The sequence below is a fragment of the Callospermophilus lateralis genome, chromosome 3, assembly GCF_048772815.1.
Source record: "Callospermophilus lateralis isolate mCalLat2 chromosome 3, mCalLat2.hap1, whole genome shotgun sequence".
Classification (NCBI taxonomy): domain Eukaryota; kingdom Metazoa; phylum Chordata; class Mammalia; order Rodentia; family Sciuridae; genus Callospermophilus; species Callospermophilus lateralis.
This window is the reverse complement of record NC_135307.1, coordinates 75,340,666-75,617,952: the sequence shown is the minus strand read 5'-3', so window position 1 is coordinate 75,617,952 and position 277,287 is coordinate 75,340,666. Positions and strand designations below refer to the sequence as shown.

At 40.8% G+C, this 277,287-nt stretch overlaps 2 protein-coding genes and 1 non-coding gene across 4 annotated transcripts; all 3 read left to right on the top strand.

The window, feature by feature from the left end:
* Positions 1 to 2,909: 2,909 nt before the first annotated feature.
* Cgrrf1 (cell growth regulator with ring finger domain 1) lies at positions 2,910 to 33,433 on the top strand. Its single transcript, XM_076850475.1, has 6 exons — positions 2,910 to 3,251; positions 11,970 to 12,109; positions 22,278 to 22,455; positions 22,600 to 22,747; positions 32,125 to 32,232; positions 32,460 to 33,433. The coding sequence occupies exons 1-6, from the start codon at positions 3,148 to 3,150 to the stop codon at positions 32,778 to 32,780; spliced, it is 999 nt and encodes a 332-aa protein (XP_076706590.1). The 5' UTR covers positions 2,910 to 3,147; the 3' UTR covers positions 32,781 to 33,433.
* On the top strand, positions 28,507 to 28,670 carry LOC143396061 (U1 spliceosomal RNA). The gene has a single exon (XR_013090951.1). It is a non-coding gene; the product is annotated as a U1 spliceosomal RNA (small nuclear RNA).
* Positions 33,434 to 56,898: 23,465 nt separating the features above from the next.
* Samd4a (sterile alpha motif domain containing 4A) lies at positions 56,899 to 266,470 on the top strand. 2 transcript variants are annotated; one of them, XM_076850473.2, is made up of 13 exons: positions 56,899 to 57,102; positions 58,323 to 58,960; positions 178,190 to 178,708; positions 213,438 to 213,701; positions 224,683 to 224,792; positions 227,318 to 227,404; positions 234,692 to 235,025; positions 238,309 to 238,394; positions 243,533 to 243,651; positions 247,765 to 247,966; positions 249,266 to 249,392; positions 257,294 to 257,377; positions 262,100 to 266,470. In XM_076850473.2, exons 2-13 carry the CDS (start codon positions 58,765 to 58,767, stop codon positions 262,126 to 262,128), a joined length of 2,157 nt encoding a protein of 718 aa, XP_076706588.1. In that variant the 5' UTR covers positions 56,899 to 57,102; positions 58,323 to 58,764; the 3' UTR covers positions 262,129 to 266,470. The 2 variants fall into 2 exon arrangements, with proteins under 2 accessions (XP_076706588.1, XP_076706589.1); XM_076850474.2 differs by lacking the exon at positions 213,438 to 213,701.
* Positions 266,471 to 277,287: the final 10,817 nt, after the last annotated feature.

The following is a 277,287-nucleotide window of genomic DNA, read 5'->3' as shown; positions in this document are numbered from 1 at the left end:
TCGATTTGTAATGCAAGTAGGCTGTCACCCCTGACCTCTTCAAGCATACCAGTGGTTTCTTATTGCTGTTTGGGTAAATTTAAGTAGTTAAAATGGCAAGACTCCTGAATGGTCTTTACCCTACCTATCTTTTCATCTTCAGCTCTCAGTGATTCTCCCTACTCAGCATGCTTCAGTTACACTGGTTTTTCAGTCTTTCAAGTATGTTGTGATCTCTCCCACCTCAAGGCCTTGGTATGATCTATAGTTTGGATCCAAAATGCTCTTCTGACCTCTTGTCCTACTGACTGGCAAACCTTTCTTCATTGCATCTCATCTAAATCTGTGGTTCTTCAGGGAACCTTTCCTTGATCTATCTTACATTCCTCCATCATGAGTTCTCATCTCCATGTTTCTCTTTTATTTATTTTTTGGGAGTTCTGGGGATTGAACTCTGGGGGCACTCGACCACTGAGCCACATCCCCAGCCCTGTTTTGTATTTCATTTAGAATAAGGGTCTCACTGAGTTGTTTAGCACCTCACTTTTGCTGAGGCTAGTTTTGAACTCACAGTCCTCCTGCCTCAGCCTCCCGAGACACTGGGATTACAGGTGTACACCACCATGGCTGGCCATGTACCTCTTTTAAATAGCACTTATCATAAATTAGCTTTTATACTTGTTTTAGGTTCTTTGGTTAACATTTATTTTTTCCATTAGTTGAAAAACTCCCTAAGGACAGGAATATCTCATTTTTATTATTATTTCTCTAATGCCGTTTACAATGGCACTTACCTAACACTCAGTAACACTTTTTAAACAAATAAATGAGAGAATTAGTGGAAGTCAAGTCCTGTAGAAATGGGTATGACAAACAAAAACCTTGTTCTACTTTATCCTCAAAGAAAGACAATGTGAGAATTCAAGTTTTGGGCTGTGGAGTAAAATATGTGCTATGGAAAAATTCACCTTCCATCACTGTGCAGAATGAATGCATTGGGAAGAATCTATGTTAGAAGTAGAGACAAGTTTCAGTGGCTGTAGCAGATAAACAAGTGGGAAGTGGTAAGGCTTGAGTTAAATTTCTGTTAGTTTCTGTTCTTTTAGAGAATTCTTCAGTATAAATGAGTTTTTCAGTCTTTCAAGTATGTTGTGATCTCTCCAACCTCAAAGCCTCAGTTTTCTTTATTATTGGTCTGGGATTTGGTTTTCCTGGTCTGATTAGTGAATTATCCTTATTAGCCTGATTTTTATCTTCCAGTATATTACTTTTCGTGTTTTATTTTTTTCATCTTTTCCTTACATTTCAAATCTCTTTACTATAGTTTTAGTAGGGTTTAGGAGGGAACAAAATTAGATATATATGTTTAATGCCACTTTAATTTGCGACTTCCTACATTTTTATTTCATAATGAAAATTATTTATTGTTTCCTGGCAATAAAATTGCCTATCAGATTGACCAAGACGTGCCAATATCATATGATGGTAAAAAACAATAATAAAAACCCTGTTGTTGAAAGGGTGAGAATACAAATTCATACATTTTTGGAGAGCAGTGTGTTTTGTTTTAAAGTCTTACAATTGTACATGTTTAAAAACTAAAACCCTGCCTTCTGTAATTTATCTTAAGGAATAATTTAATTCTAAGGACAAGCATTGCAGTGTAGTTTATAGTAAAAAATTTCCAACAATTGAGGACCGATGAAGTAAACTGCTCTTTCACAAATCAAATGCTTAGTAATTAAAAATTATGTTATAAAAGCAAGTTTCTCATATAGCACTACTACATGATCTTTTGCCAAGGGACATTCGAGGTCATAGGACAAACTTGATTCATCTTTACCAAGCATGAATTTTAAGAATGACCTTGGAGTGTTGCAGAGATGTCCCAAAGTCCATTCTCCCTTTCTTCTTCAGTAACAAATCCTGATTTGTAGCAGGGGATATTGCTGCCCAAAACAAGACTATGTTTCTAGGGTCTCAGCTGTAACTAGGTATGGCTTTAGGATTAAGTACAACCAAAGTGACACAAGGGAAGTATTTTGAGTTGAGAAGCTGATTAGAGTCAGAGCTGAGAGGGGATGGGAGGTGAGGAGAGGGAGTGGACTTTTAGCTACTTCCTCTACTTTATAGTTTGTACTTAATTTAAAAAAACGTTTTAAAGTTATGAAAGTGAAAATCAATTCTAATTCGAGGAGTGTAGGGGGAAGAGGGGAAAGGGGAGCAGGGAGAAGGACGATTATCCTCCTTCCTTTCTCTTTTGCTTTCTTCCCGCACCACCCGGCCCTCAATACTCAGGATTGAACCCTGAGAAGTGCTACCAATTCCTACACCCATAGTTCTTCTATTTTTAGATAGCGTCTAGCTAAATTGCCTGGGTTGGCCTCTTCAGCCAATTGGATTCTCCTCCTCAGCCTCTGGAGTAGCTGATATTACTCTTGTGCGCCACCGCTCCGCTCCCCGGTTATTTCATTTTGCAGAGAATTTTGGACACGCAACGTAGATTTTCCTCTATTTTCAGTCCAACTTGCAAAGGATGGCAAGGCGTGCATAAATTGCTTGGTGAAGACTCCTTTTTGTGTTTTTTATTGTGCCTATGCGTAAATCTTCTAGATTAAAAAAGAAGAGGTGTGAGGTTATTTCACTTTATAGAACCCAAGGTGCCTGACCTTCTCTTCCCAAATTTGCCTATGTAGAGTTTCAGGATTTGGAAACGATGCACGTGGATTTCGGATTGCTTCTCTTGGGCACCAAAACACCTGCCTTTGCCTACATTTTGGAGTCGGTTCCAATTTTTATTTAGAATTTGCCGGCAGAACAGTGATCACCATTGGACCAGATTAGCGAAGGAGGTGCTTGCAGGCTACCAATCCCCGGAGTTGGGGGCGGTGCGATTTGGGGCTCCGCCCCCCCCACGAAGCCAATAGCTTGAGGCGGGAGCGGGAGGGGCGTGGCACGCTCTGTTGGCGACGCCGTGATTGGTACGCAGGCTCCCACCTCCTGCGAGCTTGCCTCTACTTCCAGCTCACGGGAAGCCTTGGTGAGGGAGGAACTAGAAAGTTTGTCCGCTTTGGGGCACCGTAGTGGCTTTTACCCCTGGCCGAGCTGGCTCGGTTTGGCCTGGGCTGGGCTGGGCGGCTGGAGCCGGGCTCAGCCCAGGGGACCCTAATGGCTGCTGTGTTTCTGGTAACGCTCTATGAATACTCGCCGCTCTTCTACATCGCGGTGGTCTTCACTTGCTTCATCGTGACCACCGGCCTGGTACTAGGATGGTAAGTGTTCCAGGGCTAGGAGCAAGGGACGAAGGGACAGACAACCCTGGAGAGGGGTCGCGGCGAGCACCTGTGGGCGCAGGAGCAGGAGCCCACGGGACTGGGGCGCCTGAGAGGCCGTTGGGTAATCGGTGAGGAGCACTGCGACTGACTGCTGGGGGAGAACCAGGTGAACACCGCACCTGCGTCACTGCCAGGCTTCGCCGTCCGGCCCCGGAGCTGCGGATTTCTGGAGTGGTACCGGATTAGGATATTTTACCCAGCTTTGTTTCTAGGGCATGAAGCCGCCAGGAAGCGTCTGGTCTTGATGTTGGGATAAAGTACTTGTCCGGCAGTCTTTGTCCCCGATTGAGGCCTACTGTGTGCCCAGAGTGAACCAGTCACCTGCTGTTCAGTGCACAGTCATGGACAGTAACAAGAAGTGATTGTTAATGTTTCTGACGGACCTAAACACTTGACCTCAGATCTTTAAGTGGAACTTTTCTCAGAATCAGTTACCGTTTGAGAATTTAATGATTTCTGTGCCCATTCCACAATTTCACAGCTTTTGAATAGTCGATAGAATTATAAAAATAAAAATTTTAGAGCTGGAAGAGACCTTAGAAATAAGTCACACTATGGTGTTGAATCAGTTTACCTATTGGAGACAAAGAGGATAGATTGTTAAATAACTCCTAAGCAATTCTTCTGGCCCATAGATTATCTTTCTCTCTTGAGGAGATGCCATTGTATTGTGTTGAGTCAAGACTTATAAATAAAGTTGGAATCATTTTACTAGCCCACAAGGCTGCAGCCTTCATAAGACCCTTTGAAAAGATGGTGGTTCCAAATATGTCTAATAGTGGGTCTAAGTGATAACAGCCATGACCTGCCCCTTCTGAGAGAACGCCACTGAAGAGAAAGACATGAGCTGAATTTTGGAGAATGAGTTTTTTTGAAGAGCAGTTTGAGTGTGTATAGTTGAGAAGAGAAAGCATTTCAGAGAACACAATTTGAGTACAGAAATACATTCTAGTGACTAAAGCAGACTTTGTGAAACAAGTTCAAAAACACCCTTTGATTATTTATGTCATTACTTTAAAGAAAGAACACAGGCCTTTGTCAGTTTCTGAAAATACATGGCATCTTTAGGAACTAATGGAAATTTTAGCATTTCCATACTGCTCCCCAACCTGCCCGTGAAAGAATGGAAAATTCTTTGTATGTGGATGGGGAAAGATGAAAACCAGTCTTCCATAATTTGTTATTCTTGACCCATCAAGTTTTATTGCTATTATTCATTTCAAGAAAATCTGTAACTAGAAATTAGGAAGGTGTTGCCCAAGTGTGAAAAGCAGTCTTAACACAAGTTTTTAAAATGACTATAATGTTGCTGTAATCCTCTTAAACATAATTTTTCTCCATTAGGAAAATCAATACTTAGTTGATAATTATATTATGTACTTAAATTGAGAGATTGAGATATTGAGAGATTTTGGCATAAGACAGACCGAGGTTCAAATCCTGACTGTCAGGTTTTTCACTTTTTGTATTTTTGGTACCATAGATTGAACCCAGCGGTGCTTAACCACTGAGCTACATCTCCAGACTTTTTTATTTTGAGACAGAGTCTTGCTAAGTTGCTTAGAGCTGCACTAAATTGCTGAGGCTTGTCTCGAACTTATGATCCTCCTGCTACAGCCTCCCAAGTCAATGAGATTACACATGAGTGCCACCATGCCCAACTGTTATTGACTCTGCCAGGTTTAAGGCTTAGTTTCAATATTTAGCAATTACTCAGTCATCCATGTAGGTATAAGGGTGGAAGTTCTGCTTTCCAAAGCACTGCTGAAGCCACAAGACCATCCATGTATGTGGCGGTCATTTCCATCCTGATTAGGCCTCATTGAGTCTAACTCAACCATTCTTTTCATGTGGCTTAGTTTTGCCCATGTAATTAAACTTTTGACTATTATTTGCAAACCTAAGCCAAGGTCACAGATTTATTGATTATAAATGAAGAAAATTTGGATTCTATTTTGATCTCATGAAAACAGTGCCAGAGAGTAAACTAAGTAGCCCACCATACTTTTCATTTTTTTAAAGACCTCCCTTAATAAGAGACCTGCCTCCCTTTTGGTAATCTGTTTTCTCTGTCATGGTTTTTACCTCAGTGTAGTTTCTTTCCCATTGCTCATTCTACTGCTTTGTGTTCACCTATACTGGTGAAAGTAGAGAAAGAATAGGATCATCTGATTACTAGATATCAATAGCAATAGGAAAGAATTATGCCATTGGATGTGATATTTCTTTTTATCTACATGGTAGTTTCTGTTAGCTCCTGTCAGTCACTGTGCAGAAAGGAGTCCAAAATGCCATATACATCTTTTAACAGTCTCAAATACTCAAGGATCCTGACTCAGCAGCTACCCCCTGCTTTCCTCTTAACTGTGGGTTATTAAACTGTTGTCTCTCAACTTCATACCACCTTTTCTGACCTAGTTGGAAGCAGCTTATCTATAAAAACAATTGCAAGATTTTGCAACTTGTATCTGTAGGAACCTGGGGAATATGTATAAGAATGGATAGCTAGTTTATTAGGCCAGGACATATTCAAACTACCCCTCTTCATGCCATACCTCTGTAAATCTGGGGCAGAACTCTAAATCATATTTCTCTTTTGCAAGCTTTCTGTTTGTCAGGATTTGCCAAGAAAGAAGGGAGACTGGAAGGCTTTCAAGAGGATAAAGGGGCTTTCTGATTTCTGTTTGATTCCTTTTCTTATCTGTCTTTATTCTGGCAGTGGTCTCAAGTTATTCCAGTTTAGTTTTCTACTGTTCTAGAACTAATCTCATTACAACCCCTTAAAAATACCAATATCCTTTCCTCAGCTGAATCCTAGCTCCATGGAGTTGCTACTCTAAATTTCTGCACTGTTGTAATTCTCTTCCCTCTATTCCTTTGTCTTAGGAATAATAACTGCTTCCTGCTATTACTACTTCTTTGATATTCAGTTTCCCCCTTTTTGCCTTTTTTTTTCCTTCAACTTTTGGTTTAACCTTCTCTCCTTACTGGAATCTAACCCAGGGCCTCACACATGCCAAGTCAGCACTCTATACTGAGCTATATCCTCAGCCCTGGTTAACATTTTTTAATGTTTAAGTTCTCTGTTAAAATAACTGGTGTGGTTTTGTTCTCTTCGCTGGACCCTGACTGATAAAGTGTTACTAAGAATGGAATCCTAGAAAGAAAAAATCATTAGAGATAGGGTTTGGGGGCTGAATTGGTTATTTCTTCAGCTCCTTGCTAATGAGAAATACGGTTCTAATAATCTATGGCATGTAGTATAATTTAATTTATTAAATTACTACCTTTGGTTTATGGTGATAAAATTATTTCTGAAGCAGCTGCCTTGGGGTACCAAGTAGTTAAAGCGTTTGAGTGTTACAGCAGGAACAGTGCCTATAGGGGCTGAGGGAGAGCTGATTTGGTTGCTGCTGAGTTCACTGGAGCGCTTACAGAAAGAAAATGACCAACTCAAATTTTGAAACTCTCAAATCAAGTCTCGGAGAGTCAGAGTTTCTGTGGTTCTAAAGCACTTTATTTTGTATAGCCACGAGGTCAATCTTGCTAAAAATTTAACCCAGTTTTAATCGTGCTGGTTATAGACTTTACAGCCTTTTAGTGTCTTATTTAGCACATTGATTAGAAAGAAGTGGGTCTCTGGGGGGTTCTAGATAGACATGGACACACTGAGAATCTTGAAACCCCAGTTACTCTGTGCCTGCCCTCTTGATGAAGGTAGTCTTTCATGTATTAGAAATCTAGTCTTCCCTCATTTGAAGATCCTGTGATAACTACAGTTAGAGCAGTCTCCTTGCAAAGGGATATCCATACTTAGTCCTACCTTTTGCCTTGAGATGGAGATCTCTGCATGTTCCACAGTACAGGAGCAAAAATCAGGTCTGGCTGGAAATAGCTTTTCCTATAAAAGAATTGCAAGATTTTGCTAAATTGTACCCGTGGGAACCTGGGAATATGTGTGAGAATAGATTATTAGTTTGTTAGGCCCAGGATATATTCTCAAGAAATTCTGGATCTACAATGTTAACTCATCATCAGGTGCCTGTAATCCCAGCAACTCAGGAGGCAGAGGCAGGCAGACTATTGCAAGTTCAAGACCAGGCTGAGCAATTTAGGGAGGCCTTGTCTTAAAAAAGAAAAAGAAAAAAAAAAAAAAAAAAAAAGCATTGGGGATGTAGCTCCATGATGGCATACCCCTGGGTTCAATCCCCAGTACCACCAAAAAAAAAAAAAAAAGAAACAATTTGTTATCTTGTACTTGTTTATCTGACTGAAATTTGATTAATTGGAGGTCTATATTTAATAAGATTGAGCAGCCGGTGTTTGGCGCTTTTTTCTTTTTTTGGTGGGTAGGGTATGGTGCTCAGGATCAAACCATTTAGGACTTGTAATTTCTCTAAGAGGATTGCTTTACCAACATCACATGAATTTTGTTTTATATATTTTCATTTTCATTTAGTTCATAATTTTTAAAATTCCTGGCTTAGTTAGTAGTTTGCTATTTAATCTAAATATTTGGGAGCTTTCAAGATATCTGTTAGTGACTTATTATTTGATTCCACTGTGGCCAGATATAGTTTTTATGATTTGACCTTGTAAATGAATTGAGATTTGTTTTATATCCAGAATATGGCCTCCCTCTCTGGTAAATTTCCTAATGCACTTAAAAAGAATATATTTTTTGCTATTATTGGGTGAGATGTTCTATACCTGTCAGGTAAAATTGATTGATAATATTAGTCAAGTCTTTGCTATTTTTACTGATATTTCTATCTATTGGTGCTACCAATTATTGAGTGAGTCTAAATTGCATGAGGAGTCTAAATTGCTGACTATGTGGATTTTTCTGTTTCTTTTTGCAATTGTGTTAGGGTTTACTTTATGTTTTGAAGTTCTATTAATACATGCATAAACATTTAGAATTCTTGTGTCTGCTTAATTAATTAATCCTTTTGTCATTATGAAATGGCCATCTGTGCTCTTGGTAATAGTCTTTGCCCTCGTATCTACTGTGTCTGACATTAATATAGCCACTCCAGCTTTCTTTTTTCCTTTTTTTTTTCCCCACAGTTCTGAGAGTTGAACCTAGGGACATTTGCGTGCTGGGCAAGTACTTTCTGTTGAGGTATACCCCCAGCCTCTACAGCTTTCTTTTGATTAGTATTAGCAGGTATATTTTTTCCATATTTTACTTATAATCTATTTTTTTGTCTTTATATTTCAAGTGGGTTTTGTATATGCAGCATGTAGTTAGGTCTTATGTTTTTATCCAATCTGATAATATTTGTCTTTTAATCATTTTATATTTATGCTGTTATCAATAAGGTTGGATTTAAGTTTACCATCTTGCTACTTATTTTCTATTTGTCCTGTCTGTACTTTCTTTCTTTTCCCCTCTGTTCATTCTTCATTTGCATTAGTTAAGTGATTTATGTTGGTTTGTTAGCAATAACTTTTTTTAGTGATTGCTTTAGGGTTTGTGGTATACTGTCAACTTTCAAGTAATATTTTAAAGAGGTTTAAGAAAGAAGAAGGAAAAAAAAGAAATAAGAAGAACATTATTTCCCCACATCATTACCATTTCTGTGCTGTACATTTTTTTTGTATCAGTCTAAATTGCTACTTGGTATCATTCACCTTTTCCCCAAAAGATTTCCTTTACTATTTCTTGTTGTGCAAGAAATGATGTTGATTATGAATTCTTTTTTGCTTTTGTTATGTGTGAAAAAATATTTATTTTTCTTTTGATTTTGAAAAAATACAGGTATAGAATTCTAGACTGACAGCTTTTTATTTTATGCTTTAAAGATATTTTGGCTTTCATTAATTCTGCTAAGAATAACTACTGTCTTATGCAATGCTTCTTTTAAGATATTCTCTTTGTCACTGGTTTAAGGCAGTTTGATTACAATGTGCTTGAGTGTATTCTTCCTTGTTTCACGTGTTTAGAGTTCATTAAATTTTTGGATCTGTGGGTTTATACTTTTCAATGAATTTGACCATTATATGTTTAAATGCTTTATCTGTCCTCTGACTTTGCTCTGTAGACTTCAATTGCATGTATATTAGGCTGCTTGAAATTGACCTTTGTTCTACTGACTTTTTTAAAATTATTATTATTCAGTTTTCTTTTCCTGTTTCATTGGGGTACTTTTTATTATGTTGCCTTCAGATTTATTCACTCATCTTTTGTTCTGCAGTCAATCTCATCCAGTGTATTTTTCATCTCAGTATATTGTATTTATCATCTCTAGAAGTTGATTTGGGTCTTTTTTTTTAAAGATATTTTTAGTTGTAGATGGACATAACACATTTATTTTATTTTAATGTGAAGCTGAGGAGCAAACCCAGTGCCTCACACGGACTAGGTGAACACTCTACCACTGAGCTATGACTCCAGCCCTGATTTCGGTCTTTTTTATATTGTCCATGTCTCTATATAATATGTTCAAACTTTAATTACCTTTTATTTAGTTTTTCCTCCTCATTATGGGTAATATTTTCCTAATTCTTTGCATGCCTATTGATTTTTTTTATTAGATGCAAAAATATTGTGAACTTTACCTTATGAGATGCTGGGTATTTTTGTATTCTTGAGCTTTTCTCTGGGTCACAGTTAAGATGCTTGCAAACAGTTTGATCTGGTAATCGCTTACTTCCCAGCTTTATTAGGCAGGGCCAGAGCAGCTTTTTCTAACTGTCCAATAAAATTAAATTCATCATCTTGAATGGATTTCTGTTCTATTTGTTAATTTTATTGATGTCCTCTCAGCATTAGGTTTATTGTCATGTTTTAACATATTAATTTTCAACCTAAATTTTCGGGGTATGATTTTATAATTATTTTTTTTAAAGATATTTTTAGTTGTAGATGGATTCTTAGATGAGTCTTAAGACTGAGACTTATAATGATAGTTGTGCTCAAGATTGACATTTGCCTAACCCAGCTCCTGGTATTATGAACCTCGATCTGACCCATGTCTTGGATAGATAACCTCTACTGGCTTCCTAATACATGAAGGCTTAGTTGCTACTCCCTGCTATAAGACTCGGGGCCCATCACACCATGGCATCAGCTTTACTCATTATGTTTCTTTCCCTTTTCAGATCCATTAAGATACTTATTTTTAAACCCAACTATGTCTCTTTTCCAACATTTTATTATAAAAATTTTCAAACAGAATAATAGAAAGAATTATATAGGGAACATTTACCCATCACTTAGAGTCTACACCAAAGTTATTATAATTTTCTTATTACATATTTGTCCATTCATCCATCTTCTATCCAATCAATAGTCCATCTTATTTTGGGATACATTTCAAAGGAAGTTGTGCTCTTCGTTCATAAGTACCAGAGCATGACTATTATTAGCTAGAGTTCAGTGTTTGTTTTGTTCCTAGTTCTTTTTCTTTTAAAGTAATATTTACATACAATGAAATGAACAGTTCTCAAGCATATCATTGGCCAAGTGTTAGCAAACTTTCTATTCAATTCAACTTTCATAAAGATATAGATTTCATCACCAGTAAAGGTTCTTTATGCTCCTTCCCGCTCATTTCCTACTCCTGTACTCCCAGAAGCAACTTTTGTTCTCTTTTTTATTTCTCCCAGAAGTTAGTTTTGCCTACTTTAGAATTTCCTTTCTTTACTTACCTTTTTCTTTCTTTCTATTTTTTTTTTTTTTTCAGAATTGTAAGAACTGTGAATGGAACCCAGGGGTGCTCTACTACTGAACCACAACCCCAGGCCTTTTTACTTTTTATTTTGATACAGGGTCTCACTAAGTTGCCAAGACTAGTCTTGAACTTGTGTCCTCCTGCCTCAACCTCCCGAGTTGCTGGGATTACAGGCATGTGCCACTGTTCTTGGCAGGAATTTTATAATAGGGAATCATACAGTGTTTGCTCCTTTGTATGAGGTTTCTTTTGCACAGCATCGTGTTTTTGAAATTCATTCACATGGTTATAGCAAAAAGTTGGTTTTTTTCAGTGCTAAATATTACTATTTCTTTGTTTAAATATACTGTTTTGCTTACTCATTTCAGCAAGGTCTCTTTAATTTTATTTCTTATCTATTACTGGTATGTATATAGAGAGAAAGGAGTATATCGAAGTCTGAAATTTTACTAAAACTTGAGTTTAGTCTCATTTTCCTTTCAAATCTTTTCACTGTGTATGTCAGAGTTTACATTTTTGCATGAAATTTAAAAATAGAAAATCGCTTATGTCAATGAAGGACTATCTTTGGTATTTTAAAAGTTCTCTTGCCTGATAAATTATAGCAAGTAGTCTGCATATTGAATGTATATTTGTTTTTCATATCTTTTTTAAAATGTGATAATTCTATACCATTTTTGCTAGCAAGTATAATTTACCTAAAATCACTATGTTCCTTTTTGCTATTAAGAATATTAACAATATAACTGTTATTCTCAAGAGTATTTTGATTCAGCCACTGAACTGTGTGTTGCAGTGCTATGGGACCTCTAATCTCTCTTAATACTAGATTAATTCTGCAAAATAGTATAAGTTAAGTAACAACCTCTTTTAAACAATCTGTGTTAAAAGGACTAGCTTCATGAAGCACAATATACATATGACAATAAAATTTCAACATTTATTAAAATTATGTTTTATTTTTACTTTTCTTTAGGTTTGGTTGGGATGTTCCAGTAATTCTGAGAAATTCAGAAGAGACCCAGTTCAACACAAGAGTTTTCAAAAAGCAAATGAGACAAGTCAAGAATCCTTTTGGCTTAGAGATCACTAATCCATCTACAGCTTCAATTACAAGTTGGTGGCTATTTTTCAAAGATATTCTTTCATCTCCTTTTTAGCCCTTATATAGTTTTTCTCTATTGCTTCTCTTCATTATACTTTTACCAAACATTTATTGCATATCTATTTTGTTTCAGGGACTAGATTAAATATTGCAGATACAAAGATTAAGTATTTATAAACTGTGTTCCTAAGGGGTTTACCAACTAGTAAACAGAGGGAGGTATGTTTACAAAGGAGAAGAATGAAGTGTTAAGGGTATTAGTGAGGAGAATCTGTTAGGGCACTCTGCTATTTTCATTGGTCTTTAGTGAAGTGAGAAATGACGTAGTATGTCTAAGTACAGTTAATATAAGGCTGCTAACCTTCTAAAGAACAAGCATCTTTTAATGTGACATTAAGGTAGTTTGATAAAAATTATTTTCATATAAAATGTTATTTTTGTGATGGTAATAATAGATGGCAACCATTTGTTTCTGTACTTACTTGGAAAAATAAATTGTCATCAGGACCATTAGAAATAATGGGAATGAATACTAAACAAAGAAATGGTTAAATTTCCTAGGGTGCAAAGACATATTTCGGAAAGGCTTCAGAGAAGAGAATGTGCTGAGTCTCTTTTATTTTCCTTCCTTTTCCCCTCTTGGTTTTTGTTTTGAGTAATCTTGACTGATAGATAAGTAGTTATATAGCTTGGGTTTGAGGAAACTTCTAGGTAAAGGAAGAAGCATGAGCAAAGCACTGTGATATACCTATCATAGGTAAGAAACAAAATAATACATTAGAGGAACAAGAAGTCATTTGTTATGATTAAAACAGGGTGGAACAGGTAAGAGAAGACTTAGATTTTTTGCCTGGGTCCCACATAAACAGATCCTATTACAAAGATAAGCAGTACTAGAGGAAAGACAGGCTTTGGAAGAAAGATATTGAATTCACTGTTGAACTTTTGGACTTTGAAATGCTTTTGTGACAGTTCAATAGAGATAGAGAATGGGCAGTTCTAGATTGAATTCTGTAGCTTTTCAAAGATTTTGGGGCTGAAATTTTATTTATTATTTATTTATAAATAATAAAATATTTATTTATTTATTATTTATTTATAAATAAATATGTTTATTTACCTTTCAGGCATCTTAAAAATAAATAAATTTCAGCTTTTTGCCTTATTTTAGCTCCTGCCCATTTTTCTTCTTTCTTTCATTGCTCACTTCTGAAAAGCTTCTTGCTTCTCTAGTCCCTTTTCCTCCTTGATGCAGCACAGTCTATGTTTTCCCTGTGCCCTCTACTGAAATGACTTTCTTCAACTTCACTACTTATCACTTCTGCCCTCCACCCACAACCTCCAAATCCCGAGTCACTGCTTTTTCTGAAGTACTTAACAGTTGACCAGTCCTTTCCTTTTTGACGTCATGCCTCATGACTTCTGTGGACCATTCTTATCTAGTCATCCTTCCTGCTTCTAACTTTCAGAATCTAATCACCTGTCAAAATCAGTTTACTTATTAAGGAAAAAGTATAGAATTTCTTATTCTTCCTCCTTAACTGTAAATAATGCTACCCTATGAGTGGAAGAAAATTAGGGCCCTCCCCTCACAGCAGATAAATTTTAAGGTATAACGCAGATAAAAACTAATTTGTTTAGAAAACAGTAGGTTGTGCATACCTGATTAAAATATACACAATAGTGGTAGCTCTGTGACTTCTAATCTCTTTGACTTTGGACTTGAACTTGCTACAATATCTCATCTGGCTCTTAAGCAGGACTGCCAACAAAAAAATTTACCAGCATAAGGCCATCCTTCCTGCAGTACATTTCTGCAAGCCCAGAAATATACTGAAATAGTGAGAAGAGTTAATACATTGTGAGCAAAATACAGGACATTCATGAGCTACCAAGTGTGAGGAAATCCATCAATTTGCCTTTCAGGCAGAAATAGTTACAAATAAAACCAGCCCTGCAGGGCTGGGGTTTTGACTCAGTGGTAGAGCATTTGCCTAGCATATGTGAGGCACTGGGTTCAATTCTCAGCACTGCGTATGAATAAATGAATAAAATAAAGGTATATCAACAACCAAAAAAAAAAAAATTAAAAATCACAAACAAACAAAAACATCCTTGCAAATGTTTGAAGTAATTGAAATGATTACCAGTAATAAACCTCAGTTATGCCCACATATTAGGCATTAACCAACAGTAGCATTCATCAAGTACATAAAATAATTTTCAAAGTGTAGATTTATAGCATGATTGAATTTTTAATTTTTAAATTACTATGACATATCATTCATTCTCAGTTTTCTATAGGGAAGGTTTTTGGCAGGAGTTGTATTTAGCAACTCCTGTTAGTAAACAGTAAAATTCATTTGTTTAATTTGTGGAAAGGTAGGTATTATTAAAGATGGCTACATAGGAGGATAAAATAATCTTCTGACAATTTAAAAGTTTATTTCATTTGATATGTAGATAGTTTAATTTTCCAGGATTTTTTTTTTTCCACCACTGTACCCAAAATGATTGACATATTGCAAGGTGGTCAGGGGAACATCTGGAGATCTGACTTAAATTGAAAACATATGAAAGAATCCATTTTGTTTTGTTTTGATGCCTGAGATTGAACCCAGGGATGCTTAGTCACTGAACCACATCCCCAGTCCTTTTTATTTTTTATTTTGAGACAGGGTCTCACTAAATTATTTAGGATCTTTCTTAGTTGCTGAGGTTGACCTTGAACTTATGATCCTCCTACCTCAACATCCTTAGCTGCTGGGATTAGAGTCATGTGTCACTGTGCCCACCAGTTTTGTTTTTAAATTTTTAAAAATTTTTTCTAATTAGTTATACATAACAGCAGAATGCATTTCAACTCATTGTGCATAAATGGAGCACAACTTTTCATTTCTTTGGCTGTACACAATGCAATCATACCGTTTATGCAATCATACATAGGATAATAATGTCTGTCTCATTCCACCATCCTTCCCACTCCCTCTTCCTTTCCCTCATTCCCTTCTGCCAAATGCAAAGTTTCTCCATTCTTCCCTAGCCCTCCTCCCCCATTAGGGATCAGCATATGCATATTAGAGAAAGAATTTGCCCTTTGGGTTTTGGGATTGACTTACTTCACTTAGCATGATATTCTCCAACTCTGTTCATTTACCTTAAGATGCCATAATTTCATTCTTCTTTAAGGCTTATATTCCATTGTGTACATATACCACATTTTCTTAATTCATTCATCTGTTGAAGGGCATCTAGACTGGTTCCATAGTTTAGCTATTGTGAATTAAACATGGATGTGGCTGCGTCACTGTAGTATGCTGATTTTAAGTCCTTTGAGTATAAACTGATGAGTGGAATAACTGGGTCAAATGGTGGTTCCATTCCATGTTTTCTAAGGAATTTCCATACTGCTTTCCAGAGGGGTTGCACCAATTTGCAATCCCACATTTGAGTGTACTTCCCCGACCCACATCCTTGCCAACACTTATTGTTACTTGTATTCTTGATAATTGCCATTCTGATTGAAGTGAGATGAAATCTTAGAGTAGTTTTGATTTGCATTTCTCTAATTGCTAGAGATGTTGAACATTTTTTCATATATTTGTTGATTGATTGTATATCTTCTGTGAAGTGTCTGTTAAGTTCCTTAGCCCATTTATTGATTGGGTTATTTGCTTTTGTCGTTAAATTTTTTGAGTTCTTTATATATCCTGAAGATTAGTGCTCTATCTTATGTGAGTGTGGTAAAAATTTTCTCCCATACTGTAGGCTCTCTCTTTACATTATTGATTATTTCTTTTGCTGAAAAGAAGCTTTTTAGTTTGAATCCATCCCATTTATTGATTCTTGATTTTATTTCTTGTGCTTTAGAAGTAATGTTAAAGAAGTCAGATCCTAAGCTAACATGATGAAGATTTAAGCCTACTTTTTCTTCTGTTAAGCGCAGGATCTCTCATCTAATTCCTAGATCCTTGATCCACTTTGAGTTTTGTGCAGGGTGAGAGCTAGGGGTCTAATTTTATTTTGTTACATGTGGATTTCCAATTTTCCTAGCACCATTTGTTGAAGAGGCTGTCTTTTCTCCAATGTATGTTTTTAGTGTCTTTGTCTAGTATGAGATAACTGTATTTATGTGGGTTTGTCTCTGTGTCTTCTAGTCTATACCATTGGTCTTCATATGTATTTTGGTACCAATACCATGCCATTTTTGTTATTTTTGCTCTGTAGTATAGTTTAAGGTCTGGTATTATGATACCTCCTGCTTATCTCTTCTTGCTAAGGATTGCTTTGGCTATTCTGGGTCTCTTATTTTTCCAAATGAATTTCATGATTGCTTTTTCTTTTTCTATGAAGAATGACATTGGGATTTTAATAGGAATTGCATTAAATCTGCATAACACTTTTGGTAGTATGGCCATTTTGACAATATTAATTCTGCCTGGGCAAAAACATGGGAGATATTTTCATCTTCTAAGGTCTTCAGTTTCTTTCATTAGGTTCTGTAGTTTTCATTGTAGAGGTCTTTCCCTTCTCTTGTTAGATTGATTCCAAAGTATAGTATGTATGTATGTATGTATGTATGTATGTATGTATGTATGTATTTTTGAGGCTGTTGCAAAGGGGGTAGTTTTTCTAATTTCTCTTTCAGAGGATTCATCATTGGTATGTAGAAACGCATTTGATTTATGGATGTTGATTTTATATACTGCTACTTTGCTGAATTCATTTAATAGCTCAAGAAGTTTTCTGGTGGAATTTTTTGGATCTTCTAAATATAGACTCATGTCATTGGCAAATAATGATAGTTTCAGTTCTTCTTTTCCTATTTACATCCCATTAATTTCTTTCATCTATCTATTTGCTCTGGCTAGAGTTTCCAGGACTATATTGAATAGAAGTGGTAAAACAGTATTTTTTTGATTCCAGTTTTTAGAGGGAATGCCTTCAATTTTTCTCTACTTAGAATGATGTTGGACTTGGGCGTATTGTAGATAGTTTTTACAATGTTGAGGTATGTTCCTACTACCCCTAGTTTGTCTAGTGTTTTGAACATGAAGGGTGCTGTATTTTGTCAAATGCTTTTTCTACATCTGTTGAGATGCTCATATGATTCTTAAAGCTTTAAGTCTATTGATGTGATGAATTATGTTTATTGATTTCTGTATATTGAACCAATCTTGCATCCCCGGGATAAACCCCACTTGACCATGATGCACTGTCTTTTTAATGTTTTTATAAGCTATTTGCCAGAATTTTATTGAGAAGTTTTGCATCTATGTTCATCAGGGATATTGGTCTGAAGTTTTCTTTTCTTGATGTGTCTTTGTCTGGTTTTGGTATCAAGGTGATACTAGCCTCATAGAATGAGTTTGGGAAGACCTCTCCTTTTCTATTTCATGGGATAATTTGAGGAGTATTGGTGTTAGTTCTTCTTTGAAGGTCTTGTAGAACTCAGCTGAGAATCTGTCGGGTTCTGCACTTTTCTTTGTTGGTAGTCTTTTGATGGCATCTTCTATTCCATTGCTTGAAATTGATTTGTTTAAATTGTGTATGTCCTCCTGATTCAGTTTGGGTAGATCCTGTGTCTCTAGAAATTTGTCAATGTCTTCAAGATTTTCTATTTTATGGGAGCATAAATTTTCAAAATAGTTTCTAATTATCTTCTGTATTTCAATGGTGTCCTTCATGATATTTCCTTTTTCATCACGAATTTTAGTAATTTGAGTTTTCTCTCTCTTTCTCTTTGTTGGTGTGGCTAAGGGTTTATCAGTTTTATTTATTTTTTCAAAGAACCAATTTTTCGTTTTTGTCAATGTTTTGAATTATCTTTTGTTTCAATTTCATTGATTTTAGCTCTGTTTTAATCATTTCCTGTCGTCTACTATTTTTGGTGTTGATTTGTTCTTCTTTTTCTAGAGCTTTGAGATGTAATGTTAAGTCATTTGTTGACTTTTTATTCTTTTAATGGATGAGTTCAATGCAATAAACTCAGAGCTTGATATATATTGTTTTAGGACCTTCTAACTTTGAGGGCCAAGAATCAGATATATATATATACACACACACACACACACACACATATACAATACACATATATATACAGATATACACACATATACATATATATATTTTTTAGTTGTAGTTGGATACAATACCTTTATTTTATTTATTTTTATGGGTGCTAAGGATCAAACCCAGTGCCTCACACATGCTAGGCAAGTGCTCTCCTACTGAGCCACAATCCCAGCCCCAAGAATCCGTTTTAATCATGGTTATTCAGTTCTGTTTATTAGGGTAAAGTTGTTGGGATTTTTTTTTTTGTTGTTATTTACTGAAAGTGTGTTTGGCTTGTATTTCCATTTCCCCAATGTAGAGACTTTAATGAAATTTTAAGTAGGTACTCAATATGTATTAGTTGGATTTAATTAATTTGGTGCAACACTTCTGCTGTCACTTTGTAAGCAGTTTCCTTGTGTTTGAGCTTATTTAACTTGGTAAGAGCTAAAAAACAAGAGAGTTAGGCAGAATAACACATGCAGTATTTTGGGAGGAGTTTGTGACTCTGTTCTCTGTGACCTGTACTTTCATCGTCTCATACCCTGGCTTTAATATCCTCATGCATGGTCTTCTTGTATATTACTTCTCTCTCAAGATTTTTCTTTTAAGATTTGTGACTTTCTTGTCCCATTGTCTCCCCACCCCCACCCAGTGCATTTTAATTATATAGAATAGTGGTTTCATTGTGGCATATTTGTACATACAAATGTTATACTTTGATCATACCTGTCTCCCCATTACCTTCCCTTCCTTCTCTCTTGTCCCCTCCTTCCCTTGATCCCCTTCCTCTTTTTGTAATACATTGTTTGTTGCTCTGTCACTCACTCTCTGTTTGGGGGTGGGAGTGAGAGGACTAGGAATTGAACACAGGGGCACTTCACCACTGAGCTACATTCCCAGCCAGTTTTTAAAATTTTGAGACAGTGTCTCACTAAGTTGCTTTGGGCCTTGCTTAATTTCTGAGCCTGGCCTCAAACTTGTGATCCTTCTGCCTCAGCCTCCTGAATCACTGAGATTACAGGTGTGTGCCATGTTTCTCTTTTTTAAATGACTGAATACATTGGACTGATAGTCCTTATTTTTTTCAATTGTTTACCAGGTTTTCTCTTAACACTTGCTTCATTTGCCTAAAATAACTATGTTGGATAAGGGCAGTTGAGAGAACATCCATGTTGTTTCATTTTTTATTCTGAAATTTCTGGTTTACAATTGTTACTAATGTTGTTAATGCTATTGACCTAAAGTGGTTTTGTGTGTACACTGGAATTTAGAAGACTAAGGAAATGTAAAAGTAGGAACTCTTCTGCAGGAAAAAAATGGGTAAAACTAAAGGGAAAATAGTTTTGCATAGGAGTATTTGAACTATCATCAAATAATAAAATCAGTACATTCTCTTCTCAATTTGTATAATGGTCAAGTTTATAAAAGATTGTGGAGGAGAAAATTTTATATTCTATAGTTCTTTTCCATTAATTTTGAATATTAGTTTCAGAGACACATTATTAAAGTCTGATTAATATTCAATTGGTATCAGATACCTCCCCCGCCTTTTAGTTAAGTATACAGAGTGTGTAAATGGGTTATTTATGCAGCTTGGAGTCTCTGGACTTTTTTTCTAGAGCTCTGATTATTTTTATGTAGCAAATAAGTTTTAGAAGTTAGAAGTACTTACATAAGTTCTATTAGTCGAGGTTTTTTTGTTTTTAATTATTTGTTTTTTAGTTGTAGTTGGACACAATATCTTTATTTTATTTATTTATTTTTATGTGGTGCTGAGGACCGAACCCAGGGCCTTCCATGTGCTCTACAACTGCCTCCACAACCCCAGCCCTCAAGTTTTTTTTTTTTTTAAAAGACTTACTTCCATTGTTCTTTTTTAATGTAAATAAACACATATATATGGATATCCTTTCATGTGAGATAAATAATATATGTATATACTTATCTCTACTTTGCATTTTATATTTCTAACATACTCTGAAGATCATTGCATAATAGTACATATGGATATTCTAATATGCCTCAATTCTTTTTTAATAACTACATAATATTTTCTAGTATAGTATTTTATTCATTTAATTCCCTATTGATGGACATTTGGGTTGATTCCAGGATTTTGCTATGATATCTAATCTACAATACATAACATCTTTGCACGTTTTTTGTCACAATATTAAATAATCACTTTGTAGGGTTTTTTTCTTTATCTACTTTTTCTATATGCTTTTTGTATTTTCTTTTTCTTATCTATATTGAACTTTTTTTTTCCTGTCTCATGTTGTGTGATTCCACAATGACATAGAGAAAATATGTGTGATTTTATGTGCATATGTATTAATTTGTATATCAGGGATGTTTTTCTTCCACTTCTTAATAGCTAATGAAATTTTCTATTCTTAAGTTAATACCTGATGAGTAGAATCATGTAGTTGAAATCAAATTCTGCTCCAATTCCCTATTCATAGTTCCTGCCAATTAAAATTTTACTTAAGTGATTAGAAATAGCTGTGTCACTGTTACTATACATACTCAGAACCCCAGTCTTTCTGTGTAAATACTGAATATTTGGAATCCCGTGGAGCATTTGCTTTTATTTATTTTTTGTTTTTCTTCTTGTGATACTCAGGATTGAATCCTGAATTGCTCTGAGCTTCATCCCCATCCCTTTAAAAAAAATTTTTTTTTGGGGGGGACAAGTTCTCACTTTTTTTGGTGGGGGGGCAAGTTCTCACTAAATTGTCAAGGCTAGCCTCAAACTTGCAACCCTTCTGCTTTAGCCTCCTGAGTTGCTGAGATTAGTCTGGCATATGATTGTATTTGTGTATTCCATATTCTGAATCACTTTTTTTTTAAAAAAAATGAATATTATATCAGAAAGGCTATTAACAAGCAACAGAAAAACTCCAATAAGAGAATATTGAGTAGTTTACAGAATTGCTTGTAAGTTCAGAGAGTCAAAATCAGAAAGCAAGCTGTTTGGCCAGGAACAATGACCAAAACTATGCCCTTTTGGTCTAGTCAAGTACACCACTGCCCATGAGCACTAAATGTTATAGCTTGTACTGCCCACAATATTGGCTGTCGATACCTTCACACTTGATAATGCTACAACTGCACCATACTGAGAAGAAGAGTGAAAAACTCAATATTTGGAAATATTAGAGAAAATAATCATATTGGTGGTACATAATAAGTCCTGGGGAGTGCAGAATAGTAAGTAAAACTAGCCAGGCACAGGATGCATGCCTAGAATCCCAACTACTCAGAAGGCTAAAGTAGGAGAATCACAAGTTTAGGCCCGCCTTGTCAAGTTAGCAAGACACCATTTTAAAGAAAAGGTGCAGGGGAGAGGGAAGACTGCAGGTCTTCTCAGTGACTGCTCAGTGGTAAAGTGCCCCTAGGTCTGATCCCCAAAACAGAAAACAAAACAAAACAAAAAATAAAACCTCTAAAATGTAATTCATATATCTATTTAGTTTCTATATATCTACTTATCAGGTCTTCTCAATTTATAATATCATTTCTTTCACTGAAAGAAAACAAATAAACAAGGATATTGCTATTAAATCCTCCCTATTTTTGAATCCCTATTCTTTCCTCAGGCTATTTTGCATATTACATGGGACATTAACTGTGTGACAAGACTGTATATTAATGTTGTGAATGTATATATTAATATTAGTAAAGCTCAATTTCTTTTTAATATTTTTCTTACTCCAGTGATCATCTTCTGGACCCCATGGGTTGTGTGTATCCACTTTTGGAGACATCTCCTCTCTCCTGTATGTTTCTTGTCATTAGGATTATATGCACTATTAGAGTGCTTTGAAAAATCTTGGAATTGTCAAAAAAGAAAATTAATCTGATAATTTATAAGCTTAAATGTATAAATAGTAAGGAAGAATTTTCATTAATGTTAAAAAACTATATAGATGTTGAGATTTTTATATTTTGTTTTGGAGGCCGGACCTTCATTTCTAGGTACATACCCAAAACAAGTTCCTTTAACCAACATCAGGCCTGTCTAGCATCCCAAAAGAAGCCTGAGTTTCTCACCCTGTATAATTGTGTCAGATGTCACATTAGGTAATTTCTCTTCTGTTTCTGCTTTATTTTCTGCAGCTGGTATAACCTTAAAAACAGACTGCCTTGAAGATAGCCGCCTTACATGCTACTGGGGGTGCAGTGTCCAAAAATTATATGAAGCTCTGCAGAAGCACGTTTATTGCTTCAGAATAAGCACTCCCCAAGCATTAGAAGATGCTCTGTATAGTGAATATCTCTACCAAGAACAGTATTTGTATCCTTTTATCTGATAACCCATTAGCGCATGAAAATTAGACTTTTTATGGATACAATAAAATGTGGCTACATTGTTGATCGTTTTTGATATATTTTTAATCTTTTGGCTATAGTGGCAATTTGCCTTTACATTTTCAAAAAGTATTAAAAAGGACAGCAAAGAAGAAATATATTGCCAGTTACCAAGAGATAATAAAATTGAAGACTTTGGTTCAGTGCCCAGATCTCGTTATCCATTGGTAGCGCTGTTGACCTTAGCTCATGAGGATGACCGAGAAATTTATGATATTGTAAGTAATTTCAAAATTCTGAAAGCATTACCTCTAAGTGATTTGGATGATGGTTCTTAATTATTTGGTAAAATAAAAAAATGTTTATTTTAATTTCTGCGGATATGTATTTGGCCTGGACTCATTTTCTTAAAAAATGAAAACATGGATGTATACCTGTACAATTTTTATACATATAATAGCACCCTCAGAGTATGATATTTTTCCCTTTTAGTCACAAGAATATGATTGTATTTAGGAAATAAATTATTATTAAGTTAATCTCATCACTCTATATTCTGTTATGTTTACCATATCAAAAAGTCTGTTGGGATGCATGTCCATTCTTAACATTTTTAATACTGAACAAATAAGCATTGTAATGATCTAAAACGCTCATTTTTTTTTTTTTTTCTCTTTTGGGTACTCAGGAGTCTTTAACCACTGAACCATATCTCCAGCTCTTTTTATTTTTTATTTTGAGACAGGGTCTGACTAAGTTGCTTAGAGAGTCACTAAATTGCTGAGGCTGACCTTGAATTTGTGATCCTTCTCCCTCAGCCTCCTGAGCCACTGGGATTACAGGAGTGCACCACCATGCCCAGCTTGAAGTGCTTAATTTTTAGAGAGTCTCCACTCTTTCTTTGATAGTTGCAGTCACCTCACCTTATTTTCATTAGAGTCCCTGTACCTTATACATCTGATTCCTATATTTTTAGTAACTACAGTAACTTGTTTTCTCATTAGTGTTAAATTATTTCTTCAGTCTGGTAGTTTATCTCTATTTAGGAATATAAAACATCTTAAAGATCAAAAGGAGCTGAGCCTTGGCAATCCTTTAAGTATGATAGAAAACTACACAGTTTGAACATCCCTAATCTCAAAATCCAAAATGAATCAAATCTGAAAATTTTTGAGCAGGGACATGTTGCCACAAGTGTAAAATTTTATACCTGACTTCATATAACTGGTCAAAAGCATGTGTATTAAAAATAGTGTATAAAATTATCTTCAGGCTAAATGTATAAGGTATATTTAAGACATAAATGAATTCCTTAGTTAGACTTTGGTCACATCCCTGGGATATCTCATTGTGTATTTACAAACATTCCCAAATCTGAAAAAACCCCAAAATTCAAAATTCTTCTTGTCACAACATTTGGGATAAGGGATCCTCAACCTATACATGAAATAAATTTTGGTGAAATTGGATCATGGTGATATTGCCCTTACAGTTTACTACTTTTCTGAATTGTTTGATGTTTATTAATAAAGATGTAGTAACATTTAAAAGAATTTTTTTAAGTTGTTGATGGACCTTTATTTTATTCATTTATTTATATGTGGTGCTAAGAATTGAACCCAGTGCCTCACACATGTTAGGCAAGCACTGTACCACTGAGCCATATCCCAGCCCCTATAGTAATATTTTTGATGACACTTTTGTAGTATAAAAATACTTTCACAAAAATTACTTTTCTTTCTAATAACTTGTGTATTAGGCAGGGCAGATATCCTTATACAGACTTAACAGAGTCACGAAAAATTCCAGTCGATACCCTTTATACTCCCTATCCCACAGCCACCCCCACTTGCTGGAAACTGAACCTAGGGACCTATATATATGCTAGGCAAGCACTCTATCACTGAGCTACATCCCTATTCCCTATCTTAAAAAAAAAAAAAAAAAAAAAAAAGGAATAGCTTCCTGAAATAAAAATGCATTGAACTTTGGAAACTACAGACTGTTATTGGAACATTTGGCTCTGATCATTTGCTGTTAAGTCTCTATTTTTTTTTTTTTTTTAATATTGTCAAACTGAAGCTCTATTGAGGCGAAGTCAGCCTCCCTCATTTAAGTCATGGAGTAGGGAGGGAGGAAATGAGATTTAGGTCAAACAGTCAAAGTTGCAGGTATGTAGGATGAACTAATCTAGAGATCTGATGTATACTATGGTAATAATATATTTAGGGATTTTTGCTAAAATATTAAGTATTTTGACACAGGAAAAGGAGGGGTACCTGAAATGATGAATATGTTAATTTGCCTGACTATAGTCGCCATTTTATTATGTATATACATATCAAAACATGTTATATACCTTAAATATGTAAATTTAAAAAAATCATATCCACAGTAGTGTATTTCCAGAACCTAGTACAGTGCCTAGATTCTCAATGAAGGTTCAGTAAGTGGGGTAGTGGGGGTACTTCATACCAGGTAGAGTTAGTGAACCTTCCAGACCCTGATGGCAAAACACCTTAGTTGCCTATGTATAAGTAGTATATGTGAGAGATCTGGTTTTCTTTCTATGTCCTTGCTTTTTTCAATTGCAGATAAATTAAGACCTGTTAAATTTGTGCTACATATTTCCAGTCTCTTCCTTCTTTACTACCTACCCGGCAAGGTAACCCTTATCTCACCATTGTGTTACTCACCTTTTCTGAGTTCCTTGGGTTTGGGTTCCATAATTTTTCCATTTATTCAAAACAAAAGGACCTGATCTTAGTCATTTTGCTTCCCAACTTCCCCTGGGTTTCCTTTCCCCTGACTGACTGCTCTTTTTTTATTTCAGGTGCTCAGGTTTTCTTTCTTTGTTTTGTAACTTACTTTCTCCATCTGAGCAGGGAAAGATTTTGTGTGTGTGGCAAAATGTATATAACAGAAAATTTACTATTTTAATCATTTTAAGTATACAATTTAATGGCATATAAACAGAGAAGAGTTTATTATCAGGTTCCCTGATCCAAATGGAATGAAGAATTTGGCCTCCCTGTAGTTGTGGAGGCTTCTCTCCACAAGGTAGCCAGGATGCCTGGCTCCTGGGGGTGAACAGACATTTTATCTGTTGTGCATGTCTCCCTGTCTGGGTCATTTGTGTGTCTTTTAATGTCTGTGAGCTCTGTCCCCTTTTTCCACCTATTTTTTCCTTCTCCTTATCTCAGTTTGAGGCTAGTATTAGCATTAAACCATACTTGTTTGTATAGTTCATGTTAATATTCTTTGTTCTTAATTTTAAAAGCAAGGGAATTATTTCATATTTGTTTTTCATGTGGGATTTTTTTAGGGCCATGGAGTCTAAATAAAAGCCAAAAAAAAAACCCCAAAAAACAAAAAACCACACACACAATTCTCCCTTTCCCATTATAATAGGAAAGAATTGCTTTTATATGGTATAGTTAGGAACCAGCTTTTTGTTTTAAGCAATTAAACGAAAACAAGAATTATTCCTGTAAGATTTTGAAAATGTTAAATTTTACTGAATTACATTAGGGTTTATTTCTGTAATATTCAAATAACATGATGTGGCAGAAAAAAATTAGAAAACCTAGATAAGCTAGGAGGAAAGTGTAACCAACTGTGTTCTGTCACCCAAAGATAACAACTGTGAATATATGCTCTATCTCCCCAGATTTTCATATATCTACTTTTCTAAAGAAAAGGATCAAGTCGAACATTCTATTTTGTAACTTGTTTTATTTCAAAAAGTTACAAAAATAAAAAGTAAAAGAATACCCATATACTTTTCTCCAGATCATCTATAGTTAACTTTTCTTTCATCCAGATCATTAAGTTGATCTTATATGTGTAAATTTCATGTAATCATATGATATATTATCATATATTTTTTAAATGATTTGAGTGCAAGTTGCATGCATGATGACTTTTTATCCTTAAATATTTCTGTATGTATTTCTTGACATTAGGATGTTCTGGTCTTTGTTTGTTTGTTTGGTTGGTTTTTGTTTGTTTGTTTCGGTAATGAGGATCGAACCCAGAGAGTTACACTGAGCCACATCCCCAGCCCTTTTTTATTTTTTTTTTAAATTTTGAGACAGGGTCTCACTAAGTTGCTTAGGTAGGGCCTTGTTAAATTGTTGAGACTTCTTTTTTAATTTAATTAAAAAAAATTTCTAATTATTTGTACATGACAGAATATATTTATGCACTTTGATATATCATACATAAATGGAGCATAATTTTTCATTCTGATTGTCCATGTTTTAGAATCATACTGGTCAAGCAGTCTTATATGTACATAAGGTAATAAAGTTTACTTCATTCTACTATTGTCACAAGACTGGCTTTTGAACTCACAATCTTTCTGCTTCAGCTCCCCCAGTTGCTGGGATTACAGGTGTGTGCCACCACATATGGCTTAAGAATGTTCTCTTATATAACCATAGTACAGTTACCAACTTTATAAATTTGACGTTTACATAATATTTTATCCAACCTATTACTTGTATTCCAATTTCTCAGTTGATCTAATAGTCCAACTTCTAGTCTAAATCCAGAGTTTTTTCTTTATTTATATTTTTAGCCTCCTTTCACCTGGAACATTTCTACAGCCTTGCTTTTTTTTTTTTTTTTTTTTTAGCATTTTTGAAGAATTCAGTGCATTTTGAGGAATAGTTGCATGCACACACCCTTTTTATAAGCAGAGCATTCTCATGTTTTTCTAACATTTCCTCATGGTCAGATCAGAGCACTGGCAGCTAATGAACTGCCTAAGTGATGAATCTTCTTTTTCCGGCCATAGCCTCTAGAAGAATGCAGTGTGTTTTCTCTCATTGGTGATGTTAGTTTTGATCTCTCAAAAGGTATTATCTAATTTCTCCATTGTTCTGGGTTTGTTCTCCCTTGATCTATGAAGAGGCAGTTTAGCTCTCATGAGGGTATTTTTGTGTGCAGAAAGTTTCAAATTGATATTTATGTGGTGATAATCACTGGAGAGTCCTAGTCTTCTGCTGGAGACACTTTAAGGCCATGTAAATATTCTGCTTTTTATCAAAATTTTCCACTGGAATTGCATATCCATTGATGATTCTTGCCAGATTTTATCTTTACTATGATGAATGCAAAATGATTATTCTCTAGCCCCATCCCTCCTTCCAGTCAATTCTTAGTAAGCTAATGAAGTCATAGTCTTCCCTTTTCTTCCATTTGTTTATCTGTTTGTTATCTTTTTGACCTTCATACCCTCCCCATGGTTTATAATTCATTACTAGATTTAATTATTTTGGTGTTCAAACTTCCTGGTATCCCACCTCCTGTCAAGACTGAGCATTTCAAGTCAGAAAAATCTGAGAGATATAATCAGGTATTCTCTTCTAAATCCCTTTAATTTCATCCCCACATACCACAGTCCTTGTAGATAACCAAATTCATTGTTTTTTTTAACCTTCACTATGTTTCTTTTCCCTTCTTTCTTTCACAAAAGGTAACACACTATACCATACATGCTCTTTTGTATTTGACTTTTTTCACTTCATTGTATCTCAGTAGTCATTCCACATCAGTTTCCAGAGATATTTCTCACTTTTTTTTTTTAAACAGGTGCATAGCATTCCACTGGGTACAGACCCATAATTCCAAAAGACACAATGTTGACAGCCATAATCCTGAGTATTAAAATTCCAAAAGATAAAAATACCAAAATTTTTGTTTTGGAAAAAATAATCTTTAAAATCCTTTAAAAGACATTTATTTACATTTTAAAAGGGAATTTATTTGAGAAACATAAAAAAAAACACAACATAATACTTCATTGGCCACTTTATAAAATAAAATAAAATAGCAATACGGTCAAGCATATTTTTGCAAGCTTAAACACTAATGCTAATGCTCAGGATAACAGGTATGAGCAGACAAAGCATATTCATGAAGAAATAGGTCAAAAAGCAAAATGCCTGACACATCACTGTGAATGGTAATTGTGTGCACCCAGCTCTATGACTGAAGTCATCTGAAATACCATAATCAAAAGCCATAATGGATACTTACCTTGCAGGGGAGTTACCGTGATCACGAAGGTGGTTTTCCCAGGGTGAGGCATATCCATTACACTGCGATGTGCTGACCCCTGTGATTTTCCCAAATGTGGGAAACTAGACTGCATAATTTGTGGTAGCAGGGGACTGCATTCTTACTCTTCCCCTCTTAAAAGAAAAAAGGGGGGAAAAAGCCATAATGGGTTACCATTACATTTGCAGCTCTCCAAAGTTCTGAGATCTCAAGAATTTTATCTTTCACAAATGTAGATATTCAAAAAGGACATCGCTTCATTCATTGAAGTTTCGGTGTTTTTAATGTACTTGCACTTATAATATTTATAAAGTCAACATTGTGATAATATACTTTTATAGAGTCATATTTTCAAAAAATATATAAATTAGAACTCTCTAAAAGTCTCACATAATTTATGCCTATAATATTGGAAATGATGCTAACCTGAAATACACAGCATAGCTAATTGTAAAAAGTAAAAAAAAAATTAACGTGAGGAAATACTACAGGGATAGATTATGGGTAATTATATAAAGGTAGTCCATAAGAGCAGTCTGACTTTCATGATCTTTATATTTTAAATTATACATTGTGATGAATAGCTGTATTTTTTCCTTTTGGGCAAAGCTGTCCTTAGAGAATATGTTCACATTTTCTATATGATGCTTCTCTTTTTGAAATTCTTCTACAATTTCATATATGCCAGGAGTACTCCCTATTTAATTTTCCAATCATTGGTTTGTTTGATGTGCTTTTACATCATATGGGTAATGCCCAGATCATTCCACATGCACTTGTTCAGATCACATATTTGGTAATCAAATAGCAACACTTGCTTAAATGTCTTCTTATCCTTCTGTGCACATACTTATTTTCAAACCAGTCAGTCAAACACCTCTAGGCACATGTGACTTTAATTCATTAAGAGCCCCTGGAATCTCATTATCTGGAAGGAATGCCAATGTAGATAAATGATGGCACTTTTAATCTGAAGTTTCAATTGTTTATATATGGTGTGGCAAATATCTCATCTGAATTTTCTCCCAAGTGCATTGGTCTTAGAAAAAACAAGCCTTATTGATAACACTTTGAAATTCCCTCTTTGATCAAACTTAATTCCAAAACTGTCTTGACCATTTAGAGATTTCATTGAACTCCGTTTTCTTCTCCAAAGTCTATGAAATCTTCAAATAAGAGTTTAAAAGTACTTCATTTTTTCTAGTCATTAATACATACATGGATAAGTTCTAGAACCTCCAGACCCTACAGGGGCATGAATGGCATATGTTTGATTAAACAAACAAAAACCTAATGGGAATAGCTTTGAAATTGTCATCTATTAACCAAAGTGAAGCACAAACTAGTTTTTCTGTGATAGATTTAGTGGTAAATGTAAGTGGTTAGGGATTTGACTATTTTCCATGAAGTCAAAGACCTAACCAGGAATAGTTCAACAACAGAGGAACCTCTGTGTCAGCAAACATCTTTGGTTCAGAAGGTCACTAAGCCTTTCCAATTCTTTTTTCTTTCCTGAAGGGATGCATGGGGCTATGTATGAAGGGGCAGAAATAGTACACAATTAAATAACTTGGCAACTGTTCTATGGATAAATCAAAAACACACCGAAGCCCTTCCCTGGAGTTTGATTTTCCTACTCTTTTATATAGTCTTTTAGTTCTATAGCTGCTTTATTTAGTTTTTGTTTGGGGGATTTATCCAGTAGTGAGAGAAGTATGTTAAAATTACCCAGTATTATTGTGTTGTGGTCTATTTGTTTCTTGTAATTGAGAAGGGTTTGTTTGATGTACATAGATGCTCCATTGTTTGGGGCATAAATATTTACAATTTTTTTTCTTTTCTTTATTTTTTATTTTTGTTTTATCTTGACATATCATACATTTGAATCAGATGGGATATAATTTCTCATTTTTCTGAGTGTACAGGTTGCAGAATTATATTGGTCATGCAGTCATGAATATTTACAATTATTATGTCTTGTTGATGTACAATTCCCTTAAGCAATATGAAATGTCCTTCTTTGTCCTTTTCTGATTAACTTTGGCTTAAAGTCCACTTTATCTGATATGAGGATAGAAACCCCTGCTTGTTTACAAGATCCATGTGAATGATATTTATATAGCTTTTTTTAAAAAATGGGAATTGTGATTTTTAGGATTTTAACATTTCGGGTTTTAATCTTTTGGGCTTCTGATTTGGAGGACTTTGATGTTTGGGAATTTCAGCATTTGAAATTATGGCATTCATGATCTTATCCTTTGGGAACCACACTTCATTGTGTGTATGGTGTGTATGTTATCTTAGTTATTGAGCCAGTCTCCTATGCTTGGATACTTAGGTAGTTTCTAGTATTCTGCCATAACAATCTTGTACTGGATAACCTGTGCATTTGTAATTTAATATCACTGGGGTTGTGTAGGTGGAGTATGAATGAAGGTTGATACATATTGCCAGGTTCCCTTAATTGGGATTATACCTTTGGATATTATACCTTTAGAATTTTTTTAACATTTTTACATCTTCACCAGTGATATATGGGAGTGACTATTTCTCAAAAGTCACTTCTGAATTTTTGTCAATTTGATGAGTGAGAAACAGAAAAGTTTTGATTCTAATTAAATGTCTTTTGATGTGGTTAAGGGCCATGTTTATATCTTTTTATGAATTATTTGTATTTTTTGTTCACTTTTCTATAGAATTTTGATCATTTTTTTCTTCAGTTTTTAAAGATTCTTCATAAATTAGGGATATTAACCAATTGTGATTTACATTCTGAATATTTTATTCTAGTTTGTCATATCTTTGACTTTGTAGTGCCTTTTTATCATGTATTTTAAAATTTTTACCTAGTCAAATATATCAAACTTACCTGTCTCTGGGTTTTTTTTTGTTTGTTTTTTCGTTTGGTACCGGGATTAACTCAGGGGCATCCCCAGCCCTTTTTTATATTTTATTCAGAGACAGGATCTCACTGAGTTGCTTAGTGCCTCGCTTTTGATGAGACTGGCTTTGAACTCTCGATCCTGTTGCCTCAGTCTCACTGGGATTACAGGCATGTGCCAATGTGCCAGGCTTGGAGTTTATTCTTATATTTTGCATAAGGAATGCATCTAATTTTATATTTTTCAAAATAGGTATCCATTTGACCCAATACTGTTTATTAAAAAGGTTTTTTGCCTGGTGATTTGAGATGACACTTTCATCATATTCTTGCACATAATTAGGTCTGTCTCTGCACTGCTTATTCTGTTTCACCTATCTGACTCTTCATGTGCCAGTATCACACTGTTTTAATTTTAGAGGACCTTGTGCCATACCAGGCAAGAACTCCATATGAGAATTTTAGAGTCAATACCTTAGGTCTATAAAAAAAGCTCACTGGAATTTTTATGGGGATCACATTCATAAATTTGAGTATAATTAAGATACTTGTAGCAAAAATGTATAACTAGCAATGGTTCTTCAGTGACTATAATTTATAGAGATTAGATTTTTTAAAGTATATAGACTCTAAGAAACATTTTTTTCACATAATTCTAAAATAATATTATAAGATTAAATATTGACTAGTGTTTAATTTTTATTTTAGATTTCCATGGTATCAGTAATTCATATTCCTGATAAGACTTATAAACTTTCCTGCAGAATATTGTATCAATATTTACTTCTGGCCCAAGGTCAATTTCATGATCTGAAGGTAAGTTGTACCCTGTTGTCTTATCTCTCCCATTTTTGTTTATAGAGCTTCAAAGAATAGCTGTTTACAAAGAGATAATTATATTTTTCAGTTAGTTATTATAGAAGGTAACTGTTCTTTACTAATGGATTTGCTAACTTATAAGTTTTGAGTAGCTGTATGACCCCTAGATTTAAAGAGTAATTGTCATTTATAGTTATTTTTACACTTGTTCCTTTGATTTTCAGCAACTTTTCATGTCTGCAAATAATAATTCAACTCCTTCCAGCAATCCCTCTGCTGAAGAAAAAAATGCAGATCGAAGTTTGTTGGAAAAGGCTGGACTGTCTGAAAGTGAAGTGGAGCTGTCTGAAGAGAACAGCAAGGACTGTGTGGTTTGCCAGAATGGAAGTGTGAACTGGGTGCTCTTGCCCTGCAGGCACACGTGCCTGTGTGATGGCTGTGTCAAGTATTTTCAGCAGTGCCCAATGTGCAGGCAGTTTGTGCAGGAATCTTTTGCACTTTGCAGTCAGAAAGATCAAGATAAAGACAAACTGAAAACTCTTTGAAGATGTTGTTACAACTGTAAAAGTACACTTTCTACCTAAGATGCAGAAATTTGTGTTCTTAGAATTAATCATAACATGGAATCTACAGTATTGACCATAAAAGAAAATTCTATTTTAACTTCTTATTTATACAGTACATGGATGATGAAAATTAATTATTCCTTCCTATTCAGTATGATGAACGTTGGAATATGATGTCTATGATAACACATAAAAATTCATTTAACTCTTGAGAAGAATATAAACATTTGGCCTTTTATCTACTAGAATATTTCATATATTGTTGATTAGAAAAATCATCCTGGAAAGCAGCCTGTCCAAAATTTTAGATGGTAAAAGTATCAGGATTGCTAACTGTTTTCCCTTTGACGTAATCTGAAGTGATATTAGGAAAAATTAGGAGTTAGAAAGGGCTTCTCATTTTAAATCCTTCCTTGAAATATGCTTTTATAAATGTCCATCTATTTGGTTTCTAATTTCTCTTATCATCATAGTTACCAAATATAAGTCTTAATTTTTTAATATAGGTTCTTAAACCATAAATGAAAAATATAGTCATTGAGTGTTCTCAGTGTATCATAGATTTAAATGATACTCATCTAAAGGAGAAAGATATATAAAACCTGGGTAATAAAGCTTCTGGGATAATTAAATTTATTAGCTCATTTGTCAAATGTGATTAGAATAGTAGAATATGCTATACCAGGAAAGCTTTGTGAGACTCTCAATGCCTTACCTTAGATTCCCTCCTGCATGGCAAATCTATCCCAAACTGGAGAGGTTTTAGAGCTAGAAAAATAAGTAAAAGAACAAATAACTGTTTTTTTTCCCCCAGAATATTTTTATTCCAATAAACCCAGTATCCCTTTGAATAATAAATTATTTTGTTTATCCCTGTTTTATCCTTAAGAGAGTCAAGGAACTGATAAGCCAAAAAGCCCCTTCCCCAGTTCTCCTCAAAATGGCTAAGAAAAACAAGGGAAATCAGAGATTCCTAAGTCCTTAATGAAAATTACTTTCAACTCACCAAGGCAAGTAGACCATGGCAAGTGAACTATAACATTCAGGGAAATTTTCAAGTCTTTTTTGTCCTATTTATATTAAAAATAATGCCTTACCTTTTATATCAGTGTTTTTAAATATAATTTCATTCCAATCAGATATTGATAACACTCTCAAGAAGATCTTGTTCTCTGTTTTATAAGCCAAATCAAACTTTCATCTGCATTCAATAGCTATGTAATAAATACTTTTTAGGGTCTGGGGTACAAAGGATCAGGCAAGGCTCTTGACCTTAAAATATTTGTGCCTAAAAAAGAGTATTGATGGATAGAAACACATCCATCCCCACCCTTGGAAATTCCTAAGGCTCTTTGCAACTCTGCCAGTGGAAGCAGCCAGCCCAAACTGTAGTCTCTATTGCACTTGGCCCACAAGTTAACAATGAATCCTGAAAACTCACTTTGGAAATTGGGGGTTACTCAGATCATTTTCTGTCCTGGCTTGTACCTAAACTGTCCTAGATACATAGTTGCTTTCTCAAGGGTTACCCTGAATCTTACTCCATTTTTTTATATTAAAATATACATGATATAAAATTTACCATTTTAACCATTTTTAAGGGTAAAACTCAGTGACATTAAGTACAGTCACACTATTGTGCAACCATCACCACAATGTATTTATAAAACTTTATCATACCAACTGAAACTTGGAACTTGTTAAACCGTAACCCCCCTTCTGCCTCCCCCCTAGCATGTGCTAAACACCATACTCCTTTCCATGAATTTTTTTCTAGAGCCTCATGTAAGTAGAATTATATAATATTTGTCCTTTCCTGACTGGCTTATTTTACTTAGCATAACATTTCCAGGGTTTATCCATGTTGTACCTTGCATCAGAATTTCACTCCTTTTAAGGAGCCTTTTAATATAACTCTCATATTTTATTCTACATTTTGATATCCATTTATCCATTAGTTTTCTTAACTCTTAAAGGTGATTTTCCTTCTGCTCCTCTTGCAGCTCAAGTTATTGTTTTTCCTGCCCTTTGTTGCACTTAATATGAAGAATTGGATAGGCATCAAGTAAAAACAAGGATAGATGGCCCCCCAACTTGCAATGGTTCCACTTAATGATTTTGAATTTGACAGTGCTGCAAAAGTGATGAACATTTAGTAGATTGTACTTGAAGATTTAGAATTTTTCTTCTCCTAGGCCAATGATTTACAAAATGATACTCTCCTATAATACTGGGCATCTGCAAGAAGCCACAGCTTCCAGTCAGCCACACCATCTGAAGGTAAACAACTGACAGTCTGCTGTGTGCTGTGTTGCTAAATTAAGATGCTCAGTAAGGTAGATGTATGCAATGCATTTTTTTATTTACAATATTTTCAACTCACTTATGTTTATCAGGATATAACCCTTTCATAAGGAGTATCTGTACACTGACTTCTAGAGGTTTACGTCTGAATTTGCCAGTAGCAGTGAATAGTGACATTGTGTGAGACAATCTGGAAAAGCATTTTATTTGAATGGATTATTAGAAATATAAAATGTTTAGTTTACATAGGCTGGTTGCTACAGAAATCTTAACCAGGGCTATATTTCAGCAGACTTGACAAGTGACTGGCCACTTCCTCCCTCAGCGACTCTTTCTTTCTTCCCAACTTGGTGCCTGCTGAGAATTCTTAATGTCTAAACCAGATCCAAGGAAGGAACTTAAAAACTGTTACCTGAGGACTTGACACAAGTCATTGAATTATCTCCAATGGGGTTCTCCTACTTTTTAAGCCTTACCATTAGTTATGGAATGAAGGGTTTTTCTTGGCTCATGGGAATTTGAGGAATCAACATAAGATTTGGGAAAAGTAGGTGGAAGTGACGTCAGCCTCCTGTACTCATAGTAACTCAGTCCTGCCTCAGCTGATCCCTATCCCTCTGGATAATTCCCCAGCTCCATTTCCTAGATCTTGAACACTGACCACCCTTTGCCACAACTGTATCTCTATCTTTCCATGTATGTATCCACACCTGCTATAGTATATTCTTCTAAATCTTTTCTTCCTTGTCACCATGACTTCTATTTCCCAGGTCCTAAGTATTCTAAAGATGCATTAACTTGCTCCTGGGTTCCCTGTTCAGTTATTTCAAATGGTTTTCAGCTTTTCTTGACTTCTCCACCCCACCTGCCTTACTAACCCACAAACTTGGTTTAACTGTGTTATATTAAAACAAAACTCAAGTGACTGTACCAATTAGTAGAATTCACTACAAAGCCAAGCTATTTAGTTGCATACAGATCTCCAACCCTGCTCAACAAGTCCTTTTATTTATGTATTATTATTTGTCCCAGTGGACCTCCTACCAAACTCTCAGTTTTTCCAAACCTCTTCTACTCTTCTCAACTTATATATTCCACCACTGCTGTATCAGTCTCTGTGAAAAACTTCAAGAGGTAGTATGGTGTGAGGTGATGATGGGCCCAAATTGCTTGTCACCTTGGACAAATTAGTTAACCTCACTCTACTTCAGTTTCCTCATCTGTAAGATGGTGATAATAGAACCTACTTACAGGCTGTTGAGAGGCTTGTGTCAGTTAATACATGTAAAATGCACAGAGTAAGCCCTATGTGGGATAGGTTTTACTGTCCTTACTTCAAAGCCAGTAGACATTCTTTTCTTTCTTCCCCAAGAGAAGAGCATACTCTGACTCCTTTTGAGGCTCTACTTGTGTTCTTGCTTCCTGAACTCTTTGTGTATTCAATAATTACATGATTATTGAATGTCAAAGATATCCCTTGTTTGGGCATTTCTGATATAGCTGTGAATAAAACAAGTGAAAACACTTCCCTGTGGGGTCCACATTCTAGTAGACAGATCACTTAGTAAAAGATACTGTGTATCAAGTGAAGATAACTGCTATGGAGAAAACCACAGCTGGGATGGATGTGTTGGGCCTGTAGAAGATGGAGGTGAGATAGTGTTTCAAATAATGGGGAAAGCCTCCTTAGGAATAAAGACCTGAAGGAGGCCAGGAAGTAAGCCATGGGTTTATCTTCATAAGAGATTTTCATCTTAATCTTGACCCTTACTAGGCCAAGGGTTGCAATATACTGAAATGGAGACAAGTAGAAAAACAGAGGTTTAGAGGAAAAGAGGAATTTTGTTTTTAATAAGTTTTAAATGACAATTGGAAATCCAAGTAGAGATGCCATGTAAGCAGATGAATATACAATGGAGTTCAGAGGAGAGGTCCAGCTGATATAAAATTGGGAGTCATCAGCATGGTATTTAAAGCCAGAAGACTGTATAGGAGTTAGCATAGGAAGAGAAGCATGGACTGATATTTTGAATATTCTAATACTCAGGGGGATTAAAGAGGAACCAATAGACTGAGAAGGAATCAACAAAGTGGAAAACCATAAGAATGGTCTTTACGATGATCCATTAGTACTTAGATGAACACCATTTTATTATGTTCACAGTTTCTGTAGTCAGGTATAAGAACAGGGTATGATGTAGGTAGCCTTGCCTGGGACTTAGTTGGGGAGACCTGAATGGCTAAGAGTGACTTAAAGGCTGGAGGGCTAGAATCATCTGAAGGCTTCTTCACTCAGGTATTTGGACCTTGGGCTATGATGACTCAGACAGTGTCTGAGTAAACACAGTTGCTCAAAAGGAGGTAAAACACCCCTGGGTTAAATTTTCTGTATGAAAACAAAAACCCTGTGACCATTAAATTATCTCCAATTCCCCCATCCCTTCCTGGCCACACATTTTCCATTTGATTTGTTCTTTGACACATCCTGGTGGCCTCAGAGAAGTCAAACTTCCTAAATGAGGGATCTAGAGCTCCAAGAGCAAGTGTTTGCAATGACCTTGGCAAAGCTGCATGGCCTTTTTTTTTTTTTTTTTAAGCAACAGAATTTATATACCATACAATCCCCCCACATTCAAAGTGTATCATTAAATAGTTTTAATATATTCCCAAAGCTGTACTACCATCTCTGAAGTCAATTTTAGAATATTACTGAAATTGGAATTTTAGTAATTAAGTTTGGGATATTACTACTCCAAAAAAGAAACCCAGTAGCCAGGTGTGGTAGTGCACACCTGTAATCCCAGTGACTCGTTCCTGAGCAACTTAGTAAGACTCTGTCTCAAAATTAAAAATAAAAGGAGCTCGAGATGTAGCTCAGTGGTAAAACACCCCTGGGTTAAATCTTCTGTACGAAAACAAAAAACCTGTGACCATTAAATTACCTCCAATTCCCCCATCCCTTCCTGGCAACAGGTAAGCACTAGTCTATTTTCTGCCTTTATAGATTACCCTGTTCATTTCATGGAAAGGAATCACATGGGATCATAAGTAAAATCACACAATTTGTGGTCTTTTACAATTGGTTTCTTATAATGTTTTCAAAGTTCATTCATATTATCACATAAATCAATACTTCATTCCTTTTTATTGCCAAATTCTATTTCATTGTATATTTATGCCACATTGAATTTATTCACCAAATTTCTCATTGCTGAGTATAGAAATACAACTGATTTTATATGGATATTGTGCGCTTCAAATTTGCTAAACTTGTTTGCTAGTTCTAATAGTTTTTTAGTGGATTGCTTATACCAAGATCATGTCATATGCAAAAAGAGCTTTTAATAGTTTTTTATAGTTTCTAATAGTTTTTTAGTGGATTGCTTATACCAAGATCATGTCATATGCAAAAAGAGCTTTTTTTACTTCTTCCTTTCTAATGTGGATGCATTTCATTTTCCTGTTTAACTTTCCTGGATAGAATTTCCCTGGAAATTAAATAGAAGAGGGCAGAATGGACATCCTTGTGTTGCACCTAGTCAGTCTTAGGATGCTTTCTCTTTCATAACTTAGTCTTAGAAGTCACATAGCACCATTTCCAATGTGTCCTATTGGTCAAAGCAGTCACAAGACTATCCAGATTCAAGGGAAGCAGACAGATTCCATCTCTTGATGGAAGGAATAGTAAAGAATTTTCAATTATAGTTTAAGCCACCACCACTAAGTTTCCTAGACACCAAGTGAAAATTTAATGAGGAGAGAGTGATCTATGTTGAATGATATTGTTTTTGTGAGGCCTGAGAATTGACCATTGGATTTGGCAATGCAGACATGATTTGTGGTCTGGTTAGAAACAATTTTGGTGGTATGTGTAGCAAAAACTTGTTTGGGATTAAGTCAGGAGAGTTTTGGAGGAGGGGAATTGGAAGCAGCAAATAGAAACAATTCTTTCGAGGATTTTGTTATAAAGGAGAGTAGGAAAATTGTGTGGTAACCTTAGGGGAATACTGAGTTCACCAGAATTTAATTTTAAGGTGGGAGCAAATGGCAGTATGTTTAAATGCCTGTGAGAATGCTTCATGCTGAGGATGCTGGGGATAATAGGAACAATTGCTGGAATGGTGTCTGTGAGAAACAAAAGAATAACATGTACTTCTGTTCTCTTCCATCTTCAACCGAACTTGTTTCCTTTAGCCTCAAATTATGCTAGATAACACTACTACTAAGGAAAACTCCTTCCTCAACCCTGTTTCTCATTCAATCCTGAAATTCCTATACAGTGCCCATCTTTTTTATATTTCCCTTAGCTCAGGATATTTTGAGAAAGAAGTCTACACCAATAATTTCTCAGTGCTGATGCTTACCTGAATCACCAATCAGACATATTGACATATTGAGACAGAAGTTCCCTAGGTAATTCTAATACAATGCTAAGTCTGGGAGCCTCTGAAGCCTATACTGTAGTCATTTTTGTTTTCTTGTCTCTCATTCATTATTAATTCTGCCTCTTCTTTTAGATTCCCATTGTTCTACTTGAGCTGAATTCCCATGGATGCCCACTGAGCTCTGATTTACTCCAGCCAATGATATTTTCTTGCCTCATTTATCATGGTCCCCTGAAGGATTCCATACCTAACTTTTCCCTTGGCTCCTGAGTCACCATGTTCCATTACATTTTAATGGTTTTTAACAATTGTTTTTGGAAAAAAAATTGTTTTTTTGGAGGACAGGGAAAAATGCAAGCCCCCAGTCTCATTCCTCTTAAATTCTGATTCAATAGATCTGGAATCTGGCCCATGAATCTTTATTCTAATAAGCCCTTAGATATTTCTAATGCAGGCAGCCCACAGATTTCACAGTCATGGATTTCTTCTCTTTCTTTCTAAGCGTTTCACACATCACTCATTGGTCCCACGTCTTGTTGTTAAGCACTATTCAGGTGGTGCACCTGGCAGTCAAGTAGTACCTATTTGAGAGCTTACTGCCCGTGTTCTCACTGTTGTGTTCAACTTTACTTGTAGGCCGATTCTTCTTCCATCCAGTTATCTACTTCTGATCTTTCTGCTGAATTTCAAACTTTCTCAGTGGCTAATAGATAGTTCTACTCATATCTCCCTTATGCTCTTCCAACATATCCAAAGTAGAACATATTTTTCTATAAAAATCTCTCTCCCATTTTCCCCTCCTTAGCTAGTGACATTGCTGTCTTCCCAACTATCTAAAAACCACAGAATTATATTCCACTCCTTCTGGTCCTTCACCCCTCATCCTACACTTGCTCAGTTAATAAATCTTAATTTCACTTTATGTCATTAATGTCTGTGCCTGTCTCCTTTCTTTCCTTCTACACCTACCTCACTTTTGGCTCCTAGTTCTGCCTAGCCAACACCTAATTGTGTCTCTCAGGTATAGATTTTTTTGTTTGTTTCTTGTCTCTTACAGGTATTGACTTACAAATATGAAGTAGTGCATTTTTCATATGTTTTCATAACAGACCATGCTTAAGCCCTCTTAACATTTAGCACATTATGTGTTAAATGCTTATTTACTTCCTTGTGTCTCTCAGTAGACTAAGAAACTGCTCAGGAGAGGTACTGACTTATTTGTGCATTCCCATTGATTTGCACAGAGGTTACCATTTAACAAATATTTGTTGAATGAATAAATAAAGAATTGAGGAATCTACAGTCATTTTAAACAGAACAAAACCATATTTGTAGTTTAGAAATATCAGGATTGGAGGTGGCTTGCAGGGTAGCAGTCTGCAATGTGGAGTGTGGGGAAGGTATTAGAACTCATGTTTATTTTTATCTACTTAAGAAATTAAATTTTATTAATATTGGATTAGCTATCAAACATGTCAATCACATATATAAGCATACAAGTTGGGAGGATGGTTTAGCATTGAATTGGGAGAACTATAGAAGTAGGAAAATTGAGATCAAGATGCGATTGCAGGGAGCTGGGGTTGTGGCTCAGTGGTGGAGCACTTGCCTGGCACATGTAAGACACTGGGTTTGATCCTTAGCACCACATAAATAATTAAAATAAAGATATTGTGTCCATCTACAACTAAGAAAAATATTTTTTTAAAAAGATGCAATTACAGTGATTCAGATGAGGAACAGAAAGGGTCTGAAGGCTTGAATTTTGATCCTGGGGATGAGTGCAATTACTGCAGATATGATGGTGTCAGGGAAGACCTCCTTGGAGAGCCTATAGTTTTGCTGAGACCTGAGGGTTCAGAGAGAACCAGCCTTGTCAAGAGTCTGGATACAGCATTTTGGGTGGAAGGACCAGAAAGTTCAATGACCAAATAGGAGATAGAGCTGGGGTTGTAAGAGGAACTGAGAAGAGGCCTGTGACTGGAACTGAATGAACAAGGAGTAGCAGCATGGGCGGAGTTTGACAGAGGGCAAGCAGGCCTTACTGGCCATGGGCAGAAGTGAGCATTGTTGTCTGTGCAGTGAGAAGACATCAGAGTTAAAGCAAGGAGGTAACCTTGTCTGAGTTGCACTTTTAAAAATCTGAGGGAAGAAGGTGTTTGGGGACAGGAGTTGATGAATCAAGAGTTCCATCTTAAACATTGTAAGAGTGAGGTGCACTGTTAAGCCTACCTTGTTTGTTTTATTTAAGTCATTGAAACTTCAGGCAGTTAATATCTTCTATGTTTATCATAGAAGGATCCTACAGAAATTCTGCAGATATGTACCAAGCACAGGACTGAGTCAGCAGGTTAGGAGGAGAAGGAACAGCTAGTATGTATCTTTCTCTGCTGTAAATGCTTTGTATTATTGCCAGCAATTAAGTTTTTGTCTCTCAACACCAAACTTACCCTTCTATCCCTGCTTTGTGGTGCTGAGGTTAGGACTCCCTTAGGCTTCGTCAATCAGAGCAATAGAAGGAATTAAGATAGGAGGAAGAAGGGATTTCTTCTTCCCGTTTGTTTTCTGTGGATTTCCTGATAGCTTCCTGTTCCTGTGACCATCATCCCAGGTCTCACTTATTCCAAGAGCAACTTTTGTTCAAGATTATAGTTCTTCCAACATTTGCCAAACCTGCTTCCTCACCCTGATTCAGGACCCCAGCTGACCTCAGTAGAGGTCTGAGTTTCAGTGTTGTGGGGGCCCTTCCTCCAAGTGTCTAAATTTTTCTAAGTTCAGCTTCACTTTGTTTCCTCAGCCCTGTAGATGGTAGTTGCTTCCTGCAATTGTTCTCTCTATTATACCTCTGTGATTTCCATTCCACTTTTCAGTTAACAACTCTTTTTATTAATAATTTATGATAAATAATTACTATCTCCCAGCTGGATTTCAATCAATACAATTAGTTATTATCTCATATCATCCTGGCACAATTTACTAAGATAGACAGAAAACTGAGACAAAATGACATTAAACAATTAGCCCATAACACACAGCCACTTGGTGATGGAATTGGAATTTGAACCAAGTTTTGTTTTGTTTTTGCCCAAAGCCCTGAACACCAATGTCTAGTCACCTTCTACATTGCCTGAAAAACACATGACTACTCAACATGGAGTTATAAATACAATTTCCAAATCCTTTTATCATTTTTATTATTTTTCTCTAAGCTATTTTTGGACCCAGCATTTCCCAAAATATATCCCAGGCAACACTAGCAGTACAAGAAGACCTGTGAAATATAGGTTCTGTATTTAAGAAATCTTAGGAAACTGTCATGTATTGGCCTCTTCAAAAGACTCACACCGAACATTAGCATAACAAAGACTCTGAGAAATCTTGCCATAAGATTTAAATATAGAATGAGGCAGTTTCTCATAAATTTTTCTGAACATCTCAAACATGTGGAAAATATGAGATTGCTCTAGTTTGGATCTTAAGTACTCCACAAAGGCCCATGTGGTAAAGCCTTGGTCCCCAGCATGTGCTGTTAGAAAGTTACAGAAGCTTTTTTTTTTTTTTTTTTTTTTGATACTAGGGATTAAGCCCAGGGTTGTTTTACAACTGAGCTACATCCCCTGACCTTCTTATTTTATTTATTTGTTATTTTGAGACAGGGTCTTGCTAAGTTGGTAGGCCAGCCTCCAACTTGTGATCTTCCTGCCTCAGCCTCCTGAGTCTTTGGGATTATAGGCAAGGGTCACCATGCCTGCCTCCAGAATGGTATAGAAGCTTTAAGATATGGGGCTAAGTGGGAGATCTTCACATCATTAGGGGTGTGCCCTTGAAGGGGATGGGGGGACTCCAGCATCTTCCTCTTCCGTTCTTTCACTTCCTGGGTGAGAAGTGAATGGTTGCTCTCACATGTTTCTGCCAGGCTACTTCACCATAGGCCCAAAGCAACAGAGGTCAGTCAATCATGGACTGTTACCTTCAAAACTGTGAGCCAAATAAACTTTATTTGTTAATGAGTTATTGTCTTAGGTATTTGTTACAATAACAGACTAATACAGGGGTTAATCATTATCCAATGTATCCTGTACAACAGTAGTGCCTGGTTAGGAGAAAGTTGCTCATACTAGGAATTATGGGATATTTTCATAACATCCCATAACAATTTAAACAGAAGTTGCTGTTTAAAAAATATTGGGAAAAGTAATGCTGATCTTTGGTTAAGTTATAAAAATATGATTTTAGATTGTACTTTTTGCATCTTAACTATTTAACCCTGTGGATTTGTTTCCATTGTACTTTCAGTTGAAAATATGACATAGGCAATTCTTGAATCAATAGCCAAGATCAGAATTAGGATTTGATGACTTCCAGGATAAGCAGTTTTTACTTTCTTTTTCTTATACCAATCTGGAGCAAGTTATCCCTCCATAAGTTCCACAAATACAAAAGTTTCACTTCTGCAATCGTAACCTACATAAATCCTGTAAATAGGAGTGGTTTTGCAGTGCTTACATTTAACCTTCTGATTGTATTTATTAGAAAGTTTATATAACACATTATGACATGTTCTACTGTTAAAAAAACTATAATTAATGCTTCACACATTTGTTTATTTTTAAGAAGTGAGAAGCCATCTGCATTTGTGTTTGAAATTGTGGTTCATTCATTTATATTTTTATTTTATTTGAATAACTGTTCCAGTTAATTGACTTGGATTATATTGTTTAGAAATCAATCAAAAAGAAATGCATATAAGTTTTTGAAATATTATAATTAACCCTTTTTAACTAACTCCTTTACAGAGAAAGCTGACTCAAAAATTTTTTTCATGGTGTATTATTCAGTATTACTTTAAAAAAAATTTTTTTTGTAGTTATAGATGGACATAATGCCTTTATTTTATTTGTTTATTTTTATGTGCTGCTGAAGATCAAACCTAGTGCCTCGTGCATGCTAGGTTAAGTGCTCTGCCACTGAGCTCCAGCTCCAGTCCCAGTCTTACTTTTTAAGTACCTTCTACATTCCACTCCCTGAGCCAGTGTTAGAGATAAATAAATAAATAGATTTATATATTTATAAATGATATATATATTTATATAGAATATGTATTTATATAAGTATTTTTTACAACTTCAAAGACATTATGCTAAATAAAGAAGTCCAGTCAAAAAAGGACAAATATTGTGTGATTCCACTTATGTGAAGTTCCTAGAAAAGTCAACTTCATAGAATGGTGGTGGACAGGGACTGAGAGGAAGAGTAGCAGGGAAGTCACTGCTTCATGGTCTTGTTTCAGTTTGGAATGAGGGAAACGTTTTGGAAATGGACAGTGGTGGCAATTGTACAACATTGAGAATGTACTGAATGCCATTTATATTATACCTAAGAATGGTTAAAGGCATCTGTATATTTCACAACACTATTTTTTTTTTCAGGCTGGGGTGTAGCTCAGTGGTAGAGGGCTTGCCTGGCATGCACAAGGCTCTGGATTTGATTCCCAGTGTGGAAGAAAGTGGGGAGGGGGGATTTTTTTTTTCCTTCATAGAATTAACACTTATCCAATTCACATTTCAGTTTGGCTCCTGAAGATCAATCACAGCTGTTCATGGCCTTTAGACTGTGCATTCTGTTTAACTTCAAACTGGTGTGTTAGCCAACTTTTCATCATTGTGACAAAATATCTTAGAAAAACAACCTAAAGGAGGAAAGGTTTATTTCATGTCACAGTGCCAGAGGTTTCAGTTCATGGTTGCCTGTCTCCATTGCTCTGGGCCTGAGGTGAGGCTGAACAGCTTGAAAAGGGTATGGTGCTGCTCAGCTCCTGGCAACCAGAGAGCAGACAGGAGTGGGGGTGGGGGGAGGGACCAGACACAAGATATACCCTACCAGGGCATAGCCCCAGTGATTACTTCCTCCACCTACGCCTCCCTTCTACATTTCCACTCAATAATGCCATCAAATTATGAATCCATCAGTGGATTAATCCACAAATGAGGTTGGAACCCTCATGATCCAATCATTTCCTAAAAGTCCTACCTCTGAACACTGTTGCCTTGGGTACCAAACCTTTAACAGAAGCCTCTGGAGGACATTCAAGATCCAAACCATAACAATTTAGCTTAAGGAGTCCATTTGAAAATCATCCTCAGAGTGGTGAGAGCTTTAATAAAAATGTAAAGAGATCCCCAAGATTCCCAGTGCTTCCCGGAGGCTTCCCTCAGCCAGTCTTCCCTGAACCAACCAGCAGCACTGATGTGAGTTTGGATTAGTAGGCTATGATCCCATTGGTGTAAAAATGTGCTAAGGATTCAAGAAATTGATACAGGAAATTACCATTCTGCCTTGGGCTAACAAAACACTGGCTTTCTATCTGAATCTGTGCTCCTGCCAACACACTGAGCTCTTTATAATGAGATCTGAACTCAAATTTAGTCTCCCTGAGCCCTGGCCCTTGGCCCTACACAGCCTGCCTCTCACTGCTGCTATCTAAGCAGAATTGACTGCTAATTTGGTCTTCCCACATCCCAACCATCACCAATTCCATAGTTGCTTCCTCCCCTTGAGTCCCGAGTCAAACTCTAGCCATCATCATCCAGGCCTAATTACATGGCTTTAAGAGATCTTATCTGCCAGGCATGATGGCACACACCTGTATTTCCAGCGATTTGGGAGGCTAAGGCAGGAAGATCACAAGTTCAAGGCTAGCCTCAGCAACTTAGTGAGACCCTATCTCAAAATAAAAACCTAAAAAAAAAAAAAAAAGCCACTGGGTATGTAGCTCAGTGGTAGAGCACTACTGGGTTCAATCTCCAGTATCAAAAATACTTATCTTCCAAGGGTGAATAAAGCTTGCCATACGAGGTTGACCCAAGCTGTACATTAATCAAAGTAAACACCCTAATTTATGCAGAAGAGGGAAAATTGATATTTATCAGCTACTTACTATGAGCCAAGTAATATGCCAGTTAATTTTAGACCTCCTAACAAGCTTGTGAGAACAAACATTATGATTATTTTCATATATATATATATATATATATATATATATATATATTTTTTTTTTTTTTAAATTTATAAGCAGTGCTAAGAATCGAACCCAGAGCTTCACACATGGGAGGCAAGCACTCTGCCACTGAACCACAACCTCAGCCCCATTTTTTTTTCTTGTGAATGAAAGTTTTATTTACACACTGTATCTAGGAGCAGATACATAAACTCTTATACAATTAATTTCCAAAAATGTGCAAAAAGTTACTATAATTAGTTTACAAACCAAGACACATTTTAAAATCAATGGACTTTGGATAATTCTTTCTGTGGTGTTCTCAGTACAAATGGTACACACCTGATTTATAGAAAAAGTGTAAACTACAACAATCTGGATTGCAAGTATTAACTTTGTGGCACCCTAATGACTGAAATTTCTTTAACTCAACATGTATACTATTACAAAATTCTGTAAGAATTTCTCATCATCTCTGGATGTAGCATTTGGATCACTTTTCAGGAACAGCGACTATACGTTTTGCCATGTTATGACTGATCAATAACCCAGCCCCGTTTTTTGAAATATTTTTAATACAGAAACTACTTTCCTGTAGCTGTGCACACCCTTCAGGAAACACTACAGATGCTCATCAACTTATGATGAAGTACTAGACATGGTGGCACATGTCTATTATCCCAGTGACAGAGACAGGAGGATACAAAGTTCAAGGCCAGCCTCAGCAACTTAGCAAGGCCCTAAGCAACTTAGTGAAACCTTGTGTCAAAATAAGTTTTCTTCGGTCATTTAAGTCTAATCTTGTACTAGTCAATTCCTCCTATATGTCATGACCTTTCTGGCCTGCTCTTGTGTCCATGACTTTGCACCTTTATTGTGTTCAGAGTCCAGAAAAATCACTTGTGCTGGCTTCCTTCCAACCATGAAAGGTTTCCCTGCCTCCCTGGCTACATTTCCAGCTCACCTAAATTCCATTCCTCCCAGTTTTCCATCTTTGGATATTAGAATTTGTACTGACTCATTTTACCTTAGATTGTTTGACATCACACACTTATAAACCTAGGGAATTTCCGGGTACCTTAACATATGCAACTTTCAAGAAAATCTTCACTTTTGTTTTGAACATATAAGATGCATTCTGGTAGATCAAAGTAGTGTTTGAATAGTCAGTTTAGTTTTTCCACAGTGACAGTAGGTAGGGGAAAAGCCATTACCATTTAACCCATGCCAGGCACTGTGAGGCACTTTACATATTAACCCCTTCAGGTCTCACCACAACCCTATGTGGTGAGCATTATCCCTAATTTATTGACGATTAAATAGATGGAGTAACCTGTTTATGGTTGCAGAGGTGGCATTTGTAATACCTTGTTCTGTTTCCAGGGTCACTTTAAGCCAATGTCAGTTCAGAAAGATTTTTGAAGAAGATACCAAGAAATTGGATATGAAAATCATTTATTTGGGGAAATTGCTGTGAATGTTAAATGAGAAAGAAGTAAGAATGGGTAGGGAGAACCTTTAGAGTGGAGTGCAGATGTGGTATCTGTGAGAGAGGGTTGGTAGGAAGAATCTTAGAACATGGCACTGCTCTTGAGAACGTCTATCAGGTGGATGAGATGTGGGGCAGGCCCAAGATGGCTATAGTTAGGCTCCCTCACCAGGACTTCTGGCCAGCAAAGTTTTTAGTATGTAGTCATAAGCACCCTGATTCAGCATATGTACTCAAGGTCATAAACATCTGCTTGTGAGCATGTGCTTACTTATGTAATCTGTTGGCACTCCACCTTCTTTGTATATAAAAAAGGCCTATGGAAAGACTTGGGAAGTTGTCACTGCCTCCAAATAAAGCATGTCTACTATCTCAACTGCACCTTGCATTATCTTTACCTGCCGAATCCCAAATGTGTTTCCCAGGATCTGAGCCCCTGCAGTATAGGGTGGTCTTGAGCAAAGACTGCTATTAAGGAGTGCCATATTGGTACAGAATGGCCTAGCTCTAGAACCCATATAATACTCAACTGCTATGGGCAGTTCCAGGGAAGCATGGCTTTGGCACAAACATCATGGTGAACCCAATGAGGCAGCAGATAGAGAGGGTCACCATCTATAGTCAACTCTTCTAAAAGAGAGTTGAGCAGTGCACCTCCATGGTCATGAGTGGAAGTTATAGAAAGCAGATTTAAAGAAAGCACGCATTAATAATCAAACCACGGATGCAGCAGCCACTCCAGCATCATCTAGACAGTCACTTACAGGGATGGATCTCTGGCTTTGAAACTTCTGAATTTCATAAGCCAGAAAAACCAAAAGACCCATTAAAATTGCCAAGTTTTAATTTTTATTATTCCAAGTAAACACAACAAGCTTTCAAATACTATTTCCTTTCACCATAGTTTAACATAAGATACCCATTACACAGTGACCAAAAGCTTATTTTGGTGACAGATACTCAGCTTTCTTTGTCTAAATATGCTATAGAAGTCCAAAGGAAAGTAGAATGTGCAGTTACTTGGAGAGGGGTTTCAAGGTGTGTTGGGGCCAGCCAAAAAAAAAAAAAAAATGGCTGTAGTTAGCTCCCTCTCTGAGACTTCCAGTGGCTATGTTTTGGTTTTAGTGTATGGCCAGGGCTGGGTACTGGCTATGTTTTGGTTAGTCAAGGCCAGAAGCACTCTGATTCAGCATATAGATTCAAGGTCATTAAATATTAACTTGTGAGCATGAGCACCCCACCCTCCGGATGTAACCAGTTGGCACTCCACCTTTGGCCTTCATATTAAAAAGGGGATATGGAGAGCTGGGGTGTGGCTCAGTAGTAGGGTGCTCACCTAGCATGTGTGAGGCCCTGGGTTCCATCCTCAGCACCACATAAAAATGAAATGATATTGTGTGTCCACCTACAACTAAAAAATAAATATACATTTAAAAAAGGGTGGGGTCTATGGGAATGGGCTAAGGGAAGGACTAAAGTGGAACTGGCTGGGGGCTGAAGCTGAAGCTGGGGGCTGGCTAATGGCCACCACTGAATAAAGCATGTCTACTATGCTAGTCATAACTGCGTCTTGCATCTCCTTCCATCTGCCAAATCCTGAATCTGTTTCCTGGGTCAGAGCCTCCCCATGACAAGGTGTTTCCCAGAAACCTCCAAAGGGACATACTTACCTTAGCAAATTCACCAGGGCTCTTCTTTTTGCAAGAAGAACTAAGGAAGGAAGGAAGAAGAGAGCCATGGATGTCATTCTGGGGTTGACATACATTCAGCTAAACTTGTGACGTTTTTGCATTAAATCTAGCAAAACAAAGTTATCAATTTATAGTGAAAACTCCAACATGGAGGGCAGCAAAAGCTACACACTCTTACTGGCAGGTTCTCTTCCTGTAGGTACATCTTTTCATCACTCTCAAGACTAGAATATGGGGATCAGAAGTCCTAAGACGTCATGAGTGCTACTGAAAGGGAAGAAGTGTTGTATTTTCTCTCCTTCGCTCTCCTTTTTCCACATCTCAGGCTTCTTTGATTCTTTCAGATGGCTTTGCACACCTGTGCTCAGATGTGTCCCTCATTGTATGAAGTCATGAACCATATTTAATAAAATATTTATATTTAATAAAATATTTATATTTAAAATAAAATATTTATATTTAATAAAATATGGACTTCCTTGCCTATCCCCAGGAGATTCTATGTAGGTTTTTGTGAGGTCTGCAAATATGGGTGACTTCTACTAGCAGCCCACTTGATTCTTATCCAAGTATATTTTGGAAACACTGTTTTGAGGCTCTTCAGATTTTTCTAACTTGGTATTTTCTAATCTAGACTGACCACAAAATGACCTAGACATACAGATTCTCAGACCCCAGCCCAAGTAAATCAGAATTACCCAGCAAGGGCTCTGGGAATCTATATGGTTAATGTATGCTCCAGGTGCATCTTGTAAGAGGGAAGGTTGGTAAACACTATAATTGAGACTCATCTGGGACCTTTAGAGAGTTTGATTCACTACATCAGTAGAAAAACTCAGGGATCTGCATTTTTAATAAGGCCCCAGGAGATTCTGATGTTTGAGGTTTGTGGACCCCCGCTCTGAGAAACACTGTAGTGAACTTTGATGTTATTACAATTCACATCATTGTTCTTAATGCCAAATCCTGATGGCACTTACTAAGTGCTTGTGCATCTCCATGCCTTTGCAAATGCTGTCCAAAACCCCACCTCTGTCTCTTAAAACTTTTCTACTTTGTTTTTAAACTTTTTATTAAGAAAACCATCACCAGGCATGGTGGCACACAACTGCAATCCCAGGCTGAGGCTGAGGCAGGAGGATCGAATATTCAAGACCAGCCTAGGTCATTTAGTGAGAACTTATCCAAAATTAAAAAATAAAATTAAAAGGTTGGGAATGTAGCTCAGTGAGCTCAGTGGTAGAGTGCCCCTGGGATTTACTCCCAGTACTGAAAACAAAAACAAACCTCGAACATACAGAAAAGAAGAAAGAATATTTCAGTATACACCTCTTAGATTTGGCAGCTGATTCAATATTCGCTACATTTGTTTTATTTATGTACTAATGTGTTTTTGCTGAATTATTTCAAAGTTGCAAACATCTTAACCTCCTAGCCAAATGTGATGATGAACATTCTTTAAAAAAGAAAAACAGATATTCTCCTTCATAACCACAGTACTATCGTCACATTCAGCAAAACTAAGAAAATACCTATATGTGTATATACAACTTATATTTTACAATTAAAATTTTGCTGTATGTTTTATCTCCCCCTCAATCTATTATATTTTGAAGCATTATAAAACATAACTCACTTTTTAAAAAATTAGGACACTGCAATTTTATTCAATTATTTTCTCATTTTCAAATCCTCATACATTTTTTTTGCTTTATGCCATTTCTGGCACTTGTGCTTTTAATTGTATAATACTTTCATGGAGAAAGAAAATGTTACTTATTTTTCAAAAATTGACTTCTAACATAAAATAAAGGTTAAGATAAAATTAATCTCTAAGTGTGTCCATATTTTTTAGTTTGCAAAATTTTGCTTTTGTCTCCTTCCCAATAACTTGCACTAGACATAATATTCTGTTTTTTAAAAATAGGTTAAGAATTATAGAGAAAAGAACAGGGCATGTATAGTCTAACTAAAGAACAAAATGAAATTAAAATTCACATGGATAATGTACAAGGAAGGCAGGCAAGCCCTATCAACATATTCAGAAAAAACACATAACTCACTTTCAAAATTAGACGAGTCAAGGGATTGGGGTTGGGGCTCAGTGGGAGAGTGCTTGCCTAGCATGCACGAGGCACTGGGTTCAATCCTTAGCACCACATAAATGTAAAATAAAGATATTGTGTCCACCTAATGCTTAAGAATAAATATTTTCAAAAATTAGATGAATCAAATTCATAACATGGAGGTTTGATGATTTATTAGTCCATTCTTCTACAGATAGGTATTTTAATGTTCTATTATTTCAAACAATGTTGAAATTAACATTTTTGCATTTATACTTACAGTTAGTATATTTTACCTTCTAGTAAAGGTACTTTTACTTCAGTAGGGTAGATTCCTACAAATTGGATTGCCAGGTGATCCAGAAAAGCATATTCTGTAGTTACTATGGTATCACTTTCCACTAGCATATTGGCACTAGTAAAATCTCGGAAGGTCTGCATCTCTTCTCCTGGTTTAATCATTACTGCTAGAAGAAATATCGACTTCAAATACACAGATATGAAGTTTTTCAGATGCTTTGTGAATATAAACAATATTTAGACATCCTGCCCCCCTCCCTGGATGTTATCACGCACTGGATGTTATCAGTGTTTAAATTTTGCCTATTTCTATTGAAGAAACTATTCATCCAATGAATAACGGCTCAAAAGGCAACAGATCCACAGTATCCTTAATTTCCCAGCACAGTTGTTGTCTCTTTTGGTGTCTTTCAATCCTCCCCCTAGACTCATTTCATATTTTACCTTTTGGGGTGTGTGTGTGTGTGTGTGTGTGTTTAGTGTGTGTGTGCAGGCGCATCTGTGTATACATTGGGATTCCGCTAGAGGTAGATGAGAACATGCCACATCTTCTACCTTTGTATGTTCTATTTGCCTAGCACAATGACTTATACTTGATAAATACGTCTTGCTGAATGAATTGGTGAATAAAATGTTGAAGAGAAGTCCAGAAGAGCAGATAGTGGCCAAATCTTGGACTTTTTGTATGCCAACCCAGAGAAGCTGAAATGTATCAGTGTCTATTGAGAAACCACAGATGTCTAAGCTGGCCAATGGAAAGATAAGATCTGAGGAGGGGAGACTGAGTACAGATGCTAAGACAAGACACCAAAGTACTGAGGCTAGGTAGGAGCAAAACTGGTTCACACACACTTTTTAGAAATCAAAGACCTAAGTTTTACAGTATAGGGTTTGTTTTCAAATGTTTTTTAGTCAGTTTTTTTTTGCTGCTGTGACTAAAAGACCCAACCAAAACAATTATTGAGGAAGAAAAATTTATTTGATGACTCCCAGTTTCAGAAGTCTCAGTCCACAGACGGTCCGCTCCATTCCTTAGGGCTGGAGGTGAGGCCGACGGAAGAAGCTCACATTATGACCAGAAATCAGAGCAAGAGATTCCACTTGCCAGATACAAAATGTATACACCAAAGGCACACTCCAATGACCACTTCCTCCAGCCATACCCTACCCCCTTTGGTTACTACTTAATCTCATCAGTGAATTAATTCACTAATTGGGCTAAGGCTCTCACAACTCTGCGATTTCTCCTCTAAACCTTCTTGTATTGTCTCACACATGAGCTTTTTGGGGAAATATCACATCCAAACCATAACAAATGTGGTTTTTGTTTTGTTTTGTAGTGCTGGGGATTGAACTCAGGGTCTTTCCCATTCTAAGCAAGGGCTCCATCAGCTACATTCCCAGCCTAGTATAGTTTCTTTAGCACAATTTCTAAATTTAATTTGAGCCTATAGTCCTGAGCTTATACAGTATTTTAATTTTTAACTTATAGTAGACAAAAATAGAAAAACTAGAAAAACACAAAAATTATAAGTATTCTTAACATAAAGCAAGAATCACTATACTTACTACTTTGATATAATCTTATTTTAGATATATATATAAATATATATATATATATATACACACACACACACACACACACCACACATATGATTTCCTATTACATGAAATTTTACTCATATATTTTCTTTATGTAGTAAATAATTATGCATATATACATACATATATATGTTATATGAGCTTTGATGTTAGATAAAAGATACCACCTGTCTTCAACATTTCATCTTGAAAACATGGCAGAGAATAAGTGCTCATTATGTATTTATTGAATGATTGAATGACTGGATTTAATGTTATTTATCTTTATACAGAGTTTTTAGTAATTTTGCTAATTTATAAACTAAAATAATTAAAGCTAACAGTTCCAATGCTTCTATGTCCAATGTTTTTCTTCAGTTTGTTTTATCTTATTACTGATAGAAAAAATATGAATTTTAAATATATAGACATGGGTTTCTCAGGATGCCTATTACAGATAATACCTAGGTACCCTCTTCACCAGTGATTTGTAAATATGGTACTGATCCTTTTTGTGAATTAATAATCTTTGAAACATCTAAACATTTGAGTTTATTTGATCAAAAGAATTATTTACTAATACCAATTTCTTCCCTTCACATATTCCGGTGAGTTGAAAGCAAAATAATGTTGATTGATTTGATAACCTGGTCTGTCTTTTATTCCTGGAGTATCGTTTGGTTAGAAAGCATTGTATACTGAGTGCTTCTACTGGGTTTACCTAGAGTACTCAGCATAATCACTGCCACATCCAATGCCTGGAACAAAGCGGTTGCTCAATAAATAGTCTTCAAATAGGAAAATTGTGAACATAGACATAGTAATACCTCCTTTATCCTTTAGTGAAAGGATGGTTTCATTTCTTTTCCAAGTGATATGCATAGTTAGTACTTGTTAGTCAATATTAACTATCAATAACTGGTCACTTGTTCCCATAGGAAAAAAATCCACATTTAATACAAAGCTTTATATTTAGATGATGGTATTACTTTTACTCCTTCAGTCATGACTTCACCCTGGGGAATATCAAGTGGCAGTATCACTGGGTTTTATCTCCACTCTCCTTCTCATCATAGAAGTCTCAGCAGCAAGGAAGCCATAGGGATTGTGAAGCCACAAAACCAAGGGGACTGGTAACTCATGTTATCCTCATCTTTGTATTTCTCAATCAAAAGTAACCGGGCAGTAGGAATTCAACAGTTGTTAGCTCAATCAAGATCTCTTACGTCAAAAGCTGCTGTAGGACTACTCTCGTCCAGCAGATGGCACTATTTTCTAACTCCAGCGTAAGTAGACTTCTAGAGTATCTGCCTCGAGGTGATTTTTTTTTTGCTGTGTTTTGTTTCTTAGCTTTACTATTCGTTTGGTAAGCAGCTGCTGACAAGAAATGTTCCATTTTTTTCTTTTTTAAAAAATAATTCACTCTTGGGGACTTCCAAAAGTCCCACATGGGAAACATTTATTTGGCTGCAGTTTGTAGTAAGGTAACCCACACTCTAATCTTCCTGATTACATCTGAGGAAGGGCATTGAGAGAAAATTCTTCTTGTCCTGATAGAAATTATTACAAAGGATTACCTGAGAGCCACATTCGACAAGTTATTATGAAGGAGTAACTGACAGTCGTGTGGGAGAAAATGATCTACCAAGTCTTTCTGCCTCTATGGTAATAAAACAAAAACAAAAGATAGTTCCAGAATCCTTGCTTTCTAAATAGGGCAAAATATTCATTAAATTTTACTGGTAACTTTCCTGGTTGATTAAAAAAGAACTTGAAAAAAAAAACTCACACACTCTATTGTAATTTTTACAATTGTGATTTTACACCTAAATTTTTGCAGCCCCACAAGACATTTCAATACCCTAACAGATGATAGATGCTGCCACAAGTCTGACATGACAGAAACGCTGCAGAAATCAAAATGTGAGAGAAGGAAGAAGTGATTGAAATAACGGGGACATGTACAGGAGTTGGAAGACAGAAGTGTTAACTGGTGGAATAATCTCTCAGTTTATCTTTAAAATACTATATTAGTGAAAATAGGGAAAGCTGGATCTGAAGCATGCGTGCCCCTGATTTTTCATAAGTATTCCTTTATAAACATGCCTCAAGTTGCTGGGTTAAATGCTGGAGGACTCAGTGTTTCCTCTGAAAACATGGAGATAGCCTGGGCTTAGGAATCAAGTCCTCCTGGTGACTTTTTAACTCCTATGAGACGGTACAGGGATTTTTTTTTTTTTTTTTTTTAAGGTATTTTTAACCAATGCTTTACTTTCGAGACTAGACGGAGGCACTTTCCAGTCTAGTTTGTGAGTCTGGGCCGCGGAGTCCAAACCTCCACAACCTCACGAGCCTGAAATCCCTGCCTGGCCTCCGGCTGTCCTACGCCAGCTCCAGGTCCAGGTAAAGGCTGCCGGCTCAGCTACTCCGACCGGCTGACAGGTGGCCCCGCCCCGCCTCCTTGTCGCCCGGGGCGGCGCTCGTCCCTGCTCCAGGCCCGAAGCCGCAGCCCGCGCGCCAGGCATAGCTTGCGAGCGGGCCACTGAAGTCGGCCGCCTCCCCAGGGAGAACAAGTACCAGGAGTGGCGCCGGGGGCCAGGAGGCAAAGGGCATCTAGCACTCTACCTAGTCGGAGGGGCGTGGGGGCAAGGCACTTTTGGTACTCCACGGACGAGGGCCGCAGGGAGCCGGTGCCCAGGCACGTCCAGCTCTGCGCACTACCTTTCTCCCTTTTCTCCCTTTAGCGTTCGCGACCCCCGGAACCCGTCCAGATCCCTACAGGCAGTGACTCCGAGTGTCTGCTGTCCGCGGGTCACCCAGCTCAGCCACCCACGGGCCCCAGCAGGATCCAGGGGTCACCCGAGTTGGTGAACCACATTCCCAAGGACGAGCAGCGGGTGGCAGCACCGCCCCCGCTTAAGCGTCGTCCGGGTCCCCTTCTGTCCGGACTTGGGTGGCTCTTGAGCCCGGGCTCTTCCACCGCACTCAGTGAGGAATTCACCCAGACCCCTCCTCTTCCCCAAACTTCTCTGCTCCGTTCAGCGGTTCCTCTAACCCGACCCCTCCGCTCCTTCCAGCTCCTCCCATTCGCTCTCCTCCTTTTCTGGTCCCCACTTAGGAATCTGCCCCCCCCCACCGCCTGCTGGGTCCGGGGATCCTCCCCCCTACTCCCCCCGCGTGCAGCCGCCGCCGCCCGGGTTCCTCTCCCCCCTCTTGGGCGCTCCCTGCCAAGCCCATGATGTAATGGTGTATGTTAATCAGTAGCATGTGGGGAGCTCCGGCTCTGGCGGCTCAGTCCTCCGCGAGCCGACACTGGAGGCGGCAGCAGCAGCAGCGCCCCGGACCCGCAGCGCAGCACTTCCTCAGCTCCGCCTGCCCCGACGGCATGGCCCGCGGACGGCGCTCCGGGAGCCCCCAACCCCGCTGAGAGTCGCCCGGCCCCGGACCCGCGAGTAGGGCCCCGAGCCGCAGGGATGAGCCGCGCCAAGGTAAGTGTCCCTTCCCTTCGCCCCGCTGGAGGAGGACCCATTGGTCACCGGGGTTCCTTGCCCCTACACCCGAGAAGTTCTGGAAACCGGGTAGCAGGAGTCTGGGAGCGAGCCGCCCCGCGATTGCCGAGCCGTTGGGCTCTCCGCCCCGCTGGCGGCGGCAACCACAGAGATAGAACTGGGGGAGTCCCCGAAGCCGAACTTTCTTCTTCGCGGTCGTTGGGGGGCGTGTGCGGATGGCGGTGATCTGCATTCCCCGCCGTGCCGCCCTGCTGCGGGTAGAAGCGTTGCTGCAGGCTCTGGCTGACTCCGTGCGCCGCGTGCTCCCGCAACCCAGCGGCCTCGGCCTGGGACGCACAGACGAGGCGCTGGGCCCTACCGACCCGCCCGTGGGCGGCGGCGGCGGGGGCAGGATGCCTCAAGCATACACGCGCGTACACACACAGGCGCGCTCACGCACGCACACGGCTGATCGCTCCAGGCAAAGCAGGCCCTGGGAGACCTCCCGGGTGGGCTTGAGTGGCGCGGCGCGGCGCTGGGGAGCCAGGCTCTGTGCTGCGCCGCCGCCCGCTGGGCTCGGAGCTTTGGGTGGGGAGAGTTTATTTTTGTCGCGAGCTGCTGCCGCGGCTGCTCACGGCCTAAATCCAGAGGGGCGCCTGGTGGTGGAGATGCTGGCTGTTGCTGTAGATGGAGCTGCAGCCGCTCGGCTGCTTCTCGGGAAGAAGGAGGAGGAGGAGGGAGGAGAAGGAGGAGGAAGGGGTAGGAGGAGGAGGAGGAGGAGGGAGAGGTGGAGGAGGAAGGAACTCGGGCTGTCGTTGCCTCCGCCTCTGCTTTGCGTTAGCCCCCACCCCCACCCCCGCGCCCCTTTGGAGCCGCATTGCAAGTTTTCTGCGCGGGGAAGATCTGTTGCTGGTGCTGGCGTTCGCAGCACAGCTCCTGAAGCCACCCCGGGTGGGGCGTTGAGGGGAGCACTAGCCATTCGCAGCCGCAGCAACAGGAAGCTGCGGGGTCTCCCCCTGCACCTGGAAAAGGGGCTTCTAGCCATTCCCCGCTCGGGAATAGCCCATCTCCCGCACCAGGGTGCGGACCAGCGGCCGGTATTTGCGGGACTCAACCTCCGCGGGACGCCCCCACCCACAGCCACCCTCTGATGCACTCGTCCCCCTGGGCGCGCTCCTCCACTGGCGGAGGTCTCACTGCAGCTCTTTCTCTTCTTCCAGTGGTGATCGCCGCTCGGGAATGCGGGTGTGAAGGGTCCGAGCTGCCACCCAGCGGGGAGAAGACCCCGGGACGCCGGAAATCACCATCCCGAAGCTACGAGAAGGGGGGAAAAGAGAGCGTTCTTCATTCAGTTGTGTGCCTTGTGAGGGATTTTATTTTTAAATTCGTTATTTTACTTTATTTTTTTTTAAAAAGAAACATTTCTGTGCTACTGTCTGTCATCGTCTCCGGGGAAATCAGCCAGAACCACCGGAACGTAACTGAAACCAGACAAGAGAGGCAGGAGCCGAGGCAGTACCTGCAGCGTCCGGGCACCAGAGCCACCTTGGAACCAGAACGCGTCTCCGGTGGCCGCGGGGCTGCGGCTCCGCCAAACTTTGGGGCGGGCGGGGCGGGTAGGGGCGCCGAGGGGCTTTGTAGACCGAGGGCGGCCCCCTAACCATGATGTTTCGCGACCAGGTCGGGGTGCTGGCGGGCTGGTTTAAGGGCTGGAACGAGTGCGAGCAGACTGTTGCGCTGCTGTCTCTGCTCAAGCGCGTGAGCCAGACCCAGGCCCGCTTCCTCCAGCTCTGCCTGGAGCACTCGCTGGCCGACTGCGCCGAGCTGCACGTCTTGGAAGGCGAGGCCAACAGCCCGGGTAAGTGCGCGACCACCGCGGTCCTGCCCCTCACCCAGTCTCGCCGCCTGGGGTCGGAGCCCCGCCCCTTGACCGTCTTTGGTGGGGACCCGGACGGCACCCGCCCCGGGGCCGTTGACATATACCCCTCCTCCCCACACCCGGTCCTCGCCGCCTACTTACCTCCGCTGGCTGCTCTGGTGTTTTGCCCACTGTGAACTCCTCAGTCCATTCCGTGTGGTAGCTACGGTAGCATGAATGATTGATTTTTCTCTCATGCAGTTTCCTGGGAAATAAGTAAGTCAGGTCACGTAGAGTCTGGATTTTCTGGGCTTCCACCCGCCCCCCTCCCTTCTTCTTTTGGGCAACGTGGCTCTGGATTTCAGCAACACATGAAGAAGCCCGGGACTGCCCTTCAGCAGCCAAGCTCGGGTTAGGCTGTATGAAGAATACCTGAAAATGCAATTTTATTTTTCTCTCCTCCCACCCCGCTTACACGAATATTACGGTTTTAGAGGTTCGTCTTCATAATAATATATAGATGTTACAGACTATTAAGATGACATTTGCAGTACGGATATGATGTGGCTTCACTTACTGGTCATGACGTTATACATGTTGATAGGGATCTTGTTGGAAGAACAGGCCATGAACCCAACCAACTAAGGTTGGGTTCCTCAGTCCTTTTTGTTAGGAAACTTTCCTGAGAAATAGAATTGTTTCACATTACCCTGCTAGTATTTACAGACACCTCAACTAGTAAGGAAGTGACTATACTCCAAGGTCCAGCAGTTTGCCATTTGCTAGTACGTGTGGTGACAGACTGAAATTATATCCTGGTAGTAAGGGGAGACTGGGGGTGGGGGAAAAGTCTGACGGTTGTGATTTTGGATGGGGAAATTCTTTGGTTCATGCTGTTGCTGGAGGGTGAACAGAGCCCCCAGTGTTTATGCAGAGAAAAGAATGCAGGGTCCTCTTCCAGCTGTTCCATGTTAGAGCTGCTGGCCTGCAAGAATAGGAAGAGGTCTGGGCTATTTGATGACAAGGTCCTGTCCAGTCATGGAGGCTTGGGAGACAGTGAAGTGAGTGTGCCTTCAGAGTAGGGAGAGGAGAGCCAGCCTCTTCCTCATTCCTCCTCCCTGGTATGGCGCTCCTGATGCTGAAGAAGCTAGAATGGGATGTTTCCATATATAGAATCATAGGGTGGAAGTGACTGCTGGAAATTCTCACTGGCCTTTTCCTGACTGCACCCAAAGGATCCTGCACTGCCAAGTATGGAGGGTCATTCTGAGGGAGATTCCATTCATCCCAAGCCTGACAGCTCACACAGTTACTCCAGGGTGGCAATGGCAGGGCCCCCTTTGGTTGAGTTCCACATTCATAAATAGTAGAAGGGCCAGCCTTCTTCCTTAGGGTGTAGAAACATAACTAGGTAGGTGACTGATGGTCCACTCTGTCTGCTTCTGTCTTTAATGCCAATGGGTAGCTCGGTTTGCCTGCTTGGTTTTGCTTTCTCAGGTTTGACAAACAAGATTATATAAACTTTTTCATGTTGTCGAATGTGAAAAATTTAAGTACAGTCATTTATATGTTGAATGCTCGACTTTGACTCTTGTAGGGACTGTTTAATGATAATCATCTTCATGTTACTTAAATGCCGAGCAATATTTTTTTTTCCTTTTGAGTAATGGAGAGGATTTTTTCCCAGTATAGCAGTTATCGGTTTAGTGAGTAATTAGATGTATAATATTAACAACGAGTGACTTAGTTTAAAAAAATATAATTCAACAAAATTCAACCTCTGTGATTTTTAAAAGTCATTTGGAAATTTTTCATTTAACCATACCTGTTTATAATGCCTACCTATTTGTGCTGCTAAATGATGCAGAAGTACAAAATATAGAAACGTTATGTAAGGTGGGGACCATCTACCAGTTTCTGGATTAATCATTCATCCTAAACATTTTGCCTGCATGGAAACCTTTGTACTTGTTTTGTTGTGTGGCCAGGACAGAAAATCACTAGGGAGGTCATATAATGGTCTAGTTTACTTTTGGAGGGTAGGCATCATAAAGAGCATCAAGATTTGTCCCAGCATACCTGTTGTGCCTTTCTGCATTTCTGGAACTTAGCCAAGAAACAGTAAGGAGGCAAAAAATGTCCACTTTGCAACACTAACAGAGTAGATGGCATAAAAATCCAGAGAATACTTGAGACCCCCCCCCCCTTTCAAAACATTCTTACTTTTATTCTAAACACAATCCTAACATTTTTTTTAACTTGAAAAATAATCCTTAGTGTATTGGGAATAGTACATTTAGAATAGGGTGAGAGTCTTCTGTAATCAGCAGTGAAAAGTGAGCCCCTGCTAATATGACAAGAAGGAAAGAGAAAAACTATAACTTCAGACACAAGAATTGGAGCACAAGTCCTGAAGGCTTTGAACTATTGAGGTGGGAAACCTTAATTGACCCTGCAGGCATCTGTTTTTGATGATATAAGCCAATAATTTCTACTTACTAAAGGAGATTACCAAAAGAGTGCATTTTAAAAAATACACTTCTTAAGAAGCTGGGGAAGTGTTCAATATACTTGGGAAATATTTACACCCGAGATAATTAACCTCCAGAGCTGTTCTTACCAATTCAGAAAACTCGGCTGTGCAGGATGACTCATTCATTGAGTGGCTGAGATTTCTCTACCAAAGTCATCCAGTATTATTTATTTTGTAATCATCAATTAAAACATAGCATTTATTCTAGTGTTTAGAGATTTTAAAACTTGGTAAATGGGAACCAAATTCATATCTGGGGTTTGATTCAGTTTAAAAAAAAGAAAAGAAAAGAAACAAATAATTAGTAATTGTGTGAATTTGGTTGTTTTTTGCAGGACTCTATATTTAAATCAAGAGAGAGCCTGAACATTAAACATGGTTTATCTGAGATCTGTGGGATATGTTTTAATATTTACTTTTCATTTTCTTAAAGTTACTGAGAATCCAGTGATTCACTGTTTGATCTTTTGCCTCAGGTTCATGGTTATCAGAGATCCAAAGAAAATAGTTGTTTCAGGCCCTACTATACTTTGGTTCTGTAATGACCTTTGAAGGCCCATGTGTTAAAGCCTTAGTCCCAGCTTGACTTAAAGGTATGCAACCTTTAAGACATAGGGCCTAGTAGGAGATCTTGGGGTCATTGGGAGCATGCCCTTGAAGGGGACAATGAGACCCTGCCCCTTCCTCTTCTTCTCTGACTCCTTGGCCATAAGTTGAGTAGTTTTGCTCTGCCATTATATGCCACGAAAGGCCCAGAGTAATCAGGCCAACCTGTTGTGGACTAAAATCTCTTGAACTGTGAGCCACAATAAACTTCTCTCTTTATAAGTTTGTTATCTCAAGGCATATGTTATAGTGATGGAAAACTGACCTACACAGTCCCTATGGATGTGTGTGTGTGTGTGTGTGTGTGTGTGTGCGCGCGCGCGCGCGTGTGCACGCACATGTTATTTTTCTTTTTCACTCCAGATCTGGTCATTGGATATTGGTCATGGTCATCTCTCTAAGTTGAGGCTTGCTTCCAGCACCTCATAACTTTAGAAAGCCCCCCCCCTTTTTTTAGATCACAAATGGAGTAAAGTAGAAGAGGTTTTCCTGATGATATGAATAATATCTTATTTGTAATTCTTTAATTCATTTATGCACTCAACAAATATTTTCTGACTGCCTACTATTTTTCTGGCTCAGTCTTATACAATGGGAATACAGAGGTATCTTACTGTATTTCATGACCAGGTGCATGATATATAACTCTCAGTGTTAAGTCAATAATTAGTATAATATCATAGGTGCATAAATATGGGATTAAATTAAAAGTATGGAGGAAAGAGTACTGGGGGCATTGTGAATCTAGCAGCTAATTGCCAGAGGCAGGGGTCTAGAAGATGTGTTTGAGTAGAGTCTTTAAGGGTGAATAAAAGTTGGTTTAGTAGGTAAAGAGGATAGTAGAGAACAAGCAAGAAGATATTTTCCAAACAGGAAAAAAAAATTTATAAATAGCATTGATTTGAAAAAGGGACTGGTTTTGTGCAAGAAATGGTAAGTTCAGACTGGCTGAAAGAATATAGAGTGCTGAGTTCTAAAGAGCAGCAGTTAGAAGCAGAAGCACTGTGTGGACAGGACTTTTGCCAGCCAAGGAATTTAGAGTTAATCCCTCAGAGATGATAAAGAACGGAAGAAGACTTTAAGACAGGGGCCTGCTGCAAATGAAGATGAAGAGTTAAAAGATGAAAAGGGTGTGCGTGTGTGGTGTGTGGGTCATGTGGGTTATGCAGTGTTTGATGTGGGGGGGTGGATTAGGAGGTGTCTGTGTGTGGTAGGGGTAGTGTGTCATATATGGTACGTGTGAGGATTATGGTTTATGGGTGTGGGTGTGGGTGTGTATGCTGAGTGTTGTATTCACGTATTTGTATATTTTCGGGGAAGAGTTCTCCTGGTACGTGCGTGGTTCTCAGAGAGGAAAAAATGGAGCAAGAGGCAAATGAGTTCAATTTCTGTTTTGGCCTCTGGTAGCATTGTCTTGGGGCATCAGTGTACTGTGGCTGTGGGGAAGAAGGATTGAGAAGGAAAGAGAAGTAGTGTTCAAGTGTCTGTGTATACCCACAGGAGCGCATGATTTATGGAAGATTCTTGTAGTATAGATTTTGAAATTCATCAGACTAGGCTGATTAATTTTTGAGCCTCAGTTTTCTCATCAGTAAAAATATGATTTTTTTGGGAAAAAAAAACCTTGTTATGATCTGGAAGGTCCTTGTTAATGACCCAGCAAGGATCTATTTCATCCTTCAGATTTAAGTTCACCACTCATTAATGTGGAATTGATATAAATGGTATTTTCCTAAATGGTCAGAAATCTTTTCATGTGAGGAATCTTGAAGAAGAGTTTAGGGGGGACTTGGAACCCTAAAAACACTGCTGTGTTCTACCTACCATTTACCTCCATTGTTCTACTCTATCATGTTGGGTCCTTAAAAAAAAAAAAAAAAAAAGCAGGCAGCCTGACCCAGTTTTCTCAAATAACTTGTCAACACTTTTTTCTTCAGTTGGTGAATGTGAAAAGAAAGAAATCATTTGGTTGAATGAGATATTTAGGGGCCCTCTATATGAAATCCTTTTCACTGAGGGTGCTGTAATTTTCTCTGGGTTGGTCTGGGACGACTGAGCAAGTTACTGATTGTGAATTGTAGCAGGTTATACACATTCGTACTCTTTGTTGTGAATTATTTGGATTTAGTTGTTTAGCTTAGTTGCTCAAGGGCTTCAGCCACTGAGTATGTGTTATAAACAGGCCTCATCAAAGCAAGTACGAGGCAGACAAGCTTCACAACAGACAGATTGGCTTGTTGATGGTTAAGTAAACAAGTGGGGGCAAACGGAGGTTGGGGGTGCTGAGAAGGAATTGAAAACTGCTCCGTCTGTCTGCTGAGGGGTAATTCTGAAGAGACTTAACAATGGGAGATGAGGGATATACACTGCTTCACCTTGAGGAGAAATTGGGGAGTTGTCTCCATTCATCAGTGAAGTCCTGTAAATCCAGTTGCTAGGGAAAGTGTGGGGTGCATAGAAATCTTTGTCTTACTGTAATCACCACTTTTTCATCCCCCCTAATCATTCCTGCTAAGGCCTGACTGAGCTCATCCAATTCACATAGATTAAGATGCAGAATCAGACGTCTCCTCTGAGCTATTTTTTGCTTCGGTGGTAGCCGCCTGAGGCAGGATTCTCCCCAAGAAAGCAGAACTTTCAGAGTAGGAATCGAACATTCTTTGGGTTAGCTACTCAAGGCTTGGGCCTAGCTCTGAAGGCAGCACCCTGAGAACCAGTTTGGGGTTCCCAAGAACTAACCTGTTTTTATGTAGGAGCCTGTGACTCCTTGGAACTCAGAAATTGATTTCTGGCTTTTGTTCCCACTCCACATATCAACATTTTACTACAGTTTTCTGATTTTAGTTTATGAGGGGGAAAATATCAGATGGTTCTGTGGTTTCTTCTATGTGGTAGATATTACCATAATCATGGTACCTGGTGATCAGTAGCCTGAAAAAAAAAATGTGGGGCTAAGTTCTTGAGTACATATACATTCACCAGATACCCCGACAGAGAGCTGGGTGCTCTGCCAAAGGGTGAAGTCAGTGTAATAATTCACCTCAAGGAGTTTACACTCAAGTTGTGGAGGTTAAACAAACACAGATGTAATGCTTAAACTATCAACAGTTGCTAAACGGTGTTGTTTTGATGAGAGAACCAAACTGGAGTCAAGTGAAAGGTCTCACTTTCACTCACGGTGACTTGGGTTGTGCAAGAAGCTGAAGCAAGCCTGGCCCGGTGGCACATGCCTGTAATCCCAACAACCTGGGAGGCTGAGGCAGGAGGATCATGAGTTCAAACCCAGATTCAGCAAAAGTGAGGCACTTAGTGCCTCAGTGAGCCCCTGTGTCTAATAAAATAGGGCTGGGGATGTGGCTCCCCTGAGTTCAATCCCCAGTATCCAAAAGGAAAAAAAAAAAAAAAAAAGAAGAAGATGAACAGAAGATGTCAACCTGATTGTGGCATTTGAAACAAGTGCTTTAGGGCTCACAAGATTCTTGCCTTTTTAATACCAGTAATGCCAGTTTCACTTGGAAAACCATGCATAGAGGGGACTCCATGCAAGTGTCATGTCAGAGGCAGGCTTCCTGAGCCTTCGAAGGATAAATATGAATAGGTTAGAGAGAGGGAAGCATGAAGCATATTGTCCACTAGGTATGATCTCTTGATGAATGGAGGAAGGAACATCCCTGAGTCAATCCAAACACATGATTTCTAACATTTAAAGGTAGGAAAACAAAACCTCTGGGCACTTAATATTTTCACCCCTCATAAGCATCCATAAACTTCTGAGACTTGGTTGTAGTTCTCTTGGTTCCTCCCAGTAGGATACTTTTGCAGTATACTTTGATTAGACTTGTGTTAAGCAATAACATCTAAAACACTTAAAGGAAAATATAAACGTGTCAGACCAGTTCTTCTCAAAATTTAATGTGCATACAAATCACTTGGGGATCTTGTTCCTGAAAACTCTGATTAAGGAAGTCTGTGAGGAGGCCTGACCTGCAGTTGTAATAAGCTCCCAGGTGATGTTGATGCTGTGGGTCTGTGGATCTCACTTTGAGTGGAAAGAACCTAGACTGTTAGAGGTGACTTGGTGCGGTGGCTTTTAAGTCTTATGGATGTGGATCAGAAGGTTTTCATTGGTAAATGAAAACTTACATGAAAGCTTGTGGGAAGCAGATGCCTGCAGTCTTCTCCTCCCAACCCTAACTTTCCAGGGAGGAAAATCTGTGGCTGAGCATGGTCCCCAGTCTGTGAGATGAAATACTGATTGACAAAGCCGTGGCCAGCAGATCTGGGATTAGAACTGGACTCTCCTCAGTTCAATGCTCTTTCCACCATCTCAACTTCAATCTAATGTCACTAACCTATTAGAGCCTTCATTTAGGGTCAGGTTTGAAACTGACTCCGATGGTAGTGTTAGGATGGGGTTCATTTCTCTTTTGCCCACTTGAATTTTCTGCTACAAGAAAGGTCATTTTCAGAGTTTCTTTTACAGTTTTAAGGTAGCTTCATATGCAAAGCGAACCATTCTTTGCTCTACTGACAACCCGTGTCTGGAAGGTGGAGGGAAGAGAGGGACAGGACAGTGTGCTTCTGGTGACACTCTTCGGTCAGTCTTAACTGGTAATGTACACCAGACTCTCTCTGGCCTTGGAAAAACCCACAGACTGCTTTATTCAAAGAGCATTTCTGTGATGCAAGTGTGTTTCATATGATGGAACCATTGTCTTAAAAATCTTCTGAAGTGTTATATACATAAACTCTGAGCAAGGCAAGCTTTTTGTCTTTGTAGTGTGATCACTCATTACACTACTGAGCATTCTATATACTGCTTTCAGCAATAATTCACTGCCTGGTTCTTGGAACGATCTTTCACAGCTCCAACTGAGAACAGGAGAGCTGGACTCTGTCTCATTTCCCCTTGCTTTTTGAACATGTCCCTGCTGGAATTTCCAGGCATTCTAATGATTAGTGTCCCATGGCAAATGAGGCTCCTGGAAAGACATACTTATTTTTATATTTCAATTTTTTGCTGATGTTGTGGACTTTAAATTTGAGCTGTAAAGAGCAAGAATGTCAGCTCCAGAGGCTGGATGGGAGAGATCTCTTCCCACTTCCCCAGCATACTCCCATAAAGTGCAATCATTGGAATTTCTGAAGCAGCCTGTCCTGATCTGTCAGTACAATTTAAGTGTCTGTGTGCAGCATAAATACCTGCATAACATTGCCTCTGCTGCATACATTTCTGTGCATGTGCACTGAACATGTCATTTTAACAGTTAAAATGTGTGACAAAAATGTCAATGTTAAAGCACTTTTGGATTTTTGCAGAGGTAAAGGAATCAGCAGCATCCACCCCTCAAGATAAAGACTACTGTCTCAGTTCTAAAAGGGAAAAGGTGGGAGAAAGGAGGTTCTATGCATTGTTGGGTTGGTGAGGTTAACATTGGTTCTGTGCAAGATCCCATAAGAGCGTTTAGATAAGCTACCATGCTTTGTGAGCATTTGGATGAGAAAATAGGAACCAGCATCAGTTTGTTAAGAATGGAAAGGATGGACCATGGTGAGCTAATGGCACTTCTTTTTTTCTGGGGGAATGGGAAAGAAAGGGAGATAGCAGTCATGGAGAGACTGCATGCTCTGGTAGATCACAGGGATTCTGCTGGGCATCGCATATCTAGGTTTCAGCAGAGCCTTGATAAACCCCCATTTCCTGATGAATCAAATGGAGAGAAGTAGGGCAGGTGAGTCTAGCTGTGTGGATTTAGAGTGGCTTTGGTGACTGACAGGCCTGACTCTGGTGGCTGTCAGCCTGAAGGGAGGTCTCTGGTGCTGTGCCTCGGGGCTCATGCATTCAACATCATTATTTGTGCTGATGGAGTGTGACTTAGCCTGGGGTCCCCAGGAGAGTGGAGCCTGAGGCAAGGGCTGGCTGTGCAGGTGGTTTATTTGGGACACAGATCCCACGCAATGGGAAAGGAAGCTAGGTAGAGAGAAACAGGGAAAGAGGGAGAACCAATACAGCGTGTCATCAAGCTGGTCACTGATGTGAGTTAGAGTAGTGTTGTGGTTCAGCAATAACATGCATGAAAAGAACTTTTGGTTTTTAGTAGCCTTAGAACTTTGTATGAATGATGTCACCATGTGGTTGCCCCCCCCCCCCTTTTTTTTTTTTGGTACCAGAGATTGAACACAGGGGTGCTTAACCACTGAGTCGCATCCCTAGCCCTTCTTAATTTTTTATTTAGAGAAAGGGTTTTGCTAAGTTGCTTAGGGCCTCACTAAGTTGCCGAGGCTGAATTTGAACCTGTGATCCTCCTGCCTTAGCCTCCCAGGCTGCTGGGATGCCAGGCGTGTGCCACATTACCTGTCAGTTGCCCCCTGAAATCTGGAGGGCAGTTCCCAGTACACAGTTTGAAGAGATGGACAAGTCGGGATATGGTCAGAAGAGAGAGGCTGGCTGGTGGGGACACCTGGAGGCCAGGGTGAACTGAGAAGAAGACAACAGAGAACTGTCATGGGTTACTTGGGAAATTCCTTGGGCTTGAAGTTGAGGGGTTAAATTTTATATTTATGAGGCTGGCAGTGAGTAAAGCTACAGTGCATTTAGCTCAAAGTAAAGGAAAACTTTGCAATGATTAGAGCTTCCTGAACAATGGAAATATGCTAAAGAGGAGAGAGTGGCTTGGGTTTCATTTGTAGAAGATGAGCCTTTAACATTGGACCAGGCATAAAATAGTACTTCTAAATAAGACTGGCTCCTGTTTATTGAGTGCATATATTATCTTTTTTTTTTTTTTTAAAGAGAGAGTGAGAGAGGGAGAGAGAGAGAGAGAGAGAATTTTGATATTTATTTTTTAGTTATCGGTGGACACAACATCTTTGTTTGTATGTGGTGCTGAGGATCGAACCCGGGCCGCGCGCATGCCAGGCGAGCGCGCTACCACTTGAGCCACATCCCCAGCCCCGCATATATTATCTTATTTATTCATTCCAGCAACTCCTTTAAGATGGGGTAGGAGCTGCCATTATTCTACTTGAAAACAAGCAGCCTGATTTCAGAGCAGAACACTGCCTCTCCATTGCAAAGATTAGTGCCTGTTTAGAAAAACAGCTGTGACATCTTAGGTGACTTCCAAAGTCCCTCTGACCCCAAAATTCTATAACTTCTGTGAATAAGAAATGAAGATAGGAAAACAAAATTACTTGGAACAGAAGAGAAAGAGGTAATACAAGTGAATGAATGAAAAAGTGAATGAGGAAAGGCGGTGTAAGTCTTTAAATTATTTCTAGTATATTCCTCCTGTACTTCTTGGCTAGTCTGGGCCACATATTTGTGTCTTTTTGTTTATGAAATACTCCCAAAGAGTAATTTTCAGTTCTTTTTTGAAGTTGACAGAGAGGTGAGTATAGGTCAATGTGAGAGTAAGTACCACACTTAAGACCACAGGCAAGCATTTGAACTGAACCAGGTTGTTTTGTGTCACCCAGAAACAGTGATCAGCTCTGAGTGTGTCAGTTATTTAGGTAACTCACAAACACAGTCTAGATCTCCAAATCTTTTTTATTTTCTCCAGGTAGTTCTAAAAATGACCAGAGGATATTCTTTATATGGTACAAGTTGCATATCCTTTATCTGAAATGCTTGAGACAGAATGTTCCAGATTTTGAAGGTTATTTTTTTTTAAATTTTGAAATATTTGTGTAAGTTTTTCTGGTTGAGCAACTCTAGTCCAAAAGCTCCATATCCAAAATACACCAAAGTCTGAAACTTTTTGAGCACCAACAAGAGCATTTCAGAGTTTGAGTTTATGAATCAGAGATGCTCAACTTATAATAGCTTTTCTTATTTTGTCTTGTCTTTTCTCATCTCTTCTCTTCCCCCTCTCTTTCCCTTCCCTTTTTCTTTCTTTTCTTCTCATCTTTTCTTTTTCCTTAGCACTTTGTATGTGTCAAGCATTGTGCAGATAGCTACACATACATAATCCCTCTCCAATTATTGAATGAATGAATAAAAAAGCAGAATTAGTGTTTGTGAAAAATCACATGTAATATATTGCCATAATTACATAAGGGGCTTATCACCCAGAGTCTTGCACATAGTAAGTACATAATAACTGATTTCTGAATTATATAAATTCCACAAAAATATATAATATTTCCATTTTTCAGATGAGGAAACTTAGGCTTAGAGTGATTGGAAAAATGCTTAAGGTCACCCCAGTGTGTGTCTGATTACCATGTTGAATCTTTGCCATCTCATGAATGCTGAGGATCTATTCCAGTTCTTAGGTAAATAAAAGTGTTAACATTTTTAAAAAAAGTACTTAAGGATTTTTAATGGTAGGTTTAATCATTCATGCTAAAATTTTATATGTTTAATCTTGGAAGATTCTTTTCAGCTTGTCCATTTAAATATTCCTCTTACTTACTACATTTTAATGCTATTTAGCTTGTTAGGGTTTGACTTCTTTTTCCACTGGATTAAAAAAAAATCACATGAAGGGTGTTGATTCAAACATTTCCTTTAAGGAAAACTTATGGAATGGATGCTTTTGCTGCCTCTGCATGGATGAATTGGACTTGGGGAGGGAAGCAGGCTCCCTAATACCTAATGGCTCATGGCATCCTTGACTTTGACAAACTAGGAATCAATGTGCTGGATCAGGATCTCCTTAGGACCTGGAACACAGCAAAGCACCAACTTGAGGACTGTAAATTACAATGAGCTTTCCTATTATTTGTAAATGGTGGACTATTTCTGAATATTAGTTTAGGAAAACATAATTTAAGATTGATCAAAACTAATTCCGCTTATTTCATTTTCTAGCAACATAAAACTAAGGAGGTAGAATAGACCCTATGTACTGCAGCTCCTTTGTTGAAGATCAAAGAAGACTGAGGTGTACTGAGGTCAGCTGTGGACACCTGTTGGTAGGAGAAGGGCTGGTATTATATCCAGTCACTTCCTGACTGCTTGTGACCCAGATTTTGGTGTCTCATAACTTTCTCCTGGCTGACTCAACCAAGAGACTGGTTTTGAATGACTTTTTGTGCTGAGAATGAGAGATTCTCCACCTGCATTTCAAAGACTGCATTCATTAAGGTGCTGTCCTTAAAGTTCTTTCCAGGACCCCCCTCCTTTTGTTTCTTTATTCACAATAAAGCATGAATTTCTTTTTATTGGATGACAACCAGCACTCGTATTTTGAAATCGCAGGGAGTTACAGTGTAGGAAGTTTTGGCTTGATTTTAGCATGTTAAACCACAGTTCCAGTAATGTCCTCTTGGTTTATGCAGAATCTGACTCAGCCACTCTCAAGTTATCCTAGATCCCAGCCTCGGCTGGTTGTCATTCATGACTGCCTGCCACCTGTGGGAGGAGATTTCATTCATTCATTGCATAAGCAGTTTCTTACTGGATGTTTATTTGCACAGTGATGTGACCAACCAGGGGTCTTCTTGTCCCTTGTGCTCATCCTGAAAGTGTCCCTCGATCCTTCAGGGCTTGCTAGTTCATTGAATGTACCTTTGTGCAGCCCTAGAAGGTATTGATATTGCCCACTGTCTGACTACATTGTGTCCTAGTCATGTTTATCCTCCACCTCTCGATTTCATTCCTGAGACATAGGGGGTTTGTGAAAGAAGGAATGAATGAATACAAAGAGATTTATGAAAGAAGAAATGAATGAATACAAAGAGATTTTCTCACAATCTAGGTGCCTAATCTCTAGCCCATAAAGGATTAGGCACCTAGATTGTGAGAAAAATCTAAGCACATAAAGATTCAATGGTATACAGGACACCACGAGAATCCACATGCTTTTTACTGTGATGTGGGTGATAAAAGCTGATGAAATAGAAGTTGCTACTTTTCAGGCTGTTACAGAAGACCTGGGTTGAAGTCTCAGCATCATCTTTTATAGGTGTGTTACTTCTAAGAAGTATTTAAGCTCTCTATGCCTCAGCTTTCTGGTCTGTGAAATGGAGTTTCCACTATGGAAGTCACAAGGCTATTATCAGAATTATATATGTGTAAGACTTTGTAAGCTCTATCAAGTTATTAAAAAAAAAAGCAGGGTGTCATTATTCTCAAAGGACCAATTCAAACAATGGGATAAACATTTCAAGAATGTGGATGTTCAAAAGGTTCAGGAAACATAACCATGGTTTCTTTTTCAGAGCTTTTGCTTGGTTAGCAGACCTGAAACAAATACATGGTTCTCTTGATGAATACCAACCACCCCTGGGCCTGGACCTGATGATTGATGATTCAATTGGGATTGTAAACTGTATGGTCTAAGGTCCCCGTGGATGGCCTGTCTGAAATTTGTCAGAGTTAAGTTCATTTCTACTTTTGTCCTTTTTTTTTTTTTTTCTTTTAGAGAGAGAGAGAGAGAGAGAGAGAGAGAGAGAGAGAGAGAGAGAGAATTTTTTAATATTTATTATTTAGTTTTCGGCGGACACATCTTTGTATGTGGTGCTGAGGATTGAACCCAGGCCGCATGCATGCCAGGCGAGCGCGCTACCGCTTGAGCCACATCCCCAGGCCCATCTACTTTTGTCCTTTTTAATTGATGAGATCATCAGGAATGCTTTTCAAGTTTGAAGGATTCAAATATCAGTGCAAAAGAATTTGTTTTGAGGAGAGCTACATAAAACATTGTGTTATGACCACCATATCCCTGCCTGTGAATATTTCAGTATGATTGTACAAGGAGTCATTTAACACACACCATAGGAATCCTATGCATTAATTGGTGGTTTGGATTCTTTAGAAATTTGTGATAATTTTTAAAAATTTATTTTAAAAAGGTAACCCTTTATAAAAGCTGTTATCCAGCCTAAAACCCTTTAGTGTGGAATTTTAGAGTATTTTTGTAAATCTCAGCTAAGCAAGAAAACAATCATGTTTTGCTTGTTATTCTCAAATATTATTTCCCCTTCTACCTTTTATCTAACAAGTGTTGGTCAGAAAAGGAGAATGGTTTCTTGTCATTGTTCTTTGTTTTTGTTGTTTTTAGCAAAACCTCTCAAATTTTCACATTTTCTCTTTGTGACAGAATAAGCTGTGTTAGCACATTTTCCAGATTATTGTGATATTTGCAGATAATACTGAAATTCTGAGTGATAAGGTCAAACTGGAGTCTTGTATGATTCTGCTATTAAGCTGCTGCTGGGTGATGTAGAAATAATTGTGCTGTGTGTGTTTAGTTCACAACATTTTTGACAGGAATAATTTCGACAAGAATTGCTGCTCTTTTACCTTCTCGTTGAGACCAGAAAACTGCTAGAGTAAGAATAGGAGATGTTGGGGTATGTGATCGAACCCCTTAAGAGTTTACATAGTGAGTGGTGTTCATCAGCTGTTCAGCTCTTAAATAGAGCAGGTATGTCTGTGTGCGACAAAGGAGGAAGTGCATTGCTGTCCCCCAGCTCCCACACTGCCCCTGCACATCACCAGCTCAGTGCTCAGCATGCTGGATTGAAATGACCATGTGATAGAGGAACCAATTCAGAGTACAGGGAACTGCAGAAATGGGACAACCAAATATCTTGGGGTTCTGGATTGGATCCTGGGCTTAGAAACAATTGCCATAAAGGACAGTATTGAGACAACTGGTCTTTATGCTATGGCATAATATTATAGCAATGAAAAACTTCCTTATGTTACAGTTATACCTTGGTCACACCAGAAAAATGCCCTTATTAATAGGAGATGCATGTTGGAGGAGTGGAGGGATGTGGTGTTCACAACTCTGCAATGGTTGTATGTTAAGGTGATACAGACTCAGAATTGGTAATCTTGCTGAAAATTGTGCCATTAATTTAACTTTCATATAGGTTAAAAGATTGTTTATAAAAAATGAAAGATTTTAGCATTTAGTTATTTTTTTAGAGATCTTGCATGGGAATGTTGGCTCCAGGGGGGCAAGACTGGTGTTTTATCACCTTTGTGTGGGGTTGGCCAGAAAAATTATAGTGCCCCTTGCTCTTACCAGTTACTCTTGAGCTGCAGAGGAGGGGCATACTAATACCATTTAAACTAAAACCAGTGTTCATGGTGTATCTTCAAATGTAACTGGAGGTCCTGTTTTTCTTTGCCAAACCTGGTAACCCCGTTCCGAAACAGCAGTAACCCTAGTACCTACAGAATGACTGGCACTGAGGAGGTGTTTGTCATGTGGAATGAGTGACATGCTTGTTGAGGGTTCTGGTCTGTGCTTTCCTGTTAGATAACACCCATTGTTTCTGGGCATGAGCAAGGACTTGACCTGCAGTTGGATTTGATCTTCTGCTTGTCCTTCTCCTTTGATTGATCTTTTTTTTTTTCTTTGAGCTGATTTGAACTTTCTCCATTTCTCTGTAGTTGGTGGAGTCAGCTCAGTTACATTTCATACTAAGTTCCCCACATCCTGACACTCCTTGACAGTTTTAAGATCTTCTTCCAACACACTTGAGCAGAATGGATACTAGAATCTATTTTGACAGCTGTTGAAAATCTAGGCTGTTGTTACAGGAGGTTAAAGAGGTTATTTGTAACACTGTTATTATTCAAGGAACCTTTTGAAAAGGTGTGCACTGCAGTGTTCAGGAAAATAGTATTTTATAGGATTTAAATGACTTTGGTTTTCACAGTTAAATCATCATGCTCTTAAGAATTGTACACCTAGTAATATTTTCCATTAATTTCCCCTACCATTGTAGTAATAGTACATTACTATTATCTCAATTGCCCCTGTCTTCTAAAAGACAAGTGTAGAGTCTTTACAGCCAGTCTATTGCCAGTTGTCCCATTGATAACCTTCCCTTTAAAAGTGACCTTGGGAAATTTTATAAGAAATGATATTTATAGTATTTTTTTATTGTTGTTGTTGAGCTGTTAAAAGAAGTTTTGGTGCATGTAACAGGTGGCTTCAGTTGGCCTCCTTACACTGAAATTTGATTCAAATAAGTGCTGCATTATTTTACCATTGGAATTGTGATTATGTGCTAGACTGACCTCATTTTTGGCAAATTGCACTTCAGTTTGGGGTTTAGAGTGTGGTGTCTTACACGTGCAGGAGTAGGAGCCTCTTTACAGCTAAGACATAGCAGCTGAGGGCTATAACATCCAGGGTCTTCTTTCTGCAACAAGGAAATTTTATCAGAGGAGCTGTTGTCTACTGGGTTTTAAGTTAGGGGCAACTGTTCAGATTAACTCTTTAGACTTGAATTTTCTTTGATCTCAGGCCCAAAGCACTAAAGAGGGCTCTGTTAAGTTCATTATTAGTATAGTGCTTAACACATAGTAGGCACTCCAAATAAAGTGCATTAAATAGAATGAGCTAAATAATTATGTTTAGGTTATTATTTTTAAGTATTATTTAATTACTTGCAATAGAAGACTTTTCAGCTATTGCCCTTTACCCAATTGCTTAGCAACACAATTAACATGTTTTCTGATTAAAATAAATGTTCTGATCTAAGTTTACACTTGATAGGATTTTAACATAAAGAAGTAGAAGCATTAATTGGGTGAAGTGGAGTTTGGCACATAAGCTATCTCTGATAAGTTTTTTTTTAAATATACTGTTTCCTGTGACTGAAAGAATTTATCAAATTGTGCCAATCGGGTCCTAGCAAATTGGACAGAAAAATCTTTAAAAAAACAACATTCTTATAAGAATAGTTACATAAATTATATAGATCCCACAGAATTGATTTTGTTCCCACTTTACAGATGAGGAAACCTGGGTTTGGAGTGGTTGAAATGTGCCTAGGGTCATGATGTTTCTGATCCCACATTGAATCTTTTCCAGAAAGATCAAAAAAAAAAAAAGAGAGAGAGAGAGAGAGAATATCACATAAATTATAACACCTAAAGTTCAATTTTTCATTTTCTCAAATATATTTAGAACTCTTTTTTATCATACATATACAAATAATTTTTACACACATGCATAAATAGCATATGAACATATTGTACAGTGGTGTGTGTGTGTATGTGCTGTTTTGTGAAAATATATATCCAACTGTCTTTCCATCCTGAATATGTCATTAGCATTTTAAAAATCATAATCATAATCATAACTTCTTTTACACTAGTATTTTAAATGACCGTGAAACAGTACTCTTCCACAGCTGGGCCTGAACATTCAGCTTGTTTCCAGTCTTTTACGGTGCCCTCCTAAACATCCTTGCACGGATGGTCATTGCCTCAGGACATAAGCCTAGAGGTGTAATTTCTGGATCTTACATCCTGAAAATTTTGCAAATGTGGCATGTTAACCAGATCATCCTTCTGAGAGGTTGGGTCAATGAATGCTTGCTTGAACTTTGAAGGATGTTACTTCCTGTCCTCTTTTCTACAACAGGGTTTTTTTTTTTTTATGGAAATCTTGTTGATTTGATAGAGTCTTGCTTCGTTAATGGTACTTTTTTCATATATTTATGGTACAGTTATATTTTGTGTCCTTTTCTTCTGCCTCCTTTTCTATTATAACAATTGTTTTTTTTTCCATCAATTTATCAGCATTCTTTGTTGTACACATGGTTTCTTATACCATTTTGGTATAGTGTGATTTGATGTCTGGAAGTTTTAAACTTTTCTGTAGTCTTGATAGGAAAAAGATTTTTGAGTGCAAGAGATGTTTCTATCAAAACTTTATTTTCGGGGGCTCGGGGTATAGCTCAGTGGTAGAGTGCTTGCCTAGAACATGTGAGACACTGGGTTCAGTCCTCAGCACCACATAAAAATAAAGATATTGTATCCACCTAAGACAAAAAAAATATTTTAAAAAAAAGTTTATTTTCGGGCTGGGGTTGTCGCTCAGTGCTAGAGTGCTTGCCTAGCATATGTAAGGTACTGGGTTTGATTCTCAGCACCACATATAAATAAATAAAATAAAGGTACATTGACAGCTAAAACATTTTTTTAAAAAAGTTTATTTTCTCACCCTGTGTGGTGTTGTTTTCTAGAAGAAAGGAAAGGTAACTACTCAATTTTAGTTTAATCCTCTCAGAAGAGTGTTAGGTTATTATAACTTATTTACAGGCCTGGTGGTGCATATCTGTAATCCCAGTGACTCAGGAGACTGAGGCAGGAGGATCACAAGTTCAAGGCCAGCCTCTGTAATGTAATGAGACCCCATCTCAAAAACTTAGGCTGGGTCTATAGCTCTGTGGTAGACTGCTTCTGGGTTCAATCCCTAGTACCACTACCCTCTTCCCCCAAAATATTATAAACTTCTTCTTCTTCTTTTTTTTTTTTTTGGTACTGGAGAATCAAACCCAGGGGCACTTTACCACCAAGCTGTATCCCCAGCTCTTTTTTAATTTTCTATTTTGAGACACAGTCTCAATAAGTTGCTGAGAGTCTCATTATGTTGCTGAGGCTGGCCTTGAGCTTGCAGTCCTCCTGTCTTGGCCTCCCAAGTCTCTAGGATTATAGACGTGTGCTACCCAGCCTATAAATTTATATATTGAGAATGGTCATGTTTTTGTATTTACATTGTCTATTTGAACAGTATGCCCAAAAGTCCAAATTAGTATTTCTATCCTAGAAAGTTTTCATTTTGGAATTTGGTTTACTTTATATCAATTTGAGACACATCAGAGGTGGGATAAGAGTTAATTGGACCAATGATTCACTGTGTGTGAAGTTTTCAAAAACAGAGTAATTTACATACTCTTCTAACAGTACTGCCTAGGGGTGGGGATGGAAACAATGGTGCCTAGGTCGCTGAAAGCTGATGTTCTCTGGATCACACCTACTGGGTCAGAAAGCCTCCTGTGCTCACTCCACTGTGCCTGAATTTTATAGCCATATGGTATGGATGCTTTGGTTGGAATTTCCATGTTGGCATTTTTTTGGTCCATTCTGCATCAATTTGTATGACCAATGTAAGTAGCAAGACTCAAGTGGTAAGCAAAATTATTTAATGGGCCAAAGGATGCTAACATTAATTAGAGCCAGCATATATGTCCTTCCAGGACAGAATAAGGTGGCTTGTATCATTCATTCATTCATTTTTATTTTTTGCTCATTCAGAACTATATTTTTTATAAAAAAAAAACACATACAGTATTAGAAGTTGAGGATCCAGCTGTGTACAAGATATAGCTCCTTCTGCAATACAAAAGTAAAGTCGATTGCTTTGATTTATTTTGCATGATTTGTTAATCATGATGTCTTCACTCTAATTTTTACATAAGGCAGGGGTTCCCTACAATGCACTGCTCTTACTCTAGATGCATGCATGGCTCATGTCTTCACATCCTCCAGCTCATATGTCTGTTTCTCAGGAAAACCTAACTGACCATCCTTATCCAAGCCCCTTATCCTGAATTATTTCATTATTGGTTTTCTTCCCCACATGTCATATAACATTACATATCCATTTCTCATGTGAACCTTCCACTAGAATGCAAGGTCCATGAAAGGAGGATGTTGTGGGCTTGTTGACTGTTTTTTTTTTTTTTTTCTCCAGCATCAGAAATAGAATGCGGAGTATAGTACATATGCATTAAGTATTTATTGAATGAACTCAGTGAATATCATGATGTGGCCACTAGCACTGTGTGTGGTAGTAAGTCCCATAAGAAAATCAAAGCAATGTAAAGGAACAGACAGTTCTTGAAAATGCCTAAAAATGGCCTGGGTTATAGGAGGCCAGAAGATACTGATGAGGTGACTTCCGTCTTCTCTCTCCTGAGTGTCTTTGTGTCCTCCTCTCTGCTCTCACTCCTGGCTGGTCATGGCCACTCTGACAGATGTGCAGAGTCTTCCTGAGGAGTGACATTATATTCTTTACATCACTGTCCCAGGAGTGGCATGAAAACCCAAATGTGGGCAACTTGTGGGCTTTGTCTTTCTTAGATTAGCAGGTAGCTGCTTTCCAACAGCCGGCCCCTCCCTCAAGTAGCCAAAGCCTGCCCCAGGTTTTGAGAAACAAGTGAACATCTTTAAATGTTCAAGGGCGCCTTATTATTGTTTTTTTTTTTTTTCTGTTTCAACAAAAAAGATTCTGATCTTAAGTTCTCTGAGAAATGCATCATAGAAGGACATAAAAGATTGAAAAATTAGAGTTCCTTATCTTAGGCCTTGTCTTCCCCTCAAGTTGCTGTAATAGTTTGTCACTCAGGCCTTCCAAGCTCTTGGTCAGTGTCTCTCAAAGGTAGCACCCAAAGAGGATGGATGAGGGGCTGGCTTTGCTGAGCTCCATGGCTGATTTTTAGCACAGGATGACGTGGGTTCCCAGTATCCTGCAACACATGAGACAGTTTCACACACGAGACATCGTCTTGCCGGAATGCCACTAGTGCCCCCACTGAGAAATGCTGAGTCCAGCTCTATCCCAAGGCTCTCAGCAAGACTGGTCCTTGTCTCTAGGGAGGACTTCAGAAATTTGTGGGTGTATTTTTGGTTTTTACAGTGTCAAGGAGTGGCTTCTATGAGAATTTAGTGGGTGGGGCCAGGAATGCTAGATGTCCCACAGTGTTCAGGGCGACTTTCCTGACTCCCACTGGACTTTCAATTGTCCACCAGGCAAGAGGGAAGTCAAAGCCCTATTGATAATCATCAGAGCCTAGAACTTACTTTGTAAGCAAAAGATACTTTTTGCACAACTTAAATGGAGGAAACCTTTATTTTATTCTGTTTTGTTTGAGACTTTTTACCTACATTGTTTACATTGTCATCACTACTCGTGGTGTTGAAATTGACGTATTGGTCAGTGTGTACACGATGGCCTTCATAGTGACAGTAGCTTAGGGCAAGGATCTGACCACTTTATGAGGTCTTCTAAAGATCTTGTGCCTGAACACTTACATATTATAATGTGAACAATATCTTCATGAGTTGTTTCCTTTTTATTTCATCTTTATATTACAACTAGGTCATCACATTGATTTATTAAAATTATATGCTGATTGGGTTATATTAGCTGTGGTTTTCATCTCAGCATGGGGAAAGGGCATGAAGTCTGATGGGGTTGAAAACCTTTGCCTCTGATGTAACTTTGCAGCCCTATTTCTCACTGCTCTTCTCCGAGATCTCCATTCCAACTAAAGTGACTCACTACATGAATTCTCTTTGTGTCCTCCATGTATGCTTTCAACTAATGTACTCTTCTGCCTCCAAGTTCCGCCATCTCCCCATTTCACATCCCACCTATCATCAGAGCCTACCGCCTTGTGAGGTCAGCATCTGCCACAGCTCTGTGACTTTCTGTTTCTTCACAACTGTCCCAGCACTTATATGAATGCCTCATTCCACACTTAGCTACAGCCTGTAGCTTGAGGAACCTTTTCAAGATCAAGCAGTCTCTTCAATAGCTTGGAAGCTCCTTCGACATGGTAATCTTGTCTTCCGTTTCTCCCAGGCAGAATCTACAAACTCTTTATCTACATCAGACTCCTCATGCATTGGACCCATGGTCCTGCCTCTCATTTTGCTAATCCCCAAAGTGAACATTTTCATCTTAAGACATTTTTAAGTACAGAGAAGTAAAAGAAGAAAACTAATGTCACCATTGATCCTGCCCCAGAGCCACTCTCTGCCTGGCATGCCAGTATATTTCCTTCCATGATGCCTTCTCTGTATTTATACTTGTTTTTAACAAAATGAGAATCATGTACTTTATAGGCTTTGCATTTTGCTTCTTCCTACACATTTCACTTGATGCTACAGTATGAGCATTTCCCATGTCACTATTAGACTACTAGAAAGCATGTTTATGTTAAAAAGGAGAATGATATAATAAAACATTCAATACCAACATTCAACAATTATCAATATTCTGTCATTTTGAATATGGGGTTTGTGATGGATGTATACCATTCCATTGCTTGGATGATACCTAATTTATCTATACCTAATTTATCTCCGTTATTGAAAATTGAGATGATTTCTAGTTTTCTATATAAATAGATGTTGGAGTTTTTGTCCTTCTGGTCATAATTTTTGTTCTTGCTTCCTGGAGAACTTAAGTAATTTTTTCATAACTAAGTAATTAGCTTCATATTCTAGGATTGTTGTTGTTGTTGTATTTCTATTCTCATTGTAATTTTTCTTTTCTTCATCTATCAAGAATTTCCTATATCAGCCAGAATGAGTCTCACATGAATTCTGATAACAAGTGATGTTTTTCTGTCCATTTTTAAAGAGAAGATACAACTGAAAACTGGCAATGTAAGAAGATGGTATTTATCACCTTCTGGATTATATAAGGGGAATGCAAGGGGGAAATGACTTCAGGAGAAATAATTTCTTATAAATTACCATCTTTGCCCTATGGGAAATTATTAATAGAATGCTTAATTTTGATTATAATTTTTTGGGGTAGTACTGGGGATTGAATTCAGGGGCACTCGACCACTGGGCCACATCCCAGCCCTATTTTGTATTTTATTGGAGGTAGGGTCTCACTGAGTTGCTTACCATCTCGCTTTTGCTGAGGCTGGCTTTGAACTTGTGATCCTCCTGCCTCAGCCTCCTGAGCTGCTGGGATTATAGACATGTGCCACTGTTCCCAGCTAAATGATCCACTTTTAAAGGCAGGAATAGTGACCATCTAAACTAAAGTGTGCTTGGAACCAACGAGTATCACTGTTTTTCTCTAGCTGATTTAACTTTCCATTTTAACAGTATGTTTAGTATTTAAAGTACGACAGCCTTTTTAGGCTGGGAGGCCCTGCGAGCAGCAGCTCTTGAGGTGGTTTCCTAGACCTGGCTGATGTGCTGGGAGGAGGCAGGGTGGAGTCAAGAGGTGGTGGGATTGCTGGTGCTAGTGGGAAGGAAGCAAGGATGACCATTGTTCTTTGGGATTTCTCCTGCAGTATCTGCCAAAATCTCCAGACCAGATCATATGTAGGAAGATGACTCATGTGACTCCCCACTCAAAGAAAACGTCTTTATTTTTTCTATGACACAAATAAAATGTGGTTACTCTATTTAAAAGATTTTCAGAGTTTTATGATAGAGACCTATGACACAGAAAGTAAGCCTCCCCTCCCCGGCCCTCTTCACTGGGAGGAGCAAGGGTAATAGTCTGTGTAGACTCACCTTGTTTTTTGGGGCATGCCTTTATAAGCGTATATTATTTGCATAACTTATAGAACAAAAACTACTCCTTAAATTGCTAGTGTTAATTAGATAATCAGTGAGTTTTCAGACCTTTGAAGTACACAGACCACATATGGTTCTCCTGGAAGAGGTAAGATGATTAGTACAAATAACAGGACAGGGCTTGTTAGGTATGAAAAACTGTAGCAGAGGAAGAGCATAAAAAAAGGAAGGAGCCAAAATCCGATTTTTTATTATTATTCAGAGGTTAAATTTTTATCATTGAATCAGATTTAATTGGTAGTTGTACTTTTCCCCTGGGGAACACATTAAAATAGTTGCTATGACAAGATGACTAAATCATGAATGAATTTAAAATATTAAACTAGTCTCAGTCATACAAACATACCAGCAACTTGTTGGAGTTTAATTTTTGCATTGGAATTTAAGAGACAGGAATGTGCATTGCTAACATATGACTTTTTCTTTTATTTTGGGGAGAATTACAAATAATGCATTTCATAAGGCCTGTTTCCAGTTTAGGGCCAACCATGAATGATTAATTACATTGCTACTCATAACAGGAATTTGAATAATGAAGACAGTTAAATTGAAATTCTCCTTCCTTCCTTCATTCAGAAAATACCTATTCTGTGCCATGAGCTAAACTCAGCAATGGGAATGCATGTAAACTTGTGTAATTTGCTGCCATTCTTTGGTGTTTGCAAATATTTTTCCATCTGTCTAGAATACTTTCCTTTCTTCCACATGGCAACTCCCTCTCATCTTGGAGGTCCCACCACAAAGGAAACTCCTGATATCTTGCTATTTTAGCTCTATAGACGTCTCAGCAATCCCTCATTGATGTTCTTCTCACACTTGAAAACATCTCCCCTAGAGCATTGTCTCATTGTTGTCAAGTGTATGGTTGCATAGAGGGTGAATTCCTTGAAGTTGAGTCTTCTTTTCTTCACAGCCCAGTGTCAAAATGGATTCAGGATTGGTGCTAAATATATATTTGTTGAATAAATGATTAAATGAACTTAAAAAAAATCTAGTAAGGTTGGAAATCTTTACATTCTTAATTATAATACAAGGAACCAAAGGGCACTTTTGAGAGAAGAGGGTCACTCTAGTGTCCTTAATATAGATTTTTTAATATATGACACTTGAACATTTAGATACTTAGCTTAAGCAGGACACTAAAAAATATTTAGTGAAGTTAACTTGGGTTTGGGGGGAGCTTCAATATATCTTTTTTTTTTTTGAGATGGGATCTCACTATGTTGCTCTGGCTGGCATTAAACTTGTAATCCTCCTGCCTCAGGCTCCTGAGTAGCTAGAATTACAGGCATGTACAACCACACCTGGGTAATATAACATATCTTAATGGCACATTTTATTCAAAATTATAAAAAATTATTACCCTATTGAAGTGGGTATTTGAAGAAAATAGAAGAAAAGGATCTCTGTGTTTTTAATGGGAGGGTATTGATTTTTGCCTTTCGTGTTTCAAGAGTGGGACTGCCACTCTAAGGATCTTAGTGAATCAGAAGTGAGGGTTAGAAATTGGAGTTCACGAAAGGGTCAAGAAATAGTATTTTTTCAACTAGGAAAAATAGAAGCAAGATAGCCTTACTATTGGATCTCTTTCCTTTATGGAGTTGAAGACAGGTCTGAAAGAAGGGATCTTGGTCATGTCAATTTGTATGGTAACTAGATCATGGAATGTGGCTTGGAAGACATTAGTCAGGTCCTGGCAGGAAAGTGTAATGTCTCCACAGCAGTAAATGCAAAGACTTAAATAAAAGGGCCACTTTTCAGGTGTAGGCAGGGTTCAAGAGCTGGCAAAGCATCCCAGAGTTAACAATAGCAGGCAGCCATTACAGTCTTGGTCCAAAAAAAAAAAAAAAAAAAACATGGAAAGGGAGAATGTACTGAAACCTTGTAAAAGTTTAGCTGAAGGAAAGAACTATTTATTTTTCTTAGTTGCACAGCCGCAGACAGAAGATTGCAGCCACTGTTGAAGCAGCCTGTAGGGAGGGAGTATAAACACCCAACCCTTCTCTCTTCCCTGCTTCAGTTGTCTGCTGGTTATACCTTTGGATTACCAAAAAAGCCCCAGAGAGCAGGAACCAAGAGGTGTAGTCTAAGGGGGCAGATTCCTAGGGCACATGGGTAAGAAGGGTGGAGAATGGATCTGGAAAGGCAAAAGGAGAATATCCATTCAGCGGGGGAGGTCTTCAGATTCAGACAAGTAGCCTCCCTGTGCACAGCACTCCTGTGGTCATCTGCAGGGTTAACTGGGATGCCTCACTTGCTAGGATGCTATTGCTTGTAGATAGAACTCTGAATCAGATATCATGGCAGGGAAACCTGTGCAGAAGTGTTTTGCGTTATGCACACAGCATTTTCTTGAAAAAGAAAACTAACAAAATCAAAACCCAAACTAAACATCTATATTGACTTTGGGGAGATTCACATCAAATTTCATACTTCTTTTGAGAAATGGAAGATTTCACAGCACTGAGCGTGCATTCCTACCTGTCAAGTTTAGCACATCGCAGGAGCTGCCCCTTTAGACACTGCCTCAATCCCCAGTGTCTTTTAGGCTGAATAATTGTCCACAGTATACCTATATCATGTTTTGATTATCTGTTCATCTATCAATGGACTTTTGGGCTGTTTTCACCTTTTGGCTATTGTGAATTATGCTGCTGTGCACATAGGTATGCAATTATCTATTTGAGTCCCTGCTCTCAGTTACTTTAAATATTAAAAATAAGTAATCCATGTGAAAAAAAAAGTGCAGGGCTGGGAATGTAGCTGAGTCTTAGAGGCTGGGTTCAATCCCTAGCAACACACACACACACACACAGGGGAAAAAAAGCAAAGGATACTGATAATAAAAAAAAAGTACCACAGATGATGATGATGATGATGATGGTGATGGCGATGTGGACAACAGTATATATATGGTGTTTGCTGTGTGTCAGGCACTCTGCTAAATAAATGCTTTAGATATATATTCCTCATAATGACCCTCTGAAGCAGGCACCACTGTTATTCTCATTATGAATGAGAAAGCTCAAGCACAAACAAGGTTAGCATGCTTAAAATGATCCAGCTACAAAATGGCAGTCAGGATCTGAACTCAGGCAGCTGTTTTGTTACAGTGTCCACCAGGGCTAATTCTGTATTGCCATAGCTTCCTGAATCTTTTTTTCTCTTCATGTTACAAACACATACATAATGAGGTAATATCATATACGTTCTATTTTTAATCATCTTTCCTTATCTCAGTAATAAAAGCAAGCATCAACATTTTGAGTAACTATGTCATGGAGATTATACTATCATGATAACAAAAATTAGTTTTGTTCTGATTTTTTGTTACTATAAAATACTGTGATGTACCTCTTTTGTACACGTTTTTAAACACTCATCTGACTCTCTTTCTTAGAAAAAAAGTAGATTTTCTGTGTTTAGAGTAATTCTTTCTCTTCTTTATCCCTTTTTAAAAAGCCTTTATTTTTCTGATTTTTAAAGGAAACAGGTTCATGGTGAAAAACAAACAAACAAACAAAAACCCCAAACAAAACAAAGTGAAACATAAAATAAAGACACAGTAGGGAAGAAAACAGATAAACAGATAATTTATAATTTATCAGTAAAACAGAACTATTAGGAAGATCCTGTAATTTACACTTGTATGAACTAGTTTTTATTTCTTTAGCACAAATTTCTAAAAGAGAAATTACTAGTATAATACACATTTAACTTTTGATAGATATTACCAAATAATATGCCCATTTTTAATTTAATTCCTATTTCAAAATGTTCTCTATATATGGAATAATAACCACAATTGGAAGAAGTGAAGACTCAAATAAGAATATATACAATGGGCCCTAATGTTTCTGATGAGAATTTGGTATTATACGGGTTGAACTCCAATTCTGGCACAGCTGTTTATCTGGCTGTATGATCTGGAAAGTTCTCTTGCCTTATAATTGTAAGAATTATTGTGTTGCATGAGATAATACCATACATGGAAATAGAAAATATTTTATAAACTACAAAGAAATGTGTAAATATGCTGATGTCTTTAGTAGCTAGTAAACAGACCAACATTCTACGATTTTTTGCCATAGTTCTTTCTGATTATTCTTGATATTATAAGTTCATTAAATAGGTACACATCCTTTTAAAACTCTGTGCCTCTTTTCTTCTTAAGACACTGAGATTTTCTCCATCTGAAATAAAAATTTGGGGAGAATTTATAGACTTACAGTCTTGGATCCCGGAGAGAAGAGACATGTATTCCTGCAGATACCCAGATCATTAATCTTGCTTTTCAATTCTACTCCAAACCTTGTACCACATCATTTCCTACTGCCAGGCTGGAGTGAGTAATGAGAACCTTTTGGCAGATCAAATTTCAATTTTAGAATTCAGGAAGCAAAGCTGTGTCCTGGCTTTTCTTCTTTTTAAATTATAGCTAAATATCTCTTTTCGGTTTGGGAGCAAGTTAGATGCTATATTTCTGCAGAGCAAAGGAAAACCAGGCCCCTCCTTCTGAGCCTGTCATAACCCCAGTTGTCTGATGAGGCAGTTACTTATGATATAATATTTCCACACTGATTCTCCCACACCTGAAATTAAGATCTTTGCAAGGTATTTTCTAGACTTTTGTTCTTGTTACTGATTTTGTTTTTCCTTTTCTCTGTGTGTGTGTGTGCCTACAAGATCTTAGTAAAATTTATCCAATACTCTATTGACCCAACTACTTGAAATCCAGTGCATTGTCAACAGAATATAATTTCTCTTTGAATTTGTTATTCATATCTTTGTGATTGAGTTAGCCACCAGATAAACCCTGATCTTCATTTTGTAGACCAAAATTATTTTTTCTCTGTCATCCAGAACTTTGAATTTTATGTGTTTGAGATATCTCCCAAAGTACGTGTTTGAGATATCAAGAGGTTGCCATTCATACTAAAATGGGTCTTGCCTATATGAGCCATAAGTGAAGGTGAAAAAGCCCCTTTCTTGGTGAGAATTCAAGGCAGGATTCTTGGCTTTCCTGACAGAACATCAGACAACAGTACCTGTATGTTGCTCTTGACATGTGCACCAGCAACCACAATCCTTCCTTAAGGAAGAAAATTTGCAAGGCAAGTTAGTCACCAACTATTCCAGGTTCTCCAAGAGCCACCATTTCATATCAGCACCGGAAAGCACCACGAGGACACCACATTAACTCAGCTTTGCGTAGATGCACCTTCTCTGAACTGTGTTTCAGAATCTGGAATTTGGCTTCTACCAACAGTTGAAGAAAAAGTGGCCCCCTGGCTTCAGCTGAAATTGCCATTCCTTGTTTCTTAGTGCATTGGGGGGTGGGGGGGATGATGCCGTCATTTCCTCTTTGAGCTCAGCAGTAGAAAATGGATGGTCCCTGCTGACAAATCCATTTGCGTCCACCTTTATGAAATGGAGAATTCATAACCTATCATGTTTCCTTCTCAGCTTGGGTTTCCTAAAGCTCAGAGCCAAAATTAGTGCTTCATTACAATAACTTTCATCTCTACTTCCTGGTGGTTATCTCCTCTTTCTTCCATGTGGATTAGCTCTTCTTGTCTTTATTTCAGCTATCCTGTCCATGTGTTTATTTTAAGCCATTTTAAATCCATTATGGAAGTAGGTAGAGTCCAGATTATAAATAAAATAATATCACCCATATTCTCATCACAGTCATATTATTGATTTTCCTCTGGTGTTAGTCTTCTGCTTCCCTCTGAACTTCTCCCTTATCCGCTTTGATTCATTCCTGCTTAAATCAGGATGAAGAACAGGAATTTATGAGCAAAAGAGGAATTTGAGTCTTGATAGAAGACTGGCAGCATTTTAAAGTATAAAATTATAATGCTTACCATACAAATATTTTTTTTGAGAGAGAGAGAGAAAATTTTAATATTTATTTATTTTTTTTAGTTTTTGATGGACACAACATCTTTGTTTGTATGTGATGCTGAGGATCGAATCCGGGCTGCACGCATGCCAGGCAAGCACGCTACTGCTTGAGCCACATCCCCAGCCCAATATTTTTGTTTTCATGTAAATCATAGGACTATCACTTGACTTAGGTACAGTATTATAGGGTTAGAATAATTAATGAGTGGTCTTCATTGAGGTTGATGGGCTGCATGGTGAAGGGACCTTGGATACTTCGGAGTTAGAGGTTATAAAGTGCTTTTTAATTGAAGCTTGTGTATGAATGTAGAGTTACTTTCCAGTAAAAATCAAGGCTAGGGAAAGAAGACCCTGACTTGGAGAGAAGACCCTGACCCCTTAAGCACCTTTAAGTGTCCAAAGACACCTGATAATAATGGTGGAAAGAAAACAATAGAAACAAAGGGGAAGGAGAGACAGAAATAGCAGGATCTTCAAATCCAGTTTGTATCAGATTTCTTTCTTTTTTTTTTAAATATTTTTTTAGTTGTCAATGGATCTTTATTTATTAATATGCAGTGCTGAGAATCAAACCCTGTGCCTCACACATGCTGGGCAAGCACTCTGTCACTAACCCATGACCCAGTGCTGTATCAGATTTCTTTTTTCTTACCTTGTCATCAGCCAGATTCAGAGAAGGCATCTAGTTTAGAACCAGGGTGTGGGACCGGATGACCATAGCTTAGTTAGCTATGAAATCAGTGCCCACTTTCCTTGGAATATCTTTCCAGGTTGGATCATTCCCTTAGGATGAAGTGGGAAGTCACTGTACACATAATGTGCTGCTTCTTTAGCTTGAAAAACCAAAATAAAGCATTTAATTGCTAGAGGACTGCCAAAAAAAAAAAAAAAAAAAAGAAAGAAAGAAAGAAAGAAAAAAGAAACTAAAAAAACAGAATGGCAGAGACAGTGACTTTCAGGAATGAAGATAATTTCATGTCTGTTCTGGTCAAACTTCTTCTGGTCCCATGGAACAGAAACCAGTGCAAGCTAGCTTAAAGAGATGGGGTTATTATTGCAAGAATACAAAACTATTCTCATGGGAATGCCAGGAGACTCCTATGGTCAGAAACCTTCCCAGTATCAGGGGGGCTATAATTGGGAAGCTCTTGGGACTCAGGACTTTCTCACTTTCTCCATTTGTCGCGTCTGTCAGGCTAAATGTCTGAGTCCTTGTTACTTGAAGTGCAGACTGGTGAGTAGCAGCATGGACATCACCTGGGATCTTGCTGGAAATTCAGATTCTCAGGCCCCCTGACCTTCTGAATCCAAACTCGCTAATTTGTTTGAGGCAGTAGAGTTTAGGGAACGCTGCTTTAGGTCCCTGCTACCTTACTCAGGTGCCTACTCCAGTGTCATGATCCTGGATTGAGGGGCAGGACCATGAGCAGCTATGGGAGGTGCACCCTCTACAGTGCCTAAGATCACTGGGTCTTCCTTCAACTGGTAGCCTCTCTGCCAGGGCCATGGTGGTCCCCAGTAGCTAAGACAAAATTTATCAAGAAATCCAGTGATTTATTTAAAAGCGAAACTAGTTGTAGTGCTGTTGCTGTTTTAAAATGTTCTTGTTTTATTTAAATCTTACTTTTCATTAGCCCGAAGATAATTAAACCTGAAAACAGCATAGAATATGTATAATTGAGGCAGTACTATGAATATGGATTTTTAACTCCGGCATAAATGAGCTCTCCCGTGATTTAACAATAGCTACTTCTTGCTTCAAGCTAGCAGAAGAGGATCAATGTGTGCATTTACAAAGCTCAGGGTGCCTAGCTCTGTTTGGAATCCTGTGTGCATAACTGGCTCCCACTATGCCCATAGCCTGTGCAACTGATCACTTTTAGTGGTTGTACAGGCATTTGTCCTACAGCCAATGGAATGATTGAGCAAATGAGTCCTGTTTTTAGTACCACTCTGTGAGTAAGTTGTTGAACCATTCAGGACTGGTGCATGTCTATCTTTTTATTCCCAGGGACACGTGTGGTTCTTCTGCATCTGGCAAATTCAGCATTTTAGAAGGCACTTTAAAAAACCAGAAGAACTTTTTTGGTTGTGGGGTTGTGACTCAGGGGTAGAACGCTTGCCTCGAGTGTGTGAGGCACTGGGTTTGATCCTCAGCACCACATAAAAATAAATAAACAAAATAAAGGTATTGTGATATCTACAACTAGAAAAATATTTTAAAAAAATAGAAGAACTTTTAACTTCCATTATTTTATTTTGATGCTTCCTTCCCTTCAGTTCTCCTGGCTGACCATAATTAATTGTTTGTAATATAATTGGCCATTTGCTCCTTGCTTGACTAGTACAGTTTGGGGGGCTTCCAGGGAGCTGTTCTATCAAGAATGGTGGGTTTTCACAATGCCTTTCAACTACAACATTCCTCTTTAAAGCATATAGTAACTGGGTTTATTAGAAAACCACAAATTGAAGGTGTATCTTCATTGAAGCAGTTCAAGGGATTGAAAAGAAGCTCTTGAATCAAGAAAGGAAGGTAGAACCAGGGCTAGTGTTAAGAACAGAGAGATTTGGGATGACTCTTCTGGCGTACAAAATGAACTTCCAATGCTAAGAAACCCACAGCTCTAAGTAAGGAGTTGATGGCATGTCTGTACAAGACAGAATTTTATTCTTGGGATCACTGGAAGACCATTAAATTAATCTCTGATCTTTCGTAATTCTGAAATCATATAAACCCTTATAAATGTTGTTTATAAACTCGAAGAGAAAACAGCTCCCTACTATAAATATAAGTTCTAATTTTCATGTTTAAAGTCTGCATTTTCATTGCATTTCTGATCTTTATAAAATGATGAAACCTATCACACATACAAAAAGGTATGTAACATTTACATATGGTTAAATGCTAATAAAATGAATACCCTGTGCCTACCACCTAGCCTAAGAAATAGAACATTACCAGTGTCTTTAATACTGTCTCTGTAAATGCAATTTCTAGACTGCTTTGCAGTGTTTTAGTCGTGAGCACTTCTAGGGAACACCAAGTGAGAGAAGTTCAGCCACTTTTACCTGTGCCCAAACTCTTTTCAGACTTCTGATCTGTCTGATCAATAAGTACAGTTAAATTTTACCACCTAGAAGAGTAATAGTGTCACTGAATAAAATAATAGTGTTGATCATGATTTTCATTTCTCTGTGTCACATGATGATTATAGCAGCGGTTCTTCCTTGAACACATAATCTGTCAACTTGAGTTTGTGCTGTAGAGAAGGCATGCTGCCCAGAAGCTGAAAATTCACCCTGGCCCTGCAGAAAGTAAAAACCCCACAGAGCATAACTTGTGGAAAGTATCTTTAAATAATCAGCATTAAATCTGATAAGGAGGCAGGCTTTCCTGGGCGCATTATTGGGGCATTGAAGTTCTATTCCTTCCTCTGTCTATCCCTCCCTCCTCTCCTTCCTTATGCTTGGGACTGAACCCAGGACTTAGTGCATGCCACTGAGCTATACCCCTGCCTCTACTCTTTTATTTCTGATGCAGTTTATTTGTTGCCATCTGAAATTCTAATCAACCAAGATTGGATACATAATAGTTTTAAAAAATTAGTGCTTTTTGAAAAAAAATTTTCACCCAAGAGTTTTTAAAACAATATAGTCACCAACATTCAGTAGTCATTATTAAATTGCATTATTATTTAAATTTTTTTTAGTTATAGATGCATATAATACCTTTATTTTTATTTATTATTTTTATGTGGTGTGGAGGATGGAACCCAGTGCCTCACATGTCATAGGCAAATGCTGTATCACTGAGCAACAACCCCAGCCCTAAATTGTATTATTTAAAAATGGTCAGTGAAACCTCACAGTGATACAGCCACCTAATATGACAATTCTCAGGAGGTACCAGGGACTGTCCATCCTGCTGGACTTAAGGCCAGAGGCACTGGTTCTTTATAAATAGAATTTTAATGGCTATAACAATTTCTACATTGCTCTATTGTTTGGTATTTGACTGTTATAATTAATGTCATGGACATATTTGTGAATAAAATTTTATTTTCTTAAAACAATTTGGACATTAAGCCCGTGCACGTGCACACGTGCTCGTGCGGATCACTTTAAAATTTATTTTAAACATTATCTCTTTCCACTACAGACTTGTAAAGGAATCCCTATATTTACAGTATCCTTTTTAAAATATTTAAAAACAAGATTCCTCATTCCTCCTGCTGCTGCAGTCAGACAGACTCAAGCCTGACTTAGAATAAAATGATAATAAACCTGTTTCAACAGATGTTTATTAGGTGCCCCTTTTTACCTGAGGGCTGTCCTAAATACTGGGAGAGTAAGGAAGCTGTGAAAAAAAGTTTAAGGAACAGCCACACCTTTTAGGAACTACGGAGCATGTCCCATTTTTCTACTGCAAGGAAAAGAACCGACTATGCCCTAATTCTGGTATGTGCACATGCACGTGCGTGTTTGTGCACGTGTATTCATGCTTATTTTTACAATGCTGCTTCTGTACCATGGGCTTGCTTCATCTGGCTTCCAATAGTGAAAATTCTGGATTGGAGAGCTCCCTGCCATCCTGATGGGCCATCTCCGATTTGTATGGCATCCATGTTTACAAGCTGTTTGCAAAGTGTTGTTGCTTGGTGCTGCTGACTCTGCGACAAGTGCCTGCTCTCAGTGCTCTGTGTGTGGGAGGCAGAGCTGAGGTTGGGAGAGAGGTTGGGAGAGAGGTTGCCCTGCACTGTCAGGTGGGATGTAAGTCTGCAGGACACTTCTCTGAGGAAGACACAGTAGTGTCAAAGATGACAGGCACAGGCCATCTTTGGTCTCCCTGTTCTAAAAGTCATCACCAGACTTTCTGCATTCATTTAACATTTTCCTTTGGAGTTTTCTATGAAACATTTTTTTTTTTTTTGGTACTGGGAATTAAACAGGGGCACTTAACCACTAAGCCACATTCCCAGCCCTATTTTTTTTATTTCAGAGACAGGGTCTTGCCAAGTTGCTCAGTGCCTCACCATTGCAGAGGCTGGCTTTTAACTCCAGATCCTCCTGCCTCAGCCTCTGGAGCTGCTGGGATTATAGGCATGAGCCACTGTGCCTGACTACAATGAATTTTGTGTGTGTGTGTGTGTGTGTGTGTACATGTGTGTGTATGTGTGTGGTGCTGGGGATTGAACCCAGGGCCTTGTGCATGCAAGGCAAGCATTCTACCAACTGAGCTATGTCCCCAGCCCTTGAAATATATTTCTTGATGACCATTTTAAGGGTTTAATTTTTAAAGTCTAGAGAGCTTTAGTGACTTGAGAAGTTCTTCATTAGCAAGGTGTATGGTAACTGGCACTTGAAAGTGTTTACTTCCCTGCTCCTGTAGTTTGGTGATGGAAGAGTCTACGATTAGCTTTTTCCTTCACTGTGGAAATGCTCTGGAAGGTGTATTGGCAGCCAACACATCTCCACGTATTTGCCAACACTGTCTTGGCTGCTCCCCCAGAAGAGAAAGGACCCAGGTCTCCTTCATGGGGCTGTGTTGTCCCTCTTGGCTGGTGGGGAGGCAGAGGTGGGGTTGGAGAGCAGGGTGTATCCTGGCCAGAGGAAATTCCACAGGGCTCCAGGGCGTCTCTCTTACCATAGCTGGGATCAGCACGGGACTCAGGAACATGAAGCCTTGATAGAACATGACATAAAGGAGAAACAGTTCAGCGAATTCAGGATTATAGGTTGGAAAATGGAGCCAACAAGGGAAATAAGGACGAGAGCCGAGGTCAGAGCACAGAGTGAGAGCTTGGATTATGCCATCCAGGTGGACCTTCCTGAGGTGCAGTGGGAGGGATGGAAGAGGAGCTCTCTGAGGGATGAGATTCTTCAGGTGCTCATGGTGGATAGCTTTGGCTTCCATTTAAGAAGAGGGGCTGGTAGGCTGTGAAGAGATTGAGTGACAACTGTGGTCAGGTAGGAAGTATAAGGGAGAAAGTGGAGGCTGAAGTTAGAAGTAGCCAGAAAAGAAAAAAAGACTCTTAGCCAGTCACATCAAAATGACAGAAGTGGATATAGCTCATGCTTGCCTCACATGCACAAGGCTCTGGGTTCAATCCCCAGCACACACACACACACAAAAGATGACAGATGTGAAGAGAAAGTCATTTGAATCAAGATCTAAATTTGAGTCCTGGGTTTTGACACTTTCTTGTGACCTTAGTCCAATTTACTGAAGCTTTGTGGATATGAATTTCTCACCTGAAAGTTGGGGACAAATCATGATACTGTCCATACTTGACTCAGTTGTATTGTGGATCAAAGAGAGAATTTATTGGAAAGTGCTCAGTATCCTGTGGTGCTTTCTACAGAACTTTAAAAAATCTGCTTTGAGTCTCAGTCAGGTCCTCACCTGCCATGATAACCATTAATTTTTGTTCCTTCTTCCTAATTTTAAAGATTGCTTTTGCATGCATGTTTATATACTCTGCTTTCAAATATGTATTGAATGGAAGTGAAGCATAAATAATAAAAAATAGCTTCTCTCTGTAGCCTCTGCTGGAAATATTGGAAAATGGTAAGCTAAGCTCAGAAAGGGAAGGGAATATGCCATTTTTGTTCAGAAGTGGACCATGCTGTGCCAGCACATAATAGGTGTTGAGTTAATACCTGTTGGATGAATGACTGGCCACATTTCTTGAGTAATGGATTTTGCATTTACACTAGCTGGAGGCAGGGAGTTATGCTGAGAGCTATCCACCTTTGTGTTTTTAATGGGAGAAGAAGATTGTAGTTTTCTTAGGTGCGAATATGGCAAAAAGCATAGATTTAGAAGTGGAGGGAACAGCATGAAAATCAGGGACATGGTCTTAGTAAGAATCCCATTTTAAAGGTAAGGCACTGCAGTCAAGGGTGTGGAGTAACACTGGCTGGACAGTTAGCAAGAGAAGCAAAGTAGGAATCCAAACATTTTGGCATGGTGTTAAGTTCACTTAATAAGAACCAGGCACTTTTCATGAGTTAAATGCTTTATTGAAAATTTAATGCAAATAAAATGTTTTCTTGGTACTTGTAGCCTCTCAAAATATCTACATCCTGATCCCTAGAACCTATGGAAACATTATGTTATATGGTAAAAGGAATTAAGGTTGCAGATGGAATAGTTTATTTTATTTTAGTTTGGTTTAAGGTCAACTGACTAGTTGATCTTAAAATAGAAAGATCATCCTGGATTATCTGAGTAGACTTCATGTAATCACAAGTGTCCTTATAAGTGAAAGAGGGAGGCGGAGGAGTCAATGTCAGGGAGAAGTGAGCTGAGAAGGACTCAACTGGCCACTGCTGGCTCTGAAGATGGAGGAAGGAGCCATGAGTCAAGGGATGTGGGCAGACTATAAAGACTGGAAAAGACAAGAAAAAGGCTTCTCCCTTAGAACTTCCAGAGGAGCATAGCCCAGCTGACACTTTGATTTTAGTCCAACAGGACTCGTGTCATACTTCTGACCTTCAGGACTGTAAGATAATAAATGTATATTGTTGTAAGCCACTGAGTTTGTGCTCCATTGTTACAGTAGCCAGCCAGAAATTAATACAGTTTCAACATTGTCACCAATGGTAGGCTCTGTCTATGTCTGCTGGTACCTTTGGGCACTCAGATGGTTTTATGGAGGGGCTAATTTATGAAATCTGGAGAAGAGGGTGAATTTACCAGAAAATGAGCTTGAAAGAAATAGCTATGTAACTGGTACATCATTTCAGGTGCCTTTTGGCCACACTGCCCCATGTTTATTCTGAGTGGACCTTTCTTAACTGTCAAGGGAGTCCATAGTGAGTCAGATTGATAGCAAAAGTTAGCAGAATCATTTAGACAGTATTGTTTGAGAGTTTAAACTTGATGCAGGAGCAAAGATATTAGTTAGTCTTTGAAATAAAAGTAAAATCACTATTTCTGTGGTTTTCTTTTTGCAATAAGGCATTTTCTTGCTATCTGCAGGAAGGGGGCCAATGATACTTGGTCTTCCTTCTATCAGCACTGTTGATGTTAAGTCAGAGTCTCTCAGGTGGGTGGGTTATGCATGCTGTATTTTAAATTTCCAACCAGTTAGTGAGTTCTTTTTGATCTTTCTCCAACCTGGGTTTTGCTTTTAGCTATTACTACAACCCTTCCCTTCCAGAACTCAATGCCTTTCATTCTGTTTTGAATATTTTCATAAAAGTTTCCAAAATAAACAAGGGCGTTTGTAGCACTTTCTCTTCCAAACAGAGCTAGGGCTCATTTCTTCAAATTAGAACAAAACTGAAATGTGGCCAAATCATCATCTTCACTGGAAATGAGGAGAATGTATTGCTACAAAAAATATAAACTGAACTTTGCGGTGTAAAGAAGGAACAAAGTCGTCTGTTGGAAAGGGGCTCCAGGCCCCGGAGCTCACAGAGTGTCTATTATAGTCACCCGCAGAAAGGCGTTTTTCTCTACCCGAGAACGTAACAGCTAGCTCGGCCTGGTACCACCGAGGGCCAACACTAGCTCTTACTATGCTCGCTGCTCAGGCTCTGAAAAGTACTTATTTTTTGGCACATTGCTCTGATCTTTGGTTCTGTGCCTTTATAGCTGATTTTTTTTTTTTTTAATAGCTAAATGTTTTCTGTCGTAAAGTTAATTTCTGAAGCTTTCTTTTTCTTTCTTCTTTTTTTTTGGGGGGGGAGGGGAGGAGGCAAATTGCATGTAACACTAAGTCACTGTTAATAAAGTCTTGCTACTATAAAAGTCCATTCTGATTTTGTGGGGGAAAAAAAAAAGTCCGACAGTTCAATTCTCCTGTGAAATAGCAGATAGCCAATGATAAAATAGTTTGAATCTGACATATTCTTACAATAGTTCAGCTCTGGTGCATTTTTTAGGGATGAGTGTGGAAAAAAGATAAGCTAGGAAAAACACTTGTAGCTGAATGGAAAAACAATAAAGTTTCGATCCTTCTCTCTGTCTCCATCTCTCTCTCCTCTCCCCACCTCCTTCCTCCCCCTGCCACTCTCTGTAGCAGATATGCCCAAATCTGTAGCATTAAAATGAAAAGCTTAACATTAAGATGTTAAGACCTATGATGGGTTTACATTTTTTCTTTTCTTCTTATTTTTTTTTTTTGAGATGCACTCTCACTAAGTTGTCCCGGCTGGCTTTGAACTCAATTCTCCTGTCTCAGTCTCCTGGCTAGGTGGGATTATAGGTGTGTACTACCATACTCGGATGGGTTTAATTTTTTTCTAAGGTTTCACCATATAATAATGATCAAAACCCAGCATGATGATAATTAAAGTTTATAGCACATTTAACTTCTGCATTAAAAAAATCACATTAACCATGATTACTCAAAGCTATATATAACAGTGACATAGAAATAATGTACTTTATAAAAGGCAGCTCTTGAATCATGGCTGGGCATATACGTCTTAAAGGAAAAAAAAAACTAAAATATTCAAAGAGGAATTAATGAAGAATTCATGTTAACAATACCATGGCTCACTTCCCTTTTTATCCATAAAGCCCCACTTATTAATAGTAACAGCAACCACCATAAGTGAGCATATTCCTTCTCTCTCCCATGAGAGAGGGAACTTGGGGGTTTCACTGAGCTCCCCATTCAGGTAAGCGAACAGCCCTTAGAACACCAGTGGCCTTCCAGAATGGGCAGCTCAGGTTCCAAGAAACCGCTCGATCCACCTTTACCTAAGAATCATAGCCTAGAGTTGGCATTTGAGGAAACTTCCTTCTGCTATCCCTCTCCCTTTCCTGTTTTGGCCTGTGAGGTCGCAAAGAGAACCTGACATACTGGATTATGCTAATATACCTAAGCAGGATGGGAAATAAGCCAGTAACATTGCCAAGGATTAGCAGATACATCTTAATCTGTGGCTAAAAACCCTCCAATCAGGCCTTCACCCTGGTGGCCTCAGATCTGCACACCCCTGAGCTCAGGTGAGCCAGGTAGGCGGCGATGGGCACCCACTGGAATGAGGTTTCTGTTGGTTTCCACATTGCACTTAAGAATAGCACAAGATTTGAATGGCTACTCAAAAAGTTAGTTGTTTATGTTTTGGGGGGAAAAAACAACTAAAAATTATTTGGGAATATGTATATTTTTTAATTAAAGGAAAGCCTTTCCTTATTGGTTCATGTTGTACAGAGTTAGCCGGTTTCTTCTAATTTTTCAATTTCATCCAGCCTGCCCTGTATTGTCCATATTTTCATGGTAGGTTACCATTGCTTTTGTTTTCACTTGAATATGATGGACTAATCTGCATGTCTTCAAGGCCTCTTTGAGTCATTAGAAGCTCTTTATACAGTTTGGGCTGTTATTAATTTTATCTCTTATTTAAAAATCTCATCTTTCTTTGAATGTGAATGTCTTCATTTCCCCTAATGCCTATTCAGTCAATTCTAATTGCTGTTTCTTCAATCTAGGGTCATCTTCATTAGTTTAATTACTGTAGGAGCCTGTTTCCTAAATGTGCTAATGTAGGAAAATGACTTATTTCCATGTTCTCTGTTGTGCAGTACTAAGAAACAGGCAAAAAGAAAAATATATGCAAGACTGAAAAGCATCAGTTTTCTTGAATGACGCATTCAAGCGAGTTGCTTCCCCCCTCCTCCTCTTGGTTACCACAACTTGGGTGTGTGACTTGAAGGATGGGGTGAGGTGGGAGCCACAATCCTCATAGAAAGTAAACACCAAGAAAAGCAGATGCACTTGCCAATTCTGATAAGGACAGAGCTGTGTATAAGAGCAGAAGGCCTAGACCAGGAGCCGGGAGGAGATCAGCAGGAGGTGTGAGCAGGTTGGAAGGAAATGAAGCAGCTCATAGGCATTGTCAGAACCGATGTCCTGAACTGATGATTTCTCTATGTTGGTAAGAAGGTTTGTGGTATGTGACATGCCAAACTGGTTTAAAGGGCTAGGGCTGATTATGAACATTCATGAGCCAACAAAAGCATGTCTACAACGTTCCCAAAGGTTTTGGTGTGCTGTTGAAAACAGAGGTGTAGCTATTAGGACCATGAGGATGTAACTGTATTCCCAGGTTTTGGCTTGGGCTATTTCTCCAAGCTCCTGCCTTGCTGTGCCTGTTTTCCAGTTCCCAGAAGATGAAGGTGGACCAGGGGTTGAATGATTTGTTTGCACTTGATCTTTCTTGTATTCCTTCTTTGTAAGGTCATTTCACCTTTTCCCTTAAGTTTCACAAAGCACAGACATATCATAAGGCAACTGTACAGGTTCTCAAGGTATGGTCTGGAGAACCCAGGTCTCTAAGGCCTTTTTGGAGGAGCCAGGAGGCCAAACTCATTTCACAGAAATATTAAAACATGTTTGCATTTCTGCTTGTGCTATCTTATGCATGTGGAGACTGTGAGTTCTTCAATAAAGTTTTAGATCCCACGTCCACAGTACCCTTTAAGCAAACTGTTGTCAAGTTTTAATGCTTGTCAAAGAAGAATACCTGCAGTTACCTGAAAAAGCTTTAAAATATTCCTTCCTTTTCCAACACATTTTTGGGAGCATGGCTTTTCTTTATATAATTTAACCAAAAGAGCTCATAACGGATTGAATGCAGAAGGAGATATGAGAATCTAGCTGACTTCAATTAAGACATACATGAAAGGGATTTCCAAAAATATAAAAACAGTGGCTCTTCTTACTGAAACGTTTCCCCCCAAAACACAGTTTTAATAAAAAGATGTAAATATGTCAACATATGGGCTTATTGCTATTTTCAAAAAAGTTAATGAATGAATATTTTTAAAGTTTCTTGTAATATAGTTTACCTGAATGGGTATACCCATATGAATAAAATTGGGGTTATCAGTAATTCCTAAGAGTGTAAATAGATGTAGGCCTGAGGGGTGTAGCTCAGTGGTAGAGCCTTTGTTCAGCATGCACAAGGCCCTGGGTTCACTCCTTAGCACTGAAAAACAAACAAACACACACACAAACCAAAAAGTGTAAGTAGATCCAAAGACTAAAATATTTGAGAACTATGGCTTTAAAGTAAGCATTTGTTTGGATAATGCAAAACTTCGTTTTATTTAATGACATAAATGCATTCCATAAGATCAGTTATTGGTAACAGAACTGGCTTTTTAAAAGCACTTGCCAGGACTACCTCTTTCTTCTTGACAGTGGTTGGTGCATTTCTCTTCCTTCCCCTACACACTAATTAAATCCCCCTAATTTTCCTACCTAATGTAAGTCTTGTGTAAACATGTGGGAAACATTTAGTTACTATCTATTCTCTTTTTGTAAAATATTTCAAGTGGCTGATAATACATTAATAAAAAGGAAGCAGCTATGCCCTTTTTGCCCAAGGGACACAAAGCATTTTGAAAAAGTTCCATTGATTCTCAACTATTTGTCCAATAACATAAAAACCAAAGTATCAAACTCTTAAGAGGAAGATTGGAAAAACTACATCATTTCTCCCAATTTAGAGAATCTGTGACCTGGAAAGTGGCTGTAGGGTTGTCTAATAAAGTCTTAGAGTCAGAGGGGTGGCACATTGTTCTCTCCCCTCAGATCAGCCATCTCAAAATATACCATTCCTATGGTGTCCTCATTCTTTGATAGTATGACAAAGTGTTAGAGTAACCACTAAATGGGTACATTAGATACCATGTATCCAGTGCTGAGGGAGGTAGACCAGAAGTCTAGCAACCTGGTCCCCTCCTTTCCCATTCTTTCTTTGCTTCTCAAAAGCCCATTTTGAACTTCAACAAATCACCCAACCTCCATGATGGTTTTGGGTTTTCTCTCAATGAAGAAAGACTTCCCTACCTGGAGAGGTAGACAGTGTTACAATGTCACTTTTTGGTACTTTATTTTATTTAATTCTCCCAGCAAACCTCTGATGTAACTAACCCAGATGTCTTCCATTTTGCAGCTAAAAAATACCTGAAGTTGTTATTAGTAGGTGTTAAAACGTAGTTCTATTCCTTTTACTGAAAGTGCAAACTTCTGCCAATATGTGCATGAGCTACAGTTTCTCCACCCCTGAGAAATGTGTTCAGAGCAGAGAGATGCATTTAACTCCTCAAGTTGGAACTCTGAATTTCATGTAGAAATATCCCGACCTATGGTTCTTTAGAGTTGGTGGTGCTGTAGGTACCACATTTCTGGATCATTGTGGGCTAGGTAACATTTGTCCTAGGCTCCTGAGCAGCATTATAGCATTGTGGTCTTTAAAAAGGTATTCCAGGTTGCACACAGTCTATTTATAAGTGAACTTTTAGAGCACAGAGCATTCTGTAATTGGGTGTTGTTTATAGTCTTTCAATGTATAGTAATTTTGCTATTTTCTTGAAAAAGATGGTACCACTGATATTTTAGGTATTAAAATATTACTTAAAGTGAAAGTGGTAGCTTTAAAAACACACTATTTTAAAAAGCTTTATTTCATTATTTTATTACATATATGGAACCTCCTTTGCCCTCACGGAAGGTAGTTTCATTATATAATAGTAGAAGTTAAGTGGAGGGGGATTCTCTTATTTCCTGAACAAAAATAAAATTTCATTGTATTCCACTGGATTTTAAGTAAAATTTATTTGTATTTATAAGTGACTGTTCAGCTTGTGGTATCCTTTGTGACTATAAAATCACAGGCTATTTCTAGAGAAGCTAATGTTAGACAAATAGATGCCTCTACTTAAGATTCATCTGGAGCATGAAAACATAACCCTTCCCATAGGAAAGATTAAAATGGCCTCACTCCCTCTGCTCATGCTTGTTTTATATCTGTCTTTATCATTCTCTTTAAAACCATCCAGAGCATTACTCCACACTTCTTCAATTCTAGAGAGAAAAAAATTGGCCATAACTATTGAATTATGTGATAATGCCTTTTTTTTTTCCTTTTTGATCTTTTTAGAACTTCTTAAGTCTTTCATGAATAGGCACATTCACAAAAAAGATCACACACTAATATATTATTCTTAATTACTTTTCTTGTCATGTTGGAAGCCTGTTCTGCTGGTTGCAACTTCATATGATTGTATGAGGCTGTGCTGGTCTTGGGGCGTGGGTGCTCTTTTGAGCGCAGGCTGGAAATGTGGGAAGCCTCTCTCCTGGTCGAGGCTTATGCTCCTGGCGAGATGACATCCCCAGTCATCCAGAACAAATCGTTCTGTCTTTAGATAACTAGATATGTCACTGTAATCCCCCTTATTGGCTCATTCCCTTTCTTAATAATGTGGAAATTGACTTGTTGTGCATTCCTTTGGTTAAGCTATGTTTTTACAGAACCAAACTGACCGTTGTGGATTTATGAAGGTGATTATTTCGTTTTGACATGTCATAGCCTTTTAGTGCCTATCTTGTCACCAACTTTGTAGTTGTTTATTTTGGCTCCAAATTTCTGAAGTAACAATGCATGTCTCAACAATTCTGATTTTTTTAAATGTAAAATTTCGTTTTACAAGTAGCAATGGAAAAAACAATGACCTTTAACTGCAAAGAAGGATTTTGAATGTGAGTTAGTGAAAGTCAAAGAAGCCAAGACTGCAATTTATTTCCAGCCAAATTACCTTTGAGGGCAAAATTTTATCCTTGTTTTACAGATGTGTCCAGTGATTTATTCAAGACCTTGATGAATAGCAAATAGCAAATATCTATTTACACACCAAGGGATTTTTTTTAAAGAACTTGAAATTAAATATTTAATTAATGTGGTGATGTTTAAACATGGTCACATCCTTTGCGGTGCCCTGAGAATAAAGGGAGGAAGAAGGAAGAGTCATTCATTTTCTTGAGACAATACATTGCATAGGACATATGCAGTAATTCTTTCTCAACTGTACATAAAAGAATAGTGGCTCCTCAAGTACATTGGACACTTGGAACAAAAAATAAATACAACTATACATTAAAATATATAAATGATCAGCAGGTTCTATTATAAAAACATGAACAGGTGCATTATGGCGATACAAATTTCACTGAAAGTTCTTCACCATTTCTTCACTTGATGTTTAAGCTTAGTTTGTTAGAATTATGTAAGGAAGAACCTGTAAGGAAGAAATAATTCTTTCCTTCCATTTCCAGAGGAAAGTAGGAAGCTATTTTAGGTTTGAACAGTTCCCTCGTGGCTTCCCATTTTTGTGTTCTTTGAAGTTCAGAAAATGAACAAATCCCTGGTATTCCATGCACTGATACCACCTGCACTCATGTTGAAGAGTCATTGGGTTTCATCATTAATTTTAAGAGGTCATTCCATCTCTCTATTGGATCTCTGACAGCCACTACTCACACATCATTTACAGAATTAATAGTCAGGATCTACAGATGACAACTTTGAACTAGACTTGGATCACCAAGCAAAAGTTCCCACGACACTTCTTGCCCTGCCCCCACAACTCATGCCAAACTTGTCAATTTCTTGAAAGTTGGGTACCCATGATGTAAACTATGTTTTCACAAGTTTTTGGATATCTATGCTGTGTGGGAAAGATTCAAAATCTTTCTGACATCAAGATAGATGTTGCCTTTTAGTGACTCTTAGTAGTGGAAATTATATAATAGGATTTGTTCTTTAAGAAGTCATTTCACTTATTCCCATGTTTCACCCCCCAAGGGATCTGCAATTGATTGTTTCCAAACATAATCAATCTTTTGGTGACAAACATTGTAAGAATATAAAATTAAATGCTTTCAACCTGGGTAAGATGGTTTCTGTTGCAACTCAGATTTAAATTGGCACATAGCTATATGGTGTTGCTTGTGCATTTTATTTCCACTGGTGTGCTACAGTCGGCTTGCATCAGCTTCCTTGGATAAGCACGCGTATGGCTTTTTCCAACTACATTTTCATTGACACCACCTTGGTCGTCTGAAATCAGGCATGTTAGGAGTCTTTTCACCAAGGAAGTTGGCACATGTTACAAATCCCTCCTCTGTCCACTGAGAACCAATGTGTTGTTAAAACATTTACCAGTGCACTACTTGAAAACCAAAAGATAACAAATTTGCAGTTTTGAGCTCCTAAACGCTATCTTCTCAGGATTGATTGCAAAGGAAACAACAACCGTGCCTTTTGACTTTGAGAAATCACATGTTTAACTAAACTGCATCCACCCAAGCATTCGTCAAGCTTATCTTCCCTTCGAACTTGAAAATAAACAGGAGAATTTCAGCCTAGGTTAGAATAAGTATGTCTTTGAGTATATTTTTTAAAGTTTGTTTGATTTAATAGATCCTCTGGGGACAGGTCTTTCTCAGGTTGGAGAGAGACAGTCAGTTACTAAGATTTATTTACGCCAAGTTGCTTCTTGCCTGGTACACAGAGAAGCTGGCCAGTAACTGACAAGGTGCTTGTCCACCCCCCAACCCACCCCATTCTATCTCTATTGCCCTTTTCTTGTTGCTTATTTTATTTTTAAGCTAACACTTGTCTTTTGGAAAATTACTCAAAGACATTTTAGGCAGGAAAGAAAAGTGTTTTACTTCACTATTTATTGGATCTCTATAAAGCAATATAATTTCTCCTAAGGCTAACTATGTAATAGAGCTCATATCCTATTAAAAAAAGTCATGTCTTAAAAAATGTGCAGAAAAGATTTTTTCTTTTATTGATCAAATAATGTCACTTTAAATATGTTTTGAGAGTAGAGCTATAGAATCATTTCCAACGAGAAAAACAGCTGCCATCAAATCTGTTCTTAACAATGATTTAAAATAGAATGTTTTATAAATGATAAAAACTACTAAGAATGATAATCTTGTGATGTAATTACTAGGCAATTATTTTAAGTCAAAATGTGAATTAGACAAAATCAGTTTCTGGTATTTAGATAAAGCTGTTTCCAAGACTTTGAAAATGATAATGACTTTATTCCCACCCTAGGAGAATTCCCACCTCAGGGGCAGGAGAGGTAATCTTGAGCTTTTTGCCTTCTCTATATTTTTCTTTTCTGGCTGTGTCTATGAGTCGTCCCTTAGCTCTTGATGCATTTTACATAACAGGTGTTCCTTTCCTACGTAACATACTTGGAGATAGAACAAGTTTATTATAGAGCATGTTAAGGAACCAGAGAAAAACTCCTTTAGCTGGGGGTAATCTTGCTTTTCAAAATTTGTTTTGTTTTAACTCAAAGAAACAGGTGGAAAATCAATTAATTTTTAAAATACTGGTTCTCTCTGAATTTAGAAGATTTTTCTTTCTTGTTTTTTTCAATGATCTCAAGAGAACTTCTATCATCCAAATGACCTTAAATTTTGCATTGCTTTTAAAAGCCAGGCATCCACCTGATACTGACAGATACCCTTGGCTTTGCATTATATCTGTGCTCCTCCTACAGAGGAGCCTTAGATACAATGTTTCATCCTCATTTTTTTAAAAAAATGTTGAATTGGAGAGTTCCATTTAACTTGCCCTAGGTCTCATACATAGCAGCTGTTGAACCAAAACCCGTCTGTAGAGAAGCCTAATCTCAGAACCCACTTCGTAGGATTGTTCTAAGAATTAAAAGAATAAGCAAATGGAAACTGCCCACAGCAATGCCTGGAACAGAAATGCATACCGCCTAAGTGTTAGCTACTATCCCCATCCTCATCACCAACATGGAGTCAAACTGATCCCCAAGTACAGGCTGCTAGATCCTGCATGCAATGCCTGGTTCGCGGAACAATAGTGATGTTCCTTCCTTGACATGTCTACAGTCTACCCAGAGGATCCCGAATGAGCCAAATGATAATAAATGGTATAGACATATGGTGCTGGCCCTCTCTTGCCAGCTGAGAGGCAGCTTTTCTAGGTATCAGGCAGTGTGTTTTGGACTGTTTTTAGGCCTAAGCTCTTTTTCTTTAAACTGGAATTAAACCAGGCAGGAAAAAAGTCTTCAGGAATACATGCTAGAGCTATGGTGTTTTCTGAGAAAACTTATTTATAATTTTAAAATTGAAACTAGGGGAAAAATTCATCATTCTATTTATTTTTTCTTATGAGTCACTGAAGTTTGATATCAGGGCAGCTAGCAGGAGGAAAGAGGGGCCTGCACGTGAGGGCTGTTTTGCAGACCTGACCTCTAAGTGAAGAATCAGCACCTTCCAACTCCCAGATTTCCTATGTGAATTTTTTAAATAGTAACTTTTGAACTCAAACAGCACAACCTCAGAGCAGTCTCCCTCTCTGGCCACAGAGAGTGTGAGAAGGTTGTGATGCAGCTGGACCCAGGTGGGTAGAAATACTTGAAGACTGGTCCGTGAGTTTGTGTTCAGAACACCTTCAGAAGGGCATGAGCATCTCAAGATTCTGAACCACATCCTTTCTTTCTGGTCTCCAAAGCAAATAAATGTATGTCCTAACATTTAGAGCACATTGATGCTTTCTGATGCATCGTCTCAGAGGGAAAAAAAAAAAAAAGTGGGGGTGAAGCTTCTGACTTTGAAGTCTGTCCAGGTACAGCTAGACTTTGTTTCTGACAAGCCAGTGAAGCATGGAGAACAGTGGTCTCAAGGAAGTCGCTCATCTTTTAAAAATATTTTTATTCATTGTGTATATTTTGTTTTGTGTGAAATTTAGGAGTCGAATAATGAATTTTTTTGAGAACATTTCTTCTCTGGAGGAAAAGAAGTATTCTGTTTTATTTTTCAAGTGTCAGAGGTGCTGTCTGTGCACCATCTCCCGTGATTTTGTGCAAAGCACTAATTTTCTTGAATGGAAATTGATTTGTGGTAGTCATACTAGGAAAAGGCTTGTCAGTGGGGTAAAAAGCATTTTTGCTTATATTGCTATGATGTTGTTTTATTTAAGTTAGAAATTATTCCTTCAGGGTCTTTTTTTTTTTTTTAACATCACTTTTGATATTTTACTGGGAAAGCAACAGTTATAATGTCTTTCCTCCATTTTGCATTCTCACTATCTAGTTCTTCTTAGAGTAAAGTTTTCTCAAATGACCAGGCAGCTCATGGAGGGGCCTGTTCATGGCCTATCAAGGGAGGCAGGATGTAGGATCATGATGGACCTCAGCTGTAGGCTTCTGATGTTATCTTCAGATGAGCTTTCCCATAAAGCTGTACTTTGTGTTAAAGGCATGGATTTGATAAATGTAAACACGTAAAACATGCCAAAATTTAGGCAATTCTGCTTTAGCATTGAGGAAATTAAAAGGCTGGAGGGAGTCCAGACCTTTGTGGATCGTTTTGTGGATTTGTTCCTGAGGGCAAAGCACAGTGATTCTGACTGAGAGAAGACTCCTGACCCTGGAAAAGGATCAGGACCAGCTGGTCTCCACCTTGCTTGTCCCTGGGCATCATCTTGGAGCTTTAATATTACTATTTTATGGCCTCAGCCCTGGTTGAGGCTATTTAACTGGTCTGTTGTGCATCCTGTGCTTTGGGATTTTTGCTCATCAAAGTACGCTCCATGTATCTGCAGCATCCAAGTCTCTCAAAGATGTTACAAATGCAGAATTTCAACCCCCACCTCGGCACTGATGAACTGAAATCCGCATTTCAACAAGATCCTCAGGACGGCTCATGAAAGTACACACATTAAAATCTGAGAAGCACTTTTTATCGCCCTCCTACACTGATAGATACATGTCACCTGAGAAGGAAAGTGAATTAATTGTGTAGTTGAATAATTATTTGATCCAGAGACTGCTAGAACCCATTAGATAGTGTCTAGAAGAGGTCTTTTGTTTTAAAAGCACACCTCTGCCCCTGAGTTCATGTCTTTAGAGGTGGAATTTGTTGAGAAAGGTTTGGATCACCTGTGAGCCCTGTGAAACTACCGTGGATTCTAAACTCTGCAAACTTGGGTGAAGACACAGCAAGGAAGTTGCCACAGATGGGCCATGCTCCTGGTACAGTTCATCAACATACCTGGAATGGATCTGTCTCCTAGGGGCAGACTCAGCGTCCCAGCTCATGAGGCTGATGTATAAAAGTAAGCTGTGGTGTGGTGATAAATAGGATTGCCACAGGGCTTTCTCTCTGCAAGCAGGCAGAACTGAATGAAAGGTGAACCCTAAGCAGAAAGTTTGGTGAACACAGAATCAGAGCCAGGTGAAGGGGTCAATGGGAAGAGTTATGTTCAATGCCTGGTTGTTTTCTGTTTCCCTCACTGGGCTGTCAGCCTGGCTGTCAACCTGTTCTATTTGTGCCTCTCCTGACTCCCATGAGTGTGCCAGTTCAGACAGGCTTCCACGGGGTCTGCCAATGCTTCCCCAGTGACTTTCCTTGTTCCCAAGGCCAACTTTTTTTCTTGTGGGATCTTGTGGGCCTGGTTGCTCTTTAGTCCCTTTAGGCATCTCTGCTGCTCTGTACACCTGTTCCTGGAGTCCCTCCATATTTTAACTCCCAAGGGCCGTCTTATTGCTCCCCACTTCCAGCTTCCTGATAGGGCCTCAGAGTAATCCTCATAGAATTTCCAAAATTGGTTTTATTCTCTCAAACCCCATTTACATTTTTTTAAAAGATTCATTCTGAGTAGATGGGAGAGCATTTATTTTCACAGGTAGGTCTAATCCAGACCAGTGACTACTGGGGTGCAGGTAAGGGACCCAAAAAAGTTAAAACAACCAATAACTATGAACAACAACTCCATCGTGAAATAGTTTAGATATCAGTGGAAAAGGAGAAAAAAAAAAGAGAATATGATTCCCAAAGTATCAATTATTAGCCACTGGAATAAAAATGGGTTACTCTATTGGAGAAAATAAAGAAGCCAAGATAGGCATTGGTTATGGGGGAGCAACAAGAAGAAGTCTGATTTGGACTTATGAATTTGAGATAAATATGGGCACCCATACAGAAATGCTCTGAACAGAGTTGGGGGATAACAACACGTGAGAGAGGATCTGGTTATTACTGCAAAACCTCTTTTAGAATCTCTTGACCAGGAATATTCTCATTCTTCCCATGTTTCCTAAAACATTAGGAGCAAATGGACTATGGATGCCCAGGGCTCCTTCTCCTATACCTTAACTGGGAAGAAAATGTTAAGGACGTTTCTGTTTTCATAAGAACTTAATGTGAAGAGACAGTCTAATGGGTGATATCTAAGAGTAACTGGTTTGATTTCATCATTTCCTATTTGATTTCTGTTATGTCCTCTCCAATCACATGATAACTTATGTATCAATGTGCAATGCAGGAAGGAAAAAGACATCAAACATCACTGCATGGCTCTTGTTTCTCTTCTGGAACCACCTCCATGGATCCTGACTGAGCCAAGGAGCCCAAGCATTACTAATCCAAGACCTTGGGATACCACCTGCTTTGACATCTCTTTCAATGCTAGCAGGAAATTTCAGCAACAACCAATTTAACTGAGCACGAATGATGTGCTCACTGAGGTTTGGTAAAAAGCGTGCAGTTGAGACCTAGAAAGTAAATGCTGTCTTCCCTCTGACTCACTTGTGACCGCTAATAGGCTTGGAGAACTGACCAAACTGGCAAGAAAGCCAATGATTTTCCTCTTATTCTCAATTCCTCTTAGGTTCAATTAAAGAATGGACAAACCTCATGATTACTTTGTAATATAAATATACACCTTAATATAAAGAAAAACCTGTGAAAAGAGACTTTGTAGGGAAATTGACCATAAATGACTAACACTTGAAGGAAACAACAAAGATATACAGTATTTTTTTTTTTTGAAAGGAGCAGATTAAAAACATAACAGCAGTTCAGGGTGCTCTACAAATGAAAAGATCTTGTTGGCTAATAGAAGTCTTTGGAACACGACCTGGGGTTGACAGCCACAGTCTATTTGCTCTTTAGGATGAATTATGACCTGGGTTTGGCCTCCCATGCTTTCTCTAAACATACTACTATGACAAGAAGACCCCATTATAATTTTTGAACAGTTAAGTTGTGTGTGTGTGTGTGTGTGTGTGAGAGAGAGAGAGAGAGACTTCCTTTGTTCCTCCTTCTTCCTCTCATCCCTATACATACCCCCAAAAAGGTTTTCAGGAGGTTAGGCACCACCACCACCCCAAACTGCCAATAATAGTGTTTTGCTAATTCTATAAATATTTCTGTGAACTTGACTCCAGGGAGACATAATTTCGGCAATTGGAGTAATGGGCTTCCCTGCTGTTGCCCACGCTTCAGATCGAAGCTCTCTGACTTGTCGAACAATTACTCCCATGCTTCTGCCTCCCGACACTGTCATTAGTCTTCCCTACACTAGGTGTGAGGTTGTAGGGAACGCAATGTAAACATTGCCATTTTGAAATTAGCTGCCAGAGAAAGTTCAGCACTGCAAACATCAAGAATGATATGTCATGAGCTTTGTAATGTTTTGAACAACCAATAAAAAAAATAAAAAATAAATAAAAAAAAAAAGAATAAGTTTCCTTCTAGAAGCTGTAAAAGCCCCTTTGATTTGTTTGTGAATCCAGCTGGGGCTTGTTTATTGACAAACTGTGATTCTTCTGATAAGCTGGTGATGTTTACAAAATGAAATGTTAAATCCCTTTGCACTTAAAAAAAAATCCATCCCCATATTTACAAGTCTTAAAGGAAGGGCCCCCCAGTCAAGAGGTTGCCAGTTTAAAATGCGGAATACTCAGAAAGTATCTAAGAAATAGAGCTTTAAACACAACGATTTAAAAAGTTAAGCTCCTTGAGTTCCCCTGTATGGCTGCATTCACTAGAACCACCCAGCCCATGACTAAAGGTCCTCTCTTGCCTCTCTTTACCTTCGTTTCCCCCTGATCTATCCTTCTAGACCTCTAAATTATTCCATTCCAGTTTGATACCTCTTGACTTCTGCTCAAAAACTTCTAGTTGTTTATGAGGCACACTACGCAAAATCTGTTTGGTACCTGACCAAGGCTTTGGTACCTTCCAGGGCTAGTTGTGCATGGATGCACACAAGTGTGTGAGTTTGACCTTTAGACCTGAGGTTCTAGGAGGCCAGGCAAGGCAACAGTAGCTCTTCTGTAATATTCCCATTTTAGCACCTGTTACAGGGTCATTAACACAGAAAGTGTGAAGTGTTGGAGTTTGTCTCTTCTCCATCAGAATTTCCCTTTTCACAGGATACTGTATTTCTTTCAGGCTAATCTATATTTTAATGGCCTCTAAATTGTCATTTGAGATGGTAATTAGTTCTAATTTAGTGTCAACGCTAGGAACCCGAGTAAGAAGCAGATTGATGTGGCATGCTACCAACTAGAATGTTATGAACTAAAACTTCTTATCTCTTGCACAACAATGAGTGATCTCATGGTGAAGGTGCCATTTGGGTTCTGTGCCTTTCAGATGCCTTGCTGATTGCCTGCTGGTGGCCCGGTGCTTTGATTTTCTAAGATGAACAGCTCTCCTTTAAACTTGCTTTTGGAAAATTAGTCAAAAACCTATGTACATATTTGGTTAACATACTTTTATTTTAAGATACATTTATTTTTGCTGCTAGAAATAACTCCAGTGGAGGCCAAAGGATATATAAGCAGAACATCTACTTTCTACGTTCAGTAAACCTGGATTCTAATAGAAGTTGCAATGCATTTCATTTGTTGAACAGTACTTTATGGGAGGACCAAGGATGTAGCTCAGTGGCAGAATGAGACTTGCCTAGCATGCATGAGACCCTGGGTCCAATCCCCAGTAGGGGGGAAAAAGGAAAAAAGAGAATTAAATAGAAGAGTTTATAGGAGCCTTTCACATGTATGACTTCATTTGATCCTCATAATAATTGAGGCCAGAGCAATGGGTATCTTCGTATCCATTTTGGAGCTGAAGCAACTGAAGTTCAGGCAGATTAGGTAACTTGTATAGGACTAGAATCTTCCAACTCATGCTCCACAGTTTTTTCCCCAGTTTGTTTCTCTGATCTGTTTATATATTATCTTTTGGGTAATTCTAAGTAATTATTATTCCCTTAAAAATTCAAACAAGTGACATGCTTCTAACCAATCATTCATTGCCTTTTTATCTCTCCACCCCCAGATCCTTGAATTAACAAATACTGCTAGATACTTTCCATCTAGCAGTCAAATTTTTAGCGGAAGCTCAGAAAAACTGTCTTGGGAAAGAGAACAGGAGGTAAAGAGAATCAGGTCCAGGATTGCTTCTGATTTTTTTTTTTTTTTTTTTTTTTTCAGTGTTGGGGATGAAACCCAGGGCCTTACACATGTTAGGTGAGCACTCTGTCTCTGTGCTACATTCCCATTTCCTGACTTGAAAAGAAAAGAAAATTGTCTTCACTGCTATTATGTGATGTCAGAGCTAAGGTTAAACCAGAATAGCTTTTCAAATATGCAGATGGTTGGTTACCTTCTCTGGCCCATTGGGTCCTGAACTAGTCTCCCAGAACTTTCTCTGTCCATTTGTTCAGTGCCACTCCTGAATATCTAGCACACAGTCTTGATTCCTGGCTAAGGGCTTGTCTGACTGTGATTTAACTTTCAGTGAGATTCCTTAGAAGCCCTCCCAGGATGTAGACAGGACAACAGGGACAAGAGAGCCCTGGAGTCAGCTGCTCTTTGTGCTAGTAGCTCTGTGACTGTGTGGCAGGGTAGAGGTCAGTGTGGAACACGAGGTCTGTGGGTTACCAGGCGGTCTCCTTCACCCTTTGTCTTCCTATGTCTCCTTTAAACCACTGGGAGATGAGAGGGCCGAAATTCTATTTGTGTCTGTCTGTTAGTTTATTTGTAAACTGCAGGTCAAAAAGTAATATTATGTATAAAATCCAGACTAGACAATTGCTCGTTTCATGCAGAGAGAGGGTTTTAAAGGAAGTCAGCTGACTTCCTGACTTGCTGAATGAAGTGTGAGTTTTAGTTTCTGTCCTGTTAGGAAATGACATGTGAATAGAGTACTTGTATAAGCAGGCTTTTATTTTTGTCAATAGTTGGAAATTTGTGAAAAAGAGAAGAGAGGCCTGTTTATTTTAGCATATCAAGATTTGTTTCTGTGACACAAAGGCAGAAATGTGTATTTCTGAGTCCTTTGGTGGTCTCTGGTACTGAAATTCCATTTCCTCTCCTCTCCTTCTGCCCAGAGTTGTTAGATTGCCATAGCAACGTGACTCCTCCCCCACAACCCTGTAAGATTAACTGGATACGGATTTAGCAGCAAGTCAGGCCGAGATCAAAATCCAAATATAGGGCCCTGATCATAGAAAGTGGGAGGCCTGGGACCAAGGCCTGGGACCAAGGCCTGCTCTGCACCCCTCCCTCTGCTACACATGAAGTGCCGGGTGTTTTGCCCTGATGGTTTAGGTGGTGCTGCTCTGAGACCCCGACAGCCATCAACAGCTTGAGTTCCACACTGCATATGGATCTACATCTAGGAAAATATTTGGATAACTGCATGGATGATGAATATTTAGTAATGTAATGTAATGTAACCCTGTGTCAGTAAAATTGCTGGTCTTGACTGTGGCGCACAGTGATTGGGTGAGCAACTGCAGAGATGGTCATTGCTACCGAAACGCAGGTACTCGTCTCCAAGAATGCTTTCGGGGGAAGTCTGTATTAGATCTAAGGTTAACCCAGAGGAGCTTTTCACAGATGTAGACTTACAGTTGTATTTCCAGCTCCCTGCCTGCCTACCCTGAACTAGCCTCCCAGAACTTTCTTTGTTCCTTCATTAGATTCCCTGTTGGGATGTTGCACATGGTGATAATCGTAACCAGTTGCTTGTGTTGACTGAGAACTTGCTATGTACAAGACATTGTTTCAAGCATTTCATAACTCACTTGGTTCTCACAACAACCCTTTGCTAGTTCAAGAAAACCAAGGCAGAGAGGCTAGTGAACTTCCTCCAGGTTGTATAATTTATAAGTGAGTGAGCTGGGATTCAAACCACTGCAGTGTCTCCTAAATCCAGGCCCTTTTTTCACAGTCTTGCCTCTAGAGAGGATTTATGCATCCTCTGGAGGGCTCATGAGTATTCAAGGAACTTTAACTGTGGAGTTTTAATAAAAGACGAATGGTGTTATAAGTTGAATTGTGTCCCTCTCCCCAAAATGTTGAGAGCCTAACCCCCAGCTGCTATGAATGTGATCTAATTTGGAAATAGTGACTTTGTGGATGTAATGGAGTTCAGATGAGATCATTAGGTGGTCACTAATCCAATGTGACCCCTATCTTTATAAGAAGAGGAAACCACCTGTGACAAGAGGTGCACAGAGAGAATACCATGTGACAACGGAGATTGCAGAGATGCAGTTACAAGCCCAGGATAACCAACGACTGACAGCCACCAGCCCCAGGTCTGAAGAGGCAGGGAATGATTCCTTCCAGAGTCGCGGAGGGAGCATGGCCCGGCCAACACCTTCATTTCACAGCTTGATTTTAGACAATTTGATTTGCTTCCAGAACTGTGAGACGATAAATATCTGTTGTTCTAAGGCACCCAGTTTGTGATACTTTGTTACAGCCACCCTAGGAAGCTAATAAGAACAAATATGTTCTTACTGTGGCAGGTTCAATCAATACTGAGGCGCACCAACTGATCTGAAAACATTCTGTTGTATCCTCCCTTCCTACCTTAGTGGTAATTGCTGATGACACTCTGTCTCCTTTCTATGATATATCTGTATTAGCTTTTACCCAATGGCACTGTATTATATGCATTTTCTTGCAACTGTTTTTCTTTAAAGCTTATGGTATATCTTAGTGACCTCTAGATCTTTAGCTTTCAAAATTTTTAAATTGTGATTAAATACACATATAATTTACCACTTAACCATTTTTAAGCATGCAGTTCAATAATATTAAGTACATTCATATTGTTGTACAGCCATTTCCGCCATCCGTCTCCAGATCTCTTTTCAGCTTACAAATTGAAACTTTATATGTGCTTTAAAAAAATCACTGACTCCCCATCGGCCCCTCCCTCTGACAGCCATGATTCTATTTTCTGTCTCTGTGAATTACTTTTCTATGTAGCTCATATAAGTGGAACCATGCAGTATTTATTCTTTTGTGTCTAGTTCACCTAATTTAGCATAATATCCTTGAGATGTATCCATGTTGCAGCATGTAGCAGAATATCCTTCCTTTAAAAGTCTAAATAATATTCCCTTGTGGGTGTATCCCATATTTTCTTTATTCATCACCCACCATTGGACATGGGGTTGCTTCTGCCTTTTCACTTTGGTGAATAGTGCTTCTATGAACATGAGTGTACACATATCTCTTTGAGGTCCTATTTTCAATTCTTTAGGGAGTACACCTAGAAGTGGAAATGGGGAGGTCATATGTCCAACCTCCTACTGGGCGTTTTCCCTGATCATTTTTATAACCCCAAATTACTTAAATAATGAAATTATTTGTAGATGCCTCAATAGCATTTCTAAATCTCTCTGGTTTTTTAAGGCTTGGACTATTTTCTTTTTCTTTCTTAGTCTTATCACTATGAATATTGCTTCCTTAGAATCTCAACTTGGAGTGTTCATGTTAATAGCATAGTCACATTCATTGGACCAAGAGCTTTCTTTTTTCATACCGAGAAACTTACTCATTGGTCTAAAACATTAAACACTTTTGTGCATTTATGTATAGAAGGTTCTTACTGTTAAACTCTCTGATCATCTCAGGCCTTGATTTTTTAGGCACTTACCATCATTCAATTTTTCAGAATTATATACCAGGTAGTATGTTAAAGGTGGGGGCTGCAGCACTGAACTATACACACAGTTCTTGTCCTCTCAGAGCTTACATTTCAGAGGAGTCTAGTGAGCTTATATTTCTAGTGCAATATACATGTCTGCCTGCCCCCACCACCACCACAAAGAAAAATCAAATCGTTTTAGGTAGTCTAGAAGAGTCATAAAATAGATAGACACTAATGAACAGACCATTACTATTAGATGTATAAAGAAAATACAACAGGTGATATGATAGTGACTTGGGCATATTCATTTTCCTTTTGGGAAAATCTCAGTTTGGTAGTGTGTTTGCTTGTAATTATTTAGTTCTTTGAATAAGTAATATGTGTATGTTTGTGCCCATACAACAAAAATTAAAAGGCACAAAAGAATATATGACAAAATAGAAGTCTTCTCTCATCCCTGCCCCTAGCCACCTATTGTTTGTCTTTTCAGGATAACTTCTCTTTATTACATATTTTCCCACTGTTTCTTATATGTTTTTACATAAACAAACATATATATTTGTATTCTTTTAAAAAATCCCAAACTCCAAGAGGCTAAACTCTACCCACTTGTTCTATACTTCACTTTTTTTCACTTACCACCACAGCCCGGAGATCACTTCATGTCAACCTGTATACTGTACCTTGTTATTTTAATAGCTGCCTAGTTCCATGGAAATGTGTATTGGGAGGTGGCATGGCATAGAGACCAAGAACCTGGGGGTCTAAGTCCCCAGTATACCACTTATTATCTATGCATCTTAGCAAATGACTTCAACTCTGTACACCTTAGTATTGTCATCTAAAATAGGGTTTATGAAGTTGTTGGTAGGTGCAGAAAAAGTATCTGATGCATTTTGCCTGTTATTATGTATGATAATTTATTTAAGGAGCCTGTCTAAATGGACATTTTTGTTGTTGCCAACTTTTTTATATTAAAAGCAACATAGCAATGAATAATCCTCTCTTTTACATATATAAATTTCCTCACATGCCTGAGTTTATATTTAGAATAAATTCTTAGAAGTGCTGAGTTAAATGGCTAGGCATGTGCATATAGGTTTTGATGGAAGTTGCCAACTGCCCTGTCCAAAGAGGTGTATGAGGCTGGGTACATGGGACAGAAGAAGGCAGCAACTTTAGTTTGGGTGATCAAGGAAGGCCCCTCTATGAACATGACTTTGAGACTAAATGCTAGATGACGAGACAGAGCCAGCCACAAAAGAGCTGGAGCACCATTGCTGAGGCTAAGGTCCAAGGCAGAAAGGGCCCTGGTGTGTCCAAGGCCTGGAAAGCTGGCCAATGTGGTCGAAGGCTGCAGATGAGGAGGAGAGGACAGGCTGTGAGTAGCGTGGGAGGCAAGGTTTGTATAGACTTTACTAAGGATTGTGTTTTAAGTACAATGAAAGCTATTAGAGGCTCTAAAAGTTTGGTCATGGAGTATAGAGTAATAGATAGGGGTCATGGGGTCGGGGGACGGAGGGAGATTAACTGAGAACTAATGCAGTGACCAGTGTCAGAGAGCATGGTGCTTTGGTGCCTCAGGGGTTGGTGGAGATGGAGGAGGTTCAGTCTGCTGACTGGGGTACAGAGGGCTGGGGGGAGGGCAGGAGGACAGGAAAGAGAGGGGACTCAAGGACTATGGTGCTCCCGGTGCTGCCATTTACTAGAGGAATGATCTTGGGCAATAATCTGTCCTCTGTGCATCATTATCCTTCATCTATAAAATTAAGAGAGTAATTACACCATTCTCAAATGGTGGTATGAATAAAAGACACATACTTAGTACATGATAAATAAATGCCAACTAAGGCCAGGCACAATGGCACACACCCATAATCCCAGTGGCTCAGGAGGCTGAGGCAGGAGAATCATGAGTTCAAAGCCAGCCTCAGCAATGGCAAGGCACTGAGCAATTCAGCGAGACCCTCCTGTCTCTAAATAAAATACAAAATAGGGCTGAGAATGTGGCTCAGTGGTTGAGTGCCCCTGAGTTCAATCTCCAATACCAAAAAAAAGCCAACTATTATTATGTATTTAGCTAGGAGAGCCTAAAAATACTAGGTGGGACTTTTTTTTTGTCTATCTTATTACTGTGTACTTAGCATTTGGAACAGTATTTTGTATATAGTAGCTAGTCATTAAATGCTGAATAAAATGAAGACTGAATAGAAAGAAGTATGACCTTCAAGAAGGTGATTGTCAAAGAAGGTTTTGTATTATCTATTTTAACAGTGTGAATATACTCATATTATTTATGTGATTAAAAATAAAATTTAAAAAGATTTTAAAAATCTGTTGACACACTCATATGCTTAGCTGTGTCAGTGAGAGTCCTGGGTCAAATTTTTTCTTTGGGATCTGAACTAACAGCCAAAAAGCTAAGGTTTGAGGTCTGAAGTTCTGGATCGCTGTGCTGTGCTCTGCATCTTGGGCAAATGAGTTTCATCAATTGAACCCAGAAACTTGTTATTCAAGAACATTTGCAGAGAAAAATGAATCCAATTTCTTAATAGTTCACAAATCTCTTTTATAATTAAGAGTAGTGCCTACAAGACATAAAACAATCTCAAGAATTATCCAACCAGTGAGAACAATTGCTTCAGTATTATAAATTAAACCATTAGAACCTGAAATTCCAGTGATTCTATTTTAGCATGCAATAACCAAGCATTCATTTATTCATTCCAGAAATAGTTTCAAGCAACTACCATGTGCCAGTCATAGTTCTGGGCACTTTGGTAACAGCAAATAACAAAATAAAGATCCTTACTCTTGTGAAACTTTCATTCTAATGGAGGCTGTGGGGAGACAGACAATAGTAGGCAATACCTAGTATAAAATAAGTAAATCACTTAATATGTGATGTGGAAAAAATTAAAGTCAGGCAAGCTAAAGTTGATTGGTGTTTTTAGAGGGCTGTGATTTTAAATAGGGTAGCAAGAACCTCACTGAGAAGGTAACATCTGAACAGAGATTTTGAGGAGGTAATGGAACTTCCATTTACATTGAAGGGGAAGGTTGCTCCATGCACTGAGAACAGCCATTGAAAAAGCCCTTAGTTTGGGATTTACCAATGGCTGGTGTGACCCAAGTGGAATGGTCAAAAGGGATTGTTGGAAAGTAGAACCCCAGAGGTGAATGATGGTGAGAGAACCAGGCACTGGTAATTGTCCAGGGTCTTGTAGGCTGATGTAAAGTTTTTGCCTTCCAATCTGTGGGTTTTGAGCAGATTTGAGAATAAGCCTCAGGAGGGAAACTTTGAAAAGCAGGAAGACCTGTTAACACATTAGTAGAGTAAGAGGGTGATGGCTTCTCATCCTTGACTGACAGTAGTGCAACTGGTAAAAAGTGATCATACTCTAGATATATTTTTAATATATTTGGAAGATAGGAGAACCAACACAATTTTCTGAGGGAATGGATAGAAGGTATGAGAGAAAGAGAAGAGTCAAGAATTACCCTTAAGATTTTTTTGGTCTGAGCAACTAGAAGGATGGAGATCCCATCAATTGAGATAGAAAGGACTTGGGACAAAAAGCTCAGGAACTCAGTTTGGGACATGTTGAGATGGAGATGTCTATTGTACCTCAACTCCTAATGTTGAATATACAGTTGGATGTTTAAGTCTGAACCTCCAAAGAGAGTGATCTGGGTGGAGACATAAATGTGGGTGTTTGTTTTACCTTGGCACGAGACTGTGTGTGCTCACCACAGGAGAAAGTATGAATAGAGCAGAAATGAGGGCAAAGAACTAAGTCATTGCAACACTAGGAGGCAGGAAGAAGTGTAGAAATTAGCAGACAAGGGTGACAGGGTGCTGTCTGTGAGATGGCAGGAAGCCAGGAGAATATCCCCCTAGAAGCCAAGTGAGGGATGAGAAAATGCTGAAAATGCTTTGGCCAAACATGGCCAAAGCTGCTGAGAAGTCAAAATCAGATGAGGTGTACCTGTACCATATGGAGAAGAGAGCTAAGAGGTAGCTCCCCTTGTGAGCACAGAAGAGGAAGAGGAAGAGCCCTCTTGGCCCCAGAGTTCACCAACAGCCTCTGCTGGAGGAGAGGGAAGTATCTTGCTCCAGCACTTTGGCTTCTCAAGATAAGAGAAAGGAGCAGGGTGGAAGATAGTTTTGCAAGGGATGCAGTGAAGTGCCTCTGACCCTTTTTTGACACTAGTTACATTAAATCCATCCTAAGTGGCCTTTGGGGGATCTCCAGAAGATGAAATTTCTTTGCCCTTTGTTTCACGTGCCACTCAGGGCCTCTTGAATTCTTGCAGTTTTTAATAAGAATTCCTCATATACCTATAAAAAATGTCCAGACCCCCTAGCCCCTCTGCTAACACATTGCTCTGTTATTTAACGAAGGTCTCAGGCATCAAAATGGGGCAGTTATTGCACAGAGTTCCCATCTTGTTAGCCTCTTGCCAAATGGTCACCGTCCATACCTCATTCCTTCTTGGAAGCAATATAAATCTCGGAGGCTATTTTTGCTGCGAGGAGATTATGGCACAACATATGGAGTCCTCACTCTCCAGGAGCAGAAGAAAGTCTTGTCTTTGCTTAAGCAAGCCACCTGGTGAATGCCACAGGCTTTGGGCAACTGTGAATCCTCGTGATTCATGGGGACTCTACCAGGGAGCCATAGCTCACAAAGCAGCTGGCCTTGGGAGCATAATAACCTGATGTTTGCCATAAATGTTGTGCCTGGAATTTCCCCTGTTTGTCATTCTGAGTTGGCTCTGTCAATCCTATACTGATCCCTGAGTAGATTGACATTCTAAGGGTGAATATTTACTGATGAATATTGTCAACTTTCAGCACCATAGACAGTCTGTCTTAAACATAAAGAAAAAGAGAAGTTATGACGAATTATTACACTTCTCTGATTTATAAGCATATTCATTTATAAGTCCTTGCTTTAAAAGAAGACTTGTCTATAAGTAAAACATTCTTTGAGCAGCAAGAGAAGTTCCTGTAAGAGTTTATCTGTCATTTACTGTGTTATACTGTATTGTTTCTGGATAGAGGATACTCTCAGTGACAATAGAATCCCCAAACTGATTTATATTATCATAGGAACTGGTTACAATGATTTGTAGCCAGGCTAGAAATTGAAGTTAGTTTTGATATCTGGATCCAGTATCCAGATGTTCCAGGAGAGGAGACTTTTGGTATTGTTCTATTTTAAATGATGTGGTTGAAGAGAAGCTCCTCCATCAAGCACATAGGTTGGTTTTGATTTTTGCCCTTTAGTATTTTTAAATCTGACTAAGTTCAGATTTATTCACCTTAGGGCACAGAAGCCCACTTGTCTCCCTAGGTGCCTAGGCCAGTTGGTTTCCCAGGGGGTTGGGGACCTGGTTTAGCAGATCTGTGGAGGGTACTTCTGGCCAATTAATGATCTCTCTAAGCTTGTTTCTTCATCTCTATTAAGGGTAAATAGCCTGCATTGCAGTTATGTGGGAACTAACTGAAATACTAGAAATAAAGTTCTTGGCAAATGCCTGTCTCATAGCCTGGGGTCACTGCAATTACCCTTGTTATCTTGTCGTTATGTTGTCTTTATTGCCTCCTCTCCTGATCCATATCTGACTTCTTTGTTTCTCTCATGTGTCCTACACCCCTGTCTAAAACATGTTACCCTCAACTAACCCAGCTGAGGTGCCAAGGTCGAAAGTATGAACTTGTAGGAGAGGATGTGAACTCCACACATGGGCCACTTTTCACAGCCACCACCACCTGGGCTACGTGAAGCAGTGACAACCTGTGGCCTGTTAGGTGGATCAGGTTTTCTTTTGGCATCTCTTCAAGGAGGGCTCCTCTCATGCTCAGAATCTCCCAGAACTTCTATGTTGAGCTTCTATTCCCTGTTCAGCCCGGGTGTGTCTCCTTTGCTTTGGGATTTCAAACAGGGCAGCTCACAGCATTCTGCTTACATTTACCCTGGATGCTAGTGGTGCTTGATACCTGCTACCTAGATAAAATATTTTGATTGTCATGCCATATGAATTGAAACACACACACACACACAATACCATGTTCCCAGTTACTGGTTCTACTGTCTGGCTCCTTGACAAAGAATATTAAGAAGAGGTCTAACATTCTGCTATTGACTCTCTTTTAAAATGCCAAATCTTTGTCATTCTGCTTGTTTTCAATAGAATGTGTCTGGCCAGAAAGTCTGCATGAATTGGCTAATTAAAGTAAAATATTTGTGTTTGATAAAAAATAGCCTTGGGATTTTATTTTCAGTGTGTCTTCAAATCACCATCTGCCAACCTGTTACCCCAAGCAAGTCAGGGAAGAGTGGTTTCTGTTGGCCTTCCCCCAATGGAACAAAACAAAACTAAAACTCCGCCTTTACTATTTCCTTGGAAATATCTTTCTCCCGCCCCAACCCCGCCTTCCTTCTCACCCTCCCCAAGTACCTGGCAGTTTTATTTTATACCATGGGATTTCCATATTTAACTCTGGTTTTGTAAAATTTGTTTCATAACCATAAAGATCTGTAGCTAATCTCTGAAGTCCCTTATCTGTGTTTGGGATGTAAGTGGTCCCAGTTGACAAAGAATCAACTATTTATTGATTCAGAAGAAGAAAAATACAGAATTGCAAAGACATCATCAGGATTGGTATATCTCATTTTGGTTGATTGTTTCTAAGACAATCCTGTGGGGACCGACCCACCACTGGGAAAAACCTGTTCCCGGTAGAAAATGCTCCTTTTTTCCAAATGCATACTGTTCTGGTTTGATTGTGAGAAGCCGGCAGTTTTGTTTGCAGACTCTCTGGTTTTCATTAGCAGTCTGGTGGTGACAGCCAGCTGTAGCTGTTTCCTCCTGTCATTGCTCACAGGAATGGTGCTGAATACTCAGAGGTGGCATGAAGCATTTGGGAAGGCAGCAGCTTCATCAGCGTGCCCTCACCCCAGCCCTCAATTGTCACAGCAGCAAGTCATGCCTCTGAGAATGAGAACATTGCTGATTAGTGTGCCTGGTGCATTGGGCAGGCTGTGGGGAAAATGCCATGGTGTATCTCAGCTGATTTCCCAACAATTACATTCTCCCTGCTTCCTACTGACCTTCCTCTTACACACAGCCTACTTTTTGTCTTCCATTCTAAAGAATTGCCTTTTGGTCTTTCACACTAGGATCCTTGCAGGTTTCTTCTTAGTGTCTGTAACTTCATTCCACCCCTGCTCTTGAGGTTCACCTCTCTCCAATTCACCCTTTCATTCCTACTGAATAAAGGCTTCGCTTTGACTTCCTGAAGCTTTTATCCTCTCATTCAGCAGTCTCTGGGAAAGAAACGTATGTGCTGAGTGAATCTCACTTGATGATGAATTGAACTCTCTAGGTTGTAGTTTTCTTTCTTACCTGTAAAATGGGGATAATAAACTCCTAGGGTTATTGCCAGGTTGAACAAGATCATACACATAGAGTGCTCAGGATAATGCCAGGTATACAGTTCTCACTCAATAAAGGCACCATCATCATTATCTCCTTCGTTAGCAGCAACATCTCCAGGTCCACAAGCAAGGACCACTTGTATTTTTGTTATTATTATCATGTATTAGACCCTACAGATCACAGCTCAAGTCTCTGAAACTCAGTGATACCCATTTCCTCTTGTATGTTATATTCTGAATTCTCAAAGACGAGTCTTGATTCTTTTTTTCTGCGCTACTCACTACACTCATTCATTTACTATATTAGATTTTACAAAGCAGTGTTGTAAATGTTATTTCATTTGATCCTTATAATGGCACCATGAGACATCCCTCTCCATTTTACATGTGATGACATTTTAGATCAGAGAGAGTACATGTTATGTCTAAGGTAACCAGCCAGTAAGAAGTACAGCCAGTATTCAAACTCAAAGTCTTCTGACTCCAAGTCCAGTATAGTTTTCTTTTCTTTTTTTTTTTTTATCCTTTTCTTTTCTACATAGAGGTACATTTTTGTGAAAGACCGATGACCTTTAATTTTCTATCTGGGACTTTACCAATAAGTCAATAGGTTTTAAGCTCCTGGAAGATAGAAATTATTAAAATGCATATATCAAGTCTTCTACCAGTTATGACTTGAACAGATTTACCAGATTTCCTTCCTGATACTTCACTGAGGGCACAGGCTAGAGTCACAAAGATGCAGGTAAGGCTTTGTCTAGGCTGGGAAGGTAGTCCTAGGGGAGCACATTTTTAGGGCACTCTGTTCAACAAGGTGGCACCAGGTGTACTCTAGAATTGGAGGTGGCCAGAGGAGCTATAAACATGGGAGCTGGTGTGGCAAACATGACACAAACCGCTGCCCTCAAATTAGTCTGGCCGTGGCTCTCCATGGAAGAATCCTTCTCAGTCCATCTGGCTTTGTAACTTCTTGTCATCCATTCTGTCCTCGGGTTTCCAGGCAAATCCTTTCCTTATTATCTGGTTGGAGTAGCAGTGGATAATGAGTTCACTCATTCATTTGACATTCATTCAATACCAGCTATGTGCCTGATACTCTTAGTCATCAAGATGGCAAGAATGAAAGATGCAGTTGAGTGGATGACCTGGCTTCCTAATTTCAGGTTGAGGGTATGAGAAAGAGTTGGGTACCAAATCAGTAGAGAGAGCAGTATTCTGAACCAAGGAGAAGTGAGTATGCTTTAACAAAATCTACCAGTCCTCGATGTCTAAACATGGTGCCACCAGCCTACAAGTATTAATGAATATTGGGAATGCCTAACACAGTCACTGGCTCACCAGTACCCACAAATGACAGAGAACTCGGCCCAATGTGGGGGTTAATGGTGCTTAGAAAGTCCTGGATAGTAAAAGACACTATTTCCTTTCCTCCAAGTTCTCGAAAGATTTGCTGATTCAACGGCATCTTTATTTCCTCTAATATCTCCTTCAGTATTTGAAAGGAAATTAAGCAGATACAAAGAGGAAAGTGCTGAATCAGCAAGGGATTTGGTAAAACTGATTAAGATGACAGGCAAAGGCAAAGAAGTTGGAACCTGGCTCCAAGAACCCCATCCATCCCTGCTTTACTCACTGTACTTCTCTTCAGCAGACCTGATTTTGGAAAAGAAAACAAAGGAATACACCCGTTAGAATTATTTGCCCTGATGTGGAGCTCACTGAGTGAGCTCAGGGTTGGTCTCACTCTACAGATAACATTGACCGCGAACCTTCTCCTCACATAGCTATTGGTAATTGCAGGCCTCACACTGTTGATTGGTTTCAGAATCCCAAAGTGTGCTTCTGACTGCCACTTAACCAGATATTGCACGGGTCAGTCCTTTTTGGAAGTACCAGCTTCAAGCTAGGAAGTCTCCTAGGTCCAGAGACGCACAGGTGGCCTCTCCATGGGCTGTTGTTACTGGTTCTGGTAAGCTTCTCAAAACATCCCTGGGATGACTCGCGATGGCCCAGGTATTTTAATTTCCATTTAAGCTGGTAGGCAAGATTGACATGCTCCCTGAAGTTGTGAGACACATTATAAGACACTTGGAAAGTATGTATGACAAAGTATTTCAGATATGTTTAAATGGTCAGTTATTGCGTATTCTGTTTGTGCCTTCAAGAATGTCATTGTTGAGGAGGTCGCGGGGATTTGACTTACCTCTGCTTTGCTGAAGACAATAGTGGAAAACCACCTCTTTGGATTTAAAAGGAAATTAATCACAGGGTTTTTGTTTCTGTGTTTGGTTTGGTTCTCACACTTTGTCAACCTTAGAAAAGAGGGGACTTTCGGCCAAGGGGAAGGAGAAAAGGGGGGTTCCAATGGAAGACTGGAAGGGGCTTTACACCAGACTGAGAACTAGGTGGGCCAGGAGGGACCCCTTAGAACAAATGAGCATTTGGGACAACTGGGAGAAACAGTCAAAGGTGGTTTGGGTGATAGGCCAGAGCAAACCACTGGGAAGGCCTCTTGACTCACAGCTGAAATTTGGGGTAATTGAAAAACAAAAATATCACTTTTTTGTTTAGGAAACCTTGCTGGCCTATAGAATTTTCACACACACTCATTAAATCTGAGCATCTCAGCCCCCAGAGAGATGGATCTTATCTAAGGTCACTAACTTGTGGTAAAATGCAAGTCTTCTCCAAGAAGGGCGCATCTGATCAAATTTCAGAGAGGATGCCCTCATAGGTGATAGATTAAAAACAGCCAGGAACTAGTGAGGAAAGTTCCAAATTGTGCCTAGTTTATTAATGTGAATGTTGGTTTGTTAATAGATAATATTTATTGGGCACTTATTATGTACCAGCCACTTGGCTACAAATTCAACATAAATTGTTTTATTTAATCTTCACAACGTTGAGCAACTGGATGTTATTTTTAATTGGCATGTTGCAGACCAGAAAAAGAAGGCATAAAGAAAGAGACCACATGCCATTACTCACACAATTAGTAACCAGAGAAGTCAAATTCAGGCAGAAGACTCCCTGGGCCCTGATCTTGGCTCTTCCCACACTCTGCCTCCACATGACCCTCTGCTTGGGTCATTAAGTGTGGGGCTTGATGATGGTGTTCAACTGCATTCGAATTGAGTTCCATGCTTGTAAAACTGTAGAAAGTTTATGTGTTTTTGATTCCGATCTTAAACACATGAGTGTCATTGCAGAACATGCAACAGGCAATGTGACAGGAACTTCAAAAGGGCTGAGAAGGCAAAGAACTGAGGGTGAGCTCTGCCTTCATTCTCTGTAAATCTGATGGTGTAGGAAAATCCCTTTTACCCTCTCCTCTGGGCTTCAGTTTTGCATGGTGACTGACTTGTACCAGATGGAATCTGTGGTCATCTAGTGAGTGTATACTCGAATTGCAAAGGATGTTTGCTGAAACTACTGCCTGAAATTTGTGATATTCAGGGTAACACAAGTAAAGGTTAATGGTTTTGTAAGGCGGGTGTGTTATTTTTAAGTTAACTTATTATTAACGCAGGTTTGAAAATGTACAAAATATGTACAGAACCAAATTTGAATAGAATCTGAGGATTTAAGTTGAAAAAGTAGAATTTTCTCTGTGCTCCCTCAGAGGTAACTACTGTCTTCTTTTAGAAATTGGAACCATATACGACTTTTGTAATGTATCTTTTATATTGGTTTATGAATGACTGTTAGTTGCTTTAAATTGTCTTAATTACAAAAACAATGTAACTCTATAATCCTTGTGAGAAAAATTGATTTTAAGAAAAAAAATTGTTTTTAAGAAAGCACAAGACCTGAAATTTATGCATATTGAATTTTATTCCCTTCTACTAAAAAATGAATAAGGCACTCTTCTGGGGAATCTATTTGAATTGTAAAAATATAACTGTCAACATTATAGAAGCAACAAAATATTAAAATGAGCTTTCATTTTGTTTTGGATCTTCTAAAAAATGACAACAAATGTCATTTAAGACACTTTTGTTTATAAGTTCTTTTATGTGATTATTCAAGTTTCAAGGTCCAGAACATTTCTCTATTTCCCTCTGAGTTTTGACCATTAAGAAATGTTATGTCTTATAAAAACATCCAAAGAGGTTTGCCTGTATCTTTCTTTTTTTTGTTTAGCTGGTGGGATTTTGTTGTATAATTCCACAATTCTTTTGCTTTCCAAAATGATTTTTTTAAAAAAAATGTGTTAGAGGCTTTCCTAAATTAACTTCATTACTCCATTCTTTATATTGTTACTATCTCTCATTGTAGATCAATAACTTTTACTATACAGGCCAAGATAATTAAAACATATGGTTTTGAGACAAATTTTCTTCAGTTCCATTTTTATGACAGACAAAAATGAGGGGTTTTGAAGTTAGCTTTCCCCACCTGGCCCAGATTTTGAGTGCCTGACAGATCACAGAGGTTCCCCTTTTAAAGCTCTGCTTAACATTATAAATGATTCCATTAATTTTGATATCTGAGAATCAAGTCTTAGTAAATAAGACTAAATCCATATTATGTGTCAGTACAGATGAAAGTCACTTGGTGATTTTTTTCAATATTACCTTCCAAAAGGAGGACTAATGACTTCTCTATTGGAACTGCCCCAAATAGAGGACACAAGTGCTCAAATAGAAGGCACAGGTGTACCCTGTAGCTCTGGCACCAGAAACACCTGGAGCGATTATCTAATACTGGTAAGTCTCACCCTCAGGGTTTCTGATGCAGTAGATCCAGGAGTCCAAGAATTTATAAGTTCCCAAGTACTGCTACTGTTGGTCCAGGGTGCATACTTTGAGAAACACCAGCCTCACATATTTAGAAGCTATAGCAAAAGAAGAATAGTGACTTGTTTGGCAGGATTAATGTACTGGCTTTTGGCTATTGAGCATATATGGCCACCTCTGAATTTCAGTACTATAGTTAGTGAGAGAGATGTTCTACATGCATGGAATGTGTGTGCCTATTTTATTTATTCACTGGGATGATGGACTTCTAAGCACTCGATACAAAATAATATCCACGTGCACTTTGAATTGGAAATCGTATTTCTTCCTATAATAGGAAGAATCTGTTTTTCAGATTTTTTGAAAGACTAGTATGATGAGTTGTACTCTCTCTATTTAGCCACTCTCCACATTTCACTTTTAAAATGAAATCATCCTTGTTGCATTTAACTAATGGAAACTTATTCAACTTGCCAAGCAAGGTTCCACTGTCTCTGAGACAAATTTTCCAAAGGACTGGAAACACGATGTAGCTTTTATACAAGAAATAGAATGGAAATGTTCAAATTTATGTTACTCTGATACATATTTTCCAAGACTTGATATTTAAGTAATATCTATCACATTGTATCTAAAGACATTCATTTGACTCTGTAAGACAAACAATTACATTTGGGATTTCTTTCTAGCTTGCTTTTAACTTCCTTGTGAATTATTTAAGCTTATTTTGTTTATAATTCTTTAACACACTCTGATTAGTAGCAGCTAATGTTAATGAGTGGTCATCATGTATCAAACATTGCTAAAGCGATTTACAGGTATAATCTCGTTTAATTTTCATTTAATTTTCACCATAAGTTTTTTTTTTCTCTTTTGTAGTTGCTTAAATAGAGGATGATGAAGGATTAAATAGTTTGCCCAAGATCCCTGGCTAATAAGTGGCAAAACAGACAGAGGCCTAGCTAACTCCAAGGCCTAAATGCTTCCCCACTGTGTTATCATCTTTATTAAAACACACTTTTTAAAGAGCTTTTTATGCTTGGTACCATTAAATATTGGCTTAGCGCCCAAGACTGTTCAGTCTAAAACAGTCAACCTTCCTAAGCACATAGTAAAGACATAACAGCTGAGTCAGCATTTGAAAGATATAAATTGAATATTAATATGTAAATATTCTGCAAAGAAAATAAATTTTATGAAACAGAACTTGGGTTTATGTGGAATAGGGCAAAGGGCATGTGATCTCCTTTTCCTTTAAAATTGGGGTGGATCTTAGGGAGGAAAGTATCAGAAGTTCCTTAAAATTGAAATATGAGAGCTTAGTAGGTTGAAAGGGCTTTGTGAGCATGGGATTTATTCTACCAGAAGGTGTTGTCATGGGAGTTGAATAAATTTGTCAGAGGAGATAGCTTCTGGCACTAACAATTTTCTGTAATGAGAATGTCCTATAACGGTGCTGGTCATTAAGATAACCACCAGCCATATGTGGCCGTTGAGCCCTTGAAATGTGATTAGTACAACTGAGGAACTGAATTTTTAATTTTAATTAATTGAAATTTAAATGGCCACACATGGATAGTGGCTACTGAATTACACTACATAAGACAGTAGAATGGAGGCTAACAGCCATGGGCCTGAACTTGGGAATAGAAAGAACCTTTTGCCTTAACCTCTGGATGGACCCTTGTTACAACAGTGAGGGAGATAAGGAGCAATTAGAGGAAGTGTGGGGTTTCAGATATAGGACGACCAGGACAGGCGCAAGACTGCAAAGAGGGAGAGAGGAAAGAGCAAACTGAGACTTCTGGGGAGCGTGGTAGGGTCTGGCAGTCAACTGTGGATTGATGTACACTGGAGGTTGGCAAGGCTTCCAGCCTGGTGATGGAGGAACAGCTCCTTTTTGCAGTGTCTAATTGGTGTTGGCACAGGGACATCTAGCTCGAGATGCATTGTAGACAGAATGTGTACCCTGAGGCTCTATCAGAGAAGCAGGTTGGCAGAAGGATCAATTTAACATTTGCATAGAGGTAATATTTCATCCATGCTACAGATGGCATTCAAAGTTGCATGTTTCAAACATAGAGAGTTGGTGTGACTAGAATGGAGTGAGCAAGGCAAAGTGTGGTGTGAGATGGACTTAAGAAGATAGACTTGAAAGCTCTAAAGCTACCAGGAGCTATCCAAGTCATGTAAAACTTTGGATTGTATTTTAAGTGTAATGGCCAGGTAAGAGATGTGATGGCTTGGACTAGGGTAGCCAATGGTGGGTGTGGAGATGAGTGCTTAGAGTTGGGGCTATATTTTGAAGACAGTCAACAGGCTTTGTTGTTGGATGAGATATATGATGGGAAAGAGGGCAGATGGGGTGATTCCAGCCCCTCCCTCATTTATTGAGATGGGAATATTTATTGAGATGGGAACATTGAACGAGTACCAGGTTTATCACTAAGATCAAGTGTTGGATGTGTGAAGTCAGAGGTTCCTATTAGATATCTTTGGGCAGGGGAGATTCAAGTAGGCAACTGAAAAAATGATCCTAGAGTTGTCTGGTGATTTGGTGGAGCAGTGTTTTAAGATTTTGAGGAGGAAGGAGGAGCCAGAAGAGAAAGAGAAACTGAATGAGAAGTGTATTTGAGAGTGGGACAGAGGTTTTAGGAAGAAGGAAGTCATAGGATCCCCTTTTGGAACGGAGGCATTGACCCTGGGGAGGAATGTACCATTCTGCATATGGTGTCATTGAAAATGAAGAGGTGCCTTTTGAAGACAGCAGCATGGTACGGCAGGGGTCACCAGGTAGAGTCCTCAAAGGAAGGAGAAGCAGGAGAGAGTGGGCGAAGGTAAACTTGAGGCTTAGTAGGGCCCCAACTGCGTAGCAGAAGTCAGACTGCAAGGTGACTTTGTCATAGTCAAGTCAGTTGGTGCCTGTTCCTTGTGAAGGAAGGTATTTTGGAGCCATTTAATCAAAATTGCATGCCTCAGGGTTGAATAACAGAGTGGGAAGTGTTGACTTAAATTGTTTTTTCAAGCAAGCATAAATGTCAGAACTTAGGAGAACTGTATGCTGAAAAAAGATTAGTTTATTTTAGAAGGGGGAATTTTTTTTCTACTTTTTCTCATTTGCCTATAAGTATTTGTCACACATACTCATTTTGCCTGCTTTTATAAATGTAAGATTTCCATTTACATGTCACATTCCATAATTTTTCTATTAAAATGGCCAGTGTTGATCTATTTGGTATTCATTTCTAGTCTATTTACATTTTTAGCCATTAGAACATTTACTCTAAGAAGCAAGTATTTCTATTACTGTTCTGACATATAATGTACCCATAGGACAATATAAGGGGTTATAGAGAATGCATATTTTGGGGACGGTTCTCTTATCTTCCCCTTCTCCAGTTCGCAGATCCTCACCTGACAAATTTCACAAAAGTGCAGCGAACCAAGTGATGGAACTAATTAATGGACTCACAACGTGCTAGAATTCTGATCCTGGAATAGAGGGTTTACATATTATTTGTAGATAAACCTTTACATCACTTATTGACTTGACCAACCCGGCCTGTTCTTGAACATGCATGAGTAATAGTTGCATAAGCAGATACAAGACCCCTGTTTATAGAAAAGGATCACTATTGGCTAGTGATTTCCCATTTCCTGTAGGATTGGCTGAAATGGCGAGTCATCCAAAGTCTCTGGGCATTCAGAGCCAGTGGCTCACTTCGACCTCCGTCCTGTCTTGTTATGGCAGCCCTGGGGACTAGACTCTAGTTTCACTTGCAGGTTGGCAGGAAAGAAGAGGGCTTCCTTCTCTCACTCATGCTCAAGCAGCTATTTCTCTTTCTCTCCAAATACCCTGTTTCCCTAGCCCCCAAATAGTTCTTCTCTTATAAGAAGCCAAGATATACCAAAGTCACTAGACAAGTTCATCCTTTGACAGTGGCAACCACTCAGATGCCTTCTCTTCCCACCAAGCTTTTCCCAACACAAGTTTGCATCCTCTTTGTCAAGAGCTTATTTTGTCATCTTCTTTCCCTTTCCCTATAAATAATATACCCCCCACCAGACCCACTAAACAAAGGCATGTCCCACATCACTTGCTTGCACTGAGTTTCTTTCAGTGTTTTTTGCTTGTTGACTTTCTAGTTATTTTCTCACATCAAGATCTCCAAACTGCAGTCATAGAAGATTAGAATTTTTGTTTTTGTTTATTTATAGATTACCTGAATGCTTTTCTTTAGAAAACCTAGCACCTTATTTTGTGGATCTTCACAGAGGTTGCACAGCCTGCAGTGACCCTTGCCACATATTTTCTTCACTATTTTCACTTCAAGGCTTAAAGGGCCTGCTGATTGGGAGAAACTATATATAAGAAGAACCCAGGAGTGTTCAGATGAGCTCAGATTATTCAAAGCCCTTGGCTCCTCTTATGGTTGAGAATTCTTCAAGACCTATTGTGGTAACTTATTTCACTTGATTCAGAATACCAGGACTTGGAGCTCCTTAAATCACCTGTAGAAGGAACTCATGGTTATGTCTGTCAACTTGCTATTTTTTGAAATACCTTTTTTTTTGTAATGCTCAAAGTAATGAGGAGGTGATGTGGGTATTAAGTTAATGATATTATACTAGCATATTTAATTGTACTGAGGGAGTTCAGCATGACATTAGTCATTCCGTGAAATAAGTTCCCTAGTTCTCTTGTTTGACAAGTTCTGTTGTCATTGAACAGATTTTCTTCATGGGAGGTACGCTTAGGCTTTCTAAGGGTGAATGAATGCTTTGCAAATAATGTTGGTGTGTTAGAATTTAAACACAGGAAGAGTTAATGCTTTAAAAGAACTTATAAGTAAATATGCATTTCCTACAAAAGATTTTGAAAATAACCTCTTCTGAATGATTAATATGTATCTGTAGTCATGCTGATATCTTATTCTGAGATTTCTAGGATATAAATATTGACACCATTTCCTTTAATAAGGGAATCATACATTCATATGTGTGTGTGTGCACCCACACGCACGCACACTCACACACACACACACACAAACACACACACTCCCATCATCTAAAGTAATATATTCATCAGCGAGTGATGTCTGATTTGTTTTTATTTTCTCCCTGTGGGCATCCTAAGTTTGGAAGGGCCACTGATGTTTTGTGACTCACAAACCAATTCCTTGGCTGTGGCTTTTATATAGACTCTCAGGAAATGCCAGGGTAAACTTTGTGTGACATAGCAATTGTATTCATCACCTGAAGCATTATTCTTTACATCTAATTCACCTGCTTTTCTTTGCCCCTTTCCCAAGGAGAGTGTAGAAGATGAATGACATTCAAGAGTTTTAGTTTCTCCACAAAAATCATGTCACAAATTGTAGGAAGAAAACCAGAAATGTGCACTTCACCTTTTATCTTAATTCCTAGCCTGTGCATAGACCGATTCCACCTCATAACTGTCTGGAATTCTCCCAAAGTCCCTTGTTTCAGTAGATGGCAGACCTGTGGCAGCTGTACCTACATTTGCATGTTTCCATGCCAGAAAGTTAAAAAAAAAAAAAATGGTAAGAGAATGACGTGGTGAGATCCCAACCTTCCATTCCTTTGCTTTCTAAATTAGTAACAGTGATCTACAAGTGAAAGAATGTGGCTAACCAGTGTCATCTGGGATCTTCTGAAGTCCTACGGAAACTCCGCATTCTTCAGACCAACTTGTGGGATGCCAGCACATTCCTCACGGATGAGGTGGAGGAATACTGGTGGCTGGGCTGGGATTTGTCGGCCTGGGGTGGGGAGCTGCTGTTTAAAAATAAATTTAATTATATTCTTTCTCTGCAGTAACATTGATACCATTTTTAGCCCATTACAAATACTGTGATTTTCATTTAAATCACATCCATTATCTTATTGACCTAGTTTTTATTTTGTAATCAAAATGTTCTATTTCGGGATAGCTTAGCCCCAAATCTTTTCTTGAAAGGTTATGGACCCTTCGTGCAGTTTTTTTTTTTCCCTTCCATATCGGTGTACAGATGGGCCACATCTGTGTTCTCACGGTGGAAAATGGTGTTACATTGTTCACGTGAAGCGTGTGGGTTTTCTCTGCTTAATCTCTGGCTATTTACGGGAATGCAGTTAGTTGGCCACGGGACTTCACATCTGGTAACTTGTTTGGTAAATGTCGGGGCAGGGAGAGTTAAGAAATCCTATTTCTATTAAAAATTGAGAGATGGAGGGTCTGATTCTCTCTCCTTTCTTTTTTCTTCCTTCTTTGTTCTTTCTGTTCATCTGTCCATTCTTCTTCTGATCCAACTCCCTTCTCCCACCCTCCATCCTTTACATACTGTATAAACCTCCAAGCCTTGAACTCATTCATGCTGCCTGCCGTTCACACACTCCTTGATGTTCCTAAGATCCCACTTGTCTTTGGCCTTTGCCTTATTGATCTTTCTTTCCCTCTTGTTTCCTTCTTCCCTGCTATTGTCTATTGCTCTCAGCAATAGGGCCTGAGTTCTTTATGTCTGTGCTCTGGCAAGAGACTCCCTTGGGGAAAACCCATCAAAGATGTTCCTGGAGCTCCGTTCCATCAGCTCGTCACTCACCTATGTCTAGTCAGGGTCTTGAGAGTCTTTAGGAACTTGGCACTATTCCTTTAAGAAGCTCTTTCTTAATATTACTTCTCACTGTCCTTCTTGACATATGAAAGTAGCTTGTGCTTCTCGCAGGCAATAAATAGAACCACAGAATTTTAGGGTTTAATGTGACCAGCCATCTTATTTTGAATTTTAGGATTTAACATGAACAGATCTGAGAATCATCTCCTTTAAGATTCCAAGGCAAGTTGGTGGCAGAGTCAAGTCAGCTACCCATTGCCTCATTCCATGGGTGATTCTCTTTCTTGACACCCTGCTTTGCTACGTATAGATGCTCTATCTGGTTCCTCTTAGCATTCGTTTCTTTTCATCACTATTTGCTGTTCCAAATATTGTTTGGTTTTAAAGTATTTTAGAGTGACTGAGTCTTAAGCATGTCACTTTATTGTCAAAAGAAAACATAAAAGATGAAGTTCTGTGTTAGAGTCCCTCCCTGGGTTGTTGGGGGGTTTTCTCAGGAATGATATTTTGCTCCAGGTCATTTCTGTTGATGTTTTCATTCCTAAGAGGCAGTGGATGACTATGACATATAATATTCAAGCTTGAGTTCCTTCCTGCCTAACTGGAGTCTCCCTTTTAATCAGGAAACCACATTTAAAGCTGTGTCCTGAACTCTGCCTGGCATGTCAGCTTGGACAGGAAGGACAGGGAATTCCTACTGGTAGCAACCACTGGGGACTTAAGAAGTAACTAGAGGTCAGATCAGAGATTTGCAAGGAAGACGGCAGCAATGCTGGGTATATTTCGGCTCACTGGGGTTTCCTTCTTGTTTTCTGAATTCCCTTCCTGGCTGGAGCCAGGATATCAGCCCTGGTCAGTGACACCACACTTTAGGATTTCAGGATCTAACAACAACAACAACAACATGTTTTTAATTGAGGAGGCTGAACATAGTGTTAGATTTTATTTTGAGGCAAGGATATTAAAAACAGCAGTGTTAAAATTGTCATGTAATATCATAGTCCCTTCATAAAAGAAAAGACGTTTCAACATCAGAAGTAGGAAGAAGTTAATTTCAGTATAAAGGAGAGTCTTTTATCCTCTATATGTGGAGCTTCAGAAAAGACTCATACAGTATTATCCAGATTTTTCACTTTTAGTCATAAGCCAGCAAAAGTTTTGTCCTAGAAGTTCTGCTGATCTGTGATACTTGGGAACTCCCTGCCTTCACAAAGAGGCTGGTAAGTCCCTGCCCCTCTCTCCAGGGAGAATGTGGGAGGATGAGCAAAGAAGATGGTATGTATAGAGGCTTATCAGTCCCTGGCATGAGCACCGTCAGTGCTCAGTAGATGATATTTGTTTTTGTTTCCTCTTGGGTAGTTCATGTAGCAGAAAAGTAAATTAGGTTGGTTGACTATTTCAGGTTGGATTTTAAGGACTACTGCTTCCCCACCACTACTAGAGACTAGGATCTGAGCTTCAGCTTTGCGAATCTGTAGTTTGATGTTTGTCAGTTATCTCATGGAGACTTGGAAAGACTTGTACTTCCCAAGTTCACTGGAGTCTAAGCCACAAACAGAAATATCAGCTTGCATATAGAAAATATCCTTTTTTCAGAGATCACATCAATAGATCAGTCTGTTTAAATCCCATCCCCTCCCCACAGTGGAGGAGATGCCAGGTGGTAATCATGGTGTCTACTTTCCTTGAGGGACACAGAGTCAAAGGAATGAGAATGGTTGACAGAGTTTATTCCTGCAAGGTTAAGGAGAGGCTATTCTACTTCAATGACATTGTTTTTTTTCCTCTTCCTTGGACATTTCTCTTTGTTGAGAGGCAGTAAGGCATAGTGATTAAGAGAACAGATTAGGGAGACAATTTCAGGTACAAATGTAGGCATAGCCTCTTAAGAGTTTTGTGATATTGGACAAGGTATTTGACCATTGTGCCTCCATTTTGTTATCTGTAATATGTGGAGAATAGCATTTCCCACATGGGTTTGTTTGGATAAGGAACAGAGTTAATACACATAAAGGGTTTAGAAGGGTGTTTGACATGTGATGACCAATATTTAATATTGCTAAATAAGTTAGTTTGATGGTGAGCATAGAAAATAAATAAAAATCAGATAGGCAGAATGGGTTGAATTTTTACTCTTTAATTTTCCTCATTATAGAATTCAGCTTTCCACTAACTTTTGGGTTCCATTTGTTACCCTCCATCATTTCAATAGATTTTCGGTGACATCATTCTGTCTAGATTGTTTTTCACAGATCACATTTTCAGTTGACTATTCCCTGTTGATATGAGGAGGAAAACTTTTAAGTGAAACTGTCAAAGGTTTCTCTCTCCAAGGCACACCTTGAGAGGTTCTATTCATGGTGTGTGACCTCTGTCAGCTTCTCTTCCTAGGGTTTCCCTTGTTTGGCCTTTCCTCCTTGAATTTGGACTTTGGTTTATTTAGTGGTGGTAGAAGCCTCATTGCTCTTGACATATCACACACGAACCTGTCTACTAGATACTGAGAGATGTTGAGATACTTACAGAGAAGTTCTTTAAAATTGGCAAGAACAATAATAAAGCTGATTGTGCAATTAGATTTTTAGGTGCTTTGTCATATTTTGCCAAGCCTAAAGGGCAAAGCAATAACTGATCTGATTTTTTTCCATTTTTGCATCCCTTGGAGAAACTTGACTATTTTACAGTGGAAGTCAAGGGCAACTTGATTGATATTTGTTTGCCTTTTGTAGGAGTGCATAGATTGCATCTTATCTGTAGATGTGTCTTAACACCTGTACATTGGTTCATTTTTCAATTTCCTCATTAAAAGTACAGTGACAAATTACAGTTAATATTGATCATTAAAATATTTCACTATAAAATTTTCCAGATACCTTGGCCACTGAAGCAAGTTGATCCACCCACCACCTGCCTGGGGTGTAATGAAAAATTTAAACTGATAATCAGCCGAATCTTCTTCTGTGAGTCAGTTCATTAGCTGTCACTTCATACATTAAAGCTTTTTTGTTTTTCCCATCATAGCTCTGCTGCCTTCATCCTGCTAAGCACAGGTTTCCTTCTTTCTACTTCCAGGGCAGCTAGAATGAACTGTATGGTTGGGCTGTGTCCTTGTCTTGTCTGTTCATCGCCAATAGAGAAGTCAGACAGATGCTCAGTTTCTGAGGAAGAGAGGCGAGGTGGCTGGGAACGCTGACTATTCTTAGCTTGGTAGTCAGGATCTTTGGCTGAGAAGTGTCACAGCCTGCTGTCAAGGCTGTGCTGGGGCTTCTGCTAAGGCACAGGCACCTCTCTGGTCCTGTGCAGTGATGAGATCCATGGAAAATGATCTCCAGACTCCTTTCTGGGGGCCAACTGTGCTGGTAGGACAGGTTAGCCATGACAAATAAGTGACAATTTTAAGAACTGCTTAAATCAGTCAATGAAAGACCAGCCACCTTTCCACCCATTCCGCAGAGGTGCAAATGTCCTCTTTGGGTTCTTCTCTGTGACTCTTGTATTGGATAGTCTACAGATTTCTTGGTGGTATGATCCTGTTCATCCCAGGAACTGAAGCTCTACAGGTATGAAGATACCTTTAATTCAAGAGAGTAGCCCAGCCTTGGGTTCCAGGACCCTGAAGCCAAGAGTGTTCTTAATTGAAATCCATGAGGTGGATATGAGAGGAGCTTATGAGAGAAGAAACTAGTTGTCTTTCCATTAATTATAAATGTTAGGCTAGGGCCACAGAACTCCCAGACAACCTCACATGAGCTCAGTATCCCTCTTGGGTTACTGGTGCTGTGCTATATTCTCCTGCAGGCCTCAGACAGCCCAGTGTTTCAGTCATCTTCTCTGAGGAAATGATAACCAAGTCCCACTTCTAGGTAGGTCCCCATCCTGAGCCCAGAATCCACATGTCCAAAAGCTTGTGTGACAGCCTGCTCTAATTCGCTGTCCTATTACAGTAGAGCTGTGCAACAAGAGCCTCTTCCTTAACCAGCATTGTCACTGGCCTGACTTCTCTGTGCCATTTGTGATCTTCCCACTGTCACTCTGGCTCAGCACCTTGGAACATTGACCTCAAAGCGAAGGTCATTTTATCTTCCCATGGTTCCTGTAAGCCTCTCTGTTCTTTGTCTATCCTACTGTTCTTACTTTTGAGACTCGCTCTTACATCTTCTGACATTCGTGTTGTTATTCATTAGATGTCGGACTGAGAAATCACTTGCATCCGCTGGCTGGGTACCTCCTGAGAAATAAGATGCACCTGCTGGCCTGGCACCTGCTTCATACATACTGTAAGGTGGACAGGAAGAGCAGTGGAGTGGGGGGCCAGGCCAGTGCTTAAACCAGGATGACCCAGGGCATTCTCTGAGGCTCAGTTTGTACACCCATAAATTGGGGATGCCTGCCTCACAGAGCACTTTTGAAGTCTTGACATCAGAGGAAGGACTCAGGCAAGGAAATAGATGAGACTTGGGTCCAGGACTACATCCTATTTCTGACTATAATACACAAAGGAGATGTTTAAGATTGCAATTCTACATTGCTTTGGTTGTTTCTTGGTCCCATACAGAGGTTTCCCCTGCCTTTTTCACACCCAGGCACATCTTAACGTTTGCTCTACACACTAGGGTAACCCAGGTATCCTGAGCATTCCTCAGCCTCTTCAGGGCTGAGGGGATCAAAATCTCTACTGGCAAGGTGTGCGTTCAAGTTGCAGCATGGTCGTATGCATCACCGTTATATCACTCTCACAGCTCCCGGAGACCAGCCAACTGCCCTGGTATTGTCCATTCATCTTTATTGGGGCTACCTTTTTGTTTGTTTGGGCTTTATAGAATTTGGTTTTTGGCTTTTCTCCCTCTCTTTTGTAACCCTTCCTTTATCTGGACCATGAATCATCAACTCACGAATTGTTGTTCTCTTTCTCATTCTTCAGCAAACATTTACCTGGATACTCTACTAAAGTTGCTTTACATAAGCAAAATTCAAGGAGCCTCACTGTTAAGATGTGAGTGACTCTGGGCTCCAGAAATGTAGTTTGGAAACTACCTCTGCTGCACCTTGAGACTCCCTGTCACGAGCCCTGTGTCACGCAACCCCTGACACAGTTTAGGCACCCTGCCTCCTCACTGGGCAGTGGGTGGGGGTGGGTGGTGCTGTGCTTCTGGGAAGAAGTCCTGAAGGTCCCCTGTCAATATAACTTCCCTTGTCCCAGGTTCTCAGCAAATCTAATTTCCCAAACTTCGCTGATTAGATATTTTCTTTGCATGGTGCTATGTCATTTATAAATCATCTAATTTCCTTTTATCCTCAGAAGAATGGAGAAAGTAGGCATTATTTTTTATTTCTCCTGTATTTTAATTGGGGAAACCAGTAGTCCTCGGAGAAGCTGGGTAGCTTGTTCCAGGAAGTGATGGCCACAGACAAAAGTCCAGGCAGTTGCCACTCAACCATCTGTTTCTCGCTGTGTGCATGTGCCCCACTATAGTTTTGCCACAAAGTGACTTCTGTTTGCAAAGAACAGAAGGAAGTTCTTTCTAATACTGAGAAGTGTTTCCTAAAGAATGTGTGGGAAGCAGGAGCCCAGGGGGCTATGTTTCTAGGTCCAGAAGGATGGCAGCTAAGAAAAGTGGGGAGCAGACCACCTTGATGCCAACAGGGGTGACTTCGCTTATTTCCAGCTTAGCTGATTTCTATACTTGGTATGCAGTGCTGGAAAGATTGGAAAAACAACAACTCAAGAAGTACAAACAAAAGTTTAGCATCTCCTTATGTCCACAGCTGCCCCCTTAAACAACCTTTATATAGCTATTTTATAAAATGAGATTCACACACAATTTTCTGCTAACACCTTTGAATGGCTTGTATTATTAGACTTAATATTCAAGCATATACCTCCAGTCCTTTTAACTACAGAATTATTTGCCTATTTCAAAAAAATCTGAATTTTTAAAATATTTTTTAGTTGTAGTTGGACACAATACCATTATTTTATTTACTTATTTTTATGGGGTGCTGAGGATCAAACCCAGCGCCTCTCACATGCTAGGTGAGAGCTCTACCACTGAGCCACAACCCTAGCACAACGGACTTTGAGTCAAGACCCCAGAGATCTGCACCTCAGGCAAAGTTATTTTTAGAGTCTCAGTTTCCTCATCTGTCAAGCAAGGCTGTAATAATAATGGTAGTTTTAAAATTTTTGGAAGTCCTGTTTATAAATAGTGTGATTCAAATTTTCTTTTGGTCTATATACATTTTTATATCTAGGACGAGGATATAAATTTACTCACTTTGAAGTATTAGATTAGAATAATGTAGAATAAAAGTTTTTTTTATTCCTATATTTCAGGTATACAACGTGGGTTCTGTATATTTTCTTTTCCTTTTCTCTTCCCGAAGAGCTTGAAGGTCTTCCTCAGGTATATCTGCTATTTCAGTCTGTGATTGGTTAGCCAGATAGTTAGAACAGACTGCTAATTAGCAGATTAAAACAGGCACTGAATTAGTCTCTTAAGGAAAATATCTCAGAGTAAAGATGGCTCTTATTCCCATCAAGGCCAGCATTCAAACCTTCTCTTAGTGTGAATCATCAATTCATCCCTTATGCATGCAAGTTGGTTTCATACTATTCTACAAATGCAGATCACACCCAGAAATTCAGCCACCTCTTCCCAGATGTCTGCTTTTGGTTGCAAAAATGCTGATGGGACAGTGTGCATGGCTTACCTCAAATCTGTCTCCACTAGTGGAAAAACATCTCCTGATGGCCCAAAGCATCTCTGTTCTGGGTCAGCCCTTTACATTAACCACTCTTTACCAGGGGCTGAATGCTTGCATATCCTCTCAGAGAGCAAAATTCATAGGTGTGCAAGCTAGGTTAATAGGATGGAGGGGAGTGTGTGATTGAATGCAGGGGTTTATCCACTCTCCTGGAAAGGACATATTGAGTAGGCATTGAGATTGGCAGCCACACTCACACAAAGAAGAGCCAAGAGGGTTGGGAGCCAGAGAAGGCAGTCAGATTTGGCAGGCAGAAGTAAATCCCAGGCACACAGACACTCGGGGCCTTTTTTCTACAGCCACATGTGGCAGCTCTTACCTGAGGTTCTTCAAATATGCCTCTGGCAGGTATTTTCATCACTGAATAATAGATGTAAAACATACGCACAGTTAAGTGGCCTCGTCATCCCAGAAGGATCAATGGTGGGTGGAAATCATTCCTCTGGATATTTTGCTCTCTTGAGTCAGACTTGTTATAGGTGGATATCCACAAAGAGCCGAGGTTGAGGTTTTTCTCTGTTTTGCACAAAAGATGCTGTTATTGGATATATTGGCAGAGACCCTATTGGGAGGGAATTTATGGTTGCCCTTTGTCTCTCACAGGGAAGGTTCTCGTGACCTCTTTTGGCTCCACTGTCGCAGAGTCTGGGGCTACTAAGTCCCTCTGATTTCTGGACAGTCTTCACGCCCCATGACAGCCCCCAGAGAGGTCTTGGACACCAAAGGGGATGCCCTGGGAAGTTCTGCCAGGGCTTCCTGTGCTGCCGGGGTTGCTCCCTGTGCCTGGGCAGCTAACCAAAGGTCACAGACTCTGTGGACTTGTTGCCTTTGTGGCTCAGCGGAAGGCCCAGACCACAGGAGTCCAAGTTAATTGCTCACACTGGGAAAACTACTCGATTGAAGTGGGACGTAGCAGGACAGGAGAGAAGTGACTGATCCGATGAAGAATGAGTTTAACTGAAGAGCTAAGCTTCCTCAAATCCTTCATGGAAGTAGACAGGATGTAAATAATAAATCATAAATAAATAAAACTCTAGCTAAATAAAGGCCCTTTAAATATACCGCCCCTCACAGCTACAAGTTTTAAGGTGGAATTAGCCAGTATGTGCTTGACACTGAGACTGAATCCAGCCTCAAATACTGGATTAGATTTTTATGACTCTCTCTTCAATCTTTTAGTTATCTTGTTTGCATTTAATTTTACCTTTTTTTTTTAAAGCAAATTCACCATTAACAAGTCTAAGGCAACAATATAGTTTTCATAGAAATAACTCTCTATTTCACACTTATTTCATCCCTTCTTCAAAAAAAACAAGTACAACTGGCATGTTCTTATCCAAGAGTGATGGGCGGGGTCTGAAATACTGAACCAAGATAACGAAGCTGACATTCTAGTGCAGTCAGAATTTTAGAGATGAAAGTTTTTAGTCAAAGATTTTTAAGACACCATGTGAACCTCCACTCCACATGCACAAAATAAAATTGGTTGAGGTATGGAATCATAAACATTATACATATGTATATATGTATATATATTATATTTATATATTAAGGTATCCTGTATAAAACAAGAAATTTGCGGAATCTTTTTAGATTATTATGACTCTGTTCTCAATCTTTTGGAGTTATCGTGTTTACATTTAATTTCACCTTTTTTAAAGCAAATTCACCATTAACAGGCCTAAGACAACAAAGTAGTTTTCATAGAAATAACTCTCTATTTCACATTCATTTTGTCCTTTCTTTAAAAAGAATAAGTACAACTGGCAAAAAAAAAAAAAAAAAAAAGGATCTTCCTCAGTTTCTGTGCCACACCACAGAAAGCACTAGAAACAGCAAATAAATATATCTTCTGTCTTTTTTCTGTTTAGCATGACTACTTTCTCTTTCTGTTCTGTTTTTAGCAGTGTTATTGGATCTTATGAATGACAGGGTTTATCCAATAGACTGTAAGATAAAAACTGACCAGATAAAATTACTCCTTAAATCCATAGAATACTTCAGAGTAGAGACCAATCTACATTCCCTTTGCTGTTCCAACTGGTTCGTTTTTTTCTCCTTCCAGCATCAGAATAGACCATTAGCTATTTCTTTGGTTGAGCCTCAGATGAGGTACAATAGAAGCTCATTGAACACATTTCCAATTCTCTTTAACCTCTCTGGGGCCTTAATGGCCCTCCTACCTATCCCACCAGGTCAGTTGGAAGCCTTGACAGTTATGTGCTCCCAATCCTGTTTATGCCAGTTGTATTTCGTCTTTTTGAAGAAAGGATGAAATTAGTGTGAAATAGAAAGTTATTTCTATGAAAACTACATTGTTGCCTTAGACTTGTTAATGGTGAATTTGCTTTAAAAAAAGGTGAAATTAAATGCAAACAAGACAACTAAAAAATTGGAGAGTCATAAAAATCTAAACAGATTCTGTAAATTTCTTGATTTATACAGGATACCTTAATTATATAAATGTATATGTATACATATATGTGTATAATTATTCCATACCTCAACCAATTTTTTTTAATTAACTGTCAACACAATCTGATTACATTGGATTAAAGGATTTCTTTGAAAGTTGCAACAGCCAGTCACATTGTATAAAATAAACCTATCTGCTGAGCACATTAAGATGCTTGCACCATGCAGGTTACAAGAAGACTGAGCCAGACTGAGGAGAGAGCACACTCCTCCTTTATCATGTTCATCTGGGTCACAAGCTAACTGAGGGGAACTAGGCAGGACCATCTTTATAGGCTCTCACAAATGCACTCACTTCCTCTCTCTCTTCCTTTTTCCTCTAGCAATGTAGTTGAGTTCAAAAAACCTAAGCGCCCATATGATCTGACTCTGAAATAAATAAGGGAGAAACCGTTTGGAGTTGAATAACAGAGTATGTTCCAAAGTCCTCATTTCATCAAAGATGTGATATTTGGTTTGAAAAGTTTTAAATATATGCTTATGAATATATGAATGCAAAACATGTACGTGCATGTATGTACACACACAGTTCCTTAAAATAATAATCTTTGATTTATTAAAGTTTGACTTATGTTAGATAGTTCAAGAATACAATTATTTCTCATAAAGTGAGATCAAAAAGTAGTGAAAAAAAATCTTATTGGAAGCATCTTCAAATCCAATGTGTGTGAGGTTGTTTTTATTCTCTTTGGGTTAAAAACATTTTGGAAAGGTCTTCCTCAATTTCTGGGCTGTGTCTAGACTGTATCAGAGTACAAACAATGGCAGGGGAAAAATGTGAGAATGCTGTAGATACTGGACTGTGTTAACAGGGGTATTTGAGAACCCTCAGGAACAATAATATTTTACAGTGAGGTGGTTGTTATCTTTAACAATAAAAGCCATATGAATGTGCTGTAATTTATGCTAACATGGAATGTTTGAAATCATAAAAACAGGTATGGTTATTGGATTCCTATTCACCAAGGGAATGTATATCCCAAAGATAACTACTCCAAAACTTGACCTTCATGGCAAAGCAAGACTCCACCCACCTCCAGCCAACAAGATGTCCTCAGTGGTTTCAGTAAGACTTTGTAGGGGTTTAACTCACAGGAGGGATTTTATTCTAGAGCATAAACCAGATGCTTTTCTCAAATTAATGGGAACCACTGATGCCTGCTGAGTTAACTAGTAACTAGAAAAGAAATGGATCCCTTCTACTGTCCTGGAAATACCACTATTGAATGGCATTTCACCTGAGTGGACTTTTAAGATGGATGGATTTGTCTTTTGCCCCCAGGGCACTGGTCCAAATTTGGAGCAGATGATGGAAAAGATGGATGGCTACAGAGATTTCCAGGTGAAATTAGTTGGATTTCCTCGATCCTCATTAATTCCTGGCTGATCATCATCCGTCTTCATCTTCTCTAACCTTTCCTAATGAACCCTGATTTCTGAGGTTTTTCTGGGTCTAGAATAACCAAAATCTGCTGCTCAGAGCAGGTTGAAAGATTTATTTAAATGATGTTTCAGGCTTTCAGAAGAAAGGGACCGTTTCAACCTGAAATCCTAGTTTTCTCACATTTAGTAATAGTATATTTTTTTATTTTGATTATAAGGAGATGAGTGGGCATCATATAAATCCTGGAGCTCAGGAAGAGACTGTAAGTGACAAACTGCTTCCACTGCTGTTCAGGTGTAAACCTAGTAAAGAAGAAACTTTTGTTCTTAGATTATCTGATGAGAGACTCTTAGCCACCTATGATGGAGCAAGACTGACAGGAGTCACTCCAGCTTGTTACTTAATGAAGTACAAGAAGCAGTAGATGATTGTGGAGAAACCCACATGTGTTCTGGCCACTGAGGTGAAGAGGAGGCCCCAAGATCAGTGGAAGGGCAGACCAATAGGAATAATAAGTCACCTAATATTCTCAATTACTTCCACATTACAGCAGAATTAGAGACACAGTGGTTTTGCTCATTCTAGACATTGCTTTGCTAACCAGTTTGTATAATCATTATTTTTATAGCGATCATATCAGCACCCCCTTATGAGCCAGGTGTCATCAGTATATAAATAGCACGTATTGTTAGATGTGTAACTAAGAAGATAAATGTTTCCCACTTCAGATGAGAATTCATGTGATTGACAGTGAACATTAACCCCTTGGTTGCTATTGGTCTGCAGACATATATGAACCCCCTATGTTGGAGGAATGGAACAGATAGAAAACCAAAAATGTGAAGAAAGTGCCCAGGAGGTATACTTTTAGTTTTAGGAAAAGTTAAACCAGTGTGACATTTTCAGTGGTCCTTTTTTTTTTTTTTTCACTTGAGCAGAATGACAATATTTTATTAGTCAACCAAGAGATAAATCAAGATTTAAATCAACTTCCCACCTTTTATGCAAGGCCTAACCTCAGTGGTTATTAAAATTAAGTGGGATTTAAGTAGAAGTGGAAGCACCTACTTTATTTTCAATTTCACGCTCTTGTGTTTTGCAGTGAGTTTTAGATCTGCTTGTGAAGGCTGATTGGGGGCGAAAAAGTCCTAAGAGCAGCTGGGAGGGGAACAGGTTTTCAGATCCAAGACAAAGTCCTCAACTCTGCCTTCAGCTGTTACCAACTCACCAAATGACCTCGGCCCAATTTCCTCCTCTTGAAAATGGAAATGGTGGTGACAACTGTTTTGCAAGGGCAGATGTCTGTGGTCTGCATGGTTGATAGCTTTGGGCAGAGAGTCTGAGGGCGTCTCTTCTCCTTCCTTGGGGACTTCTTGCTTCTCAGTCAAGGTTGCAGGTCCCGAGAGGGCACTGGTTTTATGCTCTCCCTTCTCTAGGTGCCTCGGACCCCACGTCATGTGACTGAAGAGCCAAGCAGAGGTTAGCATGTGCCTTCACATCCTGCTTCTCTCCTGCCATCGCCTGCTCCGCTGTTGTCTTCTCCCTGTCGCCATGGCTGGTGACTTGGGGAAGGCTCCCCGGTTCCCCTCTCCTTTGCTGTTACCTGCTGTTTTCCCACCATGGCTGACTTGCAGGTGAATAGTGAGTCTCCATTCACACGTTGGTCTTCTGGGTCACATTGGCTGAGGCCTTATGACGTGTCGGGCACTGTGTTTACGTTTTGCTTGCGTTCTCCTCTTTTAAAATGGAGTCAGCCATGGATAAGGGAAGCCTCGGCAGTGCCCTGGATGGGGCAGCTGCTGGGTGGCAGGGCCCGCCTTCCTCCTAGCAGAAGGACTCTGCCTCTCACTCTCTGCTTTCTCAGGCCTCATGGATGCAGTTGTCTTCCAGCTGTTCTCCCACCCAGTCCTTCCTGCAGCTACCACCAGATTTGTCTCCCACACCGCCATTCTCATACAATGTCCACCTCAAGAACTGCCAACTCCACAGGCTGCCTGTGTGTTCCCCCTCCCCTCCCCAATCCAGATCTCTGATACAGTCAAAATCTTCTCCTTGCTAGTTCCTAAATGCTGGTGCAGCTTTGCCCATTATCCTTCTTCTACTTGAAATAGTCCCCTGTCATCTCCATCTCCTAATCTCCAATTTGTCCTCAGGACTGAGTGCAAATTCTGTGCTTATGATGCCTCCTGAGACTGGCTCAGCCAGAAGCCATCTCTCTACCCTCTGACTTTTTGCGGCATCGACTATAAGATCACTTGGATAGCATGGGATATAATGCCTGGCATGGTGCTATTCCCTATTTGTCAAAATCCCTAAAAGGATCTTGGAGTTTACAGGGAAAAAAAAAAAAAGCCATAAAGAGGTTAATGCTTATGATGGGTCCAGAGTCTAGTTTCTCCAAATCCCAAACAAGTAGTTTTTGTTTCTTAGTATGTTTTTTTTTTTTTTTCTCTGTCCTTCCTTGGAGAACAAGGTCTTACCCTAACTTGTTGAAAGAAAGTAAAGGAAAGAAGATAGAAAGGAAAAAGTAATAATAATTCTATAATACTTTCTGTTTTATTCCCTATAACATCCCTCCTCGCTTATTCTCTGTGACAGCCCTGTAAGTAAGTACTGTTATCATCCCTATCTTGCAGGTGAGGCAACAGAGGCAGGAGAGGTTAAGTAACTAGCCCATGGTCACAAAGCTGAAGAGTGATAGAGTCAGGGAATCTGGCTCCCCAGTGTGACCTTATCTCTTTCTACCTGTTATGCTGCAGGGTCAAGAAGACATGACAGGGAATCTTAAGCAGAAAGAAGGCTGACCCTCAGTCAGAGCCCAAGGCGACAGAGCAGACGTTAGGATTAGGCCGCCATGTTTGTCTTCTGTTCATTTAAATTGAGGGGAAATTGCAATTATAAGCCTGCCATGGGAAGCAGGAGCCAGCAGGGCTCAGGGTTTATGGCGACTCCCTGAGTTTCTGCTAGAAGAGGATGAAAAGAAGGTCCTCCTGCACCCTTCACCCACATTTCCTGCCTTACGCTTCATTCACTAGAGGGGCCCCGGTGAATGGACTGTTAAATGGTTAAGATGCCCTGGAACCAGAGCCCCTCAGAGAAGGTGAAGGTGCTGCTGTTTTCTTTGGAAGCCCCCCTGGAGCATGTGTTTTCCATATCAGGTTCTCAAGGAAGGATCTGGAGATCACCTTGACTAGCACTCTGTGGCAAGTGTCAGGTTGGGCTGAAGCTGGCCAACGGAGTGTCTCTGGGGGTGTGGTCTTTGCGAGGGCTCCTCTGTTTAGGACACTGTCAGTACTGCTTTTAACATTAGGCTCCAGGAGGTGTTAGTGTTTTCTACTTATGAGAGCATACAGAGAAGTTCCTCAGACATTGTGAGCTTGGGAGCATGTCAGAGAAAGCGATCCGTCCTTTAGTAGCATGAAAAGATGATTTTGCAAAGTGTGTAGGGAGCACACACTTTGCACCAAGAATCCTAGAGTGAATGGAATAATACACCAGACTCGATGAATCAGAGTTGAATCATATTCAAGCTCCTGCTGCATTTTGAGGGATTCCCTCCCTAACCTCCTCCCCTGAGTGAAAAGCACCACTTTTCCTGTGTTAAAAAGAAAATGTAGTTTTCACCTAGACCACTGAAATGGTTTTGTGGCCATGCTGTGAATGCACTGGAAGTTGTGGCTCAACCAAGATGACTTTATAGGTTAATGAGAAGTGATTTACTTTCTTTCAAGCAGAACATGGAGTCCCCTCACTGCCTGTTGGACTCCAAGTGAGTTTGTCTGGCCCGGTTCCTTGTCCCCACCCCCATCTGTACCACCTCTTCTGACTCTCTTTGTACAGTTTTGTGATCTCCGTCCAGTCTGTTCCTGGTCATTAGGGACTCTCTGAGCAATGTGAAAGTAGGTTACTAATTCATCTGGTTTCTTGGAAGAAATGTGTATGTGTGAGGATAGCTTTTCACTTAAAAGGCCAAACCACAGAGAGCATCCAGGAAGTAGAGAATGAATGAGTCCAGGTGACTTAGGTCCTGTAGGGCTAAGAAAGGCAGCGCTGGGCAGAAGATGAAGCCAGCTGACCTCAGGCAAGGCAGACCCAGGTTCAAGCCTCTGTGCCATGTTTTACCAGCTTGTGACCTTGGCCCAATGGCTTAACCTTTCTGAATCTCAATTTCCTATTCATAAAATAAGGATGATAAAGCCTGATGCACAGGATTATACATCAGGATATAAAGTAGCACCTGTGTGTGATCATTGCTAGTGATTTTTATTATTGCTGCTACCGTTGTCACTGTCATCACCACTCTTTGTAGATGTGGGAAGAACAAAGGGGAACTTGACCACTATAGCCTCCCACTCATAGGACATAGCCTTGGATGTCAAGACAACCTGCATTCCTTACCTAGGGTAGCTAAAATTGCTCCTAAAACAACAAAAGTCAACATAAAAATTGCTGCTACATAGGGATGAAAACAAAGAACAAACTGTTTCCTCACCCCAGCAGGGGGCCCCTTAGTTGAGTAGATTCCTTTTTCCCTCCTTCAACTTATAATATTGACAGGCAGCACCCAGGCAAAAAGAGGCTCAGGGTGAGTGAGCCACAGGAAACCAAGGTTTCTGTCCTCAAGGAGCTTCGCATCCATCACGAAAGAAGAACTACCCACCGAGATCTCAGGAGTTAGATAGAAAAGTGTTTAGACCATAAGAGAGAAGACGGCCTGTGGAACTGAAGGGACAGGAGAAATTGATTTTAGCCCCAAATGGGACATGAGATCTTACGGAAGAGGCAGCCTAGTGCTGTCACCTAGAGCTGGGGAGTTGAGTGACTGGAGGGAAGCTGGGACAGGATTGTATGGGGTCCTGAGCATCAAGACAGGATCTTGAACCTTACTGAACCCATGAAATGAATTCAGTCTTCTAGAATGAGGCAGTGAATGTGTGCTAGGCCAGAATCCAAACCCATCTGTCTCCGCGTAGGTTTGTCCATCTCTGTGCCAGCAGGCAAGAAATCGAAGCTTGGATTATCAGGGCTCAACATTGCAGGCCCAAATGGTCCACCTCGGGGAAGGGCGCGCAGAATCCATCAGGAAGTTAAACTGCAGGGCAAAAGGGGTGCTGTGGAGGCATTGCGGGGTGAGCTGGGGCTGGTGGGTAGAGAAGTGGGGATGGCAGAACGTCATTATCCCCATCTACTGCTTCCTTTTTGGATTCAGATTTTGTTTTCCTTTGGGGTACAGACAGCTATTCTGTTTTTGTGTTTTGTTTTTTGAGCCTTGAGATGCGTGTCCATCACTCAAATATAATCATCTTCATTCTTCCTAAGAGTAATTGAAAAACATAGTAGGGTAGAGGGGAGGTGGGGAGATCTGACCCTAGGGGACTTTATTTTCCATCTCTATAGATGTCATGCTGATCGTGATGTGAATCTGGTCACTAGGATCCCTCCTCTCAGCACCAGCAGCTGAGAGTCAATAAAACTTCAGAAAGGACTGGCCAATTTCACAGGACCCCTGAGAGGAAACCTGGCCATCTTAAAATTTGTTTTCATCTTAGAATTGAGGCTTAGAGCATTAGATTTGATCAGCTTTCAACTTTAGCTCTATAAAGGTTATCACCATTTAAAAAAAATTCAGATTATTATGAAAGGAAGATACTATTTTTTAGGTATTATGGGAAACTGGAGCAATTTCTAAGACCACATGTAAGTCATTTAAAATTCTTTTTGGAACAAGGTAGTATATAAACACACACCACACACACACACACACACACACAATCACAATCAATTACCATAAAATGTCTGTCTGTAACATGGGAACAATGAATGATAAAGTACAACTATAAAGTAATTTGTTGCTCTGAAACCGGCTATGCATCTTCCCATGAAGTGACTGAGTGAAATATCACCCTATTAACAGGAGAGTGATCTTCTGGCACAGGCTGCATTTTGCCTGCATTTGAAGCTCACCAAAAGAGATCTTGAATGATCTCTCTCAAAGGTTACTTTGCCTGTTTGGAAGGGAGATGAGCACATTTGTAAATGATGGGAAGTTATATGCCGATTTGGGGTTTAAGGTTATTTTCTTCATATTCTTCTAGTAGCTCTTTTTCAGAGCATGACATTCCAGGCTTGGAGACCATGACTTACACATCACATCTTTGCTGAAGACTGAAGTTTTCCCCCAACTGTCTGAGACCCAAGTCACCTTAACTTTAATGGAAGCAGCACATGTTTGTCCAAAGGCAGAATTTGGCTCTTTCAGTCTCTGCCCTAAGGGCCTGTTTATTATATTATGTAAGAATGCGTGAGGTCATATAAACAGTCGTGGCTTCTACCTTGAACCAAAAGTCATCCTTATTTGGTGCTTCCAAAGTTAGAAAACAATACAGGCAATAAAAGCATTCTCAGGATCAGTGAAGAAATAATGGCTGCCTTGTACTCAACTGTGGGTTTTGTGACAGTGTCAGCAAAATAGGTTGCCTGCTGCTTTTAGCACTTGATGATTGTACTGGTTTCATTTAACCTCTCAAATGCTTGGGAGGAACATTCTGGAAATTCACTGAATCCTCATTGCTATCAGGATGCCCAGGCATTCTTAGGAGAAGCTGTATACAGAGGCCCTAGGGTGAGGGCAAGGGGGCTCTGCAGCCTTTAGGAAGGAGTCCTGGCTCTGTATTTCTGCCACCCTCCAGAGCCCTGGGGCAGCTGAGTCTCAGAAGAAAAAGCATAACTCTTCTGCAGTCATTCTATTGGCTGAGCTGAAGGTAGATCAAATGTCTGTCCTCTCTGTGTAAACAGTAACAGCCACTAATCTGGAACTTCAAACCTTAGCTCATGGGTCTATATTGGTTTCTTTTTCAGATTGGGACCCTGAAGGCTACTCTCCCCTACTTTTGAAGCATCTGATGCCTCTATCTGAACATGTAGCCTACTATCTAAACCATAGAAAGCCAGGCTTAGAGCACATACAATGGAGGGGAGGGAGTGATAAAATCCATTTGCTTCTCCCCTCTGGGACCTGAATCCATTTTAACAACCTAGTTGAATCCAACAAGAAATGCCAAACATTAAAGCGTGGCAGTCTCAGTCTTTTCCTTGGAAAGAACAGTTTATACAAAGGCCTTGGTCCCTGTGGTATCAGCAGGAAGCCTGGCAAGAGGTTTGTCATTTAAAAAGTAGATACATTCAGTGGCAGCAAAAATTCTACCAAGGAAGTTTACTCTGTTTTTAGGGAAAGAAGGGCAGGAGTTTTGCTGCTCTTTTATGTTGCTTTTTGGATAAAGTTCTAAAAAAGTCATATTGCAAAAGCAACTTTTTTTTTCAAACCTGACCTCTTTGGTATGCCCAAGAATTTGAAGGGGAGAAGGCAATGGATAATTGATCCTATTCTCCAAAGACCTTTGAACACTGTGCAGAGCCTGGCTTGGTTTGTACCATACAGGTATTTAGTCTCAGCCAATAGGAGGGCACCAATAGAATCTCTTTTTCTGCCAGTGTTTGTTTGTTTGTTTGTTTGGTTAAATATAATAGGGTGAAATATCACCCTATTTACAGTTAGGACAGTGATCTTCTGGCACAGGCTGGAACTCAGGGCCTTATGCATGCTGGGCAAGCACTCTACCTCTGAACTACATCCCCAGCCCCTGCAGATGTCTTTAAATACCAAGAATCTAGGGAGAAAAATCAGTTAATCCTCTTATCATTGTGACCAGTGCAGTAGGTCCCTTAATATCTCCGTCATTGTGCTCCAGAATAGTACTCAAAGAATGGAATAGGGAGAGATCCCAAAGAAGGCAAAGAATCTACTACCTCAGAGAGCAACTTATTTTGTGACCAAGATGCAACAGAACTTTCTGAAATGTTTGTTTGAGGGTGAAACTTTAAATTTATTCCTTAGCCATGCTTTCAGTCTGACTAAGCAATAGCGTAAGAACATGAGAATCCATGTTTTCTCAGTGCATAGCTTCAAAGTCTTTAGTTTGTTACTGAATGTGAGATTTAGGAACACTATGATTTAATCAAAATGATTGCTTCTGGTAGCAAATTCAATAGTGTTGTCATGTCAAATTAAGTTTTATCAAGTTTCGCCCAGATAGGGATGCCCAGCCCAGATCTACGCACGGCTCACTGTGCTTATGAAAGTGAGGTTGGTCACCCCGCAGTATAAACAAGGTCACCTGAGTGAGCCTTTTATACTCTATGGCTATGGGACATCAGAGCTCCAGTGAACAAGTGAGTGGCCCGTTAGGAAGATCTCAGGGTAGAGAGTTCTTGTTAGATTTGGAAAACGCAGTTCTTTCAGTAAGTGTCTAGCACAGGCACAAACGTTACCCTAAATATAGAAGGCTAAAAAAGAATCCTTCCATGGGAGGGCTCCCTTAAATTAGCTCAGTTAATCTATTCATCTGTGTGTGCTGACTCGTGCCTAAACATTGGAGGCCAAATCCAAAAAAAGAAAAAAAGAAGCCAGTGGCTCAACACTAGGAAAGATGTGGGACAACTGAGTTATAATCCTGGGCAAAGGAGCCACGGATACCACAGCAGGTCTAGGCCAAAAAAGAAAATGTGCCAGCTTCCAGTGATCACTTTCATTAATGAACTTCTCATTTTGGTTTTATTTGGATTTTTCTATTTTTCCTGATTGTGCTTAATTTTCAAATCATCTCAATATGCTGGTTTCGAACTTCAGATGTGACCAGAAGTTTCAAAAAGGTGTTAACCATTTGATGCTTTTAGTACTTTCTCTGTTTCCACCTTGTCAGGAAGTTCCTAGGTTTCCAGCAATATGCTAACTTCTTTATTATTTAATAGATGGCTCCAGATGATCATGCTCTAGGCCTTCATCTCTGAATTGGCACAGAGAGCAATTCTTAAGAAAGTATAGGACTGACGAGATTTGGACTCCAGTTTCCAGAACTAGAATGGCAAAAGGCAACATGACAAGATGCAAAAGAGCCCCTTACCCCAACCCAGTCTATGTGTGGTCAGGTCTCTGGTTCCTGCTGAGACTGCTGAGTCTCAGCTACACTCTGGCTCTTGTTTCCTTCCTTTTGTTATCTAACTCGGTACCTACTGACTTCTTATTTCTCTGTGAAAGTCAGCTAGTGGAAAACACCCAAAGAACCTCAGGACAGGAGGAGGAATTTGGAAGTGGCTTAAGGGTGGCATTCTCTGGTATTAAGGAGGATGCAAAGTTGTTCTGCAAAAGCTATCATTGATACTCTTTCAGTATTGGGGCAGCCTATTTGGTGTTCAAAACCTTATAATTGGGTTGATCTGTCTTCTGCTATACTTGAAGAAATTAATTTTATGAATAATGTTTCTATTTAAAGACAGTAAAACAACAGCAAAAAAAAAAAAAAAAAAGAAAGAAAAAAGAAAAAAACCTCTAATCCCTATTACCCCAACTCCTCCACGCACATAGTATTCTAATGTGGTTTATTCCTGAAACTGACTCATTCAGCTTTTCTCCTGGAAGTTGTCAGTATGTAGCCTGGTTAATGGAGAAAATCAGTGTGCTGCCCAGGCTGCACAATGCCATGACTCATTCCTGGCATTTCAGAGGCTTTGTAATGGAAATCGTAGTTCCAAGCTACAGTTCTTACCAAGTGGATATGTGAATGTTAATGAAACACACCAAAAGTCTCTGAGCTCCTGCAGAACTCTCGCCATAGACTCCATGTCTGCTTGACGAAAGGAAGATTTTTGTGGGGCGGATTGCTCCTCTTCGTAAACCACGCATGCCTGGATACCACAATATTGTTTTAATTAGTCTTATACAGCACAGTACAATATTTGGCTTCAGTGGAAGGAGGAAATTCTCTCATATGTTGGAACTGTTTGGTTGAAAGAGCATTTCTGTCCACCAAATTAGTCCTTTGCGGGGTTTATGCTATTATCTGAATGCTTTTTAAATAGTCTACAATGTCCTGCAGCCAATTCTCATTTATTCTTTCTTTCTATATATCTGTTTTTATCTATCTATCTATCTACTGACCTACCTACCTATCTATGTATTGTAGCGAGAAAGAAATCTCATTTGAAATGCCAATACCTTTCTTTCCCATCACTAGGTTCAAGGCTGAGGCTCCTATAACAAAAGAGAGATTTTTACAAAATAAAAACAATCAAATTTATTTAAGTATAAGTTTTACATGGCGTGGGAGCCTTCAAAAACTGAAGGCCTAAACCCAGCACAGTAGTACATGCCTGTAATCCCAGCAACTCAGGAGACTGAAAGCCAACCTGGGCAGTTTAGCAAGACTCTGTCTTTAAAAATAAAAAGGGCTGGGGATGCAGCTCAATGGTAGAATACCCATGGGTTCAATCCCCAGTACCTGCCTACACCTCTGCCCCCGCAAAAAAAAAAAAAAAAAAAAAAACAGGAAAAAAAAAAGCAGGCCCAGAGAAACAGGGGAGCCTGTGTATTTTCATACTTAGGTTTGAGGAAGAGTGGACGATGGTGCAGAAGTATGGTTGGAGGACCAAAGGCCATGACCTAATGGAAGTAACCTGGGGAGCTTAGCAGGGACTGTTTGTGCAAATTCTTCTTGGCGTCCCTGTGTCTATGAGGATAAGGAGATTCCTTTCTTTAAGGCACAGAGCAGCACCTCTGGAATGAAGTTGTCATGACCTGCTTCAGGGGAGGGTGGGGGAAGATGAGAGTAACATTAGTTCAGTTTTCTCAAATGCCAAGGGACCATGTTTTGAGCAGTTGCTATCTATCATTGGGGGCAGGGCATGGGTAATTTGAAACCTGGACAATCCCAATCTTTTACCTTACCTTCTTCACCCAACCTTGTCCCTAAACTTTTTTCAAATGTCATTTCCCTTTGTTTGTGCTATGTCAGATTTAAAAATAGTGAATAGCCAAGAGACACACAACAGGAAGAAATAGGGAAACAAGGAAGACAGATATTTCAAACCTTTATTTTTTATTGACTTGGATTTAAAATATTATATGAATGACAGGTTGACAGAACTTTGGGGAAACTCACGGTTGAGCACTTTGTCCTCATTGTTCTTGAAGATTGGAAGAGAAGGCCAACTATTTAAAGTTGGTTTTTTGGTGATTCCCACATGTCTACAATCCATTGGACCATTGGAAGGTAGACATTTAGGAGATATTTTCAGCAAAAGAAGAGAATAGCAATGTCTCTTATAACTCAGCCACTTTATTCCAATCCTGTCTTTGCTAACAATAGCTCCCTGCTACATGCTCTTAAAACACAAGTGCTAATATTATAAGAAATGAATTATATGAAAAACAGTCTTTTCTAAAAGGACTAAAAATACCAGTCCCAGCAACCAAGAGCATTTAATCACTTTCTTCCACTTCCTGACGAATCAGGATGCTGGGTAAAAACCATATATCAGTGGACACCTGCGGCCTGAGCAGCCATGGAGATTTTAGCTTGTAGAAGTCAACAAGGATGTCCCAGGTGAAAATGCCAATCATTAAACCAGCACCAAGTCTTAAAATGCACACATCATTGTCTCCCATGACATTCTTTGGAAGTGACAATCAATGAAAGAGTATCATGTTTATTTTTTTCATGTGAGGAAACTGATGTACAAGATTTTATAGTCCCGCTCTTAGAACCTAGGGAACCTGTCTACAGTCGGTTGATAATTCTAAACAGTTTCTTTGCATTGCTCTTTTCTGCACAGTGACCCTTCCACCTCCTTATCCTTATCAAGTCCATCTCAGAATGTGTGAAGAGTAATATTTCTGTTTGATAATCTTCAAGATTTACTGAGAAGATTCCATCTGGGCCTAACCCAGGATGTGATGAGATAGTGACTTTGAGGATTTGGATCGCAAAATGACTGGGGGACAAGTGTGTGTGTCCATAGATGGATGTTATTCAAGGTGCCACAAGGGCCACATTTCCTTATTTTGGATTCATTCAAAAGTGGCTCATGCTCAATTCTCCACTACCAGTACCCCTTTGCAACGTCTGCTGGGAAACCCAGGCTTGTCTGAGGTAACTATGTGTTTCATGGTACAGAATTTTAGACTTCATGTAGTTGTAGAATAAGAACCGTACAAGTGAGAAGTAAAAGTGTTGGTTTTAATGCAATTGTCAGATTTGCAGTTTGAAAAAAAAAAAAAAGTGATTTCTCAGGAAATAAAAATTAGGCAATGCATGGTGAATCAGGACCCGATAACTAGCACTAATTTTTTCACTGCATCTGCTGAAGAGTTGCTTCTTGCCAATAGAGTGTAATTTTCAGGTCTGTCACTGAGACATTTAGATTGTGAATATCTCTGGACTATGAACAAAAATCATGTTTAGGGTCTTAAGTGGGGTATTAGAGCTTTTCCCCCCTCACATATGAATATCTTTTTATATGGTTATTTTAAGGGAAAGTGAACTTAAATGACTGAAATTTTAGCCACATTTGTTAAATATTCTTTTCCAGAAAATTGAAAAATGAGTATTATTTGAAACAAGATCCAGAAACCTCCATTTCAGTACATTCTTTGATTTATACTGTTGATGTTTTAAGAAAACTTGAATAGCCAGCCTCACTGAGAACTAATGAAGCCGTTTCTATTTTTTACTTTATTATTATTTTTTACTACAGAAGTTTGTTGCCACGCAAAGTAAAAGAAACCTCCTGCTTTTAATCTCTTCAGAAGACATTGCCAGTGAGAATGTTGTTATTGTTAGATAATCATAATGGTATGTTCTGCAGTCCCTTCTCCCCTCGCCTGACACACCCAGTGCACTCATACCCGCCAGCAGAGCCAGGGAGAGACAAAGAAGAAAGCAACGACTTATTTGCTTTCTGAATTTGATTCTGTATTGCTTTGGAGACATGCTGGGATTTGCTCCTCAACTCTTATTAAATTTCTAATGCCTGTCAAGGTTTAGATTCCTTTGTAAGAAAAATCCATGAAAATACAAGTGAAACTCTCAGGCCACAGTGTGCAGATCTTTCCTCCAGCAAACTTTAGCTCAGTGTCAGCAGTTGAGGGGTGGTGGACCCCAGGGCTGCTAGGCTGGGAACCAGAAGTTAGGGCAGTATGTGGGACCCCTGGGCAAGGTGTTCCCCTGTCACAAGCCTCAGTTTCCCCATGACCTACTGGTCATGCTTGTTTTGAAATGGCAATGTGATCATATTTGGAAAGAGATTTTGCAAACTCTTAAATAAAGCAGTACTACACAAATGATAGCTATGAATGACTATTAATAAGTCAGAAACTAATCAAAGGTTGAGCAATTGGATGCGCATCCGTCATTACATTTGGGGGACACTGGTAATTTTGGAAAAACTTTCACTTCAGCTGGTTCTTGATGGAGTCCTAAATGGGAAATATGTAAGGAGACCAGTTTAGTGGAGTTTAGACAAAGAAAGGATTAGAAATCTCTGGAAAGGCATGTGGTAGAAGTAGCTGTGACAGACCGGTGCTCCAGAGGATGGAGAGTTTATGGCTGAGTCAATATCCCACTTTAAGAGGAAATGTAGAGCTATTGAAGAGAGACCATAGAATAATTATGTCACCATAACCTGCAATATGTGGTTACAGGCCTGGCCTTACAGGGAACATAGAATTGAACAGTGAGAGCATGCTCCAGAGATGGGTACTTTGTTAAAGGGGTGAGTGGTTTGGGAATAATTTCTGCATGAGGCAGGATTCCTGTTCTCATTCCACAATTTGGCCTTCAATATTTGGAATTCTGGGAAGTGTGCAGCTTCCCACAATTCCAAATTCTTCCCACATTCTTCTACATAGAAGAATCTAATGGCATGAGTTTATAGGGGAAAAGTCCCTATGTTATACTTATTTCTATGACTCAAAATACTGCAGCAGTAGCCAGGGCTTGCTCAGTTCTGTGTTAGCCTCTTGTGTATTTCATTCTGTTTTCTCTGCTCTGTGGCCTTTGTATCTTCCCAGGCCACGCCTCATAGGAGGGAGTCACAGAAAAATGAGGCGGTTTCCAGCGGGCTGTTGAGCATTGGTACTGACAGTAGCAATGTAACAAACATAACGTAATTGGGTTCTGAAATCTGAACCAGCACCCCTGTTCACACACACTCACTAGAAGTCTCATTTTAAGAATCTCATAGATTTCCCAGGTCCTGGTAACCCTGTTGATAATAATGCTTACTGATCACTGGCTATATTTTAAGCATGTACTTGTGCATACCCTGACTTGTTCCAAAAAGTGTCTAAGAGGCATTTACTTTTAAATCTAGTCTCCATCATGTTCCGCTCTAGATCTGTACCTGTCTATGGCTGTGTTCTTCAAAAAAATAAATAAAAAAGATAATGCAGTGGGCAAGAAACATGTACCAAATCAGAGCATAAGAGGAAATAAATTAAGGACAAATTCCCATTCTATTAACAACATAGGCCAGCCTAGAGTTTCAGGCTTTCAGTGACTTAAGTTTGAGCAATGCTGCCTTTTATGTAGTAGCCTCCTGGAAAGAGAATCAATGAATGAACAAGGACACGCACTGGTTTTAGGATTACTGGTACCTGGATAACCAGCCCTGTGTTCTCCAAAGCCAATATGTTGTTTTCTTCCATTGATAGCTTTCGATGCAGTGCTGGACCCTCCTCCTAGGAAACTGTGTACCCAGGGTAGAGCTCTGGAGGGAAACAAGTATTCACAGGTGCCCCAACCTTCATGGGCTTGGGTTCCATTATCCACAAGTCTGCAGAATACTAAGGGAGGGCCTTCATCTCTCAGAGTTAGAGTCCTCTCCTTTCCAAGGTACACCAAAGGGGATGGAATATCAGGTAGACAAGCCTCTGATCCCAGGATAATCCTTGTAGGGAAGACTGAAAACAGACACAAGCCTAAGGCCCAGGACAATGGTTCAGAGAGTTTCGTGAAACTCGTGTACCCACTTCTGTCTCTGGGTACACAAGTGGAAGACAGTGGTACCTGAGGACCTGCATGGTTACCTATGATTTCGGTTCTCTTTATTGAAAGGGCTACTTCCACAAGGGATAAGGGGAGAGTGCTGATCATGAGGTTGGGACTCCAAAATGACCTGTTTCTGCTATGTTCTTTCTTTCTTTCTTTCATTATTTTTTTTAGTTGTTGATAGACCTTTATTTTATTTATTTACATGCGGTGCTGAGAATTGAACCCAGTGCCTCACTCATGCCAGGCAAGTGTGCTACGGCTGAGCCACAACCCCAGTCCCTCTGCTATGTTCTTAACCTCCTGTGATTCCTCATTGAGAATCACTTCTTGGCATAATTTATTCCTACAGAGAGCACACCACACACAAACTCACTGTCTTCAACAGAACTCTGAAAAGGCTTCATCTATCTCCATATTTTCAATCAGAAAATTTAGGTTCCTTCCTATAGCTTGCCTGTTTCATGAAGGAAGAAAAGGCACATAGGGGTCATTTTGAAAGTATTGTTTAAGTGATCATTTGAACCATAAAGAAACCATCTTTTTATTCTTCAAAGCGAAAGGCTTTTTCAAGCAGTGGATTGAAGTCTGAGTTGTTCCCTACAACAGAAAAAAGGTGTTGGTGGGGGTGGGGTGGCGGGGGGGCGGCGGAAATCTCCTGATGTATCCAGGTAGGAACAGTTTTGTAGGAAGTGGTGGAAATATGTAATCATCTGTACAGAATCTCTGAAACCCGAAGATTCACTAAAGAGAGAGTTTTCAGCCCTATTGTTTCAAACTCTATGCAAAATATTGGCATAGAAAAGAGAGTTTTCCAAAGCCAACCCATTACTGGCTCAGATATTAATAGAAAATCAGGAGTCAAGAAAGAGAAGAAGATAGAGATTTTAAAGTCAGACCTGGTTTTAATTTTTGGGTTATTTCAACTAGTAAGAGAAACACACACACACACACACACACACACACACACACACACACACACACCACATCCCATGCCAGGCATAACTTGCTCACCCATTACAGAAGAATTAACTTGTTTTAGGGTACTACCTTAGGGACCATACATTTAGCAAATTAACTGACATTTCTAGAAAAGCTACATGCTTGTGCAGTAAATGTTTACCAAAGTAGTGACACTTCAGATGGTACCCCCAAATCACTGGTCCACTTCCAAAGGGTGAGCAGTTTACTTTCAGGAAATGGATTACTCACTTGTGGAATGAGACCAACACCCAGGCTACTCAGTTTCAACATCAAAATGCAGAAAAAAACTTTCCTGCCTCAAAATTTCAAACCTTTTCCAGATGGGCCAAGGGGCGTGAGTGTGTCCTTGAGCCCAGCAGGGCTGGCTCAGCCAAGGGGTCTGCACACATGTAGCCACTTCCCCCCCCCGAGCGCTGGGAAGAGGATCCAGGCTTGTGGTGGGTTGCTGAGAAATGGCTCCCTGAGCGTCTGCCCTATTTCCATTTGCCAAACAATGGCAAAGAGATATAGGGAAATCTCTGAAAATACCAGAGTGTGTTCAGCTGACGCAGCCCCCTCCCCCAATTGCCTTTGCTGGTTTCATTTCTCAGTTGCAGCTGCCCTGAGCTGTCTGGGAAATGGAGCCTGGCCTGGGGAAACACAGCAGGGTGGTAGCGTGTGTTTTATTCTTTAGCATGCGGACCTTTGCCCTGGTAGCCAAAGCAGGCCTTCAGGAGGCCACTGCACAGCTCTGGACTTGGAGTTAAGCTGGATGCCTCAGAGCAGAACCCCGAGCAGCTGAGTACAGCCCACCACTAGCTGGGGGCACCAGGCTTTCAAAGAGAATCTAAGTATACCCAGAGGAGGGGGCCAGGGCTGTGGGGGCCTAGAAATCATCATCTAAAGATGATTGGGAAAAAATGGGGTTTTTAGCCTGAGAAAGATATTTAGAGGGATGGCTATTTTGTGAACGGGAGATAGATTTATTTTTCTGTATTTTTTATTGTGGTGAAATATAAGATTTACCAGTCTAACCATTTTTAAGCATACAGTTCTGGGCATTAAGTCATTCATAATGTTGAGGGACCATCACCCCTGGTCATGGGACTTATTAAGTCATCCTGAACAAAAATGGTACCCATTAAGCAATAACTCTCTTCTCTCAGCCCCAAGCCCCTGGCAACCGCATTGTCCTTTCTGTCTGCATGAACTAGACTATTCCACCTCCTACAAGTGGAATTCTACAGCATGGGTCCCTTTGTGTCTGGCTTATTTCACTCAGCATAATATTCTTGAAGTACATCTCTATTGTAGCATATGCTAGGATTTCCTACCTTGTTATAGTTAAATGATATTCCATTGTATGTATTTCCCACCATTTGTTTATCCATCTGTCTCTTGATGGATATTTGGGTTGCTTCCTCTTGGCTCTTGGGAATAGTAATACTGTGGCGTGTGATTATTTGTGATTTCAGAAAAATCGATCTGGGTAAAAGTTGCAGAAGCTGATTATGCCTCATTAACCCTAGCTCCCTTCAGTGGTAGAAGGGCTTCCTTGTAACTGGTAGCAGCTCAGCCTGGGTAATCATCAGGGCAGAATCCTGTCAACAAGTGTAGCAAGGCCCTTTCCATCTCCCAAATCCTGTGATTCTCCAGCAGAGGGGGTGTGCACCCTAAAGGCAACTTCTGGAAGAAAAGAAAGTGGTGTCAGATCAACCGCAGATTCCTAGAGAAAAGAGGGAAGTGGGATGGGAAGTTACCACACAGTCCTCGGAGGGATTTGCCTGGGGTTGAGGTCAGAGGCTGATGCTACTGTGGAGCTCAGACAGAGGTTCCCTATGACCTTGAGGAGATTTGTCCAGAGCTCCATAGAAAGCTTGGTTGCACTCTAACATCCTGAGCACGAGTGAGTCCATTTTTCTCAGCACGTCTGCCCAGAAAGGGGGGCTTCCCTAGGAGACCTGCCGCTGGGAGACCTGTCTAAGCCCCATCTCCTTGTAGGTCATGCTGAGTCTAGGTGAAGGTGTAGACAAAGGAGGAGGATGTTGGATTGGGGGAGTTTGAGGGCTGAAGGTCAGCTGAGATGGGGATGTCCTGGGTTCCCATTCACTTAGCCTCATTCTGTTACAATTTGGGGTTTTCTTATCATTAGCTGGGAAGGCCTCACCAGAGATTCCAGTATTCCAGAGTAGTTTAATTGTGGGTGATTTCATTCTGCCCTTTTTATGTCCAAGCCAGGGGTTTGCGTCATATAACAGTGAATTCAGGGAGATTTTTATTTGCATGTGAATCATAGCTTTTCCAGCTGAATGTCACTTACTTGGAATTTTTGTCTGATTTTGTTTTTGTTTTTGTCTCTTGGTGTTTTTCCATCAGGCTCTTTGACTAACCAGAAAAAAAAAAAAAATACAAGGAGGGCTCAATTTGACTGAAGCAGGGTTTGAGTTGGCAACTCAAAAAGGAGAGTATTATGAATGTGAAAAAAAGAAAACGGATGCTTTATTTTGCTTTGAGGGAGGGACCAAAGCCAAGTCAAATTGAGAGCTCTAATTTGGGAATAGTGTTATTACAGGTCATTGGGAGTTGGTTACGCGCTAAATTGGGAGGCCAGTCACATGAGGAGGCAGCAAAAGCAGATCACATGTGGGGACGGTTGGGGCTCTTTTACAATGAAGTTTTATTTTATTTACTACATGGTTGAAAGGTACTTATGTTAGGTTTGAAGATCAAGTTACCTCAGTGGCTATTGATTGCTCCCACTGTTGGCCCATCAGTTATTTAATAAATGAACCAGGTCTTCTAATATGTGTGCTTTCTGGGCTTTATTTAGGTACTGGAATCTGTTCCATGATTAGTGAAGCAGGCCTTGTCCTAAAGGTTATATGTCTGTTCTTCACCTTCCTGTCTTATTCCAAGGGACTGGCTTCCTTTTTCTCCAAAGGTCCTACCCACTTTAGACTTCAAGGTCAAGGCATTCAGAAAACTTTATTCATATACACATTTCATTTTAAAGTTATTTTCCACTTCCTCAGCACCATTACTGTAAATGTCAGCTTATGAAATCAAAACAAAACAAAACCAAAAGATATCTCCTTCCCTCACTACAGACAGTTATGAGCAAAATATTCTTCCAACTCCAAAAGGATAGATTTTTGGTGTTCTTGGCATCTTGGGAAATACCAGGAAGTGCTATATGTGGTGAGATACTGATTTTTCTTGAAGAATCTAAGTTGGATTTCTTGATGTCTCAGTCTGTACTTAGGTAGCAGTGTTTGAAAAAACAAAACAAAACAAAACAAAAAAACAAACAACAACAATGACAACAACAACAAAAAAAAAACAGCCCCCAAAGAATATCTAGAATTTAGTTAATTCATTTCCAGTGCAAACAAGCTGTGCTCATGGTCCTAAATGGGGCAACTTACTAAGTCTCTGACACACTGTCTGCTGGTGCTGCCGAAGCATGTGGACCAGCGATGCTTGTGATCAAGGTTAGGAATAGAAGGTGTGTGGAAACTTTCTATAAAAGGCAGCCGGGTCCTCTGGACTGGTGTGGACAAGTGATCAGGAGCTCTGGCACTGTTCATGGCAGTATCAGGGTGTTGGTGCATGACCTTGGGCAAGTTTCTGTGTGCCTCAGTGTCCCCTAAGTACCATATTGGTTTGGGCAGGGAGGACATTGAGTTCAGGAAATGTTTGAGATGTCAGATGTTATCAGGAAAATAGAGGAAGCACAGTGTCAGAAGACTCTGTCCCAGAATCACATGTCCCTCAACAGGGCTGGGCTGCTTGACCCTCAGCGAGGCTCTCTGTGGGGCAGGCCTCTGACATCACAATGCCCAGGCAGACACTCAATAATGACAAGCTGTGCCCAGCAGACACCAGAGGAGGGAAGAAAAGGAGGAGGACAAAGTGGAGAGGGAGGAGATGGAGCAATCTCTTATGTGATAATTCCATCAACTCACAACTTTTTCACCTAACATCTGGTTCAACTGTAATGTGTTCAGCTCCACATAATCTGTACAGCGTCTGTGCCCTCCCCTGCAAACTCAGCAAAATATTATGGTCCTCTAACCAAGAGAATTTTGCTCCTGTTGCTGCACGTCCTGTGGTTCATCAACAGACCAGTGAGTTGACACTTCACCAAACAGCTCTCCGGAGCAACCATTTAGAGGTAATGTTCTGTCTCTAATGTCCAGGTTTCTTTGGGCTTCTGCAGGCCCATCTCAATCCTCCTTCTGGGACCAGCACAGCACGGTGGGGACCGTGTAGGGCTGGTTTGTGAGGGTGGGAGTCTAAGGTAAAGATATTTCAGCACTGAAATTCTCACCTCATCGTGTTCATGAGCCACCCCAGGCTTGATCAGTCCTAATTGTGCTTATGGCACTCTCAAAACCCAAGTGGGTCAAATCATGGCTTCCTTACTGCTATGAATAGAAATCTTGAGTGATCAGCCTCCTAGAAATATTATGACATTTGCTTGCTTGTTTGTTTTAAGTCCAACAACTTCCTCTTAAAAATAGGTCCTAGGCACTCTTTGGATTGACTCCTCCCAGCCCTACTCTTGGTGAGAAATCATTTTTCCCATCTGGCTTTGCATCAGTCTTGCTTTTTAGTCATCTCAAAGCTTGAAATTGGAGGCCAATGATATTCTTCATTTCTTCTACCAGTTGTTCTCAAACTTGAGCTTGGATCTGAGTCACCTAGAGAGTTTGCTGCAGTACTGGTTCAGTAGCAGAATTTGAAGTTCTAACAAGTTCCCAAGTGTACCTCTCTTCCACACTTAGTGACACAGCGCCTTGGACCTCTGGAGTTACCTTCCTATCCCCTCTCACCTTATAGGAGGGAGCCCCCATGGAACATGAAGTCATTTTTATGGGTACAAAACCTTCCCAGTGGCTGTCTATGGCACCCATTGAAAAGGACATCCTAGCACCAGCCCATATACTTTAATAAGGATTTTAGCTAAATATCTGATAGATTAATAAGTTTACCCACCTCCCCACCATGGTGGGAAAGTTAGATTAAAACAAAATGAAACAACAGACCACTGCTGTCACTCCCAGCTTGGAACTAGTGTGGCTAGAGTTTAGCATTGTCTTTCACCTCACTGGTTCATACTCCCTGCCCCCGACAATCTTGGGGGTAAAGGTGAGAAAGTTTCTAAACTCTCTGGACCTAGAGGGGCTGTTCACTGTCTCAGGAAGGGGGGCCCCTTCCAGCCAAGTCTGTCCTCTCTCTGGATTCTTGGCAGTGTGAGGCTTAGCTTGCAGCACAGTGTAGGCCTTCTTGTCCTGGGTCTGCTTTTCTGCACCCTCTGTTCTTTCTCCGTTCCCTTCCCTTGCCTTTTCTGCTCACAGTTTTGGTGTCTTCCTTCGTTGTAGAATTCTAGACAGCATGCTGGAGATTCAGGAAGGATGAGCCAGAGGCTCTTGTCCATAGACATTACACCTATGGGCTCAAAGCTCTTGTCTTCCTCTGTGGCATTGCCACCAAGTCAGCTAAGCCAGAGGTGCTCATCTCATCAGTCTTCCTGATTCTGATCCAGATATTAACCTCTGGCAGGATGCCCAGAAAAAGGGAAATGGCCCCATCATCCTTTCTATTGTCCTTGCTACCCACTGCCGATGGAATTCAGCATTAGAAAATAAGTACCCTTCTCAAAACATCTGAAAAAAAAAAAAATCTTACTCTGATTGCATCAACAGACCTACTACCCTGAAAACAAGTTTGGTACATAAACAACAGGTGAAAATGAGCTGCCATTTGCCACTTACCTTTGCATAAATTCCCAGAGCTGGCCAACAGAGCAGAACTAGGAAGTAATCTTGTGCCTCTAACTCCCTCTACAGGACTATGCCTGAGGAGGACAAGAGGATGCCATTGGGTGTATGCCAGGGTCACCTAACTCTGTCCTTGTAGTTATCCAGGCCTTTCTTTTCAAATATAGTACAAGTTAATTTGTGACCAAGGATTGGAATATCCTGCCTCATCAAAATTGTTCATTCTCTCCTCCATAGAGTAACTTGTGCTTCTCTTTCAGATTTTATACCTAAATGAGTGATACATAGATTTCACTATCAACATCTCTACCATGCATATTTTGGGGATATATATATATATATATATATATATATATATATATATATAGAGAGAGAGAGAGAGAGAGAGAGAGAGAGACTACTCCTTGGTGACAATATTTACATAGTTACATAACACACCCTGGGTCTCTTATATTCACACTTATCCTTTGGATTTCCAGCTTCATGGTGGGAAATTTTATCTATAAATTGTTGAGGAACTTTCTCATTTATTTTAGAAAGTGTGGAACCCAGTGACTTAACAGTCCAGAATCATTTAAAGATACAGAATGGCTGGCTGCCTGTTGTCAGGGGTAGAACTTGTTCACTCTGACCCTTCCCAGACTTGCTGAGGTTTATAAACCTGTCGTGTGAAACAGCTGTTGTTCAGTTCAGCCCCCCAGATCAAGCATGAACTATTCTTTTGTGATGTGACCTGTGTACAGTCCTCTCAAGACGCTTCCCCAGTTACCCTAACTGGATAATACTGGGGATTGGGGCCTTGGAGTTTGTCATTAACACATCATATTGAAATTAGGCTACCTAGACCATGTGGGCTCCAAAGGCTCTCATTTCTAGAGCTTCTGGTGGTATACGATCTAATTCTAAGTACTACTAAATCTAATACTAGATCCAGGCCTTTTTAGAATGTTTTTCTCCTGGGCAAGCTCAGCACGAGGACTGCTAATTCATTATTTTAAGAAACTACTGGAGCATCACTTTGTGGTGTGTGGGGGTTTGGCACTAGTGATCTGGGAGTGTGAGGGTGAAGATTAGTAAGAAATTTTTCTGCCTTTAGAACATTCACAGTCTCTCTGAAAGTTTTTTGGTGTTTAAAAAAATGAGCAAGTGTGGTTTACAAGGAAGTGTCTTATGTTTGTTGAGTAAGGTAATGATTTTTTTCATCTTTAATTTGCATGAGTGTTAGGAGATCCATTCCTCGGACATTTTATTAAAGCATAATCACTTAGTGCTCTCAAAATTTAGACATGCCACAGTCTTAACACAACCCTAATGGTACCGGCTTTCTTTTATTCAGCAGATGTTTGCAAAAGAGTTGTATTAGAAGCATTTAATTCTGCTGTCTCAGCCTCTCAAATCATAAGGATTATTTTAATTGGTGTCAGTTACAATCAGAAAAGCACCCATTATGTTTTTGTTTTCTAGCAGAATTTTCTATCTTAAACAAAATATTGAGAAGGGGGAATGTAGCAAAAATTTAGAAATTGAGCTAATCATTTTTTTCCTTTTACATATTCTTGTTTCTATTTGACTTGAAAGCTAAACATAATCAGAATACTGCAGAGACCAGTGAGAAAGAGGTGACTAGTTTTACATAATGGGAGCTACTTTTATTTGTAGGTCATTCTGTCTATCAGTCTTCATTTAAAGAATTTCTAGGAAGTACCTAACATTTAGAATAAGAAATCCAAAAGTTTATCAAACCCTCTCAGACAAAATGCCAGGGGACAATCTTATAGCTATTAAAATGTTATTAATAAAGAAATGTTAATGCATGAGGCAATGAAGACACCATCACAACCCCCATGGAATTTATATTCTGGTGGAGAGAGGCTGAAAATTCAGCAGGTCACAGAGTGACAAGTGCTATGAAGAAAATAAGGTAGGGCTGGGGATTAGGGAGTAGAAGGTGAAGTGGTGATATGGGCAATTTAAATAGTATGGACAGAAAGGGTCTCACTAGGAAATTTGAGCAAAGATGGAGCTGTGCTAAATGTGGACTGGGGGGAAAGGGTTCCAGGTAGAGGAAATAGCAAGTACCAAGTTCTAGATTCTGAAGCAGGCAAGTGTGATGCATGTTAAAGGAAGCCAGGATGGACCAAGATGAGAGGGATGGTAGTAGGATCGGGCTGGATCATAGAGGAACTCATAGACCATCACAAGGACTTCGGCTTTTACTTAGAATGAAGTGGTGTATTAGTCCATTTTCTGTTGATGTTAAAAACAAACAAACAAACAACAACAACAACAAAAAACACACCTGGGGCTAGGTAATTTAAAAATGAAAGTGTTTATTTAGATCACAGATGTAGAGACTAAAATCCTAGATTGGGAGGCCCCATCAGTTGAGCCTCAGGTGAGAGCCTTATGGTATTTGGTATCACCATGGCAGGAGCCTGTCCAGAAGAGATCACATGGTGACATAAAAAGCCAGAGAAATTCAGGGACCAGGCTTACTCTTTTTGTAACTACCTACTCTTGTGGGAACTAGCAATGATTCCACAGAGCTGCGTTAATTCCTTCTGAAGACTGTGGACTCATGACCTAATTATCTCCCACTCAGCCCCACCTCTTAAGGGTCCCGCCACTTCCACACCACCACAGTGGGGCCCAGTCTTCCAGCACACAAACCTTTGCAGAACATGCTCAAACCATGTCAAAAACATCACAGATGGGCAGCCACTGAAACACTCAGGAAAGGCACATGACCTATCTTCTAGTATTAAACGATTAAAAAAAGATTTTTTAAAATGAGCATTTTGATTGACAATCTGCTTTTGGTGGTGGGAGGGGATTGGAATGCAGAAGCATGAGTGAGAAGTGGTCAGATTCTGGATACATTTTGAAGGTTCAGCCCACAGGATTTACTGACAGATTAAATATGAGATATGAGACAAAAGCATCAAGAATACTCCAAAGTTTCAACTAACTTGAGCAAGTAGAAAGATAGAGAAGACGTTTTTTGATACAGGGGAGAAGAGAAAAGGAGGCGATCTGGTGAATGTGAAAGTAGAAGTAGGCTTTGGCCACATCGACTTTGAGATACTCTGAAGATGTAGAAGATGCAGCTGAACACGGGCTTGGGAGAGATCTAGGCTGGAAGCACAAATATAGGAGTCATCCACATATTCATAGGCCAGAGGTCAGCTCAGAGGCTAGTGACTCAAGGAGCTAGCCTGTTTAATGGGCTGGGAATGGGTAGCCTCAGACCTGCAATAGTCAGTCACAGCCTGGAGGAGGTCAGAAACTGAAGTTAAATCCCAGCCCTAACTTGGCCTTTGGCTGAGATTTTAGAACAAGTTCCCAAATGGTCTGGGTCACTCAGGAACAAAGGAACTCTTCCTGAAGCATCCATCTATACCATACCTGGGGGGAAGTGACTATAGATGGAAAATCCCCACTGAAGAGATGACCAGGTTACTCTGGAATAGCAAATGCATTATTGTAGGTGTCTGTTGCAGCCAGAGGTACCTGGTTCTTGTCCTTTGAGCATAGTCAGGTACCTATGAATGATCTTTGCTCTCAGAGAAGACTCTAATGCTTATAATGAGCTATGTAGTTCACTTATAGATCTCCGTGTTTTTTTTTTCTGGGGAATCAAAGAAGCAGAAGCATTTAACTTTTTTTTTTTTTTAACTAGTAACATGAAGCTCTTTGTATTGGTTAACATTGCCATGTAACAAATTACTCTAAAATGCTCTGGCATAACATAATTATCTTCCATTTGGTGAGGGTCAGGAACTTGGGAGAGCCTAGTTGGGTAATTCAGGTTCAAAGTCTCTCAAAGTTGTAGTCCTGATATTGACTAGCTATCAGGTGGCTGGCAAGCTGGTTTGGGCTGTTAGCAGGAGACTGAATCCCCCCCAACATGGGATGCCTAAGCATCTTCACAATTGGTCTGGCTGATTTTTTCCAGAGCAAATGAAGAAAGAAAGGAAGGTAGAATATGCAGTACCTTTTTTGTTTTTATTTTTTTAACTTCTCAATATACCTTTATTTTATTTATTTATATGCAGATCTGAGAATTGAACCTAGTGCTTCACCATGCTAGGCAAGTGCTCTACCACTGAGCCACAATGCCATCCGTAGAAGCTGCAGTACCTTTTATGACCTAATATCAGAATACCTCTACCACATTCTGTTGGTCACACAGACCTGCCATGATCACTGTGGGAGGAAATGTACTCAGGGTGTGAATACTAGGAAGAGAGAATGGATGAGGGCATCTTTGAAGCCAGAAATCATCCTCTGAGTTTCATAGGGAGAGGGTTTACATCATCTTAATCCTTTATATTTGTTCAAAGCACCATTTGTAGCTATATAAGCTCAGTAACTGACTGACTGGGTCCCCCCTTTCACAACTGATCTAATCCACCTCACTTTCAGGGCTTTGCCCAACTATGGGAAATCTTCTCTCAGCTCAAAAGAGTATCTTGGGAGACAGAAGGCAAGTGCAAGTGCCAACATAAGAATCCCAGTGTTTGCCATGTTGCATTGGCTATTTTTCTCCCTGGTTTTTTGGGTGCCCTATATCAGTTCACATCCCTACCAAATGCTTGCTATGTGATGCTATCATCCATTTTTGAGTTGTGCAAAGTTGCACTAAATTTAGAATCCTCTGGTACCTAATGTGTCTAGGATTGAGTTTGTAGTATAAATTCTGCCAAGGAGTAATTAACCATTTAAAGCCACTACTTTCTGCCTTTCAGCACATTTATTTAACCAGTAGTTCTTGTGTGTGTACACTTAATTCCCAGCCATTTCTTGCATGAGCAAATTGCCTAAATGCACTTGTGAGAAACCCTTTTATGGTAAATGTTATTAAACTGAAAACAAGCATATAATAAAATAGCAATTTAAGGGTAATTTACTAACAACTGGAGCCCTTAAACACTGACATACCATTGTGTAGTAATACCAGACCTGGTATTTAAATACAGACTTTGTCCCTCCAAGAATCATTGGGACATTTCTCTAATCATCATGGTCTTTAATTATAGCTCTTTACATTTTTCTTTTATTATTTCTATGTCACTGGCTTACAAATTATAAATCATTAACTTTTGCCCACATTTAACATCCTGCTCTGTAGGCAGAAAAGTAATATAGGAAATATTCAGAGACTGTAATAGAGGTGAGTTGGCATCATCAAACCTCAGTTTGGGGACTTCAGTTTTACATGCTGCTTCCTGTATAGGGTGATATTGGGGTGGGCAATGGTTGTGTTTGTGAGTTGTGTAGAGATGCACTAAATTTAGAAGCCTCTAGTACCTGAAGCATCTAGAGTTGAGACTGCATCTCAGAAGGGATCAATTATTTGAAAATTATGAGGATTCCTGGTCTTCCCCAATGGGGAGAATGTGTTGACTATAAATCTCAGTGAAGATTCCCTGCTGTCTGGAAGGCAATGTGGATATAATAAAGAAGGCTGTTTTAGTCAGCTTTTCTGCTGCTGTGACTAAATAACAGGACCAGCACAACTGTAGAAGAGAAAGAGTTTATTTGAGGGCTCACAGTTTGGGAGGTCTCCACTCATAGATAGCAGGCTTCATTCCTTGGGGCTTGAGGTGAGACTGAACATCATGGTGGAGTGTGTGGCAAAAGGAAACATCTCACATGACGATCAGAAAGCAGAGAGAGAGTCCCCTGGAAGCCATGCCCTAATTCCCACCTCCTCCAGCCACACCCTATTACTTCAGTTAATCCCTATCAAGGGATTAAATCACTGATTGGGTTAAGACTCTTACAACCCAATCATTTCTCCTCTGAACCTTCTCACACTGTCACACATGTGAGCCTCTGGGGGACACCTTACATCCAAACCATAACAAAGGCCAGTGGGTAGCTGGCAGGACCTAGCCAGCATGGCCAGTTCCTGCATGTGGGATCTGGCCTCTGTGTGGAGGTAAAGATGCTCACAGTGTCAGGGGAGCTCATCCAGAGGGATTGACTCCTACTCACTAGAAGGCAGGGAGAGGTGGACCCTGCAATGCTGGCTTGTTAATTTGCCTCGAGGAACCATCATTAGTGAGACCAGACATATTCCAAGTTTGTATAATCAGCACATATTCTCCCTGTAGGCAGGCCTTCACAGGAAGCCAAATCATAATCAGAAATGATTTGGTAAGTTTCCCTGAAAAACTACCACAACCCAATCCAGAAATACCTCAAGTCTCTGATTCCTTCACTCTTTCCCTAAAGGCGCCTGGGAAGCTAACTCAAAGTTCAAAGGCTGATAGTGAGTGAATGATCAGGACAAGGGAGGCTAAGCCAGGTGACTACTTAGTGGCACCAGGTTAACTTCCTGGGTCTATTTCAGAATGAAATAGGACTTGGAAGGATAGAACTACTCAAAGCCAAATGGCTAAGCATTCTTTTACCTAGTGGGGTACTTGGATAGTGTATTAGTTATCTTTGGCCACTTAAACAATCCCTCAAATGAACAGCTTAAAACAGTAAACATGTAATTGCACACAGTTTCTGCAGATGAGGAACATGAGTGATTCTGGTTCAAGGTCCCTCGAAAATGTTGTTTGGGACCACAGTCATCTGAAGGTGTATGTGGGCTAGAAATCTGCCTCCACGAGGGCTCCTTGCATAGCTGGCAAGACTGGTGCTGGCTGGGAGACTCCATTCCTCACCAGCAGGACCTCCCCACTGGATTGCTAGAATGGTCTGTCAATATGGCGGCTGGCTTTCCCCCAGTGGGTAGTCTGAGAGCCAGGTGAAAGCCACAGTGAATTGTGAAGTTCCACACTGTCATATTCACTGGAAGTAACTCACTGAATCCAGCCTGCACACAAAGGGCAGGAAATTAGACTCTACCTTTCAAAGAGAGGAGTATCAAAGAAATTGCAGGCATATTTTAAAACCACAGAGTATCATCTATATCATCTCTGTAACGCTTTTTCCTACATTTCTTTGGCTGGCCAACTCCTTTGCTGAACCATATACTCTATTAATATATTTATATTAATATTATTATAACTACTACATATGTGTGCACTTTAAATATAGCTTTGCTGCAGTCCGGCTGTAGCAAAATATCCGGGGGGTGACGAATAACTTGTGTACGTTGATACAGCAGGAGTGAGAGCCGCTTATTGTAGGACAGGAGCGGTATTTATACATTTTACACAGCTTATCTAATTAGCATAAAATAGATACAGCAGTCAACCAATAAGGAATCTCCACACTTAATGGCTCACTTTTGTTACTTCACAAACCACTCCCTCTGGCATTTTGTCAGGCACCATGTAGACCTGTTTACAGACTCTAACATTTCTCTGGCAAAATAACAGGTGTCAATATGACTTGTTTACAGACCTTAACATAGCTTATGGCCAGACCATTCTAGCACGATAGCCATTGTGTATTTTTAAGCTTATCTGCCTACCTCCATTCTGCCACTTCACTAGCCCAGGGAGCTGGGCCAAGTAATTTGCCCCATTTATACCTCTGGTACTCATCTGTAAAATAACCCTAGTTATAGGACCTTCCTCACAAGCTTCCTGGGAGGATTAAAATGAGTAATTAAATGCACAGGGTGCAGAAGGGTGCCTGACACACTAAAAACACTCAGGCTGTTAGCAGTCAGCAATGGCAGCTGTAGCAAAAGCAGAAATGGTTTGATTCAGTAGGTGTGGTTAGCCCTCAGCAGGCCACCTTATTTTCATGTTCCCGAAGTAGTAAACAAAAGCAATAGTTGTCTTCCTGACCATGTCACAGCCCATCCAATCCCTGTCCCCAGAATACAGTCATTTCAATTCTAGAAGGGACCAGGGCCAGCAGCCTTTCATTTTCCTTCCTCTTTGCTGTATTAACCTGCCAGGTTAATCCCTGGCAGGGAGCAGTTATATGTTTAATTTGAACTTTGAGTCCTATTTACATTCTGTTTTTATTCCTAATTTTTTTTTTTTAAAGAGAGAGTGAGAGAGGAGAGAGAGAGAGAGAGAGAGAGAGAGAGAGAGAGAGAGAGAATTTTTTAATATTTATTTTTTAGTTATCGGCGGACACAACATCTTTGTTTGTACGTGGTGCTGAGAATCGAACCCGGGCCGCATGCATGCCAGGCGAGCGCGCTACCACTTGAGCCACATCCCCAGCCCCCCTAATTTTTTTTTTTTAGACTGATCCTCTGTCAACAGGTAAAATATCCAAACAGAGACATGACCTAGCAGAAAGCTAGAAAGTTCCTCAGCCTTGTGCATTTTTATTAAAGGCTGTTCCCAAATTTCATTTTTAAATGTACATGTTCAAGAGTGTTTTCTGGCTCCCTCTGATCATGGTTGACCTATAATACGTTTACCTTTCTCTTGGCCTCTTTTGTTTCTCTCCAGTACCTCTTTAGACCCTTGAGCTTACAGAATAGATTTTGTCTTCATCTTAAGCATTTAAAACATGCCTGGTGTTTGCACACAAAGTATGCATGAGAACATTAGAATTGATTTCATCTCCCAGGGCTGCTTACAAAAGAGACTGTACCTAGTAGAATGCATGAGGGTTGTCCTGTGTCCAGTGGCCATTAGCTAAATATAGAGCTAGGGAGCTAGGAGGGACCTCCTGAGGTCATCTGTGCCTCCCGCCTGCCTTCCCATCCAATATCTCCAGCCTGTGCTGGCCAGTTCAGTAGCCACCAAGCTTCTGGGCACTGTTATTATGGTTGGACTCAGTTGAGATGTGCTGTCAGTGATAAAATATACCCTGGATTTCAAAGATTTAATATAAAGCAAAAAAAAAAAAAAAGTAAAATTGCTCCATAGTTTTACATGTAAAACACATTGAAATGATAATATTTTGATATATTAGATTAAATCAAATATATCATTAAAATTAATTTTAGCTCATTCTTTTTACTCTTAATGTGGTTACTAGAAAGTTTAAAATTCTGTGTATGGCTCACATCATATTACTATTGAACAATGCTACTCTAGATCATCTGGCTTTAGTATTCAAACCACCAAGACAGAAATCCGGGACTCTTTCCTGGTGACTCCTCCGAGTCTTTTTATTGTTCTGGTAGTTCAGTTCTTCTCCATGTCCTATTTTAACTCCCCACACCTGCTTCAGTTTGGTGATTTCAACTTCAAATAGTTAATGAAATCCCCATTTGAAGAGTTGAGCATCTTTTCATATTATTATACACTCAATACCTCCTGTCTCCCTAACCGTTTTCTTTTTTATGCTGTCAGTCAGTTATTTATGTATGTATTTATTTATTTATTTTTGATACTGGGGATTTAACTCAGGGGAAAACTTGACTACTGAGCCACATCCCCAGCCCTATTTTCTATTTTATTTAGAGACAGGGTCTCATAGAGTTGCTCAGCGCCTCACTCTTGCTGAGGATGGCTTTGAACTCGTGATTCTCCTGCCTCAGCCTCCTGAGCCACTGGGATTATAGGCATGTGCCACTGCACCCAGCTTTATTTTCTACCTCTTTCCAACATTTTCATAATTTTTAATGACTTCCCCTGGGTGGTGTCTATTTTCTCTAAATTATTTTAAAAACTTTGTCTCCAAATCACCTACATCAATCTAATGTGGTTCTGGCTAATGCAGAGACAAGTAGAAGGAACTTCTTCCAATTCAAGTACTTGACTGGTTCTTTTGAAACTTTATCTCATTTAATCCAAGAGCATGAAGAGGGAAGAGGCTGTTGGTCACTCTTGACTGACAAGGCAGTTGAAACTCAGGCAAAATAACTTACTAAGTTTCCACCACAAACCAAGTGGCAGTTCTGGGATTTTTCTACCCAGATTTGCCAGACTCCAAAGACCATGCCCTTTTAGAGACCTTTCTGTCACTGTAACTAAATACCTAAGGCAATCCACTTAAAAATATGAAAGGTTTATTTTGTCTTTCAGTTTTGGAATTTCTGGTCCACAATCAGTTGGTCCCATTGCATTAGGACGTGTAGCAAAGAAGTACATCATGGCCAGAGCAAATGTAGAGGAAGCTGCTTACCTTATGGCAGCTGAGAAACAAAAAGAGAGGAGGAGAAAGGGATGGGGTCACACTATCTCCTTCGAGGGCATAACCCCAATGACCAGAAAATATCCTACTAGGTCCCACCTCTTAAAGGTTTCGAGCATCTCCCAATAGCATCAAGCTGGGGGATAAGACTTTAACACATAAGCCTTTGGGAGACATTCAAGACCCCAACTGTAGCACTGTAAGTTTCCTTGAAAACATTCTTTCCAGTGATCTGAAGAGCCTTTCAGTACAGGTGAATGCATTTGTAGTTTATGGGTATGGGAACCCTTTCTACCTCTGCATATACTGTGTAACAGCCCACAGGACTGCCCAACTTCCAAAATAAGCCACTGCTCAAAAGTCAATCAAGACAGAGTGTGTTGCTTATGTCTTGAGTGGGAGGGGACAAGAGATATCCTTGTGAGTGTGCTTGAAACAGATCTTCACATAGATGAACCTTATGGACATGGTGCTTGGCAAATTAAGGCAATCCAAATGACGAACACTGTGATTACACTTGTCTGAGGTCCCTAGAGCAGTCAGGTTCATAGAGACAGGATACAGAATATAATGGTGATTTGCCAGGGCTGGGGAGAAGGGAGAATGGAGTTATTGTTTAATGGGAACAGAGTTTCAGTTTAGGAAGATGGAAGTTTCTGGAAATGGATACACTTCATTGTGAAGGCACTTAATGACACTGAGCTGTACACTTAAAATGTTAATACTATGTGTATTTTACCACAATAGAAACAAACAGACCTTCACATAGAGAAAAATAATGTATTTAGCATGTGGGATCAGAGGTACCACTAGACCTGAGTCTTGGATCTGTGACTCATCTACTCTGAGTCCATAGTTGTTTTTCTGAGTCAGTTTCTCATGAGAAAGCTGCAGTCTTACTGCACCAAGATGAGGAAGTCCTTTCTTTTCCTGACAGATTTCCCCATGTCAGAAGTTTTACTTATTTTACAAAAATCCCTTTGCCAGGGTTAAAACCTCTTCTCAAGAGAGTTGGGGGTGGAGAGGCAACCTTCACCTCCAGGACACTGGTATGGGGGGTGCTTGATTTTACTGGCTTGTCTATGGAGATTTTCTTAGATTTATCCCCCATCCATTTGTGGGGTGGGGCTAGAATTTTCAAGGAAAATTCTAAGGAATTTTCTAAGGAAAACAGCTGTAAATTTTGTTTGGACCAACATTATATAACCTCTTTGGAGATGTGAATGAGAATGAGATCGAGCATCCAAACATCTCAGAATTTTTGATCTGTGTTTCATTGAAATACCTGACCCCTGGAGATCTGAGGTTTATTCACCAATCTGATGCACAGATTGTTTTGCAAAAATTTAGCCACATTGCATAGATTGGGGCTCTAATCCATAGACATTCTCTAAATTTAGAGCATGGTGTTTAGTGTCATTGTGAGTGTATTTGCTCATTTACCCTGTGTGTTTTCCTTTGCAGGAATCATTAACCAATGGCAACAAGAATCCAAGGATAAAGTGATTTCCCTCCTGTTAACTCACCTGCCTTTGCTGAAGCCAGGAAACCTCGACGCAAAAGTAGAGTATATGAAACTGCTGCCCAAAATCCTGGCACACTCTATTGAACACAACCAGCACATTGAGGAGAGCAGACAGCTGCTGTCCTATGCGTTGATACATCCGGCCACTTCATTGGAAGACCGCAGTGCTCTAGCCATGTGGCTGAATCACTTGGAGGACCGCACTTCCACCAGCTTCGGCGGCCAGAGCCGAGGCCGCTCGGACTCTGTGGATTATGGGCAGACGCACTACTATCACCAAAGACAGAACTCTGATGACAAGCTCAACGGGTGGCAGAACTCTCGGGACTCTGGGATTTGCATCAATGCCTCCAACTGGCAGGACAAAAGCCTGGGGTGTGAGAATGGCCATGTGCCCCTCTACTCCTCCTCATCCGTCCCCACCACAATCAACACAATTGGAACCAGTACAAGTACAAGTAAGTTCCCTGGAAGTCCTTTAATGCTCTCTGGTTTGGTGACTTGCTGTGTGTGGCATGTCCTGCTGACAGTGTCTGCTCTGAGCACCCTGTAACCCTGGGAGAAGAAGGGCTGATGGGAATTGGCTGTGGGAAAGTGCTCTTTGGACCCCATATTTGTTGGTCTTTGAAATGAAAATGTTGAGCAGGTAAAAGTGATGTCCAAATTTGGGTTACAGACTATCAATAAAGAAATAAGACAGAGAATATAAATGGTGAAAGATGAAAACATTCTTTTCCACAAGTAGAAATGCCTTTCACCTATGTCTTTCACTCTGAGGTTTGGGGATCTACTGAGAACACCGAGTTACTGTGATCCTGTAAACCTGACTCTAACCCATGGTTAACCAGCCAATCTCGTGGCTTCAGGCATCTTCTTTTCTTTATATATGTATTTTTTGTTTTTAAAAAATTTTACCCTGGAATGTCCCCACCCTTGCATTTCCTGGTTTGATTCCCCAGTTGTCTGGGGCCACTTCTGCTCCTCACCAGGGAGAGCAGGTTTGCTAACTGAGAATGCTGCTCTGTGCTGCGGCCTGGTGTGAATGCTGTGGGCTTCTTCTCACTCCATCTAACATCTTAGGAGAGGTGGGTCAGGAACTGCTCTGTGGGAGGGCAGAGCAGAGGACAGCCCCTTTGTTCTTTTAGCTATGAAAGCAAAGTGCTGTGCCCACAGCTGGGCACTGGGGCCAGGAGTCCTCTCTGTGACTTCCCACGTTGGCTAAGCAAAGTGATCAACCTACCATTCATGCCCATATAAAGCCACATTTGTAAGCAAACAGCTACCATCGAGTGTATTCCTTGATGCATTACCATGAAGACAATGCTACCACTCAGATAACTTTCTTGGGGAAGAGGTTAGACTTGATGTGCCTGTCGACATGCAGGAACCCCCAATTAAAAGACATGAGAATGTTAAAAATTTAGCAGGGATGCCTCTGGACCTCTACCTCCACTTGAATCTTTGTCTAAGGAACCTCTTTCAAGGGCTATCTCAAATATTTAAGAATGTTGAATTATAACAACATTAATTGAAAATGGTACCTTAGTTAAATACACAAGGAAATAATGAAGATGTTGCATTGATATTGCTACAAGAGATTTTTGAAAATTTCTGTTTTCTCTTTTTACATTTAGATACGGGTAACTTGAGCATTTGGGGAATTTGGTGATTAGCACATCAATAACTTATTATGTAAAAGGTTTCGATGGCAGTCAATGTCTTTCACAGGCTAGTAATCCAGCAAGAACAGTTTCACCAGCCTTGGTGTGATGACAGTGATGGCTGCAGATATCATTGCAGACACATGTGGGCAGATGACTGTCTCTTGTCCCAAGTTTCCTGGGTCAGCAAAGGGATCAAGTTATTGTTACAAAATTCTTTGATAAATGGAAGAGGTGCAATCTCTGAGCAGCCTTCCCTCTTTAAACTTGGTCTTTTATGTTTTAAGGGGCTCAGTTTTATCTCATTTGTCTTGAAATTAGTCTGGGGCCATCATGCATTTTCATCAACTGACTTATATACTCCTGATCAGGTTTTGAGATTTTGCATCTGCAAGATGGTTATCTTGTTGGAGTCAACCAGGCACTTATTCCTTGCTGTGGCTACCCAGCCCAGTGGAGGGGAAGGGAGTTCATAGATGGCTGACCTGCCTTTTTAACCCTGGAACCCCTGTATAGTGTGTTTGAGTGACAAAGAACTTGCAGATTTAACCAAATGGCTAGATTACTTCCTCTGGAAAAAGAAAGGTTTTGAAGCCCTCTTTAAAAATATCAGTAAAGGAGATGAAAGATCTCAGATCTTCTCTCCAGAAAGTTTCTTTCAAACACTTATGCCATATCAATGTTGAATTTTACTATCTCATTAACATAATGTTAATGTCATTGTTTACTCCTCTGCATGGTCTATGGTGGTTCAGTTGTGTTCAACAAAAGTGCAAGCCTTTGGGTCATTTGTTCACTTGTGCCTCTATCAAACACACACTGAGCTCCTGAGAGGCAACTTGACAAAGTAGAAAGAACAAGGACTTTGGTGTCAATGCCCTCTCAAGGTCCAAATCCCAGACCTGCAGTTTACTAACTGTAACTTGGCTGTGTTATTTAACCACTCTGAACGAGGTCTCCACTTGTAAACTGGGAGCATACATGATATCTACCTTTGAGGGTTGTGCTAAAGTAAATAAGGGAGATATATATATATATACACCCAACCCTGGGCAGAACAGCAATCATAAGCACACAATAGGTGTTTGTTACATGAATAAATGGAAGAAACTGGTGAAAACAGAGAGGAGCAAAGTATTAACACTGATAAGCAGAGTCTGTGCCCTTGTTTCAGTTCTGATGGTCACCTGATAAGAGCACCTTTCCCTGGGCATGGGCCATGCAGAATATGAATGCTCTTCAACTTACAGTGGGATGATGTCCCAGTAAGCCCATCATGAGTTGAAAATATCATAACTCAAAAATGCATTTAATACAACTAACCTATTGAACATCATCTTGGTTTAGCCTAGCCCAGCCTACTTTAAATGTGTTCAGAACATTTTCAGCAGCCTATATAGTTAGACAAAATCATCTAACACAAAGCCTGTTTTATAATAAAGTATTGAATGTCTTCTGTAATTTATTAAATACTGTCTAAGAAGAGAAAAACAGAATGGTTTTATGCATATGTTTCATGAGGTTGAAAAATCATGAAGTCTGGCCCTCATGAGTCAGGAGCTACCTGTAGTCCAGGGATTTTCAAGATGCTGTGACTTTTGGCCATTCCACAGCAATAGAAAATGGTTTAGACTTACAATTACTTCTACTGCACTAAAGAACAACATTTCTTATTTCCCTCAAAGTGTAAAAGAATATATGTACAAAACGTTATTACAAGAACTGAAATCAATGCTGCATGTTTTCTAATTATCAGCCGTATAAATGACAGTTAATGTAGCTTAAGTAGAAAGCCTCCCCCTTATAGTTGCATTTTAGTTTTTAATGTTGGTTTATTCCACTCCTTTCCCCCAATTTGGTGGTTGTACTTTCAACAAAGTTTCTTAGCATTTGTGGATTCTTCCCTTATAGAATACCTCCACCTACACTTGCTCTCTACCTACTGTGTGCCTGGCACTGTTTGAATCCCTAGGAAGCTTAAAGCACTATGTTAACTTTTAGGGAGCCTATAATATAACTGGAGAAAGGTTTATCAATCTCACAATTAAAAATTAAATATTCCCTTTTCCATGACTTATTATACACAGAAATTTCATGTAACAATTAAAGAGTTATATAAAATGGTAGTAAGAAATAATACGCTAAGAGCTACTCTGAGATGTAGGATTAGTTTCAGTTGAATGGGGGAGGTGTCTGACTTAGTCTGTTTTGTGCTGCTGAAACAATACCAAATACTAGGTAATTTATAAATAGATTTATATTTATAAATAAATTTTTTGGCTATGGTTCTGGAGGCTGACAAGTCCAAGAATGAAGGGTCACATCTACTGAGGGCCTTCTGCTGCAGCATATTGTGGTAGATGGCATCACGTGGCAAGAGAGCACAAGAGGGCCAAACTCACATCTATAATAGACCCACTCCCGTGATGATGACATTAATCCATTCACGATGGCAGAGCCCTTATGACTCAATTGCCTCTTGAACGTACCACCTCTTATTACCGTTGGTTTGGGGATTAAGTTTCCAACACATGAACTTCCAGGAGACACATTCAAACCATAAGGTTTTCATGGGAAGCACTGTGAATGTGTGGGATGGCGCAAGATCCTTGTGAACTGGAGGGTCAAGAGAACCTTTGCAAGAGGAAGTGGAAAGTGGGCTAGGATGGAAAGAGGGACGGGTATTTTGGTGGTGGCACTCCAGGTTGGAATATGCATTGTGAGCAGGGAGATGGAGTTGTAATGTGCAGGTAGGGTTGGGAGACAGGGAAGAGAAAGGAAAGATTCATAAAGTGGAAGCAAAGGAAGGCAATGAAAGTAGGTGGAGGAAGGGATATGAAAGCCCCTAAGGAGGCTAGGCATGGGAGCAGTGCTATCCACAGAGTTGGTCATCTGTGGGCAAAATCAGATGGGTAGCAAGTGATGAGTCAGTGGGTTTCAAAAATTCAATAGTGAAATAATAAAAGTATCATTAGGATGAGAGCAGGTACAGAGCAGAAGGAATGGATCCTGGATTCAGATTTAGTACTTATTTGGATATCATTGGTTCACTTATGTGTTCATTCCTTAGAAAATGTTTATTGAACTCCTTCTATAGGTCTTTCCTGCTCGAGGTACTTGGGACATACCAGGTGATAAGGCAAAGTTGCCATCATTGGTGCAGCTTAGCAGTCCACTGATGTAAATTATAATGTATAAGTAAATCATACTGGTCATCAGAGATTGATGAGTGATGTGGAAATAAGAAAAACAGTAGAATAAGGATCAGACCCATTAGTGAGGTGGATATCTTATGAAATAGGGCGGTCACGGTGTAGACTTCATTGAGAAGGTGACACGTGAACAAAGATTTGATGGAGTTGCAGGAGTTAGCCAAGTATCTACAGAAAAGAATATTCCAGGCAGGGGAAAAAAGCTAGAGCAAAGATCCTAAGGTAAAAGAATGCCTGGTTTATTTGGGGAAAAGCAAAAGAAGACTGATGCTTGAAAGGGAATTAGTGAAGTGAACATGGTAGGAAAGGGTGGAGAGATGGCTGGGAGAGCTGGATTCTTCTGGATAGTACAGGCCAACTCAAGCACTCTGTGTTTTTCTCTCAGTAAACCAGGAAAGTATTGGAGGATTTTCAGCAGATGAGTGATATGACCTGACTCACTTTTAAGGGGATCTCTTTGGCTGCTGTGCTATGAATAGACTGTACCAGGAAGATCCGCTAAGAGGCTGATGCAGAGATGCAGGCGAGAGACAATGGTGGCTCAAACTAGAATGGTGACAGTAGGAGGGTGAGAAGCAGCCAGTGTCTACAAATATTTTGAAAGTAGAGTTAACAATATTCCCTGAAGAATAAATAGACATGCAGAAGAGGATTCAAGAATGAGTCCCAGAGCTTTTTGCTTAAGCAACTGGAAGGACAATGTTGCTATCAGTAAAGATGGGGAAAGTCTTGGTCTGGCCGAGCTCAGTGTCCTGAGAGATGAGTCTGGCGGGTCTGATAGAGAATCAGAGGTATTGAGTGGGCAGCTGGATACATGGATGTGTAGTTGTGGGAGAGAGGACAAATCTGAGATAGATGTTTGGGGGTTATCAGCACAAAGGGTGGTACTGAAAGCTTTGAGACTACCATGGCTGAGACATAAAGAAGATAGCCAAGGACTCTGAGCCTGACACTTCAACCTGAAGGCTTTAGAAAAGAAAGGAAAGGAGCAAAAGAAACTAGGAAGGGTTCGGTGACTCAGCCTCTCAGTGCCTATTTCCTCATCTGTCAAATGATCATAACAGTCATGCCCACATCATGGGTTAAAGGGATTAAAATGAGTTAACAATTACTTAAAGAGTTTCAAATCATACCCAGTATGTGGTAAACTGTATGTTGGTTGAGTACTGTTAGTAATTCACTTTTTCATGGTCTACGGTACCAGAAATTTTAAAATGCATTCTTTTTATCAGAAAAAAAAGTTAAGTATTATTAAGATTAATAAAACAAATACTAAGGTTCTAAACTGGACCATGCATCTGTAAAGTAGGCAGATCAAATGGAACAATTTGGAATCATCTTGTACCCAGAGTTTCTGAGTTCTTTCCTCATGCTGGGCTAGCAAAGGTCAGTGTGTTTAAAAGTAAAATGTAAAGAATACTGGGAAGAATCAAGTACTGCAACGATTTCAACAGAAACAAGTTCACTTCATTCATTTTTTTTCCAGGTCCAGATTTACCAGTGAAAAGTAGAAAAGGTTCAGATAGGCAGTCTGGGGCAGGTGGGGTGGTGCTGACCTCTACACCAGAGAGTTCCGAAAGCACTTCAGAAAGCTGGGAAACACTTACTGTTCATGAATGGTTTACTTTTCTACAAGCAGACTTCAAACAGGAAGCAAACCTAGCAATGCTCAGCCAGGTTCTAGGCACCCTATATTTGGAATCACTTGTGAAGGCTAAAGCAAAGTTGACCAAACCTTGTGTAACGTTTGTGACAGCCAACACCTTGGATCTCTCTGGTCTCACAGGCTCCTGATGAAGAACCTGCACACTCCCAATTATGAACTCCTTAGAGATAGGGGTTGTGTTTCTTTATTCCTCTTTCCCAACACCCAGAACATTGTGTGGTCCAAGAAGGCACAGAAATTTTGGAGATGGCACATTCCCGGCATGCATTCGACAGCCCCTCTCCCATGGTAAAGCTTCTCTGTTAGATAATGGCTGTTCCTCGCTAAGCCCAGATTTGGCCTCAGAATCCCCTCAATATGCCCCCCTAGGCAGCCACTATAATTCAATAAGAGACGGCATGCAAATTCAAGCCTGTCTGCCCAGACTGCCGTAAATGTTTGCTGAACAGTAGGGACTTAATAAATTCCTGGGCTCACTAGACAGATGTTCACAAAAATAATGAATTTCCAAAATAAATGAGAAAGTGTCCCTAGGAATTCACTAAATATTTAACAAAATATTCTCTAAATGTTTTCACTAAATATTGATCAGTTAGCCTTCTGTCTTAATATATTGCAGCAACTTTTAAATTTTTTATTAGTACATAAGAATTGTACAGAATAGAGGTTTCGTTGTGGCATATCCATACATGCATGTAACATTATTTGATCAATTTCACCCTCAAGTTCCTCCTCATACCATCCTCATACCCTTCCCAACCGATGCCCTCCTCTAATCTAGTAGGCAATGACATTTTATCATTATTCTTTTTGTGGCTAATTTTACCAAATCAGTTTTAATACCAATAGACATTTGAAAACATACTATGATCTTGACTAGGGAGGTATAGGTAGTTATATAAATTTATACCTGCCATCAAATGCCGTAGAGTTATACCTAAGTTCATACAAAAAAAAAAAGTAGATTAAAACCGCTGAGATCTGGGTAAGGCCTGTGGTCTGGTTACTTGTTTTGTGTTAATGTCAGTTGCCTGGTTTAGATAATGCAATGTGATTATATGTCATCTTTGGAGGAAGCTGGGTAATGGGTACATGAGAATTTTCTGTGTAGTATCTTTGAAATTTCTTATAAATCTATAATTATTTCAAATTTGAGAGTTAATAAAAATTACTTGGGGCATCTGGTACCTGGATTTTTATGTGCATAAATGCGGGGAGGGTAATGCTGGTTCTTGTTATGGACCTTCCTGGGTAGTCCTTCCACTTAAGAAAGGGATGTCTATCAGAACCTATACAGCCAACCTCTGAAGCAAAACCATTTCAGCTGATGAGGAGAGGGATACAAGTGAATATCCCCCTAATCTGTACCTTGAAAAAAAAAATCCTGCATTTCCATTGTCCCCGTAGGCAGCCAAGGCCAGCTCTTTCAGGGATCCCTAGCTTCTTTTTCTTTTTCCCTCTGCCCTGCCCATTTTCCTTACAAGTCCCCCAGCCATTTCGAGTTCATTCCAGTCAGCTTTTGCAAGAAACTATCAGAATACAGGTATTCAAGAGAGGACAGGAGACAGTTGCTTTAGGCAGCCCTGGTTAAAAAAAAAAAAGGGCTTTGCAAGTGGCCTTTGAAGACTGAAAAGGAAGAATAAAGATTTGAAGACCCTGTCCTGTTGACTACAAGTCCTCCCCCACCCTAACAGGGCCACGGTCTAGTTTGGAGTTCCTTGTAAATTTTCATGTAATTATTTTGTCTTTCACCAACAGACTTTCTTTCTTGGTGGAAAATTTCTTCCTCCCCACAATCTAGCCAACCTGGAATGTAACTGAAAAATTCCACTATTTCCTTAACCCCTCATTTGCTCTTCAAAGAGAAGCATTTGCAACAGCTGGCATGATATATTTTTAGTTTTAGCTTCCTTCCCTTTTGGGGAAACTTTTTTTAGTATGGCATTGGCCTTCCTAATACATACTGTGTTGTCAAGACGGCTTGAGGGGATGTCTCAGAGGACCCAGCATTGACACAGATGAAACCTTCTGCCTTTTCCAAGAGTCCAGAGGTTTTACAGGACCCTATTTTTCTTGATAATGCCTATTGTTTGTTTTCTAGGCCTGGGGAAGAACAGTCAGAAAAACACTGTAGTAAGCAAGAAGCCTGTTAGCTTATTGTACACCAGAGATCCCACTGCTTGGGAAAAGGGAAAGATCTCTATGGGCTGTGTGCACCTTGGGTCACGAGGCTGTGTCATTCCTTCCCCATCTGGGAGGATTTTTTTAGACTTTAATGACAGCGAGGGTTATTAAACACTAGATGAGCTACAGAGGTAGACCGTTGTGTTCTCATTCTCCACCATGCTTTAAAAATAGGATGGATTCTGGCTGGAATAAATTCCTCAAGCTGGACCAGCCTGATAGAGGGGAGGAAAGGGGGGGATGAACAAGACGGCATCTTTAAAATTCATCTTGAGCTCTATAGTCTTATTATGATTTCTATTATTTCACAAGATTGAGAGTCATGTTCTAACACCAGCTGTTCCACAAACAAATGGAAAACTTTAAATTTGCATTTGCTTACTTTTTTTTTTCAGTTTAAAGATTTCTAGGGGCAAACCCAAGTTACATTGAAGAAAGATGTGTTTTCAATGTAGTTTATACGTATCTTTGATATCTTTAATATCAAGCTCATTAAACCCCTGAATTTCATGGTTTCAGGTGTCAAGGTAAGGGTAAGTCTTGGTAGCAGTAATTACTATTATTTTGGGCTATATTTTCTGCCTCTTACACACCAAATATCATTCCTACCATCCCCTCTTCCCCACTCAGCACTTAACATCATATAAGGTAAAACATAGGTATCAGGATATTTGAGAGAAAGGTATGAAATGGGGAAGCAAAACGGGTATGATAGTGCATGCTTGTAATTCCAACTATTCAGGAGGCAGTGGCAGGAGGATTGTGAGTTTGAGCCCCAGCTTAGGCAACACATGAGACCCTCGCCCCACCAGAAACAGAAAGGAAGAAAATAAATGGGAAAGCAAGAAAAGCAGGTGGTTCTAAAAATCTAGAAAATGCTAGAAAGGTTTTTTTGTGAGTTTGAAAAAGGCCAAAACTTCCGACATACTTTAGGCCATTTGGACCATTTCCATAACCAATTCCATGATGCTAGAGTTAGTAGAGTCTGTGAGGGAACAAGGGTTTCTTGAGCGTTTTGTTTTACAACTAACCTCGCTGAGATATATCCTTTCAGAAACGTCCAGAAAAACTCATTTGGGGCCAAAAGTTTATAATGGGTTATTTTATACTTTAAACCTCTGCTTGACTTCAGTAAGACATTTGTGGGATGGGGAAGTGACTCAGTGATATAGCACTTGCCTAGTATGCATGAGCCCTGGGTTCAATCTCCAACACACACACACACACACACACAGACACACACACACACAAATTGTATTAGTCAGCTTTTCGTTACTGTAATAAAACACATGAAACAAGCTAATTTCATTAAAAAAGACATTGGGTCACATGAAAACTACCCTGATCTCTTTACAAGGGTAGCACCTTCAGTTGGCCTAAAGACTTCCTATTAGGACTCACCTTTCTCTTTTTCTTTTTAAGCATTTATTGCCTTTAATGTGTTGCTGAGTATCCCCAGGTTCAGATCTTTTTTTTTTTTCATGTAGTGCTGCGGATTGATTGAACCCAGGGTCTTGTGCATGCTAAATGAGTACTCTACCAACTGAGCTATATCCCCAACCCAGGCCCCACCTCTTAAAGGTCCTATATTATCTCCTACGATAATATTGAGGTACTGAACTTCTAACACATGAAATTCTGGGGTCAGGGGAGACAGCCCCACCTAAGCCAGAGCAGTGGGAATTACAAGGCTGAGTGGCATTTTAGATATTCAAGTTTACAGTATCAACAATAAAGAACATGGCTTTGGAGTCAGGCAAGTTAGCTTTAAAGACCAGCTCCACCAAATAACTAGGTGGAGCCATAGATAAGTTACTGGACCTCTAAATCCTCTTTCCTCATCTATAAAATGGGGAATAAATTTCAGCAGGAAAGCTGTTGAGAGCCACGGGCCAGGTCAAGATGGTGCCTGGCTTTTTGCCAGAAGGGGCAGCACCTGCTGCCTCAGGTGCCCACTATTTTTGAGTTCTCGTGGAGTTCCCGTGGAGTGGAGTTCCCGTGGAGTTCTCGCCGGTTCCCGGGGAGTTGGCGTGGGAGGAGTTCGCGTGGGTTGAAAAATAAAGTCCATTCCTGCTTGAATCTACAAGTGGCTGGTGACCTCCCGGTTTTTTGTGCCCAGCCAGACTGCAGCAGAAAGCCTCTTAGTTGACTTGATCAGGGTGAGTAGTTGGTGTAAGTAGTTGGAGTAAGACCTTAGACTGTTATTTTAATGTAAAACACTAAGTGTGTACATCTATTCATAGTCTTTTTGCATAGGGCCGTGGCCCTTTCTTTGAGACAAGGGCCTCTGAAAGGTTGCTCTTTCCTGAATAAAGCATACCCTTAAGTGGATTATCACCTCTGACTTCTTTAAAATAAAATGGAAATTTGGAGATATTTGTAAAAAACAATCACAGCAAAAAAGTTTCTCTAGATTCTGGTTTTTCTTTTTATAATTTAGCTTATTATTTTCTCCTATAGAATTTAATAAGAAATTTTTAAGCAAAAAAATGTTAATATTTATAAAGCATTTAAGCAAGTTTTCATGCATTAAAACTAATTTCATGTAAAAAATTGACATTTTAACTCATACATCATTGTTTCTGTAAAACTTTTCAAAAAATTGTTCACAGCAAGTACATCTAGCATAAATAGCTTTGAGAACAAATTCACTGGACTCTTGGTACACTTGCAAGTCAACTGGTGATAGCAGAAGGGCCCAAGTAAACTACAGTCCTGGAGGAGGTGGTGAGCCACGAGCATAGTAAGCAGTTTAAAGGGAATGGAGAGCACTGGTTGTTCAAGCAAGTTGGCTGAGTGAAGATGAGTTTAGCAAGCTTCTTAGAATGGTGGTGTGGATTCATGGAAGAATGCATGAGAAGCACTTCCCAGTGGGAGATGCTCAACAAGAGAGAGCCCTTATTTGTGTTGATGCTGTACTTGTTCATAGTAAAAGAAACTTTTTCCACCAGCCCCAGCTCTGAAGTAACTATGGTGGGAATAGGATCCCTGGAGCAGCCCCATGACAAAGCTATTCTATATACTAAATTGAAATCAGGTTACTTTGATTCAACTCTGTAAAGACCTAGCATCCCACAAATCCCAGTATCCCCTTAAGGATGGTTTCGGGGATATATCTTACTAAATGCCTCAACATTGATCAGACTTTAAAAGGAAAGAATCAAGAACAGGTTAAAATTGGTTAATGTTGCTTCTTTGTGACCCATTCCTAACAGGAATAGTTTTTTAAGTGAGTGATAATAAGTATAAGATTATTCAAATTTATTAAAATGATCTTTAAATAACAGAATAAGACTTACAAGGGATAAATGAGTCTATGCATATAGATACCGGCCAGGAAAGTGTGACTGGTCCCAAGAGTTCAGAGCGTTTGGAAGAAACATAATGTATCTTAGTGAAAAGGGCAAGGGATTAGTAAATTCACTCCGCTTCTACCTCTGTGTGATCTGAAACTCTTGGGGACTTCTACTTCTTTATGAAGGCATGGGGTTGGATTACACTTAAGGATCATTAGGTTTCCAGGGTATTAGAAAAATCTCCAGTTCTCTTGGGCATAGAGTGGAGAGAGAGTGAAATATGTTGAAGGTGAGAAGAGATACCCCTCCACCTGCTATATCAGCAGCATTAACTGCATACTCAGTGAAAATCTGGTATGATTTTGGTCTCTCTCATTTTAAAAAGAATTTGAATACCAGTAACTCCTACCTGGAAGATGGAACCAGGCATGTGATAGACTGGGGTCACATAAGGGAATTACTTTTCACTCTGCCTTTTGAAGTGAGTACCATGCCAGTGTCATGCCTTACCTATTTAAAAATATATATGTACATTATATATAATAGTATGTAATTATATATGTTATATATATATATATATATATATATATATATATATATATGTATTACATGAAGACATAAGTGAAAAAAGAAGAGGAAAAAGAATGTATCCTAAAGGAAAAGACAGTGATTTAGCTTATAGTAATGCTAAATGAGTGATTTAACACTTTAGAATACAGTAAAGGCACTATTATGTGTCTTTAGTGTTTACAAAGACTGACAAGAAATACTGGTAAAGGCCTTAGTGCTGGTGACACTCAGGAGCACACTATAATTACAAATTGGACCCTCTTAAAGAAAAAAGCATGATGAGAGGCACCAGGTCAGTCGCCTGTGGCCCAGGTCACCGTCCTCTTGAAAGCCATTCTTGTTCTGAGCTTATGGCTTCATCATGATGGGATCCTTTGGGAAGAAAAGTGGACTGTTTGAATCTTCCTTGTTTTTTTTGTTTTTTTTTTTTTTTTAAGAGACGATAAAAATTCCAAATGTTTACTGGTCTTGTTTGTGTACCACCAACCCAAACGTTTCCACAGTGGAGGTAGAGACATGAGCTTTTAAGCTATCTCAAGAACTGCCAACCATCTTGGATTCAACAATAACCAAACAACGTCTTTATACCCAAGTCAAAATAAAATTAGATGAGTGTCCCTCAGTTGAATTTTGCCCAGAAGAGTTTATGAGTGGCACTGGTGGACAGCTAGGGCAACCCATGCTGCTGAGCCTGGAAATTCAACTTCCTTAGAAGAAAAGGGCTGACAGGAGGGTATGTATTAGGAAACTGTCATTAGTGTCATTTGGGGCAAAAGCACACATGATAGAGATGAGTCATTTTATATAGTGGGTATGCTTCTCCAGAGTTTCCTGAAACCACCTTTTTTAGAATCAAATTATTTTTTCATTAACTAAAACTGCAAATCAAGGTGTGAACACTCCAGTTGCTAATGAATCTTCACTGGCCATCATTCTTTAAATCTGAGAGTTCCTGAGGTTCTCTATCAAGTTAGTAATCTATAAAATATTTTAAAATAACAAATATTGAGAAGATTTCTGCAGGTGACAGTTTTTGCAGTATGTATCATGGTCTTCTCTGTGTGTTGAGATGATTTGGGTGACTTTCATTTTGTTACTTTTAACTAGTCCCATTTAATATGAAGCTGGATGGTGGAGCAGGTGGTGGCTCTAAGCCCTGCTCAGCTGTGCTTGTAAATGCAGAGAATGCCATCTTCCCAGATGCGTGCAGGAGCTCCAGAGAGGTGGTACCAAGGAGAGAGGCTGACAGGAGACCTTGGCTGCAATAGGCCTGGGCCTGGGCCTGGGTCTGCAGCCATGGGTGGAGTGGGAGAAGGCTCAAGACCGCAGCATGCTTGGGAGAATTTTGGTGGAGTCATTAGGCCATTGGGAACTAGACTGTGAGAAAGGACATTGTTCAAAAATGTTTATCATTATTTATTTAAGAAATTATTTTGTGCCTACAATATTGTCACTAACTCTGCTAGGTTTAGCAGCACAATCTTTGTTGGTGTTCTTTTTACATATATGTGACAGGAGAGTGTATTTTGAAATATTATACATACATGGAGTAAACCTTATTCTAATTAAAATTCCATTCTTGTGGTTTTACATGATGTGGAGTTATACTCGTCGTGTATTCATATATAAAGATAGGAAAAGTTATGTCTGATTAACTCTACTGTCTTTCCTATTCCCATCCCCCATGCCTTCCCTTCAACTCCCTTTGTCTAATCCAATGAACTTCTATTCTTCCTCTCCCTACTCTCCCTTGTTGTTAGTTAGCATCCATGTATCAGAAAGAACATTTTTTTTTTACTCTATAAAAATGTTTTACTGGCTATCTGTTGTACCTGGGGCTTCATCTTTCAGAGAAACCATTTGGTCTTTGATTTGGGGGGATTGGCTTATTTCACTTAGCATGATATTCTCCAGTTCCATTCATTTACTGGCAAATGCCATAATATCATTCTTCTTTGTGGCTTTCTTTATCCATTTATCTGTTGAAGGGCACCTAAATTGGTTCCATAGCTTGGCTATTGTGAATTGAGCTGCTACAAACATTGATATGGCTGCGTTGCTGTAGTATGCTGATTTTAAGATCTTTGGGTATAAACCCAGGAGTGGGATAACTGAGTCAAATGGTGGATCCATTCCAAGTTTTCTGAGGAATCTCCATACTGCTTTCCAGAGTGATTGCACCAATTTTCAGTCCAACTAGCAATGGATGAGTGAACTTTTCCCCCACATCCTCTCCAACATTTATCGTTACTTGTATTCTTGATCATTGCTGTTCTAGCAGCACAATCTTAATACCTCAACTGAACATTATACACAAGTTTTAACTTAAAAGTCCGAGCTCACTACAAATACAATAAAGGCATCTTTGAGTAAAAAATGGCCACATTTGAACATTTGCTTGCTTTGGGCAATGCAGCTCCAAATTCATCAGGAACCTCAAAGCATTATTTGCTAAACTTTGAATCTGAAAGCTCTTGATTCCCAGAGTGTTTTTCCTTTGGGTATGAAGCTCACAATATTGATTGAGACCAGTCAATCGTGGACCTGAGCTGAATGAAGGTGGGCACCATTGCATAGCTCACCATTAGTCAAGAACGGGGGTATAGGCAATACTCGAAAAAATGGAAGTCTGGTGAGTGAATGATACATTGCTTGATGATTTTCTTTTCAATCTGTGACACTGTGGGGAAAAAATATGAAGCTTTTTATGCTCACAGTTCTTTGCCGGTTTTCTGTTGGTGATCTTGCTGTCTCTCTGGTTAGAGACAGCTGCGAAATTTTTGCTTCTGGAATTATTCTCTTGCTCCTCTTCCCCCAGCCACTCAATCTGTATGCAGTTCAGAGAGCAGGCTAATGATGGGGTACTGGAGAAGCAGTTGCCCAGAGAAAAGCTCTCCATGTGCTGGACTGGGATAGCTCCATACTGGGGTCATGCTCGTGACCGGTCCCCACTCACGTCCACATGTCTGCGTGCCAGCCGCCTTCCGTCCTTGGCAGTTTTATGAACAAACTTTTTAGAAAAGTCAGCCCAAAGAATGAATTTTTTTCTTGAAGAACAGAACAAGTAAGGGGTTTCACATCAACATCTTGGGTCTTCAGTGGCTAAAGGAAGAGATCTCTTCCCAGCCGTACCTGAGGCTTTGAGGTTTGGCCTGTCTTTCCGATAGATTGGGAGCAAGGAACTTTCTGTTGTTCTTTTTAGATATACATGTCAGTAGAGTGTATTTTGATATATTATACATACATGGAGTGCAACTTCCCATTCTTGTGGTTGAACATGATGTAGAGTTACACTGGTCGTGTATTCACATATGAACATAGGAAAGTGATGTCTGATTCATTCTTCTGTCTTTCCTATTCCCATCTTCCCTCCCTTCCCTTTATTCCCATTTGTCTAATCCAATGAACTTCTATTCTTCCTTCCCCCACTCCTTATTGTGTGTTAGCATTGCATGTCAGAGAGAACATAAGGCCTTTGATTTTGGAGATTGTCTTATTTCACTTAGTTCACAGTCTCAGTTCCATCTATTTACTGGCAAATGCCATAATTTCATTCTTCTTTATGGCTGAGTAATTTGGGTTGATTCTTAAATTGGTGCAGCTCCAGGCAGAAGGGCTGCTAGGGTTCCTCCATCAGGAGGCTGCTTTGGGCTGCAGATCAGTTTTTTTTTTTTAACTCCACTTCATCATATTGGATAACTTCTGGAGATATTAATCCCTGTGAGACTACTCCGACACTTTAGATGACATGGTCGGAGGGAGGAAATGAAGCATTTGCTGGGGGTAGTGCCCTTGAGAATGTAAACTTTAGAAACAGCTTTCCTCCTCTGCTCCTCCCTCTTTTAGATCAGTCATTTTAGATTTGAACCCTTGGAATCATCCAGATTGGTAGCGATCTGAATGGACCATTTTGGGGGACACCTCATATGTAAACCATAACATTTGCTGACGTTTGAATCTGAGAGCTCTTGATTCCCAGAGTGATTTTCCTTTGGGTATTACACTGACAGCGTGATTGAGGTCTGTCAATCACATTGGCTGTGCTTGCTGAACCATTCAGAACTCTAAAAGAAACCTGCTTGATTCCAAGATTTATCTTCAACGTAAGGAATCAAAAGAATCCCAACACCAAGTCTGTCTCCTTGGAACTCCTGTGAAGTTTCTACCTTAAGCAAGTCTGCGATGATCATGGGGGTCTCACTGGGAGCCAGACCCCTAAGCCCATGACCAAGAAAAGTGGAGGTTTTTCTACTGCGCTGGAGAAGCTTGCCTTTCCTCAAGCCCCAAAGCTCAAAACTGAGTCTCACTTTCCAGAATTGCCCCAACTTGGATCTACAACTCCCAAATCTAACAGTGGTGGGGCCCTGTTTCTAGGATTCAAGGAAGAATTGGGACAAATGAACCCCACCTTACTCCGCATTCTCTTCATTGTTGGATCCTGTTCATTCAGGAACATGTGCTGCTGGCACATATTTGGCAGGGTCACTAATATAATGGATAGCAAAATCAGAGTCTCCAGAGGTCTCAGGCCATATCAAGTTATAGTTCAGGGCACATGCTTTGAAGTCAGACCCACTTGGTTTTAAGTTCCTAATTCTACTAACAATTGTATGGTCCTAGAGAAAGGCTTTAACTTCTCTTAGCCTTGATTTCCTCAAATTAAAATAATAATAAGGGTAATAATATGGATAATGAGTGCTACCCATATGTGGTTATGAAAAATCCCCTCAGAATCTAAGTATAATCTTTTTCTTGAAGATATTCTTCTTGGAATCTTTTTATACTCTGTACCGGTTACCTTCAAACTAACCCTCCCAGTTTAAAAACATGTGCTTCTTCTTAAATTTTAAAAATAATTTTCCCTCATTCATTTCCTATCATCTCTCTTTCAAGTACCCTTTAAATCAGGTAACAGCTCTTCTCTGTTGGTATTTTCATTTCCTTAACTTTTTCTGTTTTTTTTTTCTCTCCCTCATTCTACTTTACTGTTTTCTTCTTTTCTGGTTGATTCCTATAACTATCTTCTAAACTTACCTAATTTTAAACCACTGCTATCATATTTTCAAATCCAAGAGTTCTTGTTCTTTGCATATTTCTTTTTATATGGCATTCTGTTCTTGTTTCATGAATGCAAAACCTTTCCTAACCTCTCTGAACATATTACATTTTATTTTTAGAGTTTTCTTCTCCCAACATTGTTCATGTGTTTTTGGAGTTTCTTTCTCTATTTGTTTTAGACTCCATCTCAAGAGAGAGGCGGTCCTCAGTTATCTGTTGATTCCTGATCTTCCTTTAATTTAAAGGGAAAACACTAGATCCTGTGTGTATGGATTTCACCATAGGAAGTCTAGGTTAATAAGAACTCAGCCTGGCTATTTTGGGGTGATGTTCATGTATATCTTCATCTGTAATTCTTTTTCATGAACTAGCCCATTCCTAGAGGAATATTCTAACCTCTTCCTGGTTGCCAAGGGTCTGTGGACTGTTAGGAGGAAAGGGCCAAGATGACAGCTGTTTTATTGTGTAAGGTAATGAGTAGAATCTATCAGTCTCCATGTACATTAGGCATACTTTTTGCCCTTTTTCCCCAAACCTACTTTTGTCCCTTCCATGTACCCCTACAATCAGAGTTACCTGACCCCTGAGTCCTAACCTTCTGGGGAGTTCTATAGCATTTATTGTCATTGCTTCCCCTAGCTACAGACATATGTATCACCTTTCTTTGGTCTACTGAGTCAATTCTCCCATGTCCTTCTGTTTTCCAACCTACAACATTTTTTTTTTAATTTCAGTAGTCTGCTGATAATCCTGTATCTTTTGTCATCTTCTCCTGCATTCTTTGCCCTTGTGGGTTTCTGCTCTTGCTATTATGTCAGTATTTTCAAAAGAAATGGAAAAAAATCTGTATAAATTAGAAGTTTATTTGAATTTCTTTATTTGTTTATTATCTATCTCCCACATGAAAGATCAATAGGTCTTGTTCACTAGTATTCCCATTGTCCAAAACACTGCCTGGCATATTGTAGGTGTTCAGGAAGTGCTTATTGAATGAATAAGTGAATGAACATATGCATGAATAAATGAATGTGGGTAGATCTCTTTCTATGGTGCCTATAGCCAAATAAATAATAGCTCATCCATAATTATTTCCATTTTTGAAACTTAGCTAATGAAACCAAACTTTATGCTACTCAGTCTTTGATTTTAAATGGGTATAGATCTGTTTCTCTTGTATAAAGTCTTTAGTGGGGAGTGTCTGAAATCGCTTTGTTTTCTTTAGAGTTCCCTGTTTCAACTGTCACTTTCCCTGATAGCAGTCTTTCTCCCACAGCTCTCATTATTAATGGCTTGTGGCCTGTTTCTAATAGTTAAAGGCCTATTGCATTTGGAAGGTTAAGAGAGTGCCTGGAGGTCACATGGCCAGTAGAAGCAGACCTGGATCGAGCGCTCAGTTCTCATCTACAATGGCACCTGCAGTACATTGCCTATCCTCAGTTCCATCACCTTATCTAGAAACTAGTCTGGGAGAATGGAAAGGTCAATTACATGATTCCCACCCCCCAAGGTTTTTTCAGACTCTAAGATGACATTCTGTTAGTTATAAAGTTCTAGTAAACAAAAAAAAGGACTATCTTTAAGATTCAAATCTTTAAACAGTGATGTCTTTTTGACAATGCCCAGGATTTTCAAATGACGACGTGATCAATTCATTAGATATAGAATTTGGTAGATAAATGATGCTTCTGGTGGTCTATATATAGACTTCCCAGGTACAAACCTTTTGTATTATCTCATAATATAAAATCACAGAATTAAGTGCATGCAACCCAAACTGAGTGATAAGATCAACTAGAATGGAAAAAAATATCTTTCATGGGTAGGAACTTCGGCTGAAGAAAGTGTTGCTTTCTCCAATCCACAAACAATACTCAACCTCATGGCAGGAATGGACAGTCTCTCTGAGAAGTGAGGTAAAAATGGGAGATCCCCTGATGTGTCTTTAGTGGTAAATGGCTATACCGTGGTGAACTGCCACTATAGGAAGGACAGACACTGAGAGTTCCCAGTCCTGGAAAATCCCCAGGTCAGTGTTAAAATTTGTTCTTGAAAAACCGTGATGCATACAGTTGTCTTTGGTAGGTCCTCGCTCTTGCTGTATTAGATGACACTTTTCAAATAAGCTGTTGTACAAATCTGTAGGCCTCAAAATTTGGATCTTGCAGTGTATAACTCTTGTGTCAAATGAGGTATTATCCAGTCTAGATCACAAACCTATTTTTGTAATCCTCTTTCCAATGACATTAATATAAAAACTAATGACCATTGGTATGGTATGAATCAGGAAGACCAAAAACAAAGGGTTCTAGTTTTAGCTTGGACATCAACCTTTATGAGTACCTTGGGCCATTTGAGGTCTTTGACTTCTTAAGAGATAAAATGGCCAGGCAGGGTGGCTTATATTACATACTCATGAAATGTATTACTCATGTAATGAATTACATACTCATCATATATATTTTTAAAGTTCCTTCCTGCTTGAAAGTTCTAGAATTTTGAGATACCTTAGGAGTAAATAAATGAGGGGAATAAATTGCAGAATTACATCTTGTCTTCTGAAAATAATGTTCTTGGTAGAAGAGTTCAAGAAATGTAGCACCATCATTAAAATTCCATCAGGACCAACTCCATTGGGCATGTTAACAACATCCACAGCATCTATTTTTCAATAAAACTTTGGCATTACTCACCACCAATTTTCTTGAGGGCTTGACTCAAGAATAGAAAGCTCTATCCCAACCCCATCTGGCACCTGGTGAGGCAGAGAATTCATTCCAGGGAACCATTCTTGAAGCACAGCTTTTCCCATAAGGAAACACTAGTAATCTTAACATTTTCCAAGACAGGGTGGGATCTAGTTTGTTCCTCTGAAGTCTGTCTCTCCTCCAGTATTTAATTTAAAATAAAAAAGATCTTGGTTTGGCATTTATTATGTACATGATTACCTACCTCTGCCCTCAACATCCACACAAGACCAGAACCGTTACCTTTGTGAGCATTTGGGAAAAGTCCAAATGGAAAAGAGACCAAGCAGGTGATTTCTGGCTCAATTATCGGGAATCTTCATGCCACCCAGAGCCATGGACTTTGAACAATTGCCTGAAAAATTCAACTTTCCAGGGAAACAGTATGAATATTTACCATAGAAACAAGGGAGAAAAGCTGTTTTGATTTTCATCTAGTGATACAGTCACTCCAAAGGAGAACTGAGGTTCAGAGAGGCATCTTGGTCCCAGTGCACTGCCACCTCCTCAGAAACTTTCATAAGTTCTTGAGATACTGTGGAAAATTAATTGAAATTGAAATCACCTAAAATTTTTGCTGCCTTCAGTAATTCTTCACCTTCATGCAAAGTGTTACTTAGCATATTAACACCGCCTTAAGGCTCCTAGCAGCTGTGTGTTTGAAAATGATAGAAGATGATGGCTTAATACATGATAAGAAATACCGTTTTCATCTATGCATCCCGGTCTCTTATGGATACTCTTTTTGTCATCTGTAGCCCTCATCATTGGTGCAATGTCCTATGCATAGACAGCTCACTGTAGAATGAGTGAATAAATAAGGAAGTCAGCTTAAACTCTTTTTCCAGAAGGTAACAAATAATATTTTTCCATTAAAAAAAATCATCTTCTTATACATCATCATAGTAGCCTTCATCATCATTCTTCCTAATGCCCAGCATATTCCCAGCACAGGGTAGATGCTCAGCAAATATTGTCTGTTTATATGCATGCATGGATGTATGCTTATATGGATAGTTGCATAGAAGATTGGATCATGCAGGAGCACCTCTGTTATGTGATCCCTATAGCAACCCTGGGAGATAGGGAGAATAGGTATTACCATTGTTATGTTCTCTAGATGAGTACCCTGAGGCCCTGAGAAGCTGGTGAACTTGTTCAGGATTTTAGATATTGATTATGCAGTGCCAGGGTCAATAGTCTAAGCCCAGAGTTCTTTTCGACATGAGAAGCAGTGCTGCATTTGGCTTAAGAACACAGGCTTGCAAGCCAAAGAACCTTGGGCTTTAAACCCTGGCTCTTGCCGCTCCTTTGCTTGCACCTCAGCTTCCAATCCATGAAATGGGATCAGGAGGAGGGTAATGAATAGCACCTACTCATCTGGTTAAATAAGGATTAATGGAATGCTGTCTGGACATATTTAATAGTGTACCTGATGTACAAACAGCATGGCACATGGTAGCTGATAGTCTTGATCTGTTTGCTTTGGGGAACATGACAATATATTATCCCCAGTCCAAGGCCGGGTAAGAAAGAAATAGACACCCTTCTATGCAAGTCTGAATGCGCAGGAGAAATTAGACCATTGGGACTAGCCAGAGGGAGGGAGGGATGATACAATTCAGTGCATTTCCTTCTCCAGAATCTAGCCCTCAGTGAGCAGCCAGCTACTGTTACATCTTGGCTGGCCATTCTATTGGTGTTACAGGCAGACTTTTAAAAATATGGAGAAATAAATACTGTGGGCAAAATCACATCTTGTCCAAATGAGCTGAGGTGTAAAAGAGAACCACACTCCACAAATATGCTAATAACATCATAATTCTGGGGAGGGTTGAGAGATCATCCATTGGCCCATAATGGCTTTTTCAACATTGTACCCTCAGTTTTTAGAGCTTGACCCATGATGGATATTCAACCATATCTAGTGAATGAATGAATTTGTCTACTCCAGCCCTTTGTTTTGCATAGGAGGAACACAATGTCACCTAGCCTTGTAATAGGCTCTCAGCTTGAATTTCCTAATAAAACGGAGGCACTTAGAATCTTCAGTAAGGATCTTGGTCTATCAGTATTGCTTACAAATGTCAGGACAAAGAGAAGTGCTCAGGAGGAATTCTGAACTAAATAGTAGTAAAGGAAGTGATTCACATGTCCTGACCCTTCAAAAAGTGGACATGAACTCTGAACTGAAAATATTTAGGTAAGAAAAGGCCACGTTGAGTCTCAATGGGGGAAGAAGACTGGGGCAGGTAAATTTTGTCAATAAAGGTAAGAATTCTGAAAGAGCAAGGTGAACATTCTCTTTGGTATGAGAGACCACAGTGGAAATTTCATCTCTTATAAATTTGTGAAACACTAGCAAGTAATGAGAGAGGTTTTTCCCCTATTTTCAGTGTGATACACTGAAAATGCTGTATCCATATCATTAGATTAGCTAGTTCTTAAGAGTTTATTCTTCCATTAGCAGCGTTGGTTTACACTGGGTTATTCTTACTCTGACAACTAATTACTAATGTTTCCTTAGCACTTTAAAATTTGCAAAACACATTATAGTGTATGTTAAGTGATTTGACTCTTTTCCCCAAAATGCTATGATGTTGCCTTTGACAGCTATTAACAGGGAAAACAGGTGCAAAGGTGACAGCAGAATTCTAACTCAGACTCCAAGTTCTTCTTACTTTAGCAGGCTGCTATAGTTTTGGTTGATGTCTCCCTCAATACCAACAGAACAAATATCAAGCTGCCAAGTCAACGCTGGATGTAGTCAGTGTGTCTGTCTTTTTTTTTTTCTTTTCACTTTTACATCCAAATATTTAGATTTATTGCAACATTTTATAATGATATAGAAATGTTACAAATGAAGCAAGCATCTAAAAAAAATCACCTTTACTGTTAAACACTGGAACTGCAAAAGAGAAAGAAAAGCACAACAATTTCCTACCACAGTTGGAGATATTACAGACCAGGAAACAAGAATCAATAACCTGGAATTGATACAATAAGAAACTTTTTGATTAAATAGTAAAGTGAAAAATTCTGGTTTAGAAAAAAACAAGATTATCATAGGCCATGGAAAGCAGAGAGGGTCTCATAGAACACCTGGTGCAGGAGTACTTTCCAAACAGACCTCTAAGATACACTCCTGATTTCCTCCAGAATAAATTTCTCATTCTAGAATTGCTTTCTCTTTGGTTTGATTCTTTCTTACAGTTTTGAACTCATGATATCTCCAAGTTATTTTTCCCCCAGAGTTTCTGTTTTTATCTTTCAAAAAGTCCATCAAAAAAAAAAAGTCCATCCCATAATGTCCAAGTATTGATTTATTTTTATATTTTAGAACAGATTTTTTTCCCTAAAGAAAGGGAGGGAGGATAGGAATAATAAAGACAGTAGAATAAATCTAACAATTTTCCAATGTTATGAAAATAACATATGAAAATACCTAAGTGAATCCAACCATGTGTGCACCCACAAAAATGGGATCCTAATTAGAAGAGGATATATCCCATGCTTGTATAATTTTGTCAAAATGGATTCAACTGTCATATAACTAAGAATAACCAATTAAATGTTTTTTTAAAGATTAGGGACTTGTTAAGAGAATATCTTTTAATTTGTCAAATATGTCAATTATAACATTATTATTATTATTATTATTATTATTATTTTGATGGTTCCAGTGCCTCTAAACAAGGTTGGAATTTAAGCTATATTGATCTTAGAAGAAAATAAATGGGCTTTTGAACCTGAAAATTCTAAATTTTTACTTGTAACATATGTAAACATACACAAATTATGCATCCTCATCTATAAATGAGGATGATGGGGATGATTGTGCCAACTCTTTTGGAGTATTATGAGAACTAAATAGAAAAGAAAAAAATGTTTTATAAATTGTAGCTTTTTTTTTTTTTTTGGCAGTGTGGGGGATCGAACCCAGAACCTTCCACAAGCTAAATAAATTCTCTAACGCTGAGATACACCCCCAGCCCCCACTGCTATTTTTTCAACTTTAGAGGTAGCTATTGACATTGGAGGAAAAGATCTTCTAACTATGTTCTAAAACATAAAAATTGTCAGTGCATCTTAACCTTGAACATGAATATACATCTCCTAGGGTCTTCTTATAATGCAGATCCTGAATCAGGAGGTCTGGGGAAAGAGCCTAGGAATCAGCCTTTCTAACAAGTAACAGGATCCAAGATGATATACTAATGCTGCTGGCCCATGGATCCAGAACCCCCTACATACAAACTATTTTTTTTTTTTTACTAATTGTTAATCAGTTATTGCTATTATCTCACCAGCTCAATTTCTAGACTAAGAAAATGTGTTCTGCAGCTGGTTCATACTCAGAAAGGACATCTCTCCACTTGCTTAGCAAGAGTGAAAGTGACCATAAGAGGCAGGCACTACTGTCCCAGAATCAAAACATTTATCTAAGAATTCTCTAGAAATGTCTTCCCAGGCATCATTTGGATTTGAAAACTGGTATCAAAATATTATGTCTTGTATCTGGGAAGCAGGGAAGAGGTAATAAATCCCTGGTGGAAGAGCCTACACAGAAGTTTTTGTGTGAACCCCCCAAGCAAACAAAATATTGGTTGGTGGAAGAAGCAGTGACTTTGAACTTTGTTTTTTAAAACCTCTTGAAAAGTAAATAAGATGCTCATTTTTTGGTGGCATGTTATCAAAGACAGGCAAACTCAGCAGCTGACCTGGGGAGGTTTAGAACAGCAAGGATGTGAACAGAGTTGTGGTGGGAATATTGAGACAGGAAGAAAACCTAACACAGTGGTTCTCAACCCTGATTATCAACTAGAGCCAGCCAGGTGATTCTGAAAGTACAAATGTTCTGACCAAGTTCTGATTCTCGGTGACTTAGTCTGGGACAGGCTTGGGCATCAAAATACAGTTGAGGACCACTGACCTAAAATGAAAATGTGGTTAGTCACAGGAAGAGAGGTGAGATATGAAGAGTTTGTATCAATTTAAATGTATTGCCATTTCTCGTTATTTGCAATGGTTATGTTCTGTAAAGGTGCTCTAAACATCGAATCAGCAAATACTGAAAAATTGCGCCTAAGGGAAGTATAGGGTTAGGTTCCTTTGAGTATCTGGTCATAATATATTTGTTAACCACTATATAGAAATTTTGTTGTATGTTTGTTTAAAGATATTTATTTAGCATATATTTGAACACACAATAAGAGCACACTAACTCATGGCTAATCAAAGCTCATCAATCTGGGCACAGTGGCACACAGGTGTAATCCCAGTGGCTTGGGAGGCTGAGGCAGGAGAATCATGAGTTCAAAGCCAGCCTCAGCAATGTCAAGGCACTAAGCAACTCAGTGAGACCCTGTCTCTAGATAAAATCCAAAATAGGGCTGGGGATATGACTCAGTGATGAGTGCCTCTGAGTTAAATCCCAAGTACAAAAAAAAAAAAAAAAAAAGAGAGCAAAAAATGGGGAAAACATGGTACTCAGTTGGACCACAGAAGGACATTGGCTTATAATACAAGAGCCGAAGCAAGAGGGCAGTGCATCCCCTATCCAACTTCAGCTTGGAGCCTGTGAGTAGATGACTCCAATTTTTTGCCACTCTGTTCATGTCTATGAATAGCCATGGAAAATGCTTCCAGTATTGATTTGAGGACCTGAATAGATTTTTAGCAATTGGGTGAATTCATAAATACAGAATCCATGAATAATGAGTATAGAAGACATGTGACAGATGCAGACCTACACAGTTTGCAGGTGAGGGGGACTGAGCAATAGACAAGGAGCAAAGGGAGCCCTCAACCTCCAGATCAGAGTGTCTGGGTTCAGCTCAGTCCTCTTGGTCTCCTATGTGACCTATTGCTGTCAGGGTCCGAAGGCTGCAGACAACCTCCTCCATCTCAAACGAAATAAGAAGTGAAAGCTGGTCAATTCCTGTCTTTGAACTGCAGTAGTCCCAGGTGCCAAGTAGTGCCAGTCACCTCAAGCTTGCCATCCTCTGGAAGTCTTTTATTGCAGGACTGATTTATAATACCCAAATAGATGTATTGAGAGCAATTACGTAAACTCTGTTTCTCTAGGGTCGGAAAGAACAGTACAATTTAAATGAAAAATGCAGCATGGAGTCAAAATTCAAATCGTTGTGTGTAATTACAGACCACAGTAAATCAATTATACAAACACAGTACCGATCCCATCCTGTCCCAACACCCACAGGGTCGGGTTGTGATGGTTTAGAATTCAGGAGGAGGATGACGGTGAAGTGACACTGGGAACTGGGATGCGCAAAACCTCAATAACTTGTCTGGAATCACATGGTGATTCAATCAAATGTAATCAAGAAGCCAGGAGACACTAAACCATCCAATTTCTCCTAATTAACAATAACAACAACAAAAAATCATCTAATTAGCAGTGTGAGCTCAAATTGTGGGTTTTTTTTTTTTGAATGGTCATTTATGTGTCATTGTTACATTTGACATTTAGATTGAATACTTTAATGAAAACAAGAACCAATTCCCTAATCAGTAAATTGCCCTGTAGCCGCCTTGCTGAGAATCTTTCCTTATTCTTCTATGGAGGAGCTAAGTTAAGAATTAGTCAGAACTATATAATACATTCCTAATTATTTATAACCAGTCTCCTCACACTGGAAAGAAAAAAAAATAGATTGTTTGATCAAGGCAAAGTTAAGTGTTTCCGGCACAGAAAAATCCTGCTCCCAGTCATGAATTTGGTGGCTGAATGGAGCCCTGTTGGCAACAGGATCTAGGCATCCTCCAGTGATGCCCATCCTTGCCTGGTAAGTGCCACTGTCTATAAGAGCTGCCTTTTCCTGTTCTCTGGGAACCTTTAAGCTCCAGTGGCTGTGAAGACCTTGCCTGTGGGTCAGCTCCAAATAGGAGCTTGTAGACAACTTTGAAGTATCACTTGTTAGCTGGCTTCTTTTAAGCAATTGACCCCTTCTCCTCTTCAGAAGCATTGCTGATGATGACAAAGGTATAAAAAGATAGCCTGACAATTTGTTCAGTGACTCTGGTCATGGCCTTGAGATGGATGCTCTAAGAGGGACTTGGTTGCTTGCTCATGAAATCCTGGCTATTTGCACTTTCAAACCTGGATTGCCTTGTCCTTCCCCACACTCAGGAGCAGCCTGGGAGCTGTGAAGTATGGGTGGATGTTGCATTATGTAGAACCAAGAAGCACATCCTGGACAGGCACATGAGCTGGTGGAGCAGCAGTCACGATTTGAGAGTTCTCTTTTGAGAAAGGGGTAGGAGGGAAGCTTGGTCATCCAACATCCAACTCCCTGCGCTTCTCTATTCTCTCTCTTCCCTAAACACAAGGACTGCAACATATTTTATAGATACTTTGGAAAACTTAAAAGGAAATGCTGCTTAAATCTACTCCTGGCCAATTGTAGTGCCAGTAACCTCAAGCTTGCCAGGCTCTGGAAGTCTTTTATTGCAGGACTGTTTTCTTGATGTCATAAAAATAATCAAATTCTTCAGTTGTGTCTGGACATCTCTTTACACTCTGTATGGATAGAAATTCATGGACAAACCTAAGGATTAAATCCTTAATCCTAAGGATTAAGAAATAATACAGAAAAAAAAATAGAAGTTAACCCAATGTTCGGGAGATTTGGAAATGGCTGGGTTGACCCCATAGTCCCTTGGTTTGTCTTAATACTTCCCTAGTTGACATCATTGCTTTTGATAAACCAGAATGAGAGAATTTGAGCAGTTTTCTTTTAGCTTGATTCAAAACTAAAATTGTGAAATTCTACTGATTTCTATAAAATGTATGTATTGGCTTCTCGTCTAGCTTATTTCATAAATAATGGCACTGCAGAGTCAAATAGCAGTTATGTAAAATAGATTTCCTACTGGATGACACCCAGTTTTGCCATTATAGAAACTGACAAAGGAGGACGAAATGAAATGTACCAAAGATTAATGTAGTGATAAAAGTCTGCCAGAAACATTCTAACTGATTTCTTAAAAGCCCAAATGTTTAAGTGATAACATGAAGGCAGAAACATACATCTTGGCCCTGCCCAAAGGCCAAGCCAGCCATCTGTGGGTAATAAGAGCTGACACCGGTGACAAGGACTCACAAGACTGGAAGGATCTCTCCAGGAGCTTTCCCTGTATTGGGATGCTTTTGTTTCAATCCCATGTGAAAAGGAGATTAAACAGGGAAAGAGAGATTGAGTTAGATGTACTTGTGATACTCTTTGTAGTTTTCTCTTCTTCCAGAGTATCTGGTGGGTTGGCTCAGTTCAGTTCAGTTCGGTTTGGTTTGCCTAAGCAAGTGGATACCTTCTCTTCCCAGAAAGCACATGGCCTCTTCCTTGAGCCTGTCCGGAACATCCCACCACCCACCATGTCTATGCTTTGTAGTATGTTCCCTCTTCTTCCCCCAGTGTGAGGTGTAGTCTGAAGCTTCTTTGGGGGAATCATCTTCTGGTGTCCAGATTTTTCAAACAATGGTTTTCCAAACTTTTAGACAAGAAGCAGAGAGCCAGCATGCAGAGTGTTGAGGCTTTTAACCTTTGGAGTTGCTTTTAATCTACTTCCCAAAGCAGTGATGGCAGAGCATGTCAATTTTAACCTTAGTAATTAATTCTTTCCTCTCTTTCCCTTCCCCCACTTACACAGATCTGTTTGTGACCAGAAATGTGACTGGTGGGGGTTTTTGTTTGGGGGTTTTTTTTTGGGGGGGGGGGTTGATTTTTTTTTTTTTTTGCATGATGTCACTGACCAAATACTCTGGTTTTGTATTTTTCAAAATGTATTCTTGCAATACTATTAATCTTTTCTTCCCCAAAGATTCCCACCACAGGGTCTCAGATTACTGGTTGTCACCACAAAACCAACCAAAGAAGAGGAATCCAGGGTCTAATGTCACTTCACCACTGAGCATTGCTTAAGATGTTGACTTTTTTTTTCTTTTTAAACAAATGCCTGCAATTACTCATATAAATAGTGTTAGCACCACTTCATTCTTTCAATTGAAAGCTTCTAGTAGTAGTTTTTAGATGCCCTGAAATGAGTGTCCTGAGAAGAAATTTATGGGATGAAACTCCAATAATGTTCCATAAGCAGAAATACTGCACCCCACTTCAAGTCCTTTGAAACAATAACTTTTTTGGAGCTTGCCGTGGGCTGAGCTTTTCTCTTTTAACTTGACAAATATCAAACTGTCTCCTACAGCAAAACTTAAGATTTATATGCTCTGAGCCCTCAAATTGATGTTTCCACCAAAGGTTCTACTGATACTTCTAAATTTCTTTTGGAAGCAAGTCTAGAAGTATACCATTAGCAACATATAAGTCAGTGCTCTTCCTGCCCTGCTTTGTCATGAGTACGTGGAGATATAGCACACGTCCCCTGAGTCATAGAAAGGAGTCCTAAGTTACTATTTTTAAAATAATATGCAAATTCTTGGTCTCCTCACTCTACCATTTCAAATCCCTATAATAGAATGATTTATTTTTACAAAGTCTAGTCGTGCCAGCTATTGGATTGAATTCTATCACATGAGCATCTAGAAATTTGAAATTTTAAGAAAGCTTTTTTTTTCATGAGAAAAGAAAATTCTTGAATTAAAATTGTAGATGCTAATAAGATTTAAGTTGCAAATCACCTCTATGTAGCTGGACTCACAGGGCATGATGAGGGCACAGAATCCAGCCTTGGGCTGGGAGCTGATTATTATGGTCTGATGAAAGAGGACCATATTAGGAATGTGGGAATATCTGATGCCTATATTCAAAAAGAAACCAAATTTCTAACAGCTCCAGCAGTCTGAATTCTTGAATCTAAAACAGAATGACAAGCCTAGAAATAGGTGGTAACAAAGAGATAGAGTGGTTGGCTTGACTTTGAGCAGATAGTGTAACTAAGAAAGATACATAACACATGACTTCCTGAGGCTACCCATGTTGCCCAGGGAAGCATCTCAACAAAGATAGAAAAAAGCAACAATCATCTCTGTCAAGTGAGGGTGCTCTAGACCAATAGTACATAGGAACCAGGTGAGTTGATAATTAATACCTAAAAATTGGATCTCTATTAAAACAACAATTGTACTTCAAATCTGTTGATCCCCCCACAAAAGACAAAAATATTCGTGTACTCAGCATAGATCTTTTTAATTCGGATTGTTTACCTTGTATTAATTCTAGTGTCATCTACATACACATAAAATTCATTCATAACACAGTATTTCATCCATTGACAAGGCTCCGTGTACACAGGGATTTTTGGGGGGTCTTTCTGCTACCCAGGGGCTCATGGTTCATTTTAGAGATTAATAAATTATATTATCTTGCAGGAGACTTCAATCTCTAAAATGTTAAGAATCTATGCTCATAACAATAATTTTAAAGCACAAATTGCATTTACCAGAGAAGTGTTCAGTGTATCTTTGAAAGGTCTCTGTTAACATTAGTTAGAATAAAGTTTTGGTATAAAAGTCAGGCTGACTGCTTCTGTGGATCACTTCTCTCCTTGACAGTGAACCTGACATTGAACCAAGGAGGCAGTTGATCCATTATCTTAAACCTTCCTTTATCCATGAACCCTATTATTGCTCATATTAGAGCGGGGGAAAAAAGTAAAGTTCTATTTCATTTTCTCCAAGGAGTTCCAAAAAGCCTGGAAAACCTCTGCCTGAATCTTATCTCAATCACTAAAAATCAAAGTTGAAGTCAAAGTTAGTCAAAGGAATTGAGGGAAAAAAATCTGAATTCCAGGCTTTCAAGAAAATACTCTAAAGAACAGAATCCAGTGCCAGACATCATATTTTCCCCTAAAAAGGCATCAAAAAAAAGGTGTCTCATTAGAGAAGCTGGTAGACTAACAAGAAATCATAAGGTTATATGAGATCTAAGAAGCTGGCTGGCCCTGAGTGGTCTGGCCAAGATTATCACCATATTATAAGACCCTCTGTTCTTACCACACCACACTGTTCAACTGCTGTAGTAAGGTTATTTCTAGCTGCTTTTTTAATATATGTATTTCAATTGAACTTGTTTAATACTTACTTTTGGGTCACTTGAATTTATAAATGACAGTGTCCAAAAGTACAGTGTCCTAATGATGTGTGTGCGCATACCTACATATACACCTATAGCTGTGTACAGACCTGAAATTTCTTTAGGAGATTTTTTTAACTTGTAAGTGACATTGAATCTGTACGATACACAATACTAAGTTTTAGTTGCAGTGGTTCAAGAGCAAAACATACACCATTTTGCTCCTCTGGGCAATTTTCAGTATGATTTTTAATATAATGAGTCCACCCTGAAATAGGCTGCCCCTCCACCCACACTTGTAAAAGTCACAAGTACAGAATAAATTGAGGACCTCAGTTCTGCTGAATGTGCCAATTTCTGATCCGTGCAGGCATTGTTTAAAGAGTACTTAATGCCGTAGCATTTGGAGGTACTTTGGGGGTGGCTCCGTTCTGAAGGGAGTGTTCCCTGCTGGCTCTTCACTGGAGTCAACAGGCAAGAGCTTTCAAGAACGGCTGGCTATGGTCACTCCAGGGCAGCTGTACAAGCCTGACGAGCTTCTCAGAAGTCTGTTTTTACTGCTCTTCCCTCCTGACTCCTAAGAACGTTTATTTATTTACTTATTTAGCCTCAATGTCCATATCTCTCATGTGTCACCACTCTGTTATTTCTTTTAAATGCAGAGATGGGACAGCCATTGAAACTCAGCTGCTAGCCACCTCATTCATTCCACAACTGTGTGGCCTGTTTCCTTACAGACACTGCCGTGCTATTTATGATCCCCTATGCTGCTTTAGAAATTACCAAACAATTTACCCCAGTATAAAAGGTGACACCCAAATCAGCTTTGAGGCCACCAGACAACAGACTTGTCTTCACCCCCAAAGTGGCACCGTTGGCAGGTCACCTGTCAGCTGTTTCAGTCTCCTCCCTATAGGAAGACAAGCCTGAAATGTCTGCAGTCCTCACTTGTTTTTGTAGAAGGGAGGCATTTGCCCAGCATGACTCTCCTTTAACGTAGGTTTGATGTTCAGCCTGACTCTAAACCCCTGGCCCCTCTCTGCAAATAAATCAGAAGATTGGTACCAGGCCTTGCGCTTGGTTGTCCCCACAGCTTGATTCCTAGGGAGGTATTACAGAACTTGAGGGCAACTGTAAAAATCAAAGGGTTCTCTCTCTGATATAGAGGATGTGTGGGGTCTTTAGTAGAAAGCCATTGATTAAACAAGGCCCTAGTATCTCAGGTACAATTGCTTTTTTTAGTTAGAGGCAGAGACCAGGTTCATGCCCTATCCCCTGTGACTTTAGTTAAGCACAGGGAAATGCGGGAGGGGGAAAAAAACTGTATAGGTCTCTATGTGCAAATCTCTATAAGCTCATTAAGTTAGGTAAACATAGCTTCGATCTCAGTAGCCAGTGGATTGGATACTGGGAGCTTCCCTAAGGATGCCCAGGGGGTGGAGGGCAGCATTGATTTTAAGAAAATTTTAGGTAAAAAGGAGAAAGTTGGCTCCATTCAATAATGGAATTCATCTGCTGCATATATATTTTTCTCAGCATCCAAACAAAGATAAGGACCATCCTGGTAGTTATCAATTAGTTATCGATGTAGTTATGTTCTCTCATAAGCCTAGGTGCAGAGCAGTTTCCACCAGCTCTGAACTGTGGTGCCTCCTTGGCACGGCCTGTTGTCGCCCTAATCCCAGCTAGGCTGAAAGACCCCCAACATTTCCACTTGGGGATAAACCTGGCTGGCACCATTCAAGGCCTCCACCTGCAGAGGTACCAGAAAGCAAAAAAAAAAAATTGTCTAAGCTGGAGTGTCCGGCACTCAGGGCAGCCCCAAACAAGTCTGCCCTATTTTATAGAAATACTTAGACAGGCATGAAATGGATTTTCCGGATGTCCAGCTTTCCTTCCTATTGGCTTCTCTCTTCATTTTTTGCTGCTGCTTCCTTTTTATTTTTTTTCCCTTTCTCCGCTTTTTTATTTTTCGGCCTTTTTTCCCCCCCATTCTTTGTTTTTCTTTTGCTAATTCTGCTCCAACCAGGTAGCAATGCATGTTTCCAGGAAGCCTTTTTAATTAGTTGTTCTCCAGTCTAGTAAAAATGAAAGCTGTTAGTGTCATTAAAAAAAAATAATAATAACCCCATTGCATATTTTAAGGGAGATGATAATTCCTTGCCTTTGATAGAATCTACTCAAATTATAAATTTTGGGGGTTACAAATATAAGTTCCACAGCTTTCTTTTTTTTTTTTTTTTTTTTGGGTAAATAAAAGCATTTCTAGCTCTTCTGGTTGTCACTCTTCACACACAACCTTCTGGCCACAGAAGGCCGGATGGAAACACTGACTACCAGGGTATGAGCTCTGTTGCTCTCCAGGCTGGCCAACCGTTAGCAGCCCCTCATACCACTGCTTCTCCAGATGCCAGCCTTTTGACTCTGGTCTTTATCTCTTAAGTTGGGGGCACAGTAATCTGCTGCTCAGATCTCTACATGGGTACTACCCCCTGAGAAATGCAGCTCAACAATGAGCAAGCTCTCTCTCCACTGGGATGTCTGATCTACCTGCTAGAAAAACATAGAAGGTTAATGCCAGCAAAGAAGTACCAGTCTGAACTTGGGAGAGCAAAAGCCTCACTGGAGGGGATGGAGCCTGAGACAGAATTTAATGGCTTCCCTGAAAAATGTTTAAAAATGCATGTGGCTCAATTCCATGTTAGTACAGCAGCAGTCAAAATAAACTGGACCTGTCTCGGGCACTGGTGCTGAGAGAATGTTATGAATAGACTTATTTTGTAAAGTTGTCACTTTACACGCCCAGAAAAACCAACCAAGGGTAACATCGGCTCCCTCGGCATTGATGTTGGTTAAATCCCTCCTTTGAATGCCTTCAACTTAATTTGGCTAGTTATGTGAGTTTTGTTGCTTTTTCCTAGTTTTCTGGAAAAGAAATAAAAAATGGGAGCTATGCAGATGGTGCCAGTATGCAGGAGGACTGAACAGGCTGGTGAAACCTATTCCCAGCTCACAGAGAGCTCCCTACTGGCTTTTGAATGAAAGCCTTGTTACCTGAGTGTGTTTACAGTATAAAGTTTGGCATGAACTGGCAAAGACATGGTCAAGAATCAGCCCTTTCACCCATAGCTGTTGGTGTCCCATATCCTGAGGTCTAGGTGGTGCTGGGCCCTCCCCAAACCAGCACCGCCCTTTAGAGGTAGTAGTTACCTAAATCCCAGTTGGATGAACTAGTTCACTTTCTTCTAGTTCCAACCTACAAAGATCCCCCAAATGGTGATCAGCCTACCCACCTTCAAGAAGTCCTCCCTCACAACATGGGTAATGTCAGATTTTTGTACTTACCAAAAAAAAAAAAAAAAAAAAATTGCCCAACACATTTTAGCTTCATTTTGGGCAGATGGCCACTTTGCCAGGCTGTCATTCTTGCCTGGTGTGAGCCCACTGCTCCAAATCCTGATTTGTAGAGTTAGAACTAAATCCAGACCCACAAAGGCTAAGGCCATGCGTGTGGGCACCACAGGTTTGGCCTCCTCAGAGCAACCCAATCCACCAAGCAATCCCCATAGCATCCTTGTTAAACACCCGGAGAGAAGGACCCTCTAGGCCTGCATTCAACCTGCTGCGCCCACGGGTGGATTGTCAGACAGCAGTATCTCTCAGGGTGCAAAGGTATTGTGGGTTCTTCTGCGTCCCAGGCTAAAGGGGGGGGAATAACCTATTTCATTTTATTTTTTTTTTCCAGTTCTCTCAGGCCAGGCACACCACAGCCCTTTGAAACGATCTGTGTCCCTTACCCCACCCATGAATGTGCCAAACCAGCCTCTAGGACATGGATGGATGTCTCATGAGGACTTACGAGCTAGAGGACCCCAGTGCCTCCCATCCGATCATGCCCCCCTGTCTCCACAAAGCAGTGTAGCCTCTTCAGGAAGTGGTGGGAGTGAACACTTAGAAGATCAGACCACTGCTCGTAACACATTCCAGGAAGAAGGTAGTGGTATGAAAGGTGAGTGACCACACGAGGAACCACTGAGTCTCCCTCCCTTTATTTGGAGTCCCAAGGGTAAAGAGCTAGTCAGCAAGAGAGCAAGAGCCCAGTGCCTCTCCGAGGCTTATGCCTGGAAGCCTCCCCTTCCAGAACTCCAGGGCTTGCCTGGAAGGCTCCCCCTTCCAGGGCTTCCTGCCCAAGCCCAAGGACCAGAGCAAGTGAGGTCAATACCTTCCTTTTTGTTTTCCATGCATTGACCCTCAGGCAACTGAATGGTCCCCTGCTAGCACTAGCAGGGGACAGAGTCATCTGTTTGTAAAGCCTCCAAAGCTGCTCCAGCCCTCTGCCTTGTTGCCGTGGCCAGGGACCTGTCACTAATTCAGAAAAAAACAACCACTGATCTTTTATCTATTTTTCTTCTCTAAATCTCTCTTAATGCAGAATTGCAGTTGTACTTTCCTTTCTCTCTCCCTTTTTCTTTGATATCCAAAGAAACCTTTAAACCCTTTTCCCTGCATTGGTTTAAGGGACAGGAAAACACCTCTGAGAATCTCTGGTAGTGTTTTAAGCCTGATAATAGATTTGCAAGATAGGTGATAAAGGCCTTTTGTGCAGCCTATTAATATTCCTACATTGCCTGGAGAATCTATCCTCTTCTCAAGATCTTCATTAGGAGATACAAATTTCTCAATTACCCATGATCTGTTCAAAGAGGACGTGTGCGTGCATTTATTCTTAGACTCCAATTGTTCAAGGGTTAGAAGTCCTTAGGGAAAGACGCTCATCAGAGACCTACTGATAACTGTTAGATGGGGAAACAATCACCAGGACACCTTTGGGACTAAAATACAGCCCTCTGTGCCAGCATGAATACATAGTCGCAAGGGATGCTGTTTCTGACTTCCCCTTCTGTGATCACTGTTGACATAGGGTGCTCTGGACCAGTTCCCTCTCCCTCATGGGAGCCTGGCACAGAAAGCCTGCCCACCCCTGCCCGGGTGCTAACTGTAAGAGGATACCAGGCTGAAAAGCATAGCCCATAGACTTGGGGAATGAGACCAGCCTTCAGTCTTCCACTCAGCTGCTTAGGCCTGTGCCCTCCCCATCACACCCCCATCCTTGACGGTTCCATGTGCTGAGTGACCCTAGGAAGTAGGATGTGTCTTGAAGTTTGCTTCTGGTGATACATACAGGTCTTTAAAGGTACTTGACAGGCAGCAAAAACAGTGAGTCTTTCTGGCATGGAGGAATTGTACATCCTCTTCTCTTTCATGTTTTTTGGGAGACTGGATCATAATTTTGGAGAACTAGCAAAACCCGTTGTAGAGTTTATACATAGTCCTGGTGTTCATGCAGCTGAACCCCAGATGACCGATAGCAGGTGAGGTTCAGCTATGCCCTGGGTAAGCCTGACTTGGCACCTATCATGAGCATTGAAATACTGAGGGACCACTTTAGGCTAGCTTCTGAGCAGGTAGATTTCAGCATCTGGATGGTCTGTTTCCAGGACAGTGTATTTGATGTTCTAATCAGTAACTCTGTGGGAGGAGGCATTGGTGTGTGTGTTGAGTGGCAAGAGGACGCTGTGGCAAGGCCATTCACGGAGGTACCTATCCCTCCCAAGGGAGAATATTGATCCCACTGTAGGGATTTTTGCACATTTGTTTTCTTTCTTCCTTTTACTTTATTTTATTTCTTTTTCTTTTTTTTAAGGACTTAATACACATACTACACATCCCCCAAAAAAGTAGGTAAAGCCATGCTCATTGTGTGTTGGCATTTTGAGATAAGAAATGAATAAAGAGGTTTTTGAGGAGTCATGAGTGAGAGAAAAACTGAATGAATGTCCTATTTCTGTTTTAGGATAAAAGCCAAAATCTTCCAAAGTTCAAGGACTATCTCCCATATGTATAAGCTTATTTTATTTCTTTCTGAAGAATTGATGAGAATTGTCTCCTCAGAGCTTATGTAACCAGAAAATGACTCAGACAAGATCTCACACTGAAGATTTTCTTTATAGGCCCATGCATATTGATCAGAAAACAGGCTTTTTGGTGGTTGGAGGAAACAAAGCATCCTTTCCCATGTATTTATACCTTCTCAACCTATTTAACTTTCCTTCTCCCGGAGAATTGGATTAAGATTTCAGGGTATAAAGTCACTAGCATATTAAATGGCAAAAATAAAAAAAAATTGAAGAAAGGAACATCATAGACGAGAAAGGGTTCTGTTTGTAGGGAAAGTATATTTGCAGCTTGACTGACAAATCAGAGAGCAGAAAAGTCCATACCTGAAAATCCTAGCATTCCAAAGTGTCACAGGACCAGTATTTAACACAAATGTCCTTATTCAGCCCTGCTGTGAGATGGCCACCACTAAGAACTCATCCACATCAAAGATCATTCAAATCAGCTCCTAGGAGCGTGTCCAAGAAGCTCCCTGTAACATACCTGTCCCAAGGGCTTGTCATTTGCTTCTTCATGTCTAAAGCAGTTGCCAGTTGAAATTTCCAAATTACTTTGTGCTTTTTGGAGAAATGAATTATGAAATCAAGTGAAGTATTTCTAAAAAGATTTAGTGCTTCCTCCTAGACCTCCACGTGCTTATTTTCTTGTGACCCAGGCCCTTTCACAAGAACATGTTCTGCCTCAGGATGCCATCACCAAATTCTTGTTTTTCTAATTTTTCAGTACCCAACTTATAGGAACAAAGTACCTGTAGGAGAATTTGGAAGATTTCCCAAATCTTCAGGGAATGCACATTATCCTCACCTCACACCTTGGGAAAAGAATAAAACGCTACCACAATTGAACCTGATTTAGTGCAGATTCATCTTTCTGACCAGCAGGTGTGCATACCTTGCTGAAATACTATATTCATCCTTTCCTTCCTTTTCCTCTAGACTAGCCAGGTTTGGCTGCAGTCATGCCTTAGGAATGTTCCTCTTGGCAAGAAACCTCTCTCGCCCTTTTTATTTTTCACATGCATTGATCTAGCCTTATTTCTGTTTTGTTATCAGCACACTCTGCCACTACATTCTCTCCCAGGTAGACCAAGTCTTGCTCCCAGAGGAGTGACATCACCTGCCTGTTCCACTTCGTTTTTCCTTTCACCGTAAATACCTATCCTGATGGTTTAAGCTGGCTCCAAGTTCAAGCAAATGTCCCTTAGGGTTGGGGGGCTCAGGCTATAATTTGAGGCTCAAGAAAGAATGGGACTGACCACTCAACTTGAAATCAACTCAGGAGAGGTGCAATACTGAGCTCAAATATGAAATTTTCCAGCTTTACCATTCCCCGGGGGAGGCTCCTGGTTATACACGTTTGGACTAAACATGCTAGCTGTGGTCTCAAATTCATTTGTCCTTGTTTTTCCCCAAAATTTCACTCTGACTTATCCCAAGGGAAGGATTCTTGATTCTGTGAGAGTTGATACTTGGTTATAATCTCTTTCATTCTCTGAGCAACACAGGATCCAAATGTGCTCCCTTGGCTCTTTCATACAAAGTGTTCAGGGAAGAGAGGGAGAGAGAGAAGGAAAAAGAAGGAGGAGTAGGAGGCAGGGGAGGAGGAGAGGAAGGAAGAAGGAGGAGAAAGAACAGGGAGAAAAAACATTCCCATAGTTTTCTAGATAGACAAGCAGTCAATTGGTGGAAGCGGCATATTTGCCCTTCCTATTAGCATCACATCCTCAAATGCGATATATGAATCCAACACCTAAAAACTTCTCCTAATGCCAGGACTGTTGATGAATGGTGTGGCTGTGACAGATGATATCAAAGAGAAGGGATATTTACAGGTTCACTTTTGTCTTCATTCAAGTCAGTGGACTCTTCTGAGCACCTGCTGGAAGAGACTTTGGATTGATTAGCTCTGGGAATACTGAAACAAGATAGTCCCACTTTGGGGGACTCACTCTCAAAGGAGCAGAAAACACCTCATGGTTTTTCTACTGTGAAAATATGTTGTCTTAGAGACTTGCCCTGGGTTGGGGTAGGCACCAGGAAAGGCTCTAGTTCAAAGAGAAGGGAAGTCAAGGAAAGTTCCCAGAAGAGGAGAGGTCTGGAGGGGAGCCTCAGATTGTGATTACAGGTCAGACAGTATAGAGAAGGAAAGACGTTCTGTGCAGAGGGAATAGGATCACAAAAGCACAGAGAGGAGAGGCGCTTAACCAAGGAGATCCTGTGACAAGAGAGTGAAGGGCACATGGGAGATGGGTCTGGAGAGGGGAAAGCCAGACCCTAAGCCTTTTGAAGGATTTTCTCTTTTAACCTGAAAGCTGTTAAAGGAATTTCTGCAACAGAATGACCTGCCTAGGCTTGCATATTAGAAGCAGGACTCTTTCAGCAGTGTAGCAAGGTATATCAAACTGAGGAGAGGGGATGGGGATTCTGGATTTGGAGGCCAGTGGAGAAGAGGAGGATTTTTCAGAAATAGAGAAGGAAAATGAAGTTTTATCTAAGGCAAGCAGCAGTGAAACTGGAAACAAAGGAGTATGGTCATGGGATCTCCATGAGATAGAGTTGAGAGGGCTTAGTAACTAACTAACTGAATGTGGGCAGTGATGGAGCAGGAGGCATTTAGGACAATGCCCAGGTTTCTTCCTGGGACATTGGGATAACCTTTGGTGTCATCTATAGCAAAGGGCTCATGGGAGGAGAAATAGATAGAAGGGAGAAACAGCGTGGGGCATGGTGAATGTGGGAACTTGTAGAACATTCCAGTGGGGGGGTGCAAACTCCTTGGAGGTCCCCTGCTCTACAGGGTACCATGTTCTTCCCTGGCCCAGCCTGGTTCGTCTCTGTCTGCCTCTCCTTATTTGCAATTTTAGCATGTTGCAAATCTGTAAGGAAGTTCACTTGAGGGACTTTATTCCAAACATCTGGATAGAAACCCATAGATTTGGATTCTTTGCAGGTGAGTAGTTGCCTGTGTGAGTGGGTAGAGATTGGCAGTATGTTCTCAGTATGAGCCTCAGCATCACCTTTGCAAATTAACAACTGCATGTATCTTAGGACATGTGGCATCATGTTGGTACAAAAAAAAAAAAGAGGTAATTAAAACTGATGTGTTATTTGCATACAGATGTAATAAAGGTTAAAAAAAAAAAAAAAAAAAGAAACTCTGGGCTCCAGTAATCTTGATAGACACTTGGTCATTAGTAATGGAAAGGGCCACTGACTGTTGAAAAATACGCTGTTTGCCTTTTCTATGGAATTTCTCTTGGCTGAAACTCAGGTAAACTTTTTCTCTCCATAGGAAAAAATAAATAAAAAATGTATTGCCTTCTCTGAAATAGCTGGTTTGGGGTTTGGAGTTGGTTTTGAAATGTAGACCTTTGATCCTCTGCCTCTCTCAGAACGAGACTTAGAAAACCTGAGAGGTGAGATCTTTTTTAAGAAAAAGGAACCTGTCAGAAACCCTTGTGAGAAAGGTTGTGAATACAGCATTTCTGAGGGTCATAAAGGTCCAAGTGATAGAATGGGAGTGACACAGCTTCGTGCATGTCTGGGACACTTTTCATCATGGCTATCATTGAAACTAGTCATTATTTTCAGAGTATTGGCTTTCCAGGTGCTGTTTTGAATCCATTTTAGTTTAATAAATTTGCTTCGTATTTCTTTTTTCCCCAAACGCCAACACGCAACCTTCATGAACAGGTCCTCATGGTCTCGGGTCCTCACTGTTCTCAGGCTGAGAGAGTTCTTATAACTTTGGAAAGCAAATTGCTGGAATTCCCCCAGGTCCTAAAGGTCTTGGGACTTGTAACCTCCACTCCTTCAGCTGAAGTGCTCTAAGGACGAAGTAGGCATGTGAAGGGTAGCTTTGGATACTGATCACTGCCATGATTTAATGTTGTAAAATTTGCTGCTTATAGAACAGCACCATGGATGTCCTGATTGATGGAAATGGCAGGGAGTGATTTAGTCCCTATGATTGCACCTAATGCTGAATAGTGAGTATTTTACTTCAAACTAGGCTATCTCCGTGCCTTCTAAGACTCATATTTGTCCCCACAAGCAGGGAGATCCTCCTGGAGCCCACTATGCACACTCCTTACCATCAAGGAGCATGCTCAAGAGGATCCAGCTCCAAAGGAACCAGAGACCAAAGCTCCTTTGTTCTTTTGCTCAGAGGCTGGAATAGCGTTGGGTTGTTCGTTGTGCTCTGACCAGAAGCAAAGACAGGCTCTGGTAATCTTGATGGTGTCACTAAACTTCTGTGCTTTGTTCTTGAAAGAAATACTTTGCCCTTTACTTCAAGGATGAAGAGTGGTTTGCCCTCTTGCCCTTTGGTTGGCTTTCCCTCTTCCCTTTGGTTGGCTTTCCCTCTTTCCTCCCTCAGTGACCAAGAATGCAGTCACATCTTGGAGAGAGAGTGGTTAGATATTTACCTGGTTCTCTGAGGTGAATGGGATTTGATCTCCCATTCCACCAGGAGCACCATGCATGAGCCATCTTGTGGAAAACTGTGTTTCTGTCTTCCAGGGATTCTTTATTTTCTCCTCCTCGTGTTACTTCCCAAGTTCATCCTATCTTTCTCTCTCCTGAGGGGTCCTTGTTTGTGGCTGGGTGTTGCACAGCTTGTTGACCTGGCTGTTATATTCAGCTATAACTGCTGTGGCTTTCATTGGAGAAAAGCAGCCCAAGTTCTCATTGGAGCTAGCTTCTGCGTGAGCTGTTGTGCAGGCCACAATGCCTCTCTGGCTGATTTACTCAAACTCTAAAAGAAAATTAGAAATCAGCATAATTTAAAATTTGATCCCATTAGTCAAGATCAATAGATAAATACAGAACTTATTCCAAGATGGGTATGGCACAGTTATCAAGAATGGCCATCAGAAAACACACCAATATTGGCTGCCACCACATCTAGAAGGAGCTTCAGGAAGGATGGAGACTATGGCATGGGAGGCCACCATCATGTACATGGATGGTGGTGCTTTCTCCTAGAAACCTCTTACCTGCTTCCTTCTCTTCCTACACCTTCCCCACAAAGCCTGCCATTCTAAGGCTCCCCCATGGCTCTCTCCTAGTCTCAATCACTGATCCTTATCTGAGTAATCTCACCTACTTCTGTGACAGCCACCATGAACTACTGGCAAGGCAGGTTGTTCTCCAAGCTCACATCTCTCTTTCAAAATCTTGGCCAGTTGAATTCTCTCCTTGGATGACCCAAGCATTGACACTCATGTCATGTGATCAAAATGGAGTTCACCATTTCTCCCCAAATCTGCTGATCCTGTGTTTTCTCTTACCAATTGACAGCCACCATCTTTCCAGCACATTCATCTGATTGTGCTTCCACTGCTCAGATCTCAGCAGACTTTCATCACCCACATGACAAAGTCTACTCTACTCTCCTTGTTTCAGCATTTCATATCTCAGTCATCTGACACCTCTGCCTATGTGCTCCACCTGTCTCCGGCCATTCTCCTCCATTCACCACCATTTGCTCTACTCTGAATGCTCTCTTGGCTCTGTGCTTTGTTTCTACTGTTCCTGCTTTCTGACATGTCTTCCTCAATATGGTCTGCCAATGGACTCCCAAGTTGGGCTACTCCAAGCAGCAAATTGCAAGATGTTGTTCCTCAGTCCCTCAGGCAAACTCAAATGCTCATTATTCTGTACTTCTCTAGAACTTTGAGTATACTCAGCACAACTGCAGCTACTATAATCTTTTTATGTGAGTCAGCCATGCTTTCTGGATTAAATAATGTTCCTTGATCACAAGGACAGGTCCTCACAGAGCCTGCCTCCCATCAGAGGGATTTGGTAAATGTTAAGGGAGCAAATATCAGGATTCCCACACTTGGCAAGGAATTCAATTTAGCATATAGTCAGGGCTTTTTTTTTTTTTTTTTTTTTTTTTCTCATATCGTATAAGAAAGTGACTTTCTAGTTTGGGACTTCCATTGGTATGTCCAGCAGGAGCAGTCCAGATCAAGTTCAACATCTGGGCATCAGCTACAGGTGGGAGCCCTGAAGGTATTTGTATGTGTACCTTCATTTATGTATCAGCTTCTCTAGGACACAGTTCTGATTTTCCCTTTTTGCCTTTGTCTTCCCACCATAGCCACAGTTTCACAGATTGAAAAAGGAAAATTTAAGCTTAATATCAGGTGGTTCTTAGATTGCATCCAACAGGGTGGCATCTGAATCCTGGAAAAAGACCTATGCTTTTAGTTAGAGTTCATCCCTGGCTAACACCTTACAGAATCTAGCGTCCCAATCGTTGAAATTCCTGACTTGGGTAAATGAAATGGTCAAGGCTCTCAGTTCTCTGGTTTGTTTTCTTCTTTATGTAATTTTGTTTTAATTACTGACAAGGGAAGGTGACTTACCACCACCCCAGGGAGAAGGGTTGGTAGGCTATGTTCTTAAGAACTGGGATCTCCTCTTTGTTCCTTAGTTCAAGCTGCAGGAAGGAGAGCTCTTTAGAGCCCTCCTGGGCTAGGCTCTAAGATGCTCTACAAACAGCAGCAGTGTGTGCCTGCCTCAAAGAACAGAAAGCCAGAGAAGCTTACATTTCCCAGGAATGCATCCAGAATAGCTCTTCAGGAAGGCCTAACTTAGCCTGGTTGTGAAATTGTATGAAGTCTTTTCCAGGAAAACTACTCCCAGTGACCTCCATTTTGATTAAATGAGTAAGGTAGGCCCTTCCATGCCTCTATCAGAGAAATTCTAGTTGTCAAAAGAGTTTTATATTAAATAAACTAGCACTGAAACTTTCCAATCTGAGACTTGTCCCTTGTGCTTCCTGACTCTTAGACACGCTGTTGTCAACTTGGCTTATAAATCATCCAGTCTGCAACACGATTCAGTGACTGAGGATTCTGTTTGACTTATCAGTAGATTTGGCCTCACTCAGCTATAAGGACCCTTGGTGAAATTTGGTCCAAGAGATTGCTTCATACTCCTTTGCGATGAATTGGGCCCAGTTGTGGCACTGGGTTAATCATACTTCTCTGAATAATGGTCATTACATTTTCTGAGCAGTGACTTAAGACTTCTCAAAGATGTGAGTAGTTATCATGAAACCCGATGACAAAGCGGTAAAATGTAGGTGGCTTGAAAGCTGGCACTGTAGCTATGATTACGGCTGCTCACTCGCAGAAGCATTAGCTCACTTCAACAGAAACAAAAGTATGTTGGAGAAGAAAGTCTGTTATAATAGCTCTGGGGTATCACACAAGGGAATGTACCAGACTCCTGAGCTGTTATGTCCTGGACTCTTGACCCAATATGGTAGTTTGAGTGGAGGAGGATGTAAAGGGTTAGTCGAATGTGCCTGGGAAGCCTTGTCTGTTTATGGTTAATGATGTTCCTAGCGACACTCTTTTGTCACAGTAGTTTGAAGGGATTCCAAGCATAGAATGAAGCGATTTCTAGCCTGAAATAACTGAGTTTGTTCCTAAAAAGCCATCGAATGCTCCATTCTAATTATTCAGAAATTCCCTTTCATAGGCCTTTGCATGACAGCAAGTCAAGACTCAGCCTCAGGAGTCATCCCAATCTTCTATGTCTTTGAGTGTCAGGAAATCATCCTCCATTCTCAGTCCCTGACTTGGTTTCGTCTGCCTAAGAGGCAGAGCCTGATTTCAGAGTTGGCAAGGCATCTTTCATCAACCTGGATATCGACTCAAAACATTGAAAAATTGGAAGGTTGCCACTTGTTTTGAAATGTGTGTGGTTGGTCAGTGCTTCAGAATACGGCACTTAGTAATCAACAGTACAGAATCTTGTGATGAACATGGTTAATTATTGGTAATACTTCATGGAAAACATGAATAACACCCAGCACTTCAAAGTATCTTGCAGTCTGTGATTATTCAGTTCTACCACTGATGGACTATTTTTTTTCTTTGTTTTAGGAGAAGATACAATGTAGGGAAGAGCTGAGACTTGGGAGACCTAAGTTCTAGTCCCCATTTCACCACATACTTGTTCTGTGATCTAGGCCTCCTGACTTAATGTTGTCAATCTGTAAAATGAGGTGTGGTGGAAAGAAAGATGATTCTGGAAACTTTTCAAAGATCCTATCCACTCAAAAACTCTGACTTAAAAGACAATGGGCAAATGCTTTGTTTTGGTTGTACTTAGCAAGGTCATAATTCTGAGGATTTCCAGTAATAACTACTATTTAATTTTAATTCTAGAATCCCAAACTTGGGGCTTATTTCAGGTGTGTTGGGGGAATTTCTATTATTCTATTTCTATTATCTAGCCAATATTTGGACCTTTTTGAGTGGTGATATTTTTGGTTGACATGCAAGGAAGAAGTTGAAGATATATCCAGCTATGTTCCATAGCTTAGAGGAATGATCAGCAGACACACCCCCACCAAAGAGATAGTGCCAGGTCCAGGATGCCCTTTATCCCACTGAGGCCTAGGGAGGAGGAAGAAAGATCAGGCTAGGTACTCCATTGACTTCCCTTGTAGGGGGGACCAATGTTACCTGGTTTTCCTGTCTCTGCAGAAGGGGCTGAAACAACATATGGCAATCTGCATTAAACCTACAAAGAAATTATCCTAAGGATGTAGACTCACTATATCTCGTTTTAACATTTTAACCAATTTTAAATTGGTTCTTTCCAAATTAACAGTGAACTGGTCATGCTCAGGCCATGGTTTCTTAATTTTTTTTTCAAGAACCCCTTATGGAAGCTATGGATGACCCTCTGCCCAGCAAACTACCCACATAGTCACAAATTGGGGTATAATTTCAGGGAATTCCTGAATGCCTTGAAGCCAAGGACCCCAAGTTAACAATCCCTTGTCTGAAGTAGAACCAAGGAACCCACCAGCAGGAATGTCATCACTAGCTCAAGATTTCTGAGTCCATTAATTTGCTGCCAAAATTAAGTAGTAACATCAAGATTTTTTTTTCTTTTGTTCTTCTGACCATCACCCTCTTCCTCTCTCTGTTCCACATCTTTTGTCCCCTCCTCATGTCCCCCTCTCATTTCTTTCCCCATCTCTTGCACATCTTGCACCAGATGTTCCAGCCTGGTTAAAAAGCCTCCGCCTGCACAAGTACGCCGCGCTTTTCTCCCAGATGACCTATGAGGAAATGATGGCCCTCACCGAGTGCCAGCTGGAGGCTCAGGTATGTGCTAGAAGGACCACCCCTCTACAAGGGTGAAGCTCAAGCCCCAGACAGGCCCAGGCCTATATCCACCCAGTAGCTTGCCTTGTTCTAGGGATACAGGGGGCCGGCTGCATCCCCTGGTGAGTAAGGCTGAGCTCTTGCCTCAGAGTCCAATAGGAGGCAGAAGACAAGCCTACAACCAAGGGGTCCTGAGGGTGTGAGGGCCAGAGAGAGTTAGGAAAAGATAGAATCTAAGTACACACTGGAAGTTCAAGGTGCGAGGGAGGAATCAATGGAGCCTCTGAAAAGTGACACTGGGTGAGGGTCCCAAGGAGTCGTCTCTTGCCGCTGTCTGGCTGGGCACAAGATCACGAGCCACTCAAACAGGAACAAACTTTATTTTTGAAACAACCGCCAAATACCACGTTTGTGTCCAGGAAGAATCCTGATCCACCCACGCGGCGTTCTGCCGGTTCCTTCCCGGACCCCCAGCGCCAAAACTTCCCCCGGAATTCCCTCCTACTGCACTTTCCCAACCAATGGGAACTCTCCAGGAGTCCCGCAGCAGGCCCAGGTAAACAGCAGGAGTCCGGTATCCATATGAATGTAATTTTTAACATAATCATATCATCTCAATGGCTAGCTGGCGTCACCTTTCAATCAAAAATGCCATGCATCATATTAATTGGCTGTGGCTCCCAGCAGTCTCTGCGTTGGCTTTCCTGGCTCTCTCCCTCTCTCTGCCCACCCAGGGCTTGTTTGAATAAGAACAAGTCCACTGTCTGCTGTCCAGTCCAGTCACATATCAGTTAACTACTGACTGGACCAGTGAATAAAGGCACCAGGTCATGCTTCAGACCTGCCCCAACACTTTTGCAGAATTACATTTTAAGCTAGTTTTCATTGAGATTGGAGTAAATTGTTCAAAATAATTTTTTTTTTCTTCTAAACTGCCTTGAATAGCATGGGAAAATGATTTAGAATTAGATTTCCCCAGGTTTCAGATTTCACTTTCCTTGTGAATGCCATAAAAGGACAAAGTTCCTCCTTCCTTCTAAAGCATCCTTCCCCAAGTACAGGATGCCAAAGGCCAGTCAACAGAACCCCTGAAACTAAGCATGTCTCCTACCATGCTGTGTTCTGGTCAATAGATCTGACCGATGTCTTTGTTTGCCTTGTTTAAGATGCTATTTGCATGTTTCAAATTGACCTCAGTTTTCTTTGAGCAAAGATTGTTAAAGAACTGATTTCCCCTGCAGGAAGAGGAGATTTGTACCATTTGGGGCATGGCTGGTCTGGATCATACCTCCTGGCAGATCTCTGGTTTCCCATTGCTTATTCTGTCCCCTCAGTTAACCTCTGCAGGCCTGGCTGAATACCAGTATTGAGAGCAAGACAAAGCCCAGAGTCACTGCACATTCTCCCAGAATGAAAGGCACTAATTTCGACTTCCTAACATTTCTCCTACTGCTTTTTGGATCTCGTTCACTCCTTGAGATCCCAGGAATTGATGAGAACCCTTTCAAAGAGCATTTTTGTGTTTGGGTCAGAGTTGAGAAAATAATCAAAGTCATCAGTCGTTCAACTTGAGAAAAAACAAAAAAAATAATTAACACAGAAGGCAAAGGGAAAGCCTGACACAAACTTTTCAGGGGAACTTAATTCACTTTAACCTAAAGTTAAGGCTTAAGGCTTAACAGAAATATACTCTCCCCATGTCTCATCTTAGACATCTTAGAAAGTGGGTTCATGTGTCACTTAAGTCTTAATATTTCTAAGTAAAATAGATGTTACTAGGGTGCCCATCTTTTCCTTTATTAAAAGAAATTCAACGGAAGAGTTGTACCAGGGTAGAGATCCTATATCTGCAAGCCAATGGAAAAGGGACCTTCAACTGGGGAATTTGCAGGATCTATAATCAACAAGTATCTGACAGAATCCTTAGGTTCTACACTGCTACAGATTTAAGAAGATAGAATCTACAATTCTGGGAATCCTAACATTTGTCTTAAATGATGAGTGAATTATGGATTTAGGTTAATTTTCTATTCTTATTTTCTTTATGGAAACAAAAAAAGGCCTGCAAACTAATTTTTTAAAAAGTCCCTGTTTTATAATACTCCATGTGGACTGTGTGGGGCTTTCCTATAAACGCAGGAAAGGTTTGAGAAAACAATGAATAGTTGATGAGGTTGGGACCCCAGGGAAAACAAGAGGGACTGTAGAAGAGGGTGTTTGACCTAAAATTATCTTCTAAGACTATTGAAGAAATGTCCTGCTGGGTGGAATAATTGGCTATTCTGTATCTCTCTGTCCTAAAGGTCACATGCAAAAGACACAGGCAAATGTGTAGCCAGGTGGAGTTAGAATATTTAGTAAGAAGATGTTTCTGACAGAGGTGCCAATGAGAGAGACATACATATCAACTACACGTGAACCCATAGGAACCAAGAAGACAGCAGATTACTAAGTAGCCTCTGAGGGTCTCTAAGTCAATTCTTAAAAATATGTTTTAATTAAATATTAATTACATTTAATTCCAGAATGTTACCAAAGGTGCAAGACACAAAATTGTCATCAGTATTCAGAAGCTCAAAGAAAGACAAAACCTCCTGAAGTCTTTGGAAAGGGTAAGTGTTCAGGGAGCAAGGGAACCTTTCTACTTTCATCATGGGAAAATGGACCAAGGAAAATTCTCAGTTGAGAAGGTTATTATCAGAGGTTAGAGGAAATACCATGCAGTTTCCTTAGCAAAGTCAGAAAAAGTGAAATGACTTTGACGTGAGGTTTCCTGGTTACACATGCTTCCTTGTATCCTGGGTCCAAGCTGTCCGTGACTGGCCATCCCCGGCCTCTGGTGAGATGCTGTCAAATTGCGTGTGCATCTGCCTCTGCTTTGTAAGCACTTGTAGAGATCTGCACACCAAGGGGTACTCCAGGTTCCACAGAGAGGATCCAATGCAATTGGGTGGGCAGATACAGTTGGCTCTCGAGAGAATGGTTTCAGATTTTAATTTAACAAGAAAATCAGTCCCCGCGACTCTGATAAGAACCATACTGAAAATGTAGAATGCTGGAAAAAGTTATTCTGACATTAAAAGCAGTTCTCAGGTGTCCACTCTCTTTTTGTTTGCTGCTCACACAGGTTTATTTTTTAATCTTGTATTTGGAGGTCATCCTGGTAAAATTATCATTTTTTAGGATGACGTATCTGTGATTTTATCTAATGGAGAGCCAGACACTGTTCTGAACACAAGCAAACCAGTGTTGCTTCTGTCCCTGGAGCTGCGGTTCTTGGGCATTGGTGTTGGGAGTGGTGGGTAGAAAGTTCTGTAGGTATTTGAAAGTTATAGTGTGTGTATGGTAACTTCTCAGTTATCCCATGGAGACTTTGAGAGGGAACAAAATATTGAGCTAGGCAGTCTCAAGCAAGTCTGATGAACACAAACATTTTAATGGAGTAGGAAATTTTAAAAACCTAGTCACAGAGATGTGAATGTGTGGAATTTTGCATATACAATATAAAGTTACATTTAGTGGTACATCATAAGTTATATATATATATATATATATATATATGTATGTATTTCTTTAGAAAATATGCATATTAACAGGCACAGTGGTGCATCCCTGTAATCCCAGCTACTCAGGAGGCTGAGGCAGGAGGATCACAAGTTCAAGGCCAGTCTCAGTAATTGAGTAAGACTCTGTCTCAAAAAATAAAAAGCTTAGTGGTAGCACACTCACTGAGCTAAACCCAGCACCACAAAAAATAAAAAATTAAAATTAAAAAAGGAATGTGCATACAAAGCATAGCAAAGAAAGTTTCTTTTAAAACCTCTAGATGGACAGACAAGTAGGAGCTATTCATATTCAGATGCACATCCACACATCCATGATTAAAGATATGCTCTTAAAATGCATTAAAATTATAAGTGAGGTCCCCAAGTGAACCCGAAGCTTTGTTGTTCGTATTTTACGTAAACTCCTTTGCCAAGAAGCTTGTCTAACTGAGTAATCTTTGCCATTTTTAATCTAAGAAATTGTTCTCTTTGGGGGAACATTCAACAGGCCAATTTACTGTTAGAAAAGTACAGCAATTATTTTGCATAAAGATTAAATTGCTAAGCATGAGGATGGAAGCATGATTTTTCCTTTCTTCTTTCTGGAGCATCCTTCAGGAATTCATTCATACCTCCATCGCTGAGGAAATGTACCTTCCACTTCAGAGATGAAAGATTAAATTGCTATTGCTTTATTGCAGTCTTGGGCCAAAATCAGAGCACTAGGGCAGCCAGGTAGCGCAGGTGGCCTGATCCATTTAGGCTTTGATAAGTCAGTGATGTACTATGTCCCAGAGTCACACCTAGAATAGAGCTGACTCCACATTCTAGTCAGTACTAGACTACTACTGACTGCCAGGTCCCTGACATGGGAATGTTAAAAAGATGCCACGTGTATAATGACTTTTCAAGGCTAAGAGGAAAGCAATACTGAGTTTGACTTCTTCGAGAGGGTGAAATCAAGCTTCAATAACCAGGTTGGCTCACTTCAGAATGCCTGAGTGTTTAGATGCTCTGCATACTGTCCCTTCTGGAGCTGGTGGCCTGTAGGTGGAGAGGAACCTCTCAGTATATGCAAAGGACTGAGCCCCTGGGGCCGGGAGGGCTGCCTCTCCTGCTTCTTCTGCCCTTTGAGGAGAGGGGTTGTTGATCACCTGTTACCACTGATGGCAAGTGACATTCAAATCAAGCATCCCCAGACACCCCTCCAGCTGACTGTGCTGTTGGAAATGTTGTCACCATGCCCTTGCCCCCTCCGGCATTCTTACCTCACATAGAACCCAGATTTCTAAGGAGATGGCTGGGACCCCGCCCGAAGCTAGTTCATAATCAGTAGTTGCCACAGATGGGCTCTGTGTCCAGAGCTCTTCCATTCAGTTCCTGAACACTTACCAAGCAACTACTTGCACTTGATTTGCCCCATCCACTGGAGGCTGGCCGTGAGTGGTAGGTGGTTCCTGCTCGAGGGTATTCTGGGGTCTGCACTGGGATGACCTCACAGCACAGTGTGATCAGCGTCATCCCCCAGGCAGAAGGGGGAATCTTCCTGGAATGAAGCAGGCCACGCTGCGCAGGTTTGGAGGGACGCCTTTCCAGGAGCTCGATGCTGCTGGGAGACTCAGGAAGAGACTGTGGCAGGGGCTTGATGGGACCTCGAACCACAGCAGAGGCAGTGAGGATGGAGACGGATGGGAGGCTCCCTGTAGAGGGCATTCAGGGATCATCAGGAGGTCTTGGCTTAGATGTTGTGGCATTTGGGGACAGAAATATAGGAGGAATGGGAAGAGCGTGTTCAGTTGAACTAAAATGGGAAGAGGGAGTTCAATTGAATGGGCTGAGTCTTGAGATGCCTGTGGGACACTCAGAGATGGCAGGTTGGTGACCAGAAGAACAGGTCTAGAGTCCAGGAAACAGCAAGATCTGAATGATCCAGTTGTGGTCCTCTGTACATAATTGGTAGTTGGCACTCCCCAGATGTGTGTGTCAAGTGAGAAGAGCCCTGAGGTATAACATACCAACAAAGACCCAGTGATAATAGGTGATGATGAGCCCTGAGCCATGCCCACAGGGACAGGAGAATGTTGGAATCAGGAATTCCATCAGGTGGCACAGATGTGACACAGTGAGGACTAAACATTGTCCCCTAGAACTGGCCATCAATTGGTCACTACAGCCATGTTGAGAAAAATTGCAGGAAAGGGGGGCAGACAGAAGCAGAAACCCACAAACCAGGACTGTGGATGTGTAGCAAGACACCAGGTATGGAGCTGTAGGCTTCTCAAACTATTTGATAGAAAAGGAACAAGCAACATCATGGTGGTTACCATTGATTTATTCAACATTTAATAAGAAAAAAAAGGTCTCCACATGCTTTGAGATATCATCTATTCTTTCCTATTGACTTCCAGATTGTGAAATGGAACCATTTATGAACCTGGAATTGTGGTGTGGAGAAAGGATCCCACATTTGTGTGTGTTCTCTCTGTCTCTCTCTCTCTCTTACTCTCTCTCTCTCTCTCTCTCTCTCACACACACACACACACACACACACACACACACGCACATATTCACCTAGTTCCATTTGTTTCCCCTTTGAGAGAGAAAGATGCTTCTCTGGAAGTCTATACCTTTTCTTTGGACTCTTCCAGATCTTGTTCTTGAGGTTGGATTTCATCAACTGCTGCAGAGAAACAGCAGTTAAATTTAATAGCACTAAGTAATAGATATTTCCAGAATAATAATGTTCTATATAGTACAGTGCATTTGATAACTTTAAAAAATGTTCCACACATATCAGTGCATCTGACCCTGACAGCAAACCTCCTAAGCTAACAAGACAGATGCTTGTTTTAAGAGGAGGAAGCTCAGATGAGTCCAAACTTCTTAGCAAGCCACCCTGGAAGAGCGCTCCAGCTTCATCGCTGGGCACCTTTCATCTGTCCTTTCTGTCCCCTCATGCTCTTCACTCTTCTTTTTTTCTTGAAGCACCAACGCACACAGAGACACACACAGTAGCAGTCAGGGGTCCCTCTTCTCTGTCCCATAGTTCCTTCCCTGCCCTGACACCAACATACTCTATGGGTCCCAGGAACCATCAGCATCTCAGGGTGATGACGTCTTTGCTTTTATATATCTCCAATGCAGAACAGCTCCTGGCTGATGTAGGGCTCAGCAGCTGATTCATGAAGGAAAAGAGAGAGAATGGATCTAAGTAGACTCAGGAGACCTGTTATATGAGAATCCAAATCCTTCTCACATGAAAGGAAGGATGGGGCCAGGGACACATCACATCAGTGCTGGGGACACTTTGGCTGCCAAACGCTCTCTTTTCCAGATGTTTTGTGCCTTGTTATTGTCACATGCTCAGGAAAGGCACTGAACCAGCCTTTCTGTAAGACCTAGGAAAGTCATGCCAGAGCTGGGCTTGTTGGACAGGAATTTCCTTCCTACTCGTCCACTGAGCAATCACTGGGCTGCTGCCTCCATGGACCAGATTCCCCATTATCTGCTTACAAATGAGCTCCTCGGCTCGGCACTTTTGAATGGGCATATTAGTTATTGGACAGCTTCATTTGCCTCTCTTTAATTTAGGATTATGTTTTGGGTATAAAGGGTGGAGAGAGGCTTGTCAACATGGAAAATTAATTCCCACAGCTAGTCGAGCATGCTAGGTTGGGTCCCATTCAGGCTGTTTTCCGCCTGCTTCTCAACGTGGGCACTTGGAGCTGAGTTCAGGGATTCATGCTTAAGAGGTAGGAATGCAACATGATGGTCACAATGCCCCCACCCTCTGGTGCTGACAGAAGCAGGGGTTTGGCTAACTGGTTGTTAGCCAAGTGTTATCTTTAAGACAGTGGTTTGAAGTCCATGGGGCAAAACAAAACTCCACATGATCCCTGGGAAGTTATATTTTACAGAGTGTCCAACATTATTCATCATGTTTGTGATTTTATTTTTTGGCACGGTTGCCCCAGTAGAAAACAAAAATGAGATTTGGACTTGGGGCATGGATGTTTTCTGTTTGAAGTTCAGCTCTGAGCATCACCCAAATCCTTTCTCCTCTCAACCAAGCCTTTTTGCCAGGTGACAAGGGCAGGTGAGGGCCCGGTGGCAGTCAACAGTGTCTCCAGCATTGCATGTGCTCACCTGAGTGGCAGACACAGGGATGGTACAGTGGGAACACATGCAATGCCATGCCCCTCAGCTTACCCATTCTCCCCTTGTGGGGCCACATCCCCTTTCTGTCTTTTCTTTCTTCTGCTTAGTACCGGGCTGGGCAGGAGCTTGGTACCCTCACAACACAAGTGTTGGACAGGTGCAGGAACCCAAGGGAGGGCCAGAGTCCCGCAGGCGGCACACAGGAGGGGCAGCAGGCACTCCCTGAGCATGACTTAGCTGGCTTGCCTCTTGTGCCCTGCCCTGCTCAGATCACCAGGCCCAAAGTCAAGGAAGTCATGCACACCCTGGCATCCAGATGCTTCCAGATGTTGGGAAGGGCTGGTCCTGGGGCAGCTGAGAATTAGAATGAGGAGCACACACCCACCAGTCTGTGTGCCCAGGGAAGGCAGTAGACTCTGCAGACCTTCTTTTAACAGACTGGACAGCAGCTCCAGCCAGGTTTGGGACACTTCTGGTGACTAATTAGAAATTCACTTCCTTCATAAAACCTTCATCCCAGTGAGGCTAAGGCACAACTCAGGCTCCACTCCCAGTCCTTCCAAACAACAAAGCAGGCCACCGCGGACGACAGGGTGTGGCTGCCCAGAACCGAAGCACATGAGTCCAAGGCTGCCGCCCTTGGCCTTCCTTTCTCTGCTCAGCTGATTGGAAAGGTTTGGGTGCAGGCATGATTGTGTTCCAGATGTTTGCATCCCATGGCGTCTTCGAGCAATTTTTTTTTTTTTTTTTCTCAGTAAGAGAGGATCCCAGGGACGGTTTGGGTACTCAGGGCATCAAGCTTTTCAAATTATGTCCTTCTATTCTGGGCTCTCAGAAGATAAAGGACTTCATTTGTAATCCAGGCCCTGGTTGGCAGTCCTTCTTGGGTCCCAGGGAGAGCAGGGAACAGCCCAGGCCTCCAACCACACTCCTCACCACCAGGGCCAGTCCATAGTTTGTCTGTCACTCATCCCAGAATCAACATTCCTTTTTCTAATAAGTAACAACCAGCACATCCAAGTAGGTGCAGAATGGCCCAAGTTTATTTTACAATAGAAAGACATGAATATGTGACTTATACACATTTTAGCATACATACCTTAAACATACATACCTTCTAAAACTGTTGCTCCCCTTCAGGAAAACCTTCCCTGATTTTCCATCTCACTTAGAATAATTTCTGACATCAGTGCCCCTGCCCTCAGGCCTTCATGACCCCTGGGGCCCCTGAGACCTCATTTCCCATGCCTCTGCCCTCAGCCACCCTCCTCCACTGCAGGCCACCTGCTGATCCTCGCACGTGCCCACCTCAGAGCCTTTGTCCTCTCTGTACCCTGGGATGCTTCTTCCTGGGGACATCTTCTAGTGTCACTCCCTCCAGAGAACTCCCCTCATGTCATCCCTGGCCTACACCCCAGACCCTGGCATGATGGATCTATCTCATGGTAGGATGTAGAGTTCCCGTGGGAATGCCAAAGGCTGTTCCCACCATATGCCCCTGCCTGGCATGCCCCTGCCTGGCATGGTGCTCGGTGCGTAGAAGCGCTCAACACATCATTCACAAAGCAGCACGTAACACAGGCGTTATAACCTGCAGCCATAAAAATACATCATTCAATTACCCAGTGAAGGAGGTACGATTATGATCCTCATTTGGTCCACAGGGAAACTGAGAGACAGAGAGGTGAACTCATTTGCACAAGGATACACAGCAGTGCCTAAATTCAAACTTGGGCATCTGCCCCCAGAGTCTGCTTTTAGTCACCGCTCTGTACTGCTAGTGTCACAGGCTGCGTGAAGGTGTACATGAAACAGAGTCCTTTATCTGGAATAAGACTTGTACAGGACACAAAGTCAACTATGACCCAACTTTGTGATACAAATTCTAAAAGGTATGAGTGTAAAATAAGAAACCCATTTTGCAGAAAAGTGTCGAAGGCAAGGAGAAGCAGTGGTCACTTGTAGACAGTGGGATTTTCAGGTGGTACATATTTTTCTCACTACACAAATTTGTATTTTCCAAATTTTCTACCCTGGGCTAATGTAAGAATGATGAAATAAAAGTAGAAACTTGTCTGAGGCTCACACTGAGGAAGAGGTCAGCAGCTGTGAGTTCTGAGAACAGCTCAGAGCCGGGGAGGTATGCAGGTGGCACTCACTCAGAATCTAACACAAGTCTTCTCCCTGCCTGTCCAGGACATCATCGAGGGGGGCAGCCTGCGCATCCCCCTCCAGGAACTGCACCAGATGATCCTGACTCCCATCAAGGCCTATAGCTCCCCGAGCGCCACCCCGGAGGCGCGCCGCCGGGAGCCTCCAGCCCAACACCAGCCCTCCCTGATGGGCCCTGAGAGCCAGAGCCCTGACTGCAAAGACAACACAGTGGCCACCAGCGCCTCTGCCAGCGCCTCGGCTGGGGCCAGCGGCGGGCTGCAGCCACACCAGCTGAGCAGCTGTGATGGGGAGCTGGCTGTCGCCCCCCTGCCAGAGGGGGACCTGCCTGGGCAGTTCACACGCGTCATGGGGAAAGGTATTCTCTTTCATACCACTAAGCAGAGCTCCTGAGGGGCTCCCGGGTGCTGGGTAAACTGCCTGTCCACGTCGATGGCGGGACCTGTGTTTTCCAGATAGGAAAGTGGGGCTCAGGGTCAAGCCATGCAGAGTGGGACTCTAGGCTCTGAGCCCTGCAGGCTAGGGGACACTGTGTCGGCCCTCTCACTAGAGCCCACTGGACCAGGGGCCCTGGGAGAAGAAGGTGGGATGGATCCTGAACAAGTAGACTTCAGGAACAAACCGCTTGGCAGCTCGTCCCCCCTCCAAAGCCATAGTGATAGGAGAGGAGAGAAAAGCAGCAGAATAGAGCTGCTGAGTGCAGAGGCCAGAACGCTCCCAGAAAAGGAATGCCCAGCCCACAGAGGCCCCGCCTCCCTCACCTCTGGAAGCATTGCAGAGGTGATCTGGGGAACTCTCAGCACAGAACCATTTTGTTCACCTTCTCCAAGGGCTGTGTTTACGTCCTCCCTTCAGGTCTGATCCATGGTACAGAATGCTCTCGTGCTAAGAGCTTGTGGTTATCTAGCATTTACCATGGTTGTCAGTACTTCCCTGGGCAGATTGCTTAATCCTCCCAACATCCTATTTTACAGAGGAGGAAACTGAGGCACAAGGCCAAGAAGCCCACCTGGGCTTGCTCAGCTGAGGCAGGGCTGGGATTTGAACTCGGCAGCTTCTCCACCTACCCACCTGGGTACCGCCATGCCTTCCAATTAGCTAAAGATGGAGCAGACTTGACTTCCATGTGAAGGGACCCCCATGGACTCTCCTGGCACCAGCCTCTTCAGGCTGCCTCCGCTGCCCTTGCCACCTCCATTCTTTCCAAATAGAAATGTCTTTGAGTTTTCAGAAGCTTATGTACTCTCTTACTTCTGAGCCTTTGTGCCTCTTTTTCCCTCTGTCTGGGACCTGGACTACTAATAGTCCATATAAGCCTGAAAGATAAATGCAAAATAGCATCTTATCCCAGTGGATGCCGCATTGCAGGCCCTCACCTCAGAGTTCATTTGGGCAGTGTATAACCTGCACCTCTGTACTGCCTGGAACATTCCTTCCCTCAGCCCTTTCTCTTCACCTATGTTATGTCTCATCCTGCAAGTCTCGGCTGAGTCCTCATTTGGGCCAAGAAGGCTGCCTGATCCCCTGGACTGGGTCAGGTTGCCCTCTCATAAGCCCCAAAGCCCCTTTACTCTCTGTTTTAGGCCAGTTCACACTGGATTGCAGTTGTCTGACTGCTTGACTTGTGTCCGCATTGATATGTAGACTGTTAGACCATTTCTCACAGCTACTGAATACCCTGCAGGTGACACAGTGCTTGGCTATTGGTGGGTGCCTGACAAGTGAGGGATGACATTAGTCTCTGCAGCTTGCTTTACCGTGGACTGTCCAAGTGCACCATGGCCATGCTGCGTGCATGTCTGTGGGGCAGGATGGAATTCATGGCATCACCCTTGGGTGAAAGCACCCATGATGCCCAGACTACTCTCTGTCTTTCTCAGGGCTCAGACCCTTATGTCCATGTCCTTAAAAATGTCCAATATTAGAATAATTTGTGTGTGATGGGATGCTTTACAGGAAATCTTGAATATTTTTTAAAATGTGGAGATAGCATTCTTTTTCTTTGGAAGGAGAAACCGGTTTTTTTTCCCTTTATTATCCTATATCTCAGACCATTTTAAAGAACCAACTTTTCACTGTTAGACAACTGAGCCATGTAGTTGCAATAGGAAACATTCCCCCCACCCATGAAAGTCCTTTAAAAAAAAATCCATAGCAATCTGATTCAGAAGGAGAGGACTTCTGGCTTCCCTTGGGTTCGATGGCTAGGGTAGGCCCTCATCCTCTGCACCTCTCATGGGGGGCAACAGCCACCTGAGCATGTAGTCCAGCACCCCATCCTATGTGGAGGTCAAGGGTGGGCTCAGCCCTCAGGAGACCCACACTCCTTTGGTTCTGTTTACATTTTAACTACGGTATAAAAAGTTATGAACCAAATTTATGCTCAAATTAAAATGATGAAGATTGAAAATCAACCCCTCTCCCAAGCTTTGCTATCTTCCTCCTGAGCAACAGTCACTGTAAAGTCCAGGAATGTCCTTTCAGAAACTTTATCAACATGTATAAGCATGTGGATGTCCATGTTTACATACAGAGATCTTCTCTTCTGCAACTTGTTTTTTTAAATAGCAAATGCATTGGATGTTTCTATCAATTAAAATAGCACCATTGCATTCTTTTTTAAAGATTGTATACTGTTGCACTGTATGCACAAACCATAGTTTGTTTATCAGGGTCTCTCCCTATCAATGAATGAATAGGTTTTTGTTATTACTCACGGTGCTATACTGAAAACCTATGTAAAAAGATGTGGAATAAATGGAATTCTGTGACTGATCGGTTGGAAAGAGGAAGAAACCAAATAGGATGCCCAGTTTTCAATCTTGATCTGCTTGAGTGCCAGATACCCTTGCTTGTCTGACTGACTGCTCCTGACCTGCCACTGTGGCTTGAAAATGCCACTTGCAAAGCCAAAGCCCTTGTGGCCTCTAGGATGAGGGCAGAGTGGCCACCATATGTGACCATGAGAAGCCCAGTGCCTGTGTGTATTCTACCTGCAGACTAACTTCTCTGTCTTCACTAGAACTTCCTTGGGCGTGCAGGTAAACCTGTGTGTGTATAAATGCAGGCACCATTTAGAGAAAATAACCCTCCAGCGACTGAGTGGCAGGTTTCCGGCTCCTGTGCACGCCCACACGCCTTGCAGCCTAAAGGAGGTGCCAGACTCTTTCCTCCACAAACACCACTGCCTCTCCACCTGGCAAAAGAAGGGTGTGGTTCATTCATAAAACGATAGAGGCTGCTCTCCCACAGCATCAGAGGACTTTGAGTGCTTTGATGCCCCCTCATACAGAGCCACTTGCAAGGACCGAGCCCAGGAAACTGCTGTTCTTCCTATCACCGAGTGTGTGTCTCCGAGTGTGTGTGTCTCCGGCTGATGGCACAAGGCTTAATATAGAATGGTATGACTGGAATTAACCCAAGGGGCTTCTCGGGGCGAGGGCTCCAGCGGTGACCAAGCCTTTGACTCCTGTGGAATGAGGAGCCTCCTGGCCTTTTTACGTAAAGCCACAGGCACACATACCTCTCAAGATCTTGGTCGTGAAAGGAAATCAGAGGCAGATCTCTGAGGCTGGAAGGGGGTGTGCATTGTCCTAATCTATCACCATCATCATTTTCTCCTCCTTCTTCTTCCTTCACAGTGTGCACACAGCTCTTGGTCTCCAGACCTGATGAGGAAAATATAAGCTCCTATTTACAGCTCATAGACAAGTGTCTAATTCATGAGGTGAGTAGTGACTGGTTTCACCAACCTCTTGTCCTCATTGCTTAGAAATTCTTCTCAGAGTTTTCTGTGATATGATTGTTTTAGTCTCCAACAAATTGTTTGGGGGAGGGGTGGATGGTCATTAGTAATAGTTCAGGCAGAACTAGGCGATAGCTGCCTCAAACCCAGACACAGCTCTATATTACCATAGATTCACCCCGAATGAGAGCTTTGCTGTCAGGGAAATGCCTGAGAGGACTCCTGACTCCAGAAGAATCCCTGAGTGGCCAAGCGTGGGTAGTTGACACAGAGCCCTGCCACCTAGCCCTGGGTGTTTTCAAGTCTTTTTTAATATTGCGTGTTGAAACATTTTGCCTTTTAGTGCAGGGAAACTGGGAGAGGGAGAGAGAAAGTATACCAAATAAATAATGGATGTGTGTTTGTATATGTGTGTGGATTGACAGCTGTTTGTTTGGACTGTGGTTTTTATAGGAACTGTATTTGCCATATGTCCTTTGGAAGGAGGACTTAGGCAGCTGAGGCTGTGCCTACCGCACTGTCAGAGTGCAGTTTTCCTGTACAGAGCTGGGCAGACTCCTGGGCACGTCTGGGCTGGTGGAAACATAGGGAGGAAGAGTTGGGCCTGAGATCCTGGCATCCAGTGGTTCCTTGGTCACACACACCCATGCACAAAGAGTTAGACAAGCTCTAGGCTACAGAAAACTCAGAACCAGAGAACCTAGGGTGGTGAGGTCTTTTTTCATTTTGGTGGTTAAACAGCCCCTGAGCCTCCTCACCTCTGCTTGGCAGCATTCAGAACCCAGGAGAAAATGCCCAGCACAGCAGCCTGGCCTGGTCCATTCCCCAATTCCATTCATGCTTCCCACCTTCCAGGCTGCCAGACAGGCCTTGGACCATTGAAAGTCTCTCTTCAGTTCTCAGGGGCCTCTGCCATGTCCATGATCAGATGCTGCCTACCCCCACATGCAGGTGCACAGTCTTCCCCGGGATTCATCCCAGTCACTCTCAAACCTCCATCCTCACGGTGCCTTCTCTGGGCAGGGTGAGCTCTTCTGTGCCCCATTCACTCCAGCCAAAGCCCTTTGTCACAATGTGAGCAACACCATCAGCTGCCTGGGTTGGGAGCTCACACACAAAAACTTCTTTTTCTTTCTTTCTTTTTTTTTTTTTCTCTTTTTTTCCTCTGCAGTGGTTTCCCCCAGAGCAGCCAGGCACTATGTAATGATCGCCAAAGCCTAAAGGGCTTATTTGTATATTTCAGGAAGAGACAAGGCCCCTCCCACAGCCCCAACTATTTCCAATTTTACTATTTCCAATCCTGTCACTGCCCTTGTTTTTAGTAAAAAAAAAAAAAAAAAAAAAAAATGACTGAAAGAAGAAAAGGCAAGATCACATTGAAGGATGTTGTAACTCATTCTTTCTGTAGAAATTTATTGAGTGCCTAGGCCCTGTCCCTCGCTGGGTGGCTTAGGGTGTGAGGTGAGACAAGCAGAAAACAGGTCATCACACACATGTCAATAAAGCCCTTGATAAGATCCTCCCCTCACATCCTGGAGCTCAGGGAGAGGATGGTAGGCACCTAACCCAGAGCTGAAACCAGGGCGTTTCCTCAGAGGAGCATCTCCAAGCTGAAGCCCCCAGGCCAGCTCCAGAGCTGCTGCGGTGAAGACTCAGTAAGTCAGTGACAAGGGCCCAGGCAGAGGCGGTGTCTGGAGAGCTCTGTGTTGTCTTGGGGAGGAGGACCTTCATGGGTGGGTTTGGGAGGATTTATACTTCTGAAAAAGCAAACCGGAACTCTGCTTCCTCTCCCACGCCCACCCTCAGCGCTGAGACTTCAAGATATGCCAGGAGGAGGTGCCTTCCACCTCACCTCCAGTTGATGAGCCCATGAGACTAAAATAATGAATCCTCCAGCTGCCTCTTTGAGCAACCTGTGAGCCTCCTAACTGGTCTACAGCAGCCCCAAAATGTCGGCCTGAGGCCTCTCACGTTCCTGCCATCCTTCATGTCCTCCCTGGGCACCCTTGACTCTCATTTTTCTTTCCCCCTTTCCTCCCTGGCAGCCCCAAGTGACCCAACGCAAAGACGGCACTGTGTGGTCTCATCTGCTGACTGCTTAAAAGGGACCTTTCTCCTGTGGGAAGGAAGGAGCTTGTGACACGTCCACTACCCTGAATTCATGTCAGGATGGAGGGGCCTGTGCTGGACTTTGAGAGGGAAAATGTTGTTCAAGGCTCTTTGTTATTATTTTAGTTTGAGAGAGTGCAAAAGCTCTGAATGGTTTTCCACAGCCGGGGGTCATTCTGTGTGGTCGGAACACACCCTCCCTGGGAGGCCCCCCGCTGAGATACAGGCCTGGGCGGGGGGGGGGGGGGGGGGGGGGGCCGCGTCAAAAGAGGGGAAGGTGCTGACTAAACCTGGAGCCCTCCCTTCCAACTTCCTGGAATAGAAAAGGAAGCACAGGGAAATTTTACTTCTGAGAGCACTTTGATTCCTGGATTATGGTTCCACTCTTCTCTGGACTTGCTGTCTTGAAGTGGCTCCAGGAAGATGGGTTCTTGTCCCTTTATGAGCCTTTTCATCCAACACATAGACTGTAGGACACATCACACAGTCATCTTCCTTCAGACAGAATTATGGGTCTGGGCCTGACAGGGACCGGGGACTCGGAACTGGCTGGCTGGTGGTGTCTGGGTAGCCTGTAGGCATGCAGTCTTCTCTTCCCTGCCAGACAGAGGCAGCTGCTCCCCAGCCCAACCAGAGATGCCAGTGGAGGGGGTCGTGGTGAGATGTCATGCCTCACAGCCCCCAGCAGATGCCCTATAATGGAGCACTACTTTTCAGGCACAGGAACCAGTTTTCAGAAATCCCTGGAGCCAGCCAGGCCCTAGCTCTGGCTTGTTGGCTTGAGAAGACCCAGCCGCACCCTCTACCCAGTCCTGCCAAGGGACTGGCTCCTCTCTGTGCCCCAAATTAAGGGAGCCTGACACCCCCAATAGTGAGTAAGCCGACTTTTCTGTGGAGGAGTAAATAATTCATCTTTTTGGATGCTGTTTGCCACCATGAGAGATGTCATGTACATAATGATAATCCTTAGAAGGACATCTATAAAATGGGCCACTTACTCCTTCGTCACTTGGATGCTCAGGCCAGTTGTCCTTCAGGCTGGCTCCAGACCAGCTCAGTATTGTAGGTTCGAGACTTTGAAGTTGTTTGATTTGTGCTGCTGATGGAGCCTAAAGATCATTGTTGAATGTCAAATGTGAAGAACGTGCATAGACCACCCCAAAGGGTGGGTTATAGCATCTGGGAGCAGCATGTAGTGAATCATTGCTAAGAGCAACATTCGAGATATTCTCTGTATTTTCCATATGTTGTCTCATTTCATCCTCACAGTGGCCCTTTGAGCAAGGTATCACTACCCTCAGTTGCTGGAAGGAACTTGGTCTTGGGTAGAGGAACTTGCAAGGGATTCATGCCCTGCTCATCTACATCCAGAGCCCTTCTCTGACCCCCTGAGCTAGACTCTCTTCCCCAAGTCACCTTGAGCAACACAGCTGCATCTTGTGTCCTCAACATTTGGCTGAATCAACTGGTCAAAAGCAGATTTATCCCCTCCTTTCAGTAATCCAGCAGAAATGCCTGCGTGCGTGTGTGTGTGTGTGTGTGTGTGTGTGTGTGTGTGTGTGACACTCAGTGAGCATCACCCACAAATAAGACACCATAGAAGAGAACCCTGTCCTCCCCTTCTAGCCATGTTCCTCTAACTCCAGTGGAGCACAGAGGGCTCAAGTCAGGTAGCCCTCCTTGGTGAATATGCCCCATGGCATCTGGTTAAGATCACCCAGGAGGGAGGGGTTTGCAAGCCGTCTGTCACATTACCATAATGTGAATAGCATCTTTTTACTTTTGTCCACAGTTCTCCTGTTTTTAGGTCCTTAGAAGATTAAGCTTCCTCAGGGGGGAAAAAATAATAATAAGCTGTCATTTTTTTTCTTCATTTAAGGAATCTGTTTCCTTTATGGGGACTTGTCATTTAGTCCATTACTCTAAGTAATATTTTATTACTACTTAAAGGCTTTCATGCCTTATTGACAAAACCACTTGGGAGTGTTATCTCTGTCATCGTTACTGCTGATCAATCAAGTCAGGTGGATTCCCCACCACATGCGTTCTAGGCCACAGTTCCAGGTACTTGAATGGTGTATGTTAAGTAAGGTCTTCGACATCTAGGACCACCATGTGTCCCTGCTCTACCTGCACAATCACCAGGGAACTTGCTCCAAACTCAAGCTCCCTTGACAACCTTCCAACTCTATTCAGTGAGGTTCTGGAGTGTAGGAAGGGGCCTAGGAAGCTACATTTGATAGTCTCCTTGGCTGATTTAATATGGTGTGAATTTGAGAGGCCCTGCCTTTGGGGACTCATGACACTGGACTGTGGTGAGTGCAAAGACTTTATATAAAAGGACACATGATGCAGATACAAACTGTGGGGCCAAAGGCCAAACATCCACACACACTAATTTTTACTAGGAAAGACTTGAGAGGGCATCTTATCTACCTATTTTCCTAAACCATGACCAAGGTTTAGGTGCCCTGGGACTTTCTGTAGGGCATAGAGCTGCTTAACTAGAGATGTCTCAGCAAAGCTCTAAAGCGCAGAACATCTATTCCATTCTCTGAAGCTCTACAGATCACTCCAGGGTCACCACACACCATCAAGCAGATTGATTTTTGGAGTGGTTTAGAATTTCCATTGATTATGAAAATGCAGGGAGCCTGCAAAAGCTGGAGTATTCAACAATCAATTTTGCAATTCATTCTTGGTTAATGAGTAGGGTTCAGAGACAAGTCCACACTTCAGAAGGGGAAGGTGGTACCACCTGCCAGAAATGCAGCCAAAAATGAGGGTTGTCAACAGCTTAATGCATGGACCTTACCAGGTGCCTCCAATGCCAAATAACTTGAATCTTCAGCACAGGTGGCTCCCAAATTAAATGGTTGTTTGGACCAGGGTGAAAACAGGTGAAGAAAAGGCAACCGCAGAGACACTGATGTTTTCTCTTATTAATTGCATGTTTTTCCCTCTAATGTCAGGCTGCGTCACCCATTTAAAAGTCCTGTTTGTTTCTGCAGGCATTCACAGAGACGCAGAAAAAAAGATTGTTGTCATGGAAACAGCAGGTGCAGAAGCTCTTTCGGTCTTTCCCTCGGAAAACCCTCCTAGACATATCAGGATATCGACAGCAAAGAAAGTATGTTGGGATTTCACTCTTTGTGATACTCGGTGGTTCCCCGGGGTCCCACGGGCTGCCTCTGTTCCTGGGGCAGGAATATGGCGGGTGTCACTCCTTCCCTGTGGGGACTTCCAGAGTTACAAATCGCATTCGTTAAACAGGTGGGGCTGGGAAAAGGCTGTTAGGGAGAGCATTCCCAGAAGAAGAGCTGAATGTGAGCTTTTGTAACTCAATTTACATTGTTAGAATGATATTAGTCTAGACAAGCCTGGGAAGGGAGAGTGGATACGACTTAATGAATGCCAGCAAAACACAGGTGCTTGATCCACAAAGGGGGTCTAAGAGTACAAAAAAGGGCTCTTCTACCAGTACCTTAAGTGGTATGCAATTTTTTTTTTATCTCCCTTCTAGCTGCAGACAAGCTAATTATAGTCGGTGGCAGGGTGAAGAGCCCAAGTGCTAGTCTATTTTGGTCTGAGCTGCAGTCTAATAGTGGAGCAGTACCATTCTTGATTTTTTTTTCATAATACTTCAGCTTCTTGGATGCAGTTAAAAATAAGCCTGGTTGTGCTTTAGAACCTGTTCCCTTAATATGACTTTAAGTTGAGGAATCCAAAATTGCATATTAAAAGTGAATTGGAATGAAAACTTACAAGAGAAATTAATGGGGGGGTGAGTTGATGCTTGAACAATGGTAGGGGTCTCGTTGGGAATTAGGGGAGTGATAATACAAACATCCTAAAAAGAATCAACATTCTATTTACATTCAAAAATATGAACAGATAATGTCTTCCCTTGCAACTAACAGGTTCTGTTAGGTGCACAGCCATCTCATTTCTCAGTGTATATATAGAAGCTCTGTGTTGTTAAAATGCGGGGCATTTATTTGCATAAGTGTGCCTTCAAACATCACTGTTTTGTATTATTTAAGGGAGGTAAGACCAGCTGTAGTTTGCAAAAGTCTTCATGAACTATTTATTTTAAAATGAAAGTGTTATCACATTCCAGCATATAGCACTGTTATTTATTAAACAAACATTTATTTAGCACGTACTATGTGCCAAGTGGTATCCAAGCACTTAAAAATATCAATACATTTCATCCCTGCAACAACCCTATGAGATAGAGCTGCTATTATTAACCCCAATTTACATATGCGTTGGTAGGCAGGGGCACTCAGGATTTGGACCAAGCAGGACAGCGCCAGCCCTGGATTAGTGCTCTTCACCACTGCTGAGCCAGGCAACTCTCATGGTCTGAGGCCGATATGCAGAAAGGAACACTATTGCCAGCTTCCTGGCCCTAAGCCATCTGGGGTTGCCAAGCCCTGCTGGGTTGGGCTAGACCACCTCTGTGCTCTTGAGGATTCCCAGTGACCCAGATGAAACGCAAGGCCTGCTCCTCATCCTCCCTTTTTCTAAGGGCAGCATCTTCTCCCAAGTAAGGGAAAGGAGGCTCCAGACCCTGCCTGCAATTCTAGGCCCCAAGGAAGCAAGATCCAAGAAGACAACTTTCAGAGGTCGAAGTGAAAGATAGGCTCTTTGTTCCTTCTCCCCAAAGTCTCATCCTCTGCCTCTGCCAGCCCTTCTTGTCCTTGATCCACATCCTTGATTCTCGGGACAGGGCAGGGGCATTAACCTTAACCGTCCAGAGTATTAACTAGCTGTTGCTTGGGTTGGAATAATGCAAAGCTTGCCAGGTTGGAGTCCTGATGGTCCTCTTTTTCTTGATTTGATGAAAGAATGAATTCAATCATCAATTGTAGATGGATGTCGCTAAAACCCTGGAAAAATATTTGTTAGCTCCTAAGTATTTCCTCTGGGATCTTTTTATACTATTAATTTGCTTTGAAGACCTGTTTCTCCAATAATGTGAGGGTAACTGCAGCCCAGCCCCTGCTTGAATTATCACAAATCCCAAATTAATTGCCTCTTATTAATGTTATTTTATCAAAGACTTTTCATGCATTTCAAGGTAATGAAATCAGATTTAGAAAGACAGAGAAGGAGGGGCACAGATGCACAGAGCAGAAGAATAAGAAAGGAAAACTTAGTTTTGTCACTTCGTTCTCTCCCCAGAAAGCATGATTATTTCATTAAGCCTAGAGATCTTCAGTAGCCTAAGCGTTCACTTGCCAGCAGCGGCAACCCTGGCTTTGTCATAACCTACTAAGGACACTGTAGCAGGGTCTGAAGAATGACAGCTTAGTCGAATTCTCCCCCATCATCACATCCTACTCCCAGAATGTTCTGGGCTCAGATCTCCTCTCCCTAACAGCTGAGACCTAATTCTAGGAGTCCCGAGGTCCCTCATTTCTCTGGTGGCTGTCCCATAACAGCATCCTCTGCTGTTATATTGCTCAAGAACAGCCTTGCCTTCCTGGAAACACAAATCATTTTAGCAACATTCATTGACTGCTATGTTTTGCATATGAAATAACTTTCTAAAATCCAACAAAAAAGGAAAGTGATAAAAAGCTATGCTCACTAAATAAGGAAAAATATCATAGCAGAATACTGAATCATCTACCAGGTGGCCAAAATTCTGACTCCAGAAACCAAAGGACTGATTTTCACAAAAACAAACACATGAAAAACCCAACTTGATCCTTATTTCCACCTGTCACTTACCTCAGAGAGTCCTACCTCCACAGAGGATCTCTAATCATGTGAAATTAGTTCCACCTCTCCTGGCCCTAATTTCTTCTTTCAGATAAAAAATTCTGAGCTTATGTTTTTAAAAGGTGGGGAGGGGAGAGATCAAGAACCCCCAAGCATCGCCGTCCTCCACATTTAGATGAACTTCTGACCAGAATCTAGAATACTTCCCTTGGCCACAAAAGCTAGAGGTGGAAACACACAAGTCTGGAATTCTCTTCCCTGCCCCATCTATCCCTAGGAAATTTTGGAATTCTAGAGCGAAGAGAAACATTTTCTGAGATCTGTTGTGCTGCAGGCTCAGAAGACCCTTCCCCCTACACACACACACACACACACACACACACACACACACACACAGCTCTCTTGCTCAGGAAATGACTCTTTGGTGGCCCCCCTCCTCCACCAGCTAACCTACGTCAAGCCTGTCTGTGGAGTCCCCTCACAGGCTTGGTACAAACTCCCCAGTGTAGCTGGACGTGCGAGTCTACTCCATCTAGTGGCCTTTGGAGATAATGCATCTCTGCTGAACCATAGAGAACGACTTAGGCTGACTCTCTTGGAAAGAATGTGCTGGTTCTTGAAACCCTGCTGGCTGCTGTGTAACCTCCCAGAACCTGAGGCATGGTGGCAAAAAATGAGTTCTTCAGCGCTGAGCTCACCCGGCCCAGCCGGAGCAGCCTCCTGCATGGACTAAGGAGAAGCCTGGAGCCTCTCGGTTGCAAGGCCCACACCACAAGGAGGGCCTATGGCACATGGGTGTCCTATATCCAGGGCACTTAGACACATTGTCATCTCATATCCCTACTCTCAACCTAGGAGTTCTTCCCCTTCTGTCATGGGGACAAGCATGATGGCAGAGACTCATTCCTTCAACCAGCATTTCTAGTGGCAGAAGCTGATACGGTCACTTCTCAATCACAAGGATTGAGAAACACAGGCACTTTTTTCTCATAGAGCTTACAACTCAGCAGGGTTCACAGGCCTCCCTTGAACTTCAAGTCTGCTGCAGAGAGAGAGAAAGATGGAATATGGACCATAGTATGATGGAAGGAGTTTTGGTGCTGGTTATGCCACTTTCTTGCACTGTGGCCTTTTGAAAGGCACTGTGCCCTTGTCCACAGCACCAGACATTGGAGGAGACCTGCTTGGAAGGAGCGGAACAGTGCCTAGTTCAGCCATCCCGGCTCATATTCCAGCACTGCCCCCTGCTGGTTCTGTGGCCCTTACAAAATGAAGCTCCATACCTCTGGCTGTAAAGGGATAGTGACCTACTTTATAAGGTTGCGGTGAGGCTTGTAGAGCGATGTATGAGTGCCAGGACAGGTCATGTGCTATCACCCTAGACCCTCACCAGCACAGAGCCCCCCACAGACCTCTTACCTATCAAAATGTGAGCAGCCCCCCTGGTAGCCTGGGATTAGGAAGGCTGAAGAATGATTGATAGTCTCCTGGTTCTTTTTCCTTGTTCTAGTCGCGGCTTTGGGCAGTCCAACTCCCTCCCGACGGCTGGCTCTGTGGGCGGCGGAATGGGCAGACGGAACCCACGCCAGTACCAGATCCCCTCTCGGAATGTCCCTTCTGCCCGCCTAGGCCTCTTGGGCACCAGTGGATTCGTCAGCTCCAACCAGCGCCACACCGCAGCCAACCCTACCATCATGAAACAAGGAAGACAGGTTTGTCTGCCCCGGGGAGTAGGGAGGTGGGCCAGGCTCAGAGCCGGAGACTTCAGGACTTCCCTCCAGATGATCCAGGGTGGGGGGAGAGGTCCAGGAGCTAAACTGAGGGATGATTAAGCCCATGCCACCCAGGCAACCTGCACTATTCAGGTTATTTCTCTGGGAGACAGAGCAACCCCATGGCCCAGCTAGAGATGCCCTGTACACTGTAGCCTCAGGAACCCTGCAGATGAGGGCCTTTAGAGAGATGTGCCCCAACTAATTCTTCTTTACCTTGATCCTTGGCCCACTCCAACAGATCTGTCACCTCTCAGGTCCAGGTTCCAGAGGACCCTGAACATTTAAGGAGCTTTCTCTACCTTTTTATGTGTGACAAACAGCTCCTTTGTCATGGTCCCAGTTGTGATGGAAATTTCACAGATTAATTCTGAGAGGCTCTGTTGGCAAGAGAGTGGACACATTCCCAGATGGTGAAGGCCAGGTTGCTCAGAGGTCCTTGCTGTGTGATCTAGAACTCACCTGTCCCATGGCCCTGCCCTTACTTTCTGCCCGTGACCCGAGTCCTGTGAGGCTCCGCAGGTTGGCACTGAGATTGGAGAGAGACGAGCAGGTCTGAGGCTCTGAGTTCTCATGTGAAACTAAGGGATAAGCGATTGGCTTAAAAATAGGAAAACCACTCTAGGAGAGATGGGTGGATTCCCTCTCAAAGAGAATCAGTCCAGGGTCTGAGAAATCCCCACTTTGTGACCATTGTCCCCACCCCCCTGATCAAGGGGATATCACTGTCCAAATACACAAAGCTGAGTTGGGCCAGTGCATTGCCAGCTGAGAGGTTCTTTTTTTTCTCCCACTCACTGTGGAGTAAATTGTAAGTAACTCAAAAGGAAAAAATCAAAGGAAAGCCTGAAATAGTCTGTACTCTTTGTTGCAAACATTTATAGAACTCCCCCAGTTCCTAGGAAAGTGGTAGGAAAAAGCAACACATGGAGTAAAAAAAAAAAAAAAAAAAAAAAAAAAAAAAAAAAAAGTTTTGGAGATAGGGAGAGAGGTGGCCAGATTAAGCAGAAGCTTAGAGCCAGGCCTGGGAGTGAGCAAGTGGTGGGGAAATACAATGAATGGAACTTACACCCTCTCCCTGTGAATGTGCAGGTGGCCAGGCTGCCTGCCAGCTCTCCTCCAGAACTTAGGAGAGTTCTCCTGGGACATTTGCCTCCTGAATTCTGCCTGGGGCTCTGCTACCCCTCTCTTCCCCAGAGTGTCTAGACTAACATGCCCCGGCTTTGCCTTTCTCTCTAGAACCTCTGGTTCGCCAACCCCGGTGGCAGCAACAGCATGCCCAGCCGCACCCACAGCTCCGTCCAAAGGACCCGCTCGCTGCCTGTCCACACTTCTCCACAGAACATGCTGATGTTCCAGCAGCCAGGTAGGGCCGGGCCCTTGATCTCTCACTTCCTTCCCCCCTTGACACATGCCAGAATAGACGCCCCATGAACTCAGCTGGAAAGGGCTTAGCCTCGACTGTCACCATGCATTCTGAGCTTGTGGAAGTCTTTCCTTTTTTAAACTGTGCCTTGCCAGCAGGAATAGCGGCTGCTTGGCCAGGAGCCAGCACGCGGAGCCCCAGAGTCACTTGCAATCTGACAGGGATATTTTTGATACTATTCATATTTCTAGATTGATTAAGCCAGAGATATCACTGGAGGGGTTCTGTGTGTGTGTGTGTGTGTGTGTGTGTGTGTGTGTGTGTGTGTGTGTATGTGTATGAAGTGAGAGTGAAACAGAAAACTCCATCGTATTGAACTGGTTCAGGATTGCCTTGAGAAGTATTTTTCCATTACTTGGTTAAAGAACATGACTTGGTCCACTTCAGGCTGGTTCAACTGAATCATCACGCCTCCTGAAACAAGGTAGCCAGAATGGTACAAATCCAACAGTTCCTTGAACCCTTTCTCCTTGTAAGCTGTCACCTCTTAGACTCTGAGACAAGCAATCCATAAACCTACCTAGATGTCCCCCACCCTGGCATTCCTGTAGGAAAACGCCACCCTAGGCAATAGAAGCGCTTTTGCATGGCAGGTCCCATGAGGTTCCAAGGAAGGGAAGTGTCTGTGGCCCCATGTGGGCAAGGAAGCTTCTTGAAAATGGAGCGGAGCCTCAGGGGACAGGGGGTGAAGAGGTAGAAAGAGAGCAGGCAGAATAGCAGGCAGGAGCGGTCCAGGAGCAAGACTGCACAGGTACAGTGTCACTGCGGGCCCAGAAGCCCTGGCTAGGCTGAAGGATCTGGCTAGAGTAGCAGCAAGCAGACCAAGACAGCTGTAGATTATAGTCCTGATGGAGGGGTGGGGGACAACTTTGAATATAAGCTGAAAAGCACAGAATCTGGCCCCTCTCAATAGGGAATTCATGGGAGATTTTTAAAAATTATTTATTCTTATTTTTTATATATGACGGCAGAATGCAATTCAATTCATATTACACATATAGAGCACAATTTTCATAACTCTGGTTGTACACAAAGTATATTCACACCATTTGGGTCTTCATATATGTACTTAGGGTAATGATGTCCGTCTCATGCCACCGTCTTTCATTCCCCCGTCCCACCTCCCAACCCCTCCCTCCATTCTAAAGTTTCTCCATTCCTCCCATGTTCCCCACCAATCCCCAATATGAGTCAGCATCCTCATATCAAAGAAAACATTCAGCCTTTGGTTTTTGGGGATTGGCTTACTTCGCTTAGTATAATATTCTCCAACTCCATCCATGTACCTGCAAATGCCATGATTTTATTCTCTTTTAATACTGAGTAATATTTAATGCTGAGTGTGCCTATACCACACTTTTCCTATTCATTCATACTGAAGGGCATCTGGATTGGTTCCACAACTTAGATATTATGCTGCTATAAACATTCATGTGGCTGCATTACTGTAGTGTGCTGTTTAAAGTCCTTTGGCTACAAATTGAGGAGAGAGGGATAGCTGGGTCAGATGTTATTTCCATTCAGATTCCAAGGAATCTCCATACTGCTTTCCAGAATGGTGGCACCAATTTGCAGTCCCACCAGAAATGTATGAATGTGCCTTTTCCCCCATATCCTCGCCAACATTTATTGTCATTTGTATTCTTAATAGCTGCCATTCTGACTGGAGTGAGATGAAATCTTGGAGTATTTTTTTTTTATTTCTCTAATTGTTAGAGATGGGAGATTTTTGAGTTCTGGTTCAGGCAGGAATGTATAAACGGGGAAGCAGGCTAGAGGTGAGCTGGTTGGGAGGATGTTGGAGAGATCCACCCCAGAAAAAGGCATGTCAGGAAAGGAAGCAACAACCACATTGCTATAAAAATTGCTCCTTGACTTCTAAAACTCATTTGCTCACTCTTGCTTAAAACTCCTCCCCACCCTCCCTTTTTTATTTTTCTATTACAACCCTTGTAGGCATTTTAGGAGGGTTGTGAACGCCTTCCCTCTGGGTCATTTAGGCCAATGCTGTGTTCTCATGCAGAATTTTGTATAATTCATTCTCAGTAACATTGAATCTGGGCCAGGTGGGTGGCACATGCCATAATCCTAGCTCCTCAGGAGGCCGAGGCAGGAAGATCACAAGGTCAAAGCCAGTCTGTACAACTTAGCAAGACCCCAAACTCAACATAAAATTTTTAAAAGAGGCTGGGCATATGTAGCTCATGGTACCAGTGCTTGCCTCGCAGACACAAGGCCAGGGTTCAATTCCCAAGCACCACAAAAAAAATAAATAAATAAATAAAATAAGAAGAGGAGGAGGAGGAGAATCTGGACGAATTTAAAGATATCCTGGACATGAGCAGATCTTTAATTTTGAATGAACACCTTACCCTGCCTCAATCCCAGTGGTCCACCTAGCTGTCCTTCAGCCTCGTGGAGTCCTAGCAGAGATGACTGATCTTCAATGCTTAATGCTCTATGGCCTTCTCAATTTTTTCTTCACCTGTTCTTTCCTTCCTGCTTCATTTTGCCTAGTCTCCAGTCCCCCCTCCTCTTTGTTCTTGCTGTACTTTCCCCATCTGAATTGGGAAGACCAGGCCCAAACAGTCTGCTTCCTGAGAGGAGTCCCATCCCTGAGCACTTTGGGTCTGTTGATATGGTTTCTGGGCTGGACCTTTGTTTCTCCTGCACTGTTTAAGAGCAATGCCATGTTCAGGGAGAACCATGAATTTATGATCATTTCACCCTTTTCACACAAAGTCTCTTGTTCTCATAGTTAAATAATCAAATAATACAGGACTTATGAGGAAAGTATCCCTTCCCCTACCTGTCCCCATAGTCCCATATTCCAGAGGCAATCATATAGACCAGTTTGTCTTCAGTTTTCCTTCAAAGTAGTAATCTGAAAGTCTCTAAATAAATTTGCTTTGCATACTGGACTTAGAACTTTGGAGCCCTTGAGGTTTCTTTTAAAAAAAAAAATTATCCCTTTCTCAAGCATTATAAGCCCACATCCAGCCAGGCCTTAATGAACTACAGCATTTCCAATAATGGCCAAAACATGGGAACAAAGCTACTACAAATTTCAAATAAACTGGTGAGCACTCCATGGAGCCACTCCAAGTTCTGCCCCACATACTCAGCACCATGCTAGGTGGCAGCTTCTGGGATGTGGCCATGAAGGATGAGGCATGTCATGGCCAGGACCCAGAATCCCTCACTGAAGGGAAAAGAGGCTGCAGAAAGTCTCTGCCAATAGCAGTGCTCCTCAGCCTTTGCTCCAAATACATCCTGTGCCCTTGCCAATCAAACCAGTGTTGTCAAGACAGCTTTTCCTGCATCCTGAGCAGGAGCCTCCACAGATACTAACCACTAGGCCAGGCCCCAACAAGGCTCATCATAGAGAGATGGGCTCTTCCACACAAAGCAGCTTGACCCAGTTAACTATAGAGACTTCTGGGAGCTTGTGGCTAGGTGCTAGGACCAGAAACTACAAGGGTCATATCAGAGGCTGGGGATGTAGCTCAGTGCTTTCCTAGCATGCATGAAGCCCTGGGTTTGATCCCCAGCATTGTGAAGGGAAAAAAAAAAGAAGAAAGAAATGCCTTATCAGGACAGTGGAAATCAGGAAAACAAGAATGTAGCTCTTATTGTTACACTAACAGAAGTAACAGTGAACACAAAATGAAATAAAGACACGTAACAACCCAAAATTCAATACTGGAAAAACTGCTTTAGGAGGTAGTGTTTTCCTGCTGGTTCAGAGATGTCTTCAAGGCATCTATTTTAAACCACTTGGGCAATCATGTAGCATACAGTGCATTCTAAGGAAGACTGGATTCTGTAAACTTAAAAGTAATTCCACTAGTGTGGAAGATTTAAAATATCTCCAAAGAATAAAACAGACTGGGGACCAGAACCGGCCCCCAGCTGTGTTTCAAGGATCAGTTGCCCTGCTTGGATTTGTTGTAAGGCACTTCCTTCTTTCCTGGTTCACATTATCCAAGGGTCCCTTGGAGATCATCTCAGCTGACTTTCTGCTTTCTGCCCACCTGGAAAGGCTTCAGGTGTTTCCCAGGACTGACCAGAAGAGCTATCAGGGTTACTGCCTCTCACTGTCCTCTGGGATGAGTAAGAAACACCAAGCTGGACCTCCCAGAGTGAGGAGGACAAGATCTGAGACACTCACCAAAGGGGATGCAAGCTTGACAAAAGGGGGACTTCCTGAGAATGCCACGTTCCTCGCAAAGGCCGGGTACTTTCCCATCTGGAAAATTCGTTTGGGAATTATTTGGAGACTGATCCTTTATTTTAGAAGCAGCTCTGGTCCTGCTGACCCAGACTCAGTTGCCCTTGGGATCCAGTCAAAGAGGATCTTGGAGTTACTCTGGCACAGTGCTCAAAGGCCATGGAGGCAGGCTTCTTGACCCAGGGGGACTGATGAGAAAAGTACAGAGAGACCCAGAGAAGGCTTCAAAGGAAAACTATCAGAAGGGAAGATTGGTCCGCCTCACAGGGCTGCATCCTGGAAATCTCACCCTTTCCTTGCACAGAACCATATGCAAAAAAAAGTAGGGTTCTAAAGATTTTTCCCCAAAACAACCAGCCTATTGCTTATTCTAAAGTTCTAGATAAATTGGTTTCTTACACTCAGCCTCAATGCCTTGAAGAGAACAATGCAGAATTGCACAGTGGGTGCCATGGACATAACACTCAGCCCAAGGGCCAGTGTCTGCCAAGGACAAGCCACATATGCTCTTCAAGTGGATTCCACAGCAGCACCTCTTAGAAGGGGGAGCTACTCCCTTCCAGCCTCCTCTTGACCCTGGGCCTTGAAGCCAGGGGACTTCTGATAAGGGACAATTAAGTTTCTATGACCTTGACCCTAAGAATCCACACTAGATCCTAGAATGCTCTAATGGTGAGGAAAAGAATTCCTAATATGGGTTGAATGTCCCTTATCCAAAGTACTTGGGACTAGAGTGTTTCAGATCTCAAAGTTTTTTTGATTTTAGAATATTTGCACAGACTTTATCTGGATAACTAAGAGAAGCCCTCGGGTTTAGCAGGAGCCATAGCAGAGGCAGCCTGGTGGTTAATGTGGGCCAGGAACTGCCCAAATGCCTCTCTAGGGCTTTGTGGAGGGTTCTGTCCCTTGAGCCATACATATCACTGAAGGTTTCTAGTATGAAATGGAAGTTGTCATCTATCCAACTAGTCTTCCTTTGTCTTGAGTGTATGGCAAGAAGCCAGGGATCTGTTTTTATCAAATACACAATTAAAAAGTCACACTATTAGGAAACTCTGCAGTGTGAACATATGGGCTTTTCCCAAGACTTAGAATTTTTAAGAGCCACCCTGAGAGTAGTGAGGTCACAGCTCCCTAGCGCATCAGCATGAAGAGCCGGGGGTGAGAGAGCAAGAATACCAAATCCCCACTGAAAAGAGCAGCCACGGAGGTTTGGAGATGCTGGAGCAGAGAGCCCTGCATTTCTCAGCCCCCTTTTTGGAACATTCAATCCCAGGCTTGGAAAATGGCATTTTGCTGCATGTTGGCAAGAAATCCTGCAGCTGAGACGCTCCTCTCCAAATGTCGAGCATCTTTATTTATCCAAATCTCTCCACAGTGTTTGTTTAAAGGGGAGCGCTAGAGAGTAAACTAAATCTTACAATGAGCATATGGATGGCTATAATTGCTAAGGTTTGTTTTTTTTTTTTCTTATTTGCTAACTAGCTATATATAAAGTTGTGTTTCTATTTTATAGATTTCACACCCTGAAGACTGCTAATTTTTGCATGCATATGATTTTCACATGAATGGATGAAAATACAAAAATATTCTTCCCTCTGGGATTATCTAATTGCCCCAGCCCTGCTCTTCGCAGCAACTAGTGGGTGGGGCAAGAGATACTCCTGCCATTTTTTTCTGGCTCCCAACTTCCCTGGAAGCTCAGTTGGCCTCCATCCACTCAGGAATTGGCCCAGTTGTCTTCCAAACCCATCCATGCTGGAACTCATGGCAGACAGAACACGGTCTGCTCCCCAGGGCTTCTCATATCGATCCATTTTGCCAGCCTCCTCTCTGAGAATTTTAAATAACGGAAATGACATCTGCCTCTGAATTAGCTGGTAATGGGAAACACAAATTGCGAAAGATCTTAATATATAGTTAATCAAAGAAAACAAATACTTTGGTTTGGCCACTGGTTTGAACTTCCTATCCCACCAAACCGCCAACCTCAGTGGAATCCTTTTCTCCCTCTCTGGTCCCATGTGCCCCCTGGTGGACAAATGAAGGAGCCGGGAAATGCCCTGAAATTTGGACCCCAGGATGCTTTTTCTTTCCCACTTTAGAACTAAAGGACCAAGAAAAGGATCAGTTTCCCAGCTCACATAGGAAAGTTGTGACAATGTTGAAACTTCTTAATCACTTGGAACATACCGCATGCCAACAACCCTTCTGGGACTTTTTTGGTACTGGGGATTGAACTCAGGGGCACTCGACCACTGAGCCACATCCTCAGCCCTATTTTGTATTTTATTTAGAGACAGGGTCTAACGAGTTGCTAAGCGCCGGCTTTGAACTCACGATCCTCCTGCCTCAGCCTCCTGAGTCGCTGGGATCCTTCTATTTCTTAATGTATGGTTTTCACCAATCAGCAGACATGTATGAATTGTGCAGAAGCCAGGGATGGGTATGATAGGGATGGAGAGAGACAGGAAAGTATTATCACTGTTGCAAGATGCCCCCAGGTAGTTAAAGACACTCAAGGACCCTGAAGGATGAAGTACAGGAAGGTACTGACAGTGGGTCCCTAGCCAGAAAGAGGAGGAGGCTCTCCCACTTGGGAGAGGTAAGCTCCAAGCCTGGGGAGATGGAGAGGGTCCAGATGGTAGAGAAGTGGGAGTTGATCCCTTAGTGCCCTTGGAGTAGGCATCTCAGCCCTTCCTGCTAAAGTATATTGGAGGCTGAGTATGGTGACAGCCACCCATAGTCACTGTGGCAGGCAGGAGGGCATTGACTCTGGAGTCGGACACGGGTCCTGTCCCAGCTCACTTGTCCAGAGGCTCACTTGGGAACTGGGCTTTGTTGGGCAGATGAAGGAGCTGGCATCTCAGAAGCACCTGGCACTCAGAAACGGTACTCATAAGGTTGGGGGTAAGGCTCCTACTCTGGTCCTCCAAAGAAAGCAGGGGGAAGGGCTAAGTCCTGCTCTGATGACCCAAGCATTCAACTGGGGAAGGCAAAAGGAAAATCCATAATATGTCTGAGGTTGGTGGAGGCTACAAAGAAGAAAAAGCAGGAGAAAATGGGTAGTGTGGCAGAGGAAGGTTCTCTGTCTCTTGATAAAGTCCCTTCTGAGCCCAAGCTATGAAGGCAGGGAGAGAATGAGCCATGAGGATCTGTGAACTGGGATTCCAGGCAGAGGGAATACAGTGCAAAGGCCCTGGGGTCGAAAGAGATTGGGATAGAGCAAAAGGAAGGGGAGAGTTTATGAGGACAGGGAGGTAACTAGAGACTAGATCATGTGGGGCCTTGCAGGCCATAGCCAGAGTTTGGCTCTTACTCTGATAGGAAGCTGCTGGAGGGGTCTGAGAGGAGTGATAGACTATGACTCTGACCAGCTATTTTTAGCCACCAGTCTTCTTCCAGCTGCCTGTGTCCACAGTGGCCTCTGTGTCTAACAGCTCAGAGGTTGGTGGAACCCGAATGTAACTTGCCCTTCGTGTTGGCCAGGAAGGTCCCCAAGTCCTCCCTGGGAGGCACACCAGACTCTCCTCCTGGCATGTGGCATCATGCATACTTTCTCCTTGTCCTTAATGTCCCCCGTAACCAACATAACCCTTTGTCCTTGCAGAATTCCAGCTTCCTGTGACTGAACCTGACATCAACAACAGGCTGGAGTCCTTGTGCCTCAGTATGACCGAGCATGCCCTGGGAGGTGAGTGTCCTTCCTTCCTGTCCTCCTCACTGTGTACCGGGATGATTGTGACCACCTGCCATCTGCACTCTGGCAGCAGCTCTGGGAAGGGACAAGGAGGGTTGGCAGGAAATGGGGAGAAAGCAGCCTTGACATGCTATTGGACCCTCATCTGGCCGCACCTGCCACGTGGCCTACCATGCTCTGCTCCCCTCCCTTCCTGCGAGGTGAGTCAGGGCCCTGGAAACCAAATAGACCAAAGCCAGCCCCCAGAGGCTCCTCCCCCAGGACACATTGGAACCCATCGCAACAGTTGTCCCAGCCAGACTCAGGGAGGAGTCAGGCACACACGACGTGGCTTCTAGCAGGAACATCCCCCACAGCACTGGATGCTTTCCTTCTCGGCACTGGATCCCCCAGTCTGGGCCAAGCATATCCCAACGTGCTCTAAAAATAGAAGTTTTGAAACAAAGATCCCTGCTTGCTTTTATATCCCCCAGTTGCAAAGGGCTTGCATGACTCCTGGAACTCCAAGCAATCTGAGCTGTCCTTCACCGAGTGACAGGGATGGCTTGGGTGCGCCTGCGTGTCCACAGCCGAGATGGAAGCATAGGCTGCAGGGTGCAGGACTGGTACCATGAGGCGCTCCCCGAGGCAGCGGTACTTCCCCGTGGGTTTGGCCTGCAGCCTGCCCCCTCCTAGCTGTCCGGGAGGCCCTGGCACCCTCCAAGCAGGCACCTTTCTCTGGATCTGCATATTTGTGGATTGCTGGCAGGCCAAGGAGAGGAAATGTCCACCCCCTGCTGCCACCCTCCTGAGAGTCTCTAGGTCACAGAGATGCTGAAAGGCCACCCATGGGACTTCCCCGTAGCCTTGTGCAGCCTGGATATGCTTACCTCACCCCAGAGATGGGTGTCCACACACCTCGAGGCTCCGTGGTTGTCCCCTAGCTGCAGTAGGCCCAGAGGCTGCTATTAGCTACTGCTCCAGAAAGCTTTGTCCTCCAGAGCAGGGGTTTAGACTTTTAGTCTCTGCAAACCCACTCTTATCTTGACACCAAATGTAAAACAGACAAATGCTCTGCGTGGAGCAAAATGGAGGACTGGGACTACACCCACCTGACCTTGGTATTGGGACCGCTGTGACCTCGCAGGGCTTCAGACAAAACAGGTGGTGAAAAGGGCCCAACTCCTTCTGTGACCTCCTCTCGAGTTCCATGGAACCCTCTTTGCAAATCACTGCTCTCTCCATGTCTACTCAGATCCTAGAAGTTTCAAAGCCTCATGGGGTCATCCCTAGTACCCCCCGTTGGAGGTGCCATCAGCTTCTCTCTGCCTTACTAAGGAGTCAGCAGCCCCTAGTGAGTAATGAAAAATCACCAAAGTTCATCAACAGATGAATCTGGGCCAATACAATGGAAAGAAGTACTGATTCATGCCATGGCAAGGATGGACCTCGAAAACATGACACTGGGTGCAACAACCCAGACCTGGATGAAGGAAGGCCACTGACTATATGACTCCATATATATGAAATGTCCTGGATAGGCTGCTACCTGGGGACCGAGAGAAGAGAGTTGCCATCAGCTGTGGGGAAGTGGGAATTTGAGAGCCACTGCTAATGGGTACCAGATCCTTTGGGGGTAATGGGAATTAGATAGTGGTGATGGTCACATAACTTTGTGACTATACTAAAAACCAAGGGAAAGGAACCTTTAAAAGGATGGAATTTACAATATGCAAATTAACTCAGATTTTTTTTTAAGGATTTTTTTGGGGGAGTTTGTTTGTTCGTTTGTTTTATTTTAAAGGAAGTAGTGAGGGCATCCATGAGGCCAGAGTTAGGACAGCCAATGGTGAGCAAGTCTGCCAAGCAGGGCCCCACTGGAGCTCTCCACTGGGAAGCCTCCAGACCCTGGGTGGTCAGGCAGGATCAGCCCATTGCTCTCCTGCCCCACATGGCTGACAGGTGAGGAGCCCGGCTCCATCTTTTAATGCCTTTGAGTTAGCAAAGAGAACTGACCTTTTCCCTAGAATTGGATGTATCTCAAATACCTGCATTTTTGGAAGTTCTTATCAAACTACTAGATACTGACATCATTGGTAGCAAGAATGCCAAATTCTTTTTTTTTTTTTTTTTTTTTTTGGGTACTGGGGATTAGAACCAAGGGCACTTACCTCTGAGCTACAACCCCAGCACTTTTACTTGTTATTTTGAGATAAGGCCTTGCTGGGTTGCTTAGGACCTCTCTAACATGCTGAAGCTGGCCTCAAACTCATGATCCTCCTACCTCAGCCTCCTGAGTCGCTAAGATTACAGGCATGGCACTGTACCCAGCCCCAAATGTTTTTTTTTTTTTTTTTTTTTTTTTGGAGAGAGAGTTTTTTTTATATTTATTTTTAGTTTTCAGCAGACACAACATCTTTGTCTGTATGTGGTGCTGAGGATCGAACCCCGGCGGAACACATGCCAGGCGAGCGCACTACCGCTTGAGCCACATCCCCAACCCCGAATGGTCTTTTCTTAAAGGGAGGTTTTCATTGAAAAGATTTCCTTTTTTAGGAAATCCTTTCCTTTCCATACTTCCATTTTTACAGAATACCTCTCTAAACTGATGAGTTTTTGCTAATGTTTTCATCTTGTTAATCTCCTAAACTTTTTTATTGCTGTGTTTTTTCCCCAATCAATCTCCTCTGGTGGGAAGCCTTGTAAGCAGTTTCCTGAGCAGAGGATGCAAATTAAGTTCAGGGTGGCCTAGCTGGGCACACTGGCAATGTGTCCTCCCACTATGACAGCATCCCTCTGCTGGCTGGCCCCTGCCAGGTGCCAGGGGAGATGACTTTGATGGGGACAGAATGCCAACAAATGAAGTCATTTCACTGTGGAAGACAAGTGACAAGGGAGAGGAAAGCAGAATAAAAGAGGTGCCCCCTACTTGTGACTCAGGAATAGAGAAGGAGGGTGTCAGGTTCCTGGGACCCCATATCCCAGAAAGGCCACTCTAGCATGACGGGTCCATGGGCCTCAGGGGCCCATCCTTTCATGCTGACATCTCTGGTCTCCATGGTCTCCTCCAGGAGTTGCTGCCCTCCTGCTGCCAATCTAAGCCACTCTTCTCTTTGGCCTTCCTTTTCCATCTTTTCTCACCTGAGGCCCCTCCAACAGAATGGAGAGGTTGCCCCTGCCACCTTGGTCTGTGAGTCCTTGAGGCTTTCTTCAAGCTCTGTTGGGCTCACTCCTGGTCAGTGGTCTGAGATAATCAGTAAGATGTAATGCCAAGCCTGGCCACTGTCCTCCTGCAGAGGACGCTGGGCAGGCCTGCCCACCACTACAAAAGCAAGGCTCCTCCCAGCTGAATCTGCAGTGAATCATGCATGGAGAAGAAGACATGGTCCACTCTGATTTTCTGGGGTTTACCTTGCTCTTCCTTCTTATCTTCTCCACTTACCCGAGTCTTGAGACTTGTCAGCCCCACACACAGTCAATATGGACTCTCATATGGACTCTCCTCACTGGATAAGCCCCTAGTCAGCTCCATCCAACATGAACCAATGTTGGGCCCTCTAAACCGGCTTCCAACCACTGGTCTTGTCCTTTGGTTCAGACCATCAGTCACAGCTGCCAGAGAAGCTATTCTAAAATCAGAGCTTCTTATACTGTTGCTTAAAATTCCTCAACTGCTGTGACTAAGCTCCTGCTCATGGTACACAGACCCCGAGGGTCTGCTTCTGGAGACTCCTAGAACCCGATGTAAGCAGACGACTGAAAAGAGACTGGGCAGCCATCGCAGCCCCTGCTGTCGGTCGGTCTCATGGCTTCTCATCTCCGACGTGCATGTCCCCTGCTTTGCACCTGGGTTCCGCAGTCCTCTAAAACGCAGACGTGGCAAGTCCTGGATGGCCTTGCCCCTCACAATTTTACAGGTTTTTTCAGCTCCAAGTGCCCACAACATCCTCCTCTGGTGTTTCTGCCTTTGACCAGATTCTTGAAACAGAGAGTTTGGATCAGTTTAAGCAGATCCATCCCGCTCAGCTGTGGTAGAGGACGGAGCCACAACTGCTTGTTCTCAGACTTTCATCAAGGACTTGGTGAGAGAGGGAGATGCTTCCAAAGAAAGGGACAGGAGCTATGCAGGTCCATTGACTTGTCTACTACAGCCCCTGCCTGGTGTTTCTGACCTATTTTCTGCCACTCAGCCTCTCATCCTTCATCCTAAACCTCTAACCCGTTCCCTAGCCCCATAGCCCCACGACCCATCATTCATACCTCTGTATGTGTCAAGGGCCTTTCCACATTGTCCTCTCCTGCATCCTCCTTATCAGGCACACACTTCTACCAGCATCATCTATGAAAGTCATTTTGTATCTCTATGAAACAGTCCTTGACTTCCAAGGCCAACTTAAACATTGTTCTTCCATGTTCATGCTGTCTGGGTACATAGTCCTTTATACCAAGTCCTTTCACTCCTAATACCATGGTCTTTCTTCATGTCTGTGTCTTGCCTAGAATGTGAGTACCTGAGAGAGGCAGGGATTGGATCTTTTCATCTTGGCTCCCAGGCTCAATGTGGCTCCTGGCAAAAAAACACAAAAACTATCCCCCAGATGTTGAGTGGAATTTGCCAATGAATGATGAAGCCCTTATCTGTTCTCAGAGACTGGGAGACCCAACACACGTGGCACTGGTGCGACTGAGCCAACACAGAACTATTTCGCTCACCTAGACCCTTTGCTTCTTTCCCAGACGGGGTTGACCGGACCTCCACAATCTAGAAGCTGAAGATGAGAGTGACCGCGCTGGCCGTGAAATCGACTGCTGCGGGTCCAGTGTCAGCCATCTTCATGGTTGCATAGAATCCTCCAAGATACTTTGCAGCCCATTTCCCCTGGTCCCTCGCCCATTTTGATTTTGTGAGAGCGTAGGTCATCCTTGTAAACATATCAGTAGACCTGGGATTGGTTATGTTGTCATTTGTTTCTGTCATGGGATGGTTTGGTGTGCCCGGTGAGAGGAGTCTCTAGGGAAATGGTGGGACTCGGGGGGGAAGGGGTGGAGGGATGTGAATGGCTTCCTGGATGGAAGGGGATGGGGATGGCTGCTGGGAAAGAGAATTGAGAGACACAAGAGGGAGGCAGAAGCCCTCGCCTGGGGAGCCCTCTTAGAGAGCCTGGCTTCCCAGTCAGGCTACAGAAGGAGATGGTGGACCCATGCGACCAAAGCAAGATGGCGGCTCGCCTGTTTCTGTTTCCCCTGATTGGGTTCCCTGAGGCCCCGCTTGAAACAGCCACAGGAGAAGGTCAAATGGCAACAGGGGCAAGAAGGAAGAAATCCCCTCCAGCAAAATTTCAGATAAACTTTGATTTGTGTATTGTTTACATAAGAATTTTAAAGGGTACATAATGTGTAAAGAGTTTGGGTAGAACTTCTCTTCATACTATGGTTTTTGTAAAAGGATTTATTGTTGTTATGGATTCATTTTTTTTTTCTTCTATTTTTATAATAGCAGCAGGGTTGTCTTTTGAAATGGCTGCCGAGCTCTGCTTCTTGGGAAGATGGATACAGTCACGTAGGCCTGAGTTTTGCTATCTTTCACCATTAGGTGGGAGGAGCCTGTGGGTGGATTTGAAGGATGAGGATGTGGCCGGAATGTACACAGCACTAGGAAAGGACACAAGGACAGTGGCAGCATGTGATCAGTTACAGATTTGCTCACAGGTCACCCAGAATTTCTAAACAAACCTTGCGGCCTCTTTCTGGGCTGGATTTGCTTCTCATCTAAAGACCTAGCTTCCTTCCCACCCTCCCCATGGGGCTTCATCTTAGCCCTGCTGACCTGGCTCCACAGACACACAGGTGGGTCCCAGTTCCATGGTGGAGGGTGATGCTTTTCCCTTACAAGAGGTCTAATATCCAGAAAATGAGATCAAAACATGTGCAGCGGGGTTTCCTAGAGGAACCTGAGCCGCAGGGGCTCAGTCAAATCCCTGCTGAGGAAGAAGAGAGAAAGGCCCAGCAACAGTGCATGGAGGGTCAGTTGGCAAGTGTCAGAACAAGTAGGAGGCACTGGGCTCACGCAGTCCAGCCCCACCTTCCCAGGGTGGCAGTAAAAGCAGAAGTGGGAAGGAAGGTTCTATCCCACAGTGAGTCAGATGTGCTGTATAGTTAGCTGATTTATCCATCCACACAGAAGGGAGGGGGGGAGAAACGCTCATTGCATGGTGAGAGATTAACAAACTATGGTACCACAAAGTAATAGCTCTATTTCTTAAGGGCAAGAAAGAGTGTGTTTTGGAATTTGATGCCGTGGAAGGTATTAGTGGAAATCAAAAGGGAATTGTGCTCTGCACTGGAAAATTGGGTTGTGTAGATGGCGGTATAAATGCTCAGCTAGAGGCAAGATCAGGGAGAAAGGGTATAAGGCCTGTTTATTAAATGAGTGAGAATGATGCCTCTTTTTTTTTTTTTTTAAGTGAAGTCAGAGTCACAATTAATTAGATCATATAATGAAAATTATTGCACTCACTTATGGTTATTTTTTTAAGTAAATGAATTACACAGATTTAAAAGGGCTTAATAAAATCCAAACAACTTTCTTTTACCATCAAGGTTAAAATGTACACCCAGCCCAGCCAGGATGCTGTGGTCAGGTTTTTGAAACCTCTTTGCAATGCAAAAGGCTTTGAGTACCTTAACCAGAGCCTTTAGTAAGCCCAGAAAGCTTGAATCCATAATTTCATGCTGTGCATTTAAAAGAGAGAGAGAGGGAAAGAGAAAGAGAGGGAAAGAGAGAAAGAGAAGAAAAACATTTAGACCTCTCCTTGGGGTGACTAAATTCTAAAGATGCAAATCCATGTGCAGAAAGAAGCAGCATTTTTTTTTTCTTTTTTTTAACCAAGTGCCATTAACATTCATCCCTCACATCCCTTTTCTAAACAAGCATAATGTTGGGGAATGTGCTGGGATGGACGATCACATGTAAGGCAGGAAGAATATGTCAAAATGATGAAGGCCAAAGGTAAGGCCAAGAGGGTTTGAGGATGTGTTTGGGGGATGCTGATGAGAAAGTTAATACAGAGGAGAGAAAACAAGGGTATTACATGTCTTGTAGAGAAAGGAGAAGGCGTTCGGATCTGCTGCAAAACACACGTATCCATAAAGACTCGTGTTATCAGAAAACAGATTGTGAACACAATCACATTAGCATGAATCCTTTAAAAGGAAGAAGACCTTAAAAGTATTTGCAAATCTGAATTTCTATTTATTCCTTCACTGAATATAGAAACAATGGTTATCCGATTATTAGAGATATTATTTTGGATATGTTACTTATTAACTTGCTATGGCTGGTAACCATGATAAAGTCTGTTATTAATAACAACATAATTCTTTTTTTAAGAAAAGAAAAGCTTATTTTTCATTGACTGTGTATAGATTTACTTAGTTGTGTTTTGCTCTATTAGTGTTTTGTTTTGTTTTGTTTTTTTAAGTTGAGTGTTCTGATGAATTTTAGGAGCCTGTCCCCATCTTGTTTTGAGTCCTGTGTTGACTGCAGGTATACAGCTCAATTTAAAAATCCTAAAGCAAAAGAATTTTATTTATAAAAGAAACAGTTGCATGCATAAGGCTGTGAAGTCGGATATTTAGTAATAAAGCGGCAGTGCCTTTTTTTTGTATTTACCCATTGATCCCCAAATGCAACTGTTTTATATTAAGTAAATAGAAAACGATTTAAAAAAAAATCTCAAGAGTAAAATCTATTTCACTACGTGGGTCCCCCCTCCCCCTTGTTCTGAGTTAAGCAGTGTGTCACCTTGGCATCTCGACACTGTCCCAGGGACAGTGGTGTTCTACCATATTGTCATCATGTATGATGTTTTATTGGTGCTTTTTATTCATAGAGGTTTCTTACCAGAAACAGTAGGAAGAAACACATGAACTGTGTCCACGACATGAAACATTGCTGCTGATATGTTTTTTCACATGCTTTTGTTGAATTTTCACTTTTTAAACAAGAGCCAGCCAGCAAAATAGATGCCACTGGGTCTGCCTGCCGGGGACAGCTGTTGTGTACCAAGCTCTCAAACCCTGGGTATGGAGGGTTCCTTTCTGATACTCAGGATTGGAGCTGCAGCTGCCACCCCCCTACCCCCTACCCCCCACCCCCGCCACTCCCATTCATTCTGAAGAGACACTGAGGGAAACTGAGATTTTCTTTTGAGGTGTCACTGGCTGCCTTTTACAGAATGGGAGCCTCCTCCGGGTCTTTTGTCCTTCTGCACCTCTTGTAGCAACTGCCAGTGCAAGGTTTGTAGATGTGTATCCCCAGAGCCCGGGCTGAGAGCTGAGCCTGGGGCCCCATGCATGGGCCTGCAACCCAGGAGGGCAGCGTGGGGAGGCAAAGCAGGCCCCAGGCGGTGCCCCTCTGGAGATGACCTCAACAGTCCTCTGCAGCCTGGGTGCGGGGAAGCAGCCTGACCAAGGCACTCGGGTGTGCCTGTTACAAGCAGAACCTGCAGAAGGATCATTTGCACATGGAGCTGTGATAACACTAATGTTGTTTCTTTTTCTTTCTTTTTTACAAGTCATCAGAGATGTTTGCAAAGTGAGTTTTATTTTTTTGTAATTCCTTTATCTTTACTTAAAGGTGAATGTGTATTCCTCTGGGAGGAATAGGAAGAAAACAGGAATGTTCATAATGTCAAACAGAAACTTCCTCCCTTATTAATATATAACCCTCATGTATTTATGCCTAATGTAAACTGACTTTTAAAAAGCTCTCTTCTGTTGCATGCCCATGAAGGCATCCGTATTGTACATGCATGCCTTGCGTCCTGTTTTCCTGTATAAAATTAGTGAACAAAGAAATATTTTTGCCTAGCTCATGTTGCCAAGCAATGCATATTTTTTAAATTTTGTCATATATGGAAAGAGCATGTTTGTTACATGTAAAAGCTTTACTGATATACAGATATACTAATGTTTGAACATGCTTTCTTTGCAAGTGTACAGTTTTCAAATGTTGTTACCAGTGAAACACCCTTGTGGTTTAAACTTGCTACAATATATTTATTACTCATTTCCTCCCATGTAACTAAGAATCATGGCTATATTTCATATCAACGTTATATTGAAAGTGAAGGGAAATGATTAATACAAGGTTTTGTAACACTGGTGTGTGTGTATTTTCTTTTTGTCAACATGATCGATTAGAAAACAAGAACTGAGTCTTAGAAATAATCCAGCAAGGAAGAGCAAGCATGACATCCCCATTAACTATTCTCACCTGCCCAGGCTGCACAAACTACATCTTCAACCGCGAGCTACTTTCTTAACAAACAGATGGGGACAGGGGTATAGAAATGTATGAAGTTTGATCTTTGCCCAGAGTAGCCAGTGAAAGTGTTGCCCACATTAGGGACGTGTTTCTAAATACAGACTCTAACCTTGAAGAGAGTACTGCTGATACCTTCCTCTGGTCCTCACTGCTTTTGAAATATTTCACACCTTAATCATGGCATAAGGAAACCAGCCTCCTTGGAGTCTTGGGATTTTTGCCTACACACGGTAAAACAAGAAACTTCTGATTCCAGTATGATATATAATAATATATTAATATAAGTTCTGAATATCGTGTCAGTTAAGCATACAGCAGGAGAGAGAGACTTGGATTTGAATTCTGGCTTCAGCGTTCTCTAGCTGTGTCATCTTAGACCAGTCACTTAACCTCTCTCTGAACCTCAAACGTCTTTGAATGCCTATGGCATTCAAAGTTTACAAGTGTAATTAGACCCCTAATCCAAAAAGAAGTAAAAACAAAACATAGGAGATAAAGGTCATTGCCACCATCACCCAGCAACCTGAGAGTTTCTCTAAGGCAGCCACAACTTGACATGGTAGCGATAACCACATAAGCGACTCCCTTTTTTGCCCGCCTTACTCTAAAGACAAGGCAGAATCTAAATGGGTCCCTGGGAACAGAGCAGAATGCCTCATCAACTAAGATGTAAAATGAAATTCCTCCTGAAGGTGAATTCTTGTAACCCGAATGAGCTACACGTGGGGGTAGGAGAGAAGGTGCAAGTGGAGGTTGGAGCCCCACTTTGGAATGTGAGAAGTCACAGTGGTACGAGCTGGGGGAAGAGAGGGAAGAGGAAGGCTTCACAGGGAATCAGTGCTGACTAGTGAAGGTTGTTTTTTGTTTGTTTGTTTGTTTTTATATCAGCAAAGCTGCAGCTCAGCCAGCAACCTCTGTAAAGGAAAGGCTAATCCTGAAGAAAACGTGACCCTTACAGTAAAGCTTGCAGGGCCCCCACCCCCACCCCCACACATGCAGCCCCCCATAGAGACTTGATCTCACTCACTACAGGGGATGGTGAGCACCTATGGCACTGTGGCTTGGAAGGGGCTGCAGGGTTGAGCCAGGAGTCTAGAAGGGCCACGGGTGAGGCTGACCAGTTCACGCTCTGCACACCTGCACACCGGCAGGGAGGACCGGGGACGGTGCTGGGAAGCCACCTCTCAAACCAAGTGCCTTGGTTTGTTCCACTGAACAATCACCCTACCACTGGCCCTGGCTCCTGATCAGCCCAAGACTCGTCCCTCAGGAACAACCAAAGCCGCCTCCATAACCAGAGGCAGATCCTCGAGGAGAATGTGGGGGCTTCAGGGTGGATCCCACTCATCCAGAAGCACAGCTTGGCAGCCCACACTTGGCCATCTCCCCCTTCCTAGTGGCTCATGCTGGCATGTCACACATGTCACAGCAGTGGTTCCACAGCCTCCTCCAGGCATTTCCATTTTCTATTTTGCATCTACACAACTTGGCACTTGAATACCAGCCCTTCCCTGGGGGCATCAGCCTGTGGATCCCCAGCATTAGCTCTGCGCTTCCCCACCTATCTGTGAGGTCCCCTTGTGGTGCGGCTTGCTTCTGTCTCCATGGCACAACTCCTCTGCAACATGGAATAAGAAAACGCAGAACTCCTCTTCAATGTTTTATTAGGTCCAACACACAAAACCCCTCTGTCAGACACCTACAAAGTAGCCCTGTCCTGCCTCCCCAAGCTCAGGGGTCAGTCTGCAGAACCTGGGTGTGAGATTCCTGATGTCAACATCGTCCCACTCAGGCCAGCCCCAGCCTCCGTGCCCTAGAGAAGTGACCCTCAGGTTCAAGGATGCCCAGAAGGTGGTCCAAGATTGGTGAGTGACTTGGTCACTCTTCATTTCTAAGAGGAGTAAGACGGTCCAGCAGGTAAAGGCCCTGGTTCCAGGAGGCAGAGCCTGAACCGGAAGTCTTTAGAAATGGCCCTCTGGTTAGAGCACCATTCCCAAAGCAACCCTTAGACTGTGGTCTTCCCTCGCCCACTCTCCATTTCTGGATGAAGACTGGAGGGCGGATAGACATACGCTGGAGGAAAGATAGACTCTTCCACAAACGATTCTGGAAAAACTGGAAATCTATATGTGACAAAATGAAATTAGGCCCCTATCTCTCACGCTGCACAAAACTCAAAGTGGATCAAGGACCTAGGCATTAGGCCAGAGACCCTGCACCTACAAGAAGAAAAAGTAGGCCCAGTTCTCCATCCTGTCAGCTTAGGAACCAAATTCCTAAAGTGCAAAACTCCTAAAGTACAAGAAGTAAAATCAAGAGTCAATACATGGGATGGAGTCAAACTAAAAAGTTTCTTCATAGCAAAGAAAACAATCAAGAACATGAAGAGAGAGCCTACAGAATGGGAAAATCTTTGCCACTCAAAAAACTTAATACCAAAAAGAAAACCCAATCAATAAATGCACAAAGGAACTGAACAGATGTTTCACAGAAGAAATATGACCAGTCAACAAATACAGGGAAAAAATATTCATCATCCCTAGCAATCAGAGAAATACAAATTAAAACTACACTGAGATTTCATCTCTCTTCAGTCAGAATGGTAATTATCAAAAATACAATGATATTTAAAAGTAAACAATGAATATTGTTTAAATAAAGGTAACAAAAAATGTTGGCGAGGATGTGGGGAAAAGGGCACACTCATACATTGCTGATGGGACTGCAAATTGGTGCAAACACTTTGAAAAGCAGTATGGAGATTCCTTGGAAAATTTAGAATGGAACCAACATTTGACCCAGTTATCCCACTCCTCAGCATATACCCAAAGGATTTAAAATCAGCATTCCATAGTGATGCAGCCACATCAATGTTTATAGTAGCTCAATTCACAATAACTAAGCTATGGAACCAACTTAGGTGCCCTTCAATAGATGAATGGATAAAGAAAATATGGTATATATAGCAATGGAATATTACTCAGCCATAAAAAAGAATGAAATTATGGCATTTGTGGGTAAATGGATGGAACTGAAAAATATCATGCTAAGTGAAATAAGCCAATCCCAAACCCAAAAGCCAGATATTCTCTCTGCTATATGGATGCTGACTCAAAATAGGCTGGGATTGGGGGGTGGAGGTGGGGATTCACCAGACTGGAGAGAGGGAATGAAGGGAAAAGAGTGGGGATGGGAATGGGAGAGACAGTGGAATGAATCAGACACAACTTTCTTAGTTCATATATGAGTACACAACCACTGTAACTCCACATCATGTACAACCAAATAAATGGGGAGTAATTCTCCATGTATGTACAATATGTCAAGATACATTCTACTGTCATGTATAACTAAAAAGAACAAATTTAAAAAATTAAATGCAAAAAAAATGGAAGGCAGCTCCTCTGTGGATGTGTCTGTTTCTGTCCGTCCAACCCTTTGGGACACAGGTATGTGAAGTGGGAAATGTGGCTGTCGGGGAATTGAGAAGCTTTGGCAAAACTTAAACATGACACCTCGGCTGTGGTTAGGAGCCCCACTGGAGCAAATGCAGGTTCACAGCGTCCTGCTGGGATTCCACCCTGCCAGTGGCTCCCTCCCACTAGCCTCCTTCATGGGGCTCTTGTCCCCAGACATTGACTTCTCTGTGATGTCAACCTGAGAATTTCCTCTGTGGAATGTTTTCCACTCTTCAGTGGTTTCTACTTCAATTTTTAAAACCAGTGGAGAAACATTTGGCAACCTTACAAAGCTTGTACTTCATATAAAAAAACAGACCTTTGTGTTTACGTTTGACATGCTTTTAAATAGCCTGTTGCCGAGTTTTCTGAGGTTCTGTTTAAGTCCAATCCAGAAGAAACAAAATCCAAGCCTTGGTGAGTGAATTGCTCCCACCAGGGCTGTTGGAACTTGAGACAGCTAGTTAACCCTCCTGTGGGAACCACAGCCACACCGCGTGTCCCTGTGTTGGCTCCAATGTCCTAGGGAGATATTTCCAATATTTTGGTGCCATAAAACTCTTTACAGTTTCAATTAAGTAAAGTCAGATGAATCTACAAACCCCCAAATCAAATCTCTCCAGTTGGATCACACCATTTTGCTTTCGGGTTCATTTATCCCCTGATCTGATCGACATTCATTTCCTGTACCTGAGCCTCTTCTATCATTGACCTGGGACTCCGTTATTCATCTCAGATGGAATATGTACAAAGATAGCAGCACACTGTGTATGAGAGAATCAAATGCACATAGGACAAGCAAATCATCTGGGTGTGACCCAGTCTTGCAGCTTTGGGGGCCACAGGATGGCCGGCATCATCCTCCCCCAATCCTAAGCAGCACAAAATGAATAGAGTGATTATCTATTATGCTGAGAAGAGGAAGGAAGTCCCCAAGTCCTTGCATAGGAGCCCAAGGCTGGTCCCTCCACAGAGAGGCCTAAAGCTGGGCAGAATCCCTTGGTACCTGGCCATAGGCCAAGGACTGTGACACAGCATCTGGACCCACCTAGGTCCCTAAGCTTTCTGGAACAGAATTCCCTTTAAAAAAAAAATTTTAATTCTTTTTTAAAAAATTATTTATGTATTCTAATTTGTTATACATGACAGCAGAATGCATTTCAATTCATAGTTCACATGTAGAGCACAATTTTTCATGTCTCTGGTTATACACAAAATACAGTCAGACCGTGTCTTCCTACATGTACTTAGGGTAAGGATGTCCATCCCATTCCACCGTCTTCCCTACCCCCATGTCCCCTCCCTTCCCATCCCTCCCCTTTACTCTATCTAAAGTTCCTCCATTCCTCCCATGCTCCCCCCACCCAACCCCATTATGGATCAGCATCCACATATCAGAGAAAAACATTTGGCCTTTGGTTTTTTGGGATTGGCTTACTTCACTTAGCATGATATTCTCCAACTCCATCCATTTATCTGCAAATGCCATGATTTTATTCTCTTTAAATGCTGAGTAATATTATATATACCGCAGTTTCTTTATCCATCCACTGAAGGACATCTAGGTTGGTTCCACAATTTAGCTATTGTGAATTGTGCTGCTATAAACATTGATGTGGCTGTGTCCCTGTAGCATGCTGTTTTTAAGACCTTTGGGTATAAACCAAGGAGTGGGATAGCTGGGTCAAATGGTCATTCCATTCCCAGTTTTCCAAGGAATCTCCAAACTGCTTTCCAGAGTGGTTACACCAATTTGCAGTCCCACCAGCAATGTGTGAGTGTGCCTTTTTCCCCCAATCCTTGCCAACACTTATTGTTGTTTGTATTCATAATAGCTGCCATTCTGACTGGAGTGAAATGAAATCTTGGAGTAGTTTTGGTTTGCATTTCTCTAATTGCTAGAGATGTTGAACATTTTTTCATATATTTGTTGACTGATTGTATATCGTCTTCTGAGAAGTGTCTGTTCAGGTCCTTGGCCCACTTACTGATTGGGTTATTTGGTTTTCCTGTGTTAAGTTTTTTGAGATCTTTATATAACCTAGAGATTAGTGCTCTATCTGATGTGCTTGTGGTAAAAATTTGCTCCCATCTGTAGGCTCTCTATTCATCTCACTGATTGTTTCTTTTGCTGAGAATAAGCTTTTCAGCTTGGATCCATCCTATGTATTGATTCTTGATTTCATTTCTTGCACTGTAGGAATCTTGTTAAGAAAGCGGGCCTAACCCGACATGATGAAGATTTGGGCCTACTTTTTCTTCTGTTAGGCTCAAGGTCTAATTCCTAGGTCCTTGATCCACTTTGAGTTGAGTTTTGTGTGTGATGAAGGGGCTTAGTTTCGTTTTGCTACATACAGATTTCTAGTTCTCCCAGCATCATTTGTTAAAGAGGCTATCTTTTCTCCAATATGTTTTGGTGCCTTTGTCTGAGATAACTGTATTTATGTGGGTGTGTCTCTGTGTCCTCTGTTCTCTACCATTGGTCTACAAGTCTATTTTGGTGCCAATACCATGCCTTTTTTTTTTTTTTTTTTTTTTTTTACTATTGCTCTGTAGTATAGTTTAAATTTTGGTATAGTGATTCACCTTGCTTCATTCTTCTTGCTAAGGATTGCTTTGGTTATTCTGGGTCTCTAATTTTTGAAGTTGAATTTTATGATTGCTTTTCCCATTTCCATGAGGAATGTTATTGGGAGTTTGATTGGAATTGCATTAAATCTGTATAGTGCTTTGAGTAGTACGGTCATTTTGACAATATTAATTTTGCCTATCCAAGAACATGGGAGATTCTTTCCATCTTCTAAGGTTTTCTTTCTTTAGTGTTCTGTAGTTTTCGTTGTAGAGGTCTTTCACCTTTTTTGTTAAATTGATTCCCAAGTTGTTGTTTTTTTGTTTTGTTTTGTTTTGTTTTGTTTTTGTTTGTTTGTTTTTAAGGCTATTATAAATGGGGTAGTTTTCCTAGTTTCTCTTTCAGAGGATTTGTCACTGATGTACAGAAATGCCTTTGATTTATGGGTGTTGATTTATATCCTGCTACTTTGCTGAATTAATTTATTAGTTCTGAAAGTTTTCTGGTGGAATTTTTTTAATCCTGTAAGTATAGAATCATATGGTCAGCAAATAGTGACAGTTTGAGTTCTTCTTTTCCTATCTATATCCCCTTAATTTCTTTCATCTAATTGCTCTGACTAGAATTTCAAGAACTATTTTAAATAAATAGAAGTAGTGAAAAAGGGCATTCCTGTCTTGTTTTTAGAGTGTCTGCCTCACATATACAAGGTCTTGGGTTCAATCCCCAACCCCACAAAGAAAAAAGAAAAGAGAGAGAGAGAGAGAGAGAGAAACTCACTTGCCAGGTGCAGTGGCACATGCCTGTAATCCCAGTGGCTCAGACTTCCCTTTTTAGGCATTTCTCTAGTTTATTCTGATCAATACATCAGCTATGGATTTAGGACAAACTTGAGCTTAGAGTGCCCTCTGGTGCTGAAACAGTGACAACACACCAACCATGAACTTGCAGAAAACTTGGACTTAGTGCACCATCTAGTGCTGCAATAGAAGAGACCTCAGAGAAAATAAGCAGCCAACTAAAACTTCTGGAAGGACAGGCACAAACAAGGCCAGATTATGAAGACGACATAAATACCTAATCCTTCAATATGAAGACAACATCATATGCCAACAAGTATCAAGAACTTTCAGGGAAGCATGACCTCATTTAACAGACAAGATAATGTGCCAGAATCCAATCATCAAGCTATCGATACATACAGACTCTCAGAGAATCCAAAATAGTTGTTTTAAGGAAACTCTATGAGCGTCAAGAAAAAAACATAAATGATTCAGTACTCTTAACAGAGAAATGGAAGTCATTTAAAAAAAACAAAACAGAAACCCTTGCACTGAAATGTTCACTAAGTAAAATTTAAAACACAATTGAAGAGGGGGGATAGTAGAGGATAGGAAAGGCAGCAGAATACAACAGACACTAGTATGGCAGTATGTAAAAAAGTGGATGTGTAACCAATGTGATTCTGCAATCTTTATACGGGGTAAAAATGGGAGTTCATAACCCACTTGAATCAAATATGAAATATGATATGTCAAGAGCTTTGTAATGTTTCAAACAACTAATAAAAAAAAAGAGAAAAAAATAAAACACAATAGAAGGATTAATGACAGAATAGACCAAACAGAAACATCAGTGAACTGGAAGACAGGCTATTTGAAAATACACAGTTAGAGGAGAAAAAAGAAAACAGAATGAAGCAAAATAAAGAAATCTTATGGGAACTTTGGGACAGCATTAAAAGAGCAAAATTTTAGGTTATTATTCAAGTTCAAGAGGGACCTGAGAAAGCCAAAAGGGTAGGAGATTATTCAAAGAGATCAAAAACAGGAAAATTCCCAAATGTGGAGAAGGATACAAATATCCAGATACAGGAATGTCAGAGGTTACAGTCAGATTCAACCCAACCAAGCTCTCAAAAGCTAAATACAAAGAGAATTCTCAAAACAGCAGGAGAAAAGAGACACATAGCATGCTCAGATTCACTGGACAGAAAGCTCTTCAGAAGAGACTTCATAGCCCAGGAAGGAGTGGGGTAATATTTTCATAGGGCTAAGGGAAAAAAACAAACTGTCTTTGAAGAATACTATACCCAATAAAGCCATCCTTTAGAAATGAATGAAAGGTAAAAACATTCCCAAACATAAGCTGAGAGAATATATCTCCACCAGACCTGTCCTACAAGAAATGCTGAAGGGAGTCCTTCAAAATATAAGCGATTCCAACAAGTAATAAGAAAACATTGGAACATTGGAAAGCATAACACTCATTGGTAAAATTAACTGTGCAGATGAATTCAGAATACTATAATATTATAGGTCATTATATAATGATAAAGGGGTCAATTTAGGGAAAGAAAACAACTATTGAAATATATATATTTACAATGGAGTATTACGCAGCACTAAAAAACGACAAAATCATGGAATTTGCAGGGAAATGGATGGCATTAGAGCAGATTATGCTAAGTGAAGCTAGCCAATCCTTAAAAAACAAATGCCAAATGTCTTCTTTGATATAAAGAGAGCAACTAAGAACAGAACAGGGAGGAAGAGCATGAGGAAAAGATTAACATTAAACAGAGACAAGTGGGGGGAGAGAAAGGGAGAGAGAAGGGAAACTGTATGGAAATGGAAGGAGACCCTCATTGTTACACAAAATTACATATAAGAGTTTGTGAGGGGAAAGGGGAAAAAAAACAAGGGAGAGAATTGAATAACAGCAGATGGGGTAGAGAGGGAAGATGAGAGGGGAGGGGAGGGGGGATAGTAGGGAATAGGAAAGGTAGCAGAATACAACAGTCACTAATATGGCATTATGTAAAAATGTGGATGTGTAACCGATGTGATTCTGCAACTTGTATTTGGGGTAAAAATGGGAGTTCATAACCCACTTGAATCAAATGTATGAAGGATGATATGTCAAGAGCTTTGTAATGTTTTGACAACCAATAAAAAAAGAAAAAAAAGAAATATATATATTTCAATATATATACATGTATATATATCCCCCAAAAAATATATATACCCCCAAATATTTGAGTACCTAAGTTTATAAAGCAATATTAATAGACCTAAAAGGAGAGAGAACACTAATAAGGGACTTTAACACCCCACTTTCAGCAACGTAGCCATCACCCAGAGAGAAAATCAACAAAGAAATAGCAGAATTAAACTGGGTCATAGACCAAGTGGACCTAACAAACACCTAGAAAACATTCTACCAACAGTTACAAAATATTCATTTTTCTCAACAGTATGCAATGGCTGGAGCTGTAGATCAGTGGCAGAGCATACGTCGTGGGGCACTGGGTTCGATCCTCAGCACCACACAACAACAAACAAATAAAATCAACAGTACGCAAAACATTCTCCAAGATAGGTCATGTGATAGACCAAAAATAAGTTTTAAGAAATTCTTAAAAATTGAAATCACATAATTATCTTTTCTCATTCCAATACAATAAAACTAGAAATCAACAGCCAAAAAAAAATTTTTTTTTGGAAACTATACAAATACATGGACATTTAAAAACTCTTGAACAACCAATGTATCCAGAAAAAAAAAATAAGAAAGAAATTTTTAAATTTCTTCAAACAAAAGAAAATGGAAACATAACACACCAAATCCTTCAGAAGTCAGTAAAAGCAGCACTGAGAGGGAAGTTTATAACAATCGATGTCTACATCACAAAGAAGACAAATTTCAAATAAACAATACATCACTGTTTCTCCAGAATTAGAAAAATAAGAACCAAACGTAAAGTTAGGAAAAGGAAATTATTTAATAAAAATCAGGACAGAAATTAACAAGATAGAGACTTCAAAAAAATAATAGAAGGTCAAAGAAACAAAGAGCTGGATTTCTTAAAAGATTAAATAAATCTACAAATCCTGAATTAGAATAACTAAGGCAAGAGGGAGTCAAATAAATTAAATCATAGATGAAAAAGGAAATATTATAATTAATACCCCAGAAAAACAAAGGATTATTAGAAATTATTATATACAGCAACACATCAAAAGACGTGTGACCTAGATGATATGGACAGATTTCTTTATACATACACCTTACCAAGACTGACTTAGAGATGGAAGGCCTCAACACACAGTGGGTAATGAGATTGAATCAGTAATCAAATATCTCTCATTAAAGAAAAGCCCAGGACCAGAGGACTTCATTGCTGAATTCTACCAAACATTTAAAGAAAAATAATACCAAATTTTCTTAAATTATTCCAAAAAATTAAAGAGAAAGGAGCTCTTTCAAATCTGCCCAGCATTACCTTGATATCAAAAGCAGACAATAGCCAGGCACGACGGCACACACCTGTAATCTCAGCAGCTTGGGAGGCTGAGTCAAGAAGATCAAAGAGTTCAAAGCCAGCCTCAGCAAAAGCAAGGCGCTAAGCAACTCAATGAGACACTGTGGCTAAATAAAATACAAAATAGGGCTGGGGATGTGGTTCAGTGGTTGAGTGCCCTGGAGTTCAAGCCCCAGTACCAAAAAAAAAAAAAAAGAAGAAGAAGAAGAAGAAAACAGAAAATAATACAATAAAAAAGAAAGTCAC

Bases quoted from the DNA above. Each gene is read 5' to 3' on its own strand.
- Samd4a (XM_076850473.2), top strand. From the start codon at position 58,765: ATGATGTTTCGCGACCAGGTCGGGGTGCTGGCGGGCTGGTTTAAGGGC. The intron at 213,702-224,682 runs GTGAGTGACCAC...ATCTTGCACCAG, and splicing joins AGAAGGTAGTGGTATGAAAG to ATGTTCCAGCCTGGTTAAAA. The intron at 257,378-262,099 runs GTGAGTGTCCTT...CTTCTTTCCCAG, and splicing joins GACCGAGCATGCCCTGGGAG to ACGGGGTTGACCGGACCTCC.
- Cgrrf1 (XM_076850475.1), top strand. From the start codon at position 3,148: ATGGCTGCTGTGTTTCTGGTAACGCTCTATGAATACTCGCCGCTCTTC. The intron at 12,110-22,277 runs GTTGGTGGCTAT...TATTTTCTGCAG, and splicing joins ATCTACAGCTTCAATTACAA to CTGGTATAACCTTAAAAACA. The intron at 32,233-32,459 runs GTAAGTTGTACC...TTTGATTTTCAG, and splicing joins GTCAATTTCATGATCTGAAG to CAACTTTTCATGTCTGCAAA.